The sequence below is a fragment of the Ciconia boyciana genome, chromosome 9 (assembly GCF_034638445.1).
Source record: "Ciconia boyciana chromosome 9, ASM3463844v1, whole genome shotgun sequence".
In the NCBI taxonomy this organism is placed as follows: Eukaryota; Metazoa; Chordata; class Aves; order Ciconiiformes; family Ciconiidae; genus Ciconia; species Ciconia boyciana.
This window is the reverse complement of record NC_132942.1, coordinates 22,239,841-22,526,520: the sequence shown is the minus strand read 5'-3', so window position 1 is coordinate 22,526,520 and position 286,680 is coordinate 22,239,841. Positions and strand designations below refer to the sequence as shown.

The window sequence follows — 286,680 nt, the reverse complement described above, 5'->3', positions numbered from 1 at the left end:
AAACACGTTTAAAAACTGATTGCACACTCCAGCCTTTCAGGAGATGCCTGTGATTGCAGGGATGTTGTGTGAAGCAGGTGGGATAACTCTGGTGCCTGCTCCCGGTCGGTGTTTCCATCCCTCTGGTGCTGCTGAGAGGCAGGGTGCTGTGGACATGCAGCTGTGGCTCGGATTCAGAGCAGAACCAGGTCTTTAGGGAAAACTTGAGTGCAGCTATGCTGCTGGCAGGAGAGAAGTGCTGCTGGGTCCCGCTGGGTGAGCTGCTGTGCCCGGCTGGAGCAGCACAAGTGCCAGGAGAACTCTGGTTGCTGGCTGCCTCCTGCCTCGCAGCCCGGTCGCTCAGCAGCGTCCTCTCCCCTCTGCCAGCCTTCTTGACCCTGGGATTGAGCTGGGGCTCAACCTTTTGTTCCTCATCAGTGCCTCACAGGTTGACCTGGGTTTTTTTGTTTGTTTGCTTGCTTTTTATCTGCTATGCTCTGTTAAAAACAAAAAAACAAAACCAAACAAAAAAAACCCCCAAAACAAACCCTTACTGTAGCTCTTTGGATTTCTGGCATTAAATTAGGTAGTGTTTTATTGACTAAAATAAAGGAAATCTCTAGGATTTCTACCCAGAAATGAGGTGTCCAGAAAGGACTGTCCTTGTCCACTGCTGTCAGCCTTCAGTCTAGTAAAATGTCTGGTAGTGGTGTAGGTTTAACAGTCATGTAACCCGAATGCATGTTAAATATACAAGTTTTGCCCTTGTTCCTGATCTATCTGGGAGATAATTCTCAGGAGGTAATAAATGGTATGTTCTGCTGTGCTTTACCACTTTAAAATAATTTATTGCCAGGAATGTTTTTCTTAGTGCCTGCACAGAGCAAGAACTTTCAGTAGCAAGGGCATGCTGACCCTTGGGCAGCTTCAAAGCAGCGGATACTTGTACAGCAGCGGATACTTGTAGGTAGGTTAAAAAACCAGTCCCCTGGTAGTGTAACCAGATGTAACCAAAGGGATTAGTTTGTTCTTTTGTAACTAAGCAACATAGAGATAGGAGCAGGGTAGACAATACTTTAATGTTGTGTTTGTACATCTATGGCTATGGATATGCTACTATGCCCAAAGACAATTGGATGAGGAGTAGTACAGACATGCTGCTATGTTGCCAGTACGGCCCCCGCCCATCTTGACAATGAGTCAAGGGGTAGCTAGAATAATTGGTTTGTGGTAGAATAGGAATAAGGGTGCCAAATCATTGTTAGGGACCACGCACCGTGAAGAAGGGAAGCAAGTTACATAAGCAAGATGATATTGCGCATGCCCATAAGAAGGGGTCAACTAAAGGACACACCTGTACAACCACCAAGTACCACCAGAGACCCCCATGGAAGCCCCTCGGAGTTCAAGGATGCATGCGTAATGACGATGCAAATATGATAATTAGTTCTGGGAAACAGAATGAATATGCATAATGATTTTGGGAAATTTGATGCATATGTATGTAATCGGACAATATAAGCTTTGGTTGATGTAACCTGTGGTATGCACACTAGGTGGAACGATCCCCCGTGCAGCTGCCGCTGTAATAAAGAATGCCTGCTTCTTAATACTACATTGGTGTTAAGGAGTTTGATTCCCAATTTCGGTGACACCAGCAGAGCAATTGTCATTGCAAGTAGGTCTCCAGAAGCGCATGTGCGCGCGCACGTGCACACACACACACACACAAGGAAAACACACCTGAGAATTAAAATCCGTTTGGGAAGTTGCATTTCTTTGTTTTGCTCAAAATCAGTGTTCATACTCAGGGTAAAGCAGTCTCTTGCAGTCGGCAGGATGGCTGACCTTTATTTAAGGCAGAATGTCTAAAGGCACAAAAAGCGATTCTACTGGATAATGATCTGCTGCTAAATAAATACCAACGTTTGTTGCTTGATGGGTGTCATGCAGTAAAGTAATGATGGCTGATGGTGCTGTTAGCAGATTGCTTAACGCTGGGTGGGAGAGAGGAGATTCAGGCAGTCAGAAGCCTCCTGAGCTAGTGACAATGGTGGGGTTTCTTTGTGATTTTTATTTTATTTTTTTTTCCTCCTGAACAATCTAGATGTCTGACAACCTTTTATTTTTATTTTCTGGTTAGAGCTACTTACAGTGCCAGAAAAATTAAAGCCCCTCCAAAACCCTGTGCTGGAAACCAAGGGACTGGGATCACGGTAGGTTTGGGTGCATGTTCTCTCCTGTCCCTCTTCTGTTCTCTTGTCTTTATGCTTGCTCCACCTAATGGTATATGTTCCATTGCAAAGCTTTACAGAATATTTTCCAAATGATGTTGTTCTGTAGTTTGGTTTTTTTTTTTCTTTTCATCCCCAGAGACAGCAAGGTAAATTTCAGGAGATCCTCTCTTTTTCTTCTGAAGATGGCATAGAGGTATATTATAAGAAATATTTCATAATCCATCTGGACTGCTGAAAGCCTCAATGGATGGTGAGGAGCTATAAGAAGTAAGAGGCTCAGAAGATGGAGGAGTGGTCTGTGTTGTACAAGCCACAATGGGAAGATGAAGGCTGGTATGGGAAACTGCAGACCTGCTGTTTGTCTTTCAGTCATATCTTCCACATATATCTACTAGGCATTGAATGTGGGTTAGGATTAGGATGGGCATTAAGATTATGAAGAATAAGAAACTCAGCATGGGAAGGAGTGAGGCATGTTGCGCAATCCAGAGTGGAAAGTTGAAGAGTGGCACAGGCAGATCTTGTGTTGGTCTTTCAGCAAAATTATTTGACTACAGATTTTAGCATGCGATCAGGAGGAGGTGAGGGTTAGGGTAATGAAAAGCAGGGAACTCAAAAGAGGAAGGAGTATGCACATTGAACAGTCTGGGATGGAAAGCAGAAGCCTGGCCCAGGAGTCTGCAGGTGTGTGTTTGTCTTGCATTGGGAACATACACACACCAAGCTTAGCATGTGAGTCAACCATGGACCAAAGTCTATGATAATGTGGCTTTGAAAAGAGGCTGAACTTTAAATTTCTGCCTTTCTCACTATAGCAGAAAAAAAATTTGCATATTATTTTAATAAATAACAAAAATGAACAATTTAAGTTGCTGTTTTAATGATGTTAACAACCTTGAATGCAGCAACTGTTCATTTCCATTTCATTAAAACATAGTGTAATTAGGGAATCCATTGTCATCTGGAGTGGAGGGAATGTAATTTTCACTGAAAAGTGAGTACTTGTAGAGCTTTTGTTTTTAGTAAAAATGGTGAGTTACCAAAATACTTGAAAATGTTTTGAAATACTTTGAAAACATTTCTCTAGAGCTGCATTTTGTTAGGTGAACCTAAGCAGGTAAAGAATAAATTGAATGTTGTTCCTTCATAAACTAAAATGTTCTCAGAAAATGTTATAGTCTCTATTAAGAAGACGGGTTTAGAAGAATTGTATAATGAAAGATTTAAAAAATTATTTTTAATCGTAACCTTTTTCTCTGTAGATTGAAGATCTTTTACAATATAAATACAAGGAGAAAAGCTTTAAAAAAATACAACTTAAGAGTTTGCAAAAATACTGGAAGCTCGTAGCAGGTACACTGAAATAAGAGGCTCTGATTTCTTCTAGTTGTGTGGAGAGCATTGGGGTTTTTCAGAGAGACTGGCATGGGGGTGGTTGGTGTGGTATGTTTTTTGTTGTTGTTCAGTGTTTTTAGTGGTTTTTTAGTTTTTGTTAGTGTACAGTGTCCAATTTGATACCGAAAATCCAGAGGAGAAAAAGTGTAGTCAGCCTATTACTATTGTTAGTAAGAATTTCAGCAAACAAGTGGTGATAGACTTGAATGAGTGAACTCCCCATGAGCTTGGGCTGAACAGAATCTAAGTAAAAACTGTGCAAGAGCATTGAGATTTGGCTGAATAGTAATTTTTCCTTCTCCAAAAAAATCACTTCAGCTACTAGATGTCATGTTCCCTTACTGGGTCCCCTTGTTGCATCTTTTGTCACGTGCAGAGGCTTTGCAAGCAGGATCTATGCAATTTAACCAAAAAACTGATTTACGCTTTCGGTAAACACAAAAGATGGCAAAGAGTAGCAGGACACTATGAGAGGCCTTAGCATGCTCCCTGAAGGAGATACTTCAGGGTCTTTGCTGGCCAAGAAGGTTTCAGCCAGGAGGTGAAGGGTGGAGGTCTGCTGCTTTGTGCACTGAGCTGATCCGAAGTCTCCTGTCCTCCAACTCATTGGTTTTTTCCATTAGAATTTTACATCTTTACATGTTGATTTTCTACTCTTTAATTCCTGAGTTCCTAACTGTCCCACTTACAACAGTCCAACATCTTTCTGCATTTTACCCTTCTCATCTTGCAAGGTTCAACCCTGTTCTTTCTCACAACTTAGCAATTTCCCTGCAAGTCTGAGCCAAGGATGTGCAGCTGTCCTGTGTCAGAGCTCAGCCTTGGATCAGACAGCTGGACCCTCTGGGTAGGGGAGTTGAGAAGGGCAAGCCAGCCAATGTTCAAATACTTCTCTGTAGTAGCTGAGAGTTGATTCTGTTATACTGAAGAGGCTTTGCTGTTCTTCTTATTGAACCTACACAGTGGAACTGAACTAGCCAGGTCTATGTTAGTTGGATGAGATTTTTGAGAAATAAGCTAAGTGGATGCTTGAATTTCATATTGTTACAGGTTATTTATAAATGGAAAACGTAACTGGTTTATAGTTATTTAGTCTGCAAAAGCTCAGTTTGGTTCAAATGATATTACTGTGTAGTAAGAAATTCTTTGCCCATGTTACTGGCTGCCTTTCAGCATTCAGGGGAAGTAGCCTTTCCTTTCACATACTGCTGTCTTATTTTTACCTATTTTTCAGGTATGCCATCCATAACTTAGACATCAGTTTTTCAGTTAAAAAGGAATGTAAAGTGTTTATAACTATAACCATCCTCCCCTTGCCTCTAGCCTGGCATGCCATGTTGGGCGCCAAAAAAGGACTGTCATGGTTTAACCCCAGCAGGCAGCTAAGCACCGCACAGCCACTCACTCACTCCCCCCCTCAGCAGGATTGGGGGGGGGGGGGAGAATTGGAAGGGTAAATGAGAAAATTTGTGGGTTGAGATAAAGACAGAGTAATAATTTAAAAAAAAAAGTAAGTGGGAAAAAAACCAAACAACTAAGAGAGAGGAAAATAAAAACCAAGGAAAAAAAGTGATGCAAAGGAAAACAATTGCTCACCACCAACCAACCGATGCCCAGCCAGTCCTCGAGCAGCGGCAGCTCCTGCCAACCTCCACACCCCCCCCCCCCAGTTTTATTGCTGAGCATGATGTCATATGGTATGGAATATCGCTTTGGTCAGTTGGGGTCAGCTGTCCCAGCTGTGTCCCCTCCCAGCTTCTTGTGTACCCCCAGCCTACTCACTGGCAGGGCAGTCTGAGGAGCAGAAGAGGCCTTGGCTCTGTGTAAGCACTGCTCAGCAGTAACTAAAACATCCCTGTGTTATCAACACTGTTTTCAGCACGAATCCAAACCAGCCACATACAAGCTACTGTGAAGAAATTTAACTCTATCCCAGCCCAAACCAGTACGTGTGTGTGTATATATGTATATGTATACATATGAATGTGACGGAAAAGTTGTTGTACTGTTTCTTTTGCAATATGGGCATAGTGTATAGAGCCTTCCCTTGTACTGAAATGTTGAAGAGTACTTTAATGCAGTTTGGATATAAAACACATTAGTTAAAAGTAAACAAATGTATTCATCAGGAATTTGGAGTTTTCTATGTAGCCAATGCTTCATTCTCTTAGCTTGATGAGCTGTTTAAGCTTCTTTTGAGAGTCTGGTTCCTAATAACTACATGATAGAGGCTGCAGTAGAGTACCTTTGTGGCATTCTTGATATTTATTTATTGATGTACTTACGTTCCTCACTTTCAAAGATAGAGCATCAGCCTGAATGGGTCTGATGTTGTCTAGCAAATCTTGTAGTCCTGTGCCATTTCTATCTATTGCTTTTCTGAACACAAATAAGTAAGTAACGAGGCAAAACATCATAATGACATTATTTTTGTAGAAAAGTTATTGTCGAGCTTAATGTGGGTCTGAAACTTCAGCCAGAACTGTGAATCACTTGATACTCATTTCTGCTCTCTTTAGCAAGGTGACACCATGCCAGGTGTTAGAACCTTATCAAGTGTCTCAGCAGTGGACAATGTTAGGTCTATCTTTGGTAATGCTGCTAAAAGGTATGTTGACCATCAAGTTTCATTTTGACATGAAGTTTTCTAGTAAATCTCCCTCCCCCTTGTCTTCTAAAGAACAGAGCCTGTGCTAACTTTTCATGTATTTCCTTCAAGGTGAATTACAGAGAAGAGGGAGTGTTGCAATAATAAAGAGCTCTCTCATCTTACATGTTTTGCTTCACACAGTTCTGAATAAATTGCCCATTTCAACTTAGGGTTTTTTATCATATGTTTTCAGGTGAAACTTTTATTTTACCTAATTTCAGATGTTTTTTAATCTAGTTTATTATATAGACTTAACTATTGAATGCAAATAAAAATGATACTCAGAATATATTGAGGTTGAATTGGAAATAAGTAGCCCATAAGCCTTTTCTGGGTTAACTTTAGAACTTGGCATAATACATTGCTAGAGAGCTGTATTCACAAACTACCAAACTGTATTTCCCTAACTAATGCATCATGAAAATTATAGAAACCATTGTGAAAATTTTTAATGTTAGGATCTGTATGTATTGGGAAGAAAAAATGTTTACATTGGTATGACTTACCAATGTAAGCCATACCAATTTATAGCCCACCTATAAATACTCTTAACAGCCCACCTATAAATACTAGAGTGGTAAAAGCGGACATGGCAGTTCAAGTAAAACAGTGTTGTTCCCTAGCTGCTAACAATTTTGAAGTGTCCTTTTATATCATTGTCAGCCATTTAAATGGTGAAATACATATCAGAATTCTCACTAGATGATCGTAATATTGTTCATACTGTGATATATTCAGGTATTAAAAAGATACTCTAGAGTTGGCATTTTGTTATTTGTGTGGTTAAATAATTTTTATGGCTCAGCAAAAGCTGTTTGAAGTCTTAAATTCTAATGTTTTCCTTAACTGTGGCATACGTAGATTATAGAACAGTATATCTCTACTTGTGAGTACTGTTTGAAACTCATATCAACAAAAGAATTTTTTTTTTTGGTGTGTGTGCTTCTGTCAAACTGTCCATAGGGAACTGATGGAACTGGGCTGTGAAGATGCAAGTTTGGCCTTTAAACTGAAAAGCTACATCACGGATGCAAGCTACTTTGTGATGGATTTTTTTTATTCTTCATAAACTGTAACTTTTAAAAGAACAAACAAAAAAAGGCAGCATATTGTAGAGCTGTATGTTGCTTACATGGTAATTAGAAGTACAAGACTTTCTGAAGAACTACAAAAACCTTCTGAATGTGAACATTCTTGAAAACACTGAAGAATAAATATTACAGCTAAATGTAGATCTTAAGGTGATTTTTCTATTTGTAGTGTGGCTTATGTTTTGCACTCTAAATACTGGAGAGCAGCTAAGACAGGGCCTCTTGAAATTTCTCACTTGAAATTGGGTAGGTGACTGCTGCCATTACTTCTGACAGTAAATGATGTTACATTTGATAACCGATAACTGCAATTGTTTGCTTGCTTCAGAAACAGTCTTCAACTGGTGAAGTACTTACTGTCAATAAGAACTACCTCCACTAAGATTTATGTGGCATTCCCCATTTATTAAAATAGCTCAGGACTACTCACAGAGGTTTAAATTAACTTAGTTATAAAATAAAATAGTTTAATCATTGCTTCAGTAACAAGAATGCAGATGTCCCATCCACCAAAGTGTGCAGCTTAATGAACCATCTAGCCCAGGCTAGGCTATCAAATCACCCTTGTTCTTAATGTTGGGTTTTTCTGTGTGTGGCATAATGCACGCCTTATTCTATACAAAACAGAGTGCCATAGGACGCACCTGTCACTCTCAGTTTTTTCTAATCGATGTTTTCATTCTCCCTTTAAACATGAACTTTTGTCATCAAAGATTAACACCTGTGTATCTAAGTCTCACACAATTTTATAAAGCACCTGTCCATGGGCATTGTCCATGGCTCCTAGGAAATGACAGGATGGGCTTGAAGCCAAGAGGAGGCTGCCAGAACAACCCTAAACTAAGATCACTGTTGTTTCTCCAGGCACCCTGATTTGACCCCTGGAGAAAGCACTGAAGCCCAAGGTAGAGAGAGCATTTTGATGACAAAGCTGGAAAAAGCGCAGAAGACCCCATTATCTGGAGGCATGGTGGGCCTGAGAAATCAAGAACCTGAAGAAAACATGCCCAGGAGACAAGATAAGATAACAACACCCAACTCTCCAATAACTCCCTGTGAGCACTGCAGCAGGAAGAGAGTGTGGTCCGACACTGAGGAGCAGGAGAAGCTGAACGGAAGTCAAACAGCCCGTCAGTCTCCCAAGCGGAGATGCGTTTGCAGTGGGGAAGGGCAGAAGCAGAGTTGCCATCAGCTGGCGCATGACAGTGGAAGCCTGTACCACTCTTCCCACAGGGAGAAAACAGCCCTGGTGCTGGCCGAAGCTCAGGAGAAGATCCTTCTTGCAAAAGACAGAGAAGCCAGAGCAGAGGAAGAACCTTTCCAGTGGAGCCAGGAAGGCGGGAAAAATGCAGCTCCTCCACTGGTTACTATTGCTCCCATGTGACAGGAGATGGTGGAGAGAGACAGTTCTGGAACTAGGCTAAGGACTTTGGGAAATCAAGACCAAATAACAGCCACAGGTCTCCAAAGGATTCTCACAGAAGCCAATGGCTTCACCATCACCTCTCTGGAGCGGAAGGCGGGCTTGGCTGGAGCAGCCACAGAGCATCTGGTCTGTGGTTCAGTGGATCAGCAGGTCAGCAGCAGCCTGGGAAATACTCCCTTGGCAGACTTGTGCCAGTTCACTCCGAGTTTGTGGGCTCTTGCCAGGCAAATGAAAAACAAAGAGAACATCCCTGTGCAGAGTGGGGGTGACACCACAACCGAAAAGAAACTGTTAAAGACAGAAGCAAGACGTTTCTGGTGATCAGAAGATGAAAAAGAATACATGAAGGTGAAGAAGGACGAAAAGTAAGCAAGGCTTGCAGCATCATCAGGAGAAATGTTTCCTAACTCCTTGCTGGCTGTTTCAGATGCAGGGCTTATGGACAGAAGCATTTGCTGTTCCGACTCAGCTTAACACTGTTGCCTGCAATTGGCCATCAAAAGCCACCAAGAATCATTATCAACACAAGGCTAACCTTCAAACCTTGAAATCTGTGATTGAAACAATAAAATTGCTATCAAAACCCAACCCCATCCAAAGTGGTGCTTCTGATTTCGGTATAGGATTTTCCCAGGTGAGAAACAACTGTTGGGGGTTTCTTAAATTTTTTAACTCGAACCTTCCTGTATGAAAGCACACTCATAATCCAGAAGGGTAGGAGCTCTCTGCACCTGCTGAGGATATTAAATGGGCATGTACAAATCTGAGGGGAAAAAAATGCCCTGGACCAGAACGTCTCCTGAGCTGCTCAGTTACAGGCTCAGGTCACCTATGTGTTATTCATGTTATCTCCTCCCCAGTGTGAACCTCTGGTGCAAGAGAGACGAGGAGAACAGGGAATGGCAAACATTGCCACTGAGGGCCATCAACAGGGTCATTGTGTGAAGCAAAGGAGTTTCCACTCTTTCTTCATCCTTGTTTCAGTGAAGAAGTTGTCTTTCCTGGCAAACTTGGGCAGTAGTGTTGGAATAAAAAAGACAGCAATGACTCTTGAAGATCATTTTGCAGTGTTTTACAGGGGCTGCAGTTCACACGCCTTCTGGCCTGTTTCTGACCCTGTTGCAAGGCGTTTCCTATTTGAAATCAGTTTTTGAGGCAAAAGCCAGGCAGAAGGGTGCAAGAATATCTCCTCGCAGGCAGTGTAAACCAGCCAGCTCCCAAGTCTGCTGTAAGGCAAAGTGAGCAAAGGTGCTTCTCCTTTGTGACATGGAGAGAAGGTGTCACAAGGGCCAGGTCCCATGGGCTGGGGGCTTGTACAGGCTCTCAGCATGACTAGTTTTTTCTAATTCTCATTTAGTTAACACATCATAAGGGGGACAAGTATAGAGCTACCAGTAAAGGGCTTCCATCTGGTACAAATCTAGTGTCCCCCACTACCCAAAGTGGCAGAACGTCTTCATCAGATTTCCTCCAGGAGGAACAGACAGCTGTTGTCTGCACTTCCCACCCAAATACTGTAACCAGCTTTGCTGGTAAATGCAAGTAGTATGTTACATCTTTTTTCCTTCTTTTTTTCTGCAGCATGATATATAGTAGGGAAAATGGTAAAGATTGTTTCCCCAAGTGCATTGCCTATGGGCTTCCTCAAACTGCAACAGGGCACGTACCCAATGGATGGCTTTCAAAAGCGATGCCTTAAATGTGAGGTTCTTCTGTTGCTATCAGTAGCAATAGATCAACAGTTGGTCCTCTTCAGACAAGGCCTTGTACATTTTTGACTTCTGAAAAGGACTTGATAATTGCTGTGGACTAAAATGCTGTAGAAGTGAAGGAAATGTCCCAAGTGTGCAGCTTTGCAGAAGCAGAAAGTAGCACTGATCCAGTTTGGATGGAAAATGCTGGAGTGTTTGTGCATGTAGTTTTGGGGGTGTTCATCATCCCTAGGAGCTACTTAGTGCTCAGAGTGGCTTCTTTGCAAGGAAGTGAGAAGCGTTGTGTGGTTCTTGTCCTTCTGGAGCACTTCTCGATGCTCTTTTGTCAACCAGAGCTGTCTCCTCTGTTACAGATGGGACAATGGCTGTCACACAGAGCAACTCCTGTGAGTACAGACTTCTCTGAAAGACAAGACGGCTTGCAGAAAGATGCGACATAAGTGGGATTACCTTGCGTGCTAGTTACTTGCTACTTTATGTCTTTATCTCTTTGCTCTTAACAGTTCTTACCAGGTGATTACACGTAGAAGATTGCAGTGCCTAATTAGTAATCAGATGCAAGACTATGGATGGAAAGGAAGTTGGCCAGAGTTAGTGAAATGAGAGGACTAGTTTCTTGCACATGAGCAAGAAAGCAGCTCTTTTCCAAAGCTGTGTCTGGAGGGGTGGATGGGAATGGCAGTGCTAAGGCTGTCTCTACTGTATGTTTGGCTTATAGATGAGAGCTGGTTCTTCTGAGTGCTCCTGTGCAGAAGACTAGCTTGTAAAGAGCATTTCTTCAGCCACAAAGTGGTCCAGCTTCCTCTGAAGAAAATGTGCACGGCCTGGCAGCAGTCTTCTTGGTCTCTCTTTAGGTTGTGCAATATCTGGAATATTTGGACCTTGGTGCATACATGTCTCAAGTGGCTGGAGAACCCCTACTCTATTCTTTCTATGCTGTTCTGGTACAAGAAGGTTTCAGCTGTCAGGCAGGACACTATTACTGCTTTGTAAAGGTAAAAGTCAACTTTGTTTCCAGCAGTGTAAAAATCAATGCTGGTGAAGAGAAACTGGGATGCAAATGCTCCTGGTAAGCACTGTTCTCAGGGAAAGTGTCTCAGGAGGTGTTTGCTTTGATTTGTGTTGGTGTATTGTGTCCTTCAGTGGCATCCTGTTTATGTTTTTGTTCCCAATCCCTGCAGTTCATCTGAAGATAGCATTGCCTTTCTTTGCAGGCCAGCGATGGACGTTGGTACAAAATGAATGATGCCTCTGTAGTTCTTTGTGACATTGAGATGGTTCTCTGCCAGCATGCATATTTACTCTTCTATGTCAGGTAATAACAAGTATGAAAGAGTGTTTAGAATACACTCCCTCTTGTCTTACTGGTCTCGTTGTTGTTGCTGTTGTTCTCCAGTGGGTTTTGCTTTCTGTCCTAGGGGAGAATGACTGTTTGTCCAATTGAGTTCTGACTGTTCTGCAGTTTGCCAGGTCCTTTCTTCTCCCTCCTTGCTTGGCACTATACTGTTGTGCTTGCATAAATTGCTAGCTGTCCTCTCTCTGAGACTGGCTAGCTGTGAAAAGAGGAGAAATGGAGGTCCGAGAGGGTATAAAGATGAGTTCCTGCTCTGAAAGGGACAGATGCGGCTGGAAGACCATGATCTAATTTCCAGCGTCTAGTGCTGGTTCAGTCTTCTGCATGTTATATGAAGTGCTGCCGGAACATGACGGGATGGGACTGAAGCCACGAGGAGGATGCAAGAACAACCCTAAACTAAGATCACTGTTGTTACTCCAGGCGACCTGATTTGACCCCCAGAGCAGGCGCTGAATGCCAAGATGCAAAGAGCATTTCCATGGCGGAGCTGGATCAAGTGCTGAACAGTCTATTTCCTGAACATCTATTTCCTATTTCTATTTCTATTCATGGGACTGTGAAATCAAGAAGGTGAAGAAAATGTGCAGAGGATCCAAAGGAAGAGAAAACCACGTGACTCTGCAGGAACTCCCCATCAGCACTGCAGCAGGAAGAGAGTGCACTCTGACACTGAGGGGTGGGAGAAGCTGAGGAGAAGCCAACCAGACTGTCCGCCTCCCAAGCAGAGGTGCAGCACGGAAACGCAGAAGGGCAGTCACCACCAGCTGGTGTATGGCAGCGGACAATGTGCACTCCCACCAGTGCCAGTTCACCCAGAGTTTGCGGGCTCTTGCCAGGCAAATGAAAAACGAACACACAAAAAGAGAAAACATTCCTGTGCAGAGGCGGGGGGTGAAGGTGCACCTGAAAGAAGAAGACAGAAACAAGCTTTCTGGTGATGCAAAATTGAAAAAGAAATGCAAGAAAGTGAAGAAGAAAAAGAAATCCAAAGAGAAGTCTGGAGAGGAGGACTAAAAAGTAAGCAACGTTTGCAGCATCACCAGGAAACATTTCCTAACTCTTTGCCAGGTGTTTCAGGTGTGTGGCTTATGGACAGAAGTGTTCAGTACTTGTGACTGAGCTTGCAATCACAACCTGCAATGTACCGTCAAAGGCTGCAGACAAGCATTATCAAAAGAATGCTAACCGTCAGACTTGAAATTTACGATGGAAATAATAACATTGCCAAACCCTATCTTAAGTGGTGCTTCTGGTTTCTGTAGAGACTTGGACCATGCAAGAAAGAACAGAGGGGTTTGAGGAGTCTTGACATTTTTTAACTTGAGACTTCCCTTATGAAAGCGCACTTGTGATCCAGAAGGCTGGAAGCTTTCCATGCCCGCTGAGCACATTAAATGAGCATGTAGAGGTCTTGGGGGGAAAACAATGCCTGAGAACAGAGCATCACCAGTGATGTTCAACTAGAGGCTCAGGTCGCCTGCGTGTTATTCATGTTGTCTTCTCCCCAGTGCGACCTCTGATGCAAGAGAGACAAGGAAATCAAGGCATTACAAACATTGCCACCGACGGTCCCCATCAACAGGGTCACCTTGTTAAGCAAATGGGTTTCCACTCTTCCTCATTTCAGTGAAGAAGCTGGTTTCCTGGCAAACTTGGGCAGTAGAGTTTGAGTGAAAAAGACAGCACTTAACCCTGAAGATGCTTCTGCAGTGTCCCACAAGAGCTGCAGTTCACATGCCTTCTGGCTCGTTTCTGAGCCTGTCGCAAGGTGTCCTAGATCTGAAATCAGTTTCTGAGGCAAAACCGAGGCAGAAGCGTGTGTTTCTCCTCACAGACAGTATAAAACACCCAGGTCCCAAGCCTACCATGAGACTCGCTGCAAAATGAGCGAAGGTGCTTCTCTGTCAGCATCCTCTTTCATCTCCAAATGCCAGCGCTTGGGACTACTGTGCCCTCTAGAAATTGAATACAGCAAGACAGGTGTTGGGAATGGGGACGTGAGCAGGAACACGGTCCAGGTGAGCAGCGAAGCACGGCGATCTTTCTTGGCAGCACTCATGCTCCAGTGACCTGGCGTGGTGAGCTCTGTGGCCAAGAGGACAAGGCTGGCAGCACTGTCCTTCTGTACCTTGCACAGTTGTAAATCAAGCAGTTAGCTTAGCCATTTCCCTTGGGAGAACACCCTGAACGAATACTTGCAAGCCTCCGTTTGTAGTTTCAATGTTTACTTTTACCAAACAGGACCGAGAAAGCACGAATGCCAAAAAGCGGTCAGATCCCACCTCCTAGGAGACTATCTGAGCAAAGTGCCTGGGTTATATGACACTGGTTGAAACTATTCTGTTTTGTAAATAATAAGAGATGCATTAGGCCACATAGAAGAAGGCACACGAAGAGCATGAGTGATGCTATAGCCCAGCCCAGGCCAGAGAGCTGGTTAAGCCACACACCTTGGTGGAGCAGTCAGCCTCACCTCTGTGCCTGGTAAGAGCATGGAACAGATCCTCCTGCCAAGGCATATCTGGATGACAGGGAGGTGACTGGAGACAGCCACCATGGCTTGCCAAAGGGCAGATCGTGCCTGACTAATCTGGCAGCCTTCTACGATGGCATGACTGACTCCCTTGGTGGATAAGGGAGGAGCAATTGTTGTCATCTACCTTGACTTCTGTGAGGCCTTCAACACAGTCCCACACAACATCCTTGTCTTTAAATTAGAGAGGCGTGGATTTGGTGGATGGACTACTTGATGGATAAGGCATTGGCTGCATGGCTGCATCCAAAGTGTTGCAGTCAACGACTCTATGTCCAGCTGGAACAGGTTGCCTAGAGAAGCTGTGCATGCCCCATCCCTGGAAGTGTTCACAGTCAGGTTGGACGGGGCTTTGGGCAACCTGGTCTGTGATGAAAGATGTCCCTGCCCACAGCAGGGGGAGCTTGGACTAGATGACCTTTAAAGGCCCCTTCCGACCCAAACCATTCTATGATCCTATGAGAGGTCTGCGTTCTAGGTACCGAAGCAATGACTAACATGTTTTATTTGATAACTAATGAAATACAGACTTCTTTTTGTAGCCCTCTTCTAAAAGCAGCGGAAGTCCTGAGCATCTTTAACAAAAGGGGGGAAGAAAATGCCCGGGAACAGAGCATTTCCACTGCTGCTCACTTAGAGGCTCAGGTCGCCAGAGGCTACTAGAAGAAAGTGGTGAGGTCAAGGTTTTCTGTGTTTCATGTCTGAAGTGACGTGTGCGTGCGTGCATGTGTGCATGCTGGTGCCCTGGCAGCAAAGAGTAAAGTCAGCTTTTCCTCCTCATGGTTGCCCAGTGAACTCAGCCGGAGGAAAACCAAGCTGTGGTAGACAGAAACGTAGCGCATATGGGAGGCAGGTGAAATTGGGAAGCTGCTGACAAAGTGCACGTGGGTGGTTTTGGGAGCTTGTCCCGAGCTCTGAACGGGGGGGGTGGGCTGCTGCAGGGTCTCTTTGGCAGCAGTGTTTCCCATTGGCCCATTATCTCCTGACACAGGTAGAAGGTCCTGGGCATGAGCCCAGCAGAAAAAGGAGGTGTTTTGCCCCACAGCCATGCAGCTCCATTGGGAGGCAGAGCTGTGCCTGCGGAGAGCGGAGAAGGAGCCCGGGGCCGCAGCAGGGCTGTGCCAGCCCCAGCTGTCCCCAGCAGTGACCCCAGCCATGTGCCTGTGTCTGTGGGAAAGCCTCTCAAGTGTTACTGGAGACAGTTTTTTTCTGACACTAAGCACTTTAACCACTCAGGACTGCTTCTGAAACAAGCAAGCTATTTCAGTTGTGTTACCAAAATGTAGTTTCACTTAGTGTCAGAGGTAATAGCAGCAGTCACCTCACCAATTTCAAGAGAGAAATATCCTTTCAACATTTAAGTCTTCTTTTTCAGAAACTCAGCTGTCTCCTCAGCAAGCCCTTCTTTTGGGCTATCTTCTTTTGTCCAGACACTTTCAGTATCCTCTATAACAATCCGTTCAAGCTTAGATGAAGGAGTTGGCTCCTAAAAACAGAGGAGGCCAAACTCTTTTTAATTATCAACGCACTTCTCCCACCCTTTCACATTTATATCTACTTCCTTTACATATAATCTATTTGTAATATACAGTTTCTGGCTTGCAGAACAAACACTTCTGCTTATCATAGCCAGTCTCAAAAGTATGAATTTTTTCTGATACAATTCTGTACAGTCCGCAATCCTGCAAAATGTTTTAATAGTGACAAGATAAGCACCAGCAATTCTACAGCATATTTCTGATACAGATAGATTGGGTATTAAAATTAATTATTTGTCCCAATGTGATGAGCAATAGCAAAGCTTTGTGAATAGCCAGAAATGACACCAGTAACAAGCAGCCAGGATCACAACTAATGGCAGTAGCTACAAAGTTACTACCACATTTTGCTATATTATATTACTGTAAAGGAAATGAAATTTAGCCTTGTAGTCAACAAAAAACAACCTCTCTGTACAACATACATGTCCATTCATATTTACAAAGGTCTTACTTTTACTAAACAGTTTGAGATTCACACACACACTATCTAGATGTTTACAATTAAATCTGTTTCTTGGTTTCTGACAGCATCACACATATTGGTGCATAACTGTTACATACTCTATCATGCAGCTGCTATCAATTTATTCCCACATACCTTGTGAGAATAAATTTCAATGTCTTTACACCTTTGCTGCATTGGAAATTTAGGCATATCAATCTTAAATTTTGTAACAAGAGAATATAATTATGTAGCTGGCCCAGTAAAACTGCAGGTACAAAAATACAAACTTTGTGTTATGAGCATGTTCTGAAGCTTCTCTTCACCCAAGCAGATGCATCACTGACTTCTCTGAACCCTCTCCTTGCTCATTTTTGCACCATGTGCCATAGACAAGTTGCTGCTATAGACAAAAATGAAGCAAATATAATTTCTTTCCAATGCCCCAGTCTGTGAGTGCACAATACAGCAGCTGGCATTTTAATTACACTGATCCCCTGTGACTTGTCACAGGCATGAGAGACTTGTTTCCACTGCTCTGAACTTACTGCTTCATCTTTAGCCTCATAACTTTCCAGATAGTCCAACGATCACCTAGTCCAACTGCCTGACCTCTTCAGGGCTGATAAAAAGTTAATAATATGCTTTAAGGGCATTGTCCAAATGCCTCTTAAACACTGACAGGCTTGGGGCATTGACCACCTCTCTAGGAAGCCTGTTCCAGTGTTTGACCACTCTCTTGGTAAAGAAATGCTTCCTTATGTCCAGTCTAAACCTCCCCTGGTGCAGCTTTGAACCATTCCCATGCATCCTATTACTGGATCCCAGGGAGAAGGGATCAGCACCTCCCTCTCCACTTCCCCTCCTCAGGAAGCTGCAGAGAGCAATGAGGTCGCCCCTCAGCCTCCTTGTCTCCAAACTAGACAACCCCAAAGTCCTCAGCCGCTCCTCATAGGACATGGCTTCCAGCCCTTTCACCAGCTTTGTTGCCCTCCTCTGGACGCATTCAAGGACCTTCACATCCTTCTTAAATTGTGGGGGCCAGAACTGCACACAGTATACCATGTGAGGCCGCACCAACACTGAATACAGTGGGATAATCACCTCTTTTGACCAGCTGTTTATACTGTTTTTGATGCACCTCAGGATGCAGTTTGCCCTCTTGGCTGCCAGGGCACACTGCTGGCTCCTATTGAGCCTGCTGCCACCCAGCACCCCCAGATCCCTTTCTGCAGGGCTGCTCTCCAGCCACTCCTCTCCCAATTTATACTTGTGTCTGGCATGACACAAATGGGGGATCATGTAGCACCTCATGAAGACCTGAAACAATTGAAAAACACCCCCCCCTGATATTTTTTCATATTTGTAACTGTGCCCTAATTTATTCAGTCGAGTGGTTTGCAATATGCCTTTTTAATGTCGAAGCTTCAGACTACTGTTCCGTCACTACTACACCCCTGTTTCTAATTGTCGTGGTGTAACCCCAGCCGGCAACTAAGCACCACACAGCCGCTCACTCACCCTCCCCCCTGGTGGGACGGGGGAAAGAATCTGAAGATCAAAAGTAAGAAAACTCTTACTTTACAAAAGTAAGAAAATTCTGGGTTGAGATAAGAACAGTCTAATAATTGAAATTAATAACAATAATAATAATAATAACAATAATAATAATAATTTGTAATTAAAATGAAAACAACGAGAGAGAGAGAGGAACAAAACCCGGGGGGGGGGGAAACAAGTGATACAACCACTCACCGCCCACCAACTGACACCCAACCAGTCCCCGAGCAGTGGTCACTGCTCCCTGGCTAGCTCCCCCCAGTTTATATACTGAGCATGATGTCATATGGTATGGAATATCCCTTTGGTCAGTTTGGGTCAGCTGTTCAGGCTGTGCCCCCTCCCAGCTTCTTGTGCACCTCCTCGCTGGCAGAGTACAGGAAGCTGAAAAGTCCTTGAGTTAGTATAAACACTGCTTATCAACAACTAAACCATCAGTGTGTTATCACATTATTCTCATGCTAAATCCAAAACACAGCACTATACCAGCTACTAGGAAGAAAATTAACTCTATCCCAACCAAAACCAGGACCGTATCCACCCCTTATTCTATACCATCTACATCATGCCTAGGTCCCACACTTTCCAATACATTTTGATTAATCACCACTGCTTTTCCTGTGTTTTGATATATACACACAGATATAATTTTCTTGGTCTATGGGCCATCCCTCTAAAATGTCTGTTGAGTTCATTTAGTCCATGACTTTGGGCTCCATCTGTCATAACAATCTTTCAGGGCATGAGAGATGGTGTGTGGTGTTGGATTGTTGCATGCTCAAGTCCATTCTGATTCCATCACTGCTGCACTTTGCTCGGTTTCATCAAAGTTCATTCTTCATTAATCTGGGTGATTCTTACTGTAATACCATTGATATGGCATATAACAACTATAGTAGTATTGATATACAGTATTACGTAGCAATTAATATCATACAGTTTGTATCATTGGCTATTCTCACCCAAAATCAAATCCACCTGAGTACACATCGGACTTCCCTATCCTTCCGCATTACCCACCAAGTGCACCCAGGTCCTTGAGCAAAAGCAATCCCACGGATGCGTTTGCCTTTGCCCAAGGCAGGAGTAGCCCAGACTGTCTTCTCCTGCATATTTTTTATGTGCACCACAGGGACTTTATCCCCCTCTATAGTATGTAGAAGTTTTGATTGTGCAGGGCCAGCTTGATTGACAGATCCCCTAGAGCTGACTAACCAGGTGGCCTTTGCTAAATGTGTATCCCAATGTTTGAACATCCCACCACGCATTGCTCTCAGTGTAGTCTTTAACAGTCCATTGTATTGTTCGATTTTCCCGGAGGCTGGTGCATGATAGGGGATGTGATATACCCACTCAATGCCATGCTCTTTGGCCCAGGTGTCTATGAGGTTGTTTCGGAAATGACTGGGAAATGACATTGTCTGACTCAATTCTTTCTGGGGTTCTATGTCGCCATAGAACTAGCTTTTCAAGGCTTTTCAAGGATAGTGTTCCGGGTGGTGGCATGGGGCACAGGATATGTTTCCAGGCATCTGGTGGTTGCTTCCACCATTGTAAGCACATAGCACTTGCCTTGGCGGGTTTGTGGGAGTGTGACATAATCAATCTACCAGGATTCCCCATATTTATATTTCAGCCATCGTCCTCCATACCATAGTGGCTTTAACTGCTTGGCTTGTTTGATTACAGCACATGTTTCACATTGATGGATAACCCGTGCAATAGTGTCCATGGTCAAGTCCACCCCTCGATCACAAGCCCATCTATATGTTGCATCTCTTCCTTGATGGCCTGAGGTGTCATGGGCCCACCGAGCTATAAATAATTCACCTTTATGTTGCCAGTCCAGATCCAACTCAGCCACTTAAATCTTAGCAGCCTGATCCACCTGCTGGTTGTTTTGATGTTCTTCAGTGGCCCAACCCTCGGGTACGTGAGCATCTATGTGACATAGTTTTACAACGGTTCTCTACCCAGGCAGCAATATCTTGCCACAACGTGGCAGCCCAGGTGGGTTTACCTCTGCACTGCCAGTTGTTCTGCTTCCGTTGCTGCAACCACCCCCACAGGGCATTTGTCACCATCCATGAGTCAGTATAGAGATAGAGCACTGGCCATTTTTCTCATTCAGCAATATCTAAAGCCAGCTGGATGGCCTTCACCTCTGCAAACTGATTCTCTTCACCTTCTCCTTCATCAGTTTCTGCAACTTATCGTATAGGACTCCATACAGCAGCCTTTCACCTCTGATGCTTTCCCACAATACGACAGGACCCATCAGTGGAACAGGGCATATTGCTTCTCATTTTCTGGCAGTTTATTGTACAGTGGGGCCTCTTCAGCATGCATCACCTCCTCCTCTGGTGATATTCCGAAATCTTTGCCTTCTGGCCAGTCCATGATCACTTCCAAGATTCCTGGGTGACTGGAGTTTCCTATTCGAGCCTGTTGCGTGAATCAGTGCGACCCACTTACTCCATGTAGCATTAGTTGCATGATGGGTAGAGGGGACCCTCCCTTTGAACATCCAGCCCAGCACTGGCAGCCGGGGTGCCAGGAGTAGCTGTGCTTCAGTACCAATAATTTCAGAAGCAGCTCAAACCCCTTCATATGCTGCCAATATCTCATTTTCAGTTGGAGTATAGCAGGCCTCAGATCCTCTGTATCCCCGACTTCAAAACCCTAGGGGTCAGCCTCAAGTCTCCCCTGGTGCTTTCTGCCAGAGGCTCCAGGTAGGGCCATTTTCCCTGTCTGTGGTGTACAGCCCATTTTTCACATCTTGTCCTGCCCAGATTGGCCCAAGTGTTACTGCATGAACTATCTCCCATTTAATGTGTTCAAAGGCTTGCCACTGCTCAGGGCCCCATTTGAAATCATTCTTCTTCCGGGTCAGTTGATAGAGAGGGCTTACAATTAGACTGTAATTTGGAATATGCATTCTCCAAAAACACACAATGCCTAAGAAAGCTTGTGTTTCCTTTTTGCTAGTTGGTGGAGACATGGCTGTTATTTTGTTGATCACATCCATTGGGATCTGACGACATCCATCTTGCCATTTTATTCCTAAAAACTGGATGTCCTGTGCAGGTCCCTTGACCTTACTTTGTTTTATGGCAAAACTGGCTTTCAGAAGGATTTGGACTATTTTCTTCCCTTTCTCAAAAACTTCTTCTGCTGTGTTGCCCCATACAATGATGTCATCGATGTATTGCAGGCATTCCAGAGCCTCACCCTGTTCCAGTTCAGTCTGGATTGGTCCATGGCAAATGGTAGGGCTGTGTTTCCACCCCTAGGGCAGTCAATTCCAGGTGTACTGGGCGCCCCTCCAAGTGAAAGCAAACTGTGGCCTGCACTCTGCTGCCAAAGGGATTGAGAAAAACACATTAGCGATATCAGTTGTGGCATAGCACTTGGCTGCCTTTGACTCCAATTCGTATTGAAGTTCTAGCATGTCCGGCATGGCAGCACTCAGCAGCAGCATGACTTCATTCAGGCCACAATAATCTATCGTTAGTCTCCACTCTCCATCAGACTTTCACACTGGCCATATGGGACTGTTAAAGGGTGAGCAAGTCTTGCTGATCACTCCTTGACTCTCCAGTCAATGAATCAGCTTATGGATGGGAATCAGGGAGTCTCGGTTGGTGCAATAGTGCCGCCGGTGTCCTGTTCTGGTAGCAGTTGGCACCTGTTGTTTGACCCTCAGCAACGCCACAACAGAAGGGTCCTTCGAGAGACCAGGCAAGCTAGACAGCTGTTTAATTTTCTCTGTCTCCAAGGCAGCTATACCAAAAGCCTACCAGTACCCTTTTGGGTCCTTGAAATACCCTCTCCTGAGGTCATCTATGCCAAGGATGCACTGAGCCTTTGGGCCAGTCACAATGGGGTGCTTTTGCCACTCATTCCCAGTTAGACTCACTTCAGCCTCCAAGACAGTTAGCTGTTAGGATCCCTCTGTCACTCCAGAAATACAGATGGGTTCTGCCCCTTTATAGCTTGATGGCATTAGGGTACACTGTGCACCCATGTCTACTAGAGCCTTACACTCCTGTGGGTCTGCTGTGCCAGGCCATCAAATCCACACAGTCCAGTAAACCCTGTTGTCCCTTTCCTCCACCTGGCTGGAGGCAGGGCCCCTCTAGTCCTGGTCATGGTATTCGTTACTCACTTCTTGTAAATGTGAATCAAAAGTCCCTTTATTAAGATCAGAAGTAAAATCAGCCCTGTCTGGGGCTGTCTGGGGAACTCTGTCTGGGGAACCGCTCACTGGAAACTGGAGCAGCAATTTTCCTGGAAGAACCCCCTTTTGTGATTTTTTTACTTGCAATGCATGTACCTGTGCCTCTAGGGTCAAGGTAGGTTTTCCATCCCACTTCCTCATGTCCTCTCTGTGGTCATGCAGGTAAAACCACAAGGTAGCCCATGGTGTGTACCCTTTATATCCTCTCTCTTGAGCAGAGGAATGCTTACTCCTAATAGCTGAGATACTGGTTCCTACAGGTGGGGAGCAGGACATATCATCTTTGAATTGCTGGAACTTCCGGGAAGTTTCTTGGCTAGCATATCCGGCAGTTTCTCCACAGCCAGCATGCAGGCCCATAGGGAGGAAGAGAGACTTTCTTCGTATTGTTGGAGTTGGCCAGCCAATTAATCCACCGTTGGTTCCTCTCCATGTTTCCAGGTCATTACTGGTCATTACATGAGTTTGCATGCGACAGTGGTGCGTTCCATATAAACTTCCGCCACGTGGGTCACGTGTACCTGACTTCATCTGGATCTTTGGATAACTGCTCGTTGTTCAGGTCATCATAAGTCACCTCCAGCATGGCTAATTCCCTCAGATACTGGATACTTCTCTCCATGGTGGTCCATTTGCCTGGGTGACATATAACATCTTCCTTGAAGGGATACCTTTCCTTCACGCCTGACAGGAGTCGCCTCCAGAGGCTGAGGGCTTGTGCCCCTTTTCCAATCACTTTGTCAATGCCCCCTTCCCTAGAAAGGGATCCCAGCTGCTTTGCTTCCCTACCCTCTAATTCCAAGCTACTGGCCCTGTTATCCCAGCATTGGAGCAGCCAGGTGACAATGTGCTCACCTGGATGATGACTGAAATCTTTTTGCATATCTTGCAGCTCACTCGGCGATAGGGATCGGGTGGTTACCATTTCATTTATGGGTTCTGCTTCTTTCTCCTCCTGTTCTTGTGATGGCCCTGGTTCATCTTCATCCCTTACTGAATGAGCTGATTTTCTTGTGTGTTTTTTCTTGTCTATAGGGGCGACTGATACTGGCATGGGTTGGTTCTCTGGTTCAGCTGCAGTACCTGTTGGGGGGGTTGGAGTATCCATAGTGCCTGTTGTGGGGGTTGGAGTAGCCACAGTGCCTGTCTCCAGAGTTGGAGTAACTGCAGTGCCTGTTGCTGGGCTTGGAGTACCTGCAGTGCCTGTCGTGGGGGTTGGAGTAGCCGCAGTGTCTGTTGCCAGGGTTGGAGTAGCCACAGTGGCTATCATTTTGTTGTCAGATCCAGAGATCTTCTCTTCCCCTTGAGGGTTCTGAATAGTGTTGAATAGGGCTTGGTAGGCATGGGCCAGGCCCCAGCACATTGCAGTGACTTGTGTCTCTCTGGAGTTTCCAGGGTGACATCATACTTTTTCCAAATACTTTACTAGTTTTTCAGGATTCTGCACTTGTTCAGGGGTAAAGTTCCAAAACACTGGAGGTGCCCACTGTCCTAGGCACTTGCCCATACTATCCCACACACCCTGCCACTCATAACTATCCAGCCGTGGGGCAGATCTCTGGATTATATTCTTAAATTGCTTATTGTCTCCATGAGGTGGTACCCGAAGTACAGTAATGGCTTCAGTACAAAACTCAGACACCAGATTAAGCTCAAGGCCAGTGTTTTAATAACAAGTCTCCCATGCAAAACATCACTAATCCCTGCAGAGCACAGCAAACTGCAAAAAGCAACATCAATCTTTAGCATGTACAGCAAAAAAAAGAGCATGGTGCAGACCAGATTAAGCTAATATCGAGAACAGATAAATCAATATTGTGACCGGCAACTGTTAACAGATTTAAATTCCTTAATACGCTCTGGTTAATCTGTTATTATCTCAAACCCTTCATGCCCCACGTTGGGTGCCAAAAAAGACTGTCATGGTTTAACTGCAGCTGGCAACTAAGCACCACACAGCTGCTCACTTACCCTCCCCCCTGGTGGGATGGGGGAGAGAATCTGAAAAGCAAAAGTAAGAAAACTCATGGGTTGAGATAAGAACAGTCTAATAATTGAAATAAAATATAACAATAATAATAAATTGTAATGAAAAGGAAAACAACAAGAAAGAGAGAGAGAAACAAAACCCAAGGGGAGGGAACCAACAAAAAACAAGTGATGCAACTGCTCACCACTCACCAACTGATGCCCAACCAGTCCCCAAGCAGTGGTTGCTGCCCCCCGGCCAGCTCCCCCCAGTTTATAGGGCATGAGCATGACATCATATGGTATGGAATATCCCTTTGGTCAGTTTGGGTCAGCTGTCCTGGCTATGCTCCCTCACAGCTTCTTGTGCACCTCCTCGTTGACAGAGTATGGGAAACTGAAAAGTCCTTGACTAGTATAAGCACTGCTTAGCAACAACTAAAACATTAGTGTGTTGTCATACTATTCTCATGCTAAATCCAAAGCACAGCACAATACCAGCTACTAGGAAGAAAATTAATTCTACCCCAGCCAAAACCAGGACAATTGGTTAAATCCAAACAAACAGGAGAGCCCTTCTGCAGATAGCCACAGCAATCAAAAAGGCAATCATTTGTTAATCCATCTGGAAACCCATTCCAGCAGAAAACAGAATCCTCACTGGACTGTTGGCAAAACTCCCCACATCTCCGGGCCAGGGGGGATGTCGGCAACATATCCACACCTTTGACATTTGGGATCCTCAACAAAGATGGTTTCCATTCTGTCACATCCTCTGAGCTAAAACTATCATCAGGACCTGGCTCATCCCAGGACTCGGTACCAGTCAGGCACACGACCTGCAGTCCAGAAGTACCCCTGAAAAGATCTTGATGGCCTGCATTAATACACAGGCATGCATTTGAGATGTAAACACTGCCAAGTAATCTCTTATTTGCATCAGATACAGAGGTGCAAATTTAGCCTTGCTTCTACTGAAACTTTCCTTACAGACAGCTCATTTTCTGTGTTGATAAACTGTAGTAAAGACCTGTTTTAGCATAATGGCTCAAACCCTGCCTACAGTAAAGCAGCCATTTAGACAAGCCGCAGTTGTATTTCCTCACTGCTGTCTTGCCTCCCAGAAATCAATCAATATCAAAAACTCCGTATGAAGACTGCATAAAAAAGCGAACTGCAACTGCCTTTACTCGTTACTACTTTTGTCAGGCATCATGCAGTCAGTCTGGCTTCAGTCGAGTACATTAGGACAAGTTTGGTTCACATTTACAAGGAATCACAGCAGGTCCCATCCACGCCTCCAGACCCCAACACCACACCTTTGCAGCATCCCTAGGAGCAATAAGTGCAGAACAAGAGACCTTCCTTCAAAACAAGGCCCACAGCCTGCAGTTTCAACAAGATGCATAGAGCACCAGCTGAGAATAACCTCTGCTTGAAGCACACCTAGCTCTGCTGTCTACATAAGGAGATCAGCTCCTAAATGATCCCTAGCCTTAAAGACACAGATCTTCCCTAGGGCAATGCTAGGTAAATATGAGAGCACAGGGACACCTGATCATTCAGTTTAAGCTGATGGGGAGAAGGACAGAGGACTAGAAACAGAAAAATAAGATGAGGGAGAAGACTAAGGAGCAGAAAGAGGACAAATGGTGCAGGGAAAAGGCTAGGGAGATGGAAAAATCAAGAAAAATAGGGACAAGGAGCCCTGCAGAGAGATGGAGGAAGAAAAGTAGGGCCAGGGACCACGACAAAGGAGGAGAGGAGGAGAGGAAGAAGGAAGGAGGGATAGAGAAAGACAGCAACAGGGAGTGGGACATACAGATGGAGAGAGGAATGCATTTACGGGTGTGCAGTAGGGCTACTGAATGTAGTGCTTGAAAGCAGTTTGAATGAGGCTTTTTAACAGTGGAAGAAGCTGAAATACTTAATTATCATTTTTGTGTAGTGTCCTAGCTCCCTCATATTTAGTGTTCTATATGCAACTGTGCCTGTTTAAGATTTTAGGAAAAAACTATGCGTGTTAGAGGGAGATTCTGTCATGGAGAGTCAGTGAGAGCATGTGTTCCAAATCTTCTTAGGAAATGGGTTTGGTGAGTGTAGGAGTTAAAACAGAATAGTAGGTTTCAGGAAATGCCACCTGTTGCTCTCAGAAACAGGAAGGACTGCCTAACTCCCTATTGCTGCATTCTAGCTCATAGGATTTAGTAAGAGTGAGAGTTCACTGAAGGATCCCCATTGACTGCACTGGACTTTAGATGGAGTCCATGGGACTGTAAGTGGAAGCTTCCTGTAGCCACATATCTCAGAACTTTTGCAGAGTTTGGAACCTGCCATGCCACAAAATGAGCATAGAACAACGGTGGAAATACCCACAGCAAAATTGCACTTTGGCACATCACAAAGGTCGAAGTCTTTTTTAGGAGGTAATGAAAATTTACATTCCATTTGTGAAATGTTTAGAGGATCAAACTGCATCTATTTTAATAATGTCTTACTGTACTGGCTTAGTACCACAACATTTATGTGAGGCCCTGGAGCAGAGGAAAGATTTCTCTCTTCAGAAACAGAGGAAGCGTAAGCTGACTGCAGAACCATAATTGACAAAGCCCTAGTGTTTTCCAAAGGTCATCCTCCACCTAAATCCTTGCTGCATTTCTTAGAAAGCTGTTGCAAAAATCTTGAGATCGTGTTAAAAAGTTCAAGGCTCCAAGTGGTGGATTTACTTGCCTCATCTTTAAACTGTCCTGCATGAGAACAACTTCAAGCTTTTCTCCAAAACTACAAATGCTGGACATGTATGCAAAATAAAATGTAATCCCACTATGCCCCAGCTCTTGACATCAAGGAATATTTCCCAAATACTTCAAGAGTCATTACAGAACTGGGAGGTAGCAATGCTAACCCAATTCTTTTTCCCACCTCTATACCAATAAAAAGCCCAGATGCAGTGGAAATCCTGGAATTGTGTAGTCTAGACAAAGGAAGGGCTGTATAAGGACTCATGCTTTTGTGGGCTATGCTCCTGATTTGTCTGGCATGGGCTAGTGATGTTGTTACGGGCAGCTCGAATGTGGTTTTGACTAACATGGTCTTTCTCTGTGATAAAAGATTAAAATATAAAGATACAACTGAAATAATTTTGAAATAATTTCTTAGTAAATTGTGAAATAGATGTAAACTATTTTTTGTCAGGGTTCACTTAAGCATAAGCAGAATTCAGCTCTTCTACGTAATCTCTTTGAATGAACTCTGAAATTGCTGAACTAGAATACAGTTTCTTTGTGCTGTGTTTTTTTTAGGTTGCTAAATCCCCATTTTCAAGAGGATTAGAACTTGCCTATGTTCTATAGAATCACAGAATCATAGGATGGTTTGGGTTGGAAGGGACCTTTAAAGGTCATCTAGCCCAACCCCCCTGCAATGAGCTTGCACTCATAGGGACATCTTCAACTAGATCAGGTTGCTCAGAGCCCCAGCCAACCTGACCTTGAATGTTTCCAGGGATGGGGCATCTACCACCTCTCTGGGCAACCTGTTCCAATGTTTCACCACCCTCATCGTAAAAAATTTCTTCATTATATCTAGTCTGAATCTACCCTCTTTTAGTTTAAAACCATTACCCCTTGTCCTATCGCTACAGGCCCTATTAAAAAGTCTGTCCCCATCTTTCTTATAAGCCCCCTTTAAGTATTGAAAGGTTGCAATAAGGTCTCCCCAGAGTCTTCTCTTCTCCAGGCTAAACAACCCCCACTGTCTCACAGCCTTTCCTCATAGGAGAGGTGTTCCAGCCCTCTGAACACTTTTGTGGCCCTCCTCTGGACCCACTCCAACAGGTCTATGTCTTTCCTGTGCTGAGGACTCCAGAGCTGGATGCAGTACTCCAGGTGGGGTCTCACCAGAGCAGAGTAGAGGGGCAGAGAATCACATCCCTCAGCCTGCTGGCCATGCTTCTTTTTATGCGGCCCAGGATATGATTGGCTTTCTGGGCTGCGAACGCACATTGCCAGCTCATGTCCAGTTTTTCATCCACCCCAAGTCCTTTTCCACAGGGCTGTTCTCAATCCCTTCATCCCCCAGCCAGTATCCATGTTTGGGATTGCCCTGACCCAGGTGCAGGACCTGGCACTTGGCCTTGTTGAACCTCATGAGGTTCACATGGGCCCACTTCTCAAGCTTTTCCAGGTCTCTCTGAATGGCATGCCATCCCTCAGGCATGTCAACCACACCACTCAACTTGCTGTCATCTGCAAATGTGCTGAGGGTGCACTCTATCCCACTGTCTATGCCATCAATGAAGATATTAAACAGTACTGGTTCCAGTACGGACCCCTGCAGGACACCACTCATCACTGATCTCCATCCGGACATTGAGCCATTGACCAATACTCTCTGGATGCGACCATCCAGCCAATTTCTTATACACTGAACAGTCCACCCATCAAATCCACATCTCTCCAATTTAAAGAGAAGGATGTTGTGGGGGACCATGTCAAAGGCCTTACAGAATTCCAGATAGATGACATCCATAGCTCTTCCCTTGTCCACTGATGTAGTCACTCCAGCATAGAAGGCCACTAGGTTGGTCAGGCAAGACTTGCCCTAGGTGAAGCCATGCTGGCTGTCTCGAATCACCTCCTTGTTCTCCATGTGTTCTAGCATAGCTTCTAGGAGGATCTGTTCCATGATCTTCCCAGGCACAGAGGTGAGGCTGACAGGTCGGTAGCTCCCAGGGTCCTCCTTTCTGCCCTTTTTAAAAATGGGTGCAATTTTTCCCTTTTTCCAGTCACCAAGGACTTCACCTGACTGCCATGACTTTTCAAATATCGTGGAGAGTAGTTTGGCAGCTACATCAGCCAATTCCCTCAGGACTCTGGGATGCATCTCATCATGTCCCATAGACTTATGTACATTCAGGTTCCTCGGGTGGTCATTAACCTGATCTTCTGTTACAGGGGGAGGGACTTTGCTCCCCCAGTCCCCGTCTTGTGGTGCATCCACTCGAGAGGTGTGGGAAGAGAGATTGCCAGTGAAGATGGAGGCAAAAAAGTTATTGAGTACCTCAGTCTTCACCTCGTCTGTTGTTACCAGTTTGCCAGTCGTGTTCATCGGGGTGGTACGCTTTCTTTGACCTTCCTTTTCTAGCTGACATACCTATAGAAGCCCTTCTTATTATTCTTTGCGTCCCTTGCGAAGCGAAGCTCCAGCTGCACTTTGGCCTTCCTGACCCCATCCCTGCACAACTGGGCAACATCCCTATACTCTTCCCAGGATACCTGTCCCTGCTTCCACTGCCTGTGCATTTTCTTCTTGCTCTTTAGTTTGGCCAGCAGGTCTTCACTCATCCATGCCAGTCTCTTGCCTTCTTTTCCTGATTTCTTACACCTGAGGATCGAGACCTTTTGCGCTCTATGGAAAGCATCCTTAAAGATCTGCCAGCTCTGTTCTGCTTCCTTGTCCCTGAGAGCAGTTTCCCAGGGGGTCCTACTGACTAAGTCCTTGAAGAGCTGGAATTTTGATTTCCTAAAATTCAGGGTCCTGACTTTACTCTTCGCCTGACCCATATCCCTCAGGAGTGCGAACTCCACCAGTGCATGATCACTGGGCTCCAATCTTGACGTGTCTGATTTGCTCACTTGCGTTGGTGACCAACAGGTCCAGTAACACATACCCGCTGGTAGGGCTGTCCTAAGAAGTTATCCTCAATGCACTCCAGGAGTCTCTTGAATTGCCTACAGCTCGCCGTGCTACTTTTCCAGCAGATGTCAGGGTGGTTGAAGTCCCCCAGCATGAAAAGAGCCTGTGAGCGTGATGCCTCCTGTAGCTGGAGTATGAAGGCTTCATCAATAGGCTCCCCTTGATCGGGTGGCCTGTAGTAAACACTGACCACAGGATTCTAGGTTGGTAACTGTGGTTTTCAGGTAGGCTATGCTTCTTCGAGTTTTGATTGCATGGCTGCTGAATGTGCTTGATGATTTTTTTTTCAATATTAAATATCTTGTTGCATTTATTACAAACAAAACTCTCCTTAAACAATGTTCTTTCCTCAACAATGCTCTCCTCCTGGGTAGGAAGCATGAATTGAATACTATGTGTGCACACACCATCCAGTGGACGCTTTACTACAGCACAGGGTTTGTGCTTTTTTATAAAGGACAGTTTTGTGTTTCTATCCACATTCCTGTTATCTCTGATAAGTTTCCAACCATTACTGTGTCTTGTTTTCTCAGTCTTACTCTGTCCAGTTACCAGGATGCTACCACGCCAGTAATATTCAGGCCCTTCAGAGCTGTGGTGGGTGGCCTGGCAGATACACATGGCTCCATAAAGAAACAAATCCTTTTTTGTGTGAGCGTAAAAACTGGCAGTATACAGCACCCAGCCTAAGTGCTGTCTCAGACAGACTGCAATAACTGACAGAAAAAGCTTTATCTTCCTTTCACAGGAACCTTTAAACTTCCCTTTTGAATAAAAGCTTATCTGCTAATCGGTTTGACCCCTGATTCATGTGTTCAGTAAAGGAGTTAATCACTTTATCTTTAACCATCAGACTGGGCAATGGTAACTCTCACTGGGAGTGTGAACAAGGTTCTGTTTTTTATTCCTGGGCCACACACTGTTACATTTATTGCAAAACCCCTACAGTACCATTAAGAAAGAGAGTTTTAATCCTCATAAATCAAACACGGTTTTTATTTGATATTTAAGGCCAATTCAAGGAAGACAGTATTCTATCCAAATTCTGTCCAATTTGCCTTGCACTAGCAAGAAGCACAGTTGTGCACTTCACCGAAAACTAGTCCTTTTGGAGCAGCATAGCTCCAAGTCCCTTTCTTTTTCTCCATTCTGTTAATTTAACACCTGAGGAAATGCTGATGGTGACTTGCTGACTCCCTTCTCTCAAGTAAGATCTGCAGGAAGCTGCTCCCTTCCTTACTGAGGCAGGGGTAAATGAATCACAGAATCACAGAATTGTATAGGTTGGAAAAGACCTTTAAGATCATAAAGTTCAACCATAAACCTAAGACTACCAAGACCACCACTACACCATGTCCCTAAGCACCTCATCCAAACGTCTTTTAAATACCTCCAGGGATGGCGACTCAACCACTTCCCTGGGCAGCCTGTTCCAATGCTTGATAACCCTTTCAGTGAAGTAAAATTTCCTAATATCCAGTCTAAACCTCCCCTGGCGCAACTTGAAGCAGTTTCCTCTCGTCCTATCACTAGTTACCTGGGAGAAGAGTCTGACACTCACCTCGCTACAACCTTCTTTCAGGTAGCTGTAGAGAGCAATAAGGTCTCCCCTCAGCCTCCTTTTCTCCAGATTAAACAACCCCAGTTCCCTCAGACACTCCTCATAAGACTTGTTCTCTAGACCCTTCACCAGCTTCATTGCTCTTCTTTGGACACGCTCCAGCACCTAAATGTCTTTCTTGTAGTGAGGGGCCCAAAACTGAACACAGTATTTGAGGTGTGGCCTCACTAGTGCCAAGTACAGGGGGACAATCATTTCCCTAGTCCTGCTGGCCACACTATTTTTGATACAAGCCAGGATGCCATTGGCCTTCTTGGCCACCTGGGCACTCTGCCGGCTCATATTCAGCTGGCTGTCAAACAACACCCCCAGGTCCTTTTCTGCCAGGCAGCTTTCCAGCCACTCTTCCCCAAGCCCGTAGTGTTGCATGGGGTTGTTGTGGCCCAAGGGCAGGACCGTGCACTTAGCCTTGTTGAACCTCATACAAGTGGCCTCAGCCCATTGATCCAGCCTGTCCAGATCCCTCTGTAGAGCCTTCCTCCCCTCAAGCAGATCAACACTCCTGCCCAACTTGGTGTCATCTGCAAACTTACTGAGGGCGCACTCGATCCCTTCATTCAGATCATTGATAAAAATATTAAACAGAACTGGCCCCAACACAGAGCCCTGGGGAACACCAATTGTGACCAGCCGCCAACTGGAGTAAACTACATTCACCACCACTCTTTGTGCCCAGCCATCCAGCTAGTTCTTTACCCAGCGAAGAGTACACCCGTCCAAGCCATGAGCAGCCAACTTCTCCAGGAGAATGCTGTGGGAAACAGTGTCAAAGGCTTCACTGAAGTCTAGGTAGACAACATCTACAGCCTTTTCTTCATCCATTAGGTGGGTCACCTTGTCATAGAAGGAGATCAGGTTGGTCAAGCAGGACCTGCCCTTCCTAAACCCATGCTGGCTGGGCTTGATCCCTTGGTTATCCTCTATGTGCCATGTGATGGCACTCAGGATGATCTGCTCCATCAGCTTCGCCGGTACCGAGGTCAGGCTGACAGGCCTGTAGTTCCCCAGGTCCTCCTTCCGGCCCTTCTTGAAGATAGGTGTCACATTTGCTAATCTCCAGTCAACTGGGACCTCCCCAGTTAGCCAGGACTGCTGGTAAATGATGGAAAGGGGCTTGGTGAGCACATCTGCCAGTTCCTTCAGTACTCTTGGGTGGATCTCATGAGGCCCCATAGACCTGTGAATGTCTAAGTGGTGTAGCAGGTCACTAACCATTTCCCCCTGGATTATGGGGGCTCCATTCTGGTCCCCGTCCCTATCTTCCCACTCAGGGGGCTGGGTACCCAGAGAACAATTGGCCCTACTATTAAAGACTGAGGCGAAGAAGGCATTAAGTACCTCAGCCTTTTCCTCATCCTTTGTCACTATGTTTCCTCCCACGTCTAACAGAGGCTGGAGATTCTCCTTAGCTCTCCTTTTGCTGCTAATGTATTTGAAGAAGTATTTTTTTATTATCTTTTACAGCAGTAGCCAGATCGAGCTCTAGCTTGGCTTTGGCCCTTCTAATTTTCTCCCTGCACAGCCTCGCTACACCTTTGTAGTCCTCCTGAGTTGCCTGCCCCTTCTTCCAGAGGTCGTAGACTCTCCTCTTTTTCCTGAGTTCTAGCCAAAGCTCTCTATTCAGCCAGGCCGGTCTTCTTCCCTGCCGGCTCGTCTTTCGGCACCTGGGGACAGCCTGCTCTTGTGCCTTTAGGACTTCCTCCTTGAAGAATGTCCAACCTTCCTGGACTCCTTTGCTCTTTAGGGCTGCCTCCCAGGGGACTCTGTCGACCAGTCTCCTAAACAGGCCGAAGTCTGCCCTTCGGAAATATAAGGTGGCAGTTCTGCTGACCCCAATCCTCACTTCTCCAAGAATCAAAAACTCTATCATTTCATGATCACTCTGCCCAAGACGGCCTCCAACCATCACATCGCTCACAAGTCCTTCTCTGTTTGTGAACAAGAGGTCCAGCGGGGCACCTTCCCTAGTTGGCTCACTCACCAGCTGTGTCAGGAAGTTATCTGCCACACACTCCAGGAACCTCCTAGACTGTTTCCTCTCTGCTGTATTGTATTTCCAGCAGACATTTGGTAGGTTGAAGTCCCCCACAAGAACAAGGGCTAGCGATCATGAGGCTTCTCCCAGATGCTTATAGAATAGTTTGTCTGCCTCATCATCCTGGTTGGGTGGTCTGTAACAGACTCCCACCACAATATCTGCCTTGTTGGCCTTCCCCCTGATTCTTAGGCATAGACACTCAACCCTATCATCACCATCATTAAGCTCTAAACTATTCAAACACTCCCTAACACACAGGGCTACCCCACCGCCTCTCCTGCCTTGCCTATCCCTCCTGAAGAGTTTATAGCCATCCATCACCGCACTCCAGTTGTGCGAGTCATCCCACCATGTTTCTGTGATGGCAACTATATCATAGTTTTCCTGGTGTACAATGGCTTCCAGCTCCTCCTGTTTATTGCCCATGCTGAGTGCATTGGTGTAGAGGCACTTCAGCTGGGCTATCGTCCATGTCTCCTTCATAGAGGAACACCCCTTGTGTGCTTTGCAGTGTTTCACTGCTGTTTCCCTCTTGGCTCCTATTACCTCAGTATCCCCTAGCTCAACTCTGTACAACTTCAACTGTGCACCAGTGTACCCAGCACATCTCAGAGACACAGGCTGAGTGCCCTCGCTAGCACCCGCTCCCTCTAACCTTGTCATGTCGTCCCTCAGCTTCTCTTGGGCAAGCCTGATATTATCCCCCTCCCCCTTCGAGCCTAGTTTAAAGCTCTGTCAATGAGCCCTGCAAGCTCCTGAGCAAAGATTCTCTTTCCCCTTTGAGAAAGATGAATCCCATCAGACGCCAGCAAACCTGCTGCTGTGTAGGCCATCCCGTTATCAAAAAAAACAAAACTGTGGCGATGACACCAGCCATGGAGCCATGTGTTAATAGACATGTTAATGAAGAAATGCCAAGCAGGATTATGAACCCTGTCTATACAGAAGAACAGTAAGGAAGAGATGAAGAGAGGTATAGGAAAGGTCTGAAGGAAAAAACCCCTGCCTTCCTTGTTCCACCACAGTGTTCTCACCTCTCTCCACCCAGCATTCAGTGTCTCTGATGTTTTGTGAACCTATTGTAAATGTGGTGTTTGTTTTGCTTTGCTCTCACAAGGTTTCCAGCATCCACTGCTCCACAATAGATACAGCATCTCCCTCAGAAGAGTTCTCCTGACCTGCTGTGAAATTTCACTCTATTCTGGTGAATGGAACAGGACACTTCTTCGAGTATTTTATGTTCCATTTGTAATCAGAGAAGTCAAATCAATACTCAGCTAGGCAAACGTGCTATGGAGGCAATCTTTCCTAATGACAGTTATGAAAATAATGACAGCTTGTGGTGCTATGACCTTTCCAATCACACTATATTAATAATGCTGAATCTTCCATTTCATGATTTCCAGGTTGTCATAGAACCCCCCACTGTGAGGATGTTTTACTATATACTGACAGCATCTTACCTACCTCAGTAACTGTGATAAAATTTCTTCTTGAAATGTTTTTGAAGTAAGCTATTCCTATTTTACCAATAGGAAAACTAAGAAGAGAGAAAGGTTAAATTACCTGCTCAAGGCAAAAATGTAACTGAGTTGCAGAATTCTAATGCCTTTTCTGTTGGTTCTGTACTCAGAATTACAAGTATGCTCTTCTTTTTTAATTACATTAATTTATTGATTAGGACAGTGGGAATATTTGCCAAGGACAGTGGGAATATTTTCCAGACATATGCTTTTCTATAAGTATGTTCATCTGAAGAAAAGTGCTTAAAAATCTTTGTCAATATTATGTTTTTAATAGTATTTACATCTTTAATAATATATCCAAAACCAAAACACTAACATTCACAGTACTGATATATTTGATTTGTGTTTCTTTAAGATCCATGATGTATTAAAATATCCAAATGCTGTACAGCTTTCCTAACAATCCAAACAAAGCTAGAGTCTGTCTGGCATCCCAGAACTGAACATTTAAATTGAACATTTAAAATTAGGTGATTTTTTTTTACCTTAATCTGGATGTTTCTTGGATCCTTTCTCTAGCATAGGTAATGTCCCCTGTCATCTCAGGTCGCTGTGTGAAGCTCTATTTTGTTCATGTAGACAAATAGTTCACAACCTGAAAATAAGGAATAACATAAAATTTCAGAAGGGCATTTTTATTCTTCTTTTCAGATCAAAATGGGAGTAATGTTCTGTAAATAAGGTCTTTTGCCATACATTGAACAACAAAGATTAAAACTAATAAAAAGATACTTGTTCCATAGGCATTCTGTGTACTGGATAAAATGGGGCCCTGTGGTAAAAAGTACGTGTGCAATAATGTAATTCAAGATTGTATCCTTCATAGCAAAAAAGGGCCAAATTTAGATGACACAAGCAACCTTTATTTCTGGTATTTTCTAAGTTTCAAATGTTTGACTTTGTAAACATAAGGTTCTTTTCTTTCTCACATGCAGTTCTTAATGGGTAAATTCCTGGATTTACAAAACAGCAAAGTGTCTCTTTGCCCTCTCCCTTCTCAAATCCCATCATCTGAGTATTGATGTCATCGACAAGCACCATTAGAAAGTTTATCACTTCAGCTAGTCCTTTATGGTAGTCATAGAATAGCATTCCCCATTTCTTTACCTGGTCAAATGGTATTTAGCTACAGAGGAAAATGGTTGGAAAGCTGCCGTTCCTTCCTCATCCTCAGCTGCTTTACATATTTTCCCTTCCTGTGGCCTGCACTATGAAGGAAACGAAGTTCCAAAGGAGCTGTTAAACATCGCTGACAATAACTACCTTCTGGGGTGGGAGGGGAGGGGCTGTTTTGGGTGGGGCTTTTTTAACATGTTTTTCTTCTCGCCTTAAGAAAGTTACCAAATATTGGTATAGAAGGGCATGTTGGTAGTGGTTGAGAAGGCAAAGGAACCAGGCCTGGTAACCAAAAAGGTCCAGGAGGTCTGGGAAGTAAAAGGCCTGAAAACAGGCGAGGGTCAAGGTCGTTTCTTTTTCACATAGAATGCGCTGCTGCTTTTTCAAAAGGTGTTTCATTAAAGTGAAATGAACCGCTTGGAAGCACTCCCTAAACTCTTGGTTGTACCAGGTGAGAGACTGGCACATGGAATGTGTTTTTCATGTCCTGCCTTAGCTTAAGCACTGATTTACCGAGTTCTTGCAGTGCTGAGTGGTGTGTTACCATCTCAGGATGGCTTGGTTTAGAGCTGGCCTCCTCAGACCTGCAAGTCATGGCAAAAGCTTCTTGCGTTTGAGCTGCCAGGTTTCGTTCTAGTATTTCTACGCATTCAGCATTGTTCCGATGAGCTTGATGGACCCTGTGGAGCTGGTGAAAAAGCCACAGGATGTCACTGAAAATCTGTACCGAAAATCACGGGAGGAGGATCAGAAGACCAAAGCACTCCTGTGTGCAGAGGTACCGCAGCCTTCTCCCCCATGTATGCACTCTGGTTTCACTCCCTGTGTTCAGGGAGCTTAGAACGGTGTTTGGCTTTAACCTTGGACTATTTCTGTCCAAAGCACTTCAGGGTTCTCTGCAAACAATTTGCATCAATCAAACTGTGTAGATGTGACGCATGGGATTTTATGTTACAGTTTGCTCCCTTCTTCCTGCAGGTCTGCATGGTGGTGCTGTAGTTAGATCTGCTTGCTTGCCAGGACTGTTCCCTACGGGCACCTCAGGATGCAAGGTCTTGTTCTTTCTGAGCTTGTAGACTACAAGTCAGTTCTTTGCAGTTGGCCCTTGCCTTTCTCCCTTAGCCTGCTGGCTACTCAGATGCTACTTTATTTGATGTTGCATGTCCACTGTATCCCTTAATGCTGGTGAATGAAGTGTTGGGCACTGTTTTTTTCTTAAGTGTCCTAAGTTACCACCTTTGTGCTCCTTTAAATATCGATTGCTTACCACCTGCGGGCAGATGGGTTCCTTCCTGGAGCCTGAACACTGACGTATTGGTGTCAGAAGCTTCGAAATCCCCAAATTTGTCATTTGCTTGCCAGACAAGTGGCTTGTGTTCATCTGTGTAAAGGCTCAGATGGTTTTCCTGTGCAGAGCACATTTTGCCCTCTAAGCACTGTGGGATACTCTGCTCATGCAGATATTTGAATAGCTGTGCTTGTGTATCTCAACATAATGTAGAGAAACCAAAACTGTGAAATCATTGCATGTGTATGGGGGGGAAATACTGAGCCTGAGGTTATAGCTGAGGTAAGCTTTGCTGGACCAGTGTGTCAGATAGGAGGTGCAAGCACTGCTCTCCAGCCTTTCTCCCTGGAGCATGCACACAGAGCAAGAAGCTGGCTCCTTCCAGCTGACAGCGTGGGCAGGCACAAGGGTGACAGACACCTCCTGATCCCTTTAGCTGGGACAACCTCCCCACCCCCAGCTGAGACTTGCCATGGTGTTCAAACCCTGGCAACAAGGCTTTTAACAGACCGATCAGTCAATAACTGGATAGAAGCAAAAGTCCTTGTACCTTTGAGCTGAACTATACAATTGGTAACAGGCACAAGAGCTTTCCGAGTTTACTGGGAAAAAAGCTTCTTCTGTACATGCCAGTTCTTACAGTGCAGGCTGGGTTTTAGACTGCAGTTGTGCTCCCTTGCGTGAGCCAAACGAAGCTTGCGTGAGCAGCCCTGCTCTTTGCCATCCTCTTGCCCAGTGCTTTCCTCTGCAGCATTAATGCTTTCTAGTGGTGTTTTGCCTTACATTACCACTTAGTCAAGTGGTTTCAGCCTCTGTTGGAGTCTGTTGAGAGGTTACCATCTCTGCGAAGTAAAACCATCATTTTGGCACTGGCTGTGAAAAGAGATTTGGATAACCCATAAAATCAAGCACTCCTGAATTTCCATGTGCAACGTCCACCTCTCTCCCTTTAGTTCCCACAGCCATAGCCCTCCCTCTCCCCAGGTCCACAGGCAACTTGGCTCCCTGTCCCCCAGTTCCCACAGTCAAATCCTTCCCTCCCCCTAGAGCCTTGGGCGATATCCCTCCCTCTCTCCCAAGTCCTGGGTCATGTCCCTCCCTGTCCCTAGTTCCCAGAACCATACCCCATCCTCTGCCCCTAGTTCCCACAGCCATTGGTTGACGAGTCCAGACAGATCAGAGGTGGGGTGTGATGATAGGTTAACTAGTCCAGGTGGAGCAGAGGTGGGGTGTGATGACTGGTTTAAGAAACCCAGACAGAACAGCAGTGAGAAGTGATGATTGGTTAACTAGTCCAGATGGAGGAGAGGTGTGGTATTATGGTTGCTTAACTAGTCCAGATGGAGCAGAGGTGGGGTGTGATGAACCTCAGTACCCCTTCTGGGACTCAGCGATAAAACACGGCAATCAAGTCAGGGAGGGTGAACCTTCCCAAGCCCCTTGGCTGGTCTGAGTCACTCACCTGAAGAAGCCATGTCCTGCTTCCTGCCAGCCTGATAACCATGATTATCTAGGTTTTTGCACACCCTGATATTAGTCTTAGTCCAGTATTAGTGAATGACTGGATTTACTGTAATTTCAACCCAGATAACTGTGCTGCTGATTTGCATTTGTTATGTAGTTCTGGGATCAGTTCTTCATCTGTGAAGCTTTTGCTCTGGTGTCTGTTACTGTATCCCAAACCTATAACATGGACAGGCCACCTCAGGCTCCTACAGGAGGTGACCATTTGTAGGCACTGAAGTCTTGTTTGAACAGTTTACTGAGGTCTTCGAAATCTCAGGAGTATCTCCATAGGCAGGAACACTCACGTCCGAGCTCACAGCCTAGTGTTCATCTTGTACCTGTGGAGTTAGGTCTGAAACTCTCTGTGCATGTTGCTGTGGGACTGTCTGGTAGTCGGCCCCATGCCGGGCTCACAGATGCTCGGCACAGGGTTTGAGAAATGCCCCGAGACAGGACGTTGTGCCTCCCCGCATGAGTGAAGGGAAGGACTGGAGCAGGTCAGAGGGGTGTGCAGAAGCCGACCCTGTTTCCCTTCTCTTACAGGTGAGGTGGCCAGGGAGCACGGAGGAGAGTGTGAAGTGGCATGTTTTGGATACCACCAGGCCCATGGATGAAGAACTGGCAGAGCAGACATCCAGGCAGTAAGTAAAATGGCTTCCCAGATGCTTGCATGTCTCAGCCTACATCTCCCTGGCCTCCATCCTGAGCGGGGCAAAGGAAGCACTGAGCTGTCTCTGCTCTTTGCTGAGAACCCAGTGGTGGCATGTAGCTGAGCTGCACCAGCTGCAGCTGTTGGTTGTCTGGCTGAGTGCAGCTAGAGCTGGACCGTGCTGCCGTCTCCTCTGGCTCCTGAGGAGAGGCTTTGCGGGGCTGTCCTTTGCCCTTGGAGTAAGTCACTGAAGCATGGTAGAGAAAGCTGACCCAGAATCAGGCTCTGTCCTTCCCAGGGACCTTTGGTGCCTTCCCCTGGAAGGCCTGGCACATTTCTGAAGTGCTGTGTGCAGGAAACGGGACCTCTGGCTTTGTAGGCAAAAGTCAAAGCATGAGAGAAGGGCCCATTTGTTGAGCAAGACTTTACAGGGCTGCTCTGCCTGATCCTCTCGCACACAGGTTTTGTGGTACCTGCCACGGTGTCCTCTGGGCAGTGGCTCTGAGCAAGGCTGGAGCCCATCTCCCCAGTGGGCAGGATAGCAAGGGAGAGGTCAGGCAAGTGGTGCCTCAGGGGATCTCCTCTCAGGGCTGAAAGCCAGAAGCAGAGACCAGGACAACTAGTGCTTGCTCCCAAGGGGCTCTGTCATGGGACAGGAAGGCTCTGAGCGATGCTTCCTGCTGCTGTGCGTGCTGAAGGCATGCAGGGGGTGAGGGCCTGACTTGTTGGCGTGCTCCTGGTCTGTGACCTCCTTGGGGCCTGCAGAAACATAGGGGCTGGCGCTGTGGGGCAGGGGAAGCTGAGAAAAGGGAATGAAGTAGCCCTGAAACTCCTCCCTGGCCTGCAAGGTCACCCTTCCCTGACTGCAGAGCAGAGGTGAGCAAACTGGTGTGGAAGAACCTAGGCGTGGCCCATTTCAGCATCCTGGGGGTATTTATTTCCAACAGGCCCCGAGGTGCCTGGCTGCCCCACTCAGGAGCGGGGCCTGGCATGGCGATGCATCTGTTGCCCAAACCCAGGACCCTCCACAGCCACGAGGCATCCTCAAGGGCCACCAGGTGGGGCTGGAGCTGGCTGCAGCCGTCACAGTCCCAGCGCCAGGACAGGCACTGGACCCGCTGGAGGGGCCTGTGGGAGCTATGCTCCGCATGCCCAGCAGAGGAGCTCTGGAGCCGGGGACCTCCGGGACCCCACCACCACTGACACCCCTACCACCACAGCCCTGACCCCGCATAGGGGTGGAAGCAGCCCTGGGGACGGTGGGCGGAGGCCTCCTCCCTCTCGTCGTTGTCCTCCTCCCAGTGGAGGATGGAGGTGATAGGCTGCCGGCAGAGTGGGCAGGTGGCGTTGGCAATGGTGGCAGCCCAGTGCCAGATGCATTCAACACAGAAGACATGCCAGCACAGAGCCATGCAGGTGGGGCCTTCAAAGGGGCCCTGGCAGATGGGGTAGGTCCCCTCCCCAGAGGCCACTTGCGGCAGTGCCCAGGGCAGCCGGCTCATGGCTGGATGCCCCCAGTGCCACTGCCAGGACTCGATACTTCATTGGCCACTGCCGGGACTTGGTGCCTCCAGTGCTGACGGCAGGACTTGACACCTCAGGTGCCACTAGCAGGACTTGATGCTGGCATTTATAGTTGCCCACCATAAGTGACGTCATGGGGTGACAGGGCTCTCAGGAGCACACCCAGGAGCTCCCCCAGCCTCAGAGACAGACCCTGTGCTTGCAAAGGCCATCTGGCAGCATGTTTCACGCCTGCGCATTCGCTCAGGCCCCTTTCAGGCAGTCCCTGTTGTTGTTGGTTGTTGTGCCAGAATCACACACTCACAGAGCAGTTGGGATTGGCAGGGGCCTCTGGAGGTCATCTGGTCCAAGCCCTTCCTCAAGCAGGGCCACCCTGAGCTGGATGGACACTGGATACCACTGAAAAGAGCCCAGCTCCGTTGTCATTGCACCCTCCCTTCAGATATTTATAGATATGGATAAGATCCCCCAAGCCTTCTCTTCTTCAAGCTGAACAGTCCCAGCTCTCTCAGCCCCTCCTCATCAGAGAGATGCTCCAGTCCCTTCACCATCTTGGTGTCCCTTCACTAGACTCTCTCCAGTCTGTGTCTCTCTCTCTTGTCCTGGGAAGCCCAGAACTGGACACAGCACTCTGGGTATGGCCTCACCAGTGCTGAGCAGAGGGAAAGGATCCCCTCCCTCCACCTGCTGGTGTTGTAGTAGTCACTTTAGCATTAGTATCAAGGCTTGCTGAAGTCTTAGACCCCCAAGAACTTTCACCTAGATCCACCGACCGTGCACTGAACTTTTACTTGACTACGTGAAGGAAGGCCCCCAAAACTGTTGCAAACCAGAAAGATAAGGAGGTTTCAACCTTAGCAGAAGCTGCAATCTTAGAGATAAGAGAAGAATCGGCCCACCTAGAGACAATGAAAGGGTCCAATGAAGAACGAGAAGACCCCAGACCGATACTACTATTGGTCCGAACTGTCTGCTGAGGGGAGGGGAATTTAGATTGTAAGGGTATAATTGCCCAGGGATTTCTTTGTTCTGGGTCCTTCTCCAGAGGCACCCAGCTCGAGCTGTTTTCACCGCTGTACCAATAAATTTGTCTGGCGTACGTTATATCAGAGACTCTGCTTTGGGAAACCTAGGGTTGAGCCAAAGGGGAAAGGAAGCACCTGTGAGTGAGTGTGTGTGTGAGCGAGGAGTCAAAAAGGGGCACCCATCAGCTCAGTGGAGCTGCCCGCTGCGAAGGGACTCTGGTCCTAGCAGTTAAAGTCTTGGGTGGTGTGCGACTCCCTGAATGGTGTGTGAATGCTTGGGCAGCAGCTTCTCCTTTAACACTGGTAACGCTGGTCCTTGTGCAGCCCAGGACACCATTGGCCTTCTTTGCGGCAAGGGCACGCTGCTGGCTCAGATTCAACGTGGTGTCCACCAGGACCCCCAGGGCCTTCTCTGTAGAGCTACTTTCCAGCCGGGCAGCCCCAGCATGTCCTAGTGCCTGGGGCTTTTCCTCCCCAGGGGCAGGACTCTGCACATCCCTTGGTTGAACTTCAGGAGGTTCCCGTCAGCCCATTTCTCCAGCCTGTTGACATCCCTCTGAGTGGCAGTGTGATCCTCTGGTGCCTCAGACACTCCTCCCAGTTCTGTATTACCTGTGTGCTGAGAGTGCATGCAGTCACCTCACAGTAGAAGGTGATCACGTTGGGGATGCATGACTTGCACTTCGCAAATCCATACTGACTCCTCCTGATCACTGTCTTGTCCTTGATCACCCCTGGAAATGGCTTCCCAGGTTAGTTGCTCCATCCCCTTCCCCAGGATCGAGGTGAGGCTGTCTGGCCAGCAGTTCCCCAGTTCCTCCTCCTTGTTCTTCTTGGGGGGTGGAGGGGGGGGGGAGGGAGAGAGGGGGGGCGCATTTGCTTTCTTCCAGTCACCAGGAACCTCTCCCATTGCTGGGACCTTCCAAAGGTCATGGAGAGTGTTCCTGCATAGACATGAGGAAGCTCCTCGTGGGTGCATCCTGCCAGGCCCCTGGACTCGTGCAGGGCCAGTGTCAGCATGCCCTACCCCACTGCTCCTCCACCGAGGGTCCTCCCCTGGTCCCTCTGCTCCACAGCGCCTGGGGCTCCCGAAGGCCAGCGTGACCAGGGCGATTAAGGCAGTGACAGGACACAGGCCCCACACGGGGGTGGTCACAGGCACAAGAGCTCCATGCAGCATGTGGGCGACGGGTCCGGCCGCTCCCGCCCAGACACTGCCGTTCCCCCGGCGGCAGCAGAGCGCTTTGGGCATTGCACCCGGAAGTGGCGGCAGGTTCAGACCTCTTGGCCGTGGCGGTGGCTCCGGGTTGAGCAGGTCCAGGATGGCAGCCCCGCCACTGTGCGGCTGAGCGGGGCGGCTTGGGCTGTGGCGGCCGCTGAGGCACCGTGTGCTGCAGGCTGGCGTGTGGCGGCCTGGAGGGGCGGCTGGGGCGCTCTGCAGGCGGGCCGGGCATCCCGGGCAAGAGCGGCCCCTTCAGCGTACGGCTCCGGAAGCTGGCAGGGTCCGGGCCCGAGGTGCCCCACTCCACTCCCTCCGGGACACCGGGCGTGGGCGCCGGGGGCTGTTCCCCACTTCCCATACCCGTCCTGCGGGAGAGCAGCGGCGTTGGGCTCCAGCCAGGAGCCTGCCCAGGGTGAAAAATAACCGCCAGCAAAGCAACTGCGTGGGCTTAACATAGAGGATGGGGGTGCTCAGGCAGGTGTTGATGCCCAGCGTGGTGCAACGGGGCATGTGGAGGGGCCTTGCACGCCCTCGGCCCTCCTTGTCTAGCAGCAAAGGGTTAGGGGGGCACAGTAATCTGTGGGCAGAGAGCGTGAAGGAGCAGCTGTCGTTTTCAAGTTGAAATGCATTCATGTTTCAGTGATGCATTCAATACTAGATGCACATAAACATAGAGGAATTTCTGTACTATGCAAAATGAAATGACATTGAAGGGGTGAATGTCACAGTGTTGTGGCAATAAAACATTGCTGAAAGAATCATGCATGTCATGGCTTTGCTTAAATGGCAGCTCTCACTTTTAGGTGCTTTTGGGTGTTGGGAATTTTTTCGTCCCTAGTTCAGACACAGAATGGGCACAGTATCACACAGCTGGGGCCACAAGAGGTAAGGAAGAAGTTGTCACTCTGGGTGATGTAAGCAAGAGATGCTGGTGATTGTGCTGTTCAGCGATCCGCTTACCTGTGTCATCACCGTATACTTTTGAATTCAACAGTCACAGGTAATGTTGTAATGTTAAAGCAGTTAAGTCAAGTAGGAAAACTCCTCACAGGGGGAAAAGATGGATTTATTTCACAACAAAACCCACTTCACTCGCAGTCTCATACTCGGAAGCGCAAAGATGCACATGTCCGAGTGGTCTGTCCACAATGTCTGCAAGGAGCTTTAACTGTATGACACGGCCAAGCAGCCAGCACAGCTCTGTTCCAAATGCTGATCTACAACAGCACAGAGATTCTGTTTTGAATGCTGCTTCCCAAGTATGTCCTAGGAAAACAGACTGGACTAAGGTTTATGCATGCAAACGATTCAAGGATGAAAGTCCAGCAGGCTACTTGAGTAGATTAAGAGAAATGTTTGTAAGTAATGCAGGAATAGAAAACGCTATGGAGCAAGCAAGACCTGCACTTGTTTCAAATTTTGTTCAAGTCTTGGGTTCTAAAGTTTCTGAAAATATCCAAAATACTGTCATTGGCTGGGAGGGGAAAAAGTAGAGGAGATGTTATCATAGAATCATAGAATATCTCAAGTTGGAAGGGACCCGTAACGATCATCAAGTCCAACTCCCTGCTCCTCGCTGGACTACGTAACACTAAACCATATGACTAAGAGCATTGTCCAGACACTCCTTGAGCTCTGACAGGCTTGGTGCTGTGACCACTTCCCTGGGGAGCCTCTTCCAGTGACCGACCACCCTCTCAGTGAAGAACCTTTTCCTAATGTCCAATCTGAACCACCCCTGACACAGCTTCATTCCATTTTCTTGTGTCCTGTCGCTGGTCACCAGAGAGAGTAGATCAGCACCTCCCTTTCCACAGCCCCCCCTTGAGCAAGTTGTAGGCTGCAATGAGGTCACACCTCAGCCAAGCTGAACAAGCCAAGTGACCTCAGCTGCTCCTCATCAGTCTTTCTCTCAAGAGCCTTCACCATCTTGGTCACCCTCCGCTGAACACACTTTAATAGTTTGATGTCCTTATATTGAGGCATCCAAAACTGCACGCAGTACTCAAGGTGGGGCTGCACCAGTGTAGAGTGGGACAAGCACCTCCCTTGACCAGCTAGCTATGCTGTGCTTGATGCACCCCAGAACACAGTTGGCCCTTTTGGCTGCCAGGGCACACTGTTGACTCATATTCAACTTGCCATCAATCCAAACCCCCAGATCTCTTTCTGCGGGGCTGCTCACCAGCCTCTCATCCCCCAATTTGTATGTATAACCAGGATTATCCCATCCCAGGTGCAGAACCCGGCGCTTGCTCTTGTTAAGTTTCATAGGGTTAGTGATTGGCCACCTCTCTAGTCTATCCAGATCTCTTTGTAAAGCCTCTTTACCCTTGAGGGAGTCCACAGCTCCTCTTAGTTCAGTATCCTCAGCAAACTTACTTAATGGACATTTGATTCCTGCCTCGTGATCATTTATAAAAACATAAAAGAGCACTGGCCTTAAAATCAAGCCCTGGGGAACCCCACTGGTGACTGGCCGCCAGCCTGATGTAACCCCACTTACTGCAACTCTTTGACCCCAACCCATCAGCCAATTCCTTACCCAACATATGATGGACTAGACAGCTGTGTGCTAGATACTTTATCCAGAAGGATACTGTGAGAGACAGTATCAAAAGCCTTTCTAAAATCCAAAACCACCACATCTACTGGCTTCCCTTGGTCAACTAGATGGGTGACCTTGTCATAAAAGGAAATTAAGTTCGTTAAATGGAACGTTCCCCTCATGAACCCATGCTGGCTATGACCAATGACTGCAGTGTCTCTCAAGTCTGTTTCAATAAGTCCCAGAATAACCTTCTCCATAATTTTACTAGGCACTGAAGTGAGACTGACAGGCCTGTAATTACCAGGGTCTTCCTTCTTACCCTTCTTGAAAATTGGGACAACTTTTGCCAGCTTCCCGTTGACTAGGACCTCTCCAGACTCCCGAGACCATTGAAAAATAATGGAGAGAGGTCCCACGATGACATCAGCCAGCTCTTTCAGTACCCTGGGATGAATCCCATTGGGCCCCATAGATTTATGCGCATCCAGCTGGAGCAGCAAGTCTCAAAAATTCAGAGTCAGCTGGTAGTTTGTCACCCCTCCAGTCACGGTCTTCCAACACAGAGCTCCAGGGGTCCTAGGGCCCATCGCAGGTGCTCAAGACAGAGGCCAAGAAGGCATTAAACATCTCCGCTTTGTCTACATCCCTATTTGTGAGGTGACTGACCTCATCAAGTAACAGATCAATGTTATCTCTGATCCTCCTTTTCCTGTTAACATATATCAGCTGCTCAACATTTTTATAACAAATCTAAGAAGGCAAAGGAATGCAGCAAAGCTAAATTAATGGCTTTAATTAATTAGAATTTGGATTTTCAAATAATTAGAATTTGAATTTTCTAATTCAGCAATTAGAAAATGCCTACACCCCCTTTGGGAAGGGTGGGAGGACAGTATCTAACCCCCAAGGGTGGTTAAGTTGTTCAAAACCTACTCAGCCTGTGCTTGCCGACAGCCAATGCCATCTTTGCAAACAGCCAGTCACTGGAAATCAGAATGCCCTCAATGATTTTGCAGCACTGGCCCCTGTTTTTCTTCTAGTACTCACAGAGCTGATGCCTTTGGGCCATGATCACATCACCCATCAGCACAGGGTGGCTTTTCTTTTAAGCCCTACTGCTCCTATTAACTTGTTGGGCAAAGATCTCTTGTGCAAACTCGGATGGATGTACCATTGACTGTTTCCTGGATGTCCCAGCAAGGCAGCAGGCCAAATTAATCTCTCTGCTCCACCTCCTGGCATCTGATCTGAATTGATGCCCATCTCACCAGACCTCTCTTTTTTCCAGGACGTCTTAGATCAAGTACCTTCCCAGCTTTGGTCTTCTCACGCTTATGAAGTAGGTCATGTGCTAAGTGCTGAACCTGTCCAAATTATTTTAAATCAGGAAAAGCCTCTCCCGTGTGTTCCTCGGTATTCTATCTCAAAGGAAGCTGAGGAAGGTATTCCACTGGTTATTGATTCCCTTTTGCAGCAAGGCATAATTGCTCATATTCACAGCCATTGTAACACTCCCATTTTACCTGTTAAAAAAACAGGGAAGAACACCTACCATTTTGTCCAGGATTTCTGTGTGGTTAATGCTGTTGTTTTACCAACCCTTCCTGTAGTACCTAATCCTGCTTCTATTCTCTCTTGTATTCCAGCAACTGCAACTTATTTTATGGTTATGGATCTTTGCTCTGCTTTTTTTTCTCACCCTGAATCTTAAACCGTCTTCTCCAGACCTGACTTCATCACTACACTGGTGCGCAGCTCTTGCCTGGGCTGGCAGGGCCAGCGAGCAGCAAGGGCAGCAGGCGGGGAGACAGGGAGGGCAGGGGAAACCCCTCTGCCCAGCGCCCATCTGGCCTCCTCTGGGCATCGCATCCCGTTTGGAGCCCAAACAGGAGAGGTGTCAACAGACCAGAGGGGCTCAGGGGAGGGCACTGGGATGGCTGGGCTGGAGCACTCGCCCTGCGAGGCGGGGGCTGACTCCTTTGTGGGAGGTAACTGTCATTGTCTTTGGGTTTCTTTTTCTCCCTCTTCTTGGTTTTTTGGCTTGTTTGCTTTTTCTCAAAGGCTGTGCCCACCTTACCAACCAAAGCAACCTCCATGGCTTCTGTGAACTGTGCTGGTTTTTTTCTGCTCTCAGGTCAGAACAAGCCCCCCCCAGCACATAATTTCTGGCTGCAGGCATTGGTTTTGAAAACCAAGCCAAAGAGAAGCAAACAGTAGAGCTCTTCCCCCAACCTCACTCCACCCCTCTTTTGGAAAGATGAGAGGACATAGTGGATTTGTAGCGTTGCAATCTCGACAAGCTGTCATGAATTTGGAAACCTTTGCTGTGTCCCTGAAGAGCAATGCTCTCTCTGTGTGCTGCAAAGGGCATCCGTGCCAGCACCTCACACAGCCCTCCCCAAAGTGCTTGTAACACACCCAGGTCACCCCGAGCATCCCCTAAAGAAGTGTCTGGTGCAAGGTATTCCCACACTTTGGTAGTGGGATTGAAGCAGAGGGGATTGTGCCTCTGCTCCTCCCGGGACCCAAGTCTCACCCAATCTCCTGTCCCCATGCCAGTGGGGACACCCACACCCAGACCCTCAAGCCCCATGGCCCAGGACCATGGCACCACCGTTGTTGGTAGCAGGTGATGGGCTGTGCACTGAGTTTGCCAGGTCTGTCAGCCGGGGCTGCTTGGGCTTGCTCTGCCAGGATGTATCTTGGTGTGGCTTTCACCGGGTTCAGCTGCCACAGCAGCTCTGGGTTGTGCAACCCTGGTTTTTACACCAACACAGCAGCAGGTCATGGTTCTGGCTGGGAGGAGCTGTTGGGGCACTGTGGGAGAGCAGAGGCGTGGGGCAGAGGGTGTGGCGAGGAGGAGCCCAGTCCCAGGGTGACGAGTGATGGGGACCGAGACCCCCAGGCCAAAACATCTCCTGAGGCATCAGCGACAGAGATGCAGGCCTGGAGCTGGGGACCCCATTTTCAGGAGGAGAAAGAAATAGCTGCTGGCATCCATAAAGGAACCATCATCATCAACATCCCCCTCCGGCACAGGGCTGCATCGCTGTGCCCCCTCTCCCACAGACAGACTCCAGTCAACCCGAGGGCAGCAGGTGGCACCAGCATAGGGTCTAGAGAAAACAGGGAGTTTCCATGTATGTTAAGCCACCTCAATAAGGTCTCTTCTTTCTATTTATTGCACTCAAGCCTCCTCCGCTTGTAATTGTTGTTACAATTCACGTACATCTTAAGATGAGGTCCTGTTTGAAGAGAGCCACACCACTGGTCCACCTTCTGCCATGTAGCCTCCTCAGGAGAAATACCTGGAAAACAAACATTACATACACAGTCAAGGAGTATTTTAAAATATATTCTCAATGAGAACACCACTATGCTGCAGCAAGCTTTACATCACCACTAAACCAGCAAAGCTTCACCATTAAACCAGGAAACCAGCACCTGTGGATGCCCTCTGTCTCATCCTACTCGGTGGGTTGTGAGATGGGTGAATCTTTTTGATTCCCCAGGGATTTGTGTACCGACAAAGGCTGATCTCTGCTCGGCAGAGCCGCAGGCCGGTAGAGTCACGACAATAACTCAGAGGAACAGTCACACTAGCAACTTTATTAACTAGCAAACTACAAACTTAATGAACTAGCAAGCTCAGCAAACGAACAGAGGCAATTTGGCAATGGAGCTATTTTCCGGGCAACCTGTCACAATTCATCCAAAACTCATATGCCCAGATATATGTATAGTGGAAGAGCAGAGGAAAAGAGAAGTGAGAAAAGGAAAAGAGAAGAGAGGAAGATAAAGAAAAGGAAAGGTATCACCACCCTTGGATCCCGCAATGACGGTGGCAGACGTGGCAATCCTCCGGTGATGGGCGCGCACCATTCCCTGGGGAAGGTGTCTCTTTATACTCTAATCCCTGCCTCAGGTCACATCCCTGGAGGACTTATGTTGTTCTGGTCCTCAAAGGGTTGCAGACGCTGGGGGGAGGGAGGGGGGTGGTTTGCGAGGAGTTTCATTCCAAGTTTCAGGTGGTTGTAGGCCCATTCCTTAGATAAAACTCTGTGTGACCTCTGGCTATAGATGGCAACTGTGCATCCTCCAACGCGCTTTTCTCATCCCGTGCTAGCCGACTTGCTGCACCGTATCTCGATACAATGTTTGAGACAGTACCTCTTTCAGTGTCTCACAAGACAATACCTCTTTTAGTCTCTCCTCCGAAAAGCTCTCCCCATCCCATGACTTGCCATCGCCATGCAAATCGCACCTCATCTCTCCACAATGTTTGAAACATTAACTCTTTCAGTCTCTCACACCCTCACACGTGCAGTGGCATTTGAAGGCACTGCTCATGATCTCATCTGGCTTGCCTTTATGAAATGCAGCAATGGTCACTCCTTCTATGGCCTAAAACACACGATTACAGGGAAGAAGGTTCATGAGACAAACCAACCGAGCACACTAATTACACTGAGACAGCACCTATTAAAGCCTGTTTTGACTGACTGAAATATGAATGTGTCGTGGTTTAACCCCAGCCGGCAACTAAGCACCACCAGCCACTCACTCACTCCCCCTCAGCAGGATGGGGGAGAGAATTGGAAGGGTAAAAGTGAGAAAACTTGTGGATTGAGATAAAGACAGTTTAATAGGTAAATCAAAAGCCACGCACACAAGCAAAGCAAACAAGGAATTCATTCACTCCTTCCCCTTGGCAGGCAGGTGTTCAGCCATCTCCAAGAAAGCAGGGCTCCATCACGTGTAACGGTTACCTGGGAAAACAAACACCATAACTGCAAACACTCCTCCCTTCCCGCTTCTTCCCCCAGCTTTTATATTGCTGAGCATGATGTCATATGGTATGGAATATCCCTTTGGTCAGTTGGGGTCAGCTGTCCCGGCTGTGTCCCCTCCCAACTTCTTGTGCACCCCCAGCCTACTTGCTGGTGCAGTGGTTTGAGAAGCAAAAAAGGCCTTGACTCTGTGTAAGCACTGCTTAGCAATAACAAAACCATCCCTGTATTATCAACACTGTTTCCAGCACAAATCCAAAACATAGCTCCATACTAGCTACTATGAATAAAATTAACTCTATCCCAGCCACAACCAGCACAGAATGTCTGTTAAGGAAGGCAAATAAACCACTGAGCCTCTTAGCATAAAATACTCCAGTGTGCAATAGCATCTCCTTCTTTGTTGACTCAAGGCTAACATTATATCTTTTCCAACTTTCTTCCACCAACACCTGCAAGCATCCTTCTGCTCTGTATCAGTTTCACTATTTGGAAAAAGGGGAAGCAGCCAACACCTCCACTAGAAAGCACACTGTGGTCTACTGGTGGGAAATCATACAAGCTAAGTGGTACACCACAAAGTAAAACATGAACATTTCCAACTATATTTGCATCCGAGTATTGTTAGCTTTCTGAAAGGTAAGGTCAGCAAGTTGAACGCAACATGGGCAGCTAAAAGATGCCTCTTACAGGCTAGGCAGGAGAGGGACTATCCCCATTTGGGAAGCAGTATCATTAAGACCATGCAGACTCTGAATACCAAGCAAACACACAGACGTTAAACTTGTCCCTATAGATGTCCCTTCTCTTCCAAAAACAAGAACCCTTTCTTCATGGGGGGGGGGGGGGGAGCGGGCAGGGAGAGGGAGCCTACAGCAGACACTTATCCTATCGGACTCAGGGAGCTTTAAAGGCCTTCAGTCCAGTGTGGGAAGAGCAGATATCTCAAGCCTTGTGAAATGGCTTCAGTTAGTAGCTAAATCTGAAAAAAAGGCAAGAAAATGTTCCTTTGCATTGAAGACACCATAGTCCATCAGCCCTTTTCTTCCATTGTCTCCCCTTGACTTAAGAGGAGCTGGTGATAACTTTCAGTACACAACAGGTCAAAGTAGTGCTACCTTTTAAAGCAGGGAAAAGCCACTTTCAGATGAAAAAAAGAGCATTGCCACAACTTAAGTCTCTCTTCTCTCCATCTGCATGGTCTCTTCTCTTGGTTTCATTTAAAGAAGCATCACTGCAGAAGGATGCACACATCAGACTGCCATAGAAAAATCTCTCCCTATAGCTGTACTGGCTGCTATCAAAACCATTTCTCCTTCACCACTGGAAAGCCATCCCAGTTCCCACTGCTGCCCTCAGTGGTTAACGCAGAAGAGTCCTCTGGCCCAGGTCTCTCACCAACAAGCAGACAACCCAGCTGCCTCCTACTTTTTTATGCTCCTGGTCAAATGCAAGCCATCCCATCCCACTGGGCTTCACAGGTTTCCTCATCTTGATACTTGACACTTCCAAGGGCAAAAAGTGAAGCCTCCTCATTAAGGGTTAGGTACATTAGAAACCCACGAGCAAAGAAAATGCACTTTCCCTGCAATTTGCTTGTCGCCCCAGAATTGCTCACAAGCAATTGTGTTCCCCAACACAGAGACTATAAATGGGATTTTTTTCACCCCCTGGCCATTACTAGAGCCTGGAAGATACACACGCAGAGCCAAAAGAAACCTGGATTAAAAGAGACTCTGTACCTGATCCAGTCATTTCCTTCTGACTCCACCGTGGGCCACAAACATCGGCACATTTGACACGCGCATGGAGAGATGGGAAAGTGCTTGCAGCAAAACCAGAAGGCAAATTTCAATTGCAATGAGATGTAAGCTTATGGGCTGTAAGCTTATGGGTGGTAAACAATGTCCTGAGGCTGCCTGCCTGGTTAGGAAGGTTGAACTCTAAAAACAAAGGCTTTTCAAATAGCATGTACAAGTTTGTGAGAACTGAAGCAGGGAATTGGCTATGTTTTAAATCTGAGACTCCACACGTGACCAAATTAGTGACTTTGCAATGACAGCTGCTGCTCCCAGCTCAGAAGCACAGCTTGACATTTTGCACCACAAAATAAGCTTTCCATAAATTCCAGTGCCTTCTCAAAAAAACCTTCAGATCTCACACAACCGCACATCACAGACAACTCATTATAAATACTGCTGAGTTACTATTCATTTAAGTAACAAACGGGGAAAAAAACCCTCATTGGGACAAAAGTAAAGGTGGACACAAAAGAAAACAGTTTGTCAGTGAACTGGTTTAATCAGCCCACTCTGCAATGGCCAGCAGAGGACACCTTCAAAAGTCGTGTGTATTCAGCTTTGTAGAAAAGATCAATGAAAGACACTAACTGGATATAAACAGTTAAATGGTGCTCAGCCAGAGATTTTTAGGAGTCAAGGGTAAGCCCAACTTTCAGGTAAATAATAGGCCCCTAAGGGTGCACAATGAAGCCTCCTCATCCTCCATTCCTGCCATCAGCCACCCACTACCAAGTTGCCCTATAGAAATGGAGTTATGTCCACACCAAAGAATGGCCCTGGTACACTTGTGGCTCTGAGGAACAATTTTAAGATATATTTTCACTCTAGCAAAAGCTTTACAAAGCCACTTTTAAGCCAGGAAAGAAAAGAAAAAAAAAACACGAAACAACAAACCTCCTCATTTTGGCTATCCATACAGGTCTTGTCTCCCTATTTTCTTCTGTGATCCATTTTCTTCTATATTTTGTCATCTTCTGTGTAATCTTCCTGTTGAGTTTGATGTCATAGAAATGGCTCCATCACCTCCAACCAAGCTTATCACAGCCTGAAAAACTTTCATGTCAGGTCCACCTACTCGCTCTGTTTCTCAGCAAGGCAGTGAGCTCCTTCTTTGGTCTGACTTCCTTCTTCCCTCCCCCAAAAGGGACCATCCTTCTCTGGACTGTATGTGCAGTTTTTGCAATATGTCCATTTAATGGTGAATTCTCTTGGTCCGGATGAACTACAGGAGGTTTCTCAGGGACTGAGCCACTCCATCAGCCCTATGGGTTTGATCAAATCACATCTGTGTGTCAAAAAATGAGCAACTTCAAAATTATGAGACAAGAGAAGTGAAAAAAAAGATAATCAAAGTCTGTAAATGCAGCAACGTATTAAACTATTGCCAGTCTGTCTCATCAACTGATGGAAAAAAATGCAATGGTCACCATCAGCATGATGATATTCACAAGCTTACCACAATTAGGATCTTAAGTGTATCACTGAGGCAAGTTGAAAGACTACAAAAAGAGTGCCCAAACCTTCTGTTCCTGAATGCCAAACCCATTCAATAAGGTATTCAGAAATACCTGAAGTAAGCTGTCCTGCTTCACCTTTGAAAACCATTTACAAAGCCCAATGGACAAGTGTTGTGGTTTCACCCTGGTGGGCAGTTCAGCACCACCAGCCACCCGACCACTCCCCCCCAGTGGGGTGGGGAAGAGAATCAGAAGGGTAAAAGAGCGATAACTCGTGGGTTGAGATCAAGACAGTGTAATAGGCAAAGCAAAAGCTGCACACACAAGCAAAGCAAAACAAGGAATTCATTCACTCCTTCCCATCAGCAGGCAGGTGTTCAGCCATTGCCAGGAAAGCAGGGCTCCATCATGCGTAATGGTTACTTGGGAAAACAAACACCATAACTGCAAACACCCCACTTCCTTCTTCTTCCCCCAGCTTTTATTGCTGAGCATGATGTTATATGGTATGGAATATCCCTTTGGTCAGTTGGGGTCAGCTGTCCCAGCTGTGTCATAGAATCATAGAATCACTGCGGTTGGAAAAGACCTTTAAGACTATCAAGTCCAACTGTTAACCTAATACTACCAAGTCCACCACTAAACCATGTCCCTAAGCACCACATCTACACGTCTTTTAAATACCTCCAGGGATGGTGACTCAACCATTTCACTGGGCAGCCTGTTCCAATGCTTGATAACCCTTTCGGTGAAGAAATTTTTCTGCTCTGGATAATAGTCCAATCTAAACCTCCCCTGGTGCAACTTGAAGCAGTTTCCTCTCGTCCTATCACTTGCTACTTGGGAAAAGAGTCCAACACTCACCTCGCTACAACCTTCTTTCAGGTAGCTGTAGAGAGCAATAAGGTCTCCCATCAGCCTCCTTTTCTCCAGACTAAACAACCCCAGTTCCCTCAGCCGCTCCTCATAAGACTTGTGCTCTAGACCCTTCACCAGCTTCGTTGCTCTTCTCTGGATGCACACCAGCACCTCAATGTCTTTCTTGTAGTGAGTCTTGCAGTGTCCCTTCCCAACTTCTTGTGCAGCCCCAGCCTGCTTGCTGGTGGGGTGGTGTGAGGAGCAGAAAAGGCCATGACGCTGTGCAAGCACTGCTCAGCCGTAACTACAACATCCCTGTGTTATCAGCACTGCTTTGGTCACAAATCTAAACCACAGCACCATACCAGCTGCTATGAAGAAAATTAACTCCATCCCAGCTAGACCCCATACAACAAGCTGTATCAATTCTCCTGGTGGCAAACATTAACGAGTTGTACAGTCAATTACAGCATGTGCTTCTCCTAACAACTGGTCCATCATTTATTTTGGCTGCACTGAGAACAGATCTGCTCTGCTCCAGCAACTCTTCCCCCCACCACAAGAAGGACACAACTTTCATTCAGTCAGATGCTACTGGGACCACATCACTTTGTTCTTGCACCCTGGATGGTACCAGGAAGGGGAAGAGCAGAAAAACATTTTCCCTCTTGTCTTCAGTGGCATCTGGTAACTGAAAATGCTTTTGTTTCCTTCTACCAGGAACATGAGGGCCACCCATAGACAACCTTGCTCATCAGGCCTTAGGCAGCTGCCAGCAGGGCTGACTCAACCCAACTGCTGTAAAAGCTGTATTTCATTTACTAAGGGAAGAAGACAATTGACAGGGACTTTCACTTAGCATCTACTCCAAAAGCGACCATGGCAATGTAATTTCTGAGGTCTAATAAAACTGCATTGTCAAAACTCAAGGGTTGTTACGCCCCTAAAAACAAGCAAGATGTTACCTGTTGAATTTATTCCCACCAAGATCATCAGGCTTCTGCTGAGAACCTCATCCCTCAGAGATGCCAAGACCCTGTGCTCCCAAATGTCTAAGAAAGCCCAGACAAAGGTGTCTCAGGTTGGCTACACATGTCACGGAGAGCAGAAAGGGCCCAGCCCTTCACTGAGGAGCAATGACCACAGCCCAAGCAGAAAACAAGAAAGCACCCGTTCCTTGCAGAGAGCAGCAGGCTAGATAAGTCTCACTGGGTGTGAGTGAGACTGTTAATGAAACTGTTTTCACTGTTAGTGAAAACACGCTGCAAAAATTATGTCAATGACAAACTATCCACAAGAAAAATGTCAAGTGCTTGATTTTTCTTTTTCCTTCTGATTATTAGCCTGTTTGCATGGGCCGTTTTTGCTATTGCTTGCTCCCACCCAAGGGTCTAGCAGGGAGCACACTTACTCCTGCTTTACTACAGCAGGAGACTGGCTTTACTTCGCTTACACAGGAACCCCCTGCTAGCCAGCCTCGGAGGGTTTGTCACACTGCCTGCACCCTTGGGAGAAACAGTCAATCTGCCCTGTAATCAGTGCTGTGAAGGGACACTAATAACCTCAGGTTCTGAATCAAAAGGGACTGCAGTTAAAGGAAAACCAACTCTTGCCTCTCGAAGAGGAGCATGCACTGCAGGCACCCTAGGACAGACACACAAGCTGGAGAGGGCTCCTATCAGCCTTAGCTAGGGCCTGCTATGTGCATTTAAGGAATAAGTGCTATACACACAAGTGGTTTTTTTCCTCCCCATCTGAACAGCAATAAACAACTGAGAGCAAGGGAAGACCACACTTGTTCCTACCTCTCATTTAGAGAAGTGCTGAGAGATGCCCCTTATACTGTGAAGAGATCTAGCTGATAATTGCCCTAGGAAGCTAAAATTCAAGTCAAGGGGAAATCTTATGCCCCTTCTCCAGGATTTCATTATTCAGGCCAGAAAAAAAGACTTTTGGTCTCTAGCCCAGCACTAAAAATGACACTTGCCACCCTATTTCTTCTTCAAGCACAAATCAAACCAAACCAAATCCAGATCTCTGTATCTTCAGAGCCAACACCAGAAACTTAGGAGAGTTGTAGAATTACTAGATGTCTCATACCGTTCCCTGAGGAGTATAAGGGCTTTCTTTATACTACCTCCTATGAACCAAGGAAAAGCTTCCCCAAGCTCTCCCAGACATCTGGCATTCAGTGTTTGTCAGCCCCAGAGCCACACAGCATTGTCTGCTGCCTGAAGACAGACAAAACAATGTTAGTGTTTGTTAGGTCATCAATGCCTGCTTGAAGAGGTAAACCAACACTCCAGAGAAAAAACAGAAATAAAGGGATCTGTGAAGAATCTGGGCTTTGCAGAGCTGTGATGAGGCAAAACTCCAGTAGAGCGAGTCCTGCTTCAGATTCCCACTTGCAAGACCCAGAGGCATTATCGAATGATGCCCAGAAGAAGCAGGGGCAGAGCGATCCCCTGGCTCAGCTCCAGACACAGCATCATTGCTGGGGTTGATGCAGGGCTGCAGCCAGCATGGTGAGTCCTGTCGCCAAGCCAGGCTAATTTGGCTTGGTGGCCTGTGAGAAGCAGGGGCCTGCCAGAAGCCGGTTGCAAGGCTGGCACTGGGATGCGCTGTGTAATGCGGGCACAGAGTTGCGGGCACACCCCTCCATCACTGCCATGTCCCTGTACATGTGGGTCTTCATGCAGCTGGAAACAGCTCCTAGCCAAATCTCAGCCCTGTGATTGAATATACAAAGAAGCACCCAAAGAGCTGAAAAAAAATTCAGCAGGACATTAAAATCATTAGTGATGAAAGATAAAGCTTCTTAGGGTCTTATTTACCTCCAAGCTGATGGAAAGGCTATCCTGCTCATTTGGCCTCATTTGCCATATTCCCAAGGAAGTACATAAGCTGCGCAATGCCCCACTTCACAGACTCACTGGGATTCCTCAGAGACAGCAGCCCTCCTTTCCACTGCACTGACATCCAAAAATATACTTTTCCAATGCTAAGGACTTGCCTCTTCTTTGTTTGGGATTGGGAATGGGTTTCTTATTAGACAGAGGATCATACCCTTGCCCTCACGCTCTTCAGCCCACCCCAAGCCCAGACATTGAAGTAACACACCACAGACCTCTAAAACGGAGACCCCAATTGTAGGCTTATCCACAGGCATTAAGAAGATCAGGGCACATCACATGGCAAACGACTGAGGCAGCAGACCAACAATTGAAGGGGTTTTACCTTAGAGGGAGCCGAGTCTGGTGAACTGTAGGAACCAGGGCATAGCCCACCCCTGGTTCTGCAGAGACACCTGGGAAAACCTTGCCCAGGGTCTTCTTGCCTGTCCTGTGCACTGGCCGGTCCACGTGGGAGATGGCCAACCACCCACGCATGTGTGCATGTACACTTACAGACTCTGAGCATGGGTCTCTGGTGGCCAGCACCCAGACCCTCAGGTCCCTTGGACCCTACATGGCTTTGCCATACTGGGCATCAAGACCTCCTGTTCTACTGGTCCAGTCTGAGGTTCACCAGCTGGTCAAAACCAGGCTCAGAATGGGGAGCACAATTGCACAGAAGAAATGTGATTTAATAAGAGTATAGGACAGACTGCAGTGATGAAACAACATGCTCAGGCAGGCGAGCAAGCATACTTACCACTGCTTACATGCCACCGAACCCTTTTCTCCCTTTTCTTTCTGTTTTCCCATGCTTGTTCCTCCCCTGACCTCTACCTTTCCCTTTCCTACGTCTATTCCCCTAAACCTCCCATATGAAGTTTCATACAATCCCTAGGTTCTGCTCTGCACCATCCCCAAATTCTCCTCCCTCTGCAACCCACCGTTAAGTCTTATATCACTATAGGCTGTCATTGCCCTCAAGCTTCATGACATTGCCAGGAGAGAGAGCTGCCTTCAGTAAGTCACCTTGGTGGGCTTTGCTGAGCAGGAAGAGGAGTGGGAACAGTTTGTGTCAGGGTTGCTGCCTCCTGTCTGATCAGCCAGCTCGGTTTTTCAAGTGAAATGCATATTGAACTATGGACAAGGAGACACATGCAGCAGAGGATACCACAGTGTTATAAGTGACCATAAGCTTGTTCCTGGTAGGGGCAAGCTCACTCCTGAGCACTGGAAAAAGAGGAAGCATCACTTGATCTGGGCAAAGCAGGGGTCAAGGTAAGGCCTGCGACCCCCTCTGAGTCCCATCGTCTCAGACACATCGGAACACAGGGAGCCACAAACTTCCTTTGCTCCTGCTGTGTTGGGATAGGTTGGGTTGGGTAAGGGTTAGGGTTAGGCAAAACAAGTCCCAAGGACACAGTGCTTGAATGGGGTCTCAGAAATCCCACTAGCTCTGGACAGATACTGAAGAAATAGCTTGTAGCCAAAAAAGCACATGCCAACAGAAGATACAGAAATTATTGTGGACGACTACAAAGTTGGATTATGCAGCTGGTGCCTTTCTTAGGCCAGCAGATGTGAGCAAGGTTAAAATGCAGGGAGGAGGGAAGAGTGTCTCACAAAATTAGGGGCATGTTAGCCCACAGAGCACATGAATGAGGCTGAGCAAACAGGCAATGCCTCTCTGAAAGCTAGGGAACAGGCATGGAAAATTCATTTTGCACTTCCAAAACCTGCAAGCTCTGTGGACAACTGTGTGTGGAAAGAAGCAGGGCAGCTGAGGTGGCATGGGAGGCTCTCAAGGACACAGGCTATATCCAGGACTACTAGCTTCTGGCTCTGAAGAAGGAAAGGTTAAGAGGCCATGATGGACTGTCTGGACATGCCACAGATAACAAACCATCTTGGAATATGTTGTCAGGCACCTGTAGCTTGGAAGGATTTTGTCCCTAGCAGCACATGGGGGGCTCCATGCGGGAATTGAGGTGTACAACAAATGTCTCCAGAGCTTCTGTTCCCAGGTACTGAGCATCAACCAGGATTAGCATGGAAAAGGAAGTCTCAAACTGGATATGCAAAGCTCTCGGGCTCTGGTGAGAAGGGGAAGATGACCAGCATGCACATTTAGGTGTCTTCAGTAATGACTGAAGGAGGCTGGACGGCAGGCAGAGGGAAATGGGAGGACCCGAGCACACATGGAAGAGAATGAACATGCAATAAGTGTGGATGGAGAGGAATAAGGGTGATCTGTGGGGAAAGGGAGGGCAATGGAGGAAACCTAAGGGTGTGTGGAGGGGAACGGAACAAACCTAAGGCCACAAGGGGCTGATCTGGACCCACTACTGCACTCAGAAGCCTCCTTTCCTGCCCCTAAATGGCCCTTCCCCGCTCCAGTGTCACATTTTCTTCACCAAAACACCCAAAGGACCTCACTGCCCCTCCGGACTCTGGTAACCCCGCCGGGCACCCAAACACCCACTTCCTTTCCCGAACACCGCCAAGATGTCCCCTCCCACGTCCTAAGGCTCCGGCTCACACCCACCCCCCACCTCGGTCCTTCCTACGCCCAGGCACCCCCTCCCACTCCCTGGCACCCCCTCATGTCCCCGCCCACCGCCCCCTCCTCTGCGCCCGCCGCCCGCCCGTCTGCTCGGCCGCCCGCCCCGCCCTGGCCCCGCCCCTCCCGCCGCAGCCGTCGCTGGGTCCGGGCCTGGGGAGGCGGCGGGCCGGAGGGGCCGCGCCGGGGCGGGCACCGGGGCCATGCTGGGCAAGGACTACATGCTGGCCATCGTCCTCGTCAACTGCGACGGTCAGCCGCGCCGACGGGCAGGGCCGCGCGCCAGGGGCCGGGGCCTGGGCTGGGGGCCGCGGTGCGGGGCCGGGGCCGAGGCTGGGCCGGTGCGGGCTGGGGTCGGGGCTGGGCCGGTGGGGGCTGGGGTCGGGGGCCGGGCCGGGGCCGGGGCCGGCGCCCGCGGGCTGGAGCGGCAGCCGCGCCCCGGCGCTGTCCGCTGTGCTGAGCGGGGCACGCGGCGGCCTGTGCTGGGGGCGCCCGCCAGCCTCGCGCCGCCTCCCCGCTGCTCCCAAGGTCACGGGGGGCACCCCCAACCCCCTGTCCCCACCCTCCTGCGGGTCGGGGGTCCCGCGGGGCGCGGGGGGCGGAGTGGTGGACCACTGCCCAGCGCCCGCACCCCCGGCAGCGGAGCCCCGGGGGATGAGCACCCACGGGGGGTGCACCAAGCCCTGCGGATTTTGGGCTGCATTCCCGAGGAGCCCAAGCTCCCAAGTTCGCTGCTGTGCTGCACCACGGGCTTATTTCCATGACCTCTCCAGGGCTTGGGGTGCAGGGAGGAGGGGGTTTAATCTACCCCTCCTAGCTGCAACCCTCCAAGGGCGTTCTCCTCCTCCCAGACCCCAGGGGGTCTGTCCCCAACCCCTTTCCCCACCCAAGCTGGGAAGAAGCTGGTCTCGGGCATACTGGGGTGTTGGCAGAGGGCTGGGGACCACATGCTGGCAGGGGGAACTCTGGGCTGGCAGCCCCGGGCTCTGCCTGGCCACCCTGCAGGGTGCCTTCCCTGGCAGGCTCAGGCTGCCTGTACTCTCTGTGCCCCTGCCAGGGTCACTCCGTCCCTCCAGGCGCCAGTGAGGCAGCTGCCTGCACCGATCACTTGCCTGGGGTCTGCCACTACCATAGCCTCTCTGGCATTGCGCCAAGCCTTCCCTCGCCATGCTTCTCTCCAGGGCCATGTGCCCAGCCGTGCACGCAGAGGCCACCGCAGGACCCTTTCGCTGCTGGGTGAAGCTACTCACTTCTCAGGGCACCCTGCAGCTGAGGGACCTTCCCCCCCCCAACCTTGCCTCACACTCTCCCTCTGCGCAGACGACCTCTGGAGTGACCAGAGCCTGGAGACAGACCCTGACCTCCCCCCAGGCTGGAGGAAAATCCATGACTCTCTGGGCACCTACTACTGGCATGTGTCGACTGGCACGACACAGTGGCAGCACCCTGCACACACCACTGGCACAGGAGGGCGCCTGGAGGCTGATGGAGAGGAGAAACTCCAGGGAATGGTAGGGGATGTGGGCAGGGGGGTGAGGGCTGGTGTTGGATACCACCGCCTGGCAGGACCCTGCTGAGGGGCCCTCTGGGCATCGCTGGTCCAGCCTTCCATTGGAGCAGGCCTGTCTCTGTCACCCCGAAGTCCTGCTCAGCCCATTCCTGGCCAGGGTTAAGCCCCTTGAAAGGCCCCAGCAGGGCCCATGTTGGCCTCATTCTGGCTACATGGGATGCCCCCAAGCTGAGGTGCTGCTGTCCTGGAAGGGAGGGCTCCTACCTGGTGCGTCCTGACACCCTCTCTTGCTGCCCTCACCCCTTTCCTCTTCTCTCCCAGGACTGCCAGGGCCCCACGGCAAAGCACTTGGCAAAGGACAGGCCCATTCCCAGCCCCATGGCTTCGCTGTCCCGGAGGTAGGGCTGCCCATGCGCTCTGCTGGCTTGTGGGGCACCATTGACCCTTGACCACCCATGGGCGGGGCTCCAGTGCCCCTGACCAGAGCAACCCCACACGTTGGAGCCAGCAGAACCATGCCGGTCACCTCCATGGGATGCTTCCCAGCTGATGGCATGGGGGTCTGCCGGTGCCAGGGCATCCTGGTGCTTCCCTGGGTGTCCCAGGTCCATGCTGCTGAGTGGGAGCCATCCCTTCATCGCCCTGTCCCTCTGCAGGAACTCGCTACCCTGGTACGGAGATGACTTCCAGCACAGCACAGAGCCTGGCTCCAAGGTACTGCATCGGGGGACTTCACAGTGGCATCACGGGCTGGGGCTGGCAGAGGAGTGGGCAGGCAGAAGCTGGCAGGGACAGGGATGGGAGCAAGAGCAGGGGTGACCATGCTGGCACAGCGAGGGGTGAGGGGCAAGGGGCACAGGACAGGGGTGGCTGTGCTGGCCAGGCACTGAAGCCCCATGTTTCTCTGCTCAGTGCTTTGCTGTGCAGTCACTGGGCTGGGTGGAGATCCCTGAAGAGGACCTGGCACCTGGCAAGAGCAGCATTGCCGTCAACAACTGCATCCAGCAGCTCTCCAACAGTAAGGGCCAGGGCTCTGCAGAGAACCAGGGCAAGGTGAGAGCCTGGGACGGTGCTGCCAGGCAGGGTCCCACCCCAGGACCACTGCTGCTGAGGCTGGCTCTCCCCACTGATGGGGACCGTGCTGGGGGAGGGGCAGGGACCAGTGCCAGTGGCAGAGGCAACTCTCCACATAGGGCATCCATGCAGTGGTCTCAAGTGTGGGGCACATGGATCTGACAGGGCTGTCCTTTGGGGACAGTGCCAGGGGTGCCTGGGTGGGCTGTCCCCACACACGGGAATGGTACCTGGGGAGGGCTGGGGGCGGGGGGACAGGCCTGTCCCCATGCTTGGGGCTGAGTAGGCTGGGCAGAGAGGGGTATCCCTGCACGTGGTCTGGGTGCTGGGGACGCCCAGGCCATCTGCCAGGCTGAGGGAGCCGCTGACCCTCTGCAGGGCCAGGACCTGGTGATGATCCTGAAGAAGGACACCATGAGCCTGGTGGACCCCCTCGACCACAGCCTCATCCACCACCAGCCCATCCTCAACATCCGCGTCTGGGGCGTTGGCTGCAACAACGGCAGGTGCCAGGGGCCGGGGCAGAGCCGGGGGCTGGGGGGCGGCTCTGCCCACTGTGGGAGGAAGGCACCCTAGCAGTAACCTGTCCCCTCTCCTCCCTTCCTGACTGCCGCCGTGGCTGCAGGGACAGGTAAGGGGGTGTGGGGCTGTGGGGCAGAGTGGGGATGTGGGCGCTGCCTCTGCTGGGGTCTCAGTGGCTTGCTTGTGGCCTTGCAGAGACTTTGCCTTTGTGGCCAGTGACAAGGACACCTGTGTCCTCAAGTGTCACGTCTTCCACTGCAACGTGCCTGCCAAGGGCATTGCCAAGGCCCTGCACGAGATGTGCTCCAAGGTGCGATGCAGGGGCCCCAGCGGGTGTGGGCATGGCCCAGGGGTCTCAGGGGTGAGGGGAGGCACTGGGACCCCCGTCTTTTGCAGATCATGGCTGAGCGAGACGTAGCAAGCAGCGGGCGGCCACACACCACCACGCTGGAGCCTGTCTCTAGCAAGGACCTGCCGCTGCAAGGTACCATCCCCCCGGTGCTGCGTGCTGCCGGTGGCTCCCCCTGCCCACAGTCCGCCCTCATGCAGTGGGATGCCAAGTGGCGAGAGCCCTTTGGCCTGCCTGGCTGTGTCCCTGGGGTCCCTGGGGACAGGGGGGGACATGGGGGCATCCCCTCCACCTCTCCTGCCCAGCAGTGGATATCGTGGAAGCAGCGAGGCAGTCAATGCAGACCTACGAGGCGTTGTACATTGGCAGCCTGCCTGTGCCCAGGGCCATGGGTAAGTGCCGCTGGCCGCAGTGCAGCTGGGGGATGCCTGAGAAACCCCCACCATGGAGCGGCCGAGCAGCTGTGCCCCAGCATTGGGCAGTCCCTGCCTGTGGGGCCTGCTGGCAGTACCCTGCCTGCACCATGCCCACAGCTGGGGCAGATGGGGTGTCCCGCTCCCCAGGGATGGATGTGCTGAACGAGGCCATCGAGAAGCTGATGAGGGGCCCCGGGCAGGAGCACTGGACACCCTCCCTCATCCACGTGTCTGACACAGCCATGAGGGTGCACCCCACGCAGGTGGGGAGGGGGACAGGGGGCTCCAGCCAAAGTCGGGCACCCTGCTGCCACTGGGGTGGGACAGGCAACCCCCATGGAGGGCCTGGCCTCCTGGCAGAGGTGACCTGGTGAGGGTGGCAGGGTGGCCTGGGGTGTGGCCAGGGCTGGATGGGCCACGGGGTCTCTGCAGGAGGATGAGGAGGCAGCACACATTTGGGAGTGTCAGGTGCGGTACGTGACCTTCCTGGGAGTGGGCCGGGATGCCCACACCTTCGCACTCATCGTGGACACGGGGCAACACTTCCAGTGCACGGCCTTCTGGTGTGAGCCCGACGCTGGCACCATCTCAGAGGCGGTGCAGGCAGCCTGCATGGTGAGCAGGAGTAGGGTGTACCCCAATTCCCCCAGCTTCCCAGCCCTCCGAGGACACCTGGAGGAGGAGGCAAGCTTTGGGGATGGGGGAGGGCAAAACTGTGGGCCTGGGTGGGACGCCCAACCCTGGGGAGGGCAGCAGGGGCAGGAGGGAATTGACCCCATGGTGTCATGTCCAACCCACAGCTATGCTGTGTTGGGTTGTGTCCAACCCCACAGTGATGTCATGTTGTGTCCCACCCCATGACCACACCACATTGCGTGTGACACCACAGGCACGCCGTGTTGTGTCCCACCCCATGGTATGCCATGTTGCGTCCAGCCCCACAGTGATATCACCTTGTCTCTGACCCCACAGTGACACATCATGCCCCACCCCACAGCCACACCATGCTGCATGTGACCCGCACAGTGATGCCACGCTGTTCCCTCACCCCATGGCCACACTTTGTCCCTCGTGTCCCCACAGGTGCAGTACCAAAAGTGCCTGTTGGCCGCTGCACCGGGGGCTAAGGCGAAGGGTGTAACAGCCGGGGGCCGGGCCGGGCCGGCGGCCTCGGGGGATGCCGCCAGCGGGGCGGCAAAGGCGAGCGGGGGCAGCGGAGGGGTGGTGGCGGCCGGTGCCTGCAAGCGGGGCCTCTTCTCCTTCCTGGAGGCCTTCCGCCTCAGGCGAGCCCTCCTCCACAGCCCATAGGGGGCCGGGGCGGGGGCCGGGGGCGGGGGCCGGGGGCGGGGCCGGGGCCTCCGATCCGGGCCGCCGCCCCGCCCCCAGTCTCTCCCGCGTTGCGGGTACGCCGGAAGTCCCGCCCCTTCCAGCCCCGCCCCGCCCCATCGGCAGGAAGGGGCGGGGCCGGGCGTGACGTGGCGGGATGGCGGAGCTCTACGTGAAGCCGGGTGAGGGAGCGCGGGTCGTGGTGGGGGTGAACTTCCGGTCCAGCGGGGAGGGGGTGCCAGGGATCGGTGTGGGGAGGGTCGGGGAAGCCTTGGGGGGGGGGCAGGGCCGGTGTAGGGGCTCGGGGGCCGTGTTTGGGTGTGGGGAGCCCCGGGAGGACTTGTGCTGGTGTGAGGGGGTCCCTTGTCTGGGGAGGGGCCGCCCGGGGGGTGCCAGGTCCCAGTGTGGGGAGCCCTGGGGAAGCCGTGTCCGGGGGGGGCGCGGGGGGGAGGAGCCCTACGGGTCTGTGTCCGGTGTGGGGGCCCTGTCCCAGTGGGGGGAGCCTCAGGGGGGGGTCTCTGTCCGGGTGAGGAGGGCCAGCGGGGCCGTGTCTGGTGTGGGGAGCCCCAGGAGCGCTGTGTCTGGGGAGGGGGAGCCCCATCCTGGCGCAGAGGCCCTGGACCCTGTGTCTGGGGGGGTCCCCTTGGTCCCTTACAGGGCCTCACCGTGCCTTTTGCTGACGCAGGGAACCAGGAGCGTGGCTGGAACGACCCCCCCCAGTTCTCCTATGGGCTGCAGGCACAGGCTGGGGGTCCCAGGCAAACCCTGCTCACCCGCCGGGCCCCCCCTCCACCCGCGGGGGCCCCCCCAGGTCAGCACCCACAAAGCCCCCAGCCCACCTTGATTCACCCCACCCAGGTGGGGGCTGCTCCCGGGGGAGCCGGGGCCCAGTGCAGCCCCCTGGCTGGTGGCGCCGCAGGGGCCTCTCCTCTCCTCTGCAGGTCCGGGTCCCTGTTCCCACATGGATCCAGTGGGAATTGCAGCCTAGCCTGGGCGTTGGGTCTGGCTCCCCCTGCTCCATCACGGTGGCTGTAGAGGAGTAGAGCCGGTGGCACCTGCCCTTGCTGCTAGCCCTGGGGGGTGCAGAGGCCAGGCAATGCTGGCACAGCAGTGCCAGCCCTGTGCAGGCAGAGGGGCAGCATGGGCAGGGGGACCCTGGGGCCCGAGACCCCTTCCTGCTGGCCCAACATTTGCTGGCATCTGTGCGGCTGGCGCTGGGCTGATGGGGCTCTGCACTGGTGCCTTTTCCCTGCAGGTGCTCCTCCAGACCCAGCCAGTGCCCATGCTGCCTCCACAGCACTGCACCACTCCCCAGCACTGCTGGGGCCACCTCCCCTCGGGCCTGTCAGCCATGCCCCACGGGTAGAGAACAGGAGGCTGAGCACTGCAGCAGGCCTGGAGGAGTGCAGTGTGCCTGCCAACGTGGTCCTCGCCCCACTGAGGGAGGCCCTCAATGCCTGCTGCCCCACAGTGCAGGTGAGGCCCTGGCCCCTTCCTCCACCTCAGCCCCACACACTGCAGGGGCGCAGGAGGGGCAGCAGCCAGGGGAGCCAGGCAGGGGATGCCTGTGGGCCCGCTGCCCCGGGGGCTTCCCAGAGCTCATGGCGGGCAGGTCCCGTCTCCAGCTCATCTCTGCTTCCAGAAACAAGTGCGCGACGACATTGGGCGGCGGCTGACAGTGCTGGGAGATGCATGGGCTCAGGGGAAGCTGTCGACCCCAGTGAGGAAGAGGATGAGCCTCCTGGTGCAAGGTGAGGGGCAAGGGGGGCTGCATCTGGGCCAGCACCAGGCCATCAGGCAGGCTGACCGCAAGCCACTGATGGGTTCCCCTTTCCTGGCAGAGCTCCAGCAACAGCACTGGGACACGGCTGATGAGATCCACCGCTCGCTTATGGTGGACCATGTGAATGAGGTGAGCCAGTGGCTGGTGGGTGTCAAGCGCCTGATCGCTGAGATGAGGAGCCTGCCTGCTGCAGAGCCAGCTGCAGTGATGGATGGCAGCACCGAGGCTGGGCCCGGCCAGGAGGATCCCTGATGCCAGGGACAGGGCTGTGGACTGAGCAGGGCAGCCTGTCCCCAAGGTCCCTGGCAGGAGAAGGGCCCTCACTGCCTGAGGGGGTCTAGGCACCTCCTCTACCTCCCAATCCTCACCCAGGAAAAGGGGATTTTAATCATTGTGACATTTTAGTGGCGATTCACTACATGATGTTTAATAAACAGCACTAACCTGCTGCCAGCCACAGCCTGCCCTGGGGTTCTGGCACTGGATGGGTCTTTGTTCTCTCCCAGGAGCCACAGGAGACGGGACTGCTGGGTGAGGCCACGGCAGCTTCAGGCTTGGCCAAGGGGCTCTCACCCTGGCAGGGTGTTCCCAGCCCACAAGACGTGAAAGGAAGCAATCACGCTGGCAGCACCACCAGCATCGCAGGTCAAGTGGGTAGTGATGCGCTTCCCTGCTGCACCAGCTGGCAAAGCCTAGCCCCCTCTGGCCTTGCCTTTGGCAGTGGGGGAGACCCACAGCAGCAGGCACATGGCCCAGCTCTTCTGCAGGAGGAGACAGCCCCCAAGGAGTTCTAGGCTGGCTGGGGAGGCCGACCTGCTGCCAGGCCAGAGGAGCCTGGCATAGCCAGGGTTTGCGCTGCAGCTACAGCCCGTGCTCCCATCTGGGCTCCTGCCCATCTGGGCTTCTGCCCATCCTGGCACAGCTCAGACCCAAGTTTGGGACCCAAGAGATCAGAGTGGCCTTACGGACAGGGAGATCCAGGGAGAAACATCATGGTGCTAGTGATGCCTACCAGGTCAGGTAAGCCCAGAGTGTTAATGTTTACCCTGGACAGCAAGCAAACTGCACTGTCCTCCCTCCTGTGCTCACAGGAAGGCCTCACCAGCTGCCCCCACCACAGCTGGGGCAGGCTGCATGTGGCACCCCAAGTCTGGGAGCAGACCCTGAGGCCCTGTGTTCACCAACCCCAGCCTGCAGGGTCTCGGTGCAGGAGGGAGAGATCCTCTGCACCCTCAAAGGGCTCCTGGTGCTACTCAGCTCCTCTTAGCTCCCCTCCCCAGGGCTTTGAGGACCCAGCTGAGCCCCAACATAGAAATGCACCAAGTCAGCACAGGGGTTTCATGGTGTTTATTGATCAAGCATGAGGCTCCTAGGCAATTGCACCAGCCAGTTGTGCTAGAGCCTGAGGTGTCACATGTCCATCTCCAGCATCAGAGAGGGCTGCAGCCAGCTGGTCACAGTGCCAGCACCTCCACAAGGCCCAGGAACAGGCCCAGCCATGGCCTGGAGGTGGGGAGCCGGAAACTCAGATGTCCATCTCAAACTGGTCTTGATCTGCAAGGGTACGGAGGGATACAGGGATAGGGTTAGGATGGGGCTGCCTTGGAAGAAATGTGCAGGCAAAGGGGGCAGGAGCTGGAACTGGGGTTGAGCTGGGATCTCCCCTTGCCCTTGTGGCCAGGCAGGAGCCCCATGCCCCAGGCAGCACGTAGGCAGGGGCTGTGTGCCTGGGCTGCTCACCTGGCATGGCTTCTTCGCTCTCATTCTGCCCCTTGAGCTCCTCCAGCTTGACGAGGCTGGACTGGGCCAGGGATGTGACACCGGGGATCTGGGGCAGGCAGCAGGGAGGGGTCCTGGCCACGGGTGAATTCTTGCACTCCAGCAGGAACTTGCGGTCGTAGATGATGTGGGTACCTGCCAAAAGCAGGGGTCTGTCAGGCACTGCCCACCCCTGTCTCTGAGCACCATGGCCTGAGCCCAGAGCAGGGGGTGGGACCCAGCACTTGGCCACCGCTGGAGGACACAGCTGGCTCTGGAGCCACTGTGGGGCTTCCCACATGGCAGACTGACACCCATCCTGCCCAGCACCTCTTCCCCACATTGTTTCTTCCTCCCCTTGAGGCTCCTGGAGTTCTGCCAGGGGACAGCACAGGGGGTCCAGCCTCAACGTGGGCGCCCTGTAGCAGTTGACACCACAGCCACCCCTGCGCTGCCTGGAAGGCAGGGCCAGCCCTGGGACACTTGGCACATAGCCCAAGCCGGATGGCCAGGCAGCAGGCAGGTCCCCAGCTCACCCTGCCCAGAGGTGGCTGGCTCCCTGCAACTATCAAACAGCAAGGGCTGAGTGCCCCCCTGTTGGCACCATGGGGAGCTGTACCCAGGGACCCATTCCCATCAGCTCAGCCAGCAAGCCACCCTGCTATGCCCTGCACAAGGACTGTGCTGGGTTCAATGGGACACCTCCTCCATTGTGCCAGCCTGCTGGGTGTACAGCCCCAGGGCAGCGCCCACCCGGGACACACACTGCCTGCCCCTGTGCCCCAAGCACCTGCCAGCGATCCCCAAGGTCACACCAGCCTGCATGCCATGTCTGCTGCCCTGCACAGGTCCGGGCCTGCCTTCCCCTGCCCAGCTGTCCCTGCAGCCGAGCACCAGCTCCCTGCTAAGCTCTGGCAGTGAGTGCAGCCCAGGGCAACAGCGAGCCCAGAGCTCCTGCACAGGCCAGGCCCTTCCCGGCACCACAAACACATTACGCAACCCACACCTGCTGCAGCCCTGCCAGCAGCAGGCCTGGCTCCCCAGCCCCAGATAAGCTTACTGGAGGCACACAATGGAGCCAGCACCCACAGGGTGGGCGTCTGCAGCTCAACTGAAACATGCCCAGCTCAGGGATGGGGCACACAGTACAGCAAAGGACCTGCTCGACAGCTGAACCCGGGGCTTTGGTGGGGGGTTGGAAGGGGGCAAGAGGGCAGTCCTAGGGTAGCCCTGGAGGAAGCTGTGCCACCCAGTACCTTCCCCCATGGCTGGTGAACTCAGGTGGGAGCAGACTTCTTGCACTAGCCCCCTGCGCCTCTCCCAGCTCCAGCCAGGCATGCCTGGGCATAACCTACCCCTGAGGGACCAGTGCTGCATCCACCACCCCCAGCAGCACTGCTGGCAGCCTGCTCCCCAGCAGTGCAAGCACCAGGCACTGCCTCTGCCTGCTCCCCCCAGTAACACGGGGCAATGATGGCCCTAACTTCTAGCACTATCTTCCTAAAAAGCTTTGGGGTTCCCTTTTCCACTCCAGCTCTGGGCTTCCAGGGAAGCCACCACCCCATGGGCCTGCCTGGATCTGGTCCCCAGAGCAGGTGCCTGTGTTCCCAAGGACCAAACTGCAAGACAGAGAGCCCAGAAAGGGACCCCGCTCAGGAAGGAGCTGCCTAAATTAGGCAGGGATGGGGCAGCTGAGGCCACCGTTCAGTTCAAGGGACAACCCCATTCCTGTGCTGGGTCTTACCCCCCAGCGTGGTGGAGTAGACAGTGCCACGTGGTGTGGAGCTGTAGCCTCTGGAATGGGGAGATGATGGTGGCTCCCTGGGATAGGGCAGGAGGCTGCAGCTGTGCCTGTTGCAGCCACGGAGCCCACATCGGTGGGGGAGAGGCCTAAGGCCCCTCCCCCACCCCACCTCTCCCCTGCAACTCACTCCAAGAGCAAACACCTATTGTACTACAATACCATTTGTTTTCAATATAATTACTGTTAACACAAGTGTTTCTCCTTTGGCATTTGCACTATCAGGGGGGCAGCAGCAGTTTTTTTGCACTTCTTCCTCAAATACTAGGAAAAATATCTGAATGTATCATCCAGCAGCATTTCTGAGGTTTATTTGCCTGCGGTACTCGAATATTGCTTGTGCACTTTGGGTTTTCAGTACTATTTCCTCATGCTTTTACTGGGGAAACTCTGCATGTAAGGATTTGTCTGGAGAAGGTGGAGAATACTCCATCTGGTCTGAGAGACCACCAAAAGTGGTCCATTAGATTGGACACTACGTGTACTGTAGTTACCTGCTTGAGGAATGGACCAAATATTCAGTGTAGTTACTGCATCACCACTGGGCAAAAGCAGAAATAAGCATACTCCAAGTGCAGAAAGTGGACAACTTCTGCACCTGCTTAGAGAATGAACGTTCATCTTAAGCAGTATGCAAAAATCCCCTTCTTCCTCACGGAAAGGTCTTGAGGAGCTCTTACCAGATTTAAAGGGTTACGAGATGCTTAGAATTGAATATATTACATTTTTCTTTAGTGGGAAGTGGTCTCTGCTTTCCTAAGATCTGCTTCTAGGCAGCTGGTCACAGCAAGCCAGGTGAAGAAACCCTGCATTTACCTACAAGCTACCTATTTACCTTCTGCAAATTAAGATGCCATCAGTTGCCATGTTGTCAACTCAGCCCTTATTTCCAGCCCCTGAACAAAACCTGATCTTCTCAGGCAACCCACCTAGAAAAATAGTGCTAGAAGCAGCAGAACTATCCAGAAGGAAAAAAAAATAATGCACAACAGTGTTCACACAAAAAAATAAATGGCCAACAACTGGCAGGGGGAAGGACTCAGCAGACCTCGTATCACAGATGACTGCAGATCAAAACCCTCCCCCAAACCCTGACTGCATCCACATGCTAATTACATGACCCTGAAAGATGCGTCACAGGGCATGGCAGCAGCTACCAATGACAACAACATCCAGCCTCTTCCAAAATTCTCACACAAAACCTATAAATACTGTTCACCTTTTATTGAATATTCAGGTAAATATTTCACATTAATACAGGCTACATAAAGTAGAGCCACTATACGACATCAAATTTACTCAGCTTTTCCTTTTAAGTATGTAAACAATTGTACATGTATTTACCACCCTAAAAGGCTGAAATAATGTAATCAGCTAGTTCTCTGCTGCATACAAGGAGCATTCAGTAGTGTTTAGCCAGAAGCACTAGTTTCGTCTGATTTTTAAGTTCGAAATGGCTAAACTAACTGGAGAACAGAATCAGTTTGTATAGGTAAATCAATTTGTTCTTATACAATCGGGCAATCAAGTTTCCTTTGTTACAGCCCACAGAAAATTGCTTAGTTAGGCACATTAAAAAATCCCCAGGGTTCTTCCAAGATAATAAAGATTCCCAAACAAGGCTAAGAAAGGATAGACCCCCTTAAATCAGTTGACGTACTTGAGATGCATGTTTCCAATGTGAGGTGCCCAGGTGCCAGGCCAAATCTACAGCAAGAAATAAAAAGACAAGTCTATTATGAAAACAAATAAAGGTTCCTTTAACAGAGCATTTAACCACTGGAGAGCAAGCTTAAGGCTTCCCCTTAACATACAACCAGACTGTCCAAAGGCTGGGAGCCCTCTTCAGCTCTGGCCAAGGTTTGACTGACAACCTGCAAGATGACAAGAATGGATATAAACCCTCTCGCTTGTAACAAAGTTGATTACCTGGCTGAGCAGTCTTGAAATGCTGCTTATTTTACGTGAAAGGTTTGGTACCGATAGTGCCATGCATTTTTCATAATAACACACACACACTGTAGGGGAAAAGTCAATGCAAATGATCTCAATTCTAGTGTCAGAGAACTGAAAAAGAGTCACCTATCCAAAAATGAAGAAAAACAAAACAAAGCACAACACTGTAAAAAGCCCCAGGTAAGCAAAGGTGGAAAAAGGTAGCCACACTACCTGCTGAGCATCAGTACATTCTGTTGAATTCTGGACAACTTTGATCATGGGATTCCAGGCAGGATCTGGAGTATGGAGCCCATTAAAGAGGGGGCCTCCCGGGCCATCCGCTAGCTGAGGGTGCGAGGGTATTAGAGTGCCACCATACATGGAAATCGGTAGGCCCTGAGGGAACAAGAGAAAGCACCATTGGTGAAGGCGACAGTGGTTGTGAAGGATGACCGTAGTACCATGTTTGCCAAGATGCCAGAGGCAGTTCACATCCGAATGTAACGTTCACCTACTGGCAAATATCTCTGCACTGTGAGGAAACAGGGCATCACTGCACACCTAGGCAGAGTATGGAATATGGTGACTCTTCAGAGCTTGAGATTCAAGTCAGTTTACCCACTTTTCTGAAATTACACCTTGCCAGTATGCAGCAGCCTCTGCACAGCACTGTCAGATGACCTCATAAAGCCAGACACAGCAGCTGTACAAAGTGATCTCAGTGCTCCCGCCTCTCACCTCTGCAGCACGTGATAACCTTGGTGTACGAGGGCTGCATCCAGGGGCTGCACTTCAGCAAAGCCCATACACAGCCTGAGTCTACAAAATCCTGAGTTGAAGATTTTCTATAAATTACTAATGGCCATCTAAAATATTCTCCCAGTTCAGAAAGAGCAAGTTACAGAGCAGCTTCTTGCAATTCTGAAATTTCTTTCCCGTGTTTGAATGATTGCTGCTCTGCAATTTAGAAGATCCCAAGAGCACGTGCTACAGCTACTTCTGAAACATGCTGTGAGCAGGTCTGCTGTTGAGCACATCGTCCTGGACATTCCTCCAGTGGTAGCTGAGCTGACTACAGCTTGGCTACATCTGTCTGCCTCAAGCTACTTTCCAGCGTTAACATACAAGGCAGACTTACAAGCGGTCCTCTCATCCTGCTGCTTCCTTAAGAAAGGCATGTAATATTCATGGGCATGATTTGTACTGAAAGCATTAAGCAAACCTTTAGTCAGCCTCAAGAGCTCAGCAAGCCTTATGAAATGTTTCTGAGCAACTGAGCCTCTAAGAAAGGAAGCACTGGAGAGTGATGGAGGCATTCAGCTACTTCACAAGAGAACATCTGCAATCTACAAATTCTGGTTTTGTTTAAATGCGCCACCAGGCTTGGGCACCTTTTCTAGTCAGTACTGGGATGAAAGGAGGTTCAGGACTAGGTGCAGGCAAGCAATGGTAGAAGAGGCACACACACAGTGTAATAGGCAGAACAGGAGATACAACAAAGTTCTTGATCACTTTATACACTAAATCCAACCCTCTGTAACTTACTTTGGAAAAATCCACAAAACTATTTGGCATAGGTTGGTGGAAAATATTCGAAGGAGCCACTATTCCAGAATCATCTCTCTCCATTGGCTGATGCTGAGAAAACGTGCCTGGGTCTGACAGCTGCTGATGCATCGGATGATTTCCCATGACAGGCTGAGACCAACCTGACAAGCCTTCTGGAAGCGAGGAGATTGAAAATGGCTGATTACAATTAATTGAGGATACTCTGAAGTAGAATTCAGCAGCTGCACACACCTACATACATTCAAAGGCTCCCCAGCCTCAAAAACAGACAACTGCAGAGGTATCTTAGGGCTCTGCTCTGAGCAAAGGCAGACCTTCCACAGCTTATGCAAAGCAGGAAGATATCTGCAGTTTTTAGGCTAAGGACCCATTACAGACAATGCAAATACACAACTCTATATGTAGCATCAAGGCCTCTCACAGGGAAGCTGCAGCAGGCAACACTATATAAGGCTGGCGACACACACACACACTTTCCTTCCCTCCAGCTCCCACATCCTCTCATGTACCATAGGAACACAGAAAAAAGTTACACTTATGACAGGGGCAAAAATAGGGAAAGAAGAGAGACCGGTGAGGCCAGGGAAGTTTGGCCAGGCACATGCCATCTGCATGTACATTCATCTTGATCCTCCAGACAAGTGTGGAGATAACGGGGACTACTAGTAACTGCAAGTTTCCCAGGTGTCCACAGGAGAACAGCTAAGATCCAATAAACCTCCAAGCATTGTGAGCACATACAAGCTTTTCTTGAAAAAAACTACAGCAATACTGAGACACCAAGTTAACCAAAGTATGGAGGACTTCACTGAAAAATATAACAAATACAAGACTATTAAACATTTGTCTTTAAAGTTACCAATGGAAACATTTTACACCTCAAATGCTGCAGCTCCTTTCCACAAGAACCTCAAACTATCAAGAAACTGAATGTAAAACTTCAGCTGTTTCAAAGTAATTATTTTGATACTGGGGCTGCCGGGAACAGAAGTCATCCCATACTATTCAAGAGTCATGAGGAGATCAATGCAAAAATCAGCATCCACAAGTATGTGTTTCTGGAAAGCAACCTAGAAACTTGGACAGAGGCAGTTGTCCTTTTAGGCCAATGGTCAGACTTGGAGATGGACCCCCTTAACAGACAAAAGTTGTTTACTTTTTAAATTCTGTATCATTAATATAAAATTTCTGAACTGTTCTCAGGGTTTACAAGTGTATGCTGACAGATAATGTCGGTTGGGTGAGAACCACCTATATTAGGAAAGAAAACCACAGCGCTTTCATTGATACACACTCTTCCCACCACTGACACCCATTTTCCCTTCAGGACTTATTACATGAAAGTTGACTAGAGACTGTGGAACTTTATTCCCCTTCTCCAACTTTCTTTTCACATGTAGTACTTCTGAAAGGCCCTAGCAGTTTCTTTAGGCTACCTCAGGCTGCACAACAGACTTACCAGATACACTGTTAACTCCAAAGGACCAGATACCGCTATGACCAACAGGAGCTGTGAAGTTGGTTCCTAAGGGCGTAGGAGTGACAGATCCTCCCTGTCGAATTCTAGCAAGCCTTTCTGTCCCGATGGGAGGGGGTACCTTTCGATCTTGACTGGCACTACCCGTTTTTGGCTGGCCCAAGCTAGGAGGTGCAGAAGCAGCTGAAAGGGGCGAAGATGATCCTGAGGAAACTGACGGAATAGGAGATTCACCTGCTGAAAAGAATATGTCTCTTGCTTAATTACACACAAAGCACAAAAGTTAGCGAGCATAAATGCTACCTGCTCTTATCCCCCCAATATTACCTCAAAGCAAATGATAAAAAGGTTTTAAAGGCCTTTTTGGCAAGCATTCTTCAAGTCTTTCACAGAAACTCTGTTTAGAATTTATTTTAACTCTAAAATCAACCTTATAACACAAATGCTTTCAGCCATCAGAATAATGTGATATTCTCATGACATAGCAGTACATCTAAATTAATTACAAAAAAGAATAAGAAACATGGAAGAGTTTCAGGAAGAGGTGAAAACATCATCCAAAATACCATAAATATCTGAACAGCCTGGTTTTGGTATCCACCACTTCCAGCAGAAGAGAAATTAGACAGCTTCCCAAAGCCACATGTGTAATGTAAGAGCATAAGTCCCACCAACTTCAGAAGCGTCACTGACTCTTCTTGGGAAATCCAACTTCCTTTGAGCACTCATTTAAACGTTTTGGTTCTTAAGCTCAGAGTGGCAATGAAGTTGCATGCAGTGACATGAAAAGCCTCTTCACTTAAGATTCTGAATCAAAGACCCGTATTTTCTGTAAAGCTACTTCCATGTTCTTCCCATTAGGAGGAAAACCCACTGTTACCTCGGATGATGCTTAAAGGTTTTGGAACATTGTAAGTAACATGAAATAATTCCAGAATCCCAATTTAAAAAAAAAAGGCAAGTATAACTTCAAGCCATGGCAAATATGACATTTTCACCTAATATTACACTCATACTATTTAGAGGGGAATCCTTAGCTTGGTATAATCACCTCCACTCCCCCACAGCTTCATGCCCTCTCCTTTCAGAGCCTACAGTGACTGATTTTTTTGCCCAAATATGCCTTTAGTAATTTTACCAGAACTGGTGGCATTTTACATGGGAAAAACCACAAAATAGTACAGCTTAGGATCTGCATGCCATCCTCACAGCTGCTACAAGGAATTGGAAAGCATTTTGTGCATCACTGGGTAATTCCCCCTCAAGTTACAAATCTACTAAAGACAATAGCTATGAATTCATAGTTAACTAAGACAGACCCATGAAGTTCCTACATGAATTTGTTGCGCTTGTCCAAGGATGTGGTGAAAAATGCTGTCTGTTAAAGCTGGGAGTCCCAACAGGCGCTGGCCCTTGAAGGTAAACCCGTGCTCCTTGTATGTTTGCTGAAAAGCCTGTCAAAGGACCTGAAGAAGAAGTTGTAGAGCTGTTGGATGGATCTAGAGAGGGTAAGCCTGAAATAAACATAAATTTGATTAAATATCTCTCTTTGGGAACCTACTTCAAAGCACCAGAGAGAGCTAGTGCTCCAAATATAATTAAAGCATCTCATCACCTTCAGGGGTATCTGCACATAGTAAGTTCATTTTACAGGTGCACGATTCTCCCTTAGAAACCGACAGAAGGCATTTCTGTATGCTCTCTGTTTTGGCCTGAAGTTTTAACAAGAACAGCCATCCCTTCAGTCAGTGAAAGGAAATATCTTAGCAGGGAGGGCAAAGGAGGAAAGCTGGGAGTGGCAAGGATCTTTGCTTACAAAAAAGCCACAGAAGTCAAACAGGGATACAGGGCTCTGTGAAAGTCCCACGGGAATCCAGCACGAGAGAAGTAGCTTGCTGCAGTACAGTTTTTGCCATCCTATAGGTACATTCACATATATATCGGTCAGAGCATGCTGTGTCCAGAGAAACAGGGCTGACAATGCACAGCACAACAGATGAGGGGGCTGCTTTCTACAGGGATGCGTGAGAGAAAGGGAGAGATGGAGAGAAAGTTCAGAGTCCCACAAAATTATTAGCAAGGGGGAATTACAGTTTTTTAATAAGCCAAAGCTTTTAAGTACTTTTCCAAAATGTAAAAGCTCTTATCACACGTTATTACCTGAAAGCAGAAATGGGCATAGCCATATATTCACCTGAGTTTTGGGTTTAGTTTCAAGGGCCTATTAAACAAGACTAGTTTCAAAACCATTTAAACATTTGAAAGTGACCACAACCAGGACCAGCCTATATTGCTGCAGAGCAAGGTTGAAGGTTGTACCTACTTACACCACAGCAGTCTCCAAACAGCAGTGGTGACAGGCAATACCTTAGGTCATAGACTAGAGGTGCACCTTTCATCGCCCTGATACGTTCCTGAAAGCCAGGTCTTTTTCCCCCAATATTATCAACCAAGTCAACCTGATTTACTGCTTCCAGAAGTGCCAGATCCAACTTGCTCACATTGACAGAAATGACTCACTGGATTTGAAGAAGCTATTTTTCCCACTAGCCCTACCCCAAAGGTTAAAAAAGAGAAGTCTCCATTACAGACAAGGAGAAATAAATCACCACCAACAACATAACATGGGGTGCTCAGACGAGGGAACCTGAGTGTGGGAGGACAACCTTTCAGGGTTTGTCACAGCACAAAGTGCAAGACTCCATGGCTATGAGGAGGATGCTAATGTCTGTGCAGGCTGCCTGTAAACGCAGTTTGATTGATCTGTGTTTGTCTAGAGCTGCAGACTAGAAGCTATGGAGCCTAGCCATAAGCAGATTATAGCACCTCCAGGTCTTCCTGTGCACCTGCCATGGAGCTACCAATGGGACACTCTTGCTAACCCTCCATCCACAAAAGTCAACTTGGAGGCAGTCAAAAGGCCCCTATGGTGACCGATTCCACCACACATCAAAAACAAGATTCCAGCTGGCTGACAAACCACTGAAGATCCCGAGTCTCTGCCCCATACAGAAGGGGTAACAGAGCTGCTGCTGCCCATGGGGGCTGCTGGTTTCCTAAACAGAGAACAAGGCAGAGATTATGACAAAAATAGCTCTTCTGCAGAGATGCCCAGCTGTGTCTTTTCAAGGCTTGGTAGGATGGGTACACAGCTTTCAAAGTGCAACGAGTGTACAGCCAAGACCACTTCAGCACTGCTGTGTATTTTCCACAGGTTGAAGGAAGCATGACAGCGAGAGATGCACAAATTGAACAGAGTAGTCAGTTTTCAACCTGTAAAGAACACTTTTTATCATTATCTTGCCTTTCATAAAAGTGAAAAAACCTTTGCTCAATATTAAAAATGGTTTCTATGAACAATGTCTTACAGAATCCTGATTTCAGTAATGAGTTTCCTATTTATGTACTTACCAACAAAATCAGTTTTTTTAATACTAAAATATTTTGCAATATCATACTCTGCAGTTACTTGGGCCATGAATTCAAACTCTTCATCACACTCTGAAAGCGTAACTAAGCTCTTGAGACTGGTGTATCAATCTCACACAAACTCTGCTCAAAATTCATTTTATCAAAGCCCCCAGGCACTTCTGCAGAAACTGGTTACTGCAAGGGCTACCTCCACCTTCACAGAAACAGCCGCAACACTTGGTCACTCCATGTAGAACAGGGAGCCCAGCAATTTCATGCAACTTCATACTCATGTGCTGCTTCCTAAGCTGGCATACGTCAAGTTTGTGATACCTTTTAATGGCATGTGAGCAAGGTCTCAAACCCCTTCCTAAAATGCAAAGGAAAGAAATAATAAATAGACTTCTTCTGGTCTTCTCCACAGCTTCCCCAAATGGTTTGGCTAAGTCCGCCCTCAATCTGCAAGCTGCTAGGACAAGAGATCTAAGACATAAGTGAGACAAAAGGCCATTTCCAGAACAGATCCACGGCCGGTGAGGAGATCTGCACGTGTATCTGTGCCTCAAAGGAATCGGTGAATCAGAGGAAACTCAAGCTGCAACTGAGCTTACCCATGAATAGGAAAAGCAGAGTACCCAAACTCCACCCTGAGGTGACAACTTGTTAAGAAAAAGCTGGTTTACTGCACAATCAAATTATATTAAATCTCTACCAAATCAGCTTAAAGGTGATTACCAAGAAATGTTGATTTGTGGAAAATTCTGCCACAGCCCAACTGTGCAAGACAGGCACAAAAGACAAACCTCTGCTCCATCAGGTGTAGAGTCACAGCCGAGATTAGGGGATTGGTGTCCACCTACTTTGATGGCCATTACTACTCCCTCTCATCACACAAAAGTGTACTGAATTACCAGGCAAGGCCCAGACTTCTTGTGCATCGCACTGCTGTTGGCCAAAGTGTAAGCCAGCAGTAACTGGCCCTTTTCCCCCCCTTCTCAAAATCTCATGAAACCCTGCCACCGAACCCTATGGAAACAGCCAAGGTAGTCCCCAGTTCAACCCACCTTGGAGGCTGAGCGGAAAGGTCTCTTCCCGTGGGACCAGCCAGTGAGATCAGTGGACAGACCACAGGACCACACTAACACTCCAAGGGAAGGCATCAGAGAGGTCCTCAGCCTACCGTTCCTGCTCCTTACTAACACACCTTCAAAACACCCCCTTTTTCCCAGGCTCCCCTAATCCCATCCCCCTCCTCCTGTGTGACAGACAATTTAGATTCTGAAACAAAGGTGATCAAAAGCAGTATTAAACGACATTAAAGGAATCAACTCAGGACCTGACTAACCAGCCACCTCCTGCCAGGCAGAATTTTCACTGGCACATCTACCTATTTGCAATATCCTAATCAAATTCCAGCTCAGAAAAAATGTGTTCTGTCCAAATATTTTTGTACACCAGTTGAGAACTTCACATGTATCTCCCCAGAGTCAACTGTGCGAGCTCTCCCTGAGTATCTACCTAGCCTTCCTCACTCAGGGAAGAAACAGATTCAGACTACCTTTTAAATACTTACAGTCATTTAAGGATATATAAAGGACCAAGAAATTTTTCCCAGTGACAAACAGATAACCTTAGCATAAGGGAACAGCAAAATTTTTTGCTGCTATGGGAAGTCCCAGTCAGCTGTCTTTGTATACGCAGGATGTGATCATCAGGGGGAAAAAAAAAAAAAAAATCAGCAGATCCCATTTGCCTTAAGCTTCCTTCCCCAGGGGCTATTCCAGCAAAAGCCAACTGCCAGTTTAGAGCACTGCAGAGAAAAAGCTGAGCCAACGTAAAGTGTTTCTGGAGTCTGCTGAGGAAGGTCTGGCAATTCTTTTATTAGCAGCCTATCTGACAAACAAGGTCCAGTTACTTTACCTTCCACAGCCTTTGTTACATCTGGTTCTGCTTACTGTGCTGGGACTGGACGTGGCACAAGAACTCTAGGTATTCACTCGCTTTGTGGAGCTATACAGCCCAAATTAAACTATTAAGAAAACTACAGTCATAGCAAACATCACAGTTTTGTGGTTAAAGCTAGTCAGAAAGAAGCGTTCTGGTTTTCAGAAGTCCTGCACGTCTGTAAATCAACTGAGAGGAATGGGAATGCTGAAAATCATCTTTCCTCACCACGTCTTCCAAATGCCCCCTTCTCCTTTAGTCTGAAAGTCAAACTACTTGACTTGTCCCAGTCCAGCATTCAAGTCCTGAAGTGTTAGCCCAAATATCTAACATACATTGTGGGGGTAAAGACAACTTCAAAGCAAGGCTCTCTAGCTACCCAGCTTCAAGGAACCATAAAGCCATTATGGCAAGAATGAAGGGGAGAACAGGGTGGCACAGACTAGATCTCTTGATGGTCCTTTCCAGCCAAATGGGTGCAGCCAGTTGCCTGCAACATAGTTTGAACACTAAGATGATAATAATCCTTTAAGCAGAGCACAGCAAGGGCAGGGAGCTTACTGTGAGTGTTCCTAATCCATTTCAAATAAATGCAGATAAGCTTGAACTGCTATACTTAACAGCAGAAGAACAGTAACTTCCTACTAAAACACACCATGCAGTAGCACACCAATTTCACAAAGCACAACATAAGCCTATTAAAATCCCAGAGCCATATCAAGAGACAAAAAGTACAAAGAGTTTACCCTGAGTCATGCTGGAGTCTCAGATAAAATATTGAACAACTGCATGCAGTCACTCTTGCAGCTAGAACCTGTCAAGAGTCCTGGCCCCGCTGTTTCAGGTTTAGTATCACCCAACCATATGTTCCATTCCAACCCAAAACCTAAAATCAATGCTACTGTGAACTCTACAAACAGGTGGAAGCATTCCTGTGTCTTACAGGAGGACAAGCAATGCAATGTCTGCAATGTTCCCAACACCTAACATCCTAGAAGAGCTGAAGAAAAGAGGAGAAAAGTCATCATCATTTTAAAGAGCACTTGGAAAAAATAGGCCATCCTCATTACATTAGTATTCTCTAACTGTCATTTGTAAACTACTTCTCAATCAGTTTGAGATGATCAAGGTGTAATGGTTGGAGAAAGAATTCTGCCCAGTGCATGATCTTAATGACTTACCTACAGGACTAGTCGAAACCCGTTGGGAAGGTGGCCTGAAACCAGGAGCCTTAGAGTTGTCAGGATGCATGTTTTCCATGTGTCCTAGCACAGAGTTATTCAGAAAGGTAGACTGAACAGTGAAAGATGGGTCAGCTGCTGCTCGGGTAGAGAGTGGACAGTCTCCCCATCCTTGGTTAGCTGGCACCTGGTTGCTATCAAAAAGACTACTAAAATGATTGAAGAGCGTTGCTGGCCCAAAGGTAGGAGGCAATGATTTGTTTGGGTTAATGTGCATCTGAGAACCGTTCATAACGTTCATGGCTGATGAAAGCTGCACTGCAGCAGGTGGACCTTGAGAAGGTGTCAAAGGAACTTGATTCGTAACAAAAATAGACTGAGGATCTTGATGGAGGTTTGCATTTGGTACCACTGAATAGAAAGAACCTCTGGACTGCATCCTGTGAGTAACTCGAGGTGCTGGTACAGCTACTTGAGGTAAGTTACTGTTGTCCTGATTATCTGCAACAACTGACCTGGGTGATGCTAAGCTTAAAGGAGCAGTTTCTGAGCTGGATGAAAAAGGCATTGACATGGAAGGATTTATCTCTGACATGCTGGTTGGCAGTATTTCATCTTGGACACTATTTAGTGGTGCAGGGCTGCTCGATGGGTGAGTTTCAGTGACTCCAGAATTGCTGCTAGCTGACATACTGCAACTACTTGCAACTGAAGATGGTGCGCACGCATTTGCAGCGGGCTGGTCTGGTGTCAACACCTTCTCTTTGGGTGCTGAGACAGCCGAGAAAGAGTCCGCTTTAAGTGCAGAATGTTGGGTTTGTGGAGTATTAGATGGCAGAAATGCTGTGGGCACTTGCCCATTGTTTGGGGGGGCAGAGGAAGCTGAAGGCAGAGTGCTACAGGTGCTCGTCACAGTTGAGATTGCTGTTGCTGCAACGCTCGTCTTGGGAACGCAGGCAAACAGCTGCTTTCTGACCGAAGAGGGAGTCCGATTACTGGTTACACACAGCGGTTGGGTGGAAGCAGCTACAGAAGAGACAGTAATGGGACAAGTAGAAGTAGCTAATCCAGGAGACTCCGTCTGTAACATATTTCCATTCTGACTACCTACACGACTTGAACTATTATGCTTTGGAGAGCTGTTTGTGCTGCCAGGGTTAACTGGTCTCACTGGGAATGGTCCCCAAGTGTTCGGTGAAGGTGAAAATGTTCCTCCAAATTGGGCCATAGGTAAGCGAGGGTGCCGGATCTGTTGCATAGTTTGGGCAGCCAGCAAGGCAAAATGAGGGTGAGAATAAGCTAGAGGAAGAGACACCGGAAAAGATGAGCGCACATTCGCTGGGACATTCTTGTTTAATTTGTTAGTAGGCTGGAAAGTAGATAGTGTTGATGACTGCGATGTGACTAGGGGAGGTGCTCCAAGAGGAAAGGAGTTCTTGTTTGAAGCAGTTGCAGTGCTGACTCCAGATGAAAAATTTGCATGGATTGATTTGGTACTTGAAGCAGGCGTTCTTATGTGAGTTTTTGGAATCAAGTCTTCCAGTTCCTTGGCAGGATCTTGAATAAGGGCATTGATGAGTTGCACTGCGTATCGTGTTGACTCTGTACCACCCCTAGATTAAATACAAACTTATTTATCTTTTGCAAAAGGAAACCCCACTTTGTGCAACATTCCCTAGCCTCCATTTTATACTGATCTGCAAGTCTATTGCATGTTTACTCCAATAAGATATGCAAAAGTCAAGAAATAACTTAAGGATTATCTTTGAAGAAGTAGACCTTCAGCATATCTCAGCAGCAGTAATATATGTTCTATTCTAGGACCAAGAAGCTAAACATGTCCCGTCTTAAAAACCAAACCACCTTAATAAATGACATTGTGGACTAACTCAAGACTTTCATTTCTAGATACTGTACCTTATAGTGATCATTCTCTCTCCATTCTTATCTTTTTGCTTATCAACATCAATATGGGCACCAGTGACATCTTGAATTGCTGTGATGTTGCACCCACCTCTTCCCATTATTCTAGATACGACAGAAGCTGGGACAGATAATTTCTTTGACCTATATCACAAAGATCACAAATCTGTGAAATGTATTCAAACTTTAAAGGCATACAAAAATCCCTTGCTGTCTGACAGATGGCTGAAGCAGTATTCTTAAGTTTCAGGGCAGCAAGTGGTTTTCTGATGATATTTTCTTCACCCTTTGGAGCCTCTCTAAAACTCCCCCCCACTCAAATTACTCATCATCCTCAGTACCTGATGAGGATTCTCCAGAAACATTTATTCCACCACTGTTGTAACACAGATGTATGTGCCTCACACTGCTTCAGAAACACTTTTGGATTTTATCTTATCTTGTATACCTTCAAAGTGAGACAAATCCTTAGCTTATCAATCTAAATTTACATAGATAGCACTGCTTCAAATAAAAAAGACCATGGCTTAGCTACTTTAATAATTTATAGCAAGGGTTTATAGCAAGGAGAAGGTTGTTTTCCCATTTTTTCCCAGTGATCAGCTCTGTAATACCACTTGCATTCACAACCCTTTTAGTATCCACCTTTCTCACACCTCGAGATCTGGAAGTTTATTGGTGACGCTACACAACGGCGGATGGCAGACTGTTAAACTGTGCACTTCTGTGATTTAAGGAGCTGCTGGAAGCCACTGTGAAGGCAGCACAGATTTTCAGAAGCAGGCTCACTGTCAGGCCAGAACACTGTAACCCATGTGTTCAGCAAAATAAGTCAATTTAGGATTTTTCTAATTCACATGGCATTGGTGGGTCAGTGCAGGCATACAGTACCGGGGAAGTCTTTGAACACGAGCTATGCTTGCATCCAGACCCCAGCCAAGGTGTCTCTGGGCCACCACTGTCCCCAGACTTTAAAGGCTAGACCTCTCAAGCGCATACACCGCTTTCAAGCTTGCCAGTGATTTGCAATAGTTCAACATTAGAGGGGATTCAAAGGGGTTTCAGAAACCACTGTGATCACAGTGCAGGTGCCTCTGAACACTTGTACAGATGACCACCACCCCCTGAAAAGGCTGCCAGCTTCACCTAGTTATTCCCGTCTTGGAAACTTTTAAGTAACTTGATCCTCAGGAAATTGTTTCTCACTTAATAGGACTTAAAGAAAACCCATTTTATTTTAAACACATCTAAATACATGGAAATGTTCTAAAGCATCACCTCATCTTGCCAAGATGTTTTTTTCTTTCCCCCTCTCCTGCCAGAAAAGCATGCTACAACCCTCCCCATCCCCAGAAACCAGGTCCTCAGAGCATGCACCCAGCTCTCCTCCCAAGGCTGTTTCATGCTTTGTGCTTTCTTCCCCCCTCCACCCCCAAGGCTCCTCTCTCAAGCTAGACATCCCAGTCACTCCCTCCCCAAACCAGAGCTTCCATCATCACCTAACTTTCACAATACACCTACATTACTCACAGGGCTCCAAACGATACCTTGGTCTGCTTCCACATCAGCCCACTAGGAACCCTATGCCACCAACCCATGGAGACATTCTTCCTCCAGGAGAGCTCACCCCAGTGCCCAGGCCCCCACCCACCCATTACCCACTGCTGTTTCCCTCCCTGCCCGCCAAGCTTGATGGTTTTTTACCTTGAAAAGTGCCCAAAACAGTACCTTTTTGCTCCCGAACAGCAGCGCCCTCCTCTCTGCAGCTGAAATTGCTCAATTGGTGTTGGCTGCAGAGTGTTGCTAGGGGGAGGGTCTTTCAAAACTCTCCCTACTTGCCTGTCAAGGGCAGAAGGGATGTTTTCATTGGTTACTTCTTTGACAAACATCCCTTCTAGCCAGGGGGTTACTCAAGGGGAGAGGGGAGGAGAAGAATTCTTGTTGAGACCAGGAGAGACTTTAGGAGAGGGAGGCATGCAGCTCCCGGGCATTTTGCATACGCATCTAAAGCCACTAAGAAGCTCTTTGGCAGGATGCATGCTTCGATTAGTCAGGGCATAGCAAACACCAGTGCAGAACACTTTATGGACACGTTCTTTATGACACAAGGCCTGATTCCTCAGGGATGAGGAAAGGTCGGGTTTTGGATGCCACCTCTAGAACCCTACCACCTCCAGCAGAAGAGCAGAGAATACCCAACCAAGCAGTTGAGTTGAGCCTACGAGACTCAAGAGACCCAGGAGGAGAGATGGAGTAGCTCCAGGGTCAATGGCGGGGTCTGTGTGCAGCCCTGAAAAAGTAAGCTGCCTGTTTAATAGTTTCATGCCTGCATGACTCACCAAGTGGTGGGCAGTTTGCAACCATACATTTAGCAAGGCCATGTCACAGCAGAGAACCCCATTTGCGAACACAACAAAAGGCAGAGACTGAACCAACTCTCTAAGGGTTCAAACGCTTAAATTTTCAGATTAAATTGCCTTTCTAACCTTTATATTAGAACAGTCTGTGGCTTCCACTAATCTGAATACATGAAATCCTCTGTACAATTGCGTTCTTTGCACATAGCCTAAAATTCTCTAAAATAAGCATATTTGGTCACTACCATTGCAGAACACAAAAGCAGGAGGGCATCATAAGTGCACCCAAAGCATCTGATATTTGTTTGTTCATGCTGTATTCCTTTTTGATAAAAAGAACAAAAAAAGGAAAGCCAGATTATCATTTCTAGTTTCAAGTAGTAGACATCATAAAGGTTACAGAAAAGATACTGGGGTGTTAATGGCCATATAATAAAAAACAGTACATTTTTAAAGGGAAAGTTCGCTTTACAGAAAATCTTTAAATCTAATTGCACCTCTAGCACTCACTTTAAGGTGACAAAATTTTCCATGGAATCAGCGATCAAGGTCACTGCCCAAAGCACAAAGAATTTTAGCCTTGAAGAGATCATCCACCTCTCCTCTCCTCATATCCATCCTGCCTTTAGTTCATGTGCAAGCAATCATCTGCTGCAGGGGCTTTTCACTGCCATCTGCTCCCTCCCCTTTTTATCTTATCCCCACATCCTTTACTCCACTGAAGTCACAAGTAAAGAAAACCCTTGTGCCAAATAAAATGTTCATGTCATACTGACATTAAGTTAGTGAGGAGTTGCTACAAATTAGGACTGCAATTTGTTTTCACAACACTGCAAGAGTAAGGGGGTTAGATTTTTTATAAATTAATTATACAATTAAATAATTAAGCAAGCTTGCTGGACATTTTATATTGAGAATAATTTACAAGTTAAAAAGCTCACAGACAGTTTTTAAACACGGAATTAAAGCCTTTACCTTCTAACCACTTCTTTCCAGCCTTCTTCTCTTTTCTGGCCTCTTTTTGGACTAGTCAGATTCAGCTTTACATTTGGAGAGGTCAGAGGCAGGGAAACAGGCTTATAAGTAGTTGACAAAGAATTTGAATGACCTTCACCATCAAGTCTGGGAACAGAAATGTGCTGATTACAAATTACAGAATAAAATGACAGCATTACAGTATACATTTCTGCAGCTTAAAACTACTAGCATGAAATGTTTTCATTCTTATTTTCTACCTGGAACAACTGTTGGGTGACTTCATAGGTAGTTTTTTTACCTTTTAGTCCACAGCCTATACCCCTCCTCCAAAAAGTGGAGTGCTAAACTGAATGAAGTAATACTAGAAGCACTAACGACATCAGATTAAAATAGTTTATAATAGGCGACATACAGCCACTTGGCACATCCTGATTATGTGCCTATGCTGTGTTCTCCTTTTTGAATAGCTTTTTAAGGAAAGGTATTTTGGTAATAATGTCTCTTTCTTAGTAAGTACTTGAAAATGTCTGTTTTTCAACTCTCATTGTTACAGATTCCCTGGAAAGTGCTTCTACCCCTCCCCCCCCATTTTACAAATGGCTAACTGAGGCACAGCTATTTGAGCACAGTTATGTATTTAAGTCCCAGTGACATCAGTTTGGAAGCAGGTGCCCAAATATCATTACCTGTACTAATACAGCTGTAGCAATAGTCTAGTAATACAAACAACGCAAAGTTTGGGTGAGAGAGAGAGCGCGAGCACGCAAGCGCAGACAATCTCTTGTTAGGCTAACTGATCTATGTGGAGGTGAAAAGCAGCAGCACTGGGAGCTCAAGTTCATCTGCAGCACTGAAACATAGGCAGCAATCTTCATGAGTCATTGAAAAACTATGTGATTTGACCCAGCAAATCTATGGCATAGCTGGAAAATTTACAGAGGACCTTGTGCTTCAGCTATCCTGCTAAGCACCACTCTTCCTCTTTACTATATGCAAGTTTTTATTCATCTATTCTATTCCCATTCTTTACAGCATTTTACATTCATTGTGTCTTCTTGCAGGCAAACTGTTTGTTTATACTACATTTTATACAAGCTTCAGAGATCTAGCCACATTTAAGTAACCCAAGCATACTGATTATATGAAAAGCAATGTTTAGACAACACGCCTTTTAAAATGGCAGCATTTTCTCTCTTTACCTTAGTAAGTTATAGCTCTCTGATAATACACCTGCCCAAGGCATTTGAAAGTTCTATGGAGAACTTTACTTGCCCTCAGATAACTGTAAGATTGAGGCAAAGACAACAAGAAAATGCATATGAAAGAAAAGAACAAAGTCCATTGTGGAATATCGATTCCAGAGTAGACTTTAAAAGCTTTTTTCTGCTTTGTCTGAAAATGTCTAGGTATGTTTTCAGAAAAGCATCGTTACAAAGTCTGAGTTTAAGTTCAATTACAGTAGCCTTGTCATCTGCATATCTATGACTAAAGAGAAGAGGAATTCAGGAAGAGGAATTTAGAAGTGATTTTCAAAGTCTGCCTAGTGCCAAAGAGCACCTGCAGAAGTTAATAAAATATACTAGCCTCATTTTGATACTTATATACTGTCTTGTTTCTTAGGTGTACTTTATCTAACAGAAGCACCGTTTCTAACAAGGAGTTAGAAGTATGCATTTAGTTAGTCCTGCTGTACTGAACTGCACAGGATTCCAAGGCTTTTGTAGGAGACCTTGATGAAAGGTCCAAGGCAGAAACAATTTATGTTCACAAAACAGAACACAGACAAAAATCCAATTTCTAACATTCCTAAGGGTAATCCAGAACACATACACCCCAACCACAACGGCTGACAAATCCACTCATTCTACACCGAACTTTAATCTTGGGAAAAAAAACAGGAAACAAAAAAAGAAAATTCCAACTCTCTTCCCACTCCCAGACAAGTGCCTCAATCAGTCTGGCAACAGCCCTCTTGCTTGCTGCCCTTTTTGGCCCCATAATGTTTGCACTCTTATTGAAGCTGGGTTCTCAGTCAGCCAAGTGTCCTGTAGATCAACCCCTGTATCCTCTCCCTTCCCTTAATGCAGGAAAAGAAAAACGAAAAGTATGGAGGATCAGACTCATACTACTTATATGTAAAAATAAGCAAAGACTACAGATTCAGATGGCATCTAAGCTTTTTGATTCAGACCAATGACCTATACAGAAACCGGTGTTATAAGTTATTAGCTCATTCCCTGGCAACTGATGATATTCCAAACCATTCACATGGCACCTGTACATTCACCAAGTTCTTTTGACTCTTACCTCTGGCTCGACAAGGTTAAATCAAACTGGCCATCAACCTGGCAAGTGAAATGCTCAGAGTCATCAACTTCTTCCCTCCTTAAAACAAGAGAGATTGCAATTCAAATGAGTTAATGATGAAACCATAAAACAATCAGAAGGTAATGAAACCACTTCTGTAAATAGATTATAAGTAAAGCTGGCACTTCCTTTTAAAATTCCGAGCATATTCAATTTAAAATCTCTTCTAATAAAGTTGACAATCCAACATGGATACTTAAATAGTGCAGAGAGAAAACTGGCTGTTTTGCTAAAGTAGTATTAAAAACTAGCCAGCAATGCCAAAAAATCCTATCTTTACAATTTTAAAGAGGTTGCATTCAACAAACTCGACAGTATTATTTAGTAGCTACACAAATAAAGCAAACTCAGTCTCTCAAGACTTTGGGAATGTACCAACTGGCATAAAGCTCAAGCTACAGAAAATTTACAGTGGCGTAGGTAAAACCCTGTGAATCAATAGGGAAGCAATACAGCAGTCTCACCTCGTTGGTGTTTTTGAAGCAGAGGTGCTCGTTTTTTCTTCCTGAGAGGTGATAAGCAATGAGGCATAGCGCCGCTCAGAGGAATTTGTATCCATTGTGAAGTTCAACTCTTGGCTTTTACCTCCACTGCTACTTTCGCTGTTGCAATCTGTGCTATCCAAGTTATCTGAATCACTATTCCCACTTGCACCACCACCTCTTGGCTCCCCATTTATTTTATTTTTATCTGCTTTTTGCTGTGCTAGAGATATATGCTGATCTGGCAAAATTATCTGCATATTCTGAGGAGTCTCTTTTGTTTTATTTTTCTTATTTTTTCTATTTGTGCTGGGGGTAGTCACCACATTAGCTCTCTTCTTCCCAAAGGCATTTGTAAAAGTAGTTGAAGTCGCAGAAATGCCAATTGTAGTTGTAGTAGTTGCACTAGGAGGCTCTATAGGAACTTCTTGCTCCACTGAAAGAAAAACAGTTGATGTACAATCAAACCCCACAAAATATAGCAATCAGTGCCCTGACTGAAGACACTACAGCTGAAATTATGCTCCTTGCTGAGCTGTCAGACTATTTGTACCGCATTCAGCTGTAAATCCACCAAGAATGAAAGCCTTTTGGGAACAAAGGAGGGGGGGGAAAATGAAGAAGGAGGGGGGGAGGGGGGGACAGGACGGGGACGGACACAGACGACTACAAACAAAGGAGTTCTGCCAGGAACTCTGACTGCAGAGGAAAGAACCAGGGCAGAAGCTATGCAACAATGTCACAACACCAGAGAAGCTAGCTTTCAAACAGATGCCCTTACCTAGATGGTTAAAAAAAAGGCACCCCCACAACGACATTGTTCACAGAAACACGTGTTCTTTACCTTCATCATCATTTTCTTCTTCATCCTCATCTTCTTGCAGCTCCAGAGTTTCTTTAGGCTTGTTTTCTTCATCTTCTTCTTGTTTTCTTTTTTGTTCCTCTTTCTTCTTCTTTCTCTTTTCCTTTCTTTTCTCCCTTTTAGCTGCAAGAGCTTGTTTTCTGCTCTCCTCTCTTGACTATGTAGGAGAAAAGGATCCATATTTAAACATTTTCACACAGACTAAATTATACTTATAATTCAGATCTTCCCTAGAAATCTGGGAGGAGGGAGAAACGAGAGAGCACGATGAACTACGAACGTCACATACTGAATCATTCCGCAGAATGGGCAGACCTTATGGAACAACAGCACTAGTTGGTCCCAAAACTTCTAAGGAATGACAACAAAATAACAACCAAAACAGAGGTATTATAAAAATATAATTTTACTGGAAAACCAGCAATCTCTCTCATCAACTCAGTCCTTTCTCAAAAAACATTTAATAGCCTCATTACTATTTTTGCAGCAATGTTCACATCTTTGACTCAAAAAGATCTCCCAGAGTATTTTACACAAAAAAGTATCATTTTAACAACTTTTTTAAAATATATGAAATCAGTCAAGTCTACTATGCTATACTGTAGCTTTGCACAACAACTGATAGGTGTTTAACAAGTCAGCAACCTAGAAAATTTAATAAAATAATATTGAATTCATTTGTCAAAAATTGTAAGAGCCTCCATTAAGAGAGCCAACTAAAGAGTGCTTGAGAAGTGTCTGCATTACTCTGGGACACTTTGCAGTATTCTCAGTGAGGGAGAACTTGATTTTCCCCCACTGTCTGCTAAACTCCATATAGCTCATCGGGTAGCTTGTAGGCTCTCCTTTGTAAGACTGAGTAGAAGTCTATAAAATGCTTATGGACTACGCCTTACACAGCATGTAACATACCATATATCACACCACCGAGACTGAAGACTTCCCTTAATCAAAAATCTTCTGTGCTGAAGTAATGCAAGAGAGCTGCTACCCAAGGTAACTATTGCCAAGTCCAACCTTTCCTAAGAAGGACAATGGAGTGGCTGAAGTAGAAGTCAGCTCTAATTTGCCACCCTCAGTATACGCTTCACTTTTTGTATATTAGAGGAAAGAAAGCACATACAGTCACAGCATAAAGAACCACTGCCCCAAGAAGCACCAACAGGAAATACAGCCTATAGATTAACACATAGTTTAAACCATTATGCTACACAACAGCAATTCTCTACTCACTTTTTCCAGGTCTAGCTCCTTCAGCAATATAGTTGCATTCTTATTAGCTTCTGCAGCCTGCTGGTCTTTAGCTTTCACAATCGTCTCCACACACTGGTGACACTTTTTCAACAGGTCCTAGAATGCAAACTTGTCTTACTACCTCCATAATAAATTAAAATTGAGGAGTGAGGCTTCCTCTACAAACATGAGGTTAGCTTCCCTGTATTCATAAACATACAAACTATGTCAACAGAATAGGACTCTAAACACTGATTTTTTTAAAAAAGTTCTGTATTAAAAAGGAGACATGCACAAACCTCCAAATCAAATGTACGTGAGCAAACATGTACATTCAGTTTCTGAATACTTAAGAATTCCTCATGTATATTCTCAGTGAAAGTTAAACTCACCTTGTCAGTTATCGTTGCTATGTATCGCATGCATTCAATGTCTGAAGGAAACTGGTTAACTTCTTTCACCAGGAACTGAACTACTTTCACATGCCCCTAGAACAGCAAAGAAAATTCTAATCTCTTCTATACAATTGTCAATGTTCGTCATCAAAATACAAGTTTGATATCTCTTAGTCCAATGCAAAAGACTAAAAATAAGCAAGAACATTTCTGGTAAGCTGCTGTTTGGGAAGAAAGGTAGTTACTGTTTGCTCAGTGTTGACAGCACATCTGCTGTTCTACCTCATGGTGGCAAAGACAAGCTCTCCCACAAGTAATTTTTTTATTTTAAAATACAAGGACCAAACCAGGCCCAAGAACAGAGGCAGCTGTTCATGTTTTTAGTAACAGCTAAGACCACCCTCTTTAGACCCCACCTGTCGCCCCAACCCACTCTCCTGCCACTCATGCCACGGAGCTAACTTCGACTGTTCAGTTACAAGGTAAGCCTGATCACGGGACTGAGCCACCTGAATATTATCCTGGCAAACACATTCCTCTGCTGCTGGATCCACTCATTGATGGGGTACACTGTGCAACCACACATAAAGGATACAACTGTTGTCTCTGAAGTTATTTGAAAGCAATGGAGGGACAGCAGTGGCATGCTCAGTGTTGCTGTTTGTCAAAAAAGCTGTACACTTATTTGATATTTTGTTAAAGGCAAAGCAGCTACAGTTAATAAATTCCTCTGCTATAGCTAAGCTCCTTGCATCCAACAACATAACTGATAAAACCATCACAAAGCAATGTTCTTCCTGCCAAGAAGAAAAGGCAGTGACAAAAGAGCTAGCTACACAACGTGTCCCACTCAACAACAAATTAGGGACAGAACAGGAGAAGCACAAAGGAATCAGGACAGCTTATTAGACTGATGTTTTATTCATCTCAAAAGCAGGACTGAAACAAGTAGTATAATCTGCAGAAATTCAGAGGGGACTATAGTAATTTCAAGACAGTGAAATCTCAAACAGTGAAAGTTTTTGGACAATGTATAACTGGAAATAATGAAGTTAACATGGTTTATGGAATAAAGTTTTTTTCACCTCTCAAAAATTAGATCTGTGTGAAGTACACAGATTATGATTACTTTAAAGCAGGCATTTTATCAAAATAGTAATTTTGCTGTGTTATACTTGATTCTTCCAAAACCAAGCATTCAGATTTAAGACCAAATGAAGAAACTGTTTTGAAAACATTTATCATTGAAACATAAAATTAAGTTGATCTCCCACCTTGCGAAACGCTGACATAAGAGGTGTAATTTTCCGATTATCTGCAGCATCCACATCTGCTCCTGCTTGCACAAGCAACTGAACCACATCATAGTGACCACCGTTAGCTGCCAGCCACAGAGGTGTGTTTCCTTTCTTGTTACGAACATCAATATGTGCTCCTCTAAAAAAGTCCAAGTGTAATCAAGTGAAACAAGGTATGAGTAAAGGTGGAAGTCAGGAAGTAAGATCATGAAAGAACAGAGTACAACTGGATAAATAACTTTACTGAAATCCAGTGGCTAGATAGAGAAGTCCTGTCCCTGAAATCTGCTGTTTAAGTTGCAGCATAGTGACACAGGGATTATTTAAACCTCCCTTACAGAAATGAACACTCACCTCATGTAGTCTACTGCACCAAAGCTATGCAACTAGCAGCCATGGACCCTTTAAATTATCATTAATGTGGTGACTGCCCACAGGACAATTGAGATTTTGGCAGCCCCTTGAGATTTTGGCAGTGCATGGAGTTATTATGCTTGCCCCCCAAGTGACAGCAGGGAAATGCTCATGTAAGAATTGCTGGATTAATACACAGCCAACAGTGCTGCCAAGCCAGACACTGTTTGCTTACCTCTGGTCCCAGCTGCCTGCTTAGCTTAACTAACACTGGAATAGCAGGATGCTCCAGGATAACACTGGAGAGTAGGGAACAGATACAACATCCTACTTCCAAAGCTTCCCATTCCCTTTGCTCTCAGATGCACAAGGCAATGTAAGCAAGGGCACCCTTGGCAGAGGAATACAGCTACAGAACAAATGTGTCGCTAATGAGAAGAAATAATTTACCGATTAATCAGGAGCTCACAGAACTTGTAGTGACCCTTATCTGCTGCAATTGTTAAAGCTGTATCTCTTGAGGAAGGCACAGGTGGAGCATTAACATCTGCTCCTTTATCAAGGAGAACCCTTCCAACCTCTGCATATCCTCCTGAAGCCGCTTCCATCAGAGGTGTGAGACCAGTCTGTGCCAAACAGAATGAGTCACACAGTGTGAAATTTGTACAATATACTTTGGATAAGACAAATTATTTCTACACAGGGAAAGCAGATTTTTTAATTTAGTTGCTTATATTTAGTTTAGGAGCCTAACTTCAAGCAGTCTCTTTCTAAAAAAAAAAAACAACAACAACAAAAAAAAACCACCAACCAAAAAAGCAACCAACCAACCAAAAAAATCACCAACCAAAACAAAACACCAAAAACCAAATACCCTCAGGCTTTGATTTATACAAACCCAGGCAAACTGTTGACTAAGTACCACCAGATACCTGTCTCAACAGCAAAAACAAAGTTTACAACAGGATCTCTAAAACAGAGGTTAGAACAGATCCAAATGAAGGCACAAGTGTTTCTACAAAAATGCTCAGAAACTGGCTTTAGCTTTTCTCTAGCCTCCCTTAGCACTGAGACTGATCTGGGCCCAACTTAGTTGCCAGGCTAGACTGTTAAATAAACTTATACCAGCTGCTAACACGCCCAACTGACCATTTGAGAGCTGGTTTTTATCCATATCCCCTTTTCTCCAGCCACAGTCATTCCAGAAGCAGGCGGGGTAGACAGACACAGCAATTATTTCAGCAGCCTTAGGAGTTACCAAAAATTCCTTTGTGCTGGGGAAATCAGTCTGGCTGTCTACACAAGCTTTAAGCTTGCTTTTATGGCAGGAGACACAAAGCTGTCCCAGAGTACCAAAGGATGGGACCTGTGGAGCATTTCAGAGGCACAGAAAGTCACAGTACTGAAGCCACGGGTTCTACAGCAACATAAAAGCTTTACAAAGTTTGATTGCACTACTTCTGTTGTAGACAAGAAATCTGTTCTCTATGAGAATCACTATAAGCAACACTATTCTTTCTTCCTGCCTAGACTTCACTCATATGTAAAACTATGTTTATCTGTCTGTTCTGTTAACGAGTATCATGTGAAGCTTAAACTTGAAAAGTTTCAGTACTACAGAACAAGAGTCAATCTAAGTTTCATGATGAACTCAGAAGGACCAGTCAGCTTTTCCCTAACGCAAAAAAATTCATCATAATTGATGCCTTTTTTAAAAAAAAAAAACAAACTTATTTCAGAACATTTAATAAGTCCTCTGAGCACAGAGAAGCTGAAAGTAACAGGAAAATTTGAAGAAACTTGATGACTCAGAGAAATCACCTGTTAGAAATAAGTCACAAGGAAAGGCGATTCACACACTTACCTTTGCCCTGTGCTCAACATTGGCCTTCCTGTCCAAAAGCAGACTAACCACCTCTGCTCGGCCTTGGAAACAGGCCAGGGTGAGGGCTGTATTCCGGTTGGTCTCAATTTGGGCGTTAATATCAGAACCCATATCAAGCAACAGTTTCACAGCAGGTACATGGCCATTCATAGCAGCCAGCATCAGAGGAGAAATACCTAGCTTACTCCCGGTCCTAAAGGGAAAGAAACAAACTGCAGTTCCCAGAACCGGAGGAATGCTCTGGGAAACGTAAGTGTATATAAGAGGAACAAAATGTTTTGTTGTAAGCCAGAAAGGAACATCTATATAAATATAGAAACTGACCTAAAATACTAGCATTTTTGAATTGATTAGGAGAAGCCATCAGAGTACCTACATGCAATAGACAATTGCAATTTATAAACAAGGAAAATACATTTCAGCTTTTAGATGTTCAGATGGCTAAAGCACACATAAGCCTTAAACTACATATACTAAACATTAAGGCTGCATCTGATTCATTCAGAAAAAACATGCTTCTAGCACAGCTTCAGTTTTAACTTTCTCTAGTGATAGAATATACGTAAGTTTTCTTAAAATGAATGAAGAGGAGACTTAAGAAACATAGCTGTGTAAATTTCTTCCTCTTACTGAAAAAGAGATCTTCAAACACACACAGAGCTGCCCTGAGTGCTTTGGCTGGTTCCTTTACCTGGTTCTATTGGAAATAGTTTGACTTCTAGATCCCAGAATGGTGGAAAAGGGAAAGGGAAGGAATAGGTTTGCAAACTATAATAATCCCTTAAAATTTAGGTATAAGGGAGCCAAAGTTTGTGATAGTTAAAGGCAATTTAAAAGTGCTAAGATAACATGAACATAAAGGATGACACCGGTGTAGAAACGCTGCAAGGTGGTCTGAAAGTACTAAAGATTCCAACCTATGCCTCAGTATGTAGCCAACAATGGAGTGTCTCTGCTATACTGCAGTTCATCATGTACATAGTACATTACCTTGAATTAATTTCTGCCCCAGCATTGAGAAGAATCTTGATGATATTAACATAGCCACCAGATGCAGCAAGGCTTAATGGCGTATAATCAGACACATTCCTATGTTCTTTATTTGCTCCCCGAGCCAACAGCAAGTCAACAACCTGAAAAGACAGCATGCATATAAAAGACATATTGTGGCCTTTGCTATTATCCAGGAAATGAAAGGATGTTATCATATGTTCAAACCTTCCAGTATGCTGCCAGTTTCCATTGTCAATAGATAAGATTCTACAGAACCTCCATCCTCTTTTGCTTTACTTTTACGTATGTGCTGTACAGACTTAGCAACTGATTAATACATCAGCTAATCTGTGTGGGTTGTAGCAGTGCAGCATTTGTCTTCCAGAAAGATTATTTTACCTAATCAAAAACGCAAGGCTTTAAAGTGAAGCTCTTCCTGTGAATCTTAAGTTTGCAAAGAAGGGATCTATCCCACTCCCATAATGTCTCACACTGTTTGAGCATCTCTTTCAGAAACTCCCACAACTTTAATTCAAATGACATTTGAGCCAAGTTTGACCATCTGTATTATATGGTCTTTCCAACAAAACACATGGTAAAAGTCAGACTGACTGACGTTAATGGAACAAACATGAGGAAGGACTTCTCTATCAGAAACTGCTTAAGAGAAATAAAAGGGGGAAAAATTAAAACATTTCTGGTGATGTGCTGCACTTTAGTGGGCCTCATTTTACTACTAACATAGGCTAGGTGATTTTCAAATAAGCCAGAAAAAAGGCTGCTTCACAAGTTGCTAAGCCAGAAACATAAGAGGTAGATTCTGGCACAAGGAAAAAAAAATAAAGAGGAAGAACAAAAGACTTCAGTAGTTCAATAAGTAATGCTATCACAGGCCACACTGATATCTCCTTTTATTTGTGAGCAGCACTTTTACTGTTAAAGATCTGCAATTCAAAAGTCAAAGGGGAAACTTTTCAATTTTGGCCAACTGTTTCAATCCTTATAAGTTCCAAAACTTCCCACTCCCGTATCTGGCACAGAGCCCTTTGCCATCTCCATGCCATCTTCTAAGCTAGTATGCCCATGACTAAAGTAGGAAGGACTTAAAACAAATCTTATTTGGGGGGGGGAGGGGGAAGCTGAGAGAAAATGGAAACATCCTTAAAAGACTAATATAAGGGCATTGCATTTGCACTTACCAGCCCTGCACATTACCACTAAAACCATGTACTGCCAACACAAAATTCCAGTTTCTGTCCTTGTGTGCCTGCACCAGCTGTTTTAGTTTTGAGAGTGGGGAGGATTCATAAGGAAGGCATTCAGTGAATGAAGTTATTCATTAAACATCTCTACCTCCCTCACAAAAGTTCTTATCTTGCAAGGATACATCGACAGAAGAATGACCACAAGTTATAACAACCATTAGCTAACAAAACTGGAATAACCAAGGGAGAAAATAATAAATTCCCCTTCCTCTTGGAAGAAGAAAAAGACTTAAATTAGCTACACTTATACAGGTTAAAAACCTTCCAGAAAAAGGATGATTTCTTATACCATCAACAAAAAAACACTGTTCAAAAAACTATCTACAAAAAACAATTCAAACCCATTGAGGACAAATATGTCTGTACCTCTTGGCGTCCACCGGAGCATGCCAACGAAAGCGGAGTATCCTTTGTGCGCTCAGACTGTGCTTCTATATCCCCACCTTTGTCTAGAAGAATTTCCACTACACCAACATGTCCAGCAGTTGCAGCCAGAATCAAAGGCGTAAAACCTAGTAACAAGAGATCATGTTGAAAGCAACCTTGAGCATCTTAGAAGTATTATTAAGGAGCAGAAATACACAAAATGGTTAATTCACAATGACTTCTACTGATCTTCCTCATACTGGGGGTTTCCTGGTATAGGCCACAATCTCAGATCCTTTCCTAGCCCTACTCTGACCCTGACACATCTAGGCTCTGATTCCAACCAAATATAATTAAACATTCTTCAAAAGAAATCTAAACAGTACTTGCACTGATCAGTTTGGATGAAGTTCCGACCAGCTCATCTCTTTAGAGAAGTCACAGCTTTCCACTTAATTCCGATTTAATAAAGTTTCAATAAGTTAACACATCTGCACTGCATATGTTGCTTATTTCCAGTGGTCAATGTCAGTTTCAAGGAGAGGCATGGTGATTTTGTTCTCTCAACTCTAAAAGATTTGAGCTTTTGCTGAACTCTGTTATTGGGAACAGTATGATACACAACCTGACAGCTACTCCCCATTAGTCAGCCAAGATTTGATATTTACCCCCATTAGCCACTCTATCTAGTATGCTAAGGTCTTTTGTAGAGCGTGAATCACAAGGACAAAAGTGCTTCACATTTCACAAATCTGCTTAAGATACCACTCAGGTGCACTTCCTTTCAAAAATACAGGCAGAAAGGCATGCAATGTCACTGGCATTATATGGCCAATATTTCTACATGAAGTGCAAGAATGCAATTCTACATTTTTGCAAGCTTTGGTAATTTTCTGAAGCAAAGAATCCCAAGTCCCAATTTGAAATTCGCTGTTTCAAGTTGTAGTTCATGGTCAAACTGTTTTAGCTTACCCTTCTTGTCTCTGTGTTCAATATTGGCACCACGTGCTATCAGTACGGATACAAGTTCTTCATGACCTCCTGCACATGCAAGGGTCAGAGCAGTGTCATGATTACTTTCAGTCTTCACGGTTGGGAAGAAAAAGAAGCAGATATTCAGAAATTAAAAAATACTTTAAGAGAACTTTAACATTGTTAAGACAGTACTAGATTATTTTTTTTTCCTTTCAGAACTTATCAGAAAGCAAATCCACTCAAAACCAATTGCAGTTACTCACGTGTGCATCGATGTCAACTGAAGGATACATAGGAAGCACCGACTGCGAGGGCACATTGCTCGATGCCTGTGAACAAGGCTCAGGCGTAGGGGATTCGGTAGTGTGCGAGGAGCTGCTGGAGCCACTGGGCACTCTGCTATTCACAGCTGAAAAGTAACACCATGTTATTAATTCATTCTTAGGAATCCCACATTTTATATGAAAAATATTTAGTCCTGTAAAACTGCAGTGGTCTAATATAAAAACAGTAATGGGGGGAAACAAATTAAGTGTTCCTAAAAACAAACGAGTTGGTGTCTTGTGCAAAGAAGCTTTCCAGTAGTTAAACAGTGTAAGTATCATCTCCAAATTGTGTTAAGTTAGAAAATAATTTTATGAATTAGTCTGTATGCATTACGAGTATGAATTATGAAGATTATTAGTTATCCTTTTCAAATTGTAACCTTCACTGTTAGAGTTCAATCATATGCTCAGTCTAAGCAGGCAAATGATTTATCACTAACACGCAAACGTAATGTTCAGAAACACTCTCATTCTGGAATTCAAAAGTTTTTCACGTAAAGGTTAGTGCACACAGTCTCCGGAGAAGGTTTTCAAAGCAAGATGACTGACAGCAACTTACACCATTAATCGTGTCTGAGTTAAAACAACCCAGGAAGGGTGGAAGAGAAGCAGACAGGAGGGGGCAGTCAACAAAAATAAGAAAGCTGAAAACTGCCTGTGCTCCCTAAAATTTATTCTGATTGATCCACAGCCTGTAAAAGATTTCATCTTGAAGATCTAGTGCATCTCAGGGACCCAAGGAATGCAACTGTATCTTCTTTTTATAAAAAAAAAAAATGACAACTGAAAAAATTGATAATTGAGAATCAGATTTTATTCAACTAGTTTTAAATGAAGTTTTATCAGAACAAGCAGATAAATATCCCTCCACATATATATCGCGGCACCAAGACCTCTGCCTGCCTTTGTAACCAAATGAGTCCAAGGGGAGCCCAAACAAATCTAAGGCTCAGCTAGGACTACTTGGCAGGAAGATCCAAACCACCTATGCACTAGCTACAAGTGCACTTTAACTACAGTAAGTCATGCTAATATAACAGTTGGATTTGACAAGTATTGTCACTGCTGGATTACCAAACTTCTATATTGTACAGCCTCATTAGATGGAATACCTGGTTAGATTTAATTATTCCAAAACACACAGTATTTTGTAGTATTCCTGGAACAAGCAACTGATGGAAAACACTAACAACTCCAGGTAAGAAATAAGCAGCAGCATTTTGCTTTTGTCCAATGTGTTTCAAGCAATAAGGGAAGATGAAGGATGAACTCAAACCTGCGTATGACTTAAGAGAAATTTTTGCAAACCTTTCCCAGCTCAGCCTTCCTGATTCTATTGACAAATTACACACCAGCAATTACTCATAGGAAAATGGTGCAGACTGAAAAGTCTTAGAAAAATCCTCAACATGACCACTAATACCACTAATTCAGCCTCTAGAACTGTGTACAGGACTGCATATGAGCAACAAAGGAAACAGACTGGAGCAAGTTTAGATGGGTCACTTGAATTGGGCTCTGGAAACTTGGAGGGGTTTGTCACTGAAATTTTGGGAGATGACAGTTTTCAACTGTATTTTTTAAGTAAAGCAGTCTCCTTGGCTCATAGGCAAAAACCAGCATTAACATTTGCCTCCACATTTAAGCAACAAAGTACTGTATCTGACTTCAGATGTTGACTTTTGCTTCACATTACAACCTTCACGAGCAAACCAGGTTTGTATTAAAAGTTTCAAATATAAAAGCTTCCACACTTCATCTGCTTACTATGGACTACCACTTACAGCAGCAGATGAGCATTAATTAATGCAATACAATTGTTTTCTTGCTCAATGCACTGAAGTGCAAGATACTAATTGGATTTCTAAAGATTATTCCTTCCAAAATACAAGACACCAAATCATCCTGTTAAGTACTTATATTAAATCAAACTGGTCCTTCCTCATGAAAGACACTGGCTCAGTGCTTTCAGATCTGGCAACTATAGATATAAAACATGTGCATGTGCTGTGCATACAAAGCAGGGGTGCACAGAGAGACTCCACTTGAGCCAGTTTAAGGGTCCTTAATGTAACATACTCAGTGTTGCTGTAACAGGTTCCACAAATTTTCTACATTTCACAACCGTGACTGAAAATGTCCAAGTATTTCTTGCATACTTTAGATTTTCATCTAAAGTATGCATTTCATTTTGAAACACGAGTGTGCGCTAAGCACTTCACGTGCACAGTAACAACGTCAAACATGAGAGAACACCACCAAAGGCAGCAGAAATGCAGATAAGCCCTGTACTGATACTTCAAACTCATTTAAAATAAAATATAACAACAAATAGTCTACAACACCCACCAACTAATCATCCCCTTTATAACTACTGAGTTTACAAAACTGCAGGATTTTTCAAAGTGTAATTTTCTATTTTCTTAGTGTGGCTGGCAAGCTGGCCCAATGGAGCATCAACGTAATTCATGCTCTGTGGAGCAAAACACGTCTGAGACCTACCTCCAGTTTCATGTGGCTGATTTAGCTCAGCCAAAGTTACACAACAATATATAGATTTTTAACTCAAAGATGACCTTGCAACAATGGTTCCAACATCCCTTTGCATACATGTGTATGACATTGGAGTTAACTTGTATTTCCCCAAGTCTGTTTCTGGATTACCAACCTCAATCACTGGAGGCAGGACAACTACTGCTCCTGCAAACGCCATCCAGGGAGACACGGTCATCCTACGGAGGGGACACAATGGGAGAGCCACTTCTCTGTTTCTGCCTCCTGCTACCAGGAGGAGCCTGGCCATGCTCTCACAGATAGCTTCATTGGTCTGACACTGGCCCCAGGAAGTCGAGGATGGTTTGCCAATCACTAGTCTTTAGCAGGTCATACTCACAGCATACCTCATACTTCATTAGCCAGAAGCTAATGCGCAGTCTCCTCAAGGAGCAATACCATTATACCCACTCCAGACTTTCATCTCAATAATTGGCAATGCAGCAACTGCAGCACTGCAGCTCGCAGTGGAGAGCAGCACTGGCACTGCCCGAGAGTCCAAGGGGAAAAGCTAGCTAGAGGGCATAAAACCAACTGTGGGGGATTATCACCTTCAGCATCTCTACGCCACACCATAGGATTTTAATGGGCTAGAAAAACGTGCGGCTTTCGCCCTCTGAGGAGACAAGGGGAAAACCTTCCAACATGCAGATCGCTTCCTACTGAACAGGTGTTTTGTTTTTTCACCAGGAAGGGTACCAATAAACACACTGATAGCCAAGCATTGATTAAAAAAAAAACCAACAATAAAAATCAATTTTCATAACATGTACCTCAGATCTTTATAAAATACCTATTTTGTGACATCGGTTTTGGGTGTTTCCATAGACTTCAATATTCAAAAGACTTGTATTAAAAAAAACATATATATTCTACACATGAAAAAATTCAGGTTCCCCATATTTTAAGGGCTTGCAGCTTTCCAAAGGGACTTTCATTGAATCAGTGTGAAGTCGAAGACAGGTCTCCAAAGACATGGATGACTATTTTCCAAAGTTATGAAAAAATATCACAGGAAACATGAGTAAAAAAAAGGAAGCAAGAACTTGGTATTTTATCTAAGTACAACTCTGGAGGCATTGGCAGAACCTCGAGCAAGCGGCACTGGATGAGAGTGCAGCTGTAGTCTGAAACTGCATCCACCCAACTGTTGTCATGCTGTGAACATGGATGTTCATGAATACTGGACTTGGATTTCAGTTCCCCTTTCCTCAAATGAACTGGGATTTTCAGGACAAAGAAAATAATCCTTTTTCATGACCGAGCAGCCTTTCAGCCTGTCCATGCAGCTTCTCAGTAATGTGTTACTGCAGAGAGGCTTTTGCACATTGGTAACTCCGTCTTGTTTTATAAGTCACCATTTTTCACTCCAGATTATCCTAGTAACCAGTTTTACGCCAAACAGCAATCGTAAATACAGTAACTTAGATGTCACCTTCCAAATCAATACTTTAAAATACCACAATTCTGTAACTGACCACAACCAGAACTAAATAACAGTTAATAAAGTTTTTCAAAACATGCCTGGAATTTCAGTATACAAATGGGAGCTCACAGGAGGAGAGTCAGACAGAAGCATACAGAGATGCCACCTCCTGACTAAAAATACCAGCTGAGTAGATCAAACAGGAATAAAAATATTCCAATTAAAGACAAAACCTAGCAACAAAGAAAAGAAAGTTCCTCATCTTGAATACCCTAAAACAGCAAAAAAGCCTCAATTCAGATACTGCCAACTAAGACATCTACTACGGTAAATGCATAATGTGAAATGAAACTCCAACTATGTAAGACAAGATGCTTCAAGAAAGCAAGTGTGTATTGAGTAATGACAATTAGATCCAAAACGTCCTCTTCTATTGGAAGATGTGATCCAAAAAAATTTATTGCTTTTCCACTCTAAACTGCACAACGTCTATATCTCTTTTGTAAACCAATTAAAATTTTGACTGTAATAAGTCACACTTTCAAAGATAGGATTAGCTGCAAGATTTTTGCTTGAGCACATCTAAATAAACTCCATTACAACCAAAACATTCTGGAGTGGAAAGAGCTGCTTCATTTTTAGGTTTTACCTGACTTTCCAAAGGTTACCTGGTTACTTCTGCATAGCTTTATGAAAGAGGGGACTCAAGTACACATCTACCAGTGACTGACTGCCAGTGAGGCTTCCAGCACTTTGCACCTTGACATCAACCATCTCAACACCTAGCAGCTGACAAATTATGCCAGCAGACTGGCAAGATAAATACTCGAGGTATTTATCGGCAAAATAAAGATTTGAGGCTTTGCAGAAATACAAGTTCTCCCTTACAACTAGTCCCAACTGAGGCTTTGAAAAATTTGCCTCTTACATCGCCACTGGTAAGAGCAACAGGAAAAGGTATTTCAGTGCAGAGGGCAAAAAGCCGATTTCACACTTCTGTTCTTCTGAAGTCGATCCAATACAACCTGGAATACTCAGCAGGAATAAAAATGTTCATACCTCTTCTAAACAAAGAGTCACTCACCACCACTACTGCAGCTCCACCAGTGGTACCGTGATCAAGGGAGACACTTCATCAGCACACCCGAGTGCGAGACTAAGAGACTAACACCTGAGTGCGAGACTAACTTCTCTAAGAGACAGACTTCCCACGCACAAGGCACAAGCCACAAGCCCCTTAACAATTTTATCTGGCATCTGCAGCACACATGTAAAAATCAGTTCTCATAACCATTTCTATTGCTCAAAATTTCTTTCCAAAATTAAGGACTAATGGACAAGTTTGTGAGAAAAGGTCAAAGTGCGTTTTAAATATGGATCAAAGTGTTTGCAGTATGAGTAGGTAGATTTACAGTTTGTTTTTAAATGTACATAAATTTGAGATAGTAGGATTATAATTTACACAGGGGTCACTTTTCCACAGTCTGGATTTAAAAAGTGAGCAAAATATCTAATTCTCTTCCAACAATTTTTTTGGGGGAGGGAAGTAAAACAAACATGAATTTCAGAATAAAATATATTTCAGTAAAGCAACATCAATACATTTTTGCAGGAGCCTCTGGAACTGGACAGATAAAGTTTCCTTGAGTCGCACTTCTGTAAATATAGTTTCTAATAGCTGTAGAAGAGCATGCTATTTGTATTGCTTTTTGAAATGAATAAATTTCATTTCTTAGCAAAAAATGTCTTTAATTACTTTGCAAAAACAGTAAACAGTTTCAGAAAATGAACCAGTGTCTATTCAAGGGGTTTTTGAAATTATTTTTAATATAAAGTTTTTCTGGTTGTTTGCAATCTTTTCAAACAGCACAGTTCTCGCACTCAGCTCACTGCAGCAGTTTTTCATTTCAGGTGCACTGAATATTTTGGATGTAATACGCAACTGCTAACCATGAAAGGGTATATACTACATGGTCTTGTGCTAGATATGTTAAACTGTCAGCAACAGGAACTACTCCAAAGATTAAGCCCTTGCTGATCGTGTTTTGCATTAACCATTCAAATTTTCCTCGTCACACACTCCAGTACTAAATCTTGAGTAATAAAAATCAAGAATAATCCAATTGTATTTTTGTTTTAATGTTGACTGAATACTCTGAAGAGCACCATAGAGTGGGAGAGGGAGGCATGCCACGCCAGAAAAGGGGGAACTAAGACCGATTCTCAATACAAGAGGATTTATTCGAATTACACTGTATAGCTGAAGAGAGCTGGTAAAACACATCACACTATTCCACCAACTATGGTTTCCATGGGAGGCTGCAAGTAGTCTCGACTTGCATGAGCTTGATGCAACTACCATTCTAAAAGTTCACAGGAATGGCTGGAAAAAGGTCTTACCACAGATTTCTACAACCTTAAGATGAACTTAGAGGACAAGGCAGTGACTATGAAGCCGGCGCGCAGGGGTGGGGGGAGTGAGACAGGAAAATAAGGGCTGAGGGGACAGACACAACGTACAAAGACACATTGAAAAACACCGAATTAAAAAAAAAAAACTACAGACCAAACAGCACTGGCTATATCCTACGTACCTCCATCAGCAAACATCAGTCCTAGTCAGATCCATGAAATGAAGTCAACCAAAACAATACCTCTTTTTCCACAAGGGGACTCACACAACCCAATGTGGGGGAACTTCCATTCCTCTTCACATCCTTCACAAGTGGAAGGATGTTTGGATTTTTGCTTTTCATCCAGATAACAGGACACATTTTTGCCATATGTTATATCTAACAAGCAGATATTCCTGTACAACAACCAGGGTTTAGAGGATGGGTTTATTCTGAAAACATAATCCATTACAGAACTGAGTGGTTGTGCACAGATTCCAGGTTGTGTTTAAACTGTTGCAACACCTTGAGCAGCAAGGGGAGGGACGCATTTGTCCATACAAGTGACAGTAATTTGGCTTTTTCTAGAGATGGCTACTACACTGAAGAAAGTCACTGATGTATAAGCCTGTATAGAAAATTCTACAGAAGATACAAAACTGTCACGCTTTCAGGTTTCCTAATGGGCACTACTAATCAATCATGACAAGGCTTTTTAAAGAAGCACAGAAAAAGATGAGGCCAAAGGGGCTAAAACAGGTCTCCAGTACAGGAAGTTTTGCACTTTGGAAAAAAGATATTTAAAAGTCTCATGTTAGAATTGGAAGTCACTGTTAGGATTAATAGCACTAATCAGGAACTTTATTCTTAAGCAAGTATTCCCAAACTGGAAATTCCCAAGATGTTTTTGGAGGGAAGGAGAGAGAGGAAAACTGAGCACATAAATTAATGCAAAAATAGGTATATTTCTTAACCCACCTGCTATTAGGTCATCAAGAGTGTCGGTAAGCGTCTGTGCTGGAGTGGCAACCATTAATCCGTCTGGTTCGTGAACTAAGAGCCCCTGCCCAGCAATTTGCTGCTGCTGTCCTACATTCTGCTGATTCCCTAATGCTTTCTGAAGTTCAAGAGACTCTGTCCCATTATAACCTAAATTACCAGAAAAATTACATTGCGGTGCTGGCAAAGGCTGGATAGGGACAAACTCTATTTGTTCAGCAGGTGGTGGAGACTGTTGTTGCTCGTCATCTTTAGACAAAATTGTGTCAACCTGAGGTAACCCTGAAAAGTTATCCTCTGGCAGACCCTTATTGGCTTCCACCTCTGGGAAGACCTCTGTAAGTGGGCACTGCTGCTGCAGGGGAAGTGGTGTGTCTGTCTGACCTTTGGTCTCCAAATATTCTTTGGTAAACTGCTGTTGGGTTTTCATCTGCAACTGCCTTTCCACCTTCTGCAGCTCCTTCAATATTTTCTTCTTCTTCTGTACTTGTTCTTCTCTGTTCTTTTTAAGTTCTTCAATCTTATCTTTATTTAAAGGTTCGCCTTGAATTAATTCCAATGATTTAAGTTGTGCTTTTTCAATAGCACTAATTCTCTGTCCAAGTTCATTCAGCTTGCCTTCAGTCTCTTCTACTATGCATTCCAAAGGCTGGTATGGGTGAAAAGGTGGCAGTAGGTCCTTATCTGCTACCTGCAGGGAACTTGACTTCTGCTTGGATGCACCTAAGCACATGAAAAATGTTTGAAAAAATGCCATGCTGAAGATACCCCAAACCTCCCCTCTCACCCACCAAGAAAAAAAAAAAAATCTTTACAACTAACACTGCACATCTGTTTACCACAGAAAGGTAAACCCTACACTCCATGTTAAGACAAGAAAGGACAAAGCATATAGCTGGAATTTGCAATATTGATCCTAATATCCCTTTGAACACAGCTATTTTAATCTTAAGGAATAAGAACCTTTATGGTTTGACATACATGACAATGCATCTGGGAAGTGAAATCAGCAAGAAGAGCAAGGCAATTTAAATAATTTACTGAGTTCCCAAAGTTGTTCTGGTATACAGAGCAATTAAACTAAGACTATTTTCCAGAGGCTAACTTCCAACAGCAAGGTTAAAAGAAAAGGTAGTCTATATTTGAGAGAAGACTAACTCTATGGTAAGATCAGTATTTTGAACTAGTATTTCTCCAAACACTATATCATTCCACCTTTACATTACAAACAGAATCCTGCCAGTACAAGCTTAACGTATACAAATACATTTTGAAGCCTTAGCACCTTTTTAAAAGTTCTAAGACAAAATTAAGAGCTTGCTCGCCTCCCTCTCTCCAGTAACAAATTAACAATTCTGCTCACTATTAAGACTTAAAAAATAATCTTCAACACGAATCTAGCAAGGAACACCAAGCCAGGGCAGCGCTTCTCTGAGTGCTCACTGCCTTCCAGCAACCCAAGGCTGCTTTCCCAAAAGCCATGTCTGTGAAACCTTTGGTCAGATCTTGCTAATAGGAATCTATTAAGTGCTGAAATTTTAATTATGACTTCAGTGTAAGAAACTTTAATTAAGAATGTGGAAGGGTTTAGCCTGATCAAATAATTTTCTGCACTAACACTCATTTGCTATACCCAAACAGTAATATATGTAGCTTTAAAAAAAAAAAAAAAACAAAACCAAAACCAAACTTGGATATTTACAAAGCAGACTCATACAATTAATCATTAAAAGGGGAATTAAAATTATGTACAGTTTGAGCCATGGCTTAATAAAGTTACCTAAACATCACAGAGTTAAGAGAAAATCTAGATGCAAGAACTAAGTCCCAGATCAGTCACTATCTCTGGAAGGATTAAGTTTCCTAAAACACTGATTTATTTCTCTCTGGGCCTTCCTTCACCAAAATACTAATTCACAAGTGACTTCATTTTGCATTGCTGTCACATACACTCCACTCGGAAATGAATCTTTTTTTGAGGAACTAATTGAAAAAGCAAACAAATGTGAGAATTTTATCTTATAAAGAGAAAAAACAAATATGAAAATAGAATTGAACCAACTCTGTGTTGAATACCTTCACCAGAGACTCTCTGGAGTGAAAGCAAACTATACCTAAGTTTAAGGGAAACAACAAAAATCTTAATAACCCCAGGAAATACCCCAGCATCCCACAAAGACTGTAGACACCCTTCAGCAAGCTCTTTCTCCAGCTCAGTACTTTACATAGCTGCCTTGTACAGGTCAGTAGATCCAGCTGAATACCTATTCCAACCACTAGTATTTTGTCTCTGAACCATAAGTGAGTCCCAAGACAATTTCTTGGAAGACAATACAGAATTTGACTGAAGTTTAGCAATAACTTGCTTTGTGCTGGCTGGTGGATATTTAGCTCTAGCCTGCTATAAGCTGCTGGCTATCTGGCTTTGTAGTATACTTAGGGTTTACATAGTTATCCTTTCATTTTAAAAAGTGTGACTTTCATTATAAGTTTTGCAGACCACTCCTGAAAAATGGATTTGTACTCACCAAAAGTTTCTGAAATGCTTGTCTCTATCTTTGTTAGAAACTAATAAAAGTCAATTGGTGTCTTTTGAAACTAAGCCTCTCCACTGCTGAATTAGCAGAAACATTATAGTGAGCTAACTGCAAATTAACCTTGCCTTTGAGACACGACTAAGATGGGAACCCTTTGCACTGCTTTGTTTAATGTTGTTCCTAAGGTTACCGTATCTATCATTTCCATCCTAACACAAAGCGTTCCCATGACCTGGCAGCTCTGGACAGCTTCCATCATTCTGTAGGAAAGAAAAACTGCCATTCAAAGAGCCCCCAAACAATAAAGTACCAATATTGTCCCTCTCAATTAAGTCCCACCTGGGGAGAAAACATGCATGTCATAGGAAAACTTTTCTACAAGCACAAGAGAAAGTAAAGAGAAGTACAGCCTCGTATCAAGACCTGGACTGGTTAGAGGAGCCAAGGCTGGTCTCACAGCAGGCAGTACTCCCCAGACAGCAGCTCAGACCTGGACTGACCAGGGAAAGTTGGGGCAGTTTCTGAACACAGGCACTAGGAAACCAGCAAGTGAAGAGCTGGGCTCTCAAGTTCCAGGAGAGGTGCGGAGATTTACTTTAATCAGCTTCTAATTAGTTAGCAGGGCCACTTTTCAGGTTCCAGATCACCCTTTCCGTGCCAGAAATAGTTGCAACCTGTAATCTTGGTGATACTGGAAGAGGACAAGGGGTAGGAAGAAAGATCTGCTAAACCTGATGTGCACACCTGAACAGTTCAAAACAGAGGTGGAGAAGACACTGTTGGTAGCTTTGAATATGTAACCATTGTAATATAATATTATAATACTGGAAGTATTTAAAAGTAGCAATTTCCTGTTTTATCCAAATCTCTTCTATATTACAATATCCTGAAAAACACTGTGCCCATTTCAGTAAATAATTATGAACAAGACACTACTTTATACTTTCACTTTTGAAATACCTAAGTGCAGTAAGACTTAAAAATCCAATCATAGGCCAGATCATAATTACTTCAACTTTTTTTTTTTTATTTTGTACATTTATCTTTTTGGTGGAGCAATCTTCTACACAACCAACCTCCTACAAAATTAAACCTTGCAATATTAAGTAGTCAATCTAGCCTCTAAAGCAACTGTTTTGGCCACTTTTAGAAGATTCGTTTAGTATGAAATGAAGACTGAAGATCAATGAAATCCAGATGTTGCTACACAAATACCACCCGCCATCAGGTAATGATGATTACAGGACAAAGAATTGTTCAGTTGACAGAAACCCAGAGTGGTTATGGGCACGCCAGGAAAGCCACAGAGTAAGGAAACAAGTTTCCCAATTTATTATGTGAACAGTAGCACCAATTGCTCTTTTATTTATATTTCTGTATTCCCACAGGTTCTGGTCCCTAACCTGACCAACTCAGCCTTCACCACCATTCCTGCAAAGCATGCACATGGCTTCAGCCAGTTTTTTGACCAACACACACAACTTGGGGTAAGGCCTACTCTGCACAAACATAGCTTCCCATCCATTTCTCTGACTTCTTATTCTCTCCAGGAAATGAGAGGTAAATGTTTCCTATGGAAATCTCCTGTACTTCTCCTGTACACTGTAGATAATCTCCTAAGTACCTGAGTTGCAATAATCCATTCACCCAGATGAGCCTCCCCCAAGCACCATTCCTGATCTCTTGAGCACCCAATAATATGCAGGGGGGACACCATTACCAGTTTTTAATGCCTTCTGGCTGCAAGGAACATTTAATGGTCCTAGATGCTGTGAGCAAGAGTTTGGAAAAATAACCTTCATATTTATAGTCCTCAGGTGGCTCTCCTATGCAATTAAACTCTTCTAATTTAAATTTGCTTAAAACACATTCACTCGTTGTAGGGTTGCTGCCTACAAACAAGTCTGATACAGTATTTCTTCCTGAGTGCTTATGGTTCTTGAGGAACTTGCTCTTCTAGCCCTGACTTCTAATCCATAGGATGTTGTCTTCTCCCAAGAAGTAATTTATATGCCCTTTCACAATGAATAGAGCAGCACAGGTGAAATGCTACCGGTCTAAAAAAAAGCCTACCTAAAACTAGCTTATTGACCCCAATGACTTTGTTATTAGACGTAATGTCTACATTTGCTAACACCCAAATGACAGCCTCATACTTTACAGTAGTAGCATAGGCAGGTACTTGCACTGTCCTCTGCAAGTCTGAAGACTGAGAAGTGCCTGAGAAACATGAAGTAGATAACTAATTTTCTTACATAAATTAAGCCTAGTTCAGAACTTACCCTAAAAGCACTAACTGACAAATTAGCAAGGACAGACATTTGTTGTGTTTTAGAGCAAGCAACAAAAGTTTAAGAAAAATCACTATTTTTAAGGTCTTTTCAGAAAATTAAAAAGACCAAAGGTTTGTTTTTACAATCCATTATACTCTTCAGGAAGCTTCTGTCAACACAACTTGCATTTCAGCTTAGTGGTTTTCATCTTGGCCACCACCTGAAACAATCATACTATACTTTATTTTTTATTAGATGAAATTCTAGGACTTGTTGACAGCTCCTTAATTTCTGGAGTTGTTAAATGGGAAAAAAAGTGGATGCAAATCCAAACAGTTAAATTCCAACAGATTTTTCCAGCATTAAAAAAAATGACAGCAAGAAAAAAGTCAACTGTGTGATACACATTTGTACATTCAAATGTATCTTCTCTGCTGGAACCAATACCTAGTATATAAATATGTATTAATCACCATGTCATCCCTGATAGGTAATATTACCTAGAACTTTAAAAAACAAAACAAAAAACCAACAACAACAAAAAAACACAAACAAAAACAAACAAAAAACCCCCCACCAACACAAAACAACCAACCAAAAAGAACAGATTCAGTCTGTTCCTCACTTCACAAAAGGCAGGTGTCAGGAAGCATAAATCCGTACTAAGATCTTTGTGCTTTGCTAACAGAATTGCTTGTCCACTGTTCTTGCACTTTAGGGTTTTTAAAAAATCTGATTTCACTCAGAAGACGAGAGTTAGACTTGCAGTCTGCAATTAAAATTCACCAGCCTCATCAACAGAAATAAGATGAGCTCAATATTGAATTTTCATGAAAATTCTGTGTTTAACTGTAATTCATATCACTAAGAAATTCAGCTCTAAGAACCTGGTGAAACAATCAGTCAATCCATATGCACACAAATGCAAAGTACAATATTATATAATCTGGCTAATTGAGCAACAAAAAAAAGTCCTACTTTTCCCAAGTAAATTCATCTGCTACATTGTTTTTAATACATACTTAATTCTTCTTTATAAAGAACAAGACGATTTGTGGAGGGCTGAATGATCAGACAAGTTTGTATTTTCACTATGTTCCTCCTGCAAACCATGCAGTATTTTTGCCAATCTTTATCACTCCTGCAGCTGTTTCTATAGAAAACTTGCAGGGAATAGGTGCAATGATACCCAACAGGCAATAGTTACATGGCTGAAACCAAGCCAAACTTAACTCAAGTTTCTGACATTCAAAAATTTGAGTTATTTTCCAATCTTAGTCTTCTTACCAAGTTTCCTCTGGTGGCTTGACAGTATCTAACTGGAAAATTGCTAAGATGTAATCAAATTAGTTGGTGGCAAGCAGGTGACTGAAGCTTCAAAGGAGCAGAATTTCACAAATCACTGAAAAGATTTTTATATGCTTGCGCTCTTGGGGACCTACATGTGTCTTGTTTTTAGATCATCTGCCTGCACTGCTAAAGATTCACATAAAAGAATAACAAGTCTTTAACTCTACTAAGAAAGTATTAGTGAAGTTAGAAAGCCACGAGGCATGGACTGTTACATTTCACTTGGTAACTCCTCCTGGATAACTGGGTCAGCTGCTGACCCAGGCAGAAAATATGGAGGAAATGGCAAGAGCTAATCACAAGATGATGAAAGCACATGAAACAACAAGCTGGACTGTGCAGCAGAGAAGTCTGAAAGGAGTTAGAATGGAAAAGCAAGAATATTAGCTTGGTTTTTTAATGCTTTCACCTCAATTAGAACAATATAATCTTTCTAGTTCTACTGTTAACCTGGCCCCTATTTCAATTAAATCACACAACGTACGAGATCTCTGCCAGTATGTAACTCAGTACTAGGCATAAGAGTCAGATATTGGAGTAAAAAATACTTATTGAATTTGTAGCTATTGAAGCTACGTAGAGTTTGTTTTTCTTTCATTTCTCCAAGCCATTAGACTGTTAGATTTAGCACGGGGATACAGGGGATACCGTATATTGAAGGTCTAACTTAAAAACCTTACAGATTCCAAAAATCCTACTCAACTTACAGGGAACTCTGGTCTCCTTCCCAGAGATCAAAGGCACACGTGGGCAGCTTTCACGTGAATAACGTAAGTCTATTAGGTCTTGTGGAATTCTAAAAAAACTTGCACCCCAAATGAGAAACACTGCAAGTTACTGCCCACTTAAAAACAGCAGTGGAAAAGTCTAATGACAGCATGTTGATAGGTTTTAAGCACTCAAAGTCAATTAGTTAATCTGTAAGCACAATTTAACATTAGCTATGAAGTAAAAAAATCTGGAGAAAAACTTACAAAATAACTGATACCTCAGCCTCCAAAAATAGACTACTTTAAATTTTGACATGTTTAAAACCACTTTACATAGTTCAAATATTTTGACTAAGAAAACAATCCTGCTGCTTTCCACAGGCTTCCTGAGCATCCCCTTGTTGCAATAGCATGTTGTTTTTCAATGACGTTCTAAAAACATGTTGTGGGTTCAAGCCACTGCGCCCATCAGGCATGCTCTGTGAGAGACTAAGGCAGAATCACAAACACAGCTGGGAGCTTCAGATCCCACTCTTATTAAACACTAGCTTGCATTTACAAACTAGACAAGATTATGAACAGCAATACTATTACACCAGGATTTCCTGAACAAATCCAACAGCATTCTTTTTGATCATTTCATGTGCTGGGTACCGAGATCCCCTCACCCCAGGGAACCAGATTGCAGGGGCACTTGGAGCTGCATCATAGCTACTGCACTTTACACCCCTCACAGTGTAAAGCAGGAGACCCCCTCTGGTCCTGCAGAAATAGCACATTTGTTTTTTCTAGCCAAAGACTCTCTGTGTTGAGCTGCTGCATCAGAATTGCTGCTGGTTGGTGAGCAATCCTAACCGTGTTCAAGCGAGGGCAGCAGCAAGTACAAAACGCCAAGGAAGGGATCTCCTGCCTCTCCCCACGAAAGCACAGAGCTGAACTTCACTGGGATTTCACTTGTCCATGGACACAACAGACACATGCTAAACATACCGCACTGAAAACAATCCTTTCTAAGCACGTAAGAGTTGAGGCCTGTTCAGTCCTGTGAATTAATTCTGCATCTTTCGCCTGATTTTTCTTCAGCTCTTCAGGAGGTTACCATCTTTGCGTATCACCTTTACCTGAGTCTCTCTAGATCCACTGTCAGCTCCGAAATGTTTCTCTTTTCAGTTGCTAAACATTGATATTAAATCCTTTGCCAAAACAATTATTCAACTGGCAACTATTCCATACGCCTTCTTACTTTACTGAAGAATAATAATGTAATTCAAAATTAGACCATGAATTCATCTTGAAAAACCTCACACCATATTTGAATCATAACAATAACATACAAGCATGTTCTAGTTTTACACTCAACTTGCCAAGAACTCTTCAGGAAACAAGTTGTTACTATTGCATTTCTTGCAAAACTAATCCAGGCCCTTAAAAACCAGACTGTGCTGAGGTTAAGAAGGCTAGGTGCTCCTCTCCTTCCTCCAGGTAGTTAAAGAGTTTATACAAAAACGGGGGGGGGGGGGGGGGGGGCTACTTCTAACTGTGAAGGCAAGGCAAGCAATTTGTCTTCCCCAGGATAAACAATTTTGTTACATAAGAACTTAGGACTGCTTCCCCCCCACCCATGGAAATAATGAAGACACCTTTATTTGCACCTTCTTTTGTCCCTCATCTCCCAAGAAGTCTAATGATGAAAGTATGGTATATTAAAGCCACATGTGTATCACAAGTTAAGAACAGAAGTTCAGCAAAGAACACTAGCTCTATCGCAGCTGAAGTAGCAGAGTGGTATCACAACAATGATCACACAGTGTTTATCACAAAAATACCATTTTTCCCCTAAAAATCAGAGATACACAAGAGCTTTGCACACAAAGTTTTCAGGAATGCTTCATCAGCCCAGTGACACATTTCTGATTGCTACACATCACAGATTAGTTTCGCTGACATGCATGAAGCATGTCCTGAAACACTGAGAACAACTAAATCTCTGTGCCAGTTCCAACAACACGGTACTGCTAAAAACATGCCTAAAATATGTGCTGACATTTGCAATAAGATTTTTTTTTTAAATGAGAGCTATTTCTTAAACTACAATCAACTATTTACTTTTCATAATTTGATTAAATAACATGATATTTATAAGCTTATAATTTTAGTCTTCTGATCCAGTATCAACCAATCTCTCTGATTCCCATGCATGACAAAATGTACTTCCAGAACACTAACACACTTCAAAATACTAATAGTTATTCAATTGTAAGGGCACACATGCTGGTATATAGCTTTTTGCTGTTTCATTTGAACCAGAAGTTGCATATTCTTTTCATTTGTTTGGTACTTGTTTTTATGAAATCCAAAATATCAAGTGTTGCACATCCTAGGAAAATGATACAATAACTGCATTTGAGAAGTCACACACATGGCATATATGCATGGAGAGAGTCACAGCTGCACACTTAAAACACCATTAGGTACACATTTTTTTTCTCTCTTCATTTGTGCCCCTGGGTTTTTTTTGTTGTAGGAAGCACTGAGCACTTCCAGAATAAAGGAATTAAGTAAAGCTAGCTAATAGAGCTTTGGATACTATAATATTTAATATCCCCGTCCAAAACTGTACGTCATTAGGAGATGCAGTTTGTAACCTGACAATCTGCTTCTCTTTCTGAGCTGACTTGGCAGACATGAAGAATTTGTTACAGAATCCATAGCTGGAAACAAACTGCTAAATTTGCCATTTAATGACTGCAAATAGTTTTAATCAGTCAGTTCAACTATGTTCAAAGCAAAAACCCTGATCTTATGATTACTTACAAGAGTACTATTACTAATACAAGAAAAATTCTCCTATAAGTAGATCTGTGTTGGCATTTTACAGTGCCAACATGTTTGCATTGCTACTGTAGGAACAGAAAAAAAGTTGATATAGTAAGTTCATGGATACTAGTTGCAACTATTCTAGATGACCAATGTACAATATTAAAAAGTTAACACCACACCTAGAGTTTATCAATGTTTTTTATCAGTCTGCACTATGGCAGTTACCATAATAGTTTTCTTCCAAAAAAATTAGAATAAGCGTAATTCTAATAAATTAGAATAAGCATAATAAAATTAGAATAACCAGGTGTTACTATACTGTAGAATACAAGAAAATAAGCAAAAACTATGCACTACATAAAATACTTTTAAGTTATACTTCATTAGAGGTGTTCAAGAACTGATGGAGTGGACTATACTATGCATAAGCCCTAATAAAATTGTCCCCAGCCTACCAGTTTCCAAATTGCATATATTCTCCGAATGGCTACATACTAACCTTTCACCACTCCCAAGAGAGGTGGCGAGTTCTCTTGAGGGGTTCTGTCAGGTTCCTGGGGAGGTACAACCATAGCAAGTGTATGCACCGGTACACGTGGAACCTTAAAGCAAAGCCACAGACACACATTCAGATTAAAAAAACCACTTTTGAATGGACCAGATCTTGAAGTGTTAATACAAAGATACATTTCTACAGCAGACCTCCATTCCACTCTTCCCAAACCGTGTATGCTATGCTACCTCTTGGTATGATCTGTCCCATGCTATTTTATTGTGGATAACATGTCAAATTTAACTGTATTACTCTTCACAAAATTCTAGGCTGGAAAACTGCTAACGTCTTTAGGCTTTTAATCAACTAACTCCACTGGAAAGCTACCTCTCCAGCCTGCAGAATTTTAAATTTACACAATATATTTTCTTTCATATAACAAGCAAAATCAGCAACAACATCTGAGGGGTGCTGTCACAAGGGTTTAGAACTGTTGAAACAAAATACTAAGCAAACGCAACCAAGAAAATAATATTCTTTTGAGATACTAGGTTTGGGACTATCCCGTCTAAGGAGCAGAAAAGGGAACAAAGTTCATGCACTCTTCAGGACACTGCAGATAATACCAATCAACTTTCTCACTGTACCATTTTCAAGTGTGTAGACTTTGTTTAATTCTTTCCACTGTATATGTTAACTTCTGAAGTTAATTTAGATGTGAACTACTAAGGAAGTGCTTCTTTGCAACATTCATGATGATATTTAAAAAAATTCCTTATGCTTTACCTGAGACTGATCCTGAGATGGAGGTGTGAGCTGAGACAAGTCTGCTGCAGGAACTGACAAAACATTGTTTGGGTAATCCAGCAAGTAAGAAACAACATTTGTATGTCCTCCTTTGGCAGCTTCAATGAGCATTGTTGAGCCATCCTAAAATGAGATTTTGGAAATAAAAAAGCCAGAAGATTAATTTTGCTACCTGGTGTAGCACATAAGATACAAATTAGACCATTTCAAAATTGCACATTTACTAATCCATTAAATCAACTACGTGGTTCTTTCAGTACCTATGATAAACGCATAGTTTTAAGTGAATACCTTGAGCCGATGAGTAGGATCTGCACCGTGAGCCAGAAGGAGCTCAACAACTGCCAGGTGGCCTCCTGCACATGCCAGTGACACCACCGTGTGGTCATTATTAGCTGTAGCCCTGTTAACATTGGCACCTATAAAGAGAAGATCTCAGAATTAAACACAAGGAAATTCTTTTTAAAAGTAAGTATCAACGAGTACAGTATTTTCTGGAATAGAGATAAAGTTTTCTCTTCTAATCTTCCTAATTCATACACACTTCTGGGGTAAAAGCAAGGCATTTTGAATAACTGGTGGCTTCTACACATCATCCTCCTCATCTTGTAAAGACAAGGCAGTAGTAACAGTGGGCCTTGTAAGTGGTAAGAGAGAGGGAACACTTATGGTGTACAAAGCACAACTTTTAAATTTTCCTTCTAAGCACTTATCAGTATCACTACATGGTGCAATTTTTACTGTTTCAGACAGTACTTGAGGATGTGTTTTTTCTGAAGGAGGGAGTGCTTTTTTTAAGAAACTGAAAATATTTGCTGTACTTCAAACCTATCTATTATTCTATACAACAGAGTAGGAAAAGTAACTAGCAAAATATTTTGTGATTTATTGTATCATGAACTAAATGAAATTCAAAAAACCCTTAACGGTTTGATAAATGCTCATATACACATAACCAGATTAATTTTTAAGAAGGATCACAAACATACAGAATTGTAAAGTGGTATTTTAAGTTTTTAAATTAGTTAGTTAAACTAGTATTTTACCTTTGCTAATAAGGAATTGCACAGTGCATAAGTGACCAGCTCGCGCAGCCTTCATTAGTGGGGTTCTCCCACCTTCAGATTCATGCTCCTATTGTAAAGAAGAAATAACAGATGTATAAATGGGCAAAAGTTATACCATTGTTTCAGCTTTTGAACCATCTTGTGATGGGACCAGAATTACCTGTCTCAGTAGAAGACCTATAAGCTGACTGTAATCAATATAAACTGACTGGAATCAATTTTCATGTTACCGTAAATACTGAATCACACTGTCAAAAAAGCATTAAGACCACATCCATACTGTTATCACACAAAGAAGTTTCCCTACATACCCCATTTTATTTTAGTGTTCAAATGCATAACATACTTGAGAACAGCAACATCTTCTTTCCTCCTCAAAAAGGGATGACTATTTAACACAAATATCATCCAGCATCAGGAAGTATACAAATAACTATGAACTGATGTGCAACAGTTCTGAGAGCTGTCACATGCTGCATGCCAGACCTTTAAAATTGCAATAATGTCTGAACTGCAGACAACATTTTTAAAATGAGCTGAAGAGGATCAGCAATAAAAATGAGACAAATCATTGCAAGTCACAAAAAATCTCTGAATAAGAGGATTGGATAATAAAGAGAAAGAAGACAAAAGGATGATACAAACCAACAAAAAAGGAATGAGCGACAAGAACAATTTTCTAATTTAAAAAGTTTCTGAACACTGTAAAGATGTGGTTGAATACAACTGTATTAGAGAAGTTACAGAACTAGAAAATTTCCCTACTATGTAGACATGATCAATACCACAAAGAATGCTGACTAATCAACCCTCCCACAGTAACAAAGGGAGAGAACATCATCTTCCTGGGAGTGTTTGTATTTGCACTCTGAATATTCAGTCTGATCAATAATATACTAGGACCATGGGTTTTTTTAATTAAATATCTGGGAAGCCAAATTCTAAATTCACTATTTACTTCTGGAATTGCATGTATATCTGACAGTGAAAGTTAACATTTAGTACTGACAGTGGATGATACCACTATATACAAATATAAAAGGACAAGAATAGATTTGACAGGAAAAAACAACTCCTTCCCATAGTTTCAGTATTCCTGAAAACTTGCATATGTCCTTTGACATATGGCTTGCTTTGGTTGCAAGCTGCACCTTAAGTTAGCTTTCTGTTCATACACTTGAGAAAAATCTCTTGACTGGATCTTCTATTGGACACTGACCCCGTGCAGAAAATACAAATCAACCTTTTGCCATAATGGGGGTTACACTACCCCTCTGCTATGTACTTTGGAAAGAGTGGAAACACTCTGCTCCTGTGCCTTCATAAGAACTTTGTATTATTGTACACTGCTTTAACAAACATTTTAAACTCCACATTAGTGCTCTGATTTCTTTGCTTACTTAGTAGTATAATGCATAAGTGCACACAGGCAGATAAGAAGCCTTACAGACTTACTGAAGTCACCTCTTTTTTTTTTTTTTAAGTCGATTCCACTCCCAGGGCAAATGATTGCTTAGCTGTCAATAAATATATGCATGCTTTTGGATTGTCTGCATGTCAAATATTTGCAGGACACGTAAAGCTAATTATGTTAGTATGTGGCCCTATGGTGTGCAAGAATTAGTAGCATGCCCTTGAGCTCTGATGCTTACTCCGGTATTTGGCATAGTTTTTCCTTCCTCAGCCGCTGCCAACAGATCATAAAAAGCCAGATGCTGCTGTTTGCCTTACGCACAGTAAACCCCTGGTACTGCCAGAAAATCACTCACAAAGCAGCTATGGATGCAAAGAACTATCGAACACCACTTCAGTCACTGAGCAGGACCAGAACATTACTGCCCAAACAATTTAATACACGTTTCTAAATCCCCATTGATGCAACAGCAAAGATGGCAAGAAGCAAAATTTATTTTAGGTCATCTTAGCCATATTCAAGATAGTGAAAGGCCATCCTATATTGCATTCGAATGTAGCATTTCAGATAACTAGCAATAAGATATCATTATCTGCAACATTGTCTATTCCTAACAGACTTCACTGTTGAAGTCTTAAACATGGATGTCAGGAGGCTTCCTCATTTAAATGCAATGCAGTTATTCTGCCCAGTTTAACCAACTGCCACTTCATCAAGCAGGCAGAACTTGATCCTCAACTATTACACACTTCAAATACTTGCAGTACCATACACATCATCAGTCCAGACAAACTAAACCATTTGTGTGCCCACCTGCTGTAGATCTTCAAAAGTTATTGTATTTTGATGGTATTTTTCACATCGGAACATAAAAATGCATTTTACTTTAAGATGAAATTAATTCTATGTTTTCAGCACTCTATTTAGCTCTAATAAAGGCTAGCAGATAGCACCAACTCATGCTTTAAGGGAATACATCTAGAACAAACCAAAATAAGAAGCTGAGCCAGTGCAGTGCCTCTGTCTACTCACATCCTTTCTTTTACCTGGAATGGCCATAAATTTCAAAGATTTTTTTTTTTTAGCTGCAGTAGGTGATCAAGATCAGGACAGAGAACATGAAAGCTGTCCAAAAGCATCCCCCATCAGCTTTCCAATGCATTTCTTCCTTGCATTAATATGAAGTACATGCAAATGCTTATAAGAACAAAAACTAGCAAGGAATACTCATCTCCAAAGACAATTTCCCCAGCTATCTGCACAGTAGGACTTAGCACAGTATTCTGTCTCTTCACTGCTCCAATCCTGAGAAATATTGCAGTTAGTGTGATCAGAAAGAGGTATGCCACATATGCCACACATATGCCAGCTTTGACTAGAAAAGCCATTCTCTAAACACTTGAGTGATGTGCTCTCCTGCTAATTCTGCTTGAATAGAAAGAACGCCTGAGAAGAATTTTCTGTAGGTTTGGGTATCAGATAGAAAGGAAGGGAAAAGCAAGAGTATTACCCAAATCAGGTAAGAGTTTACATTATCTGCACCTTTTGCACTGGGACTCAAAAAAGAGATGAGAATCCAGTCAGTAATAATTATTTCCTTTCTAGATAAATCAATACTTCAGAGAGCAGAGCAAAAGCAGTGCCATCAGAAGCATCTTATGACAGTCATCGATTTTTTTTTTATTCTTGATTTTGAGTTCTTCATTTCAGGTAATTCCAACATCAGTTACATAAGGGCTTCCCCCCTCCCCCCTTTGGTTCACAAGTATTCATGGTTGGCAAGTATTATTCACTAGGATATTTTTTTCAAGTTTGTTTCCAATGTCATATGTTATTTAAAAGTTCTAGAACAAAATCTGCATTTTCAAAGTAAAGGTCCAACTGCTCTCTTTGATTCTTTAACAAGCCTCTCTCATCCATGACAACAGTGAATATTTAACGGAAATCTAAATGTTGTTCTAAGCAAAATGATTTAGACAAAGTTTTTGATGCAAGACAATAGCCAAATAATACAGTTCTTAACACTATGCCACTTTGCTAATTTTCGAGACTGAACTCCTATCACGAGATACAGTATTCTAGCAGTCACCAACCTAATTGTCCCAGATAACTTTCCTGAGATATGTAGTAAACCAGTATTTCAGAAGCACCTAAAAACTCAACTAGGCCTCTAGTTTAAAGTAAGTATCTGAAAAGGGAAGACCTTACAGGAAGCTAAATATGTAGTAACAGCTTTAACTACTTGTGCTAATAGACTCAATGAGATAACCTCCTGCATTTGTGAAGGTTGAGATACTGTTTTTTAAAAATAGGGTTTCAGAAAACCCAACAGAAGGGAAAATGCAGGACAAAGATGACATGTCTGTCTACACAGTGAGTCTTTGTATTTCTGAAGAAATTTAGATGCCTTAAAGCCATGCTTCTCCTTAGCATATATCCTGAGGCTGCAGCTTACAAGCATCAAAGTCCAACCTCACCTGATGCTTGCCCGGCTCTATGCCCTCCAAAATAGTCTTCTTTAAGTCCTCCTGCTTGTCCTGCGGAAGGAAAAAGAAGAACTCACGGCTCTTGTTCTACAAATAAAGTTTGTTCTTGGTCATGAAGACCTGGAATGCGAACTTCAATGGATCAGATCCACCAGCTGAAAACTTTGTTTTGCTGGAATTAGGCAAGCAAGCACAAAGGTAAGACCAAGCAATGCAGCTCTCACCAGTTAAGACCCCTACCACAAGCCATTCAGATTCATGAAGAGAGCACAAAGGTCATACGCAGCATCTTGTTAAATACAAGGTGGCTTTTTGTTCACTAGTGGCAAAAGAGAGGATTTCATTGTACTTTGCACCATCTAGAGACTGCAACACAACATCCAAAAGGTGTTAACTATAAAAATTAGCTTCACATGTCCTATAACCTTTTGCTTTATTTGTAGAAGACTGAGGGCCAAGTCTAAAAAGACCTGAAATCCTTGACCTTCCCCTAATGGTTCAAGAAATAGTATGGAAAAACATAACTTCTCAGATTCCTCACTGTAATGACAACATAGCTATCTCCAGCATGATTTCATTCAAATTCGTAAAGTATTGGCTACTTTTGTAGATGTTTAAATGCTGCCTTATGCACACTGCATGAAACATGCAGTGTCATATACATAAAGGAAAGCGAGTTTCTAATTAAGGAGCCACATTAGTGTGAGGGATGTTATCAGCTGAAGGCAAAGCAATGACCTCTGCAATGACAAAAACATCTGTCTAAAAATATTTTGTCATTGGGGAAGAATCGAGAGATAGTTTGGCATGCCTGTTTTGGTTTGTTGGGTTTTTTGGTTGGGTTTTTTTTGTTTGTTTGTTTGTTTTTGCAACTGGAATTATGTGGATGCCAGGTAGCCAGTTTTAGTCTTTTAAGGAAAGCCACGTGTGGAATTTCAACAAATATAGAGAGCTTTAGGGAGAGCTTGACAGTGTAAAATGAGAAGAATGCAAGGATGAAGCTGCCCTCAGGGGTTCTCTTCCATCTCTCAATTTCAGCATAAAAGCACCCATATATCTTGTAGTAGAAAGGTAAACTCCATCACTAGATCAACTCTCCCATGCAGCAGAGCCTCACGTACAGCTGCAAGGCAGCCCAGATTAGAAAATCTCAATTTAAAACTCTTTTCTGTACTTCCCAGCTGAGGAAAGCTGAGATCTTCTCGCTGTCCAAAAAAGAACAATCTCTTTCTTGTTTTCACCTACACTGAAATAGGCAAAGATGCAACCACCTTGTCAAGAGCAGTCTCGCTTTCAAAAAGAAGACTGGAATCTCCAGCATGCAGCATTTCATCCAGGTCTGATTCTACATTAAAAAGGAACAGGCATCCCAAACAGGCACTTTTAGTTTATATAAAGATATACAGCTTAAAAGCAGGATATTACCTCTCATTAAATATCACCAATACTCTCTGTGAGCTTTACAGTCCTTAACCTAGTTCCTGTGGGAACATACATGCACCACGCATGTCTTTATACAAGCTTTGAGATGAACGTAACTGTTAGTAAAGACACAAAGAAGAAAAAAGAAAGAGAACTCATAGGAAAAAGAAACCTTTGTGTAATCTCACCTTTGAGATTAGACAAATCCTTGCCATACAGGTAAATAACTGTATTACTGAAGTGCTGCTTTTTTTCTTCCTGAAGCTATTAAACCATACCACCACTTTGAAATACGATTTGATAAAAGCATTTTTTCTGAGTTCTAATCTCCAAAATTTTACTCCTATTAATCACAAAATCTAAAGTAGGTGTTTTGTCCCCAATAAAGAAGTTTGTAAACAAGTAAAATTTACATTTGGTCCAGTGGCAGGAGCTCAGACTAAGACCCTGAAAGTCTCTAGTCCTGCAGGCGATAAAGGAACTAGAATGCAACTAAGGCACAGATGGGATCACAGGCTGAAGTCTTCAGATGTGCCTCATATTAAGTCATTCATATACCTGGCAAAAGCAAGCTGATTTCAAAATGTATACATAACAAGGAAAGGTGTAGGCCTGCCAAGCTAGTTTTGCTACAGATTTTGTAAGGACATGGAAAAGACAGATCCCTTAAAGAAGGGCATCAGAAAAGCAGAGTAATTGCTAACAAGCCAGACTTCATAAACAATTAGTCACAAGGAGATACAAATTCATCAAAATACCATACACAACTGAGCAGCTCTCCAACAGACAGAAACAGATGAGCATGTATTCTGACACTGTTTGTTTCTAGCATAACTTCCCACTGCAGAGTTTTAAAGGAAAAATTAACCACAAACCAAAGAAAGTTCACCTCAGCCCTCTTTTCCTTTTACGTTCTCCTGGTTCTTATAAAGCCACATTCCTTAATAAATCTAACAGAGCTCTCAAGGTCTTCACTGATTCTTGAACTGAATTGCGTATTTGATATCTAGGCCAGAGGATCAGTCCCTGAAAAGCAATTGTTCCCATTTTCTACTTGCAAGAATAACAGCCTTTTTGTGCTGAGGCGTGGTGGTAATAATCGTTCCCAGTTCAGACAAAATTCTACGGGGACTAGAATCACTTATCATATAATGATCATAGAACGGTTTGGGTTGGATGGGACCTTCAAAGACAATCTAGTCCACCCCCTTGCCATGGGCAGGGACATCTTCCACTAGATCAGGTTGCCCAAAGCCCCATCCAACCTGACCTTGAACTTTTCCAAAGATGGGGCATCCACAACTCCTCTGGGCAACCTGTCCCAGTGTCTCACCACCCTCATCATAAAACATGTTCAAACTTTAGCTCAAGGTTCTATTTTGAGATTGAGAAAACCCCAACTGGACATGAGCAACACACAAGAATCAGTTCAGTAGAGTGAGTTGGGTAACTTCAGCAAAGTTGGAAGACTTCAGTTTTTAATGAGCACAATACAGGAATCCCCCCGACAGAAACATCTCCTGCCGATTTGGCTAACCCAGCACAAAACAGGCTCCACTTCACACCTGCAGTCTCAAAGTCTGCACCTCAAATCCCACTCAGTCCTGACCTCCTGGCAACTGAGGAGAGACCTGAGAAGCCAGGAAAGATCTGAGGTCTTAAAGTACATTATACACTTTCCAAATCATGGAATAAAGGCTCTGAATTAGGAAGAAATGGGAGAACTGATTGCAACAGATCTTGACAGCCAGTGTTTATTGTTCCTTTAACTCAAGAGCATTTGGGGAAGAAATATCAACTTTCTTTCCTCAATCTAGAATCAGGGAGAAGAAAAATCCTCAAAAGCTATGCTCCTTGCCTTCCTGGTCTGGAAGAAAACAGAATATGCAGGTGACTGACAAAACAAAAAAGTAACAACAGCAAAATCCAGCAGTGGCTACATCTCTACAGGTAAATAAAACAGGGCCAGGAGACAAGCTTAGGCATGGGATAACTGGTCATTCACACTGCTTATTCCTTTGCAGCCTCCCTGGCACAGTGCTGGCCCTGTCAAGAATCACAGGGGAAGAAGGTCACCAGGGACTGTTTCCAACAGGCGGCATGGAAAACGTGACATCAAGTTAAGTCTCCACTTACCCCTGCACCCTCAAGAACCCCTTCAAGACCTCATCCCACAACCCAGGGGTATCCAGTGTATGCTCCCAGTATAGCATTATGAAAACACCACTCTGGTGGGCTGCAGTGTAGCCACTGACATTCTTACAGACACAGGGGCACAGCACCAGGCTCAGTGACCTGCCAGGCCCAGTGCTGCACAGCATGGATGGGTTCAGTGGGTGCCATTTGTCCCTGCAATCAGAGAACAGCCCTCAGCCCTGTTTTATTTTACTGTTTAAGACATAACCAGTATTTTCCTCAAAAAGGACTGCTCCACAACAGGGTAAGATGTTGTATGTCCAGCTCCTCAGTGACTGATATAAATCTCAGGTATAAAGAAGGTTTCTGGAAAACAATGAAACATCAGTGAAAGCAATCTCAGGAAAGACTGAAGATGCAGGATGAAAAAGGAAAGAAAGAAAAGCAACTGGAGATGTATTTTCATTTGCTGAGTCTGAAGACCATAAGGAGAGCAAAATTAGCTAGACAAATGAAGGCAGACCGACCAGAGGTCTAAGTCCAGATCTGCATTTGACTCCCTACTCCACCACAGACTTCCTGGGATAACTTGGTGAAATCATCTAACCTAATTTAAATTACTAATGAAAATTGAAATCTACAAAAATAATCTCCCATGGTGCTGCCAAAGAAGCTTTTTCATACTCCAGCAGTTAAGGCAACACACTTCAGAAACCTTCCTCAGAACAATTACAAAGATAACCAATTTATTCAAAAGAGCTTACAATTTCTAATAAAGCAAAGCAACACAGAGGTTTGAACCAAAACTGCTCCAAACCCGAGGCACCTGCCGTAAACATCACTGTAGTTTTGCAGGCATTTCCCCATTTACTTACAGTCAAAATTCAAAACTGGTAGATTTATACAGCAGGTCTCTTTCATGTGCAATTTTCCTTTGCTTCCTTACTATATGTTTTCCTGACAGCTCCCCATTTTGATCGGCAGTACAAGCAAACACAGTAAAATAAAACTTTACTTTAGAAAGGCATGAGCTTTTTCTCAGCAGTACTTATTAGAACTAGATGCTAAAGGCCACCAGCACTGCTCACCTTAGTGATGAGAGGAAAAAAAAATAAAAATGACACAACTCTAATAATCTGAAGTGATATTTAAGCTGCAACCCTTGCATGTTTTTAAAAGCTTATGCATAGCAATTTATATTTTTTTGTTTCAGGCTTTGCTCCTCACTATGAGATACTTCATGGATTATACCTTTTTATAACCAAGTACTTAAATATTTTTTTAAATACCCAATAAAACCCCCAAAACCTATCCTGCCTCTACTAAACTGGCTGATGCTCAGTACCCAACACTGATTTGAGCAAAGTGCAACAGGTGTGCCAAAAAACCCACAAACACACACATACCCCCACGAACATGACCTTCCTCCCTGATAGGAACATATGAAGCAGAACTTTACTGCAGAAGAATTAATAAAGCCTGAAAAAAGTATATTCACAAAGAAGAGTGGAAGTATTATTAATTCACAATTACAGCATTAATTTATTTATATTTGTAAATATAAACTTAAAGAAATAAAATACTTCAGTTAAGACTCATTAGGATGTTGAATTATCAGGTTCAATGATAAACTTTTCTGGCATTCTTATTATTTAAAAGGAACAAAAAACCCTAAAATATCCAACCAAAACCCCAACCCCTTCCCCAAACAAAAAAAAAAAAACAACACACAAGCAAAGAGTGTGGAAAAAGAAAGGAAAGCAATGGGAGAAAAAACAAAAACACAACCAAAATAACAATCTTCCCTGCTTATGCCTTATTAGACATAAGGCTCCTAAACTCCTTTAGGAGACTAATGTATGAATTGCTTTTTACTGCTTAAAAGCCAAAACCAAACATCCCTGTAGGTGATGAAGAGGCAGTTTTAGGTCTCCCAGTACATAATAAAGTCAAGACAATTATGTAAACAACTTAGTTATGATTAAATGCATTACAGAAAATAAACACTGTGAAAGCAATATGCTAAAACCAAGAGTTACAAGAAAGAAAAGAGTTCTGGAACAAAGAAAAAAGATCATATTATGCTGGTCACTTAAAGGCGTTGCTTAGTTTCGGGTTTTTTGCGTTGTACTTTTAAAAAGCTGAGATACAGTGTTCAGAAACTAACACTAAAATAGAGAAGTAGTAGCTCCTAATATTAAAACATTTTAAATTCAGAGCAGTGGAGCAGGTAAACTCTAATCCACAAGAGTTTGGGAATAATAAAATAGCATAATGAATAAAGGCAACGCAGAAATATATCCTGCTAAACAATTAAAACTTATGGATTAAACTGAAATAATCAACTGCCACAAGTATAAGCTATAGCTAAAACTTTTCACTTAATGGATGAAAGATTACCCCATAAGAATTTTTGTTTTTTAGATCAAACAGAATATGCAGGCTTTTTTAAAAAAGTTTATTTCATGCCTCTTTTCACACCCATATATGAATCTCAATTGCTAAAATTATCTTCCTGCTCTATAAGCATATAAGCTTTGGCATGCAGTTTGAAACCAAAGTACTTTCCCCACAAGATGCAGCAAAAGCCTTACCAAATCAGCACCAGCTTGAAGCAACACATCTGCAACATCAGTATGTCCATTTTCACAGGCATAGGTCAAAGCGGTATCTCCTGTCGCTGTGGTGGCATGAACATTAGCTCCTAGAAACAGAACATGCAGGTTTTTTTATTGGACATCTCCTTATCAAGTATTTAATATCAGACAAACACGAAAATCAAGGCAATTTATCCGTGACAACAGCTATAACCTACTGACCAACAGCTTCCACAGCCCAAGGGCATTGCTCTCATGGTAAAAATTGCTCTCACAGTAAAAATACTCTGAGGAGAAGGGATAAGCAAAGGCTTGGAAAAGGCATGACTGGCAACCTAAGCACTTAAACCTATATGCTCATTTATTCCTGCATTCCCTCTACAGCAATGAAGATTTCAGTTGTTACAACAAATAAAAGTGAATCCAGACAGTTATCTGGACTATGCATTTGACAGGGAGCTGCATGCCAAGGAAAAACAGACAAAATGCATGTTATTGAATTAGTACTAATACTACAAGACTATACACTTCTACAAATTTCATTTCTTCCCTGCTTTTTAAAATAATTTGCTTTAAAACCATTTTGTTGAAATAATTTGACTAGCTTCATATATGCCAGCTACAGGAAAACTATGCATGATTCTTGCTATATAATGCATTATTCTTAAAAAAAAAGCCAATGTGATTAGCCATTTTCTTATTTCCAAGGTGTGAGATATATTTAGAGACTCCCTGATGCCAAAACAAGGCTCCTCAATTAACTTTCTACATTATCAGAAGTGAAGTGCAAGCAGCATTCCAAGTGAGCTGTTGACGAGTGTCACATGCTGGTACCACTGCACAAAGAGACACAGTTGTTACTGTCCCTCGATGAGCAGGGAGCATTACTTTCTAGAATTACAAATCCAGACAATTTTATGCTTATTCTTAGAAGAGAGCATACAAATAAATCACCTCCCATAACAAGGAAGACTTCCAAAATGCAGCTCCTTTTTATTTATTATTTTAAGTCTTATTACTACAATTTAGTCTCTACCAACTTTAAACTGACAGATGAACATTGAAGGGTCATTTCCCCCCAACTCCAGCAAGATTTAATTTTTACAACTGTATAATGTAGTAGTAAAACTCATTCATCACAGAAATTCAGCACATTCCAGAATCTGTCTTGCACGTTATTTCCCAGGGCACAATTCCTGAAGTACTGGTTATTCAGGGAGACTGACTGCAGATAATCAGGCTCCATCAAAGCATGAGTAGCATATAAAAACAAGCATTATCTGTTGTCCTAAATGCAGTTAGCTGGAAACAATGTTCCTAATGAACACTGATGTTTTTCAGATATGCAACAGAATCCAGTGCTCCATGAGGTACTTTCCTCTGTTAACAGTATCAAACAATATTAAGGTGTAATGTATGCTTTTTTCTTCTTGCTAAGGTATCTCAGAATATAGTTTCTTGTTACAACACTGCCACCATCAAGCTCATGTATCTTCTAAGTCATATAGAACATCAAGTCTATAATATCTGTGGGCTACATCATTTCCACTGTACACATACCTGCTGCCAGCAAGTATTTCACCAATTCAAGATGACCCTCTTGAGCAGCTTCCATCAAAGGTGTTGAGCAACCAAGTTCTATATCAGCTCCTGCCTTAATAAGGAAGTCAGCTACTTCAGAAAACCCTCCACAACATGCCAGAGTAAGAGCGGTTTCCTGCGTTTCTTCTGTCTGTGCATTTATATTTGCCCCTAGGAAACAAAATAGCTGTTACTTTAACTGATCAGAAACAGGGTATGAAGGTGAATGCTCATCACATCCACAGTTTGTGTGTTTTAGCTTTGCTCTGTAATTACAGCAATGATCAGTGACAGCCACACACTACATCAGAGGAATTTGCACAGAATACCTAATGGCAAGTGGTCAACGCTACATTCTTCATAATGAACACTCAAGAAACAACATTGATCTCACCTTGTGCCAGCAGCAAGGCTACCATCTCTTCATGGCCTTCCCGGGAAGCTTCCATTAGAGGAGTATAACCTTCATCATTAACTTCCTCCAGGTTAGCTCCCCTTTCAATCAGAAGAGCTGCTAGCTCCACATGTCCACCACAGGCAGCCAGAGTGAGTGGAGATTCAAATGAATCTGCAGGCATATTCACTTGAGCACCACTGTCTAAAAGCAAGCGTGCCACTTCTACGTGTCCATCCTACAAAACAAAGGCGAACACAAGAATCAGAAACAGTTGAAGTCACTTGATAGTGTAGTTGCAACCACTATCATACTAGGTCTGAAAATGATCCTACAAAGACACGGTCTTTTTACTTACGATGGATCAATTTATGACATAGTTATGGTAATACTTGGATTAAACTGACATTTAGGTTTCCACCTACATCTAAGTTAAGTTTAAATGCATGAGGAAAAACAGAGCTAGATGTATGTTGATGTTGGGGGTTTTTTTGTTTGGCTTTTTTTTTCTTCTCTTTCTTGGGGGAGTAGGGAAAGAATTATGGGATAAGACTTTCTTCAATATCCAGCAAAATACCTGGGACACAAAAGTAATAGAGATAGCAAACAAGTACTATAAGTAATAAACCCACTCCATGACTAAACCCCCCAAAAAAAGCATCGGGGAAAAAGATTTTCTTTTTCTTTGTAGTTGATTCATGACTTCTGCAGACCAAAAAGCTCCAACTGGCAGTTTCCAGATCCTGGGAAAGATACCTGCAGAGAAACTGAAGTGGGTTACAAGGAGGAGGGAAAACTCAGATAAGTCTTAGAGGAGACTGAAAAGTGCCTTGGGATGAAGCAATCTTTGCCACAGAGGGAAGAGAATTAGGATTGCCAGAGCAGTCTGTTTGAGCCCTTACCAATCAAAGCATATAAATGCAGCTGTCAGCTTCTCAAAAAACTATTACTAAACTCCTCAAAAGTTACTTGAAATAGACCCAGTACCAAAAATCCATGTTTCACCTAAGGTGTGGTTTGTAGAGAGCCACAATACCTCTGAAAAGGGGAAAACGTAAAGAAGTTTTGGCATTAGGAAAGAAGAAACACTCACACGGTTTCTCCCTCCCACATAACTTAAGAAACTGGGACCCAAATTTGTGGAACAACTTGGAGAAGAGATCTTGGAAAACTGAAACTGATTACAAACTACACCTAATGATGGGGGAAGGTTCAAGTCATGCAAAGTGTGCTCAGGGAGATATAGAAGGTCTGAGGGTCTAATCAGAGGATGTTCCATACTAGACCTTTCTTCAGCATACACAATTAATAGCATAAGCTAAGGATGGAAAGGGAACTCCAAGTAAAAGACTTGAATCGAAGCATGCTCTTTGTGTCTCTCAGTGGAGAGAAAACCACGTGCTGCCTTGCATACTGCAGGTGCATAGGTAATAGGTGTATCACCTTGGTCACTCCATCTGCCATCCAAAGAAATATGGGGTTCTTCCAGAAGGAGTAAACTGTCAGCCAGCTTTGATGATTTAGAGCCCTGTGTCCTGACACAGTGTTCTCCTGGGATTTGACAGTTAAGCTGGATTAATTCTTTAACTAGCCCCAATGCATGCTGACAGATTTTGCTAGAGAACTAAAGAATACTTCTTCCTGAGGAAGACATTAAAAGGGCCTATTTCTGTGGCAAATAGCAGATGTTTTTATGTTGGGTCCTTGGAAGGAAATCTAAATAAAGTTGGGCAACACTAAAGAGAAAAAAAAAAAAAGACATTAGAAGACCTCTCTGCCCAAGGTTCAAGCCAGAGCTGTCCAGGCTAGGGCACTGATACCAAGGGGTGATTTATAAAGTTATAAAGCTAAGAATTCCACTAATTCCCAAAATTAAATAACTTATGTATTAAGAACAGCAACCTCAAGTGAACTGTCAGTTCCCCATTCTGATCTCAACAGCATTGTCAGACAGTAACTCAAACAGCTAACACAGAACTATAGAAAAGGGGGCAAGAGGGTTATCTAACACACAACTCTTGTCAAAACTTGTCTTTAAGTTGACCACGTAGCAGGTAGTAAGTAACCTGAGATTGACAGCAATCAAGTCTGTAAATTAAAGACAGGCTGCTGTTCTCGGAGAAGCTGGCTAAAAGTCAACAACCACCTACCTCATCTAACTAAAGGCATTATCTTAGGTGTGGCACTCTGTCTTGACCAAAACATACTAAAACTCAGAGGCACTTACAATATAATTGGTGATCAGAGACCAGACATCTCAAGCTTCCTGTATTTGTAGCATTCATTAGCTGGAAAACCATGAAAACTGGGAAAAGTCACAATAATTTGGTGGAATGGTTCCCTTCTGCAAGGGTGCAAGCCAAAAGATAACAAGAACAAACTCCATCATTCGACTTGGAGTTGGGACTTCAAAGGATCAATTTCCTCTCTGCTGCTTTTAAAGGTCAATACACACTCTGTACTGCAAACTAGTCTGAAACATTCAAGAGCTAAAAACGTGCAGGCAACCCACACAGCTTTATCTTCCCCAAGCAAGACGCTTCATAGCCTCCAAGTCAACCCAGTGCTCAGAGTGTACCACCATGAAAGCAACAAAAAATAATAAAAAAAAAAGACAAAACACACACACACACCCCCACCCCCCCCCCCAAAAAAAAACCAGTAACAAAACCTAAACAGAACAGTGGGCTGATTAAAACATTTAGTTTGCAGTCATTTTGCAATCTCCTTTAGGTGACAGCATCCACCCACTGCAACTGCGTCCTTCTGAATTCCTTATTGGCACTAAGCTCTCATACAGGGAAGACTATTCACGGATACTATTACCATCTCACTATCAGAAGACTTCAACACAGCTTGAGACATTATAATCCGACCTTGGTCACTTGCATCACCACCTCACAACTGCACTAAAAGAACACTTGATCCTCCAGCTCTCAGACAACTGGAGGAACATTGCAGCCTATCTTCTAAGGATTATAGGCTACTGGGAGCAAATTCAATTTTCCTCCATTCGCTGTGCTTCCAATAAAAACACACTCTGTTCTTTCTTCAAAGAAGTTCCTCAGCTTGAAGAATAGATAAAAGGTCACCTATATCTGGACACAAGTGGTTGCAGATATGCTTTTGACACAATAGCACAATCTTTATTATTTCCCTCTTGGAAAGCGAAGTTTGTCCTCAATGGCTGCTTTGAAATTATATGAGTTGCCCAAGAACTAAGAACTACACTACTTTTGACCTACCATTTTCAAAAGAAAAACCTCACAGCACCATTTAAAGAAACCTAGAAGAGAGCAAACCATCTCTACATGCAAAACTCTTCCTGCAGTAGTGTGAAAGGACAAGTGTAATGCATTAGTCATCCAACTCAGTGCACTTCTGGAAGGCTCATACCATGATCATCTGAAACACTTTATTTGTAAAGACAAAGGTGGAAAACTAACTCTAACGCTGCAAAAGAAACAGTGACTTGGGCTCAACCTACTACTTTACTGCACTGCAGATTAGTTACCCCTACACTCCACATAGGGAGCATTTAAAACAACACATCACACCCCCAAAAATTAGAATAATTTTTCCCTATGACAAATTAGACTGAGAAGCTGGCTACCTGTGCTAACTATAGTAAAGGCTTTCTTACGATAAAAAACTAACACGCATTCACTTGCAGACCCAAAACAGCTTGTTAACAAAGGCTCACTTTATTTTATCATCTCTTTTATTCCTCTCTCATTGAAAAGGGAGCAGTACAAATAAAGGCTATTTACCATGCAGGCCTCCATAAGTGCCGTGTGCATCTCATCTGTTTTATGCTCTTGATCAGCTCCAGCTTCAAGCAAAAAACGAACCATATCTAAATGGCCTTCAAATGAAACAGATCAAAACAAATAAGCATTTAATATTGTAAACTTTTAGTAGTATAGACAATACACTTAATAAAATAATTTAGATTTTCATAGTTTGCTATTACAATTTTTACAAGTTATAATTCGCAAACCTGCTCTTTTTAAAGTACTCTAAAAAATATCAATGCAAAATGGACAGCCAGACTTTAGACAGTCTTTCCCAAAGATACTGCCCAACTATGAGATGAAGACAGACCTCTAATTCATGTTTACACAACAGGAATCTTTCCTTGTGACTTCAAGCTATAAAAGACTGTGCTTATTCCTTATTTGACTGTATAGTGACATATCATTTAGGTGCTCCAAGGCAGCATACAGTGGGGGGATTATCTTTTAGACATAAGTCCATGTAGAACTTAAAGTTAAGCTTTTTAATCGTAGCATCCACAGACATATTTCTGAGAACTAAGATAACATAATATGACATAATGTGTGTATCTGACACTATTTTTAAAAGCTTCTACTGAACTTTACCAATACTTGTTTTCAACTCTATTATGGCTTCTGTCATTTTAGAATTTGTCCCTTACAAGTTACACATTTTATCCTCTCCTCCTCCAAGACTTAGTTTTACATAAACTGATAGGAAAACAAGGTAGCTCAACCATCTTGCCAAAATCTCTAGTCAATTAAGATCTTGTATTACATCACTCTATTAAGTCTTAGGTCACAAGAAACAAGAATGCCCCTCCAACATACCCAGGAGTACTATTACTGAAATTTCTCTGCAAATATCAAAGGAAATCAATGACAAATCCAGACGCAAATTTTTCAGATGGGTTATACATAGTATGTATCCTCCAATTCTAACCACAGAGGAAAAACCTCTATGCCAATAGAGGTTACTATGACAATAATCCTTATCCTTCTTTAAGGAGATAAACTTCTATTAACCTCCTCCTATTAGGAGAAAAACAATTGTTGGAAATTTTACAAAGGTTTTTGGATTAAAAAAACTTGGAAGCACATTGGCGTACCATTGCACTAAGTTACTTTATACATAAACTTTAAATAGCAAAACAAATTAAGTCAAAAGTCCATAACAGATAACAATTCATAGACATCCTCCAAAATTACAGTGAAGGAAAAGCATGCAGTAATAATACTATAATTTTCACCCCATCAGGTATTCCAGGAACATTTGTTCTAACTTCACATTTTCGTAAGAACTAACAGAGATGTTTTCAGAACTTGCAGATAGTTGGTATGGGGAATCTGAATGAAATGGAGAATGCGGTAGTGGGGGAAGAGGAGAGTGGTGGTGTGTCAAAGCACAAGTTTGGATGCAGCCAGTCACAAGTTTTCATCTGCAACATATCAAATACATGTCCACCACATTTGAACACAAGTAGACAGGCTTAATACCACTACACCATGGATGAACATTTCCTGACATCGAGTTTAAAACCAAAATCCAGTATTCCAAAACTCTTAAGAAAATATTCAAATTACGGCTGGAAGCTTTAGTTAGATAGATCCTAGCAAATGCATTTAAACAAAAACACAAAACAAGGCAAGAGACAATACCTTTATAGCACGCAAGTGTAAGTGCACTTTCTTTGAACTCGTTGGAGTGAGTGTTGATTCCTGCACCATATTCCAGCAATACTCTTGCAACCTCAACATGACCTGCACTGGCTGCTTCCATTAAGGGGGTATGCCCATTCTCATTGTGGTCTTCTATATTAGCACCGGCTTTCAATAGCACCTTCACTATGTCAACAAAGCCCCCAGCACAAGCATAAGTGAGAGCTGTGTTCCCTGCAGAGAAGAAGTAGTTTACATGTAAGCCCTTTCCATCACCCACTCCTAATGCAGGAAAGGAAATTAGTTTTAACAGCTCTGAACAAAACCAAGTACATCACTAGCAGCAGCCTTTTACTGCACAGCAATGTCACTCCAGCCAATAATTTCAGGCTGGGTATAAAATCCCAACACAACTATAATGTGAGAGAGTTTTAATGCTACACCAATATTACAAATCAGGATTTTTTTTTCTTTGATTATTATGTTTCCTACTTCAGCACACAAAGAGAGATCAAATACATACACAAAAAGATAATGAGTAATTTTCATGCTCACTGTAGAGCTTGGGTGAGGGGGGGGGTGCGGTTTTTTGCCTAAGACTGTATCCTCTAATCCCTTAAAAAAAACTTTTACTGGCTGGATGAAAATAAATTTATAATTTAAAACTCTGGTACTGTAAGTGACAGACAGTCATATATGGCTCATGTTTTAAATGCTACAGTCAATTTTAGGGTACATTTTGCTTAATATGGCTAAACATCAAGACAAAAATGTTTCATAGTTCAGACACCTGACTTTGTTCATATTTTTAAAAAGTTTAAATTTTATCTTACTATTAGCAGAATCCAACTGCAAGTTAATACTCTCAGTAAGATTAGTTAAGCTGTAGTCAAGCATCAGCAATGTACACAACATTCAATGCTCAAAGAATTGTACCTCCTCTTTGGTAAAAAGCAGTAGACCGAAATAACTGCTCTTGACCAGGTGTGTCCCATGGTCTTCTTACTGGGTAATTTTGGATTATACAGATGAGAAAAACTAAACTTCATCACTGTGGTCATCTAACACCACAGTGGTTTTCACAGGAAAAGTGCTTTCCATTACAGTTTATATTAAAAACAATCTTCAATAATGGTCAGGTAAGACTCTGAACACATCTGCTATGTATCTGGCCTATTCTTAATAGTTCCTGTCACGTTATCTTGTGAATGAAATTATCTGACATAAACACAGATCTCCAGAACAGCTGCACATCTTATGTAACAGTCTTACTAATTCTTTGTGTCCCTGCTTCCCAGTTACCTGTTGAAGACTGTGCGTTGACGTCTGCACAATGAACAAGGAGAAGTTTAACAATATCTACATAGCCTCCGCTGGCAGCTGCCATTAAGGGAGTTATGTCTCCTTTATTCCCCCGATCTTCAACGTTTGCATGCATTGCTAGTAGCACCTAGAGAAAAAAGTTCACTGCAATGAATAAATTGTAACACCAACATTTTGCTTTTAGTTCAGTGGGGCTTGTGAGAATGATTCCCCAGCCAGCTGTGACATCCCCTTGCAGTAATACCCGCAATGGTGAAGCACAATGGTGCTCCCCAGGACCATTTCTAATTACTACCTGCACTGTGCTCTGCTTCAGGAAATGCTGTTTTTCTACATTTGTTCGTATCTGCCAAAATCAACATTAAGTTACAGTGCAATACTGACATTTTCAAAAGTCACAGGTCAATTCACTAACCAAAATGACAGCAGAGAAACTGTAAACTTGCATTAATGACCACAGCACATATTGGGTCAAGCACCAGTAAACAGTTTTCTCCCTGTATTCTTGCCTGGCACCAAAACATTAAGTCGGCTACTTTCTGAGAACTATCACCTAAACATCTTCAAAGCAGCACAAATTCTGCCCCTTAAATACGCAAGTATAAAAGCAAAAAATTAACACAACTTAATGCACTGTTGATACAGATGTGACTAAAAAAAGGACTGAGTGACCTTCTAAAAACTCATGTCTCAGTAACCACTTGTAGTGTTTGATTTTGCTGCTATTTTACATCCTCCTGCAATGTCTGCTTGGCAGAACAGCTTGACTGCATCTAGACCAATGCCAGAAAAGTAGATACATCATAAAACACAAGATACATTCCTGAGACAAGTCCCTTAAACCTAAAGGCATATATGATGGCATTTTGCATTAAAAAGACAAACAATAACTGGAAGTCCACAATAAGCTGTATTAACTGATATTCTGTTTAGATTATAAAAAATTATTATGATCAGAATAGCTAAAATGTTTACCTATCAAAGAAGCCCCTTAGACAATGCTTCAAAGGTTTAGTTGTGATTATATTTGTTACTTACTTGTGCCAATTCATAATATCCTGCTGAACAGGCCAAGCAAAGGAGACTCTCCCCTTCTTCAGTATGTTCATTTACGCTTCTTCCTTCATCCAGCAGCTTCCGGACAGCATTTACATCCCCATCTGAGCATGCTTCTGCCAAACTGCGACTGGAAAAATCAGTTACCACAGAATAAGCTCAAAATAAATCTGCAATAGATGGGTAGCTTCCCTATGCAAGGAAGAAGTCTTTAAGTAAAGACTCATGACATCAGTACTAAGCCTTACTAGAAAATATACCTTACAGATTTAAGTATATATATACACATTATTTCCATAGGTGAAACAAAGATAAAGACTTTGCTTATATCTAAATTAGCTCTTGTCCTCATCAGTTGCTAACTCACATAAGCTCTCATATAGACTAGATGCAGAGAAAAGTGCTCAAAACTAGGTAATTTGTGGTGTTTGCAAGACACAGAAGTAAACCTCACTGATGCTATTCACACTTTGGTGGAATGCCAGATGCACAGAGGCTATGACCACAACAAACTACTGACTATAGGTACACCAAGGCAAATTTCTAGTAGAGTTAAAGCCAAAAAAAAGAACAGCCTAGTATCACAGAGACCACTAATACTGAATACTGCAACAAGAGAAACTTCTGATCATTCTCTCTCCTGTAGTGGGACTATTTCTTTCTCTGCCCTAGCCCAAAGCTTTTTTCTTTTAATTGAAAACACCTACTTCTTAATTTAAGCAGCCATTTCAAAGAAAAATCCTTACCTTACCTAATGACATCTTAAAGGAAGAAAGTAGAGGAGCCTTACAGACGTTTACTATGTTTCCTTTCATGCACTGTTAAAAGCATATTACAGAAGTTTTCAAATGGATGAAATAAGCCAATTGAACTGCATGGTTTTTAAACAGCAATAACAACACAAATCCTACACGGAACACTACTAACTCATCCTTAAAAAAAGCCATAAGAGGTAATTACAAGCTAAGAGTTAGAAAGAAAAAGACAAACCCCAAGTTCTTGGCACCTAAAAGCTCAGAATTCTACAATCTTTAACCATCATCAACATCTGAAGTAGGGAGAATAGCTATTTCCCCTGAGACCTAGGAAAGTATACTAAACAAATCTTGAAAAAGGTGAGCTGAGCTTCAATTTATTTCAAACCAAGTCACCTGTCCTTTAAATCTTTTTCTGTACAAAAAAAAAAGTCTAACAGCAAAGACAACTGTTAAAGCACTGCTAAACACAAGTGTAAACAAGAGCAAGTCATGTTCAGTACCAACTCAGTTACACATCTCCAACTGATGATATAATTTTATTTAGAAAATATATGCAAGGAATCATGGTCCTCAGCCACTGGGAACCAAACCACAATTAATGCCCTGGTGGGAGGGGGAAGGGAGGAAGAGCCTTCTGTTATAAACAGTAAGGACTGTATGTGAGGCATTCCTATCAGTATATTTTTATTTGCAAGATATGGAAGCTCATTTCTTAAAACAAAAACTAGTACATTCAGATTCATTAAAAATGTCAAACTTCTAGTTTTCTTCTGTAAAAGATAGTTCACTCAAGAAATGCACTCACAATGAAGAAAATATCCACTTGAGCACAAAGTTCCCTCAGGAAAGCACACAAGTTTCAATTTTCAATTCTTCAAAGACTGTAATGGTTAAACTATGTTAAGTCTCTATTTTAAAAGGAACTTATTTGCCATATACCCCAAAATGAAATAAACTGTGCTAGCAGCTCCTAGATAAAAGCTGAAGTCTAACCTGAAGAGAATATCCAGTATCTGATCACTTACAGTTGCACTTCAATCACTAAGTATTTTAAGCAAAATAACTGATACTTTGGTAAAGGTTATTATTTGGCTACATAGTCAAGCCCATATACTGAAGCAATGGGATCCCACTGAAAGGCTGCAGGACACTATCAAACCTGCCACCTTCTCCTGGGAGGTAGTAAGGGACAGCTGTGTGCTCACAGAACAAGCGGTGAGTCGAACAGCCCTGCTGCAACCCACAGGTAACTGGGCTTTTACAGCTCGGGTTCCTGTGTTCAGCTGGGAGGAGAGGGTGGGGATTCATGCACTTTTGCACACACATCGTCTAGCCTTTAGAAATGGGAGCCACCCAACACCATAACCTGTGAGACAAATCCTGAAACAGATCCATCATTCTCAGAAGATGACCTTAAGCCATCTCATATAATACAGAACTGCTGTGAAACCAAATATGCTCTGGGAAAAAGCTATTAAAAACAAGACTCTTAGTTGATTCTAGTTGACCCAGGCACCTCAAGAGGTCTTCCAGTTTGCTCCCTGCTCAGGCTCCCTTTGAGATATTTCCAAGACATTTTCAAGTTACAAGAATGACACCTGGATGCTCTTCCAAATGAAGCACAGGATGCTGTTGACCTTTGCTCTGAGGGCGCATTGCTGGCTCATGTTCCACTTGTTGTCCACCATGAAACTCAGGTCTTTTTCTCCAAAGTCGATTTCCAGCCATTCAGCCCTCCCCATCCGTACCAATGCACAGAGATATTCCTCCCCAGGTGCAAGACTCTGCATTTCCCTTTGTTGAATTTCACGAGATTCCTGCTGGCCCCTTTCTCCAGCTTGTCAAGGCACCTCTGAATGGCAGCACAACCATCTGGTCCATCAACCACTCCTTTCAGTTTTGTATCATCAGCAAATTTGCTGAAGATGCGCTCTGTACCATCACGTAGGTCATTGATGAAGACATTAAACAGTACTAGCCCCAGTATCATCCCCTGGAGTACACCACTAGCAACTTGCCTTCACCTGGACTTCATGCTGCTAACAACTCTGAGCCTAGTAGTTAAGACAGTTTTCAATCCACCTCACTGCCCACCTACCTGGTCTGTATTTCATCAGCTTGTCCCACAGGATGCTGGGGGATACAGTGTGAAAAGACTTGCTAAATTCATTATAAACAGCATCTAATGCTCTCCTCTCATCTACCAACGTAGCCATCTCATTGTAGAATGCTATCAGGTCAGGCTTGATCTCCCCTTCGTAAAAACCATGCTGACTATTTCCCATCATTTTGTACTTACTATGTTAGGAAACAGCTTCCAAGAGTATTTGCTCCACCACCTTTTCAGGGACTGAGGTGAGGCTGACCTGCCTATAAGTCCCTTGGATCCTCCTTCTTGCCCTTCTTGAGGACAAGGGTGACATCTGCTTTCTTCCAGTACTCAGGAACCTCCCTCATTCCCCATAACCTTTCAAATAAATTGAGACCGGCCTCAGTGACATCAGCCAGCTCCTTCAGTACTCATGGGTGCACCCTATCAGGTCCCATGAACTTGTCCACTGGACCATGTCCAACTTGTTTAAATGCTCCCTGACCTGACACCAATCAAGGACAAGCCCTCCTTGCTCCCGACCCTCCTGCTCATCTCAGGGGCTTGGGATTCCTGAAAGCAAATCTCATCAGTAAAGCCCAAGGCAAAGACAGCATTCACTACCTCTTCCTCTTCTGTGTCCCCATCACTAGGCCCCCTGCCACGTTCTGAGGCAGGCCCACATCTTCCCTCATCTTCTTTTTGCAGCTGATACACTAGTGTGAGTGTATCTTGTTCCTTTTCATGCCCTTTGCCAGATTCAACTCCAGGTGGGCTTTGGCTTTCCTAATCACACCCCTGTATGCTTGGACATTGTCTCTATATTCCCCATGGGCCATCTGGCCTGCTTCCACCTCTTGTATGCTTACTTTTTATGTTCAAGCATGCTTCGCCAGCATATTTTCATCTCCCCATGTTTTGATCCACAAGTAATTTCTCTAGCTTCAGTTAGGAAATGAAGCTATATTTGTTCTCTATTTGTATTTACATTTTGAGCAATGACTCAAGACTACTGCCCTTACTGTAAGCACTTTGTTTTGCAAATCCCAAGTCTGAATTTCAAGAGGACATCCATATGAAAAGAAACTTAAGACTTTCAATTTTTGATCCTAGATCTGAAGTTCAACAGTGTATGTAGTCACACCATCCCAACAGTTTAGGAACTATTTGCATCACTTGTCAGAGTAGAAAATATTTCAGGACCCCTAAAGATGCTTTGACATTTTAGCTTTTGAAACAACGCAGGACAAATCCTCAGTTCTATCATCATGGGAGTTAAATGCCATCCTCATTAATTATCAGTTACAAAAAGGTATCAGATAATATAGTTTCATTTTCCCCTAAGTTCCTGAGCAAGATCCCAGGGCAAATGGCTGCCTTATAAGTATTGGTATTCTCTTCCAACTTTTAATACAATGAACTAGATTCATTAGTTTCCAACAAAGTATGCTGAGGCAGTAATTAGAGAACTATCAGACTCTTCTACAGCCAAGAATTTAACTCGTTTTTGAAAAAGAAATAAACTGTCTAGTACACAGAAAGAGCAGCAGATTAGAAAGTAACATTTTTTTGTACTTTTCTCTTACGCTTTGAAGCCAATAACCTGACGGGACAGTAGTTACACCTTCAGAATCAGTAATTTTGCTTCTGCTAGTAATAGAGCAGATACATTACCAAGTACTAACCGTAAAATTAACTGAATTTGAAATTAAAAATACAAACTTACAACCTATAGTTGGGAAGCTGGGGGTAAGCAGCAATCAATACATACTTGTCCACTTGTCCTGCATTGTGATTGTTCTCTGCTCTCATCCGTGTCAATGCAGCAGCAGCTTCATCCAGTGCACAGCTGACAGAGGACGTCAGTCTTCGGAGAACCTCAGGATCTGCGAAGGCTTTACCATCGGCAGTGGACAATTTACCAATTCCTTCAGTGTACGTTCGTTCATCAGTCAGGTTAGTATGAAAGTCACACAAAAGAAATGTAAAGACACTATTTTAGATTTCAGCCACATGCACTATTAGTTAAAAAAATCACTTGCAAATATGCCAGAAAATCAGTGACTTTAAAAGTAACTGTTAACATTCACCTAAGACCTGAACCTTTAATTAACTATAATATGGCAGTAAGAAAACCATTTTTCAACTGGCAGCTTCATTACCTGTCCCAAATTCCCAACTCATACCTTTGAAGAATAAAAAAAAAAAAAAAAAAGAAACAAACCTCAGGGGAATAAAGGTAAGTCCAGGGGTCAAGCCCAAAAACAGAAGTTTGGGAAACGGGTATTATTCCACAGGCTTAGTTTAGTATTTTCTGAATGTGAAGAATTTTCTACTTTAAAATGTAAAGTTGTTATCACTTTCCCACCCAACTCCACCCAAAATGAAGTGGACTTAGCTCTAATATACCTTTTATTTTTTTAAGAGTAGGAAAAAATTTTAAAAAGTTATTAGCTTAAATTCCCAGTAATTTAACATTCTAAACTGCAAAGCTCTAGCTACAGGCACAAAAATTATGAAGCAATATTTCAAATATTTTAAGTATACTTAAAATCAATGCCCCGTCTACACTAACATTACACAGTAGAAATGCTTACTCAAGGAACCTTTGTAACAGCTTCTTTTTTAAAAACAGTTTATTTGCTGCAACACTAAAGCTGAAGGCCAATACAGAACAGCACCATAAGCAGGTATTTATCCCACTCATTTACATGGCTGATAATTTTATGGTACAGCTGTGTAGTTTTATACTGCACAGATTTTACTCCATATAGTTCATCACAGCCTTGAGCACAGCCTATTTTACATATGCAAACATTACTGCACAGTTGTCTCTGCAGTGTAGGCAGGGCTTAAATTTGCATATACAAATGTGCAAATAGTGTAAAGAAATGCACTGATGAATAGTATCCCCCTGCCCCAAATCAGTTTCACATGCTACAAAAAGCAAATGGTTACTGGTTTATAGATTAGCTACCTTCACTAGTGATGAATCAGTAACTTTTCAATTCCTTAGCTGTTAAACAAGGTCAAATTAGATATAAACCTCTGAGAATAACACATCTTATACCCCAGAAGACTTGCTATTTGTATGTGCCTATCTCTGCAAGATTGATTTACACCATGTCTCCCACAACCCAGCTTGTAACTATTACAGAATAAATACTGAAATCATACTTTGAAAGTTTTGAACATTGTCTTCAGACAATGTATTTCCCCAGTTTGAGAGCATCCAATTTGTTTCTCATTAATGTAAGAATCAATACTTACCAAATTTCTCCACCCTGAAAACAATTCAGGCTAGCATACACCACACACGCTCTGTTACATTACCCTACATCACTGCTGCAGTGCTGGTAAGTGTTGGCTTACAGTATTCAAACTCAGTGTTGCTGGAAATGATGAAGAGTCCCTACCATGTGATCAAGGCAGACACCTACAATGGGGTGCAGAAGTTTACCTGGCTGACTGAAACTGAGCATGGTCTATGAAGGTTGAGATGAGCTGCTTAAGATACTTGGTCAGATCCAAGCGCACTATCTCCCTGGCTCCAACATCCTACCTCTGGATCACTTCAGCACTGTCAAGAGGCTATGAAAAGCAATTTATAATAAATTACCCACTCCACAATAAAATAACAAATTACAACTAGATCTATCCACACCACATCCATCTGGTTTTTGAAGACCATCTAGTGCACTGCAGAGCAATCAGAGTAGAGAAACATAGGGCCACGGACTCTTGACTCCACATACTTGAAGAGGCTACCGGCCACGTGCCCCCTTCCACCTCCAAACTGTTGAGGACATAACCTTTCTAGCCATGGCTGTTAAATATAGTGAGGGTATAAATAACAAGCCTCAAACACCACAGCTCACACCTCACGTATTAAGGTAAACTGAATTTGTTGTTGGTTTAAAAGGGGATGCCGGCTCTGCAGTTGCCACAGGTGGGACAGTGATAGTCACTGCGAAACGGCACCAGGGCATCAATTCAGTACCAAACACACAGAGAAAGTGATGGTTTTTACATAGATCTGCTTCCCCAGGACAGCTCACAGAGAAACTACACAGACGTTTACACTAGCTATTTCTGGTGGCAGTGCTGGCTTACACTAGCCTGCAGTATACATAAAAGTACTGCCTAAGGAAAGAAAGGGAATTAAGTTTTCACAACTCAGCACTGAGGCCTCATCTAGGACCACTGCAACCAAAGCTGAACACAGTGGTAAGCAAAGTGGAAAAGTACCTGAGAGAAATCCACAGAATTTAGAAAAATGACCCATGAGCAAAGGCTAAAAGGAGTAGATTTAGCTTACAAGCAGCAGCACAACAGCAGTTTCCCTCCACTTAAAAGGGTCTCATGAAGGAGCCAGTAAACAGCGCTCTGCTGGCAAAAGAAGTGGGAAATAGAAAGTCCAGTTAAAAAAAAAAAAAAAAGACCTGGCTATCTGAAACTAAACTGAGTATCTCAATCACTTCAAATCACTAAGGTAGTAGATCAGACAGCTTACCCAGACAAGCAGAACCTACACTTGACTATTCTCTCCATTTTTAAAGTTTGCTTGTTGAAGCATTCATACGTAGGACTTCTGAAGGCAAGAGAAGTCACGCTACAGATCTAAGTCCCGTGTCCTGTAAAAACAAACGAACTTCAACCGCTGCAGAGCTCCTGCTCCACCGTATCTGTTTTCATGGACTACTGCTAGTGGTCTCCTGGAGGACTTACCAACCAGAGGTCACTGGCTCTTCCTTCCAACTGGTAAAAGTACATGTCACTACATTTTCCTACTTTGTTCCAAAAAAGGTACCATAACCATGCCAAAGAGTTTTGGGGGGTAAGCTGAAGATGCCTTTTATTAAGATCACCTGTACTGTGATCTTACTGCTCTTCCCCTCAAGTGTCCACAGCTAGCCCACTGCAGGGCACAGGGAGCTAAACACACTTTTGGTCTGCCTTTGTGGGTCAGTTCTTTACCTGAGCACCTTCTGCTGAAGCCATGTGCCAGTGTGTTCACAAACTGTGGGAGGGACAAGGCCAGCAGCATTATCCAACAACTGAAAAGAGAGCTCTTAACCACCCCTGGGAACAGGTTGCCCAGAGAAGTAGATGCCCCATCTCTGGAAGTGTTCAAGGTCAGGTTGGACAGGGTTTTAAGCAACCTGATCTGGTGAAAGATGTCCCTGCCCATGGCAGGGGGGTTGGACTGTATGTTAAAGGTCATTTACAACCCAAAAATCATTCTATGATTCTACAGTCTCCCCTGGCTGGAAATAGATGGCCTAGCTCCTCCCCATCCAACACATCAACACACAGACTGCAGATCTCTAATTTAGAGAGAAAAGCATGCCAAGTTAGAGAGAATGCTAAGTTAGAGAGAAAAGCCATGCTCTGAATTCCATGATCTGCAAGCACATTAGTCCTTCTACTGGGCCATCAACCACCAATTCTATGGTACACAGATTCAGGCTGCATCTGAAAAGGGTATTTCCACCAGTTTAAACAAAACAACAATTCAACAGTTTAACAGAGATTAAATGCCCAGTATGACTGACTACTATATAACTAGATTGAGTCTGAAGCAGATGACTTTTTTTTTCCTAAAGCTACTGTGGCACACAGCATGACTGAACTTAGTGGCAGATAATGCCAGATGTTCCACAAGTTAGTGCCATACTGCTGAACTGTTGAACTATTTAAATTATCCTGAAGTTGATGAGAGAGGTCTATTAGAAAAAGCAGCTCACCTTTCAAGGGAAAAGCTTGCTCATCAGATACACACCTATGCATCTATAACCAACACTCCGATTTGAAGCACGGGCTTCCTTGTTGACCTTCAGACTCATCAGGATATTCCTACCATGTAACTACCAAGTTAGAGTTTTAGGGCAACCTGAAATGAGCTGTGTGACCTTCCTCTGTTTAACCAGTCAAAGATACAGATATCACCGCAGAAAAACTGGAACACAACCAGGTTTGTGTCTTTGGAAAACCCAAAGGACCATTTTGGAAAACCCAAAGGAAAATCCAGCAGGACCTTATACCGCTGGTGTGATTTTTTGCCATGAGGAATCAGATTACATTCTCCGAAAACCATGTCTGTGTATTTTCACAATTTGAACACAGAAGTTGAAAGCCATGAATAAATCTTAGAGAACCAACATGAATAACCTAGGCCAAAGTTGTTTCAAGTTCACTGCAGTAAAGGAACAAGTCAGACACTCACACTCAAGCAACCATTCCCTTCCCTTCTATTTCAAGAAAAGGAACATTTTCACAGGAGCATCAGTTGCTTTACCCTCCCTAACTGGATGAAGTTCCTATCAAGGATAAAGAAAATACTTAAGTGTAGTTTCTAGCTAGTAGCTCATATTATTACCATTTAAAATACCTTAAAAAGAAATTACTCTGCTATGGAGCCCACAGTTAAGTCCCTCATACCACACACAACTGGTGTCAACATATGCTTTGAACATCAAAGGAGTTCCAAAGAGATCAACATATCTAAGCGTAAGAGGTTAACATCAAATAATCCTCACAAAAACCTGCAGATTCTATGGTAATTATGTTCCTTCCCAGTCAGTTCCAGCACACCATATCCAGCACACACGTTCTAACACACACTTGAGGCCATTGACCTGCTAACATGTTCAATTTATGATCTCACATTCATCACAAAGTTTAACTCAACTTCAGCTCACATGGAATCATCTGCTGGTCCCAGAGGCTTAAAGGGATCTTCTGTTTCCTTAAGGTCTTACATCACTTGTCCCCCAAAGGCAGGTTTTGATGGAAATGTGGACAGCTTTAAAAGCCCAAAAGAAGAATTAAATGAGAATCGTGGCCCAGAAACGTGTGTCTTTTTTTAATGGTATGTCAAGAACCTGTTTTAAGCAGCATGGCGTATATTTAGCACCTCAAACAAGGTGAAGAGAGTTCAGGGAAGGAGAGAAGGGACTTTGTTTTAGCTTCTTTATTGGAATCCCAGTCAGAGGAATCAAGAAGTTCTAGACTGCCAAAAGCAACTGCTACAGTCTTGTGCCAACAAGCAGTAACTCTACCAGAAAAGTATTAATTCTAGCACATCACACAGGTGCTACCACAAGACAAGAAGGCAACAAGCAGGACTGAGCATACCCTGCTCTGTAAGGTCTCAGGTGGCTTAACTCAAATTCTCAACACAGGTATGGCTCCCCTAAGAGCACATCAGGAGAATTCAGTTCAGGCATGTTAAGAGTAGAACCTAAGGGAAGATTTCCTAAAGAAAAGAGATTTCTCAGGACCTTTTAATCCACATGTTATAAGTTTATTTCTGGTAATACTTAGGAGCAGTGCAGCATCCGCAGAAAATTACCACCTACTATTTTCTGTAAATTCTAGCAGTGGCGGAAGCAAGCAGAGATGATATCAGTCATCTACCAAACAGCAGGCTGCTGCTCTCTGCAATGTCATAACTTCCTGCTTTGTATATGTTAACAGAAAGCGATTTTCTAATTGCCCATATAACTAACAAAAAAGTGTGCACTTCACTCCTCTCTGATGATGTCAAAATATCTTCCCAAACACTAGGTTCATATTACATAATTTTCAGAGCCAGTAAACTAAAGTATAGTGCTGTCAGCACACTCACCAAGACCCACATTGATCTGCCAGCAAACTCAGGAAAACACCGCATCAGCTCTAACCTGCTGCTCATGTTTAATGCCTAAGCAAGGTTTGCCAAGTACCTTAAGTTAGCAGCCAGGTGGTGAAGCAACTGGAATTGGCAAGCACAGCACAGACGCCAAGAGCACACTCACTGCCAGACCTGTGCCCACTCCACTCCAGGTCAGGCTTCAACAACTGCACAATGCTCCCAGCATGGTCATTGCTGGTTAGAAAGACATAGGCACAGAAACACTGAACGCAGTTTTGTCTCATCAGTTTTCTAATAAACCCCAGCTACCAAAAAAAAAACAAATCTGGGTCCCACTGATTATGGGCCCACACAGCAATGGAAAGACAGTCTTTAGTCTTGCAAAAGAGACTTGAGCAAGGACGCAACACAAATTATTTCAGCCCATCTAAAGTGAGAGTGCATTGTGCTGGCTCTATGTTTTCTTGTAAAAAACAGTCCAAAGCCAAGCAAATCAAAAGGAATGACCATCTTCAAGTTCCACTGTTTCTGCATTAAGGTATCTAATTTACAACATCAGAATGAGGGACATAATATTTTTACAAATTTTTTTAATATCTTTTAAATATTTAAATGTGTTTTATTGTATGCCGATTGCTCAGACTAAAGTCCTCAAGGAAGAAACCACACGTTGAGTAGTGTTCTTTGTATATAGTCATCAGAAAAATACTAATAATTCATTCTAGTGTAGTCATCTTTCTAAAATTCATATGCTTTTAAAAACTTTATCTTAAAGTGTTGTTAAAAAAAATGTAATTCACACTAAGCTAAAGAACATTAGAGTTACAAAGGAAGGTTACTTGCTGTGTAAGGAAAATAACTGTTTTAAGTCAGAGTATAGGCTGACCTATGCCATTGGGATTTTTGGGTGAACCATTTGGCCTTTAAAACAAATTTCTTCGCTAAAGCAGTTAAAATTTAAAACCCTCTTTATTAAATTAAGCATGCCATACTTAAATTTCCGTATGATTGTGGTGAGTCTTTGAAGAATTCACACAATATTTACAGACCCTAATCATATCTAATGCAGTACCCAGGACCACGTGTCAAGGGAGACCTTCAGGAGCTTGTAATCCAAGGATGCAAAAAGAAGAGTTGCACTGAAATCTGCAGAGATTTTACATCTGGAATAATCCATATCTCAAAAGAAAAAAGCCAACAAGAACAACAAAAAACACCACCAAAAAAACCCAACTAGTTACTTCAGATACTATAACTTTGCCTTACCTACCTACATTTCATTGCTAACATTATTTGTATAATGACATAAACCCTGTTCAGGAATAGCTGACTCTACTTTGCCTTTCAAAAAACCCATGTTTTGACATCAATTTCATACCACACAAGTCCTCTCCTGACACACCAGCCCTTAATAAAAACATTGGTAGCAAATATCCTTTTACCATAATTATTTTTACCTCATCTTTCACATAATTCAGAAGGAAGATAAACAAACTTTGAATAGAAAGGCAGTTTCAAAGTTTTTGAATTCTCAGTCTTGACATTTAAAATACCATATAGTGCCATGTTGCAACAAACTTGCTTATAATCTTACCCTATCATCCCAATCCAAGAACACTTTGATTCTGGTCTGGCACATCCTCGAAAAGATATCTAAGCCACTTGGCAATACCCTTTCTAGTTACTACATAACAGATTATCACACATTACTGTGCCATTATGTATGAGATTACCCATTAGTGCTTAAATAAGCATGCAATTTCATAGATAATATGAATATCTTTAAACACCAATAATTATTTTGAACAAGAAAATATCATGAACTAAATTGGTTGGGTTCCCCTTCCTGCTCAAGATCCTTCCCAAATCAGTCTTTCTGCACTGTATAATACTCAAACTCAAAGACAGGAAACCTTAATCCCTATTTAACAGAAAGAGTAATTCCCAAAAGACAAATGTGAATGCAAATCAAAGGAGACAAAATTGTGGTGACACATATTGGTCATGTTTTCAAAAGCGTAATCAATCTTCAGACTGAACTAGTTCCCTAGTCCATCTTCAGCAGCCTGTAGCAGGGAAAAAAAACCATAATTATATACCTGCTCTCTCTGACTGCCCATCTGCTTAGATTGTAACTCAGTTGATCATTACTAAACTTCTTGCTAAAATTCACAACACTCTCTCAAATACAACAGGGTTGGATTATTCAAGTTGACTAAATGGCATATATGCTGAGTCTACAAATCTAATTTTTGTGTTCCTTATAGGCCCTTTTTTACTAGGGTAAAATAAGGTACCCGAGTGATTTGTCTTACAACTAGCCATATCATAACTGAAATATTTTTCCTTTCCAACAAATTTAGATCTCCAAAGGCTCTACAACAGCACCTTCCAAAGTTTTTGAACCTCAACTAGTGTCACCCAGTAACATTTCTGGAAGGCTAATGTCATTCTTTATTACCATGCCAATTAAAATCAACCTCCCTAAAAGCAGTGCCATTCCCTCGGAAGCAGGGCTCTAGATCTATGCAGCCACCACAGTGCTTCAGACCACACCTATTGCCCTGGCTTGCTCCATGATTTCCGCAATGCAAGTAACTCCTCTTGTACAGCACGGTCAGCTTGCCTGAGCAGGCTGCAGCTTGATAGCTTCCTCAGCAGATGATTTATCACCTTATAAAGCCAATTAGAAAACACAGAGTAGGAGAATGTCCCTTCTAATCGTATTTCACTGTATTTACCAGTTTTCAACTCTATGACATTCCCAGATTGAAACAGTAACCCTGAAGTTCACTCAGTTTACTTGTTGCCACAAAGGTTCGGTTCCTTGGCTGTTTTCTGTTGGGTTTAGTGGTAAACCTATCAAAGTGTGAAAGTTCAGGGTACTACAAAGCCAATGTAATGTATCAAAAACAGAGCTTGTCTTCTGCCCTAAAATCCCTTTCTAAGGTAAAATCCAATGAATAAATATTTAAAACACACACACCCCACACCCCAAACTCATAATAGCATGCATCAGTAAGATGCCAGCTTCTAGTCAAGATATAAAAATCTTTCGGCAAGCGCCGAGTCTTCTGTTGGCTATACCCTCTCCACTTGCAAGTGCCAGATTTTGGGGGGGGGGGGAACTCAAGCTATAAGGGACTTCAGCAAGAGGTTATCTTTATTTCCTCACCACAAAACACACCACGCAGAAGGGATTCTTTCATACAGAACTAGATTTAAAGTTTCAAGTTTTCCCCAACACCTTCCTGAGATTAAAAAAGTTCAGCACTTTTGCTGGAAACAGATCATGCAATAAGGTAAATGAAGCATCCTTCTGACATGACGTGGTGGGTGAGCAGACCACTACTGTTACACTCAAAAAATTCTCAATCCAGAAACCATTTAGAACAGACTAAGCTGTTACTGTCTCATGGGACACCTCCAAACAAAACATACAGGCAAAAAATCATGCAGAGGTTATCACCTGATCACCTCCTGTGTGCAGCCAAAGCTAGCCATGAGCCTTCCTAATGCTTCAGTCCTTTACACCGATGTATGCACGGAGTAGTAACAGCATTTCTTAGTAAACTAACCCGTATCAAAAGGCTGCTCCACAGCAGTCAAACCCTGTAATTAGCACTGCCATACCTCTATCCAGGCAAAAGCTTCAAGCATCTTCACACAGTATAACCTTTGTTTCAGGGAATTCATGTCTATTACTCAGGTACGTCAGAGCTGGATCATGTACATTAACTAAATTTGGCACTTTTGGGATGCATTTGAGCAACTATGCCTGGCCAGTTGGCCCATCAGATATCTCAGAGAAAGGCTGTGGCCACATAGTGCAGAAGGTCTCTGCAGTAGATCTAGCTCTTTCTAGAAGAGCTGGTCTTCCTCAGCCTACACTGTACAGTTGTTCAATCCAGTAACTCCTATCATATGCCTGGAAATCCCATACAGCTACAGAAAAACTTCCAACTTTTCCAAGCAGAGTGCCTGTAGAGAAGAAAGAATAGTCTTCCCCATGGACAATACCAGCAAACAGAGGATGATAAGCTCAGAGCAGCTTAGGGACTTGGTACCAATCTGACAGCAGAAAGGCTCAGCGTAACTCCTTGAGTAAGCCTTTGCCATCTTCCAAATCACAATAAAAGAATTCTCCTGCAAATAGTTCTGCTAGCTTAATGTGACACCAGAAGCTGACACCGGTGGCAGGAAGAAAGCATTCATTACTGTGCAAAGGAAACGATGTTGTGCCTAACTTCAGGCCCAAAAGGATGAAACAATCAGACAATTAATGGCAGCGCTACTATTTAAAATCCTGGCACATCTGAAACATGCCCTCAAGATGGCAAAAGGCTGGTAAAAATAGAAAAATTTGGTTTGACTGGAAAAGGAGAGGAGGAAGGTGACAAATTCCAAATCCCTTGGTGAAAAAACTTGCCAAGAGAAAGAGAAGACAAGAACATCTCTTGATGGCAACCAGAGAAAATAAACATTTTTATTATGTAATGGTGATCTATTTAGACCACAACTAACTAAACCTCATAGAAGTTTTACCTTTCCCCCCCAAAAAATTGGTATTTTTTTTGCTTAGCTAAATCTCTCTGAAAAACATGTCTGGTCCTTTGAAATTTCTCATTTAAAAGACATTTTAGTGTAGGTATAACCTATAGTCTCTTTTTGAGAAAAGGAGTAACCAGAATGCTTCTCCATTTTTCAATTGGTCATTCCAACACTATTAGTCCCAGGGAGGGAGTCATAGAGATTCGATATGGTAGGCTTTATTATTTTAGCTTTGTTTTCTAAAACACTAAAAACAACTACATTGAGGCTTTCAGTCCTTTCAAAGTCAAGCACACAACTTTGTAATCTTCACCACTGAATATCAAAATTATAGTCTGATCTTAGCTCCAGCGCACTGAAAACTTACTGTACCCTTAACATCCCTGTTGTAGCTATGCTGAACACAAGAATTTATCCTTTTATATACATTTGATACAAACTTTCACTATAAAACTGTGGGGTTTTTCCCCTGTATCACAGAGTGCACGGCACAAACAGAATTCACTGGCTGTAACTTTTATTTTTATTCTCCTCAATTAGTATTTGGGCATGCTAAATAAAACTCATTTAGCATGAAATTAAGAGCTGCAGCTTGGGGGTTTGGTGAGGGGTTTTTTGAGTAATTAGCATTTTACAATATTTCATATGTCACCATCACAGATCCCCACAGACTTCCAGAGCAGCCATGTTTTCAATTTCTACAAACCAGATTCCTGACAGCAAACCATCACACTCAAATATCACATTTTCAATGCTATCTGAAAAATCCTGTTCAGATCATCTGCTAAGCATTTTCTGGCAAAAGCAGAAATACAATTTTATTCTCCTGGGTTGTATTTCATGGTTTTAATATCAAAATATCCCTTTCTTCACAAATCCCCACTCCTAAAAGTAATAGGAACTCACCCACTTGAGCAATATCCACAAGTGAAAGGGGATGTCTGAAAAAAATGGAAAGGCCATCACAACATACACATGCCACTGGAGAAAATTACCCTTAATTCCAGCTTCTAATTTTTCACTTGCTTGACACTGCAAAACCTTAATATTATATTTGCATTTATATATATTTCAATGTACTTGGCAGAACAGGAGCCAGAGATCTCGATGACATTTCTCTCCGCTTTCCAGTTTGGCAGCTGTAGCAGTGAGATTTTCTTTTTTTCAGAATCAAAACCTAGGAAATACTTCTCCAGCTACAATCAGTTCTTACTGTTATTTTGGTAACATTTTGATGACAAGGGTTCCTTTTTGCGATCATCTGCTTTTACATCAGTGTGCTCAGATATCTCAAAATCTGAAAACTAATTTATGTGTTGCAGCACAAACATGAATTCTTGTTCAACTAGTCAATACTCATTAACATTCACATTTCTTTTGAGAGTTTCCTTATTAGATTTAAATTTAGTCTCATGTTACTTCAATACCAGGTTACCTAGTCAGGTAATTCACAACATTAGCCAGCAACTTCCACTTTTACTAAAGCTTGGAAGACCCGTAAGCAAATTCAGCAATGAAAAAACAGCTCTACATATACTTACAGATGTTTCTAGCAATATCCCAATCTCCACAAATAGTCTGCAATTTCCTCTAATTCCTCTCCACCAACCCAATCCACCCATTTCCTTTGTTTTCAGAATGCAAGAAAGAATACGGATATTTGACAGATATGTAATATCACACATTTTAACTTAAAATACTAAAATAAAAGATTGGTTTAAACCTTGTGACAGAGTTTTGTTACCATATAAAAGAGTTCAAATAGGAAAGAATTATACCAGAAAAGTTATCTCCTCATACTCTACATCTTACTTAAATTCCTGACCATGACAGTTTGCTACAGCATAACTCTAAATTTTTCTATCAGTTTGATTTTTTCAAGCTTTCACTAGGCAACCATTTTCTCCCATTGTATGAAAATTGAGTTACCTTTTCTAAAGCTGAAATAACATGAGCTCTTCTGTACCGATCTAGTATTTGGCCACTGCCAGAATGATGACTCAGTACTCCTCCTCTCCCTGGGTTTCCCCAGGCACTCCCACCAACCCCACCGCACTCACAGTTGGGAAAAGAAGAGGGTGTTTTCTACCAGCACAGCAAGATTAATTTGACCAGCAAAGGGTCTTTCTAGCCAACACCAGAACTGGCAAGAGGAGAGAAAACTGTGCAGCCAGAAGATTCCTGCCTGATGGTGACAGCAAATAGCCATTAAACCACCTCAGCCACCTCACACACCTTCCCCCTTGGTGGCACTCATTCAGAATGTTCAGATTTTTATGTTTCCTAATCAAATATCTTTATAAAAAACCCAACCTTTCCATTTTTCAAGATTTTGTTTCTTTTAAATCTGTAGCAAAGAAACATTTACCTTACTATAAGGTGACAAGTTCCCAGGTACAATCCTCAAGACTGCTGATTCCTTACAGGAACCATGACCTTCAGACACCTTCATCACGTATGTGCATAAAATCATGCTGATCACTCAACCAAATGTACTTTGACCCTATACATATTACATGTAGTTAATATGTAAGTATCATTAATTACTCCTGCGTCATAGTTACAGATGTACTTCGTCATCAGCAAACAACTTTTTCACCCATCTCACTACAGATAAGCATCTGGGACGGATATCTGCCTCTTGGATTACCTCGTGCTTTAAAGAAGCAACTACAATTAGGACAAAAGCAATAATACAATTTTAAAAATTGCCAGTTCTGTCACAGTCATCATTTAAACAGCAATTCAATGGCTGAATTGCTTTAAACAAAGCAAACTAAAGCCCAGGGGAGAATATGAGAGGGCTTGTAGTTCAACACAAAGCCTGAAGAATTATACTCAAGTACAAGAAAGTGTTCATATTTCCTCCAGCAGAGAAGCAAAAATTTAACACAATTATGACCAGAACAGACATTAATGCTGAACTTGTCTAGATTGGTCTGGAGTGTTCACTCATGCTTCTCCCTTTCCTTTTTTTGGGTGTTTGGGTTTTTTTGTTTGTTTTGAAGTATCTTTGGAAGAATTAAGCCTTGGTCCAAAACCCAGTGAGTATATTCCCCACACCTATGAAATAACACAAACAATTATGGCAAAAAACTACTTAGTATGCACTGAAAGCTATTATACATATGAACCCCTGGGCTGAAGGGGGGGTTCATACTCTCTACCTACCACTAACAGCTAGGCTTCAACTGACATGTAACTGCTAGTTTATCTTGCCTTTGATCCCACAGCATCCCTGCTGGCCGGAGCATCTGCTCAGCTAGAATATTCAAGAGGCAACAAGGTGGACAGGTAAGACAAAGAAGGGGAGAAAGGAGCATCTTCCTCAGCCCCAAGATTTTGTACTGGAAAAAAATAAGTTTAGTTTCCTCAAGGAATCTGGCTTTTTTTTTAAAAAAAAAAGTGTAGGGCAAAAGAGATGCAACTAAACTAGATCTTTTCAATGTGTGGCCATAGAGATTCCTACAAAAGAGGTTCGTTCAAACTATCTGTGTTTTGGCTTGCAAGACATATCAAATGCAAGTACAGACATTTGAATTTGGCCTTGGAGGAGGAGAAAGCTTCTGTTTACTCACTATGAGTTAAGAGCAAAGGTAGAAGACCAGCCTAGCAAAAAAAAAAAAATACACACACCAAAAAAAACCCCTCAAAACGAAACAAAGCAAAAGCCTGATCAACATCCACAGGGACTGCTAGGTAAGAACTGCAATAGGAAAGAGTCAGACAAAACAATTATTCATCAAGAAATTGCTCTAACCCTGAGACAGTTGCAACCCAGTAACTACAACTGTTGTAAGACACATTTCAAGCCAGGGATGATCCCCACAGCACAACCTACTCTTTTTCCAGATCTTCTCAGTTTGTAAAGACCTAATGTCTACTAGACATCTGTATTGGAATATTTAGAAAAAAAAATCTGCATCCTATAGAAAACTCACAGTACCCTGCCTGTCTTCTGTCAGTATATGAGTGAGTTCTAGTTAGTGCAGTATTGTACAAGATCTGACAGTAACTCAGGTATTTTTATTAAACAAGTCACAGAGTAACAGCTAATTCTACCAGCTCCAGTAAATTGTTGGGGTGCATTCTGGTTTAGGTAGGGGGGTTTTTTGTGGTTTTTTTGTTTGTTTGTTTGGGGGGATTTTTTTTGGTTGTTTTTTTGTTTTTGTTTGGTTGTTTTTTTAATTAAAAAAAGGCACTTTTACCCATGGCAACTAAGGCCTCCTTTCTAACTTGTTTTTGATTGTAAGGAAATATATGGTCTTGCATTTGAGAGGAATATTCAAAACACAATGCTAACTTTAATCCAAATTATAAAGGACAAGGATGGGATTAAGTACTAGTTTATAAACATCTACATTACTCTGGACATGAATTTGTTTTTCTGCTTCTCTAGGATTAAATGGGAGGTACTGTATATTACAGTTAAATAGGAGCTTACCACTTCATTTCTGAATTTTCTTGAATGACCAACTCAGGGATTTTTTTTTTTTTAGGGTTTTCTTTCACCTTTAACATAGATAAAAGGCAGCAATACACACCCAGAAAGATTTGCCATGGCAGCAAAATCACAGCGAATTATTTGGGTGACTGATGCCTTTTCCATTGCCAGCCTTGTCTTCCCTCCCTCGCTACCTCCTCCTGCAACATCTTTTCCAGGGCCACAGCACCAGCAGGTATTCAAGTACATTCATGCACTTAAAATAAATGCTATTCTGGTTGCATCATGCTTGCCAGTATTATTGTGATTAGCTAAGGGAAAACTTCAGCCACAAGCTGAATTGTTTGCCTGGCTTTATTTAGCTTTTAGATGGACACATGCTCAAATGTCAGACTCAGCACATCTCCCCTAGAGATGGGCAGTCACCTGCTCACACCCTGTCAAATGAAGTGTGAGGGCACACATACATACCAGCACACTCAACTGGATCATAATGACAGTATATGGTGCTAAACAAACATGTAAGAATTGGTATTGTCTACTGACTGCCCCAGCAAGAATCAAAGGAGCTAGGCTCCAAATTCAGAGCTTTGGACATCAGCTCTGACATTCCTGGTATTTCAATGAAGAATCCAGCCTAGAGACTGAGAAAAAAGAATCAGATTGCTTCTGGTTGCTTATACAAAGTAGTATTAAAACCCCAAGTCACTCTTGGGGATTTTATTTTATTTAAGTTGAGACTGTAGTGCTTACAGTATTTACCCATACAACTATAAAGACAGCAACTTTGTAAATGATCCAGAAGCAGAAATCATGACCTCTGTAAGGAGAGCTTCAAAATAAATTATTTACTTTGTGCCATCAAATACGGAGAAATTTACAAGGTTTATTTCATTATTTTATAGAAAAATACCAAGGCTAACAGTAGGCAATTATTCTTTAATTCCTGGTTCTTCCTTTCATGCCTTCTCGGAGAGAAAAACCAGTATTTCCTCATTTCAAGTCTGACAATTGCTTGTCTCCAAGACTCTGAAACATACACGTCAAAGAACTAAGACTGCTACTGAAACATGGAAAGGAGGAACATGGAAATGGTACCATCCACTGTGGGAGGGTGAAGAGCAAAGAAAAACCCCACAACTCTTGATGTTTCTCAGGGATAAGAAAAAAAAATTATTAATGCTGAAGGCGGCGCACAAAATTCCTGTTCTTGACTTCTAGCATTCTAACTAAGCCCAATATTTTAAGTCTCATCTATTTTAGGACTTCTGACCTTTGAAAACAAGTTACTTCACAGGCCCTCTCACTTATATTTGGTGGTAGAAGGAGAAAAGAGTGGAATTACTTTCTGCTTTTTGAGTAACCTAAGGCTTATGGAGGAAAAGTATCATACCCCTATGGAGACTAACACCAGGATATGACCCCCATGCATAACAGAGATGCAGGAAGAAGAGGAGTCAAATAACCTTTGAATGCTATTTATAGACAAACATCCCACTTGTACTCTTTTCTCCGAATTTCTAGCATTCAGTGGAAAACTGAGTCCAAATGGGCTGTAACTGCTTTCCTGAATCAGAAAATGGCTCTGCCTCAGTACAGTACTCAGTGACTATCTGGGAAAAAAAAATTTGAAGAGACAGGTAATTTTCAAGCAAAGAACTAAGAGTTAACTTTGAGGGCCAGTAACATCATTGACTTAACCCAGAAGCCCATGGACTTTTAGCCCCCAGTTTATGCCAATTATGTATGGCAAAGCAAGCAAAAATATTCAAGTATTTTCAGAGGCTGACCAAGTGTGCCACTTCTTAAAAAAAAAATACCACCAGCCTAATGGTGTATAGCACAGACTAGTGTATAAGTTCATGTTTCAAACTGAACATTTGAGAAACACTTCAAAACCTCTCCCCACCTAAGAAGATCCACAGCCTTTCAGTGTACTATCATTACATACACGCTGCATAAAAAAACATCCTGAAAATAAGATCTCTGGGAATGTCACAGTAGATTAGAGTACAAAACAACCAAAAATCAGGATGCTACAGTCTTCAGAAAGAAGATAAGGAATTTATTTTGCCATGACCGAACTTGAAGAAAGAACACACCCATCTACTGTTAACTCATAAGAAAAAACCACCCCTTTACAAGAACAGTCCATACCATCACATCTTTTTATTCTTTGCAGCATCCTCCTAAGGTTAAAAAATGATAATGGAAGAGGACACAGGTGCATCAAGAGATGCACTTTCACATAGGTCCATGTCTCAGAAGCTCTGCTTCTTCAGATGGAGTTTTTGTCCATCAGAGGTCACAGAATCCAATGTGTGGCACCACAGAGCACAAGTTTTACTGAGCTTCTTTGGAGCACAATGCGGAGAGAAATTGTAACAACCATTAATCCAAAGGATCGCTTCTGGATGGAGTTGCTTCAAATAGCAAATATGGAAAAGTTTGGCCAATTAAGATTTTAGTAAAGCAAACTTCTTCCATTATTTCTCTCCAGGTCTTTGCTCTTCTCTGCATAAAGACTAAAATAAAGTTGTTCTACCTCTTATTCTGTCTCTATACTCTAGGAAGATCAGGCACTGGGTGTGCTCACTGTAAGAGAAGGCTAATAGCCAAAAGCACAGACACATTGCAAGTTTCTCCTCTTTTCATCATTAAATCTTCTTACATGCTCCTTTCCCTATAGAGACTTCCAAAACATGCTGCTTGCTTGGTTTTGGCAATACAAGGCAAAGCCAACTGGAACTCATGCCAGGTTGGCTAGAATATTCTTACTCACTGTGGCCTTCCTCTGTTACTCAGAAGCCATGTAATTATTTGAAAGCAAAGATAGAATTTTAGCCTTTATAACAATTCAGATTGAAGAAGGTTTTTTAAAGGACATATCCAAACAGGAGTGTCAGCAAATATATATACACACATACACAGAGGAATAATCAACTGTACACACACAGGAATAATCAACTGCATAAATACAGAATAATTTGTTCAGGTAGCAGTTCTTCAGAAAAGTATTGGTAGATTTAAAGTCAAATTCAACTTGTAAACCAACATTTCTCCTGCAAAAGGCAGACAACAAGCTAAGATGTATAAACAAAAGCACAGCTTGCAGGACAGGTGAAATAACACTCCTAACTCTCCATGCATCAATAGAGGACAAGTTGAGTAATACGACTAATTTGGGGCAACAAGCTATGAAGAACAGAGATCACTTACAGAGACTCCAGAGGAAAACAAGAGCAGATGAAAGTCTAAATAATGTAAGTTAAGGGTAGAAAAAGATTTTATGTTATTTAGGAGGGGGGGAAAAAAAAAGAAGAGAGAGAGAGAACTGAGGAAGATAACAGTCTGCAAGTTGGTTCTAAGAATGGTTGCATTGAAAAAGGGAACACTGAACTGGACATGATGCATAAAACAAGCAGCCAAAGCAACTCCACTAAAAAAACACCAATTGCTTTACTACAACAAGTTTCTTCCTTCCCTCATTAAGCTCTTCCAAAGCAGCTTAGTGCCCCCTTCACCCCCAAGTTACATATTTCAGCATGTAACACTGAGGACTGATACTCAGAAAAACCTTCTTATCCTAAGGACTGCAGTTGGCTTAGCATGCTGCGGAGCTTCCAGCACTGGAGATAGTTTGTCTAACCAGATCTTAAAGCCACCCATCAGGAATGGCACAAGCATAGCTGAATTCGCTTGGGGAGAGGAAGAGAAGGAGATAAAACTAGATCTAATGAGATTTCTTTCAGCTCTATTTTTCAAAAAGTTTTAAGAAGCTGTACAGAATTTGAGGAAAAGGTGATGGCTAAATGACAAGTTAGTAATTGCTGTTTTAGAGATAATACTTTGTCACACAGGGAAAAAAGTCGTTACAGAACTGCATTGTGCCTTTTGTTCCAACAGCAAGTATTATCTTAATGGATACAGCAAGCATAAATTTGTGCAAGGCAATAGTTTTTGGGTTTTGGGTTTTTTGGTTGGTTTGGTTTTTGGTTTTTTTTTTTTTTAAAGTTTCCTACATGTTGAATCCTCAAGTACTTAAATACTTCACATTCACAAAGAATATAAACTCCATTTTTGTGCAAGATGCTTAATGTACTATAGCTTGTTTTAAATCAAGAGATTTAAGTTCTTTCAAATTTCTTACCTTTCAAAGTAACGTCTTTAAAAAGGCAGAAAATAATTTGTAACAGGCAATGGAGGTGCTCATGCCCCATTGGAAAAAGCCACTTGCTTCAGTAAGTAGAATCAAAGATGAGTGGCAGTATATTTTACATTTTATGTTTCATTAATCTGGTGAAAACTAGCTTGACTTTCCAGAAATAAGCAGAATTTGATCATTTACACTATGCATATACTACATTATCATTTGTTTTCCTAGAAACTTGTTTATTGTAATTACTTCCTAAATATACAATAGTAATATTTTGCCAAAGGTGAGTTACCAATTAAAAAAAGGCAACAGATTCACCCGTTACACCATATACTGTAAAGTATTAATGACTCAGTACAATCTGTTGCTTCTGACACTTTAAAAAAGCCAAATATTTAATACCATTATAAAACTGAAAAGAACAATGTATTGTAGGTCCGCCAACGAGAGTTCAGTTAATTCCTCCCACGTGTCCCGAGACACTCATCACAGCACACGAAATAGCCTGTTTAAGCAACTCTTATATAAAACAGGTAGCAAGCAGCCCTGCTTCCAAAATAATCATGTTACATCTCACAGTATACTTCCAATCAGCCCCAGAAGGGGTGGCTACACATTCAGACTATCAACCTGATTTACCAGTCTGTCCAGTATGGAGCCAAGTGGCTGGCACTAGTTACTGCCATCAGACTTTGCCATTAAGTTACAGACCATCAAAAAAAATTTGAAATCTGCACAGACAGACTCAGATCCGGTCTTCTGCACACTTCTAAACTCTGGTTTTATCATCATGTGCTAAGGAAACTACATGACTGACAAATGCAGAAAACAATCAAAAATGCAAAACTTAAAAACCAAGTCTGTGTAAATGAGGTTTTTAATAAACTATTAATAGAGTCTTCTTGCAGGAGATACAAGCAAGAGACACAGGCTTTTCTACCTCCTCGCTCCTTCCTGACTCTCCTGACGTACTTAGAGAGAAGAGTTACATTTTGATGAAATCAAACTTGCAAGCGTAGTAGCTGCTTCATTTCACAAGGTTAACATCTACGCTCCCCTCTTACACAGGCATCACAAAGAAAGAATCATACCAGTAGCCATCTGTTTAGAGAGAAAGCATGCACATGAATGAAACAGAAGAACACAGGGAAAAAAATACTATACCACACAAGTAACATACATTCTGTGGTAAGACATTTGGGTCAACAGCAGTATTTACCAGATATTAGCTTTAAGCGACCTGTGGTTTGAGCTAGTGTTCTGTTTTTTTCTGTACCTGATTAATATCACAGACCCACATAACTAGCTTACCTGCAATATTGCTATGCAAGATCTTTATTTACCACTCTAGCACAAACCTCAAGACAACCAAAGCAAAAGCTTGCTTCAATGCACTGTCAACAAACAGGAGTCTTACTAGCTGTCCCACAACAGGCCCCTTGTACCCTGTTAAAGGGTACCAGCTCCCCAGTACAGACCGCAGTACCACACAGCCAGCTCTAAGCCAACTGCCAGCAGTAGCACAAAGCCCAGCGTAAGCCTCTGCACCCCACTGCAAAGCCTGAACCCGATTATTTTTGCTTTGATGGATGAAGGAAGCATACGGGGGGGGGGGGGGGGGGGGGGGAGATCTCCTCTTGGTACAGGCTAAATTCCATCTCAATTCAGGCATTACATAGGACTGTCAATAAAGCACTGCTGCTTTTCTCCTGCCCAAACCCTCCTACTTTCCTTCTTTGGCTGAGGCTACTCCAAGCACTAATATAAGAAGTCATCCTGAAAACAATACTGAATGGAAAAAAGGTTTTAACCAGGAATATCCCCATATTGAAACAGGAGAACAAAGGGGTCTTTAACTCACAGAAGAATCCAACTTGTATGAAAAATAAAATATGGCAGAAGTAAAATAGAAAGGAAAAGTAGAGTTAATAAAAAAATATACCTTGGACTTCGAAAAAATCATGTTAAAAGGAGAATTGCACAAGGTGTTTATGGTACAGTCATAAAGCACTGGCTGATTAACAATGACCTCTGATATACATATATAGACAGATCTATAAATATAGATATATATAAATATGCAGACAACTTAAGAGATTGAGGAGTACCCTGGCCAAATACTTCACAAATCAGAACTTGTAATTTTTTGTCTTGTCTCTTCCTACTCCCTATCCCCACTGAGGAAAAGTTAAAATCTCAGCAACATCTTCACCAAAGAATTCCAAAAGCATAGTGTTCAGATCTGGTGAGATAACTTAGCTGTCTGATACCTAAAAGCATCAATTCAAGTGTTACAACAATGAAACTGTTCTTCACAGCAAAATCCAACTGGAAGAGCCAAAAATATGAAGCTGGTACATTTAATGCACTTCGAAAGTATGGAAGTTAATTTGACTAAGAGCAGGATTAGACTAGACTTTTTCTAATCTAAAAGCCTACTAGATTAGAAAAGATATTTAAATAATGCAAAACCTCAGAGAAATATAATAATAAATCAACTACATACGCAAAATTCAGACAGCTTATCCAACTTACTCAAAGGCACAACACATCTGTACATGTCACATACCATATATTCCTTCCCACTCTGAATCTTTAGATGGTGAAGAAAATGAGCAAGTCACTGTAATGTGCCAATATTCCAAAAGGCAAGTTTTCCAGTTAACAAGACAGTGGTGATTTTAGTACTAGCACAGCTTTGATCTCTGAAGAAATGCCTAGAATGAAGCTTATTCAAACTTTCTTAATGAAAACTGTTTCGCTTATTTGATTCGTATACTGCATCCATGTAACACCAAGTATTTCAGATCAGATCAAATTAGGGTGAAAAGCCTCTCTTGGTTTAAAAAAAAAAATCAGTCAAAATAGTTGGACTAAGGTAAGACTTTTGCCATGTTGAAGGCAGCTAAACACACTTCAAATTTGTTATTGCTACATTTTTACAACAAATTTCCATCTTTGCTCAAATTCCAGCAATCCTCTCTCAGATTCCCCCTAGTAAAGACCCTATTTTTCTTTGTTATTCAAGAACACCCATACAGATCTAGAAATGTATGTTACATTCCACAAGCACAGAGGTGCAGCAAAATTGACAAACATGAATCATCCGTTTTCTGCAGCCCTCAACTTCTACAGTTTGAAGCGGAGCTTGGATAACCCTTCAGAGGTTAAGTTTCTAATGGATTAGATGCCCACCTCCATTTAAATCACAAGTAACTTACTGATCAGCCCTAAGAAAAGAAACACCAGGTCCACACATGAATCTTATTGATCATAAACAACATGATCAAAGAATTTATCTAGCCCAGTCTCTGAAACTTTCCAAGGGGTCTATCCGATGCAGGATGAAAGCAAGACGTGCATCTTTTGAACTGTTCTTTTAAGACCACAGCTCACTCCCTAGTAGTGCTGGATCACAGGTCTATCTTGTCACATTCAAGCCCTTTAATGTTGGGGAAAACAAATACAATTTACTTTATTTTAATCAAAAAAACCTTGCTGTTAGTGAATAATGAATGGGTTTGGTCACATCACAAAAAAAAGCAGCAGGTTTGGTTGACAGTTTGGCAAGCGGGTAAATATAGAGAGATACATACACACACTGGAAAGCATTCAATTTTACAATTGCTGAATCTCACTCTATCCTTTCAGTTTATCCTAAAGCAGGCAGATTTTATCTGGGCCTATTCATATTTTGACCTGTGTTCTGTATTTCCACTAAGTAGGTGATTACTTCCACTTTTTGCCTTCCCCAGTTCCAGAACACACAACCCATTCCCCCCCTCACTTCATCCTACCAGCTTTCCAAAGAGCAGTATCAGGCCCTCATACCTGAATCAACTACTGAAATTCATGAGGTATTAACAGACACTTGTTATTAAAACTAGATTTCTCTTTCACCACTTACACTGCATTTAATCATCTGAGAGTTTGGAGTCTCAAATACACCAAACCATCTGTGTGATGGTCTCAAGTCACCTTTCATCTTTTCTTTCAACAGAAAAGAAGAACGTATATAACTGCTCCCTGTTCGAACATAAGGATGGACTACACACACCTGTTTCATTAAGCAAACCCTTGGCTGAACATGGTTCCTCTCCAAAATACCTCTGCTTTTCCTCACAAGCCTCTTATAAACAATAGTAGGACTTCTGAAGAACTCACTGCTAACAAAATTCCTCCCTGTGTAGATACTCAGCAGGAGTACCAAGTGCTCCAATGCCAGACAAAGAGTTTCTTTACCACTTTCTTCTGCATCTATTTTTGATGCTTCATTGTCAAAGTGATTCAACATTCAGATTGAGAAGGAACATGCTCAAAAGATCTGCTGGTAAGGATACAGGCACCCAAGCTATTTTCTCAAGTTAAAAATCAGTTCGGTAACATTCACATCACTTCCTAGAAAACTCAGCAAAACCATGCTGAAGCACTATGAGCAGGGCATTTTAACTGCAGGGATTAACATTTTGACATTTTACAACTTTTTGTGGAATTCTGTTTTGGGTGCAGAGTACACCAAACAGGCATCCGGGATTTTTATTTGACCACACACTTCAACGAACACCTTTCTCTATCCTCTTTAAGAAACAACTCCAGGAAGAGGACTGAACTACATAAGCAAGTCGTTTTCCCTTCCTGATACCTATAACAAGGCAGGACCAGAAAATGAAACAGCTTTAACCTGTCAAACTTTCCCCAACTCTTTGGAGGTGAGTTTGCCCTTTTAAGAACATGCGTTGAGGGACCCACCAAGGAACCTGCCAGGAAGAGCAAGAGCTCTGAACGCTATAACCATTCATTCACAGCAGCAAAGAGGTCTCATCCTCCACCAGTCCACTACTGTCCCTAAAAAGGAAATTTAATAGGCAACCTTACTGAAGATCCACAAAAGTACCATGATTCTTCAGAGCTGGAATATTATTTTAAGACATCAATAGTACCCTAATTAACAGGGGAGGTGAACGTTTCTAGTGCAGAACATGAATCCACTGTCAGAATACTAAGAATCTGTTTAATTACAGTCTGAAAAATGGAAACATCTCCAAACAGTATGGTTCTCCTTCCATAGGTTATTTTACCTATAAATCCTTTCTTTGCTACTAGGAGTCAAACTGAAGGAAGGTATATGAAAGACATGGTTTGTTTAGGATAAATTCCCAAAGAACAGGATTCAACTGTTTTAATTTATCTTCAATTTCTGAAGATGAAAACAACTCATATTTATGACTTTCATAGAACAGTGAAGTCTCTCAGTCTTCAGAATGTAAAACTAGGGGTTTTGTGAAATAATACAATCACTGACAGTTGTTTAAAGATAGTTGTTCATTAACAAAATGCCTGTGCTTTGCTTAAACAGATTACCGAAGGAAGTATGGTTGTCCAAACTAAAGCTAATCAGCCAGGTTTTCAGAGGACCTAGTAAACATAAGGAATCTAACTGCTGTTTGTGTGCACATGTATATGTACGTATGTGTATACTTGCTGCTATGTTAAGGGGGGCGAGGCACAACCTTCTTGCTAGAAACTGTACATAAGGCTGTCGCCTTCAGCATCCAAAACCACAAAATATTTTAAGTCCTCCTGGAAACAGAATAAACAAGCTGAACTGCAAAAAAAATATCCAGCACTTATGATGGGTAAATATGATGTATAGAAACATTTTTAAGCAGTTCAACTAACCTCTAGCCTCTACATTTGCATATGCCGGCCTAACCGGCTCTCAAATCAAGACAGCTACTTAAAAACAAAAAACAAAACACCCACAAATCTTAAAGACTGCAATGGTTGAGAACCACTTCTGCCTAAGTAATTTGAAGAACATCCCATCTGGCTGCAGTTGCTAGAACTTACCTTCCAGAATTAATAAACAGCATGTCCATGTGAGATCTGAGCATTAAAGGATTAATGAAGAATGAGCAAAGCTAGCTTTGCAAGTCATACTCATTAAGATCCTAATGACAAAGCCATGAACCTGCATGTGAGAAACGCCAAGAAATCTGAGACACTAAATGCAATACCGATTTTCCTCTAGGTTGTGAGTTAGGACCAAGCCTCCCACAGAAGAGGGGATCATCACAAACAAAGGCCAAGCTATTCTGCAAACCACATCAGACCAGGCCATAGCTAAACTCCTTGTTCGAGCAGTAGTTCTGCCATCTACTTTTGCAAACTAACCTTAGTGCTGGGGACTAAAATGTGACTAAAATAACTGGAGAAATCACTTGCTTTTGTATTATTTTGCAGTTTGGCAAAGTCCCAACACTAGGCAGCTTTGTTTGTTGCCATGATGGAAACCTAGACACTTACTTCAGGTTAGAAAGGGTATTTTCAGGCAAACCAGCCAGAGAAATCCAGTGAAGACATTAGAACATCTCCCAGAAACACTAGCTTCTTTAATCAATCAACTTTCAAATTATGGCTTTTATTAATAAACTACCAGATTCTCAGTGCCTCCTTTAGGTTAGCCTAATGACATTTTTAGTGTTCAAATTCGCAGTGGGAAAGACAAGTACTGCTTAACTAGAGGACTTTCTCAAAAGTATTTTCAGTCTTTTGATCTCACACATTCATCAAGTGGCATTAATTTTGTGCGGTCTTTTGAGAGAGGGAGATGGAGCCCTCAAACAAAAGCACTCTTTTTGATGTGCTCTTCCTTCCAGATTCCTTCTGTTCTGCCCATTTTCTACATCCCTACTCCAAGCACTTGGGGAATCAAAGCATGGAAACCTCAGATTAAAAACAAATAATTTAATCTTGAGGACAAGTGGCCAACTACTGCTTAGACATCTAAAGAAAGCATTCTCACAGGCATTAAAAGAAGCAATGGTACCTCCTAGATTTGTTAAATACTGTGAAACCATTTTGAACACTGCAATCCTAGATGTAAGCACATACCTCAGAGACTGACTGCCCTCATAACACCAGCCATCAGACACCTCCACTGACAATTTATAAAGCTAGCAATAGGTTTTAGGACACACCAGTCATCAGGTACATGAGAGAAACTGCAACTGATTTTAAGAGTGCTTAAAAAGGACTAGATTGTTCAAATTCTCTTAGTGTCTGGAGTATCCCAGAAATAGTCTATCTTCCCTGCAAAGTTTGGTCCCCAAGAGTTGTATCAGGTTAGAATAATTTTAGGGGACCACCTTTAATTAGGCTGCTGAAACTTTCTGCTGACAAAAGCTATGCTATGTTGTAAGCTGTGTTTTTTTAAATTCAAAATGTAAAGAGAGCCCAAAGCCTGAGTCCCTTGCCCCCTTTACTTCCTCAAAATGAAGGTCTCCTTTAAGACTGTACATAGCTTTACATCTAAACACCTGCAAATAAATGCTATTTTATCTAGCTCTTAAGTGTGTTCAAAGCTAAAGTCTGAAAACTCCAATTTGAGCACACTACTACTAGTCTGAGTATGCACCCATAATGATCAAACAGGATTTGTTTCAAAGCAGGGTTTTTACATCTTTTTGCCCTTGGAATTTTAAAACTGACAAATAATTTTCAAATCCATTGCAAACACCTGAGTCACAAACCTTAGAAAGACTTAAATTAGTCAAGCTTTCACTGTAAAAGTAACAAATGTAGTGTCACTATGTTCATCTAGTCTGGTTCTGAAACATGAACATTAAATATTTATTTTCCAACAATCATATCTCAGAACTACAGAATGGAAAAATACTTTTGTGCAAGTCAAAACAGAGAAGTAAGTATTCCACCTGTCAATTTCTGGAGTAATGAATTAATAATTATATTTTGACCAAAGCAGCAGAAAAAAATGTCATTTTAGCAAGTCTACTTGCTTCCATTCTCTCCCCTTTAATCCTCCCTCTAGTAACACAGGTAATCTCATCTGGTCACTGAAATACCATTTAATTCAAATTAACTTTTCTAAGTTTATATGTACAGAAAGAGTGGCCCAAGCAATCCTCAACACCTGTAAGAATTATGAGATTGTTTTCCATGTTTTGCTCCCCATCATCATGGTAAATTTCCAGACTTGTGAATATTTTACCAGGGTCAAAATTTACAGGTTGCCAGATCTGTGTGCAAGTTAGGTTCAGAAAAAAACTATACAAAGAAAGTACCTGCTGCCTCCAGTAAGGCTTCTAGTCTTGCTTGTGTTTCTGGATCCACAGTTCTCAAGTCCGCACCTTCTGCAGCACTCGATAAGAATAACTCCGATGTGGTTTTAAGTACTGGGTTATCAAGATCTTCTTGGTCCAAAATAAATGATTCAACCTGTTTGCCAAGTTAGAAAAATAATTTTACCATTTTTGCAGTTTTGCACTAAATCTAAAATATTAGAAAAAATACAAAACAATTTAACTGTGTTATCATAACCATGTTTCAACTGTGCAGATTATAGGACACAACCATAAAAATCATCTGGTCAACTCACTGAAAATGTAGTTGAAATCATAAAAGAAAAAACTACATGAAAACCAGTTTACTGTAAAAATTACAATTAACAAGATCTTAAACTATAGCTCATTAAATATTGAAAAAATATGCATATTTGGACAGTTAACCACCAAAACAGACTGCCACAAGAGGCTGTAGCATCTCTGTCACCAAAGTCTGTCTGCCTTGTTATTAAAAAAAGCCATCAGTAATGACTTCAGCATAGCTGAACCTATCTGAGTGCCAGGGAGGGACTGAATAGTTTCCCAAGATGCCTTTCAGTTCTATTTTAAAAGTAATTTCAACTACTGTAGCACAAGGATTTTGTTTGTTTTGAGTAGAAACAGGATAGTTGACTAAAATTCAAAACCAGAACATGTTTCCAAGCTGGCACTTAGTATTACCCCAGTCATTAATGTTTTCTAGACAAGAACAGATACGTAGAACAATAAAGCACGCAGGTATTCCAACTGAGCAGCAATAATGCTGTCTACCAGTGGCCCACATGATCTCCAAATACAAGCTCATGGATTTACTCAGCATAACACTCTGTAGTTTTATGACAGTTTGCCAGAGTAAACGAGGATACCTGACTCAATCTAATCAGCAGAACATTTCAGAATCTGTCCCAAGTTCAGACTTAATTTTCTCTATTTTCAGTAATATTTTAAGATAAAAACACTATTTCATAATTAGATGTTATCTGTTCAACACTATCGGTGCTTTAAATATGCCATAGAAATGAGACATGCTCATTATACAACCATTGCCGCCCTTTCCCACTTCAGCCCCAGTCTCATCTTCCTTTCTCTGTTTTCCCCTAATACTTCCCCCTATCTTTGTCATGCCAGCAGTGAACTATCATCATATTTAGCCCTATCACACAACAGCCCACAACACCTTAAGAAAGGGACAGTTTATCCTTCAAAAAAATCAAATCAGGCCATCTGCAAACTCATTAAGTGCCTCATTGCATGAAAAATGTTAACATGAATCTGGAGAGCTACATAGGGCACTGCTGTTCAAGAGCAACTTGTGTTAATTTCTTCTCCTTTTTGATACGTAAATGTTCTGTAACATTATCCCCTGGTGTCCAAGCCAATCCGTGGGTGCCCAGTCAAATGCACTGTTAACGTATGAATACAATGGGCATCAGGGAGAAAGAGTGGCTTTTAGGAACACAGGAGTTCCACATCGTCAGTGGATATGCATGACACTGGCTAGCTTACAGGTATGGTATCTTGTGTGCCAAGGCACAAATATTAAAGCTAAGACAGCAGGCTATGATTTAGGGCTTGAAGAAGCAAGATTTCTAGATTAGTCCAGACAACGGTCCTAAAATAAGAGAACTGTCACTGTGAGAAAGAGTTGAACATTAAAGAAGCAGAAAATAGTGACCTAAACCAGTGATACACGTTTACTACAAAGAAGAGCTATTTACAACTCACAACAAAATGTATCCCTACAGTAAGACTCTCCTCTGCAGAATTCATATTCCAGGTTATGTTCATCTAGCCCACTTAAGGCTAGATGGACATCAGCTCTGATGCAAAACTGACTTCTGAAAAAATTCACCATTATATCTACAGGAGTACTTCAGCATTTTTCATTTTCTCCCCCAAGACTACACAAGGCACTTTGCCTCACCAATATATTAGAAATATTATTCCTGTTGCAACAATGTTTGTGTGACCTGCTGACCAGCAGAAAATCCCACTGTGTGCATAAGTGACTATTGGTTATATATAGTGGAGAACTACATAGAAGAAATTTTATTACATGCTAATGGACTTTTTTTTTCTTTTTCAATTACACCACTAAATTTAACAGCAGTCCTCCCTTTTGAAGATATACCAAAAGGGGTAAAAATGCTACCCACCACTGAAGCAACTGCACTTATGAACAACAAATACTGCAGAAACGTTCAAAGTGCCTTCTGGCAAGCCTTAACTTTCAGCCTCAGGAACAGCATGACAACACCCCAGCAAAAGTAAGCACATGGGCCTTGCATCAATCTTCCAGTAGCTATCCCACTGCAAGTTTTAAAACTTCATTTTTTGACACTTCGGTAAAGATATGGAGCATTTTTCCTCGACGGCTGCCACCCCAAGCTCACTTGTATATACTTACAGGACATTACTTGCAACAATACACCTCTTGAACCTAAATCAGTATTAATTCACCATTCACAGGTGCTCTATCAACTTGCAAGGAACTTCTCTCTCCCCCCCAGTAGGAAGTACATTTTGCTTACAGAAACCTCTAAAAAAGTCTGTCTTTTTAACATTGATTATCCAAACACTGCTTATTAAAGCAACTTAGATACACCTTTACTTAGGGTACAAACCCTAAGTATTTGTGCAGCCTGTTCTTTTCACCGCTCTTTTCAACTCCTACTGCCTTTCAGCTCTTCTTTAGGTTTGCAACTGCACTTCCAGAGACCTCACACATTTAAAGTCTCACACAAAAATCTTGCTTCATATACAGTATTTTCATCTTAGTTTTATATGACAGCAAGAAAAGGCAGCTCCCCTCATTATTTCTGCACATGTTGAGCATCAATTTTTAGGTTTTGTTTTGATTTTAGTAAGAGTACACTTAATACAGTACTAAAGTACAATTAAGTACACTTAATAATATACCCACAATACAAATATAACTTGAGTGTGAAAATAATGAAAATCCATATGTAAAATGTTAAAATAGCTGTACCATTGCCAGTCTCCCAGAACAAGTTTCAATGTATTTTCAGGTCAGAACATCTGACATTTCTGTAAATCGATGCACTTCCTCACACACTAAGACAAGGGTAGAGAGGATGAAGAGTTGGATACCTTATCACTAATAGAGTAAGAAATTATCTAGTCAACCAGATATCCCTTGTGAATTGAAGTGACCTGCAATGATCACATATTAATAATAATTTTAAAAAACCTATCCCAAATATATTAAAAAAATTTTACTTTTTAAACAAGAAATAAACTTCATCAAAAAAAAAAAAAAAACAAGCCAAACCAAAAACCACCAGATTTCATGTTAGCATTCCTGGAAGACTTAATACACTACTCATGTTGCAAAATTTAGGTACTCTGCTCTATGCTAATCAGATCTGTAGCAAAGTGATAGAGTAACCAGTCACTGTGCTATTTTTGGATTATTTTGTGAGCTGCTTTGGGCACTTAATAAGCATCTTACTTGGTAAGGCTCATTAGGAACACGTGGATTCAAGACACTATTCTAACTGCCAAAACAATTGCAACTAGGAAAAATTCCCAATCAAAAACAAAAAAAGCTGCTAGCTGCATGGGATCTAAGGACAGGGCACCGAACATCAGTGTACTTTACATTGCCGTGTTTCATGCTCATCCACAGGAATGATGGACCTTTCCTGAAGTTCTGCCAAGGACTGCAGCAACCTCACAGCTCTGCAGATCCAGTTACACCACTGGTTCCTCCCTCCATAGCAGCTACATTCACAGCTATTTAGACTCAACTACATCAGTATTTATATGTTAATACCATGATTGAGTTTACCTCAGGTCAGGGGTATGTAAAGACAACTTTGCAAGCACTAACATCACAACTAACACTAGCAACTCCTGCAAAATGTGCAATGACATACAGGGTTAGAAACACATTTCTAATATTAAGTCTAAATTGATCTTTCCTACATTGCATTACTGCAAAAAAAGTACTTTTCCCAGAATAGCCCGGGCCTGCTCACAAATAGTCCGTTACTGACACAGGCTACAGATGATGGAAAAGCTTCCTGTTGTAGCTGTACCACCACCATTCTCTCGTCCTCCTACTGCAGGCAAGGGCAGCAGAAGAGACGGCTCGTTCTACCTTCTCCTTCCATTTGTGACAAACCAGTACTTCTGGGAAGACTATCTTTACAAAAAGAGTTGATAGGAAAGAGAAAGCTGCTATTAAATCATTTCCTTGAACTTGCATTTTCCTGACACACCCCGAGCTGTGAACACTTTTCTGGGGTAACAATACTCCTTGCTCTGTGTTCATGGAGCATCTACAAATAATGAGGACCTGAGCCCTTGACTGGGATTCCTAAACTCCTACTTATTATGCAAATAAACGACTACCTGATTTTCTCTTTTGTGTTAGGTAATCCTTCCTAATTATTTCTATAACAATTCCATTTGGACTTATGTCTAAATACATCTGAATATGCAGAGGGACCTTGGCTTCCTTAAGGCTAATATAGGCCTGTAGGTCAGGCTGAAAGTTCATACCTATGAAATTGAAACAGATAATCTACATTTAAACTATTTTCATTCCATAATTAACAAGATGTGCAACGCTGTATTAGGATCACACTAGGAAGCTATTGTGGTTTTGTCTAATAAGCCCAACCTCTGAGAGTTTATGTTGTCATGTCCTTTATTACACTGAATGCCAATATCTAATTACCACTTGTAATCCTGCTCTAAAAGTTTTGGGGAATACTGAGAGGACAGATACCATAACACCAAGTTAAGATTGAAAATTAGCTTTTATTTCAAATTTGACATCAAACCCCTTTAAATTCCACATATACAGAATGTCAGCTTCAAAACTTTTAAAAATAATTATTCCAAGGAGAAAGTAAAGTGAAGGACTTTGTCACTGACACTCTTAGGAACTTCCTGTGACCAGTGCACCACTACACCCTTGGTGTAGACTCTTCACACCAGCTGAAGCAAAAGACCTGGTTTTGCTTTACCTTAAGATGTACTTTTCAACACTGCCCCCCCCCAACCCAGCCATGTCAGTCAAACATTTTTGGAGCTACTTAAGGTAAGCTCCTGGCATTACTATTTCAGTTTCAAGAGACAGAGTAAAGGAAGAGGAAAAACCACACACAAATGAGGGTATTTTCACAAAACCTTTCAGTGGGATCTCAGTACACTGCCCTTTCTTGGCACTTCAAAGCTAGCGAAAGAAAAGAAACATTTCAGAGAAGTACTTCAGAGTCAGTATATAGGAACAACATACAATCAATGTAAATAATAATCCAGGCATAATTAATGGCATAAGACTACACCCACTGTTAGGCTTGAACTGTAATTTCTGAAGACAGTTTCTTCAATAAAAAAAAAGTTTCAGCCCAAGAAGACAGAAGCCACTAAGATCTGTGAATCTCCAGGAGATCATCTTCCAGTGCTGGCCCCACGGAGCTTGTGATTATAAAGCATCCTAACAACCCAGGGGAGTTACAGGGTGTTTGAGGACATTGCCACCTCAACAGAGAAAGCATAAAGTATCTGAAACATCATTTCCAGTCACTGCTCATCTTGCGACAAGTCGGGCAGCTATCAGACACTTTCATGGGTTGATTTAACACATCAAAAAGGGAGAAAACTCGGGAGGGAGCAAATAATCTTTACCACTTTACTGAATTTCATGGACTTACAAAGGGGTCTGCTAAACTGGAACATCATTCTTCTGGTAATAGCAAGCCATTAGATCAGCTCAGCTCCCTGCGAGGCTACGAACTCAACTGACCGCCTGCCCCCCACATTTAAGCGCAGCAGTCTACAACAACAGTTTTGTAGGCAGTAAATTAGATCTGCACCCCCCTCTCCTCCACCCTCCCAATCTATTTAGCTCCATTTACAATAGGAAGTTAACTAACTTGAGGCAGGATTATCTAAAGGACAGCCTTTATTCCAATAGATATTAAGCAATTATCAGATAATGAAACAAGCAGCTATAGGATCTGGGCTGTAGTAAGTTCATTTCAAAACACAGGTTCATTTTGCAAACGCTGCTATAGATACAATGTAAATAAAGATGGACACAACTTTATGCTTTGTCACTGGAGACAAGGAAAGTGCCTCTTGCACACACATTGTGGTCCAGAAGTCTGACATTCATGTATAGAACTGTGCCGTATGTTCTTGATGTGTTAGCATACACTCAAATTGATCTCAGCATTAACTAAAATCTGATCTCAGCTGACTAAAACGATGGGTGAAACAACCAGCAATGAGAGAGGCCTAACATTTGTATGGCAGCTCCTCTCTGCTCAGTCCAGCCCCATCAAAGGATCTCAGGCCTGGCACCCGAAGTCACTAGTCAATTCTCAAAATTATGGCTAGTATTTGAAACATGCAGATAAAACAATAAATCAGAATTAATGTTTTATGGGACTACTCTTCCATGCCAGAGGTTGTTGATCCTGGGTTTTCCATTTTCTTGCACTAATACTAAACACATAAGCAGGCATTCAGGAGCAAGTGTCTGTCAAATGTAAATTTAACCACCTATCTAATTTCTCTCTTAAGTAATCAACTGACACTAGATATTCTTATGCCAATTTAAGTAGTTTTGAATACTACAAACTACACCTTATCACATGCCTCTGGACAGAGCTGTCTGATATATGGTTCTTCCACAAACAAGAAATCTCCAATTCATTTTTATTAAAACACTGTTCCACAATAAGCCCAGGACATAACTGCACCCACAGTTAACCCTCAAAAAAGCTAAGCCACAGAACACACAGATTGAGTCCTCTCGGCACAAGAGGGTGACAACATTAAAAAGTTTCTCTGTACAGCAGAAAAGAAAGCATTACTCATTTCAGTCACTACTGAAAAAAAAGTTAAAAACCAGCCTGCAGCCATCACATATACAATGTCTGATAAACAAAAATAATTATGACTAAGTTTTCCTGATGTACAAGAGAATCTTTTGCAGCAAGGAGCTGCCATTTACAGAACTGGAACTGACAACTGAAGTATATTCAAAATTCACATGAACCCAGTAAATCAAGTGCCTGTTCTTGACATGTACAGTCTTCGTACTGAAGAAAACCATTGAATGGAGACCAGTAAGCCTTACTAAAATAAGCATCACTTACACTAGGCACTCCTTATTTTCACGTATTCTATCTCAGTCCACTCTAAATCATGTTTTCAGTGCTCCATCTTCTCCACATGCTTTAAGATTCCCTCCTGCCCCGTTTTTTCTAATAATCCTGCAGAAATAGCCCCTCTTCTTTCCTCACCTCAAACCAAGAAAGAGCAGGTGTAACTCAATATTCTCATTTATTAGAACATAAAACAGGATTGTTGCATCAATTTAGCCAGGGCTTTCAGGGTGCAATCCTTGCTCAAGTGTTAAATCTCAGGTGTTAAAACAAAGTGAAGGAAACTTCAAAACAGAAGATGAACAAATGCATTTGTTTGCTGATGTAAAAGTTCACACCCATCCAAGATGGCAAGTATTGTAAGCCACCCTCTTGAGAATGACCTTTTAAGATCTCTTGTCAATCCAAAGGGACACAGTGCTCAAAAAAAAAAATCATACAAGTGGATCTGATGAACATAGCCCAGTCTAGTAATTCAATAATCTGTTCCCAGGCCAACCTATATGTTTCAGACAGAGAGGAGTCTCAACATTTAAAGTGACTAATTAAGTTATCTAGAGGCTTACACCAAATTGAAAATCATACTGGACTTTATGCTATTCTCAGAGCTGAGGCCAGTGGTAGCTATTTTTATACAGCAAACCTGTATAAACAGGTTTGTGCGTGCTCTACTACTCTAAAACCAGCAAAAACCATAATGTAACTACTGATCCATCAGTTAGCCATTTGAAAGAAACTATCATCTTGAACAACACAGCAGAGATCCCCATCTAAAATATGATCCACTGAAAACTCAAGATGTAGCAGTAAAAGGGCTTTAAAATGTAATTACTTTAGAAAAAGAATGAAAAGATGTACATTTATATAAACATTGAGTTTACCCTAACAAACCCTAAATGTTAAGCATGCATTTCATAGATTCCCTTTTCCCCTGGCTACCTTGTCACGCTGTGGATGAACACATGCTCCAAACAGGCAATGCTCTGAAGCCACCATGATCAAGGAACACAGCTCGGAAGTAGCTCCTAGCCCTGAAAGCTGATCTCCTCTTTTCCCTTGGTTTGAAATACAACTGATTTACTACCTACCCACCATGTGACACCATTAGTTTTAGTCATTATTTTGGAAAGCGAAGAGTTCAACAGGGTTAGGGATTTTCCTAGAAGAAAATCTTAGTTAATTAGTAATCTCTTATGTTTTACTGAAGGCAAATGAGAATAACTTATGGACCTAGCTGAAACTTAACACCCATGAAACACTAAAACAACCAGAGAGGTGCTTTTCAGTTGGCCCACTGTTCATCAGCCAGTAAAACATCCTTTTTTTTTTACTCAAAAAATAGGGAATAATTTTTCCTGCAGGACAGGTATAGTTAGGTAGCTTTCAAAACCTCCCCTGGTCAGAAGAGCCAGCCACACATGTTCCTTCTCACTTACCACCAGCATTCCAGCAAACACAACATAGTAACTCAACCATGAGTAACCCCCTCTCAGTCTAGCACACTTTTCCTTCAGATTCTGGGATGCTTTGGAAGAGCTAAAGATGAGGAGAAGTTTGAAAAAAAAAAAAGATCTGCATGACTCCCTCTTAAAAACAAAAGGCAAAAATGAGTAAGTGGTCTCATCCCATGAAAAGCAATTAAGAAGCAACAGGATCCAGCACAGGACCAATTCTTTTATTTATGTTTCATGGTAATAAGTGTTTTCTATATGCATTTGAACAGAAGATGCACAATATTGCAAAAATTGAGAAATTTTTCTAGTGATCGGTACCTAAGAAATTCTTAAGTAATGAGTTCAAGAGTAAAAGGAAGACATTATCCTCTGATAGGATGCATTTCCACAAATTTCACTTGCTCAGCATTCCTCCAAAAATATGCAAAATGAAACCTCTGCATGTTCACAACAAACAGGGAGAGCTAGTTGTCGGGGGGGGGGGGGCGGGGGGGAGCAGAAACTATCTATTAATGAGGTATACCAAAAGGTTAGAGCTCAGACAAGCATATCATCCTAACTAAATGAACCCTTAAATCCAAACATGAATTCACCTGTACCCATTTTTTTCCTCTTATTCAGAGGCAACATGGTTTTATAACATAGACTGCAGTAACAAGGTTGCTACAAAACCCAGTATTTATATCATTTGAAAGTTAAACTAATCTTCAGTTTATCATAGAAGACCAAGGTCATATGAGGTATCAATAAGAAAGTCTCTATTTAAGATAACCATCAAGGCCAGGCACTTTTCCAAAACTTCCTAAATTTACAAAAACACTTGAACAAATTACTGATTTCTGAAGTTTTCCTTACAGTATCCCGTTTCTCACACAGACATTCCCATTAGGGAGATAAGTTTTACATGAGGACTTTAGATGGTTTTGCATGGTGTACATGGGCTGCTATTAGGAAAGAAAGTATCCACAGAAAGAGAATTAAAGCACCCTACTGAAGCCTGAAGCTTCAGAACTTAACTTACACACAAAGTTCTGCAAATAGTCCTCAAACAAGATACAGAAGTTATTTTTCTTGCTTCATTAAGTTTTAAGTGGGAAACAAATCCAAGAAAGGTTCCTTTTTCCATGTAAGTCAGACTTGACTCAGATTTAAATCTGAGAGTCACTTTTACCCCCCAACAACAGCTTAGTACTTCTAAGGTATCTTCATATATGTTACAAGAACTCAAAATGACCTACTAAGATCAAAGCTGTGCAGCCTCCTCACCTGCAGGGTCTAAACCCTCATTTTGAACTCCTTCAACAAGCATGCCAATTCAGTAACATAGCTGCTCCCAGTTTTAAAGGCCAGGTCACATGTGTGCAACAGAAAAAGGAGTGCCTTTATATTCCCCTTCCCTCCACACCTACCCTTCTTTTAAGTGGATGTCGCAGGGATGGTTTGAACTCTAAGCACAGGACAATGTTGCAAGAGCATCATCCAGCTGTCCTTACAGCTGTATTTCAGAATCCTCTGAGATGAGGAAAGGACAGAGGAGAACATCCCAATACCAAGCCCACAGGGGAACAGCTGGGTAGCCCCAATTTAAATCAGAACACAAGAACTCATGATTCACCAGTTGTAGTCTTGCCCTGCGTCAATGTTCAAATGAACCCTTCCCCCCTCCAGACTGTAACTAGTTGACTGGTGAAACCTATGTGCAAATTTGTAACTAAATATAGATGTTCTGCTAAATTCGGTAAATCTCTCCTTACCAAGGAGTTGCACTGCGTATTTATATAATTATACAGTAGTATTTCACATCTTTACTTTCTACACCTATCATTAGAAAACAGTTGCTGACATTTATTTTAGGTCATGTACTCAACTGGGTCAAGCTGCACTGAAGGGAAACTGGAGTTTTGCAAGAAACTTCAGAAATCAGTTCATTTTAAAGTGCTATTGAATAGTAAGTACTAACCATAACTAGACACATTGTTTCTGGCTACCACAGGCCAGACTTTCAAAGTTACTGAGATGCTTACCAAGATTTTTCCAAGAATTAGATGCCTAATCAGGCTGGGCATGAATGAACACCCTACTAAACAGCTCTCTGCATTCTTAAGCATCATCTCAATACCTCTGGAAACCTGAACCCATTATCCCTCAATGTTTTCTAATCAGTGAATAATTCTTGAAGAAAGTTTTGCACTTTGTTCTACCTCTTGCTTCCTCAACTTTGAAAGCACTAGTCAAAATAAGAAATACATCAACTGCTAAACTGAAACTTAAACCTTTTCAGAGAAAAGGCTTTTCTGCCTAATATTATGTACCTTAATTTGCATCAACTTTTTAAATTTCTATTCCTTATGGTCAAGAAAATGCTGCTTTTTATATTATTTCAAAGATAATACAGGAAACTACAATGTATAAGCATTAAATTAATGTCAGAAGTTAGATATATTGTATACACCATTTAAGCAGCAGTGCCATGTTAAGAAGGCTCACTGACATAGCAATGACTTTAATAGATTACATTGCCAATTTAAAACAAACTACCTCAGTATTTACTCTGAATTCAAAACCCAGTTTAAAAGTTGAGAGACCTCGGACTTGCGGAAAAAAAATTTAAAAAAATTAAGCCCCAGACAAAATCTCCAAGTACTGAACTGATCTGGAATGCATGCCATTCAGCTATTAATTCTACTCATTGTAGGAGGTAGGTTATGTCTGATTTTTAATTATGCTTTATGTAAATATCCCCAGAGGCTTATGCAATAGGTAAAGGCTTAAGTAAGGCAAGCTGGTGGAGGCAGGCAGCCTGCTCTGGAGAGGGAAGCTGAGAGCTGAGTTGACTCCATAGCCAAGGGGTGGATGAACTCCAGGGCCACTGAAGGCCTCCAAACCCCTGAATTACAGAACACAAGAGACTTGCTACATTTATACGCTTACCACCAAAAGCCACTTACTGAACTGAGCTCCAAGATCCTCTGGTACTTTTGTCAGCACAGCTGCCTTCTCCTACTTGATCTACAACAGAGCAGCAAACCGCACAATCCTTCCTGCAAGCACTAACACTGCCATATTTATCACTTGCTTCAACTCTATTTCTACAGCCCAGTTTTCCGCCGTGACAGTTTTTGATAAGAACCTGCATGCTCTGTGGCCAGAAGCCCTCAACCACCAAGGACTTCACATACATGCACTATTAATCACCGCCATGCCAGCACACCTTCACCTTGACCTACAGGCTTCACAACTAGCATGGAGGAGGCTGTTTAATACTCATGCCTTTGGCACCACTTTAAATGCCAGCACAATTCACAAGGAGTGGTAGTAATATACTTAAAATTACACCAAAAATCTAACTCTAAACAAGTTGCATGCTGTGTCAAAACCCCGATCAAGCTCAGAAGGCAACCAAGTAACTATTTACACCGAGGTCAATATCACCTCATCTCTCAGACTGCAACCAGTGGCGAAAGTTTCTCCAAACACCCAGGAGAACCATGGCTTCCCCTGTCTTACACAGAAATAGCACAAAGCCTCCTGGCCTCGTCCTTCCATGCCCAAAGGCATGCTTCAGCTTGCAATTGTTTCTATTTGCATGTGATAATTTTAACTGGTAATTCTAGAAAATATTCTATACAGCTGCATTTAAATTTCACCTTGCAGACCTGATACAACTCATTTACATGGGATCCACTTCAGTCCCTGGTTTCCCAACCAGCCGCCTGGTGGCTACCATAAGAAGGCACTGAGCTAGGAGACCAGAAAGCTTTGAGTTTTCTCCCAGTTCTGCAAGGCAGGATAAACACAGCACACTCTCTTCATTGTCTTCACCTGTAAAATGGGGACAGTACTCCCACTGTAAAGTACTTGAAGATCTGATGTAAGAAATGCACTATTTCAAATCAAAAAAGTTAAGCTAAAATATATAGCTCTTTTCATTCTCTAGGTAAATACTTAATTACGCTCTTCATCCTGCACTTCCCTGATGATTTTCTTTTCTACCTAATTTGCCATTTTGACTAATCGAATTATTTTAGCATATTAAACTCAGACTAATACAAGGATACAAAACCTAAATATCACTGCAGACACACAGCAGAGCCTACAGAATATTTTACCATTATTTTTATGACTTCAAAAGTAGAGAAAAGAGTACAGAATCAAGGCAGCATGGCAAATGCTCACTTTATTTTAATTCTCCCTTCTAGTTCTCACTAATTCCACTCCACGCACTGGTAATAGCTGAAGGCATACACCCAAATCAGTGACAGCACAAGACCACAGTCCAAACAGTCACTGGGTTTTCAAAGCAGTGCTGTTCAAGAATTGCAATGTTCCATCCCAGGAGTTTGTTCAAAGAAAAAAAAAAGAAAAAAGAAAAAAACCACAACAAAAACCACCACTGACAACAGGTGCTTCTTTACTTTGCTTCTCATACATACAGAAGAAAAAATGTTGGAAAAAAAAATTCACTCTTGGTCCCCCCAGCCATACCACATAGTCTAGCAAGGCAGCACAGATGTGAGGCACATCCTTCCTACCCATGCTTCTTCCCCAGGTTGCTCTCCACAACCAGAAACACAAGACAGAAGAACTCCCCAGGCAATTTCAGCTTCGAGATTAGCCCAACTCCTCTATGTGTGTTCTGGAAATCTCCAAGTGTTTTAATTCCAACTTTTTTTTTCTTATATATTTTAAATAAGAAAGCTTTTCCCAGGTTTTTCAAATGAGTAATTTTACTTTAACAGCTGTTTGGGAACCTTTCTTTTTTTTACCTCAATGCCATTCTCCCAAACACATTATTTATAACAGGCTGTCTTTCTTAATACTTGCTATTAGTCCAATACAGTGCTTAGTAAACACCCTAGCTGTTCAATTTTCACATCCTTTAAATAATGGGGTGGGTTCAAAAGGGATAAGCTTTCAAAGCTGAACTCTGCTCATCTTGTGAAGAGCCACAAACACTCCAATACAGCCTATTTCCCATCATTTTCCAGGTTCTGTAACTACTGCTTTCTATCTTCAAAGATATATTAAAATGTGACACAAAAGACATCCTAGAGAGCGGAAACTCATAAATTACTTGTGTTCTACTCTATCTACAGTAGGCCTCCTAGCTCCCCAAAACAGGTATGTACTTGAACACATATTCCCATATCATCATATGTTCAGGATACCAACCACGCAAGGAACGTTCACACACAAGCACTCAATCATTAGATTTTTAGTTTAGTTAAATGTCCTGCTGTTAACACAATTTTTAACTTAGGTTAGGTGGTCACAAGCAAAGTGCAAATGTGGGTCTGCATCAGTTGAATCACTTTTTTATTCACATAAGACCTGTCAATTTGGGTTTCAGGAGGGCTGGACAAAAGAGGATCATCAATGGAAGGCAAAAAATTTAGACACGGGAGGATGAATGCAGGCTTCCCGTCTTCCATTTCTTCAAAAGAAATGTGGACACATACCAAAGCACCCACTCCTGCCCTCCCCCCCAAAAAAAAGTGGAATGTATCGCCTTGGCTACCATCTTCTTCCTCCTGCAGAAGCACACAGAAATACAAAACAGCAGAACCACAACAAGCTTGCAAGTGCTAGCCGCTTTCTCCTGCTTTCCACTAAGACTAAATAAGGGCTACGATGGCAGCTGTGATCTCAAGTCTTCTTTCTAAAACAGGCAACTAAGGAAATAAGATTCACCCTTCGGTGTAGGATGAGTGGGCAGTAGCAACAGATAAAAGCCTTCATTTATCTTCCCTCCCTAGGCTACATAAAGCAGTTATTAGATGCAAGTTTACAGGCCCAACAATGCTCCATTTGGGTTGGGATAAGGCTCCAGTCCCTCCCCCCATCCTCTTCCCTTCAAACTCTCTGCAGGTTTGGAAGATCAAAGGATGACACCTCCATTACCCTCTGCCATTTTGTTGGGTAAGAATTATTTCTATTGCATAAAACCGTGTATAGGTGCATAGATATATAGATATATAGAGATAGATATATAGATATATATATATATAAAAACCAGGAATTCAGCAGAGCACGGGAATCCCATATCCTTCCTCCCGAGTCCAGGGCAGCAATACTGGAGGCCGGAGGCTTTACTTTGTTCTCTGCTGGGTGGAGGATCTCACCTCCCCCTCCAAACCTGGTTCAAAGTGGAAACCACTCTAGAGGTCAGGAGGCAGCAGCACGGGAGACATCTTTCCCCCACCCTCCGCACGCAGAGAGGCAGCGGCGAGCAGAAGGCCCGGCCGCCCCAGGAGGGTGCAGGCGGAGCGCCCAGCCCCCTTTCCTAGGGCACGCCGGGAGGCGCGGCAGTGCCGAGACCCCCTCCCTCCCTCCTCCCCGACCTCAGCAGCAGGCCCTGGGCCGCCCTGTCCGTGCGGGGCCGCCGGGACCCCGCCCCCGCGGCTCCGGTGCGGCCATTCACGCCCATGGCGGTGGGGAGGCCGGGGCCGGCGCGGGGGGAAAGGGGGTGTGGCGCGGCCCGCGACCCCTGCGCCCAGTCGGGGCGGCGCCGAGCGCCCGGCTGGCGGCGGCGGGCCGGGCGCGGCGAGCGGGAGGCCGGGCGCCGGCCCCGGCCGCCGGCCGGGCCTGTCAGGAAGCGGCGGAAGGAAGGGGATGGAGGTCCGGGCCCGCCGGCGAGATCGCTCACCTCGGACACCTCGTCCTCGTCGCTGCCGGAGCCGCCGCCGCCCCCGCTCCGCAGCACGGCAGCCGCCAGCTTGAAGTCGAGGGCGGCCTCGCCGGCCGCGGGCGCGCCGGGGCCTCCCGGCCCGCCGGGCCCGGCCTCCCCGAAGAGGCGCACGGCCCGCAAACCCAGCGGGGAGGGCCCGGCCGCGGCAGGCGGCTCGGCGGCGGGCGGCGCGCGGGGAGCGACTGAGTCGATCTCCTCGTCGCCGACGGGGGCGGCCGTGCCGTCTGTGAGCATCGCGCTGATCCGGAGCCGCCGCCGCTCACAGAGCCCAACCGTCTCCGTCCCCTCACGGCACCACAGCAGCGCCACTAACTTCTCACACCCTACCCGGCCGCGGGCGCCGCGCCGCCCACTCGCCGCTCCGCCCGCGCCCATTGGGCGCGCTCGGCCGACGGTGGTAGGCTATTGGGCACAGTGCCCGCCATTCCAGATCGCGTCACTCGCTCCCAGCATGCTGCCCTGAGAGCGCACGCCGAGGCGGTTAGAGCCCGCGGCCCCGCCCCGTTCCCCCGGCGTCGCTTCCTGAAGTTCCCGGGAGCTGACTGGTCTTCTAGAACATCAGTCATATGCCTTGCCAGAGCTGAGGGTGCCGATGGGGCGAGCAGGCTGTCGGTCAAAACGAATCCGGAAGCTGCGGATTTCGATTGGTCAGAAGGCACATCGCTCACAACGCACGGCGTCTGGCGCTGCCCGATTGTCTCCTGCGGTGCCCGGGGCCCCCCTCCCCTTCGAACCCCTCTGAAGGTCTCCGTCAGCGCGAGACATCGTCACACGCCCGCCTGTCCCGAGCGGCGATTGGAGCCGAGCGCTACCTATCGAGGCGAACGGCCCGCCCCCTCCCTTCCCTCCCTCCCGTCCCTAGCGCGGGCCGCCATAGGCTGAGCGCGCCGTCACTCTGCTCCCCTTGCCGCTCCGCCCGCCGTGACGACACTGGCGCGGCCACGTGGCCTCTGTCAACGCTGCCTGCCGGGCCCGCGGGCACCCGAGGGAGGGGCCGGGCCGGCGGCGCGGGGGCACGGCGCTGTTTGTTACCACATGCAGCGGCGGGGCGTGGGCTGGTGTGACGGGCCAAGGGGCGACGGCTTTAACCTGCCAGAGGACAGAGTGGGGTCGGACACGGGAAGAAGTATTGTAGGGTGAGGGTGGGGGACCCTGGGACAGGCCGCCAGAGGGGTGTGGGTCCCCCATCCCTGCGAGTCTCCCAGGCCAGGCTGGACGGGGCTTTGGGCAACCAGAGCTAGTGGGAGATGTCCCTGCCAACGGTGGGGGTTGGCCTGGGTGCTCTGTGAAGGACCCTTCCGACCCAGACCACGCTGAAGTTCAATGATGCCCGCCTGCCGTCAGACCCGCATCTGCCGAGCTGGACAGGAGCAGACAGGCTGGCCCGAGCCCCAGCCTCCTCTGCCCCTCGCCTCGCCCTGCATGCTGGCTGCGATCCTAATTCACGGAGATGTTGACCTCTGGTCCTTGGCGATGCATCAGCTCAGACTGGAGGGAGAAGTAAGAGGGGGACGAGACTGGCAGCGCGCCCAGGCCTTGCTCCCACTGTGCCACCAGCTGCAGCCCCACCAAGTAGCTCAATCCCAGCCCAGCTTATCCTTAGCTTAGGCCAGGCTCAGCCCCCACACCAAAGCATCCCCAGGGATGGCTGTGAAAGAGCATAGCGCCCAGGACTTCACCTACCTCCTCGCTGTTGCTTTCCTCCTCCTTCTGCTTCTTGGGCTGTTTCCCCTCTGCCTCCTTCCTGGCTGTTTCAGGCAGGAGGCTGTCAAGCCAACTCAGGTCATGCAGGGAGAAGACGCACTCCAGCCCCTTCCGGATCCCCACCAGTGCCAGCAGCTGGGGCCAGGGCGAAGCGCGGATCAGCATCACACAGTGCTTGGAGCTGGGGGCCAGGGAACAGGCAGCATGGTCCCTGTCACACCCTCTCTGTCCCCCTGGTAAATGCCAGGGAGGTGGCATGTCACCTCTCCTGGCTTGGTCCCAGGGGATGATACTTGCACAACGCCTGCAAAGCAGTGACAGCCCCACCGGCCCCAACCCCGGAAGTGAAGGCTGGTGGCAAAGCCATGTGGTGGCCCTGCAGGGACCCTGACAGCCCTTGGGGGTCTGAGCACCCATGTACATCACCTGCCAGGGCATGCGCCCCCACCCAGGGCAGAGCCTGTGTCCCTTGCCCAAGGTGAGCACTGGCGCTCCAGTGATGCTCAGGGCACAGGTGGGCAGCACCAAGCCTGGCACCAAAGTAGTGCTGCCCGATTAAAAGGGATGTCATACCATCACTGGGAAAATAATAGCGGCCATGGTAGACTTGAGGACCCAGAGCAGGACCAGGCACAGCAGCTGGATGACAGTGAAGAGGTGCACCCGGAGCAGGGGCACGTGACGGAGGTAGGCGAGGTCTGGCTGGTGCTTGGCTGGCATCAGGAGCAGCCGCACACGGTCCATGAGCTGTAGCAAGAGGACAGCATGTGGATCACACACTTCCAGCTTTCAGGCAGCTCTCACCCACCTCCCTTTTGGGACCGGGGCTGGCAGGATGGGTTTTTGCCATTGTTTTTGCAGTTCAGCCCTCCTGCCATCTGCGCTGGCCACCAGTGTGATGCTCGGGCAGGTGACTTTGTCTGCAAGACCAGGGGTCCTGGTACCACCATCACCCCAGGCCACGGGAGCGCTTTCCAGGCAGACATCTAGAAGGGACTCAAGCAGGTCTTAGAGGGTTAATTGAGAGATAACAACCCCTTGATTCCCCTCCCTGCATGCAGGAAACTGCTGCTGCCTTTGCCAGAGCACAACCCTGGATTCCCCAAGCAGAGGGAGGGAGAGAAGAGGTTTCCCAGCCTGTCATGCAGAGCAGGGTAATTGCAAGGAAGATGTACTGTTTAGAGGAAAAAAAGGGGTAGATATTTCTGGAGTGGGGATTTTTTTCCCTTCCATGGGTTTCTCAGGAGAGGAACAGAGCTGGTGCATCAGTGGCAATGCCAGGACCAAAGGACCAGCAGGTCCCAGCTCTGCCTGCAGCTCCCAGATGGGGATGTCCCTGCAGCTTTGAGAGCAAGTCTGGTTTATCCACTTGTCCCTCCACTTCTCTCAGACCACCTGATTCATCAGTGCAGAAGTCGCTCATGCTCCTCAGCATCCCAGACACCTCCCTTTCACTTTCCTCTGCCCCAGAAAGGTCCCTCTGTCCCTCCTGGTCCTGGGCCTGGCAGGGGACAGACCCGTGCCAGTCTGCACATCACATAGAGCTAAAATCCAGGCTCTGCTGTGCAGTGAGAGCTGGTATCAAGCAAACCCCCTCATCCCCAAAACAGCCCCCACCAGCACCCCTGGCGCAGCCCCTGCTCACCTGGATGCTGTTCAGTGCCGCCACCCCCATGTGCAGAAAGACCCCGTACAGCACCGGCATTGGAATGTGCTGCAAAACAGTGGGGTGAGGGGTCAGCAGGGCACGATTCCCCGAGGGGGCTGTGCTTGCTGAGCCCCCTCTCCTGTATAAAAGCCTGCATACGTGGCCACAGCATTTGCTTCCTTCATTTCCAAAAGCCCAGTTTAATTTCATGGCTTTTTGCTTATCTTATGGCTTTGAGGGCTTTAAAGCCCAGACGTGCTCCCGGCTACACTGCTTGTGCGGGAACATCGCAGCCTTCAGAGAGGGGAAACATGCACTAAGTTCCTTGCCCTGTTTTGCAGCACATGGTGGGAGCAATCCACGCTGGAGATGGAGAACAGGACACCAAGCCACTTGGAGATATGGCTTACAGCTCAGGATCTATAAATGGAGGGGGGGGTCCTGCCTCCCCAGCACACCGCTTTCCTTTTACCTCCTCCTCTGCAATCGTAAACTGGCTCCTGCCCTCTGTGTTGCTCAGCATGGTTTGGCTTTCTCCCAAGCCCGGGCAGGCAAGGAGGGAGACAGGGGTCACTTGCTGCTGCTGCTCCCCATGGATTCCACCAGGGACACAGGGACTGCCCGGGGCTGGGTCACCTTCCCTGGCATCACACAAGGGCCGTTTGAGAGGAAGCATTGATCCACACGCCCAAGGCAGGAGGTAACTGCTAGTCCTGGGGCTGCTACAGGTGTGGCAGGGGGGATTATAAGGAAAGATGGGTCCTTGCATGAAGGACCAAGCCAGACTCATCCTGGGGCTGGGGAGGCAAGAAGAGTTGCCCTGGGGGAGGCTCCCAAAGCCCACAGACACCCCTCACTGCCCTGTATCTCGCCACCTGCTTGCAAAGGGACAGGGAGGACCAGGCAGGCTTGGTCTCTGGTTTCTCCACCACAAAATCACAGAAGGGTTTGGACTGGAAGGGACCGTAACAGACCACCCAGTCCAACCCCCCTGCCATGGGCAGCGATATCTTCCACTAGATCAGGTTGCTCAGAGCCCCGTCCAACCTGACCTTGAACCCTTCCAGTGATGGGGCATCCACAACTCCTCTGGGCAACCTGTCCCGGTGTCTCGCCGCCCTCATTGTAAAACTTTTCTTTCCCATGTCCAACCTAAATCTACCCTCATTCAGGTTAAAACCATTGCCCCTTGTCCTGTCACTACAGGCCCTGGTAAAAAGTCTCTCTCTGTCTTTCTTATAAGCCCCCTCTACATACTGAAATGCCTCAGTAAGGTCTCCCTAGAGCCTTCTCTTCTCCAGGCTGAACACCCTCAACTCTCTCAGCCTCTCCACAGCAGAACCGTCCCAGCCCTCGGACCATTTTGGTGGCCTCCTCTGGCCCCACTCTCACAGGTCCATGTCTGTCATGCGCTGGGAACCCCAGAGCTGGATGCAGTGCTCCAGGGGGGTCTCAGGAGAGCAGAGCAGAGGGGGACAATACCCTCCCTCGCCCTGCTGGCCACACTGCCGGTGATGCAGCCCAGGAGGCGCTTGGCTTTCTGGGCTGCGAGCACACAGTGCTGGCTCATGTCCCATCTGTCACCCACCAGTATCCCCCAGTCCTTCTCCGCAGGGCTGCTCTCAATCTGTTCATCCCCCAGTCTGTATTGATACTGGGGATTGCACCCACCCAGCTGCAGGACCTTGCAGCTGGCCTTGTTGAGCCTCATGAGGTTTACATGGGCCCATGTCCTCCAAGGTCCCTCTGAATGGCATCCCATCCCTCAGACTTGTCAACCGCACCACTCAGCTTGGTGTCATCTGCAAATGTGCTGAGGGTGCACTTGATCCCACTGTCTATGTTGTTGATGAAGATATTAAATATATTGATCCCAGTAGGGACCCTTGAGGGACACCACTCGTTGCTGGTTTCCACTTGGACATTGAGCCGCTGATTGTAACTCTTCGGATGCAGCCATCCAGCCAATTCCTGATCCATCTAACAGTCCATCCATCAATCCCATATCTTTCCAATTTGGAGGTAAGAATGTTGTGGGGGACCATATCAAAGGCTTTACAAGGTCATCCTCAGAGGTGAAGACAGAGGTGGAGGAAAAGGGACCTCCTGCCTGCCCCCATGTAATCCAGATGTGGCCAGGGTACACTGCGGGGGGCTCTGCCTAATGGCAGCAGGTGAGAGCCAATACCAGCCAGGCTTGGCCACCCATGTGGTGATGTGGAGGGTAGTGGTGGGGTGTGTTTGGGGACTGCAGGGGACCCCAGTGCCCACAGGGAGGCTGGCCAGCTGACACGGGGCAGTAGTGCGCTGGTGTGCTGGCCGTCCTGCGGTGCTCAAGCCAAACCCTTTGCCCAGCCCCTTCCCACACAGTGCACAGCTCCCTACCTGCCAGCCAGGCTTCCTGTGATGGGTCGATGGGATGAGGGATGGTGGGGTTAGGAACCCCCCAGCCTTGCAGGATACAGCCACTCCCCTGCCTTGGAAAAGAGGCCAAACCCAGCAGCCAGGCTTCCTACCTTGAGAATGGGTGCCATGAAGACAGAAACCGCCATCAGGACGAAGACAGCCAGGCCAGTCACCCTCTGCTCCCTGTGGGGAGCAGTGCAGGTATCATATGTCCCCCAGGGGTCCCTTGGGAGCCCGCAGCTCCCACCTGCCCTCCCAGCCCCCAGGGTTCCTGCTCTTTTCAGCTTTGATGGTCACGGGGACCAGTGGCACACCCGTAGAGACATAAGCAGCCCCAAAGCCAGGTCTGCTGGCCAGCGTGGGCACGTCCCTGTTCCCTGGTTTTGCAGCCACAGGCAGGGGGTCACCCAGAGCAGGGTCCGGGCTCGTTGCATACCTGATGCCCAGGAACTCGGGGTGCTCGCCAGGGGCCGAGGTTGCGCTCTCCTTCCTCAGGCTCTCCACGTGCGCCAGGGAGATGACGGTCGCTGAGACATACCAGGGGAGGCCGGTGGCAGAGGTGACAGCCATCAGGAGGGAGACACAGAGGAGGTCCAGGTGAAAGCCTGCTCCTTTCTGCAACGGGAGAGTCAGCGGGGCTCAGGCCAAGCCATCCCCCTGGCAGCATCAGAGGAGTGGCAGTGGGGTCTGCTCACCTTGCCAGGTGGTTCGGGGTGCTGTTCTCCCCTGGCTGCCCCCCTGGCCCACAGGGTCCAGCTGGGACCTGGGTCCTCCCTGTTGGCTGTGTCCTGCCCATTCCCTGTCCCCCACTCACCTGCAGCTTGTACTCCCTGCGGTTAAGGATGACGGCCGTGATCTGCTGGTCCATGAAAATGAGGATGGTGACAAGGACAGCGGGCACCGTGGACACCAGGCAGACCCACCATGGGTTGGCTCCGAAGGGGAAGACAATCCAGCCCCGCGCTGGGTTTGTGGGCTGCAGAGAACAGAAGGATCACGGCAGCTGGCACCTGCCTGTGGGGTCTGCAGTGCAGCCAGGTGATGGGACCAGTCCTGGGTGCCCAGGCTGGAGCGCTGTGGGCAGCCGGGATGCCCCACCTGGGGAGAGGAAGAGCATCCTCTCTCATCCTGAGGATGCTCCTGGGCAGCGTGACCCACTAGCCCCTGCATGAGGACACCCCAGTTGTGGCGGAGCAGGGGGTTGCTCCTGGGCACTGCAAGCCAGGAGCCAGGCACATGCCTCTGAGAGCAGGTGGAAGAGGTGGCACTGGGCATTGATGATGGCAAGCCCAAGGAGGTGGTGGCGAGCATGGGCTGCTCTCAGGTGCTGCCAGCCCCACTCCACACCCAGGGCAGGGAGCCCAAGCCTGGACTTGAGATTGTGACTCTCGCTCCAGCATGAGCTGTACGGTGATGTGATTAGTCCGGGACTGAGCCAGGTTATTTACAGAACGTGGGATCGGCTGCAGTTCAACCCCTTCTTGTTTGCTGGGGCGCAGCCTGCATCTCTATAGGGCTGGACCCAGCGGTGGGAAGGACAGCAGCAGCACAGCGGGATGGCCACTGTGGGAGGCACAGACCCGCTCCCTGACAGTGCCGTGCCCACCCCTTTGGCACCTTCAGCTCACTGGGGACAAGGAGCTTGGGGGTCTCCAGGCCCAGGGAGGTGTCGACGGCACAGGAGGCAAGGATGGTCAGGATGACAGCGAAGTCACTCACTAGCTTCCGCACCTGCAGATGGAGAGGGCTTGGCCTGGGCTGGCCAGGGCAGGGAGCTGCCCCAGGAGCACCCCTGGGTCACAGCATCTGGAGCCGTCCCCATGCCACCGGGATGGGTGGCTATGCCACCAGGGTGGCTGAAGGATGCTCACCCCCACAGGGAAGTAGCGGCTGCTCCTGAAGCGCTTGAGTGTAGTGCAGGAGAGGAAGGTGCCCCCAAAGAGCAAGAAGGAGACGAGGGTGACATCAGGCACATACTGGCAGCTGGTCCCCAGCAGGTGCCCACCTTGACTCAGGCACTGGGTCCTGCTCAGCCCAGCCAGGGTGGTGGGAGGCTGGGGAGACAGGGCAGGCAGCGAGGAGGGGTCACACACAGACATCTCGGGCCCACCCCAGCCCCTCGCCTGCCTGCCCAGGAGCAGGGGCTGTACCTGCCAGGGGGCCAGGGGCAAGGAGAGCGGCGTGTCGTTCCCTGTGGAGCTGTGACCTGCAAGGGGATGGGGGAGTCAGGGTGCCAGCACTGTGGGGACAGTCCATCAGGGATGACTGGGACCATGCTGCTATCGGGGTGGCTACCCAGGCTCTCCCAAAGGGCTCAGGGTGCTGGATGGGGCCCCATGGGACCCCTGAGGCCCTGGTACCAGCTGATGCTTAGGGAGCACTAAGGGGGGACACCCCTGCAAAGGGCTTGGCTGAAGCACCAGCCACTCAGGGGCACCATCGGCCCCAGGCTGTGCCCAACACTGATGCTTTTGGTACACGGTGTGGGTCCCATTTGCAGGATCAGTGTGGACATGTCTTCAGGCCCAGGAAACATTCTGATTTACAGACCGGGCTAGAAACAGGCAAACCCACCCAGGTACCCACATCCAGCCCCTGGCATCCCCCATCCTGGAGCCATGGGAGCCAGACCAAGGCTCTCCTTGCTCCTGGCACCACCCTGCCCAGTGCCTGGGCAGTGCTGGGAGATAGGGAGGGATGGACAGATGGCATGGAGGGTAGTGGAGAAAGGTGCTGATCTGGTCGGACAGGTGAGGATGGGATTGAGTAGCCTCCTCCTCCTCCAGCGCCTTCTCCCATCTAGCCAGGTGGCAGGGTCCCAGTGGGGTCCCAGGGCAGCTGTGCCCTTGCTCCCCACCAGCCCCGTGGCTGCTTGGGCTCACCAGGGCTGGACAAGTTGCAGACGCAGCTGTAGGAGGTGACGTTGTCCAGCCGGTACTGCCAGTTGATGGGGAAGGCGTCTGCCAGGCTCAGCATCTTCTTCAGGGAGTCGTAGATGAATAACAAGCTGATGAGGGCGCAGAAGCCTTCCTCAGTAAAGCGGGTGAAGTACTGCACCAGGTGGCTGGCATTGGTGGCCACCAAGACCACACCAAAAAAGGCCACCCAGAGCCCAATCCAGAGGCGAAACTCCAGGTAGTCCAGGCCATGGTCCCTGGTGGGAAGGGTGACCCAAAGCCTCAATGACACCTTCCTGGTGTGATGGTGGCCTGTGCCCCTGCCAGGGGACAGTGGCCCAAGGAACCATCCCTGGCAGGGTACTTACTGGCTGAAGGAGAAGAGGAGACGCTCAAAGACCAGCATGGGGCCAGTGCTGCTCAGGATGGTCAGAGGCTGGCCAGAAAAGAGGCAGAAGATGGAGCCAGCAAAGGCCGTGCCCAGGAAGCTCTCCAGCACCCCCTGAAATGCAGGGAAAGGGTGGCAGGCGCCAGGCATGTGGTGGGGACAGGGGTCCCGGGCCTGTCCCCTGCAGCGGCACAGCTGCAGGCAGCTGCCCGCACCTCCCTGCACTGCAGGGTGCAGCGTCGGCACTTGGGGACTGCAGAGGCCAGGGAAGGATGCAGGATTCGGGCAATGCTCAGGATGCCCCAGGGGCACCGCTGGCTCCCCAGGCACTGGTGGAAGGTGGGCACCCAGGAGACCCATGGGCTGGGCCAAATGGGATTGGTGCGGGGCACCCTGCAGCCACACTGACCTGCATGTTGGCAGTAGCGTCCCCCAGCATGCCCCCAAAGGTGATGGCATTGGTGACCGTTGCCAGGTAGATGTAGAGCACTGCCGAGAGGCACTGGGGGTGCAGGGCGTCAGAGAAGTCACTGCCATACCACGGTGCTTTCCTCTGGATGTCTCGCAGCAGCCCCCCAAAAAGCCTGGGGCAGCAGAGGGAGATCTCAGAGCAGGCCCCCCCAGCCGGCCATCACCCCCTGAGAGAGCTGCAAGGCTGGGGACAGTCCCTTCCCCAGGAGACATGAGCCCAGAGTGGTTTGGATGTGGTGACCCTTTGTGCGGGAAGAGCCAGTGCCCTGCCCCGAATTTGGCATCCCACTGCGTCTCCAACTACCCTCGTCCTTCCAGGCACCGACCTGCCTGTCCTCTCCAGCTCCTCACTGGAGTGTGGGTGCTCCAGGCCAGCTCTGTGCCCAGCTGCTGCCATGTCGCCATTGCCGTGGGACTGCCGATCCGGTAGGTGCACGGTGGTCCTGTGGCAGACCAGAGTCTGAGACAACAGGCTTCAGGTTGGAGCCCTCAGGACCCAGCTGCATCTGGGGGACGCTATGAGGTGACAGGGAGGATGGAGAGGGGACAGGGGTGCAAGCAGGGCTAGGGGGACATCGTGTATCCCCTGATACTGAGGAGGAGGAGAAAGATCAGGAGGAGGAGGAGAGGTGGGGGGTTGGACTAGATGATCTTCAAAGGTCCCTTCCAACCCAACCATGATCTCCTCCAGCAAGCCCTGGAGCCAGCCCTAGTTGAACTGGTTTTGGTGGAGGAGCTGGGCAGAGCTAGAGGTGTCCTGCTCGGAGGATGAGTTTCACATCCGAGTGCTGAAACCTGGCGTTCCCAGCAGCTCCTGCCTGAAGGGCACGCGAGGCAGTTTTGCCATCCCCTGCCAAGTGGGACAGAAGAACTAACAGCAGCGGGGACTACAGCTGTGGTCACTGGCAGGAGCTGCAGAGGGCCTTGGCTGGGAGGACCTCACTGGCAAAGGCTGGCTCCTGGGTGGCTTCGTCCCCATGGAGATGGAGATTTCAACGTCACAGGCAGAGGTCTCCACCTACAGAGGACTCCCCCTACAGAGGACTCATCACCTACAGAGGTCTCCTCCTGCAGAGGGGCTGGCAGAGGCTGCGGGTGCCCTCCCTCCAGCCTACCTCCTGTGCGGAGATGGCAGACTGATCGCTGGAGGAATTCGGGTACTGGGGTCCCATTTCCTGGGAGGAAGCACAGTCAGCTCATCCAGGAATGCCTCCATCCCTGCAATGAGGTCCCCTCGGTGCTCAGCCTGCCGGGCAACCCTTTGGAAGAGCTGCAGGAAGATGCCATGGTTTAGCCACCACGTCCCTGTGTTCAGCCACTTGGAGCCTTCCTCCCAGCCTGCAGCCATCACCGAGAAAGGCACCCATCCACATCAGTGCAACGGGTGCACCTACATCCTACGGACCCACCCCAAACCTTTGTTTTCTTACCCTGGGCAAGGGAGGCCACCAGCTTGCCCCATCCTCTGCCTCCCCTGCTGCAGCCTGCAGAGGAGAGGAGCCCTGGTGTCCTCAGCCTAGGCCTCATCCCAGGACCATCCCACCCATGGGTGCTGCACCAGGCTCACCTCATCTGTCAGCAGCGTGGCCATGGCCCTGCCAACCTCATGGTAGGCTTTCACTTTGGCTCGGGGACCCAGCAGAATGAAGAGGAACCTGAAGGTGAGACAGCACATCTCCTGAGCAGCCCTCTCCTTGCCTGGGGATGCTTCTCCCAGGAGAGACCATGGTGCTGCAGGGATGCTAGGGATGGTGGCTGGGCAGGCTTGGGGGGCTGCTGCTACCCTAAGGGGTGGCCACCCCAAGCGGGAGTTTGGGGGCAGAAGACAAGACACATGTCTGCATAGCAACCCCACAGGAGACCATGGGACACCAGGACCCCGGCTGGATGACAGGGTCTGCAGAAACCTGGTCTGGGGGGGGTGACAGGTCTTTGGGGCAGAGAAGGAGACACCCTTGGCTGGGGATGTCTGTGGGGTCAAGCTCTTGGCTGGGGATGTCTGTGGGATCGAGCTCTAGGATGGGGCTGTCTGTTGGGTCAAGGTCTTGACTGGGGCTGTCTGTGGGGTCCTGCTCATGGGAATGTTGCTCACAGGCAGGATGCAGGAGCGTTAGCATCAAGAAGGAGAGTTTGCCAGCTGCACAGGCAGCAGGTTTGATAGGACTACAGGGACATGGGAGGAGACTGGAAAGAGGGCTCAGAGTCTTTGAAGAAATATGGCTAAAATCCCACACCTCAGAGGGTGCTGCAAAATAATAAGGTCTCCAGAGGGACAGCCCATCCAAATATTTAACCAAGCCCTCTGCTCCTATCCAAAATTGGCAAAAATGGTTACAGTCCTGGTACCCCGAGGCTGTGGAGCGGTTCCAGTGACCGTACCCCGAGCAAACCTCTAGAGAAGAGGTAGGAAAACTCCTCTGACAGCATAAGTGGGGCTGAAGGTGGCTCAACAGAACCCGCTGCAGCCCTGACGTGGGGCATCAGTGCTGGAGGCCTCCCAAAGCCTGCTCCGAGGGGTCGGGAGGTGATGGTAGCCACCTGGGATTGCTTTCACCCAGGCATCTCTATCAAGGCAATGGGAAAACCTTAAGATTCTAGAGATGGACCTGGGTGGGAGACAGCCCTGAGACAGTGGCTGCACCCGTGGGACAGCCCGGGGCAGCCTGCAAAGGGATTGGTAGGGACAAGCTCTCCTTCCCTTCCTGTTTGGGGGAGGAAAATACAGGGCACGGGGTTGTCGTGAGCCCCTCGAGACCTGCGGGGGCTCCCTGGGGACCGGCCACCCATGTCCCACCAAGGAGAGAGCAGGAGATGGAGGACAGATGCTCTGGACAGAGTGACCAGGAGGTGGCAATGTCCCTCCTGATCCTGGCCTGCCTCCTCCACATACTCCCTAAGGAAGCCCCCAGCTCAGGGGAAACACTGACCATTTCCTCTTACGGCTTCAGATGATTAATTCCTCAACCATGGAGAAACAGCTCCTGCCCTCTCCTTTCCCCGTACACCAACAGTGCCGCAAGAGCCACTCCACTGCTCAGGAGAGAATCATGGGCAGTGGGAGGGCAAGAGGCTCCTGCAAACCTGCGTCCCTTCCCAGCCACAAGCCCCCATGCTCCCAGGCAGTAAGTGGAGAGCATCCAGACCCTCCTAAGGAGGAGAGTGAATGCAGAGCCCAGGTGGGGATAACCCAGGGGATGTCCCCACCAGGCTGCCCAACAGATGCTCCACTCTCCACCTGTCCCAGGATGCTCCTAAGGAGCTGGGAAAAGCAGAGGGGAAGCAGTGAACCAGGGTTCTGGGACTGCATGTAGCATTGGGTGCCGTACCCTTTGCTTTCACCAAGCAAAGCCTTGTCCTTTGTGGGAGGGGGCAGGGAGACAGGGACGAAGGGGGGTGTGGGGCCATCGGCTGTACTCCATTTACCTGCTGGGGAGAGCAACTTCGGCCAGTGAGCCGAGGGCCATCCCTCGCCTGAGGCGGATGAAGGCGGTGAAGGGCTTCTCCAGGAATTCAACTTCACCAACAGCAACATGGGCTGCTTCGGCCCCCGGCGGGACCTTCTTCTTAAATTGGTTTCTCAGCTGAAAGAAAAGGGATGCAGGGGCTGGGCACTCAGGATGAAGCAGCTGCTGTCGGCCCAGCTCCATCCTGCCTTACCTGCTCCTTAAGAGGCGTTTCAGAGAGCTGGGCTCTGGGCTCAGACCAGCTTTTGGTCTTCCCTGCAATGAAAGGGAACAAGCAGCAAAGTACATCTGCAAACAAATGGCCAGTATGGCTATTGCCCCAGGCTGGTGGCAGCAGAGGGATGCCTGGTGGGACAGCCATGTTGCCACCCAGGGCTGGGCACCGTGCCTACCTTGGCAGGGAGAGAGGCTGAGCTTGGCAAGGAGGCACAGCGGTGATTTGGTGGGCTGGTGCCGTGGCTGGCGGAGCAGGATGGCTGCCAGGCGCTCCCTCAGCTCGGGCTGCAGCTCTGCTTCCTCGGGCTGCCCAGAAAGTGCCTTATCTGCAACAGGGATGGAGACAGCCCTGAGTCCCCCCAGTTCACTGCCCAATGGGGGGCTGCCCAGGGAAAAGCCCATTTTGCTGGAGCAGCAGACAGCCACCCCAGGTACCCAGCTATCATGCATCAGTGCTTTTATATAGGGACCTCCTGGTGGCCTGGTCCCACTCTGGTGACCAGCCCATCCCAGGAGGTGACCTTTGCATTCCCCACGTACCAATTATTTCCTTGAAACTGGGGACATCCAGATCCAGGAGCATCGTCCCCTTCTGCAGGCACATCCTCAGCTGGAAGAGGCTGTGCAGGTGGAGGACTGGGACATGGGGTGCGCTCCAGCGCTCCCCGCCGTCCTCTACCTTTTCCTCGAACTTTATCCATCTGCCCAGAGAGATGTGCGGGGTCAGCAGCAGGGTAGTCCCGTGCTCCGTGCCAGGCAGCAGGACCTGGAGCTTGGGTCCATCTCTGAGCTTGGCATGGGGCTGGCACAGGCAGGGAGGGGCTTAGGGGACTCAGAGGAGGCTGCAGTGGGCTCACAGAGCAGGGGCAGGTGGGCAGCCTCAGCGGTCACCTCCCCATTCCTGCTGACCCACACCTCGCTCCCATCTCCTGATCAGGGCGATTTCACCAGTCGTGGGATCACAGAATGGTTTGGGTTGGGAAGGACCATCACAGACCACCCAGTCCAACCCCCTGCCATGGGCAGGGACATCTTCACTAGATCAGGTTGCTCAGAGCCCCGTCCAACCTGACCTTGAACCCTTCCAGTGATGGGGCATCCACAACTCCTCTGGGCAACCTGTCCCAGTGTCTCGCCGCCCTCATTGTAAAACATTTCTTTCCCATGTCCAACCTAAATCTACCCTCATTCAGGTTAAAACCATTGCCCCTTGTCCTGTCACTACAGGCCCTGGTAAAAAGTCTCTCTCTGTCTTTCTTATAAGCCCCCTCTACATACTGAAATGCCTCAGTAAGGTCTCCCTAGAGCCTTCTCTTCTCCAGGCTGAACACCCTCAACTCTCTCAGCCTCTCCACAGCAGAACCGTCCCAGCCCTCGGACCATTTTGGTGGCCTCCTCTGGCCCCACTCTCACAGGTCCATGTCTGTCATGCGCTGGGAACCCCAGAGCTGGATGCAGTGCTCCAGGGGGGTCTCAGGAGAGCAGAGCAGAGGGGGACAATACCCTCCCTCGCCCTGCTGGCCACACTGCCGGTGATGCAGCCCAGGAGGCGCTTGGCTTTCTGGGCTGCGAGCACACAGTGCTGGCTCATGTCCCATCTGTCACCCACCAGTATCCCCCAGTCCTTCTCCGCAGGGCTGCTCCCAACCATCCCCAGGCTGTGCTGGGACTGGGAGTTGCCCTGCCTTTAGCAGTGCCTGCTGGAGTCAAAACAGAAGTGTCTTGAGCTGTTTGCCATGCTCAGGCCGTGCCAAATATTTTAATGCCAAGCGCAGACAGAGCTTTGCTTTGTCCCCATGGGTGGGCGCGCTGCTGCTTAGTGGCTCGGCGTACTGCACGGGGGGAGCATGCCCCAGCAGAGCAGGCTCCTGCCGATGGGCAGCCGTGCTGGGAAGAAGAGGGCTGGGTGCTGGGGAGAGCTGTCACAGCCACAGCCTGGTGGCTTTTCCCCCTGCTAGACCCTCCAACCCCCGGGGAAGACCCATCACTGCCTCCAGACCCCCACGGCCTATGTTCCTGTGCCCCTTGTGAGCTGCAGAAGGGTGGTGTGGGGTGTGGGGACATCCCAGCCACGCTCCTGTCTCACACCAGCACCCAGCTGGCCCCCGCTCCTCTCTGTTGTGCCCCATCACCCCCAGCCAAGCATGCCCTGACCTACCCCCCGGCCACCTCCTGAGACGTGCTGGGCAGCTGGATCCGGGGAGCGTCAAAGCACCATCCCAGCCCCAGCGCAGCCACTGGAGCCTTAAAGAGGCAGCAAAGGCAGAAGCAAGGGTGCTATGCCCGTGCAGGGTCACTGCCTGTGCTCTGCCTGGCACCCTGCCCTCTCCCATGAAACGAGTCACCCCAAACCAGGCAGAAACAGTGCAGGCACCAGTGGGGGCAGAGGGCAGTGAGCAGCTCTGCTGTGGGGCTGAGGCTGAGGAACCACCAGCCATGGGAGATGCTGTGGGCTCCATCAGAGCTGGGCTTTCGAAGGCTGGGCTTCCCAAAGTGTTGCCAGGCAGTTTGGCCATTGCAGGCATGCCTACCTGGCTGTCTCTCTCCACTCCAGCCCTGCTGGGGTGCTGAGGAGCTGGTTGAGCTGGATGAAGAGCGGTGGGCAGGTGGCGTCCCCCCACTCCTCCCACTGCAGGGCGGCACCGGCTCCCTCTGCCACTGGGGCCATGCTGGAGAGGAAGATGCTGCAGGTGAAAGCCTGCTAGAGAGCTTCGGGGTTGCTCCCCTCTGGACCAGGCTGTGAGCAGGTGTCTGCCACCCGGAGAGCCATGCTGGCTGCCCCAGGCATGTGGGCTTACATAGCCACCAGCACCAGCAGCCACAGGTGTGGGCTCCCCTCCAGACCTGCCAGCACTTGCAGGATCACACTCATCCCACACCTTATAAAAGCTGCTAACCAGTTTAAACTGGCTACAAACCAATACACGGGAGCTGAGCCCAAAACAACAATCTCAAAACACCGGGGCCAGCCCTGCAGGTCCCAACGCGGCTGGCTCCTGCCACCCCTGGCCGCCCACCTGGGCCAGAGACCAGGAGACTCGCCTGCCTTCTTCTAGTGACCCACGTGGACAAAGCTGCACTCATGCTCTTGTGGGAGCAGTGTGTCACCAAGCCCTCCAGCGCCCCGCAAGGCTTTGGCGAGGGGATGGCAAGGCCAACCCTGGATAGCTGGTGGCAGCGTTGGTGCCTGCACCAGGATGCCTGTGCCCACTGCAGGAAGGGTGGCATGGCCCCATGGCAGCTCTTCCTGGGAAAGGGGATATGGGGATGTGAGCTGGGGAAGGATGTGTCACCTCTGAGGAAATCCAGAGTGGGGCAAGAGGGGGCTGCCAGTGGTGGGGCTCACAGCCAGGAGCACGTCAATGCTGTGGCCATCCCAGTGTGTGGAAGGCATCCGCGTGGGCTGCGGCAGGTGAGTGGATGTTGCAGCATGTGTGGGGAGGAAGGGTCCAGGCACAGCCACATCACCCTGCCAGGCATGGGGAAATGGCACGGCCAGCACGGTGCTGCTGGCGAAGAGCAGTGCCCCGTGCTTACTCTGCCTGTGGCATGCCTGCTATCACCAGGCTTGGCTCTGTGCAAACAAACAGCCAGGTTGTGTGCAGTGCAAACACGGCAGCAGGCAACACAAACACCTGGCCAGCACAGGCAGGTTGTGCTGGAACCCACTGGCCCCAGGCAGGATTCAGCCCCAGGAGCAGCCCAGCATGGGGCCAGGCATCACCACAGCCGAAGTCACATTTCGGGGAAGTGTGGGTGGGCGCGCCAGTCCCTGGGGTGCTGGTACCTGCCTCGTGGCAGATGGGACAGGAGGCTGAGGCTGAGGAGTTGCTGGTGCTGGATCCGGCCCCAGGGGAGGCGGGGGGGCACACCCCTCCCCATCAACCCCACTATCCCGAAGTACAACCAAACCTCCTCTGTGCCTGTCCCCTGCCCCATAGCTGACTCCCAAGCCCCACAGCCAGCTTCATTCCAGCACCAGCAGATGCCCAGTGGGGCTGGCCTCATCCTGCCCCTCTTTAGCAGAGGCAGGAGGGGTGAAAGCAGCAGCCTGCAGCATGGCGGGGGTGAAGCCGTGCCAGGGCACCCTGGGTGCCAAGGCATCCCCTGGCCGTGCAGCACCGGATTCGGCTTAGGCCACCCCTGGCTCCTTGGAGACAGACCCCAGCTCCTCCGGGAGAGGTGTGGGGTGGGGACAGGGTGGTGGCGGCGTGGGGGGAGACCAGGGTGGGATCGGGGCTGGGACTGGGGGCTGGGGTCAACGCCTGGATCCTGCTTTGCTAGGGTGGGATTCCCCCACGAATGCCGGAGGGAGGCACCCTGCCCCGAGCGGGGGTGCTGCGACCTGGGGGGGGCACATGGTGTGGAGGTTCACATGGCTTGGGGGTTTGCATGGTGTGGGGGGGTCACAGGGCATGGGGGGATTACACAGTGTAGGGGGAGCACAGGATCTGGGGCCTTACACAGTATGATGGGGATCACATGGAGTGATGCGGGTTCACACACTGTGATGAGGATTCACATGGTATGGTGGGGGTCCATGGCGTGGGGGGTCACATGGGGGAGGGTTGTGCAGCATGGTGGGGTCCACGGCTTTGGGGCGTCACAGGAAGGGGGTCACATTGCATTGCAAGTCACACAACTTGGGGAGGTCGCATGGTATGGGGAGGGGTCACAGTGTGGTGGGGGTCAGATGGGGGTCACATGGCATTGAGGTCACATGGCATGGAACCGAGGTCACACAGCATGGGGGGGTTCACATGGTGGGGTGCTCATGTGGTGTGTGGGGGGATCGCATAGCATGGCAGGGGGGTCACACGGCATGGGGGGGTCAGGCAGTGGGGCGGGGATCAGATGGTGGCAGGGGTCACACCTTGCGGGGGGGCCTATCTGGCCAGCCGTTCTCTGGCTCTGCCGTGCCTGGCCTCCCCCAGCTTCTGGCCTGCTACAGGTCCTCCCACTCCGGTCCCCCTCACCTGCGTAGAGGCCTGGGGACTTGGGGGTGGCCTTGGTGGGCCTGCCCTGCACCCCTGCCCTGCCCTGTGCCCCATTCTCCTGTCCCTAAAACGTCATTACAGTGCTCCCCAGGGCCACCCTCCTGGGGGACCGACACTGCCCACGGGGCCGGATCCTGGCACCCGCCTCTCCCTTGGCCATTGCGCCCCAGCCGTGCTCCCCATGCCCCCCCAGCTGTGCTCCCTGTGCCTGCCAGGCTGTTTGCTCTGCCATACCAGTGTGTGCCCAAGGCAGGTGCCACGGCACAGGGGGGTGCTCTTGGCCAGGGTGGGGACCACAGGGAGACCCCCAGCAGCAGGACTCATGGATGAGGAGAGCCAGGGAGGCCCTGGGGCACCCAAACCTTCCTAGGGGTCCGCCTCCCCCTCCTGTGGGGACTGCCCCAGCATGGCCCCCAGCATGGCATGGTGCATGGCTGGCAGCAGGGTTCAGGCAGGGAGGCTGTGGGTGGCTGCAGGAGGTGGGCAGGGGGTGGCTGCAGAGGCTGTGGGAGGCAGAGGGAGGCAGAGGCAAGGGAGGCTGTGGCAGGCAGAGGGGAACAGGCAGCAGAAGGCAGCAAGGCAGAGGCAGGGAGGCAGGCAGCAGGAGGCAGGCAGGAACGGCAGCCTGCAAACCCCCTCCTTGCCCACTGCCAGCCCTCTGTGCAGCAACCTCCCTGGCAGCTAATGTGAGCCAGTGCTTCCCTCTCCCAAGGTGCCATGTCAGCTGACAAACACTGCCCACACATGCCTGGCCACAGGGACTCAGTGGGGAACTGGCAGAGGGGAAAATCCCATCCCCACAGAGGGACCTACTGGGGAGCCATTGAGCAGGTCTGTCCAGGGACGCAGCCCCTCAGCTGGGCCACCACTGACCCGCCTCGTTCTGCTGCCAAAGTCTTTCAGGCTGTTGATGGCCGGAGGAGGCGGAAGGAAAAACATTCAGCAAACAATTGCAAAAGTCAAGTCTGAGCAAGAAGGAGGGCGTGAGCAGGGAGGTTGCCAAATCCAGCGGTATTCCTTGGAGGCGCTGACAACAATGGCAGGAATATTTGATCATGCCTTGCTGAACCCAAACCGGCAGTGAGGCTGGGGGCTCGGGACTTGAGGAACCAGCAAAGGGTCATGGATGACCCAAATGTGAGCTGGGACAAGACTCTGCGCTTGCCTGGCGCTGGCGTCAGCAGCGTTTTCTGGGCTGTCACCTGGGCTGAGGACGAGGCCAAACACACCAAGCAGTCACCAGCACAGTGAAGAGGACCGAGAAGCGCTGGCAGCCCCCAAACACAATGGCCATGGGCCGAGTCAGAGGAGACAAGGACAGTGGCCAACTAGGAGGGGATTGCGGAGAGCCCAACTGAACTGCTCAGGCTCTCCATCAGGGCACAAAGGTCACCTTGTGGACAAAAAAGGTCTCTGCCACCATCTCAGGCTGCCACCACCCGCCCTCTCCCAGCACCAGTACAGGGTGGCATGTGGCTGGAAGTCCGTCCCGGATCAGGGTGCCACCCCATCACCAAGGCCAGGAGGAGGTTTTAGCTCTGAACCATGAGGTTCTGCCTCTTGCCTGATGCTCTTCTAGCGGGGTGCACTTGCTCCTCCCAAAACCTCCTTCGGCACCAGCCAGCGGATGCCCTGCAGCAGCGTGCCACATGTCACTGTGCACACCGTGAACCCCCTCTTCTTCCCCTGCCTGAGACCAGTCAATAAAGTTTCCAATCTGCTTTCCCTAAGCCATCTCCTCCCCTCCACAGCTTTACCGCAGCCCTAAACGGATCATCAGCTCCCCTGGGCTCCCCACCACGCAGCCCAGGCCCACGGCGCTGGGTGCCCCAGGTTGGGGACCGGGGGTTGGTACCGGTGCTGCGGTGGCTGATGAGCCCCCCCATCCCCGGCAGCCCAGGAGCGAGGGGTTCCCCGCGCCCACGGTCCTCGGTTCCACCCTGCCCCGGCGGGCTCCGGCCGGCAGGACCCCCCCGGCGGCGCCCGGGAAAGCCCTTCCCGGGGGCGGGACGGCCGGGAAGCCCCGCCCCGCCCCGCCCCGCCCCGCCCCGCCGCCCGCCGCCTTCTACCCGCCGCGGGGCCGCACCGCTGGAGAGTGGTTGCCGGTGCGGAGCGGAGTAGGCTTCAGTAGTAGCTGGGACGCGTGTGCCCGCGGGTCATGGACGGGCGGGTGGTGCTGATCCACGCGCTGCTGGCGGCAGGTACGGACACGCGTGGGGGAGTGGTCCTGGGCAACCCGGGCCCCAGTCCCGGGTGGAGGGCCCCGGGCACGGGCAACGCGACCCTGGTCCCGGGCACGGGTGGGGGCAGACGGAAAAATCGGCCCCTATCTCGGTCATGCGTGGGGGGTCCTGGTCACGGGCACGCGGCTCTGGTCACGGGCACGCGTGGGGGGTCCCAGGCAGGGTCAGCCTGCCCCGCCTGACCGTTCCCCCTCCCCGCAGTGTGCTCGGCGGCGGCGGGCGGGCTGGGCCGGGACGATCTGCACAACGAGGTGCTGCACAAGGGCGGCGGCGGCGGGGCGCCGGTCTCGGCCACAGCCCCGGCCCCGCTGCTCGGCGGCAGCCAGGAGAAGGAGGGCGGTGGAGCGGCCTCGGGGGACGACCTCAGCGAGCTGCCGAGAGGTATGGGCGGGTGGAGCCGCCGCCGGGGCACTTGGGGCGGCTGGGGGTCCCGGGCAGGGATAGAGGGGGTCGGGGCGGTTGGTCCCGGGGCAGGGGGCCGGTGCGGTCCGGCGGGGCGGGATGGGGGCAGTTGGGCCCGGGGGGGTGCGGAGGGGCCGGGCTGGGCTCAGCTCAGTCCCGCGGGTGCCCCGGCAGCAGCTCCTGCTCTGCTTGGGAGTGAACTGTGAGGGAGCCCCCAGTCCCCAGGTACTGAGCGCCCATGGCAGCAGCCCTGAGTGGGGTCAGCCCATGCAACTAGCACGGAGCAACTGGGCTTTGGCAGCTCCTCACCTTGTGCCAGGGGCTGGCTGTGTCCCTGAAGTCTCTGGCACGGGGGTCCCAAGGGGTTCCCGGGCTCCCAACTCCTTGGCCAGGTGGAAGGCAGAGCCCTTCTGGGGGGCATGGCAGTCCCTGCCCACAGGTGTGCAGCCTCAGCCGGTGGGTCCATGCTGCCTTCCAGATGGTGGCCAAGGTAGCTGCCGGCAAGGGGATCGCTGTGACTCACCCGCTGCCTACACATGGCTGCTCCTCATACCTAGGCAGGGTTAGTCAGCCGGCAGTCCCTGCTACGGGGGCGTTGGGGACACTGTCACTCTGTTAGGCTCGCTGGGTATTCATGCTTGGCTCCTCTTGCCTGGCTTGGGACCAGAGAGTGTCCCGGGGACTCTTGTGGGGGTGGGATGGGGGCCCATCACAGACTGAGGAGGGTGACCTGTACAGGCGCCTTGCACATGTGACATGCTGAGATCAGTAACCTGGCATCAGGAGGAGTGCACTCTGATCCATACAGTTCATCCTCCCTTTTCTCCATGTTTTTCTTTGCTTTCTGGCTGTGCCATCAGACTGTGACAAAAAACCTGCAAAACTGGGCTGACCCCCTTGCATTCAAGGGAACACAGCCCCCAAGAAAAACTGTTACCCCTCCTGCTGGGAGGGGGATGCTCCAGCCTGCTCCTCTGTGCATCCTTCTGAGGAGGGGTTCTGTCCTAGAGCAAGAGATCTGGCAGGTGTGGGCTGACCCTCATCTGTGGGACAGGCTGAGGGGATGGGGAATATTTAGTTACTGAGGCTGCAGCCTCTCAGAGCACTTTCTTAATGCCTTGAGCTGAGCTATGGTCAGAAAAATCTGCCTTTTGTGTTGAAGGTACCTTCCTCTGTGCTGCAGCCCCCAGGGTGTCTCAGTAGGGGGAGAGTGGCAGCATCCCCCTGCCCACCTGGGCTGGACCAGTTTTCCTACCAGCAAGATCTTCCAAATCTTCTCTGGCTGTCCTAAGGGACAAAGCCCTGGGGAGGAGGGGTGGTAACAGTGGAGGTGGCTTGGCGGGGTCAGCAGCACTGTGTGTCCACTGTGGCTGGGAGATAACCCGCAGGGGAGGGGATGGCCTCTGCTGCCAGCCTGGGGCAGAGCCCCAGGCCTCACCTGGCTCTGGGGGTTTCTCCAAGCCACAGAGTTTCCTGGAGTATCAGTTTTCTCCAGGCGTAGTGTGAAGGATGTCAAAATTGCAAAATAACCTTGCTAGGTGTGCAACTGGTGTACTGCAGCACAAGAGGTGCTCGCTGGGGAGGAGGAGATGGGCTCAGTTATGTGAGGAAGTGGCTGAGAAGGAATTAGGCAGGTTACAACTTGCCAGGTTAGATTCGGCTGCCCTCTCCTCCCTGAGCAGCACAGGGCTTAGTTCATACTTCCCCATGCTCACCAGAGTTATTAAGTGCTGTGGTTTGGGGGGAGCTGAAAAGTCCCTCTCAGAGCAGTGAGCGCTCTCCAGCACCTCAGCACCTTGCAAGATCAAGCTGGGGGCTGATTTTTTGGGCATCTGTACATCTTAAAACTATTCTAGTAACATTGCTGGTTTCAGTCCATGTCCAGGTGAGGAGCTCAGTGCTCTGGTTCCGACCAACCCAGCAGAGAGCTGGCCTTGCATCAAAAGCCACCGGTCTCTGCGCTGCAACTAAAACATACCTCTAATTCATGGGAATGCTGCCCGTGCCATCTCTTGGGCTCTGCAAAACCAAAAATTAGGCCAGGCTTGTTCTCTTAATCCTGCTCTGGGTGTGCAAGGCATCCTTGTACCCCCAGGAAGGACCGTCCATCACAGCCATGAATAGAGTCTTACAAAAGACCATGCTCATCAGGGAAATAAAAGCCAGATAAAGGGGCAATTAGCAATTTTCTGTGTTCAGTGGAAACTGGTGCATAAAATAGCAACATTTGAGATGTATAAAGCTCTGTTCGCTTGGCCTGATTCCTTTCTTTCCTTGAGAATTGTTCTTATGACTTGGAAAGGCCATGATATTTGTGAGAAGCTGAAAAAAAAAAAAGGAACACCACCCCTCCACCCCACCCCCCCCCTCTGCTCAGAGGCAGATCGCTGCACAAAAGGCTGCAGGAGTGCCAGGGCTGAGCTGGCTGCAGCAGTCTGGGGTTTGCTGCTCTGCCTTCTCTTCAGCTGATGCATGGAGGTGATCTGACTGCTGTTTTCTCCTTCCCAAATTGTCTTCCAGTAGCTCTCCTGTCAAAGCCTCAAGGCCTGGTTACTCCCAAGAAAAAAGGGAATGGGAATAAAAGAAGAAAAGGCAAAGGCCTGGGGAAGAAGAGAGACCCGTGTCTGCGGAAGTACAAGGATTTCTGTATTCATGGCGAATGCAAATACATCCGAGAGCTGAGAGCTCCCTCCTGCATGTGAGTTGCTGGTGTGTGCCTGTGCTGGGGGAGCCTTAGTCATGGTTCCTTCAATTCTCCGGGCTGGGCAGAGGAAGAGCAGAGCAGATATTTTTAGTGCATGTTCCCTGTCCATGCAGGGACGGCTCTGGCTTGGCTTCTTCCTTGTGCTTCTTGAGCAATGTCCATCCCCCACCAAAATCCATCATGGACTTAGACCCAGCATTGCCTGCCAGCGTGGTGAGCTCCGGCTGAGCTGCTGCAGAGAGACCTGTGGCGGTGGGGTTCGGAGGACAGTGAGCAGGGGCTGGGGTCTCACAGCCAAGGTCTTCTGCAGATCTGGTTTGTGAGACCGCATCCTGACTCTGTAACCCTGCGTCCCCGTCCCTCGCTACTGCCAGCCTTGGCTGAGAACGTGGGGCTCTGCAGCTGTCGGGAAGTACTGATGCAAGCACGAGGAGCATCTCTGCCATGGCACCCACAAGGCAGATTGGAAGTAGCACCTTTGGGGACAGTCTGCCAAAGCCATGCCCAAGCTGTCCCTTGGCCCTGATGAAGGACAGGGCTGTGTACCCTCTCTCTCCCACCCCCCCCGGCATGCAGGTAGAGAGCAGGGATTAGACAAGGCAAGTGGAGGAGAAAGCTTTTGCCTGCTGCTGGGCACCTGGATCCAGCACTGCTACTGCAGGAAATACCCAGGGGTGCACACTTGATCCCTGCTGACGTGGGCAGGGGTTGAGCTGGCAGATATATAAGAGGCTTTGTTCTTTGCTATCAATCCTCTGAGCCACCCAGCCCTGGACCCAGAGCCTGTGGAAGATAATAGCTCTCTGGCTTATGGTGCCCACAAGATCTCATGCCCTGCAATCCGCAGGGATCAGGCTCTGCATAGCTCCTTGAACCGCTTAGTTTCTCTCTGCCTGGAAGCTCTCATGAAGTTGGGCCCTTGCACAGGGGGCTCGGGACTGCCAGCAAGAAGAGATCTCTGCTGGCTCAGCTTGGGCTGGTAACCCAGTGTGATGTGGGGTGCAGCACCCCCTGCCTGGGATTGGGACAGCCAGGCATCCCCTGCTCAGCCTCCCGCCCTTCCCAGATCCCTGGGACTGGGGGAGGACCTGGGACATGGGCAAGCAGGAGGGGCCTAGGGCCTGGCTGGGGCTCTCCAGCCTGGTGGCCTATCCCTGGGTGACATCTCACCAGAGTCATCATGGTTTTTAGGAACAGTGGCCAACTGCCCCAGTCTCCTCCAATAATGAGGCCTCATGTTGGCTGGTGTCACTCAGTTGTGGCTGCTCTTGGTGTCTGGCTGCTTGTGTTGCAGGATCTCCTGGACTGTTGCTTCCTTGGGCTGGTCCCTGGGGTGTGGGGGGGTGCTGTACCTTGTGTCCAGCCTTGCTGCTGTGGCTGGGAGGTGATGCTGGTGCATGGTGGTGTTGCAAGTCAGAGGGCTGGGCTGAGACCCTGTCTTGAAGATAAGCTTGAGGGTCAGTGGCACTGAATATATACAAATATATATATCTGGTCGCATCAGTGCGCTTTGACTCACAGGGAGGGTTGGCAGCCTTGCAGCTCTGCTGGGGAGCGTTATTTCTGTTACATGAGTAACCTCCTGAGCCTGCAGGGAGGTGGCACCTCTCTGGCTGGCAGGGTGTGCAGGGACATCCTGCTCTGAGGGAAGTGCTGAGCTCCGGTCCAGCTGCCTCTCTGCTCCCTTGTGTGGGACTTCCCACTTCCAGAGGTGGTTTGGGCAGCCTGGCTCTGCCTGGGGATGATTGGGAAGAGCACAGACCCTGGTGCCTTCTAGTGGAGGGAGCTCAACCTTTGCAGGAGTCTTCACTTGGTGCTTGGGGCAGGAGAAATTTAACTTACTGGTACCAGGGAGGTGATGGTGACACGAGACCTCCCAGCTCAGGGGAGGGGGACCAAGGGGAATGGGCAGGGTGCTGGCTAAGGCTGAGCAAAGAGGCAGCTCCTTTCCATGGGGCTGCGAGGGACCCAATGACCTTCTGTGCTTGGTCACCACCAACCTTTAAGACTTTTCTTGCCCAGATGCCAGCCAGGATATCATGGAGAGAGATGCCACGGCCTCTCACTGCCTGTGGAGCACCCCCCCAGTGCATACGACCACACCGCAGCACTGGCTGTCGTTGCTGTTGTCTTGTCCTCTCTGTGTCTCATCATCATTGCAGCCCTGCTGATGCTCAGGTGAGTGGGCCAGGGCTGACCTGTTGGATCTGTGTCCCCAGGAAGACCATGTGTAGGGGAGGGTGGCAGGGACTTCTCCATGCTCTGAGCATCTCTTTGCTTGGCCTCACAGGTGTCACAAGAGGGGCGTCTATGATGTAGAAAACGAAGAGAAAATCAAGCTGGGCATCACTGTGAATCACTGAGGATGCCGGGTGCTGGCAAGGTGAGCCCCTGGCTGGGCATGGGGGAGCGGTGGGGCTGGTGGGCATCTGCTTGCTCATGCTGGCTGGGACCGCTAATGTGGATCCCATGCCAGAGCCAGGCAGGAGCTGAAGGCAGTTTGAGCCTGGAGAAGCAGCTTGCTGGATTTGGCCCGAGGGCCTGGGCTGCCCCGGGTGGCTCCAGCCCTCTTTCCTCCCCTTTCTGCTCAAGCCCCTGTCCCCTGACACCCCCGGCCACCACCACCTCCTCCTTTCTAACCTTAAGTCCCTCCTTTGCCCTCTCGCTGCATGCTTTGGGGATCTTTGGCAGTGGGGAAGCTGCTTCTGTGTTGGTTTTTTTTTTCTTTTTTTTTCCCACTGGTTCTGCTCCCTCTCTGACCCTCTGAGTCACTTCCCCTCCTTAGACATTGCCTCTATATTTATATATATATATATAAAAAAACCCCTTCCTTTTCACTCCCACTCTGCCTATTACTTGCACCAATGTAATGCCTTGCAGCTGGGCACAGGGTGATCTTGCTGCCAGCCCCATGTGATGTTACTCTGGCTGGGTGGTGGGGTGTGCTCTGCCCCAGGGGTTGCCACGTGGCTGTGTCCGGGTGCTGGAAAGCTTGCAGACTTCCTCTGGTCTGGTCCAAACCCTGATGTTAGATGTGCCCATATGTATTACAGCTACTTCCCTTTTTAAAAAAAGGAAAATCTTTGTTCTTTGTGAGGATGAAGTAATGCCTTCAAAGAATCTCTGTGATGTTGGTAATAGTGTTGGGGGTGGGATTTTTAGCTGTTTGTAGGAGTTGAATTTTGGGGAAGGGGATGCAGCATAACGTTTTAATCCCTGTCCCCTCTGCCCTGGGGATTATTGAGGTGGATGTGCCCGGGGGAAAAAGTGCTGTGGTCCCTGGAAGGGAAGCATGGTGGACATGGGGTGGGTTGCTCCTCCACATCCTGGCTCCCATCCTCCCGGGTCCAGCCTCACAAGGCAGCGAGTGGCTACTGCTGCTGGGGCTTCAGTGGCCGCGAGGGCTCTCCTGCCAGGCTGGGTGGGATGGGCACCTCAGCCTCGCCATGCAGGAACTGCTCTGTGGATAGAGTGGCCCAGGGCCGTGTTGTGAGCTCTCCTGCTGCTGTCTTGCAGGGGTTGGCACTAACGCACTTCTACCTCCTGGAAGAGGTGATAGCTGTGGAGCCAGCGCCATCCCTGGGAGCCTGCAGTGTGGTGAGAGCTCACTGGAGCAGCAGGACAGCACCTGCTTTGGGGCTGGTCAGGCAGCAGCGTCACTACAGGGAGCTTCGTGGCCATCTCCGCGATGGAGGGGGCTTGGGAGAGGTGCTTGCCGGCCGGGTGGCTCCATGGAGGCAGGAGGGACTGGCCAGCCAGCGGCAGAGGGGCTCTCCAGCAGCTCTCCGTCCACTGCGGTGCATGCTGAGGAACGAACTGTGAAAGGCGAGGAGACCAGGCTCGGGGCTCTCTTAGGCGCAGGAGGGGTGGGAGCGTAACAAGCTATTTAACAAGAAATTTTTCATTTTAAATTATATATTTATTTTAGAGAAACTGTACATAGTATTTATATTTATCGTAGGTCTGGCCCTGTATCCTTCATGTAGGTCAAGATGACAGGGTCAGACCTCCCTTATTTTTTAAGTGCAATGTAATATTCTAATAAATAACACTTTGTTACAAACACTTGGGTTGTTAATTTAATGATGGAGGAGGAAAGGAGTCAGACCTCTGAAGACTGCATGTAGCAACATGCCCTTGCTAGTGAGGTATTGCAAACAGTGGCAGAGATCCTGAATGCATGGCAGGGGTTGCTGGATTGGCTTGTGCCATCCTTGGGGTGCAGCAGAGCAGTGTGGTGCAAGGGGCTGGTGGCAGGATCTGTCCTTCAGGAGCCTGTAGCCAGGCCAAGCCCCATCTGTGTTTCTTTGGAGATTTGTATCTTTGCCAGCTGATGCCCTGGGAGGGATATGATGTTTGGGTGTCTGCTCATCAAGCAAAGCTGCCTCTGATATGAGTGAAGCCACTCTGGCCACTGATCGATCAAAATGGGACTGATTCCTTGTTCTAAGCCAGCATTTGGCTAAAAAATCAAGAGGTGGACTCACACCTCCCTTGCAGGGAATCCCAGCAGTTCCTGGGGTGGCTGCAGGCTCTTGGGGCTGGGCTCATTCCAGCAAGCATCACTTCAGATGGTGGTTCAGGACTGATTCCTGACTTTGCAGTAAAAATAACCCCGAAACCACTTCTTTCCTCTTCCCTGATCTGCCCCAGGGGTAGCTGAGGTCAGGGTGAGATGCTGGCTCTAGTAGAGATCCTTGAAGCAGAGAGAAAGGACTTCCCCCCCTCCTACAGGAAACCTGCTTTCCTCCATCCCCTTTCCCTTCAGCAGATGTCAAACTTCAGTTTTCAAAGGGGAGTGCTAAGCTACTGCTTTCCACTCCTGCTCCTACAATGTGCACTAAAGCCGGCCAGTGAGTAGTCTGCAGAGCTTTTTGACCCCATTTAGCCAAAATTTAGCTCTGGTAAAGTATGAAATAAGCTTTATGCTCAATGGGGGAGGGGTTGCTTAGGAAGTGATTGTGTAGGATGATACATCTTGTGCAGCTGGTAAGTTTTGCGGTAGCAAAACCTGGGGTGTGGGAAGGGGGAATGCAGCAATACTTTGGTTTTCCAGTGCTTCCCAAGATAGGGAAGAGCTAAACTACATGGCTAAGGTAGATGGGAAGCAGGTGGGTGACAACAGGCACCCTTGTGTGTTATCACCTGGAGAGTAAAAGCCCCAGCAGCAGCAGTGGTCTGAGTCCCAGAGCCAGGGAAACAAGTTGCTGGCTCTGCTTTGTGCAAACCTGTGGGAGCGGTTTAATGCTGTGGAAGTGCCAGTTTAATCACAGACTCCAAACTTTGGCCTTTGTCAATGTCTATTAAGCAAATAATGCCTCCAGCTGCTGTGCAGGAGGCCCTTCTGCTCGGGGTCACCTGGCTGCATCCCTGCCTTGCTGTGCTGCTGCTCCCTGCTCCAGCCCTGCTGTCTTTCTGCCTTTCATGGTGGACAGCTCTGCATGCCCGGGGCTCCACACCACCCTGGTGGGCACTGGGAATAGGTCTCCGGAAGGCTTTTCTGCAGACAGCTGGAACTTCTGCCCAGAGCCCAGCTGCCCTCTGCTCTCCTCCTGCCTTGCAAGGATGTGTTCTGGTTCACTTTGCTCCTCTGCAGGCCAGCAGTGCAGGCAGGGCTGCCCACAGGTGGTAATTTAACAGGCCAAGAGATGGGAAACCTATTTTGGAGATATAGGGAGTGGGAAGCTGGCTGGATCTGCGGGCTGGCTCCCTCTGCCCCACTGGGCTGGGAAAAGCTGACAGTCCTATGGATGCTATCTTCCCAGCTATGGCAGGGATGAAGCCCCTGGGGCAGCTCCCTGGTCCAGCTGCGCTTGTAGCCATGAAACAGGAGGTGCCCCAGAGCCTCTGCCCTGCCCAGGATGCCTGCATATCGCGGGTGAAGGCCGGGCTGCTCGCCTCACTGTGCCTGCAGGAATGCGGTGCCAGGAAAGCAGTCTCCACCACTCCGCTGTCCCCCCTGGACAGGAGGGGGGTACCACAGCAGCTAGCCAAGCTGAGCACTGGCAGGGGTTCTGGTGAAGGCAGGCGGTGGCCTCCAGCAGCCCCAGCTCAGCAGGCTGGCCTTTCCCCTCACTCTGGGCACAGACCCAGGAGCACAAACACGTCACCAGCCGCAGCATTTCCTGACTGCCATGGCATCAAGCCCACTTGCTGCCTCTGACACTGACTTTATACTGTGATCTCTGGCATCTCCCTTCATATCCCTTTGACGCCTGTGCTTGGCTTGTCTATGGGTGACAAAACGTGTGCCTAGCCACTAAACACCATAATTTGGTGTGTCCCCCAGCCCCCTCCCTGGGCTCACGTGGTCCTGCTGTGGGCACAGACCACGCGCCTGGAGGAGAGTGCTGTGGATTCTTCTCAAGTCTCCTCTCTGGAGCAAGGGTCAAAGCTAGGAGACCTCCAAAATCCCAGATGTGGATTTAATAAAAACTTACAATATATTGCATTAGTCAATAACCAATTCTCCCCTGCCTCCTTCAGCAGTTTGGCAGCTGTGCTTCAGCGCCTGTGGCTATCACAGTGCGCCAGGGTTTGGATGGAGGGGGCAGCAGTGCACTGGAGCAGGGATGGGGCAGCCAAAGAGACACCCCAGAAGTGGCTGAACCACCTCTGCTGCCTCCCTTTGGAAGCAGGCAGCTGCAGCCCTGCGCACGGCTCTATTCAGCTGATTTTCCTTCTGACTGAGGCTGTTGGCTTTGCCCAACTCCTCACCCAGCTGCTAAGCCCCGAGCCTGGGACGGACTTTGACAAAGTGAGGCATCTCCCATGGGTTTGTTGCCACTGCAGAGAGGGTGACACAAATTCCCCCAGGGGCCTGCAGAGTTGGGGGCACAGTGGAATGCCTCACACTGGTGTGCAGCTGCCCTCACAGGCACGGGATGCAGGCATTGGGGACTGTTCCCAGCTTGTTCTGCACTGGGTGAGTAGCAATGCTGGGGGGCCGGTGGGTGGGCAGTGGCAGCAGCTGGCAAGAGCTGGGGAAGGCACTGAAAAGGGCCGCCACGCTCTGGGAGCAGGCAGCAACAAGAGCTGAGTCCCTGAAGGTCAGATCTTGCACTCTGCTTTTTAATAGGGGTGTTGCAGCAGGTTCCCCCCAGCTGCCTCTGGCTGCAGAGTGGCACGCTGGCCACTTCAGTTTTTGCTGCCTTTGCCCAAAACGCATCTGATGGCCTCATCATGATCTCACCCCCTATGTGAACCCATCTGGGCAACCTCCAAGGAAAGCTCCGGGGCTGGAGGGAGTGAAGGCCATTCATTCATGAGCAGAGGAAGGCTCCAGGGTGCTGGGGGCAGCAGGCAGCCAAAAGCTGTTGCTGCAGGAGACACAGCACTGCCACCTCCTCCATGGGGAGCCCAACTGTCCCTAGGCCTCTCACTGCCTCGCTCAGTACCTCTGCCCAGCAAGCACGGCACAATTTCAGCCTCCCCTCGGCGTTCCACTCCAAGATGTCCAGCACCCCCACCCCCAGCATCTCCACGGGTCTGGAGAATGAGGCCGCATTTGGCCGCTGGGTGTTATTAATGAAGCATTGCTGTCTCTGTTTTTAGCACCCATTACTGCTTTTTGGACTGTCCCTGGTGTTCCCCCTTTGGGGACTCTGGGACCCTCTCCTGGCGCCGGTGGGGGGCCCCTGTGCTGGCAGGTGGCAGGGAGGTGGCAGGGGTGGCAGCCGGGCTCCCAAGCCCTTGCACAGCTCCACCAGCTTGGCCAGGGGCAGCTGGGCTGCGGCAGCTATCGGGAGGAGCAGGGAGTAGAGCGGGGCAAACGCGTCCCCTCCGCGGCTAGGTACTGCCGGGCTTGGAGGGCTTCGGGGGCACCTCTGGGCTGCCCAGGTGACTAAGCTGCACCCAGGCCCACACGGCACAGCCAGGCCCGCTGGGCTCTCCCCTGGCTTCGTCCTCGGCGCGTCCCCCTCACAGGGGCTACGTTTCGCCCCCCAGCGCGGCCCCCGCCTCCCGCTGAGGTGGCCGGGCCAGGGACACCCACGCGGGACCGGCCCGACGGGGACGCCACGTCCCCCACATCCCAAACAGGTGTCCCCGCCTCCATGAGGGGACCCCACAGCCGAGCCAGCCACCCCCATCCTGGTAAGGAGACCCATGACACGTCCCCACCCCCGTGAAGACCTCCGCAGCCCACGGCGCGCCCGCCCCGCTGAGGTGACCTCGCGCCCCTCCCCTGTGCATGCGCAGCAGGAAGCGGTACCGGCAGTCCCCCACAGCGCAGGCGTGGTGCGGAGAGAAGATGGCAGCGCCCGTGGACTTGGAGCTGAAGAAGGTACGAGCACCTCCGTGACGGGCAGCGTGTCCTCCCCGTGTCTCAGGCGGTGTCTGCCTGGTCCTCTCCTCCCCTGCAGTCTGGGGCCGGTTCGGTCCCCGCCGCCCGGCCTCAGCAGCGCGGGGCCGGCGGGCCGCGGCCTGTTAAGGCCGCCCTTCATCGCCCCTCTCCCCCCTTAGGCCTTCACCGAGCTGCAGGCCAAGGTGATGGACACACAGCAGAAGGTGAAGCTGGCTGACATCCAGATCGAGCAGCTGAGCAAGACGAAGAAGCACGCCCACCTCACCGACACGGAGGTCATGATGCTGGTGGACGAAACCCGCATGTACGAGGGTGTGGGGAGGATGTGAGTACCTGCCTGGCCTGTGGCGGACAGCAGGGGCTTCCTCGCTGTGCTGAGAGTGGCTGGCTGGCTCCCTGCTTGGGCGTACCTGGCTTCTGTAGCAGAGTCGGGTAGTGATTGCGGCCCTGTGCACAGGGAGACGCCCCAGCCTTTGGGTGTAAGAGGCCTCTAGGCTGCTACCCTGGGGGGGGGAGGCTCTTCCCTTTACAAAGAACATGCCAGCTTTCTCTCAGCAAGTTTATTTGTTTCATTTTTCTCATTGTGTTTCATTTTTAATTCCAGCAATCTGCCTGGGAATGCAGCAAGACTTACTTGGTTTTATCTCTTGGGGTTAGCTACCAGGCGCCTTGAAGAAGGACTGTTATAAATGTTATTGACTTTGTGTGATTTTGCTTGCTGGTTCTGCTCCTGGCCGTGATGGTCTCATCTGGCACCTCTGGGAAGTTTGTAATCTAGACTAGCAGAGCAGCATTCTAATGACAAACAGCATTTGTGAGAAGGCTCTCACAAATCTGTCCAGCTTCAGTCATTTCCAGTGTAGTTTACATCAGACTCCTTGAAAAAACCCTGTGCACAGTTCACATGCTCAGGGCTTTGCTTGCACAAATGTTCTACAGAAATGTCCTTTGCAGTATCACGCCAGGGAATGGATCTAACGGGTGTTGCCCGGATTTTTTAAACCCGTGGAAGTGAGCATGAACGTCATATGGGTAGTCCCAGTGCACTCATAAAGATGTGCTTCCATGTGTTGGATGGCTGTCAAAAGAAACACCTTAAACCAGAAGTAACGTGTTTTGATTAACTTCCACAACCTGCTTCTGTTTGACTTCAGCAGCCTCTGATAGAAGACCATACAAAGTGGTTTCAAATCTGAAACACATGCTTACTTGATAAATATCATGCTAGATTTCTGTGTTTCTGATTTGAGAGTACTATTATTTTTCTCTTGTGTCTCTTGTGAGTTGGGTAACAGTGATGAATCTGCTCAGCTCGAGATGTGGTTTTGCAAAACACTGAATCTGCTCTGACTGCTGCCAAAAGGGGTGATTGTATTGACTTCTTCCCCACCCTGCATTTACCCCACCTTCTTTGTGTGGAAGTGGATGATCACAGGGCTGAGCAGTGAGCCAGGTCAGACTGCAAGTGCCCTGATCAATCAGACCACCTAATCTCCAGATCAACCTGTAGGGAGGTGGCAGGACTGGGAAGCCAGGAATGATGTATAGTTTGCCCTTTGCTGCGAGTTTTCAGATGAAGTTGTACCCAGGCTAATGGAGGTGTTCAGCGTGACGGAGTCCCCTACTTGGCTCCCAGTAAATAAACTTTTCCATGTAGGTGAATTAACTGTTGGGTTTGTGTGGGGATGCTAGTGACCAGTACCTTAAAAGGAGATAGATAGATTTTTGTCCCTTGCAAGAGGTGACTGATTTGACCCGGGCAGGCTGTAGGCGTAGCAAACACTCATGTTTGGAGTAATCAAGAGACGACTCATAAGGGTTTTTTCTGTTTGTTTTTGTCACAGAGCAGACGGACAAGGAGTAGAAAATAATTCTGGAATCAACAATTTTTTTAAAGCTTTTTTAAAATACAGAAGTACAGAATCCTTCTCCTATATGGAGAATGCCCTCAAGATACCTTAAAAATGTGAGTGTATTGGTCTTCATTGTAAAGTAATCCTGCTTGTGAATCAGATGTGGGGAGGAGATGGTGTTTCAGCACTGGCTGAAATGCACTGTCCTGCTTTCTGCTTCTGCCTCCCATTTAGGAGTAAGAGACACTTATCTTCTTTGTGTCCTAAACCATTTATGCTTTCTCTGTGCGTAGCAGCTGCGGGAGTGACAGTCTTCTGGAAGTTCTTCTTTTGCTTATCTTTCTGTGACCAGACAGGGTGACTTAAGCGTGGCAGGCAGCTCTTGCTCCTCAGGGGTGGCAGAGGTGCAACCAGAAAAATATTTGCATTATGATAGTAATCATAATTTTTTTTTTTTTTCCTGCCTTAGCTTGATATGGTATTTCTGTGAACTCTGCCTGTTCCGGCCGTGGGGCTGAAAGCTGCATTGCCAATTGGCAGTAATGCTCTGGTATGATCTGTGTCACTCCCTAGTGTAGAGAACATGTACCAAGGACATGAGGCTCTTCCTGGAGTCCACTCCAACCCCTAGTAGAGAATTTATTGCTGAAATCTGGGCTTTTAGCAAAGCAGGCCTTGAGCAGGAGTTAAAATCCAAGGGAAGTCTGGCATGTTATGTTCCACTGGAGACCAAAGGAGGTGGTCATTATGGTTCTTCTGAACATATAAGCCATGTTCTGTGAAGTGGAATTGCAGTTTTTTAAATTTGTTGTTCTTCATTGGCTTGCACAGATGTGGGAGTTCAGCCACCAAAGGGATATTGGTGTCTCAATTTCTTTTGCATAGTCTAGCATGCAAATGTTAGAGCTCTAGTGGGTTTCAGTTATCCAGAAAGGGTGGAGGTCTGCATCAGTGTTAACTCTGATTATCGGTGCTCTTCTGGCAGCTTGCTTGAATAGCCGAATTGTTTGAAATAAGTTTTGTGCTTCTGTTCCTGTACTCAAGGTTTTTGTTTGTTTGTTTTCTTTTTTTTCTTCTTTAACCCATTTAAGCTGCTACTTAGAATCTGGCTTCTGATAGTTTCTCTGTTTTTTTTCTCCAGCTTTGGTGGTTTGGGGTGTGTGCAGGGGGCTAGTACATACACTTCTGTAGGATAAGATGTTCCAGGTCTTCGTGGAGTTTGAAGGCTTGAGGAACTGTGGTGATATGCTGCATTCTGGGAGGAAGTCTGCCTAGTTCAGTACTCGCTTCTGCACTACTTGGAAAGCAGTTGTGTGGTTTTTGTTCTCTGAACCCCTATCTTGAGCCTCCTTCCTTTCTGAGGGGCTTTCCCTGCACTGCTGGTGAATGTGAAAGTCCATTTGTTGTTCCTCAACTTGGTCTTTTTTTTTTTTTTTTTTCCTTCAATATTGTAGTGTGTGTAACATGTGGAGGCCTTACTGGCCTCCACATGTGGGGCTCAATTTACTTTTGCTATAGCTGTTTTTGGTTTGACACAAGAAATGTCAGTGCCACATAGTATGAGATGATGAATTGCTGTGTACCGTACATATCCATGAGGCTGGGATATCATCTGAGTGGTGGCATCTTGCCAAATACATTTCAATTCTCTTACTTCATACTCTTTTGAAAGGCCTGTTACGTAGCCTGAGACAACTACCACTGTGTTGGACTTCTGCTTAAGCTATTTGTGAACTGATATCATCATATTGCTTTGAGAACTATGCTGGAAGTTTAAGCTTCAGAATTCTGTCTGAATATTTCAGACCTTTCCCTTTACATTCTTTTAACCCATAACCTGGACAAGATCCTTATTTACAGAAGAAAAATGTCCGGCACCTGTGCTAGGCACAGCGAGGAGAACGCTGCAGTTTTTCATGCCATGCCAAAATAGATAGTCAGTTTTGGTTTGATACTGCTTTATCATCAGTTTACTTCTACAACAAATGGAAGAACACTTACAAAAATAAAATATAAGGAAGTAAAAATCAAGCAAATACTGTAGCACAGCTTTATGTTCAAGGTTTTCTGCAAGTATAGTATATTATTACAGCTGTCCCTATAAAATGACTTTGTGCAAGTATAGTATTTTATGGGGACAGCTGTACTATGATTTTGACTTTTTTTTTAAAGAGCAGTTCAGGTTTTTGGTGGCTGAACCATACACAGGTGAAACTCGAGAGAGGATTAGATGTTCTTGATGGTTCCTGGGATTTAAATGCGTTCTTGCTTTTACTGTAGTTCTTGGTTTTGTTTGAAAATGAGACATCATAAATCACTGTAAGCTGTTTCCTGAACCCCTGAAGACAGCAATCACTACTGCACATTGCACGATACAGCTGCAGTAGCTGCATTTTTACTTTTTGTGTGTGTATGAGATTGGTGTTTGATTCCACAAGCACAGATCACTGCAGAATATGGTAGCTGTACTTTGCTTCCCGCTCACATTTCAAAAAACTCACAAAGAACTGAAGGACACGCAAGGCTTAATCTTTATGGTTCAAATACTAACTATAGGCTGGTCTGTGAAATCTGAGTGGCTTCTCTATCACCCATCTCCTTGGGTAATGCTTTGTGCAGAGTTCAGCACTGAAGCCCAGCTGCTGAGAAGCTGACAGGTGCTGCAAAACTTGAATGAATCCTAGAGACAAGCATGTTGCTATCAGCCTCTGGTCAATATGTAATTTATAAACTTGAAGCTCCTCTATCTAGCTATTGAAAAGGGGAAGATTTTATTGTCCACAATAAGTCTGGTGTGTCTAGTAAGTACAATCAGGCACTGAACTGCGAGGAAAACAAAATTTGTGTCCAGGTGCTTGCTACTTGACCACTGTTTATGCTGTATGTTGAACAAGACAGGGGTGTTGGGAGATCGTGTGTGAGGAATCAAAGGCCGCGTGGCTTATGGCCATAAGGTTTTCTATCACCCAGTTTGTTTTTATTTCAGGTTTTTCTTGATTTTTGAACTACTTACTTTTGTTGCAGCCTGAACAATGTTCTTCACAGTGTTATGCGTGAGTGGACCTATAAAAGTTTGCAAGATCTTTTTAGAGAGCTGTCACAGAAAGCAAAAATCAAAACGATGCATGCAGGGGTGATGCAGTAGTAGTCTGTAGAGGTGCCTTTTGACTTGAGCAGTGAAGTAAGGGGCAGCAGTCAGTTGTCATCCTCTTCCTGGCTGATCAGGAGTGTGAGAGGAGCACAGCTGGTCAGTGAGCTTCATCGTTAGCTGCTGACAATAGTGGGATACTGGGAGTCTGGACTCCTAGGTTCTGTTCCAGATCGGAAAGGGAGCTTGCTCTCTTGGGCACAGGCTCCTTTTCCAACTTGACATCTTCTGATTTCTCAAACACACTCCTCCCCGCCCTTTCTCCACTTAGTGCTTGATCTTATTCCTGCTGCCCTGGGCTGCTCATTTGTAATCTCCTGGATATCTTGGTCCAGTTATAGCTCTCCTGCCCTACTGCTCTACGTAATTCCTCCATGCAATACTGAAACTTCAGAGAAGAAAATACTTCTATGGCTTGCATGCAAGATGTATATCTGCCCAGTTCTAGGAAACAGCTGCATTTCTTTAAAAATAATCAGCTTTAGGCAGAGAACTGGTGTAGAATGGACACATCTGATAAGTCAGTGTTTGTCAAATGTATAAGCAGCAGAAAAAAGGGTCTTACAATAAAAATAATAGCTAATTAAAAAAAAAAAAAGGTGTTTACTTAGCCCTACTGGAAATAAACCTGTTGGTTATAGTCCCCCCACCTACTCCATGTGCATTGTGATAGAAGATTAGTGATCCAGCTTTTACTTGAGGCTTGTCTCCCTTGCCTGCAGACATTTAACTCTTTAGGAACATTTTTCTGTTGGGACTAGGAGTATGACATTCACACAAATCTGTTCCATTCATCTTTTCTTTATCCCTAACTTCTCCCCTGCCTGTTATCTAGACAACACAGAGGAAGGAGCTGACTAAACGTAAAGGAGATGAAATCTGAACTGAGAAGATAAGGGTCAGGACAGAGGCAAACTACTCATGCAGACAGCCATTGTTGCTAGAAGAGACAGTTTGATCTGCTGTGATCCGGAGGCAATGTGCTGTCATATAAATGCCAGAGCCTTCAAGAAGTCTTGCACTTGCAGGGCAGCAGTTTGGAGGTCAGACCGTTGTGGGGAGCAAGGGCCATAGTAACAAAACACCTTCATTTTGTCCCTACCTCCAGAAAGAGGAAATCTGGGGTCTCTTGCAAATGCAACCCATCTGTTCCTTCAGTGGTAGAGTTCTCTTTGTATACATGATAGACAAGTATTAAATGTTTTGGGGAGCTTGAACTGCTCCTGCTTTTGTGGCTTGCTGTGCCAAATGACTTTGCAAAAAAATTATGGGACGTGAAGTTCTTCAATTATGGGACGTGAAGTTCTTCAACTTCATTTCTGAAGTTCTTCAAGCACTTAAAATGTCACTCCAATATTCTGAAACAGCAAGGAACTTCCATTTATTTTAATATTTAGTAGTTTTAAAGTACTGTATTTTGAGTCTTTTTCCCCATTTCCTAAAGGAAATGTTGGAATAAAGGATTAGAGTCCCTGGGGAAATACTGAGTGCTAGAGCACTTCTTTCAGAATATAGGGCTCTTTTTCTGGTTTAGCATGGACACTTAAATTTGGTTTTCCTGCAGCAGAGGAGAATGGCCAAATCACTGGACCAAAGAAATACTGGGAGAGTCCCTGTTGTATCCCTGTCTTGTTTGGGAATGCCCTTCCAGGTATCAATGGATATCTAGACAGCAGGGCAGGGTGTAACAAGGTACCCAACACTCAGGGCCCACAGCTGTCAGGTGGAGATGCCAAGTCAGTCTCTGGTCTGATATGTGTATGTCAACATAATATACAAATTTTATGTGGAACAGCCTTGACACAAACAAGAAATCTAGGTCTGAGCATCCTCTGACCTAGCTGCCTGTTCAAAGCCTGAAAGAAGGATGGTTTAATTCATGACACCTACATTAAAACACTGAAGTAAAATATGAGGAAACCAATCCTGTGGGATGAGATCGCTATTTTACACAAGTTTAATACAGAGACACAAGAACCAAAGTGCTGAACTCAGGAATGCTACAACTGCTGTCTTGAATTTTTATTTTTCTTTTCTCCAAAACTATTTGCTGAATTAACAAAATGTTTCAACCAGCTTATTAAAAAAAAAAAATAATCAGGCTTTTTGAGAAGAAACCATTTTCCAAAGCAACATCCAGCCTTTTCAGTCCACAAGTGCTGATTCTAAAAAGTTTGTTCTTGCTGATTAGGAAACAACAGTGTGATTGTTTTAGTGCTAGCTAATTTAACTCTAGCATCCAGAAATATCTCTGTATTAGTGTTATGCTTGAATTCTTTTGACTCGGTTATCTTTACATCTACTTCTGTGATGTTTACTGCATTGCTTTCTTTGATGCTTTGTTGTAGCGGGATTTGCATGTGCAGAAGCCAAGGCTGTGCTATTTAACAACCACAAGCCAATAGCTGGGTCTTCCTCCTCACTTAGCATTTCAAAGGTTTCTTCCTGGGCAAGGCACAAAGCTTTTTTTTTTTTCTTTTTTTTTTTTTTTCCTCCTTGCAACTGTGGATGGATTTGCTTTTCAAAAGAGGTGTATCCTGATTTTGCTAGTTTTCCTGTATAGGTTCTTAGTGAAGTGCTGCTGCTGAGAAGGGTAAACGTAAGTTTGCCTGTCAGAGTATAGCAGTATCTCTGTGTCACTTCATTTACTACTGCAAAGTTCACCTTTCTGATCACAGAAGATTTACCAATAGAAAAAAAAAACTTTTTTAAAATAGAAATTTCTTTAGGATTGGTTGATCAGGGTGTTCACACCAACGTTTGCTTGTTTGTGTTTTCCTAGATGCGTGTTCATTTGCTGTTGTGGGGGGGGTTTGTTTTTGTTTTTTAAATGTTCTTACTTAGGATTTTGTGGGAACTCTTAAAAATACAAGAGACCTGAGAAATGGATCTTGACTTCCCATTATCAGAAAAATTGTTTCTGTTTTCTGCTGCTTGCAACTTCCAAATATGGTACAACCTAGACTGCAAAAAGTCTATTTGAAGTGCATCTGCTAGTAGGCATGCTGTAGCCATTTGAGTTTCTTTTGCTTAAACAAGCTGCAGGTCATCATCGCTACATACTAAAAAATTACATTAAGGCAAAATTAGAAGATAAAACCACTAAACCAGGGATATAGTCAGGAAAAACTACTCATGGAGATGAACTGCAGCCATGTTTGTAGTGTTTTGCCCACATGGTTTGAATCTCAGATGTTATTAATTCTTGTATGATAGAGAGGAGGCATTTGCTTGCGCTTTTTTTTTTTAAATTCCATTTATGTCGATTGAGCCTTCAAAAAGAATCGATATTCTTTAAAAGCAGACCACAGTACTATTTTATTATTTTTGGTTGTGCTATATTTAATACGCGCTTAGAGGTATATTCCTGCTTTCTTTTTTAAAAAACCAAGTGTGAACAATGGTATAAATCTACCATCTAGTTAAGTGTCTGGCAATGCAGAAACTGCTGCTTGCAAGCTGTGTTACTATCTTGGCTTGAGGTAACACAATATGCTGTAGCTATTGACAGATCAAAAAAAAAGTGAAAACTCAATGTAAACATGGCTTGAAGTGCAGAACAAACCCCATTGCCCCTCAGCAGTGGGGGCTGGCTGTGTTGGGCCAGTCCGTGGAGAGGTTTGGGGAAGAAAACAGTGTGGCACTTTTTGTTCTCTTCCTTTAGCTCCTTAAAGTAAATAGGTTTATGGCTTGCAAATGTTTATCTGAGTAAAAGTAACCAGTGTTGTGGCCTGCATAAGACTTGGTTTGGACTGCTTCCAGTGCCACTCCTCCTGGTCTCTGTGCGTGCTCCAGCACTGTCAGGCTGAGGTTGCACAGGTTCTGCTGCCCACCAGAGATGCTGCCAGCATACTTCAACACATACCTCCTTCCCAAACAGCTCCTGGTGCATATCCACTTCTCTGAGTGCAGTAGTAAAATGACATGTGAACTATAAACTGCTGCTCCTGGAATGTGTTAATATATAGTCCTCCCAATATAAGCTGCAGGATTTGTTTTGCTTTAAGGTATGTGCTGCTTTGGCGGGGTAGAGGAGGGAATAGTTAGGTTTCGCTATATTGAGAGTGACCCAGTGAGATGACTGACCACTGAAATAAAAGCAAGCATAGGAAAAGCTTCAACTCATCTCTTCCAACTCAATCTGTTTCTGAACAAGCTCTAGTTAAGGCATATGATCTGTGAATGGGAAATTCAAAATCAGACTGAAAAATGTGAAACCCTTAGACATGAAGGGTGGCAGCACAAACTATAATTAGTCATGATTTTCCTTTTTTTTTAATATTGCTTCCTTGTCTTGTTTGGAACTCGGTAATTAATCTAGGATGACTAAAACTGGAATTTGCTGGGGTATAAGCAGTGCCTGTTACAAACTGCATAGGGAATGATTTACAGAAGCATAAGCAGACCCTGGGAGGAGTGGAAGGGGTCTACTGATTACAATTGTGCACAGCCGGCTCCTGTTCAATCAAGCTAGATTGCTTGGGATCAGCTTGTTGGAAGCCTCTCTTCTGTTGGCTTTGAACAGTACTTAAAATGCAGTAATCCCTTACCGAGTATGCTCAAAGCTTGAACAGCAGTGCAAGTTCAGAATTAAAAAGCATCTTTAAATAGATAAGGGCATGACTGGGCTTAGCCCAACTTTTCTCATGGAGTAGTCTAATGAAAATGCCTGATTTCAAGGAGTAGCAGGATATTCCATGTAAATGATTGTGCTGTGTTATAGCACAGCGTATTAGGTTTTTTAGAAATACAATGAACATGTTCAAATAATGTTATGGCTTTGTACGAAGTTGTTAGTTTTCTTTTCAGTATCTTAACTAAGTTTTTGTAGAGAGTTTCCCAAATGCAATGGGAACTGTAAAGCTGAAATTATAATGACCTTTTCTGTGAGCTGGGAGGCAGGCTGAATGGACTTTTAGATCTGTCATTCATCATCATTCTGGCAAAATAGCACTAAAGCATTCCTACCTATAAAATTGTCTCTCTCTGAACTTAGGCAGAGGGATGCGTATCAATATTGGGCAGGGGAAAAGCTAAGGCTTCCCCTGGTACCCTGTGCAGGTTCTTCAGTGATCTGCATGGTCCCAAGTGGGAAGAGTTGCTATGCAGACTGGCAGGAGGCAGCCCCGTGGCCTACTGTATGGCTCCTTCCCTCCTTGTTTTAATACTTTAATACGAACAGCCTCTTGCACTGGCAAGCTGTGGAGGAGAAACAGGTGAACCACGTTCCCTAACCAGAATGAGAAGAGGAGAAAGTGCTCGCATCTGGGACAGATGCCTGCCACCGAAAGCTTCAGACATAAAGGTTGAAGTTGGTTGCAGTTGCAAGTAATTGAAAATAGGGGTTCTTAATGGAAAACCTTAACTATGAGTATCACTGGTACTCCACCTTTAATAAATTTAATGACTTGTATGTCATAACGAAGAGTGGCATGTGCTGAACAAACATCTCCATAATCTCATTCATTAAGGGATGAATCTTTCAGTATCTAATATTATGTCTTAAAGTCAAGTAAACAGTACATTTTGGTGCAAACAGAGTGAGTTATGGAATTACTTACACTGCACAAACATCATTTTTCTGGGTGTGTACGTGTGACACAAAGGAGCAGACAGATGATGAAGTTGACAGCATTGCTGGCCAGCCTGACTAGAGCCTGAAGACCATTTTGACCAGGGCATAAGGGAGTGCTGTATAAACACTGAACAAATGGGCACCATATCTAGAAATTTATAATTGGGATGGGGTAAGAGATGCCTTCAGAAGGAAACAAGCAATGACCATCAGAGAGAGTATATAAACCACTTTCTTTGCCTTAGGGAAACAAAAATCCTGATGTGGAGCTAGCAGAGGGAGGAAAATAGAAACAAGTGGGAATATTTAGAGTGAAGTTTCTCTTTCAGTTCCCTTGTGCTCTATTTTTGTTCCTTGTATTGCACTTGAGAACCAGCAGTTGCCGGGATACCAGAGCACATAGGTACAGCCAATTTGCAAACACTTCACTCTGTTATAGAGCTGCTCTTGTTGGCAGCCCAGGTTTGGCTGAACATTGCTGTCCTTGAGGACCCCACTCCTCTGTGGCTTTCTTTTCTAATTTTCTTTTGTTTTGTTTTGAGTTTTTACCTTTAGTTATGGACATTGGAAAAATTGCTAAGTATCTGGAGTAGGGCAAATTCTGCTCTGTTTTTAGTAGCCATTCCATTTGAAATAGGTCGCCAACTGAGATGTGGTGAACTTGTTTGTTCTGACCCAGATATTTCTGGTGTTATTTAACAACAGTGAAAAAGTCCTTGTATGAAGAGGTGATTGTTACTAAGCTTTGTAATTGCCACTGTGGTGCTGAACATTTTTCTGAATCATTGTTTCATGTTTGATAGTGTAGGTATTGTGTTTGACAGATCTATTAGCATGTGCTGTGACGCTTCACTGAGAGGTGGACACGAGTGAACTCACTTATCTGGAAGAGGATTTGGTTTGCTGCTTGTCTTCTGTGGACTATCAATACTTAAAAGCCATCTCAGTTCAATGTACAAAGTCTCAGAGCTTGGAGCTTCCTATGGTGGACTCCGGCAGAGCGGTCTTTGGAGGTAGCTCTTTGGCACTCTGTACCAAGGGGTTGGTGTTAGTCATGTCATCTGCCAAGCTCAGCATCACAGAGCAGAAGGTGGCTCCTCAGCTCTGTGATGTGGTGACTCTAATGTGGGGCCAGTTCTCAGCTGCTGGTGTACCTCCAGGCAGTGAATGAAGTTCATGTGTTTGAAAGGCTTGTTCACAAACTCACTCAGGGAAGAACTAGGTCCTCAGAACCTCCCATGGTTCTTTCATGAGCTTAAAAATTCATAAATAATCACATTTAACTAAAACCAGGCAGCAGAATGACACTGCCCTGTTCCTCCAGCTTGGTGAGAAAAAAAAAAAAATCATCAACTTGGTGTTTTACTTAGGGTAATCGGAAGAATGAAATCCAGATTAAATTTAAGCTCTGGTTTATTTCAAGTACCCTGCAGCACCTCTTACCTAATGAGCAGAACAATCTTCTGCTTTTTCCAAGTGCTGCGATAAACCACATTATTTCCTTAGGTAAAAACTTTGGCCAAGATGTCCATAATGTGTGTATCCCGAGGTAGAAGCTAAAACACTGATGAGGTTTGTTTTTTTTGAGTCCTTTTTATGTTGGAAAGTGAAGCCACAGATTTAAATAGTTAACTGTGGATGTGGATTTATAGGTTCAGCTTTCAAAAAAACTGGCCTTTGACAGCCTACACGGCAGTACCTGTGCACTTAGGCTGAGGGCTCGATGGTCTTGCAGCAGGGAATTAAAATGGGTGGCTTGAAGCCAGTGCTGGTGAAGACCTTCTGAAGGATGCTGCTGGCCAAGTCAGGGACATTTGATCTCCTTCTGAGCCAGTGTGTGAACGGACACAGGTTCCAGCCCACTATTTTATGGCAAATAAAATTGGGGTGGTTGTATTTGTGCCCAGCTGTCCACATAAGTCTCATCAGTGCTAACTTTGGCTATCCAATTTTAATTTGCTGTTGCATGTCTGCCAGAGCATTGCAGGAGGGTGGGAGGGAGGATATTTTCCCCGATGACTGCTGTTGACATTTGCAGAATAGAAGTGAAGTCAGCCACTTGTTTGTTCAAATGTTTTAGTGCCTGTAGTGGTTCTTGGCCAGCTGGGATCACTCAGTGCCTGTAGCCCAGCAGGGACCTTCCCAGCTGCAGCATAGGGAAAATTGATCAAGCTGTGTTGGTGTTTAACTTTGTTTCCTAGACCAGGGGTATCAGTGAAATCAAAATGATCGATCTTACTATACAATTTGGGGAAGCAAATGAGAAGGTATTCTGTTCTTCTTTTGCTGCCCCCACAAAAAAAGGAAATAATTAAGGAAATGTTCATATACACACACAGGCTCAGGGAAGCTGTGATGTGGGAAAGGACTGATGGCTTTGTTTACTGAGGGCATCTTGCAGCTTCGATTTTTCACTAATGGCAGCTACTGCAGAAGCAAGGTAAAAATTTTAGTCTTCACCACAAAATCTACAGGGTGTGTGAAGGCTAGTGTTTGTTTCTTCTGGTATTACAGGCTCAAGGTAAGAGCGTCAGAATGACGTGGTTGCTGGTGGTTCTGAAAAGTAGCTCCTCTCTGGCTCGTTCCAGGCTCTGCATCTAATAGCAACGTAAATAACTTCTCTTTCCTAGAAGGGTGGTCATGGACTGGATTTTCACAAGACTGAGGAAACCCAGCATTTTATTTCAGGTCCCAGCACACACCAGCCTGCTGAAAACATTACCACTGTGTGAAAGTGGATTGTGGGGGTACCTAATGGAAAGGAGGGGATTGAGGGGACAAAGAGAGTATGAGTGAGCTGTGTGGTAAAGAACAGGAGCAGATCTAGAACAAAGATGACACTAATAATAAGCATGAGCTGAGACTGGGAGGAAATGAGGATAGATTTGAGAAAATTGCAATGTAAAAGATACAGCGGAAGTTCCTGTAGAAAAGAGGAGGTGACGTGGAACAAGGGAGAGAAGTGGGAGAAGGAGGAGGAAGCGATTGCGAAGTGCAGTTAATAGCAGCATGAAAGAGAGTTTTAATTGGAAACCTGTTATAATTAACCTCAGTTCTGCTCCCATGCATTTCAGGAAAGCACGTGGCACGTAGTTTTCCTTTTGGCTGTTGCGTTGCTGATGCAGAGTATGCTGGGTTTCAAGCCAAGCGGCAGATCCGCATTTGTGTTTACCAGGCCTTGAGCAAACACTTTAGTAATGTCATTTGTCATGGGAGAGGGCACTACAAACTGATTTCAGATTTTTCTATAGCAGACAGGGAATGCACTCTGATTCTGCCCTGTCTAAAGCTGCTCATTTTAACTGTTCAAGCATGAGCTCTTGTCACCTGGCAGGAAGACATTGACCCTAGTTGGTGCTGGAGGGAGACCTTGACCTCATTGGTATGACCTGTGGGGGCTCCTTCTAAATCCACTGGGGGACTTTCTAAGTAGGGAAGGGGTGAATCTGCGGCTTGTGCATTCTTTATGTCTGGAAGGATGAAAAACAACCATGGAAGGTTCCTAAAATTGATTTGAACCTACTTGTCCTTTACCTCTTTGTGGGATGCCAGTGCCACGTGCTGGAGAGCTGCTTTGGATGCTGGTGCTCCTTCAGAGGCTCTTCCGAGGAAGTCAGGCAGCTTTTTGCATGCTGGTGAGCAGGATTGTTGTGACTGAGATGTTATGGATGCATCTTTCAAATCCCTTTGGCAATTAAAACACAGAACAAGTGGAAACCAGTGGCTGCAATTTCAGTTAAAAACGACCACTTCCCACCCCACAGAAAAACCCTCTGAATGTAGAAAGCATGGGAATTTGTAGGTCAGTGAGGGTGTGTGTTAAAGCCAAGCCCTGAGCAGTGCAAGCTCTGAAAGCTCAAGTAAAGGCAGGTGTACCATGGCTCTGTGTTTCTAGTGGAAGCACCTGGCTCTGTATCATGAAATCACAGAATGGTTTGGGTTGGAAGGGACCTTCAAAGATCATCCAGTCCAACCCTCTGCCGTGGGTAGGGACATCTTCCACTAGATCAGGTTGCTCAAAGCCCTGTCCAACCTGACCTTGAACACTTCCAGGGATGGGGCATCCACAACTCCTCTGGGCAACCTAGTGTCTCACCACCCTCATCGTAAAACATTTCTTCCTTATGTCCAGTCTAACCCTGCCCTCTTGCAGTTTGAAACTGTTGCCCCTTGTCCTGTCACTACAGACCTTGGTAAAAAGTTTCTCTCCGTCTTTCTTATAAGTCCCTTTTATATATTGAAAGGCTGCAGTAAGGTCTCCCTGGAGCCTTCTCTTCCTGAGGCTGAACAACCCGAACTCTCTCATCCTTTCTCTGTAGAAAGCTTTGGTTTTATTGTGCAGGTTTGTTTGGCTTGTGTGCACTAAAATGGTAATGAATGGCTTTTACCTGTTGAAAGAGGCTTCCTTGACTATATGCCATCAACTGATTTAGATCCCTTTGAAGGGAATGTGATGACAGAGTCCCCTTGCTAGCTGTCTGCAAGAACTGTTTCAAATCATTCAAGGACACTGAATGATAGAGGGAAATCTGTGGGCGTCCATCTTCTTTCTCCCAAATCATAGGTGAGATTCATGAGCAAGTCTCTGAGGCCAGCCTGGTGGTTTGTGTGAGCTATCACAGCAATTTCTTCTGCCTCTGTCCAGAACGTGGAGGTTGAGGATGAATACTTTACAGAGGTCACTGTAGTTTAACTCAGTGTGCAGCTAGGTGTATAAGAGACGTAAAAAATATCCAACAGTTCTCTGTCTCTTCTTTTTCACTTGTAGGTTTATTCTTCAGTCTAAAGGAGTGATTCATAATCAGCTCTTAGAAAAACAGAGAATAGCCGAAGAGAAAATTAAGGAATTGGAGGTAAGTTTTTGGCAGGTAATGATGATGAAAGTAGAACATTGAAGATCAACAAGATGCTGTTTGCTACATCCCTTGTTTTTATCTGGTACTTTTCATTCTGAAGGATTGTAACTAGGTGAAACATAGTGCCTGTTACAAATAACCTACAATAATTCATGTCACTTGGTTTCTTTGCTAGATCTACAACCCCAGTAGGGATTGAGTGTTTGCTCTGTGTCCTGATATGAAAACTGGGGGTGAGGTATTCAAATGAGATCAGTAGGAGCAAGGTTTAAAACTAGCAAAAGGATGTTTGTGTGGTTACATGCAGCAGATAGGGTATGTGAAACTTTGCCAGTGGTGTGGATATTAAAAATTTACACTGGCTCAGGACAATTGCACAAATTCCTGGAAGAGAAATCCATTGAGAATTACCAAATATGTAGAATGGCATCCTGCTTAGGAAGTCCCTGAGCTAAAAATGTCTGGAGGCTGGGAAACTAGGAGGAAGAAGGTACCGTATGCGCCTGCCCTGTCCTTACACTCTGCCCTAGGCATCTACTTGTGGCTGCTGTTGAAGACCAGATCTAGTGAGAGATGGGACTTCGTTTTGACGATGTGCTCAGAGCACTTCTGTGTTCTTATGTTTATCTGGTTGGAGTATTCAAGGCAGAGAGGAATATCTAGGAAATATAAAGTAGTGTCTGCACAAGTTCCAGTGTTCAAACAAGTTATCTAGTGAATCTTGACTATCTTCTAGTTGGCTACATGTACAGCTTACAGTTCTTCAGAGATGTTCAAAATGCACTTTTCCAAGGCCATTAGTGTATTTTAGTGCGTTATAGCCCTAAAATATAATTAATACAAAACCCTGTTCCTTGGGTTTTGTGGAATGACAGAAAAAGCAAAGACTGAGTTGTGTCAAGCTTCTTATCTCATCTGTTACTGTTTTGAAGACAGTGAGTGTGGAGACCAGCTAAGTAGGGACAAGCAGGAATAGGAAGTAAGTGCTCAAACCTGTGCAGTTCTGTCTCTGTTGTCTCCTACTTAAACTAAAGCAGAAGTAGAGTTTGTATTTTTTTTTAACTCCTTCTTAAAACTTAGCTTGCCTGGGGAGCTGTAGGGCAAGCACATCACTGTATGTTGTGTTGCCTGGAGTGTTTTCTGTGCCAGATAGTAAGGGGTTTTGTGTTTCTGGCCATGAGAACTTTTTCTGCACAGGGAAAACAAGTACTCCATGGATAGCCTATATATTTAAGGTGGTGTTAATGCAGAGAAGGCACTGCCATTTTTATGGTTATGTGATAAAAGTGATTGGAGCCATCCCAGATGCCAGTGGCTTCGTGCAAAGACAGCCCTGCAGCTGGGGTTGTAGAACTTTATAGCAGTACGTCTGGATTTGGAAGTGATTGGACTGTGGTTGACAGCCTCTGTTTACAACCTGCCCATCGGGTCCCTTACTGCCAGGTCCATCGGACTATGGTCAGCTTTTTGGCTGCTGTGCCCTTCAGCTGTGCATCTCAGTTTCTTCCTGTTCCTGGTGGGGAATGATCTTACCTCCTGAACTTTCCGATTGCTGAGTTCAGCAGAATGGACATAATTCCCCTCAAATTATAACCTTTGCCGTTCTTACACAAAGCGTCAGAGCTGGCTGCTTCACAAATGTGTTTTTCTGCTTTGTAGCTCCCTGTTGCTTGAGTCTCTCTGGTTATGGCCACTGAATTGAAGTTCCCAGCAATAGTGCCTGTCTCAAAAGGTGGTGGGAGTGGAAAGGTGGTTGCCACATGGGTTGGTTTTTCTTTTTAACCATGGATAGTAGGGCTCAGATTGCCAAAACTTTCAACAGTTTGTTTTAAGTGAACATTCAAGTCCATCTTTTAACTATTCTGCTTCCAGCTGGCTGGAAGTTTTGTGAAAAGGATTTTCTTTAGGCTTGGGATTTCCCATGGAAGAGGACAAGCTCTTAGACTGACAACTGCTGGAAACTGAGATTTCATGGGAAACACCTGAGTCCAAGTCAGAGGGCACTTATCACAGGAGTAGGGATTTTGCTGTTCTGAAAACAAGTTGTGACAGAAGCAGGAAAAAATGTGAAACTTTGTGACCTTGTGCTTCCACTGCATCACTGTAAAATAAATATCAAACAAAATAGGTTAAAACTTCCCTCCATGCGTTGTTACAACTGGAAGGATTTTAAAGTTAGGTTTATATTTTAACTTTTATATTTTATATTTTAACATTGTTAACTACCTTATTACTTACTCACATTTCTCACTTTGCATAGTTGAATCAAGCTGGTCAGAGTAATCCTCCAGTATTTGTATGGTGTGGCTGATCTGATTAGCTATGTAGCGTGAGCTTGAGACAATTATACCTTGCTATTACGATGCTATTGCCAAGGTCTTGTGAAATGTGTATTTTTGATACAAGCCTGAATTTGAGAAATGCTCTCACTGCTAGCTTGGTGCTGTTTGCAGAGGAGCACAGCACAGAGGGCGGGGTTCACTGCTGAGCTCTTCTGTATGTCCATCCATCTGTGTAACAAGGAGAGCTCCTGAGTGCTGACTGTTCATGAAAATGTGTGCTTTAACCTGCTTCAGAGATGTGAGCTGAGTTTACTGACATTCACAGCTGTCAGAGTGAACTTTGAAAACAGTGAGGGGTTTTGTGTCTGGTTTGAAAGCTTCTTTTCTCCCTCCTCTGATAGTCTCCACTGCAATGCATGATTGCAGTTATTCCCGGTCCCTCCACCGTTGAAGTGGTGCATTGCCTTTTTCAAAGCAGCATCGCAAAATTGATGTCATACTGCTAGTTTGGTCCTCCCTGCTGCTCATCGCATGGCAAAGCAGCCAGGAGAACCAGACCTGTCTTTGTACAGGGCTGTGAAAATAAGGCTTGGCTGGAATACGCATTGGATGTACTTAGTGAGAGGAACTGTGTTCTGAAGACACCAAAGGGGTTTGATGTGTACGAAGGGGCAAATGCATAGCCTGTCAGTTACTCTGCAGAAAAAGCAAGGTAACTTTACCGTTCTTGTTAAAGCTAAGGTATGAATGTGAATATATATATATACATATGTAGCATTCTTAACTTCACAACTTGTATATAATCCTTTGGAATCCAAATAGACTGCCCAGGCTTGCTGGCGAAATATACATGCCTGCTTAAAGGCTGTGCCAGTGAGGCTTACAAAACCCTGGTTGAATCTTGCAGAGATTGATAGCATAGGCTCACTCACATACTGGCATGGGAAGCGTCCCGCTTAGCAGTAGCGATTGGATTTTTCCAGTCCTGATACTATCAAATTCTTGTTGTGTTTCACAGTACGAAGGGTATGTGTTAAATCTATTTTGAAAGCATTCTAAAGGGATGAGCACAGACTCTTTTTAGCTCGGCCATGTTTGTGCAGTATTAGGAGGAAAACCAAGTAATGTTTTTCTTCCCTTGTTTTTAAGGAAACATGATATGTGAGGGGTGGAACAATGCTTTGTTTCAGGAAATGTTATCCGTTTCCATTGTAGGGCTAGATGGATTCTGTTTTTAAATGTGGCATTTAAAAAAGAACAAACTCTATGATGTTATAAAGACATGGAAAATTGATTCTTCGTTGGGGTGGAGAAAGTGATTATCGCTGTGTGTTTTCTCTGATAATATCTGATAGTCCCCTTCTCTCCTGCTATATTCAGCATGTTTAGTTGTCAGGCGTTGTCAGACTAAATTGCTAAAAATAACAAATAAGGGGGAGGCTCTGCTGGGCAACTCTGTCTCCTGTGTGCCACTGAATTTAGCTCCTTTGTGAAAAGGGCAAAAGCAACCTGCAGCTTTCTGGTTGAAGTGGATTTCGGTTTTAAACTCTGACCACAACATTGTTGTGTGCTTGTTTCCCAGGCAATTCTTTCGCATGTGTATGGGAGATTGAAAGTTTACTGCTGCGGAGATAAAGGGGTAGTTGTTTTCTTCTCTGTCTGCCTGGAGTAGAAAATACAATTGGGAAAGCTATACCTAAGTGTTCGATTTCTAATTCGGACATTCTTCATGGGATCCCTAAAATGCCACGTCCAATTGCCCTATCCCACACAGAAAACTTCATTGCTCTCGTTCATGGTGGAGAAACAAACACTCTGTTCTCAAACACTGCTGTGCTCCGTGTTTAAAGGCTTAGATGGTGTCGCAGGGCTCCTTCCTGGTAAAGTTAAAAAGTGACTGCATTGCAATGGCTTATGGTGACCAGGCATCAGAGATAACAACAGACTTCTTCCCTGGTGCTGCCTGGATGCAAACTTGCTTGTGCTGCAGCTTCCATTTCTCTAATCTTCTTTCTCTAGGAGCTTTAAAATGGCTTTGCTGCAGCCCTGAGGCGTAATGGTGGTGCCCCCCTTCTCGATGAGTCGACCAGGGCATCTCTGATGGTTGCCACAACAGTGTTTTTGTACCCTGTGGGAACAAAGATTTAAGCAGGCAAGCTGTGGCTGGGGAGAAGTGCCGGAGCCTGGGAGTTCATGTTCTCTGAGCAGGTATGGCTCGGATGGATCTGCTCAGCATGGCTGTGCGCCTCTGATGTGTTCCTGCGGCAGCTCTCTGGATGGCCCTTTGGTTTTTACGCTGAAACCGTCAGCGTGGAGGCCAATTCTGAGGGTGGCTTTAACAATGTGAAAACAAGTCTCTTGAGATTTGTGGTGAACTTTGCAGACCGTTAAGCGACCATCAGAAGGTAGCAATTGTTAGGCTGTTCCCAAGTTAGACCAATTTCTTCCTGGGATATACAGTGTAAAAGCTCTCATCCCATGGTTGGCTTGGGATAGGCCAGTGCCCAGGAATGTGTGGTGGGCTTTTTAAATAAACAGGGGAAAATAAGGAATGCTCCTGTTTGCTTTGGAGAGGGGAAGCCTCAAGAATAGCCCTCTGTGCTTTAGCCTGGAGCAGATTTTACTTTGGGTGAGCGTGCTGTTCTCTCATTCCATTGCTGGCATACACGCACGTACTGAGGACATGATTTTAAACACATGTTGTCAGAGAAGCTGCCCCTTGTTTCTAAGTGTGTGCATAGACGAGGTCAGTCCCTGGCTTGGTTTCAGCCCTGTTGGCTTTACGGCCTGATCTGCTGTAAGGAAGGCTGGCATGCTTCTGTTGCTGTTGTTTGTACAGGAGCCAAGCCAGAACTATCTGTGCCATCTGGGGGCTTGGCTGCAATCATGATTTGCAAACATGTACAAAACTCCTCTGGCGCAGATAGTTTGCAGGTTTGGGATGTTGCTGAGGAGTAGATTGATTTTTATTTTCTTAATTTGCTTGTCCTGGAAGGTGATGTGTTGTGGGGTTGGGTTTTTTTTCTGGTTGGGTGGCCTTTTTTTTTCTTCTTTCTTCTTTCTATTTGTTTCCCCTTCTCCCCCCCATCTTTACAGTATCTATGTTTGGGAATTCAGAGTGGTGATATCTCTTTCTCCTCTTGCCCCTGAATCACACCTTGGAGTTTCATTAACTCCCCCTGGCCATCTATGAGTCAGGAGTCCAGATGTTCTCTGCAGTCAAGAGAAAGACAATAAGTGCTTCCAGAGGGTCACTTGTTCCTAGAGGTGATCTTCTCCCTCTGCTTGCTGTAGAGGGAGACTGGACACCTGATGTGGGGACAGGTGGAGTATGGAAGTGAACTTAACATGTAGGATTAACATTTGGGCTTGAATGGACCTTCTAGGAGGAAGCTGTGGGAGCTCCACAGATTATGGAGATTGGTGTGAAGGTGAGCTGCAGAGCCTCATCAGGGCCCCTGTGAGCACCAGGCCAGGCGATAGCCTTCATCTTCCATGGCTTTGGGTGTCTGAGGCAGCTGCAGGTGTCTGGGCAGGTCCTTCTGGGCATGGATATTTGGACTTGGTGACGTTCCTGGGAAATGTTTCATCTTGACTCTGTTGGCTTCTGTCATCCAGGCCTGAGTCTGTTCCCTCACTGAGGGCTTGCTCCTGCTTTTCAGGCTGCAAAGCTGGAGGCTTAGCTTAGTTTTTGAGGACATGGGTGGTCCAGCTGCCTGCTTAAGCTTGCTGTCAGCTGGGGAGCATCCATAGGCACTCCCATAGGAGAGCAGAGCACAGCCTGCATGGGCAGAGGTGTCAGCACCGGTCTGTCCTCCACAGAGATGCTTGTTTAGAAGAAGGGAGTAGCCCAAGCTTGCTCCCCCCCACCCATAGGTCTGGGTCTGGCTCTCTTACAGGGCGGAGAATCTGCATTCTCATTCCTGATTTTTGAAATGAAAAATACTCTGAGCAATGAGAAAAAAAGGCTTTAAAATAATAAAACAGCGAGAAGGTTGAGAGCGTAATGTACATAGAGCTAACACTATCAGGACAAAACCATTCTTTATGGAGAAGCCCTCTGACATTGGACTGGGGCCATACAAATTTAAGGTAAATACTGGAGGAACTGGGGCATAACTAATGCTGCTCTAATTCTTTCTGTCCCCTAAACTGACTCTGCTGATGGTAACGTGAATAATAGGCCTTATTCCTTGCTTTCAAGGCTGTGATGAATCACCGACTTGACTTATTTCTTTATGTTTAAAGCCTCACAGTCTGTCATTTGTCAGAACTGAGGACAGCAAAAGGATTGTATTCTTACAGCCTAACTTAACGTGTATTTTATACTGTTTCTCTTTTATCTGAATCGCATCATCTCTTATCCCAGATAAATGAAAGTTGATTGTGTATGGCTAGCACCTTGCAGCTTTAAAAGAGAACAAATGCTCTTCGGTAATCACAAGAAAGGAGGTGTATTGTTTTAAATACTGGTTCTGATTTCTATGGTAGACTTGTTAGATAAAGATCAAATAAGAATATGTTCTGCTTTGAAAATTGCGTAAGAAGCTTGTCCTATGCTAAATAGTGCACAAGTCACTGGTTGCAAAACATGACATTGTAATCCTAGAGGCATAGAAAGAAGAAGTAATCACGTGTTAAGAGGGGGTTCCCAGCTCTCCGCAAGGGTCTTCCACTGGTTTAGACCTGGGATAGCTTATAAAAACTTGAACATCTCACTGCATTTTTGTGAGGAGTGGTGATTTAGTCATGTATTTATAACATCACATGTATGGGTATGCATTTGCAAGGCTGGATCTTTCATTTAGAGCAATCATTCACCACAGCGAGGTTTCAAACTCCCAGATTTTTCCAAGCAACTGCTTAATTAGTAATTCTTTGTTAGTCTTCCCTGCACTGCAGACTGCAAAGTAAGCACACAAACTAGCTGAGAGGGCAAAGGCTTCATGAAGGGAGAACTGGAATTTGATGACTCTTTGTTTTCACTGTTCCTACCTTTATTTTTAGGTGGATAATTGTAGATTTTTAAAAGCAGGAGAATAATTAACATGGGTGTTGATTGCTTCCTTTTAAATCTTTTAGAAGTCAGTTATAGAGGTGCTTTAAAAGTAAATGTATCAGAGAACTCGTTTTAGGATTTGAGGGGGTGTCTTTGCTGATTTAAAAAAAAAAAAAAAGGAAAAAGCTTTTCAAGCAAACTTTGCCAGTATGCTCACATTCCTTTGTAATTCAGGGGAAAGTGAAATACATTATGCATTAATAAAAAAAACGCTTCTCCTGCTGTGACTAAATGGTTTTGTCCATCCAGGAGCCTGCATTTAGTCATCTGGGTCTGAAAACGTTGCTTGTTTCCACTGATTAGCATTAAGCTGCTTTTATGATTACACTGAAATAATTTTAACACAAAGTTGGTAGCTAAGTCTGTCTTTGTCATTTTAAACCAGGATCTGATTCATTGTCAAAGCTCCCCTTTGTGCTTATAGCTGCAGAAGTATCCAAAGCAATGAGCCGAGCTGGATGTGGGTCCCTCTCCAAATTCCTCCTTGCATGAGTAATAGTTATTCACAAAACCAGGCCCGCTGTCCTTGCCTTAGTCACCAGGCCCATGCAGTTGCTCCTCGCTGTCCATTATGCTGAGCAGTTCTGGGATTATCTGTGCTAGCTAAACCTCCATCCTGCTCCCATCTCCTCCATCTCACCTGGGGAGAACAGGAAACGTTTATTTGGAAAGCGTGCTTCTGCGTGTAGGAGATCTGACCCAGCCCTGACTCAGCTTTACGAAGCCACACCTTGCTTGTCAGGTATGCGGGGAGGCCGTCACAACTTCCTGCTGGCCCCGCTGCCTGGCTTGTTCCTCTCATCTGTCTCTAAATGTGTTCCTAGCAGGGAAGTGGCTGCTTTCTGCCTGTGAGGCAGCCGAGTTCAAGGGTGTCTGAATTAGGGGGACACGCTGGTTAGTTGTGAGTTTACATCATCATTTTGTTGCTGATTTGTTGAGTCTTTGAAATTTATGGAGATAATTTTTCTTTTAAAATGGCCAAGTTTGGCCGGGACTGCAAGAGATGAAAGGTGTGGTATGATTTTGCAAATGTGGTATGATATTGCTGGGAGGTATTCTGATGAGCCATACTGGCTCTGCAGGACCATGGAAACCAAAGCACCGAATTAGGGAACTTACCACGTTTTGCAAGAGGCAGTTTGGTGAGGGACACTTCCGCCAAAGCAAAACATGGGGATTTTCAGAATCTGGGTGAGTTTCCCCTCCCCAGGTTCTCTGTGTTGGACCTGACTTTGCTGTCATAAGTCTGGTTAGGGGTGCAGTATCTGACCTGAAGCAATGTTTCTCTGAAAACTGCTCTAAATGGGTGATTTTGCCAAGAAGGGGTGTCCTAAAGGAATCCTCTGGGTTGATAGTGTATTTCTGCTGCCACCTACTGAAAGGTTCCCAGTCGGCTTGCTTTTGTAGTAGTTAACATCAGGCTAGGGTGCAGGAGTTCACTGGAATAATCCATCATTTCCCAGTCACATAGAGCAACTGTCTGCACCTGTACTGAAAATGCTGTCCCGTGGCTGAGAGAAAAGGTATGTGCAGTGTGCTCCCAGCGGGGCTGGGGCTTGGGGACAGAAAGGCTGCTCTGCAGGCAGGTTTTTCTGCCCATTACGTGCCCCTTCTTCTCTTGAAGGTGACCTCCCTTGGTACCAAGTGTGGAAAGCAGTGGATGCTTTTCTAAATTAGCTTTTTCAGAGTATGTTCCTCATGGTTTCAAGGTGCTATGATAACAATGGGGGAAGCCTTGCTGGTTGTGCTGTAGGTAGGATTGATAAGTGATTAAGGTGGATTTGCACCAGCAGTTCTTTAGGTAGGTGCTTCTAAAGATCCTCTGGAGTTGGCAAGTGCACTCATACGCTTGATATCTTCTCTTCTTCACTCTAATCCAGATGGTTTTGAAGTGACCAAGAGTCCCCGTTACCTTCTGGAAAGAATGGCTAAGGGAAAACCCAGGGATCTGAATCATCACTTCTCCTCTTACGTAAATGGCGTCATTATGCTTCTGTCAGCAGCTGTCATCAGAAACCAGCTGAGCTCCTGTCCTATTGCAGTTCACTCGCTCTTGAGCAAACTCTGGGCAACTTCCTGAGAGCAATAACTACTTGGAAAGTCTTGAAGTGTATATAAATATTTGGTGGTTGCTGTAGTGTGGTGATTCCCAATGTGTACATGTGCCACAGTGTTGCACTGGGTGAGGACCAGGGCTGGGTGGACCCATCAGGGCGTAGGACTGCCTGCAGACCCACCCCACCCCACTGCTGGTGCCCACTATTTCAGTTTCTCCCAAAGCAGAAGCAGCCAGGTGCTGTTCAGCAGGTCCACCTCCTTCCTGTTTATGGCTTCCAAGTAAAATCCTGTTAAACAGAGTGCACGTCCTAGGCATATAATCTTCCATGATCTCAGGCTGACCAAAATGTTTGCCTTGCCTGTGGTGCGTGCGATGACGGCTCAGTGTGCTGTTCTCTGGCAAGTGGGGTTTGGGCAATTCCAGCCACCCTAACAGCAGCGGTGGCTTCAAGAGCAAGGGCAGCTCAGGCTGCTGCTGCTGCCTGGCCTCCAGCATGCGGGCAGCACAGATTTCTTTCCTCTCGGGTAAGATCCTTCCCCAGGCAAGCATGTGCTCCCAGCTCTATCTCGGGATCTGCTGATCACTTTCCCAAAGAGTCCTCACACAGAGCCCTCAAGGAATGCCAAAAATGACCTGGGTTAGCTTTGGGAGATACAGAAACTCTCAGCTAGCAGGTTTATTGAGATGGTGTCACAAGATGAGTTGTATCAGGGCTCCTGTTTGAGGCACTGCATCATGCCTGAAGACTCTGCAGCATTCAACAAAAGCCTTCTAAGTGTGAGAGTGGGATGCCAGCATCTGGTGGCTGGTAGCCAAGCGTGCTGCAAGCCATGGGGAGGGAGGTGTTCTCTGGGAAGGAACCTGCCAGCTTGTTTCATCCTCACAAGTTGGATGTAAAACAAGTTTGTAGAAAAACAGTTTGGTTTTCGGTTTTTTTGTTGGTTTTTTTTTTTTTAAAGGCTGAAATGAGAAGACATGTTACAATATCAGATCTCTAAATTTCCATGGAAACGTTTTTGTTTGGGTTGAAGGATATTTGTGTTTGCAGGTCAGGGGTTGAAGCTCTTTTTCTCCTGCTGAGGTGAAGAGAGAGAAGTGGAATTTGAAGAGCAAAAGGAGTAGACGTTGAATGAGAAACAGCCACTTGAAAAAGAAAATTCACCTGTGAGAATGAGGTGTAATGTAGCATGAATAAACTGGGGCTGCTGTGTATTGGTTTCCTGCTGAGAGCAAAAGTGCTGTTTTGGCTTTTGGAGTTGAGCATGCATGCTGTGAAATGCTGTGCTGAACTACCAGCTCTAGACAAGGCTCTGCAGACATGCAAGTCTGGCCAGTGGCTGACCAGCTCTCTCTGAAGGCAGAGGTGACGGAATCACAGTGCTGGGGGAAATATGTTGCTTTGATCATCGAAAGCCCGTCCAAGAGGAGCTGATTAGTAGTTTTTTCTTGCTGTGGAATCTGTGGATGCTGGCTGTTTAATCTGCCAGGAATGTAAGGTCTGGGTGCGTCATCGTGCTTCTCCAGTGAAGCACTGGCCTCGCTAGCAGCATGATGCAATGGGAACAGAGGTGGGAGGCTCGAGCAGGAAGTGACTTCCCACCGTGTCAAAAGGCTATGGGCCACCTCTGTTAACCACAACTCCTTTTCTTCTTTGGGGTGTGAACTTTAATTGTATTTGCATTAAATCTAGTATTTCTGCAGCTGCTGCCAAAAGCAAATAGCACAGAGCTGGTCAGGGAGCAAGTGTTGCCCATGACGGAGTGAAGTGCAAGGGGGAGCCATGGTATGGGATAATGGCAGGGATGAGTATTTATGGTGTGGCTTTTGCCATAGCCACGAGCGCCAGGGCACAGGCTCACCGCTCCAGTGCGCATCAGTAAGAAGCAAGCGCAGTGAGGGATGGCTTGTGGGTGCTGCTGTATGTAGACTCTGGCTGGGGCCAGTCAAGCTGGTGCTTCCAAGAGCTTGTGCTTCATACACAGGTGAAACAGAGGCAACTGGGGCTGGCAGCAGCTGCCCAGAGCCATTGCCTGCAGCTGCCCAGTGCTGCCTGAGAGCGGAGCATGTTGGCAGTGGGCATTGCAGTCCACCATTCTTTCTGGGGTTACGGGGTCCTGTGCGAGGCAGCTGCCCTGCCCTCCTTGCAGGCAGGGCTGGGGTTGGTGGTGCCCTCCCTGCTGGGCCGTGTGGCTCCTTCTGCGGGGCTGTTGGCTGCACAGCTGCCCTTCCTCCTGGGAAGGGTTCCCAGGAGATTGATGTGTGTTGCCTGTTGGATGGGACTGCGTGAGCTGCCAGTCCTATTTTTGGCTGCATCTCTGATCACATGGGAGACTGCGCTTTTACTCTATATAGCTGTACTGAAACCCCACACAGGTTAGCCCCTTGCCCTACACACTTGGTTTAGGAAGGCTGCAGGAAGTCTTGGAAGTGGGGAAGGCTCCTGAGAGCTGGGAGGGGAGAGTAAGGGCCTGGCTTGGTGGCACCATCTGTGGTCAGGTGCAGGAGAGCCTCGGAGCTCCTGGTAGGTACTGGGAGGTCTAGCTGGTGGGGTGGACTGCTGCCCAAAAGAAGAGTTCTTGGCCATCTCTTCTCGCCCTCCATCTTGGTGCCAGGCAGCCAGTAGCATGATAAACCTGCTTCCAGAAAGCAGATTTAGGCGAGAACATTTCCTTTTTGGCTAGTTTTCAGACAGATCATCAGGGCTGTGGTTTGTCTTGCTCCCAAGTGCTGCAGCCCTTCCTGGCTAGGGAAGGTGACTGGTGTTCACAATGGGATTAGTTTGAAGGAATTACGAAACTACAGGCTGGGAGGCATTGACAGTGCTGGCTTTTTAGGGGCTTCTTCTGTAGTTTTGCACCCTATCAGGTGTTCTGCATGTGGCCCAGACCTCGCTAGCCTGTCGCAGTAACCATGTGTTGGTCTCGTGTCCCAGTGCAGGTGGCAGTGCCCTTCCTGTGTGGGGACAGAGCAGGTCAGGAGGGGGATTGAGGGGCCGTCACCACAAATAAGGGGTTGGATGAGAACTGGTGGATGGCCTTTGGAGGGTGCAGGAGCTTGTCCTGTGCTGGAGCAAGGCAGCTGGCTTGGTTTCAGAGTGCATGTGAAGCATGCTGCCCACCTGGAAATCTGTAGCTGCAAATCCTGCTACCTTCCCACATGCCTTCAGCCACCTTCAAGGTGGCCTCTGGCTCCCCTTCCTCACTTCTGCGGTGGAGAAGCTTCTCACGTGCTGACGGGACCTGCAACCTCAGGTCATTCCTCCCTGTGTGGGAGTTACTTTGGTGGGTCATGGAAACAAAGTGGCGTTTCTGAAACCTCCCAAAGCTGCGGGGTGGCAGAGGCTAGTGGGGGATGGTGTGCTCACTGCCCTGGCCGAGCAGGCATTCAGAAGCTGTGCCTCTTAAATAGGTTTCAGTAACACTCAAGAAGTGTATTTTTCAGTGTGGTAAATAAATCTCTAGCAAGTGGATGTGGCAGTCGTGAACCAGGAGGAGGAACCGGCCCCTCACTGCAGCCAGAGCCATTGGCTGACAAACCAGCCTCTTCCTGCTGTGCTGTCTGTATTTCCTCTCTGTGTAACTGCTGGGGAGACGCCAGCACCTCGTGGCACTGCCCAGCCTTGCTGCAGAGTGTGGCCCTGTTTGTAAGTCGTGAGTTCGGGCTTTTCTGGGAGCTGAGTGGCAATGTGTCACCTTCACCCCGCCGCCTTCCCAAAGCAAGTCTCCTTTCTCAGTCCTACCCTGACACTCCATGACTCAGGCAGTGGTATCTCTTACTGTTTTGAGTAACTACCTTGTCTGGCCAGAGGCCCACAGGAGCTGGTGGGTGGATGGGGGCAGTTTACGGCACCGCTGGTGTGGGGAGCAGGTAGAAGCTCTGAATCTGCAGCTCGATTGTGCAGCCTCTGAAGTAAGTGGCTTGCTGTGCAGGGCCAGTGTGCTGCCATGTCCTGTTGGGCTGCTGACTGGTGAGCACTGGAATTACTAGTGTAGAAGTAATATCAGAGGCTGCAGAGAGCAGTAGCCTTTGATTTCATGAGGGACCAAAACCAGCAGTACAGTTCTGGCATTGCCCTGGAAATTTGCTGCTAGCTGCACTTGCCTTGGCATAGGCAACAGAGAATTAACACTTGGAGGGGTGAACACACCTTCACAGGAAAATATATGCAGCTAATTGGGTGATGAGCTAAAACCTAGCAGCTACGGGCTGGCCCAGAATGTGGGGTCAGAGGACATAGGGTTAATTAGGGCTGCAAGTCAACATCAAGTGCAAATGAATGCATGTGAGTTCAGGGAAGCTTGGAGGTGGGGTTTGAGAGGCTGCAGTAGTTTTCCTCCCACAGGGAGCAGATACCACCAGCCTGGCAGATCTGGCTGGACCTGAACAGCCTCCAGGGTGACTTAAGAGCTGTGCTGTCAGACTGTCTCCTGGCTCTCAAAGAGCTGGTGTGACTAGACAGTGCATGTGTCAGCCTGCTTGCTCACAGTGCTGCTCCCTGGGAAGGTGCACCAGGGAGAGATGGAGTTTCCTGTCTAGACCCCAGTAATCGCGGTGAGGAGGGGTTTGCACGCAAGCTCCTGCTCTTTCTCCTGTAATTACCAAAGCAGAAACCAGGCCACAGCTCCTTGGGAAGGAACACCTCGCTTCTGCCATGAGTCTTGGAAAATGCAGCAACTGTCTGCTCCTCCCTCCCCCTTGATTTGGGCTGTTAGTTGGAGTGGGAGCCAGCTGCCATGCTGGCTCTGGCGCTGCCTGCTGCTGGCCTGCAGGAGAGCTCAGGAAGTTTGCAGCTCCCCAGCTGTGGGTGCAGGGTTTCCCTTGATGCTCAAGGGATGCTCCTTGTGCCTAGGGATGAGTCTTCCTGGACGCTACTTTTGGGAGGAAGGAGTAAAAGTGTCAGGACCAGCCTGGATCCTCTTGCCTCAGAAACTACATGACCGAGGAGAATGGTTGAGGGAAGGGAAATACAAATTCCCTGAATCCTTGCCTGTCTGGGACTGCAGGTGATGCTGAAGTAAAGAAATGGCATTAAACCATGTCCCTTTGCCATGAGCTGTGTAGCTCCCCCACCCCTGCTCCCCCAGGGAGGGCAGAGCATGCCACTGTGCAGGAGCGGGCAGCGTGGATCTGCGTAGGCCACAACAGCCATGAACGCTCCTGCACTGCATCAGGCCCCGTTAGTGCTCAGGGTCCCTCATCCTCGGGGAAGTGGGGCCCAAATGGTCGCCAGCATGGCTTTCTAACAGGGGATGTTTGAAATTCCACCATGTTAAGAGAACAGAGCCGTCGTCTGCAGCATGCCAGCTCCTGGCTGCACGTGGAGGCTTCCCTGTGCGGCAGCAGGGCTGCCTGGCCCTCCTGATATCACTACCAGGGCCAGCCTGCCTGGGGAGAGCTGCTCTCTGGAAATGTCTCTTGCTGCCTCTTGGGTATGAGGGGAAATGGAGAGGACAGAAAGCCAAAACTGTTTCATAGACTAATTTAATTGCATTAAAAAAAAAAAAAAAAGTAATAAATGAATGCATAGAAATCAGCTCCGCTGATGCCACTCTCCTCCAGTCAGTGGAGCGAGGTGGAGCTCAGACCCATGCAGGTTTTCTGGGACCTGTCTCCCCTCGCAACCTTCAGATTCAGTTCCCTAGATGTGAAATCCCTTGACGTCTGTCTGGGCAGCGTGAGAACGGTGTGGCGGTGGCAGAAGTCCTGCTCATGTGTCAGCGAGTTGTTGGCAGTGGGAACCTGCGCTGTGCCTCCTCTCCTAGTGGTTTCCTGAAAAGCAGCTCTTGTAAGCAAGAGGGATCCCACGTGCCTGGGGACCACGGAGGGACAGGGAGCCCTTTGCCATACCCATGGCCCTAGCTGTCACTAACAACCTTTACTATTTAAATAAAGGACCTTCAGTATTTAGAAATGGGGCTAGAAGAGATATCCTCATGGCATGGGCATTTCAGCTGAGTTTACAGAAGTGTCACTGCAGGTCTGCTGCGAGGGGATGGATGGGGAGTGATGGCAGCAGGACTGTCCCATGTGCTAATGAATTTTCCTTCAGCATTATGGGTCCCAGCTCCCTGTGGGCTTGCAGGAGGCAGGGGGAGGCTGTCAGGGGAGGATCAACTTTGCAGTTCTTGCCTGTTGCCAGCTGGCAGTGGTCATGTCCTCTGGCTCACACACAAGTCCCCCCAGCCTGCCCCCCGTAGCAGGAGGGTGCTGCTCGGTGGAGGCCAGCACATGCTTTTGCTGCAGCCTGCACCCATGGGTGCTGCTCTGCTCCAGACAGCTGGCAGCTGGGGCACCACCCCAGAGCAGCATGTGTTTTTACTCTTTCCTGCAGTCCCCTTGCATGGCTGAGCAGTGCTGAGGACCTCTGCTGTTCTCCTTTAGCTGTCCTTGGTTTCGATGGGCTTTGGAGGTCATTCATTCCATACGGGGCTGCTCTGCCTGGGAGAAGCAGGGCTGGGGCTGGGGAGGTGATTTGTGGAGCCTCTAGGCAGGATGCTCTAGGCTGGGGCCCAGACTCCTGTAATTTAATAATAATCCTGCCAATGCTTATTGGTTCCTAGCATGGCCCAGAGACCAAGCTCTATCGAGCTCCCCAGGCCTGCGAGAAGGTGCTCAGCGTGTGGCTGTAACCACCATGGGGTAGTGGGTCCACAGCGGTCCCCACCAGGCTTTGCTGAGAAGAGGACCTTGTGAGGACAGCAAGCCCTGTGCCAATGTGCACCAAGTACCACTCATGGAGCCCTGTATGTACCCCCAAGGGCTCTCCCCATGGTCCTCCATAAGCCCAGCTCTGGGGAGCCTCCCCAAGGGCCCCCCCCAGCCCTTAACAAAATGCATTTGGAGCAGTGCTCTCCCTGCTGCCGCCAAACGAGGTCTGCATCCAGTGGTGGGGGCTGCCTGCACTCACATAGCAATGCATTCTGCTGGCCTGATGTCCAGCAGAGAGTGTTGTGTCTGTTGTTTGGAAACCCAGAGAAAATAGTTGGAAGAACCAAGCACCAATTTTTCCAGTCACCTAGGAGCACCCAGACTAGCAGGAAAAAACGCTGCATGCTGAATTCCTGTCTTGGGATGCACAGCTTCAGGCTCCTTCCCTGCCAAGCCTAGCCTAATTAAAGATGATTAAGGAAACACACGTATTTGGTGGTGATGCCAGGGAATTTCTGATAGAAAGGAGGGTCTGGGTTTAGAAAACTGGCCTAGCTGGGAAAAAGAGCCTTTTTTACCCAAGTGCGAAAGGCTTTTGCTGTTGTCTCCATAAGGAGGCCTCAGCATGTTAATTCCTCTTTAGGCTCCAAATGTTACAGGATCTGATTGCCTTTTCCTTCCTTGCTATGGTTAATGTGTCCCACTTCTTGCAACTCTGCTGTTGCAACAGCCCCGGCAGCTCTGAGGAGAAGGTTTCAGAGGGAACAAAATTCAAAGTCTGTGTAAACATTGCCCAGGCTAAATATTAACGCTTCCAGGATGCCTCTGGAAATGAATAACCACTGTCCTCACTTTGGGAAACCCATAGAGTCGTGCGGCTCTGTCCTGGGCAGCTCTTGGCCCCAGCACCCCGGCATGTGCTGTCAGTGCCAAGGTGGACCTTAACTCTCCTCTGCCTTGCAGCAGAAGAAGTCGTACCTGGAGCGGAGCGTGAAGGAAGCAGAAGATAACATCCGGGAAATGCTGATGGCCCGAAGGGCGCAGTAGCTGTGCAGTTCCCCCTGGGCCTCCTGCGACACCCTCTGGGTGGTTTTGGGCAGCTCTGCCTGCATGCTGCTCACCACCACCTGGCTGCACGAGCTCCGTTCTGTGGCAGTTTCAATAAAACTCTGCTGCAAAGCCTGAGCTTGTTTCCTCTGCCTGCCGCCTTGGGAGTTTCGCAGTGACTGCTCTCCCTGTGGGGATTTGATGGAGAAAGGAGGCGGTGGTGGGATTTGGGGTGAGAGCCCTTTGGGGAATCCTGCTTCACTTTAAAGCAGCCATAGCCCTTGCCCTCCAGAAAGACCCGGACACACTGCTAGGCACTGGGAAAGGCTTGCTGCATTGTTCTGTTGGAGCAGGGCTGGCGAAACTGCAGCAGGGGGAAAGGGAGGCTGGCAGGGCAGGGCAGAGCTGGGCTGCCCATCACAGGCACCTCCAGGTCCACAATGTGTGGTCATTTATTCTGTCTCAGTGGTGACAGGCCCTGGTTCCCCTCTTGTACACACTGGCCTGGCAGAGCCTCAGTGTGGCAGTGAGCTTGTGGAGGGCCAGTGCCACCCTGTGCTTCATGCTCGCAGTGCACCATCCCAGCCTCCTCCTTCCCCTTCTCCTGGCTTTGGTGCTTTTCTGAAATGGAGCTTTCAGGGATGTCTCCTCTCCTGCCAGCAGCTGCTTGAGATATTGGGGCTGGGCAGGAGTTTCCAGGTCCCATTGCCAATCCCCCGTGCTCTTGCCCCATAGACACGTGGGTGCTGTCGCTCTCTGGGCTGGCCCTTTGCCACCTGCTTCCCCCCAGGTTTCCAGGCCACATCACCTGCTCACTGGCTAGTCAGGCTTCATCTTCGCTGGTGATCACACACGTGCACTGGCTGCAGTTGCTGCCCCATGGACATGGGAGCCTGTGGGCTGATCCCCTGATGCACTCACATGCACACTCAATAGGGAGCCCTCACCCAGGACAGAGTTTAAGAGAAATTTAATAAGATTGGACAGACTGTGCTGATCAGGCACTGGACAAGTGTACTGACCAGCTGGTCATTTACACCCAACAGGTCATTTCATCCCCATACCTCATTATTTGTCCACACTTGTTCCTCCCCAAAAAAATCACCTACACCTTTGCCTTATGGTCCTCCACTGAACATCCCATAGCAAGTCCTTTGTGATCCCAAAGAGCTTTTCCCTGCATCCAGTAATGTGTCCCACCCCACCCCCCAAACCCCCTGGCATTAACCCCTTATTCCGAAAGGCGATCTACAGAGCTGCTCTGGATCACTCATGGGAATGGGCGTAGCCTGGACATGGGGCTAAGGCTCTGTGGGGACAGCCCTTGGAAAGGCCCTGGACAAGGTGTCTGTGCCTCAAGTGTCCTTGGGTTGGGTTCCTGCCTGCCATTGTGCCTGCGTGCTCCTCCGGGCTTGTGGATGGGCCTGTGAGGGGCTGACAGCCCCTGTGATGGGCCTGGGAGTGGCCTGACTGGGTATTGCTTGGGGTCCCTGGCTGCTGAGTCTCTCTAAGCTCCTGTGTGGGTGTGCAGAGGTGCTTTATTCCATAACTGACCACAAGCTGCCACGTCTGCTGCTTCCCAGCCTTGGCTCTGGTGCTTGCTGGCACCTGCCAGCTGCCCTGTTGGGCAGCACCCAACAAAGGTGCAGGGGTGGGCAAACCAGGTGGGTCCTGGACCAGGTGTCCACCCATTTTGGTCCTGGGGCAGGGTGGATCAGCCTGTAGCTGGGCTCAGTGGCCAGGGACTCCCCTGCTGCAGGGGCTGCTGTGCACCAGGCCCAGCTGAGCTCCACTACCCCCCCCCATCCTCATCCCCCCCGGGGATCCAGGCTCACTGGGGAACTGGCAGAGCCCTCTCTTCTCCAGCTCCCCGAACCGCATTTTTTCCCCGCCATAGCCCCAGGCAGCTGGCAACCCGCAAGGTGCAGGGTAGCTGGAACCTGGGGCAGCCCTTCCCCATGGAGCGTGGGAGATGTGGCGACCCATCCATGTCTCCGAGGACAGACACTGTGGCACCGAGGGCAGGGTGCTGCAGGGGTGTGTGCTGCTGTAGCCACATGAGCCCAGGACTGCAGCCACTTTGGGTGCCAAAGCAGGAGGCAGAGAGCCCCCATGCTGGGGGCTGAGGGCAAATTGCCTCAGACCAGCTCCTGCTCCTACCTGAAGCAGAGCAAGAACCAGCCTGTGGCTGTGAGGTGACTGCACAGGGCTAGGGGCTTGCCTTGTGCCTGGCAAGGCCATTTGTGGGGAGCAGCCAAGGCCAGGCTGGGTGGGCTGACCACAGCACTGGGAGAAGCAGCTGGAGGGAGGGGGAGAGAGGGCAGCTGGGCAGGCAGAGGCATGGGCGCAGGGCAGCTGAACACTCCACTTTTAACACCTTGCCAAGGCAGGGTGAGCCAGGGACCACCCTTCTGAGCCCCAATGGCTGCCAAGCTGCCAGGGAAGTGACAGCGACCAGGAAGGTGACAGCAACCATTCCTGTGGCAGGGAGCCTCTGGGAGTCCGGCAGCAGACCTGAGCTTAGGGCTGCAGCCTGCACAGGGGCAGCCCCCAAGCAAGCAAGGGGCTTGAAGGCTCCTGGGGACAGGCTGCTGCCAGGGGCCCTCATCAACCCAAACCAAATTGTCTTGCCCCAGACCAAAGCCCCAAAACTGCATTTCTAAAACCCAAGCGGAGGTGTACAGAGTGCCCAAGCCGTGCCAGAGGTGGCAGGCACCCGGTCAGGGGGGAACTCCCAGACAAAAAAGCACAGAGGAACCCAGCGAGGTGCCTTGTGAGGCCTGAGCAAGCGTCACGGCATGGCAGCCATGGCCCTGCTGTGCAGTTCACAGCTAAGCCCTGTCCCTACATTGATTCCCTCAGGCCTGGATGCTAGACCTGGGCCCATGCAGGAGCAGGGGAGCAGAGCTGCTGCCTTGGCTGCAGCACAGGAAGAGCCTTAGGGTACAGACAAGCACAACCTCTCATTTAGCTCAGCTTAGGGCACCCCTCCCTCTCCTGGCACCTGCTCAGGTCTCAGGGAGGCTGGATGCAGCATACACAAACTGAAGGATGGCGAGCACAGTGCCCTTTGAAACCCTGCTGCAAAAGGGTACAAGATCACTACATGATCTTCACTCAATACAAAGCAAAGCCAATGTGTGTCAGCCCACCAAGATCAATTTTGCTCCCAAGGCAGGGAGAACAGAAGCAAACTGGGGCAGTGGGCAGCTGGGTGGGAACCATCCCCCATGGTGACTAGCACCAGGTTTCCCCACTTTTCTGCAGATAAAAGCTTTTTATCCCTCTTCTGGCCAGGCATGCCCTGAAACAGCTTCAGCTATAAATCCTCAGCACTAAATTAATCCATGGCCTTGTTTCTTCTTATCCATTAATTTACCCCCCACAAGCCTATACTCTGCAGCAGGGGGATCACTGCTCAAAACCCCTGAGCAGGATAAGTTCTCCCCCAAGAACTGCTGCTGCACACATGCAGCAACTCAGTATGGGCTTCCCCCAGCTCTCTGCTGTCCCAGGGGCTGCTGGAGAGGCCCCCAGTCTCAAAAGGTGACCCGCATGTCCAGCCCTGAGTAAGCAGAGGGATGAAAACCTGACTGAGCTGCCCTATGCAGGACCACAGCGTTGGTAGTGTCAGACACCCTCCCCACCCCACTGGTTTCACTGTGCTCTCACGGCTTACGCATCAGGTTGCTGCAGAAAATGCCCCAGATGCTGGTAACAGCAGGGCCAGACACCCCCAGCCCAGGCCCCAACAAGGGGTCGAGGCATTAACTTCTGCAGCAAAGCTGCTTGAAGCCAAGTTCATCATTGCTGCTGCAGAGTCAGCGCATGCAGGACGCTGAGAATAGACAGCGATGGGGGAAGCACACCCTCTATGGGACAGATTTATTGAAACAGTCAGGACCTAGCAAAGAAAATCAACTGTTGGCTTTAATTATTGCATATTTCTTCATTTCTAGGACTAGGAAAATTTCATCTGATAAATATACATTTCATCAGAATGCCTTTGGCTGAAATACACCCTTAGCACATTCTTCAAAGTTAGAACAAAAGTCTTAGAAATGTTAAAAAGGGATTTTTCCTTTACTAAAATAAAGGAGTGCACCCCCCACCCCAACAAGGCGCTAGGACTGACAGATGGGAACTCTTGGCTGTGCAAAGCAGAGCGTTGATTACAGTAACAGAAAGAAGTCAGGACAGGAGTGGGGAGCCTGCATAGCACTCAGTGAGAGGTACGGGAGGCGGCTGCAGCAGAGTCAGGTCAGCATGTCCCAGAGGCAGCAGCAGCAGAGTGCGGTCCAGCACGCTGTCAGGCAGGCGCTCTCGCCCGTGTCGTCCCTCCGCCGCTCCTCCACAACATACACTGCAGGGACAGAAGAGCTCAGTCAGTCAAAGAGCAGCACAGCAATGCCCGCAGGGGCCAACCACATCTCCCGTCCCCAGCACAGCTGCCCCCAGCACAGCCACGGTGCCCCTCTGCACCCCAGCACTCACTTTGGGCAGCCCACACTTGCTGGAGACAAGCTGGTGCACAGGTGAGCACTCGCAGGAGGGGAAGTGCCAAGCTCCTGAGCTGGGTGCAGCAGCCCCTCGGGCCACCATTTCATCACCACAGCAGCACCCCGTGAGGACCCACTGCTCCCTCCCATCGCTGCAGTACCCCTTGGATGGGAAGGGTCCCCAGGGGAAGCACTTATTTATGTAGCTGGGCCCAGGCTGCTGGGGCTGCACAATGTTAAGGATCTCAACACAAGCAGCCAGTGCAGGTAAGCCAGGACAAGACTTCTGTTACATAACATGCAGTTATTGAGCAAGAACAGGCTCAGCCTGCAAGGCATCTGCTCTGAGTGAGCTGCCCTCGCAGGAGCACTGGTATCTAAGCCACCCTGCTGCCTCCCCCTGCCCTCTGGCAACCCTCAGCCAGCAGAAGGTCCCTGGAGCAGAGTGCCCACAGGTGTCCTGGCTGACCCAGCTGAAGCCAATGCCCCTCCAGGCCCAGCACAGCTGCCCTTCCCAGGGGAGGTACCCAGCCCACACAGCAGTGCTGCAGGGTACCCTGCACTCCTATGGCACTTAGGGTGCTGGGGAGGGAGCACATGCAAGGAGGGTGGCAGGTCAGATGTGGCTAAGGGCCAAACTCCCACCCAGCGACTCACTTGCTGCCCCTCCTCAGCAGGGCAAGATGGGCAAAGAGGATGAAAAAGCTTGAGGGTCATATAAAGACAGGGAGATTGCTCACCTATTACCATCATGAGCAAAACAGGCTCAACTTGGGGAAAATTAAATTAATTTATCACCAGTTAAAATAGATTTGGGTAGTGAGGAACAAAGACAAACACTAAAGCACCACCTTCCCTCCTGCCTCCTCCCCCTAGCAGCACAGGGGGATAGGGAATAGGGGCTGTGGCCTGTAACACAGCAGCTCCTCTCCTCTCTTGCCACTCCTGCAGGGAGAGGCGAGCTGTGTGACAGTGCATGCAAACAGGGAAGCAACACCTGTGGGCTGGAGTTGTTTCCCTGCAGCCTTGGCCCAGCCCACACTCCCCCCAAAGCAATTGTGTTCTAGGAACATTAATCTTTGGAGGGATTGTTAGGTGATGGAGAAGGCAGCTCAAGGCTCTCAGCAAACAGTGCTGAGACCAGCAGAAGCAGCAGCAGCCCTGGACCAGACCAGGCACTGCTGGGGGCTGTCACAGAGCTCCCAGCTGGCCTGAGCTCCAACATGGCACAGCATTTGGGCACTGACATAGGGTCCCTGCCAGGAGAGGCTGCTCCAGCATGAGTCCTCTCCACAGGTCCTTCTGGAAACATCCACCTGCTCTGTGGTCCTCCACAGGTTGCAGCAAATACCTGGAGCACCTCCTCCAACCATCTACTGTTTCTCACTCTTTTGTTCCCTCCTCTCTCTCTGGCTTTTTCTGCCCTTTCTTAAATATGTTCTCACAGAGGCACCACCAGCTTTGCTGATGTGCTCAGTGTCCTGCGGTAAGTCTGTTGTCCACCTACAGCAGGACAAAGAGGTAAGGTGCTGGGGCAGGAGGTGATCTCAATGTGAGATTCAGCTACTGCGTATGAATGCCTGTGGGGAGGTGGGTACAGACAAGTCCTGGGAAGAGATGAGGTCAGTGCCAGAGCAGTGTCCCTCCTGCCCCTCAAGGCTGGAGAAAGCTCACTACATTTTGGGCATTGGGCAGAGGGTGCTCTTGCACCAGCCAGCACTTCTCAGTGGCAGGAAGAGCTTGCTCTTCCCAGGCAGCAGGCCCCACAGAAACAGCAGGGATCAGCTCTGGCTGACTGACCTACCTGATTATAAAGCCACCTGGTCACTGCGAGAAGAGCAAGCAGGAGGAGGCTGCAGCAGAGCTGGGATGCATTGCCTTCAGAGCCTCTCCCTCTTGCAGCCTCTGCAGCTGAGGTCAAGGAACACTGACAGTGCCTGTGTCCAGAGGGCTCCAGGATCAGCAGCAGGCTGACTTGGAAAACAAGCAGGTGAGTTCCTTGCTGTTGAGTCACTTCCATGCACAATCAAAACCACAGTTTTAGCACAGTGAAGATGACGAGAACCTGCCTGCTGCCAGGTTTGTCCAGGCCACAGGCAGGAGAGGCTGGAGAGGCACCCAGGGCAGAGTTTTCCAGGAGATGCCAGCTTCTGTAGCTACAAGTGCATTTGCAGTTTGTCTGCTTGTTGTCTGTTTAGACTGGCACCACTAAGTCACCTTGCTTTAATAGGTAGTTGTTCCCTGACACTGCTCTAGCCCTATCATGCATGTAACTGCCTCCTCCACTAGGAAGTCAGGGCAGGCATCAGTCCTTGCTCCAGCTCTGTGTCCATCTTGCATGCTAGGGGACTTCCAGCTCGGACTGCTCAGCACCCAAGGCACAGCCAACTCTTACAAGGCTAGGAGGCAGCAAGCCTCAGATACCTCACCTGCCAAGGGGCAGATGCCTGGATCACACACCCGAACACTCAGGGTATCACCTCATTTAAGAAACCATTTAAGCTCTGCCCCTCAAGGGCTGCCCAGATGCTCCCAGCAGGCTGTTGGGATTTACTGCACATTGCCAGCTCCCTGAAAGCACAGGAGGGAGCCCCAGGTTTGGATAGAGCTCTCCCAGTAGGGTCTCCTACCCAAGGCCAGTACACTGCCTGCTCTTCCTGCCAGCCCCTGAACCTCATCTGGGAGAACCTTTGGTTCCTCCTCACTGAGCTTGGGCTATCATGCACAGAACTGCAGCAGTTTGAAGGCAGGCATGTGACCTTCCTTTCTTAAAGCTTTCTTGGGTCTGTTTGTTATGGTGTGTGTGGGAAATGTGCCTTCACACAGGATTCTGACCCAGGCATGCAGCTAGTGCTTTAAGTTGAGTGGCTGAACATGCCGTGTTGCGAGGCAGAAGCTTGGGCAGGAGACAGCTCATGTCATCAGCCCGGTCCTCCCACAGGCTTGCTCTGTGCTCAGACCCCCCCCCCCCCTTCACTGCTTCAGTTCTCTCAAGAGGGATGAATGGAGGATAATGTGCTCTGGCTTACATGACACCAAAATCCTGCCACCAGAGAGAGCAATAGCCCAGATATCCCCCCCGCCAAATATCTGCCCTCAGGTACAGGCTGTACCCCAGCCTCAGGCAGCCTCCCTCTTGCCAACAGAAATAACAGAGAGGAGGCATCTGCTGTGCAGGCACAGCCCAACTCCAGAGGAGCCACTGCATGGTGCTGGCAAAGCACCACTGTCCATCCTTCCCTCCAGGGCTTTGCAGCTGCCTGTGAGCATTCAGTCACAGCATGTGGTGCCCTTGCACCAGGAATGCCACCGTGGAAGCACATCTCTTCTCCAGACAGCCCCAGAAGGAGGTGGCAGCATGCTGCAGTGCTGTGACAGGCTGTGCTGGAGCAGGAGAGGTGCCACATGCTCTCCTCCCCCAGGAGCTCCTGGCCTTGCCCGTCCCTGCAGAGCGAAAGCAGGCACCTCCAGGCAGAAGCAGACCAGGACCTGATGGAAACCTGGCTCCCATGCACAGACCAGGGCCCTGTGGGCTGTTGGGCAGTGCTGCAGCAGTAGGGGAAGCTGCATGACCTCCTCCCCATAGCCTGTGGCAAGGGCAGGACGGCATCCAGGGCCAGCAGCCCTGCCACACGGGCAAGGAGCGCAGAACAAGGTCAATGACTTGTAAGTCCAGCACCCTGGCCTCCTCCTGCGATCCAAGAGAGCCTATTTCATCCCTTTGAAAGGGTAGACCACAGACCCATCTCATCCAAAGGGGGAATCTATCCAAGGCAGACAGGACTTTGGTCAGGCCCTTCCCTCCTACCTGCCCACAGCCCCAAACTTGCACTCAAAACCGTGCATGGAAGACTTGCAAAGGCTTCATGTTCAAAAGCATGAAGACTTGCGAGCGTTTGACCTTATACAGCATTGTACCAGTAACTTTCTATTCACTGCCTGTTCTCCCTGGTGAGGTGACCCAAGTCCACTCATTCCCATACACCTCCATGCAGTGCAAGCTATCATCAAGTGGGCGGTCAGGTCCCCGAAGCAGTGGGCTATAGCAGTCACCAACTGCTCAGCAGCAGGAAAGAAGGGAGCTGCGCACTGCTGTCCAGGGGAGAAGCTGGCTTAGCAGAGCTGCCTGCACTGTTTTGCTTTCCTTCCCCGATCGGCACTGCTAGGAGCAGCTGGACACCCTGACATTGGATCCATTTACCCTCCTTGGCCAAGCAGCATTTTCCCCTGCAGCAGATAGAGCTGCCCTTCTGCCTGGCTTAACACAACAAGCTGAGACAAGAAGTGAGCCCTGGCATCACACGACACTTTTGTGCAAACCCAGTCATACAACTGAGCTGTTCAGGAAGGAGAGCAGCAGGGCAGAGCTGCGCAGAACAAGTTCAGCTTGCAAGGACTGAAGGAGGCACTGGTGTGTTTCAGGCCTGGAAACACCCTCAGGCTTTTTTTTCTTGGTGGATCCAGGAGCTCTGAACAAGCAGCTACCCCTTTAGTGCCTTTGTTTCCTCTGAGAAGGTCCTGTTACAATGAGCAAAGGCAAAACATATACAGGGCTCTTGGAGCATTTGGTATAAGACGATGACATGCAGTTTTTTGGCAGGGCAGAGTGAACACACAACAGACAGAGATGGCCAAGAGCTCCTCACCAGAGTGGGGTACCAGCCATGCTCTCCTGCCTACGTTAGGCGGGAGAGGATGCTTGCCAGCTCCTGCCATACCTCAGAGCAAACAGCCAAGGGTGCTTTTCCCATGGCTGCTCAGGAAGCTTCTGAACCAGCTCCCTGTGCTGAAGCTCTGAGGCAGCTCTGGTTTCTAACTGGTTGCCAGGTGCCATTCAAGCTGTCCTGCTTCAGAGCCATGGAGAGCTGGACTGCTGCTGCCAGAGCATTGCCATACCCAAAACTGAGGGCCACAGTGCCCTGAGACATCCAGATCTGCACAGCAGAAGGGGGTGGGAGGACGTTTAGGGAAGCACTGGTTCCTGGTGGTTTGGAGGCAGCAGGGTGACTGACCTCTGGAAAACACCAGCAAGAACAGATACCACAGAACTTGCTCCAGAGCAAAGTCCTTGCAGCTTCAGACTGAGTAAAACCCAGGAGAACCTGACACACTTGCCTACCCCAGAAAAAGCTCTGCAGCATGTGACACTCCCAAACTTGGTGGACAACATAAGGTTACACTGCTTTGGGGGTGCCTCACATACCCTCAGCTCCCTTGCTGGAGCAGCTGAGATGGATTGAACTCCCAGGCTGACAACACCTGGCCTGAGGCTGGCTACCCTCTCCTCTGAACACTAAGGTATGGCACTTCACACAGAGTGCAGGCAGACCTAGCTAGCCAGCTACTCTGGCCAGCCTCCAGCAGGCATCTGCTGACCAGAGGCGGCCATGTCACTGCAATGCAAACCACCGGCTGGAGGGCAGTTACTAGTTTTGGCCACCCCAGTCAAGCCCATCTTCACCCTGGTTGAAGGCAGCCATACCTGTAGCTGCAGCCAAGGCACCGTCCAGAGGAGAGCTCTAACACGACTGCCTTTTACTGCGAGCGTGAAAGCAACATTGCTTTCTGGTAGCTCAGCACTAAGCTATCAAGGAGCAATGCTTGCGCATGCAGAAGACACGAGCTGTCAAATGATACATTAACATTGACAAGTCCTCCATCACAGAACACAGACAAGTATTTTGCTGGTTACTGGCCAACTTGCAAAGAAGTCAGTGAAACTGAGTCTATATGTGTACTCTGCTGGAGGATGGGTCTGTATAACCTTCCCCACCCCAAAGCAGAGTTGAAATGGATGCTGCCCTGTGCAATTTATAGTAAGCTGTCCATGACTCTAGGCATACAAGAAGAGTTTGCCTGAAGTATTTATGATTAATCCATTAGAAATTTTAAACTACAGCCAAGTGTTGAGGACATACTGACAAAGCATGTTCAAAGCATGTATAAAGTGCTGTTATGAAACACTTGCTAAAATATTAAACAAAATGGTTTTTCCAAATTTGGGCCTGTGCAATGGGAGATTGGCACTTTCACTACAGGGCTGCTCAGCTGACTTGCACTGGATGCTGCCTCTCAGCACAAGTGGATCACAGCAGCAGCGGGCATCGCTCCTCCTCTGCCAGCCAGCACTTTCAGCTGCCTGTGTGGCACTGCTGGTGGCAGCTTGTGCTAGAAAGGTCTACACTGAACTGGCTGATAGACAGGCACAACTGCCCACTAACAATTCAGGGCAGGACTGGGACAGGAGAAGGGACAGTGAGGGACAACAGCCATGTCAAGACCTTTCTGGGACTCACCACGGATTTGAGGGGTGTGCCTTTCTGTTAGTGAAACAGCACTGGAAAGAGACCATGTCCTTTCACTCTCTTCTGCTAAAAGCTGAAGTCATTTAAACCAAGCAGCGTATTGTGGAACAAGTACCTTTCTGCACAAACCCTCTAAAAAAAGCTTTTTTTTCCCCCACATTGCAGGGTGTTACGGTATTTTACCAAACCCATTTACCTTCCAAGCTCAAGGAAAGCCCCAAAGAAGATAATCTGAAATACACATTTGAGAAGTTGCTGCCTTCCACCCACTGCAGAGTTCCTCTCCCAGAGAGAGCAAGGGTCTCAAGAGGGCAGCTCTCTGCCACCGCCAGCTCATGGGAGCTGGTGTCAACCGCTGCTGCAGTTTGAGAGGAAATACAGGTGCTACTGAAAGTTTTCAGACTTCAAGAGCACCTGGGCGATACTCTAAATAAAAACCACACCTCTCCCTTACAGTTTCAGTTGAATGATCACTTTCTTTGAAGCTTCATCAATGCTTCAGAAGTTGTAGCACTGTCACCAAATTGCCAGAAAAACTTTAAACACAGCCATACAGCATTAATGCTAAAAAGCTTTTCTCATCAACTAGTTGGGTGTGGGGCTTATACAGAAGAAGATAAGAGCAGAACAGGTGAAGGTTGGTCAGCTATTCACTTACAGCTACCAGAGCGCATACAGTAAAAAACAGTTCAAAGGAAGGCTAGATAAACTATTCCCAGCCAAGCCTCTCGTTAAGCTGGAGAGATCCTACACCAAGCCTCTCATTTTGGACACTGTGCAACTGAGTATCAGCGTCAAAGCACTAACACAAACACAGTGACAGTACCCAAGGAAATCAAGAGTGCATGGTAGCACCTTTATTCACTCTTCCCAGCCTACACATTAGCGCTACTTTAAATGCGGAGGTTCCCCTCTAAACAGCACAGTAAAAGCAAAACAAAACCCTAAGCACCTTACTCAAACCTCTTAAAATGATTTTGTTAGGAAGTCTTGCACAGCACACTACTGATGCAAGCCACCCAACGTCTTCCCAACTCACTTCAACCAGCATTTTTCCATTAACAGAGATCAGGTTTTCTACTGGAATACCTTTGCCAACAAAACCCCAACCAAAAATATGTCAATTAAGGGAACTGCCATTTTTGTATGCTTCTTGTCAGAAGCCTGAATGCTTCCAAGCTAAAGCCACCCAGTTTACTGTGGCGAGCCTTACTGGGGACTTCATTAGCTGCTTTGTGCCTCTCTTTTGTCCAAGGTCAGGCACTCCAAAGATCTCCTATGGCATGCCAGGGTCCTTGCCACTATGAGCAGAAGCCCATTAGCACTTTGGGACTGGTGGTCTGATAGATAAGAGAAACAAGGGTGATTTCTCTCAGAGGCACTGGACAGCACTCAGGCTCAAGTTTTGATGTTTCCACTGTTTGTTCTAAAACAGGATGGGAGAGGGTGTAAGCTGAGCAGACCCTCCTATCTTCTAATCAATCTTAAAGAGCATAGATCACAATGAATCATGCTTACCCTGAAAATGGTAGCACTCCCTGTAATCACACAGTACCAGCCTGCACAATACAGTGCAAATAACTCCCACTTTGTTTTTAAAACAAACACTACAATACCTTGTTATTTCATGTACAGTCTGCTTTATCTTAAGCATACACATTTTGTTTCTTCTCATACCTAATTGATATGTTAATGATTAGCTCCATGAAGGAAAGGCATGAGCAATACTTTTCACCTGGTTTGGTATGAACTAAAATCATGACCTTAAACTGCAGTGCTCCTTATTGCAGTGCTTTACTGGGTCTACAAGGACTGCAGTACAAGGATATCGGCTTTGATGATAGAACCAGCCCATCCTGTCCCAGGGCCCAGGCACAGACGCCACTGCTAAGGTACCGACCTACCTACATGGGGACCCCCCAAAAGCAGGCAGCAATGGTGCCCGAGAGCCCTCGAGCTCTGCAAGCCCTCCCAGAAGTCTTGCTGCACGTCACCATGGGCCCTGGTCCTTGTCTAGGTATTTCAGGTATGACATCCAGGCAGACAGACAGCAAGCAAAAGCCCACTTCAGGCAAGCCAAGGGGCAGGCTCAGCCAAAAAGTCAGCTGCCTAGGGAGAAGTGAGGTGCGTGCATGCCCAGGGTCATAGCCCACTGCTAGGTGTGTGCAGCCTAGCACCAGCCAGCTGCAGGGACTCTTTCCTCTTCCTAAGGCAAGAGGGCTAGGAGCACGAGAAAAGCAGTAAGTCTTGAAGTTTACTTCTTCTTTAGCTCCAGCTGTGTGCTAGCACACAGACCCACTCTGCATGCAAACAAGTTAGTTACACTCCTAGCTGCTGTAAGGTATTAGGCAAGGCCTGGCACACACAAGAGGAAGCACCAACAAGCAGTTTACCAACTACTGGTACTGCAGACCAAAAACTCTGCCTGTGGTATCTGAACAGCTGTTTGCCATAGTAACAACTGTTCAGAGCAGAAGTATTAATTAATACAAGAGTTGTCTTGTCTGGCAGGAAGCACGCAACAGAGCAGGGACCAATAAGCCTTTTCCCCTATGCGAATAAAGTGGTTTTTATCACAAGCCACTTCTGCACCAAGAGCTTTGTTTTCGTTTGTCCAGCCAGCAAGAAGTCTTGCTTAGAACTGCACAACACCATTTTAATAATGATTTCTTACAGGGTTAAGTGCTACCTGCAGCAGATTGCCAAGTCAAGTCAGTCTGTGCATCTGGTTCTACCTTCAAAACATTCTTACCCAAGCCCACTGAAAGTCTTTCTGTTCAGAACGGAGGACAGAGAAGGGAAAGTCAGCACAAGGGTGCTAGTGGCAGCCAAGGGATGCAGAGGTGACAGTGATTAGAAATCAAGTGTTTCTGAGCCATTCTTTGGGGTGCGCACTCTAGGTCTGCAGAGCCAGCACTGCAGGAGGAAGGAACACCCAGCCCTGACCTCCCAGACAGCCACATGTCCTGGAGTAAATCCCACTCAGGCAGCAAGAGCAGAAGAACAGATTGCACAACTGGGGAACAGGGACCCTAGGACTTCAACTAAAACTTTCATACTAGTTTCCAACAAGGCTCCTCCCTGCTCCAGGCTTCCTCCCTTGCACACAAGACCTCCAGGCCAGAGCCTGGGCACAGATGAGATCTAACTCCCATGGCAAGAAAGGCATTTAATCATTCTTTCTCCTCTCTGGGGATATTTGGTCATGCTTAACAGCTTCACGCCTGTCACATCTCATTCCCCAGCCCCCCAACTTCTTCCTGCCCAGAGGATTTCACTATGCGCACAGTCTCTACCGACACCATATTCAGATTTCAGGAAATACCTTAGCACACTCCTGAAACAGATACCAGAGCCAGATGGAAATACAATAGCCTACTTCCAAGCAAAAATTTTCCAAATTTGCAAAACACTCAGAGCAAGTTTCACAATCCCCAGCTCCAAACACAAACAGCTCTACTGCCAGAGGCACCTGAGGAAAAAATCAAGTATCAAGGAAGCAAACTGCCAGTGAGTACACGTAGTTTCACCTGCAAATCCCCTCTGCCACCAGACAGCTGCTGCTGACCCAGCCCAGATTTCAGCCTGAACTCAAGCAGAAGCAACTGATCTACAGCTACCCACACTGGTATCAGACCTGCCCTCTTCCATGGCTGCATGATTATATCCACCACATTAGAAAAATTCCTGATGTTCAGTTCCTGCAACTCTGAGAAGCTCTTACAGTCACCCTAGGGAGCTGTTTCAGCTTTCAGGGAGCTGAACAGGCAACGCATTTCAGGGAAATTACTGTGCAGGCGTGCCAAGTGAGCACTTTCCAGAGCCAACACTGCACTAGGCCACATTTCACACCAGGGTAAAGTTGTTCCCCTCTCACACACTGCATGCGCTAAAAGCATGGGTTATGTCTGATCATAAACCGTGCAGAAGATTTTCTTGCAGCTGAGCTCAGGGCTGGGAAAGGTGAGTTTCCTCACCTGAGCACACAGAGATGGGATTCAAAGATCTTTGAGATAATGGAAGTGATACTAATCTGCATTTATGGAGTATAGATGTGCCCAGGAAGGATTCAACATCTCTAAAAAGCAGGGCTACAGGCACTCCTTATAGGAGAAAAGCATACCTTATGTAGTATGTACTCAAGTCTCTGCAGGATGTCAGCAGGCATCGTCCAGCTCTCCAAAGCACTATAAACCCCATCACACAGGTTAGAAAGCGTACAGGAGACATGTCATATAAGAAACCAGCTTCTTCCCTGCTCAGAAGTACAGTAATTCAGGCCTTCAAACCCTTCACTTTTCTTCTAGACTGCAACGGGTGCAGAGACATCTCCCAAAACTACAGAATTTGATGACTTCCTCTAACATTTTTTTTAATCAATGAAATCTTAATTTACTTTTAAAGCAAGGAGGCATTTTCCACCAAGTCAACTGCAAGGCTAAGAACAGCACATTCCTCAGCTTGAGTCAGCATTTTCATTGAAAATCAGCATCAGCCCTAGATTTAAACAAGACCTGGCTTGGAGGGATTTACACAGCACAAACTCAGTCTTGCAGGAGTGTTCTAGGTGTCAGACAGGAGGGACAAAGTCCAGTTTTAAAGCAAAGGGAACATGCCACAGCGAGTAGTCACTCAGGACAGCAAGACTCTCCTAGCAAGAACCCCCAGGGCTCAAGTACCACAATCTGTGCAGTGCTTGCAGTGCCAGAAAAAGGCTTTACACAATTTGCTTCTCACCCAGGCTAGGTGCCCAGCTGACAAGGACTGTCCAGAACAGCAGCCTCATTTAATTCAGTCCACTACAGAGCCAGCCTTAGCCTCATTTAGCCAGTTAGTCTGAAGCATGTTTTCAGATACAGGACCTGAATTTGGAAATCCTTTTCTTTTCATCAGGCTTTTCTCCGTTTATCCCCTCCTTGGGGGTGAAAAGCAGCAAAGGAGAGGTCAGACATCAGCCCCAGGACAGCACTTTTTGCCAGCAAACAGCCCTCACTGTTTGTGCAGTCAGCTGACCCGAGCCAGGGACTAAGGGAGGTATGATACAGCAATCTCAGGGGAGAGGAAACACCAGGTTTTAATGCACACTACAGTATGAGAAGCAGATAAGATGACAACTGCCAGGTGAGATTTTTTTTGTTTTTGGCAGGACACAGCTGTCTGGAGTTGCAGGTCCTGAAGGTACAGTAACAGTTAAACTAAATGCTCTGGCAGACTGCTTGGAAAGGATCAATATGCAGAGAGAAAGCCTGCTGGAATTGCTACATGCTGCCTTCCAAATAAACTTCTGTCGAGCCTCAGCTTGACATGGTTTGAGGGGCAAGGGGGTAACCACTGAAAGGCACCAGAGAGCCTAACCAGAGCCATTAGTATGCCCTGCTTTCCACATTGAGACCTGAAAGGGGAAAAATCTACCCCTCCAGCAGAAGGCAGCAATTGTATCTATGTGAACTGTTTATTCTTGCAGCTGGCCAAACATTAGGAGTCAGACAGCATCACTGTGACTATTACTCTTATCACAGCCAGCTTTGCTACGAGTAATCAACTTCCAGAAACAAGATTTCCACCCTGTGTGTACAACAGGTCAATTGCAATACTGAGCTTTGTTTGCCTTCGGTTGGAAGGAAGGCTGCTGACAGAGCCTGGTTCCCTTTGGCACAGCACAGATTAGCTTCATCCATTACGTTGTTATGTATCAACGGGGTGGGGGGTGGGGGGAATCAAGTTGGGCAAATTGCTAACATCAGCTAGTGCTTTCAAAATTAGTATGTCACTTTGTACTTTGGGTCATTCCACTTCTTTTTAAAGCACGCCATTATCAACAGCATTACATTTCACCTCTCATTTACACAGACAGGAAAGTACCTGCTGACCAGTCAGCAGATACTGTGGTTTTCTTATGCCAGTTGATACAGAACTACTCCATAATGAAAATACTGGTGGGGAAATGATATATTTTCTGGAATTAGATATTTTCTTCCTCCTAAGCAAGCCCCTGCTGCTCAAGAAGGCCCGGCTTCTTACAGTGTGCTCCATGCAGGCACCACACTCCTACTGCTGTGCATTTCCCAGCTTTGTTCTGGTGCAGGCAAATTGCCTCTAGCTACCCAAAGCACTATGTGACACTGAATGGCAGATCTACAGTATTCCAGGAACTCACACCTGGACAGACTTCGTGTGGACAGACACAAAGACAGTCCTCAGTGTTTACAGCAGGAAAGATACAGACAGAAATCAGCACAAGTCAGTCCATAGAGCTAGGAAGCTGAATCAGATACCCTTAAGGATAACATCCCTCAGGCTCAGCATATAAATTCTCAGCTCTAAAGGTAACGGTCAGTTTGTTTACTTCTAATGAACAACAACCAAGTCAGTTATTAGCCCTTGCAAGATGCAAGTGTTGTTTCTTTGGAGGCTTTGCTGTTGGTAACCTGTGCAAGCCCAAAAGCCAGCTATCAAAAAACCAAAACAAAAAACCAAAACCACGGCCATGAGGTCTTCTGTGCCACCTCAGCAAGTCACCTAGCCTCTCTGGCTCACAGCTCCTCCACCTGGAGGAGAAACATACACTTCAAGGTCTGTCACACCCAACAGTGTGAAAGGGTTGGGTGACTCTGAGGGTGTGCAAGCTTGCACACACTGGACTCCATCCACTCTGGAAGAAGGGACAAAGGACCACCAGCTGCCATTATCAGCTGCAGTCTCCCTCTTCTACAGTGCTATAACACATGGGAGTCATGGCCAACACCACCAAGTCTTAATACATAAACCACAAGCTGATTTCTGCAACTCAGACCGTTGTCATGGCTAACTAATCCTACACAGTCAGTCTAGAATGGAATATACTTGTTCACCGCTGTTCTGGACTGCACCTTCCTCCAACAAGCTTTTGTATATGTCCCCCTATTCAATATCATATTGAAAAGATGACAACATCCTCCCTCTCTCACCTATTTCTAGCACAGTTGTTGCTTGTTTAACAGTAATAACTTCCTCTTTCCAGCCTAGGTGTTACTTACCCTTGCCAAGCATGACCCCAACAAGAGGGACCAAACTCTCCAGTCTGGGCTTACAGCTCCTACCACCTGAGGATGCGGAGGAACAGGTGCTGTGGCTGGGCAGAAGCATGGCTGCAGCATGCATGCCACGCATAGGTGGTGTAACTCACGCCAGTGCTGCTCAGCCTGAAGAGTCCTTCAACAGCAGCCTTTGAAAAAAGGCTCAGTGGTTCATGAGCTCCTCTGCAGCACAAAATCAGTACTAAGTTTAAGCTGATTCCCTGCTACATCTCAGATGCAGCTTTCTTTTTAATACAGAGAGCGAGCTATATGAGGTTTTTTTTCTTCTCCAAGGGCCAACTGGACAGGCCACAAATTGTTAGATTAAAAAAACACAGTCACCATGAAATGCTACTTTACCATCAGATTTTGAGAGCTCAACAGTAATTATTTTCATCTGTGTGATCCACTCAAGACCAAAATATGATGCATAATTACTTCTACACATTAGCATACCGGCTACGATCCACAACATAAGAGCCCACTTTGCAGTTTGCCTACACAGTAAAATAACTTAAAGTATAAAACTTAAAGTATAGCAAATTTCCTAGTTTTCAATGTGGACACATGTTTGTTCAGAAATACTAATGCATTACTTGGAGTAGCTTAATTCATTAGATTAACCAAAGTCATCTAGGAGAGCAAAATATCTGCTCTGAAAGGAAAGCATCCACACAGTAGCTCTTCCCAGATAACTGCTTGGAAACACCACAAGAACTGACAAGCCACATTAAATCATGCCAGACCAGCTAGGCAGACTGTAATGACTTAATTAAATTTAGACGTCAGTTTTTGTATTAGAGGTTCAGCCACACCAACTAACAGCATTAGTATAAAAGATTTTTAAATTAGCTTTTTTAGGGTCATCCATTCTATATTAGACACTCCTGGAGGTGATAATTAAACAAAGCCTTGTTGAAAGCTCTCTCAGAAGACTTCTGTTAAAGTGTCACACGACAAAGATCAGGTTCCAGTTTGACAGACTGCCCAGAAAGAAACAAGGGGGGGAAAAGGGTGTTTAACAGAAGGAGAATCAAGAAAAAGGAAAAGCTTTTGCAGACAAACACAAAGTTATAGTTCTGACTTCATTCTACACACATTAATAAATGTTTTTGTACACTACATCCACTTCAGCAAAAGCAATGTAAATTGGAGGCTCCCAGGGTGGGTTCAGAGACCACACATGGCTACAGGAAGGCAGTTCAAAGACAGGACTTACCAGAAGATCTTTGGTTTGTGGGTTAGGATGCTGCTTCTGCAGAACTGCAGTTGTGTTAGCTTAGGTTTAACAACAAAACCATGGCTCCTGCAGCATAAGCCTGGGCTCTCAGTGAAAGACACACTCAAACACTTAGCTACTTGTCCTCTCCAATTTCCCAGCCTACTCCTTTGTGCTGGTCCACAGGTTTGTGAGCAGAACAGAGGCCTGATCTGAGCAGAGGACTTTCAGTGTCATCAGTTCCCTGATCCAGTCTGATATGAGATCCTTTAAGCCTCCAAGGCAGCAGATCTGGCTCAAAGCCAGACTGTCCAGAGCAGCAGACCCACTCTCCCTCAGCTTCTGCTAGCATATCCCTTTTTGCAGCTATAGCAGCAAAGCGACACTTGCACTAACCAAAGATGTTCTCTACATGGGAGACTAGGAATTTTTTTTCCCCCCAGTGCCAAGAAATGCCTGTTCGCCACCCCAAAACTATGTGCATTTCCCAGGGAAAACCCTGATTACACTTCGAGTCCATGTGGTGGCAGTGGTGGGAAGCATCACCATGCTGCTGCCTCCTCCTTCTCAAAGGCAGTCCCTTGAGGTTTTCAATCTTTTACAGAGGAAGCTGAACTCATGACTTGTACTCATTCAGGTTCTTATTCACGCACACCGATTGTTCACTGCTTATATTTGGGTCCTCTGGCCAGACCCACACCAGAATATTCCTGACATCTTACATCAGCTGTAAATCCAGGGATGCTTTTATATATACTGGTCCAGTAGTCCACCATTTTAGCCAAGAATACTGGAAAAAAAAGTTCTTGAAAATGTCCTCTTCACAGTTCAGCCTGTCCACCCACCTATGTCATGTCTTCTTTGGATTCACCGCAGTGAAAAATTCTTGCTGGGAACTTCTCAAGTTCCAGCTTCCCAAAAAATGAGGGCTTTGAAAAGACCTTTCTCACAGCATGCTGCTGAGTCAGAGTAGCATTAAATGGTAGAGGGGCACAGCAGGCAGTTATCTCAAAATGCAGCAAATGCGTATAGACCTCTGTCCTGAGAAGGCCCCATCCCAAGTGCAAGCGCACGTTGTCCCAGGCCACGGCAACAACAGTATGTGGAGAATGACCTTAATGTTCAATGGCCAAAGACAGCTTCGCATAGTGGCAAAGACCTTGGGGGAATTGTCTGAGTCCTGACAGTTTTCCAAGTGATGTCAGTTTTGATACCCACTTTATCAGCTGGTCTTTACAGCAGTAGTACCCGAAGTGCTAGTGCCTTGCATAGCTGTAAAGCACTGACTTAGGTTTTGATTTGAGGTACATGTTAGTCATTTCTTTCCACCCCAGGTTAGTCTGTCCATGACCATGCCAGACACAGCCAGTTCATACAAACCCCAAGTCTCCTCTCCTTCCTGAGAGCAGCTCCCACCTAAAGCATAGTGCCTGGACAGCACCTCTACACAAGTGCTCCCCACACTCCCCTCCCGCAGAACAGCTGCTTTGGTAGCTCTGGCCACATGCTCTGCCACCCCAAGGTAGCCAGAACAGCTATAGGTACTTAAGACTCTTCTCAACAGCTCAGGTCTGTTTGTGATACTCACTGCAACAGAGGAAGAGAGGCGATGATGGTTTCTGGCTTCCTAGCCTGGATGAGTATCTTTATCACTGAAGAAGCCTGAAAGAAGGCACCGGAGTTCGCATGACAGCATGAGTCCCCATGCTGATGGTGAGGGGGTGAGTACACCCCCATACTGTGCAACCAGATATTTTACAACCAAAGCCTGCGAGACACTGACGAGAATAAACTTGGTCTCTAGGCGAGTGTCCTTACCAGCAAGGCAAAGAGTTACCAGAAAAACCCAAGCTAAATCCTCCTCTTTCCAATGGGGAAAAGGCAGGGACTACACCCAACCTTGCCAGAATCCCAAAGCTGTTGAGGTTGAAAGGGACTTCTGGAGATCACCTGGTCCAACTCCCCTGCTTGAGCAAGGTCAGCTAGAGCAGGCTGCTCAGGACCATTGTCCAGTCAGGTTTTGAGTATCTCCACAGATAGAGACTCCACAACCTCTCTGGGCAACCTGTGCCAGTGTTTGATCAGTCTCAGTAGAAAAGTGTCTTCTTGAGTTCAGAAGGAACCTCCTGTGTTTCAGTTTGTGCTCATTGCCTCCAGTTCTGTCACTGGACACTCCTGAGAGAAGTCCAGCTCCCTCTTCTTCATTCCCTACCATTAGGTATTTATACACATGGATAGGCCCCACTGAGGCTTCTCTTCTCCAGACTGAACAGTCCCACCTCTCTCAGCTTCTCCTCATATAAAGATGCTCTGGTCCCTTAATCATCTTCTTGGCCCTTCTCTGACAATTCAAGCCTGCAACAACCACTGCAGCGAGCCCCATGAGAGCTATGGGTGCCAGAGTAAACCAGCATACCATACTGAGGGGACATAGCACACAGATGGACCAGCTAGCTGCCAAGATAAGTTACACCATCCTCCTTCCCTTCCCCAGATATCTGTGTTTTTCCACAGAACAATAATAGCTTCAGAAAAAAAACAAAAGCCCAGGAATGATTCCAATGGTACTATCAGATCACTTGGACAGATATTGACTTGCTCAAGAAAACTGATGCACATTAATTCGGTAGGAACTGTACATTTGAATATTACAAGCTTTATCTGTGCAGCCTTCGTTTGAAACTTAGCAACCAAAAGACAGGCAGAATGAGAGTTGTGGCAAATCTAAAGCCAGCAAAAAGCATGTATAACCACCTCAGCATAAGGATTCCCTTGAGAGATCAGCATTAAGGATGTTCAGCAGGATCTTCCAACAGCCAGAGAACTGTTAGAGACACAACAGCAAAATAAAGCAGAAAAACAGGCTATGAACAGAATCACTACTTCAGACAAGTCTCCAACTCCCCCAGCCCTGTTAGGGCCAGATGCTGGTAACCATATTACTTCAAGGTCAACACATACTCATACATTTGCAAGTCAGAAAGGGTCACGATTACATCGCACCACGGCTGCTAGGCATACCTGTGTTTTTAGGCCCATCTGCATACACTGGTCCTGGAGGTGGAGGTGCATTTTGCCATCCATACTGGGGATAACCTTGATAACCTGGCTGGCCTGGCTGGTATGGCCCAGTAGGTCCAGGAGGATAGCCTGGGTACGGGCCAGGAGGACCACCCGGTTGCTGTGCATAGGGTGGGTAAGGGGCAGTCGGGCCCGGGCCAGGGTAAGGTGGAGGATTTTCGTAGTTCATGTAGGGTGCAGAATCTGTCCTGCAGAAGAAGGAAAACAAACAGAAGAACCGGTTTGCTTTTGTCTGCTTCATCCATGACCATGTAATTCCCATTTCAGACTGCTCTCCAGAGGGTCCTACATTAAGTGTGAGAAACAGACCTCAAAATACGTGGTCAAGCAGCAAGTTCATTTTTAACCCTATCACAAGGGCAGAGACTGAGCTGAAGTGATTTCTTTTAAGTGACAGGAGTTAAGCTCAGCAGCAGAGTGACTTGCTGCTTTCCAGTCACACGTCAGCTATTCACCCTAAGACATTTAACAGTCTTGCAACTGCGAAGCAAAATCCTCTGCTTCTACTCATGATTAAATTGCTTTTAACAGAGATTCAGAAGTGATTACTTCATGTTTGTCAACATTAAAGAAAAACATGCAGAAATGTAGCCTGTTCCAGACATGTTTGATAGCCTTGACAGGAGAAAGAGTGAACACAAATGTCCATTACGCTTCTGCTAATTGTTACAAGCATCTAGATCAGCACTCTGGACCAAGACTGTATATGAATAATTTCCTGATGACACTGTAATCCAGCACATTGCTTATTCCTCTAGTAATATGCAACTGAATCATTAAGCAACTGCAAGCAATCAGGACCTTGGGCTCAGACTTATTCAAAAAGCAACATTAAAGACACTCAGAGCTGATGTTCATAAAACCTATCTAACGTATTACTCAAGGTACAGCCATCAAAAGACAAGACTGTCACAATAACGCAACTTTAATTAACCTCTAAGCAGCATGACTAAGTAAACCATTGCTTACATTAGGTTTTTGAAGCTTCTCCCTGTTTGAAAAACAGAAGTGTCCTTATTACCATGTGTTCAGGAACCATCCTGACTGAAGTAGCTGTACTCTGCTATTTCGTTTTACCATTACAGGGTGCAGAAGGGTCACCATTTCCCCTTTGCTGCACACCTCCTCCCACACGCTACAGGCTTCAGGGAGAAATACCAGGAGCATAATTTGCCTCTGCTGAGGCTTGCTGCTGCCAGCATGGAGCAGGAGAGGCTGACAAGCAGGATCCTCTTTGGATGGTGTTGGAAAGGGCAAGCAGCTGGGCTAGACTGACCTGGATGCTCAGTACTGTGCACCCACTTTTGGGGATGTGCAGATTTTGAGTCCACAGGAGACCATTAGCACATCTAGACAGAGCTCTGGTGTGATGCAGATTAAAGAATTTCACCTTTGTAACTCTATAGTGAGCCCAGAGCAGTCATCTGCTGGGCACAAGTCAAGCCTCTGGGGCTATGTTTAGCTGCTGCAGTCCCTGGCAGTGCTGAAGTGAGCTTTGTTTGTTTACAGCTTGCTATTTCATCACCTCAGAGAGCACCGACTGTCCCTCCCCAAGGAAGGATCCCTAGGCTCTCTGCTTATTTACACGATACTCCTGCCTGAACATTGCTAGCACAATGCTCGCTGCTGTACAGGCACCACGGGGCTCTCCCATGCACGCAGCCCTGTCCCACTCTCGCAGTAACGGCCAGTCTGACCACACACGATGCCCAGGAGAGCACTGCCGACTCAAAATGACTCCAGAGGTGCACTCCAAGGGGAACAGGGCTGATGCCCCTCCCACGACAACAACGAGAAAGTCCTTCAGTCTTGGCAGGCTGGGTCTTCCCAGGCCTTCCCAGCCTGCAGTTGCCATTCACCTGAATTTATTCTAACACTCCTCTTGCTGCGCAAGCGAGGCACAGTCCCAGTTAACTGCTAAGGCAGTGCTGTTACCTTTCAAATGATATGTCTTAATGTCTTTGACAAGAGTTTTAACTGTTTAACCAATGCTAGGGATTAGAGGACTTTTATTTATTTCTTTACATTGCCAGGCCAGCCAGACTGCTTAACTGCTCATTTTAAAATGGGCAAGCACAACATACGTTTAACTTGAGGCTCTTTAACCACCATACTGCACTGCAATGCCTCTACCAAGTCTGCAGCAAGGAAATTCTCCCTTCAGAGAGCCAGTGAAAGGCAGGCAGCAAGCCCTATAACTCACTTCAATGCAACAAACTAGAGAATCAGGACATAATGAGTCACTAATGCTCATCTAACCCAGAAAGTCATCCCAAAACAGCAGCCAAAAGCAAGTTCCCAGGGAAGAACATGGCCAGAGTGAGGGCATGTGTATACCTCCATACCATTGTACATGGCAGGGTAACCATTTGGTGCCCAAGCCAGACAGGGTCCAGGCAACCAGCAGACCCCCGCAAACTCCCGAGTTTGCTCAGACTCCTTGAGCCACCATACAGCTGCAGTGCCCACTCCTGGTGCAAGGGGATCCAAAGCTCTGCTGCATGCCTTGTGGAAAACTGCCTCCTACCCCACTGGGGTGACTGCAGGAGGAAGAGATCAGCAGTCAGCCTCCTGAATTTAGGGATTTCACCAAACCAGGGAGGAGGCATGTGGGAGCCCCCCCCCCGTTCCAGGCTGAAGAGCCCCAGCCCACTGTCTGCTCCACAGGCAGGAGCCAGCCCCTCCAGCCACCTCCCCCTTCTCTGAGCCCCTCCAGGTCAGTTCTAGGCTGTAAGTTGGCATCCTAGGGGGTGGGTGGGTGGGGGAGTGTGTGTGTGTGTGTGTGTGGACACACACGGCATTCAAAGGCAGCAAACCTCAGATCATGTTTTTAGTTTGTAAACCTTTTCTTAAGAACCTCCAGGGCTCATCTTGCTTTGGTGATCATTGCCAAGCTCCAACAAAGAGTCACATTCATTACTTCGGTTTTCCAAAGCCCTCCTACCTAAGAGGATGGTCGGCTCAGCCCATCCTTTCCAATTAAGTTCAACAAAGTCCAGTCTTCCCTTCTGTCCCTTCATATGCATCAATTAATTTATCTACATTCAATATCGTTGCCATTTTAGTGCTGTAGCAAGGCTTAAAAGATGTTGCGATTCTTCAGTTGGCTGTGAACTCAAATTCAGGCAGTGGATAACTTAAACGCAGCCATCACACTGCTCCCTTGCCACGGGGACTTGTGCTGGGACCCCTGGGGGGCATCCTCCACCTTCAGGGCTGGCCATTCACTCCCTTCCCTGTTCCCTTCTGTACCCAAGCATGAAGCCTGCCCACTATCCCATGGCTGCCTGGCTTCTGTACAAGCATTCAGTATGGGACCATACCAAAAGCCCTTCAGAGAGCTGGTACAACTGCTGGTGGAACCACACGGGTAGAAAAGCACCTCTGCAGAAAGGATTGAGATGGGTAAAAGCTGTACAAGGCTGTACTTGGTAAAGCTTAGAAACCACTGAAAGAGTGTGGTAAGATGAGAGCCTGGCTAAAACCAACAGCCACGGTGGATGAGTAAAGAAAACTGCACATCAGCAGCTCTGTAGAAAAGTCTGAGGAACTGGACAGAAGGAGTTAAAAATCCAAGTCTGACAATGGCTTGAGCAAACAGGGTAATGGTGGCATAGGGAACGAGAAAGAAATACCAGTACTCTTTGACTGTTTAACACCTCCATGTTAGCCATGTCAAAAGAGTTTTTGAAGAGGAGGCAGGTTTGGTGTGGAGCTAGTAACTGAGCTGCTGCCTGTTAATGTGGGAGGGGGACCGAGGAGAAAACTGGAGAGAGTTTTCCAGACAGATGCCTGGGCAGAGACCTCAGAAGAGCAACAGAACAGCGGAAAAGATGAAGAATGAGATTAAGAAGGGCATATTCCACCAGGGCAAAAGTCAGTTTTCCCCTCAAAGTTGAGGGTAAAGTAACACAACTGAGATTAGGCAAGAAGTAACAGCATCCAGCAAGAACAGTTTCAGCAGCAACTATATTGGAGATTTATCTGTGATGAATGAGAAGAGAAAACTCCTGAAGAATTTACCAAGACATTCAGCAAACCCAGAAGGTGGTTGTGGAAACCAGGACCGCCAGAGGTCCTAGGTTCTACTTCTGTCCACTCCCTCCCAGCTCTACCTCAGCTGTGAAGGTCAGCCTTCTCGCAATGGTCTTTGTCTCCAGTTACATTCTTGGGAAGAATTTTTCCTTGTTCCCCACTTCTGCCATGCATATACCCTTCCCTACTTGCCCTTTTTGAACTGTGTGACAATATTTAGATTTTCCTCATTCTCATGAACTCATATATTATTTTACATGCTTACTAGCCCTATTTACTCACCTGGGTATGTGTTTGCAAGGCAGAGCCTTGAATCATTAAGCAGATACTTTTCAGAGACATACTTGAGCTCCTAGTCAAATGTATTATCAAGCTCTGCTGTGGGTTCTCACCCCAACTAGCAATTTCATGTGAGCTGCAACCAAGACCAACTCCTATAAGCTTGCATCAGGGCTCATATCTGTAGGTTTCCTAATGAGCACCGCTCAGAGACAGTCTCAAAAGAAAGAAACCAACGCATCAGTAAAGCCCTTTGCTTTTCACAGCACTGCTGGAGGTCCATCAGGAAGAGCCAGCACAGCACTGCACAGTCTCACCCAATGTGAAACTTCATTTAGCACTAAACCCAGCAAACAAAGTTTTCCTTGATTGTCACCAAGCATTTGCCCTATCTCTTGCTGGTTAACAATAGAGAAATTACTAGTCCACCTGAAGAGAATGACAAAACATGTTCCTATTCCTTCTTCTCCCCCCCGCCCCCACACTTTTGCTAAGAGATAAGTTCATTAATATATCATTTAAGTTTCCTTAAGCTATCTTCAAACGCCTTTGTTCCACACTGCTGAGCAAACATCACATCCCCTACACTAACAGAAGGGTTTTATTTTTAGACAAGCAGCTTACCATACCCCAAAAGGCTGCACCATCTCCCATAAGGTCTGCCAAAAAGAAATCACTGAAGTAGGAGTATGCACACAATATATCATACAGAGAATACATATGTCCATGTATATATATAGACACACACAGAGATAACAATATGTAAAAACCACCATCCTATGCCAGAACATAAGTCTCTCTACATCTGTAACCTGTCTTTGACTAAGGCTTAGCAAAAGGTGCAAGTACAGAACTATGATGCTTTGTATACACATAAATATTTTAACCTGTCCGTTTTGGCAACCAATACACCTTAGAGAAGCAAATTTCATCATTAAGCTTTGAAAATACCTACTTCTTTCTGATTGCCTTAAACTTACTGCCTCATACAAGGTCAGCATACCAACGCAGCTGTTACAGAACTAGTTGGTCACTGCTCCTGACTCTCCTCTTCCAGCACACTCATGAATTTATATCTTTTTTTCTCTAGGCATCTCTCCTGAGCTGAGGACTCTCTGCTTCTACAAAGCCTGTCCTATCCTTTGGTCATTCTTGCCACCCACTGCTGTGCCTTTAGTTTTACCATTTGTCTGATAGGGAGCGAGCAGGCTGCATGAAGCTCTGCTGTGCAGTGCTGCAGCAGTCTTCTGCTTTCCATCCCTTTCCTAGCCCACTCCCAGGACAGCTCTTGCCATATGTCAAGCCAAACAGAGCTCAAGCTGTATCGTACTAATTGTATCTGCAAGACCCTTCCAAGTGGGAATAGCTCATGTAGAGCCTATCACTGCACATGTATACCTAGGACCATCATCCCTCTCGCACACATTGCTCACCGAAGTACCAACGCACAGTCTCTTCCACCATTTCACTGACTAGATATCAGACTGTTCCACAAGTCTCTGAAAACAGCCTTAGTTTCAACCTGGGAAAGCCTCATCATCCACAAGCTGCCACCTATTTACCCCTTTTTACAGATCAGCTCATGGTGGATTATGAATCGAGGAAGATCTACCTTTATCCCATCTATGTTCAGGAATCACTGGGAAGGATTTTTTTTTCCCCCTAAACTAGGAAAAAAAGAAATCAGTAGCCTCATTTAGATACCTGACCATCATCTCACTTTGCAAGAGGAGCCCTGCAGCACAGCATGAGGGCCTGAACAGTTAGGACTTCTGGTCAGAAGGTAACATGATGCAGGAAAAAAAGCAAGAATGAAGAGAACAAGGGTAAGCGTGATTAAAGGAAAGCTCTTCTGTTAGCACAAGGGGTTCCCAAACAAAGAGCCTTCACACCCTGCCAAGAAGACCCAGTTTCACCCTCTTCCCTCCTCCAAAAGACCACTTACAAGGCTGGTGCTCCCAAGCATCTCTTCTGAGGTCAGCATAATTCTGGACTTCAAAGTGACTGGAGACCAGTAGGGATCTGCTTTTACCTGTTGGCACTGACAACACCTTGTTATCTTGGCAAAACTGAAAAGAGCATGCAGAGAAGAACCAGCTGCATTTTTACACAGTAGGTGTTCACAGCTGCTAATTCACCTGCAAAGAAATACCAGTCTCTACAGACAGCTGCCTGCAAGTCAGATCTTTCAAATGCAATCTCCTATGCAAGTGAATCAATTAAATAAAAAGCTGTGTATGTGGGAGAAGATGACAATCTAATCTGGGTCCTGAAATGGGGTTAAACGCCTTCTGTTGCATAGGGAACAGTGCAAGAAATAGCCCTCTGAAAACAAATGCGGGATTAATAAGTTAAAAAAAAACAAATCAGATCAGCAGTCTGGAACACCTAGACAACCTCCCCCTCAAAAAAAAAAAGCAATTGCATCACACCTGGTATGCTGCTCTAGTCAGGAGGAATCACATTTTGGGCATGTCAGATACTGATTCAGCTGGCCTTTGCATGGATGAAGATGGAGGGCACGGTGAGAGGCACAGATCCTGAGAAGGGCAACCGGGGTACCCTGATGTAACCCACCCCTTCCAATGCCTGCAGCACTAAGAAGTAGTTTTCCAATACAGAGATCTAATGGAAAGTACATTTAAAATCAACAATGCAGCTCCTGGCAACCAGCCTAGAATTTAAATTACATTTCATACGAACAGTATCCAAATGGAAAAAAGCACAAGTGGCTTTTAAATGGCACTGGTTCTGTGTTTCCCTCTTACCAGCTTCTTCGCAAGCTCCATTTAGTGATTGCACAAAAAGTACATTAAGGATAAATTGTAAGAGATTCCCTTCTTGCTCGGTTTGCTTCCAGGAAGAGCCTCCTCCCAGGTTTGCCCACCCACTTCACCACGCAGCACCATCAGCCTAGCACCATAGCTGAAGAATAGCACAAGAACAGCACCCAGCTTTTCTGACAAAAACTGCTCAAAACTGTTTTACTTCCCAAAATGCAGGTCTAGGCAGAAGTGAAAAGCCTAGCTTTGTGCTATCAAAAAAAAAGCTAGAAAACGCTTTTTTCTTCAAATCTGTTTCCTTAAGAGGTCTCCCGGGGCTATGGGATATTCCACAGTCATTAGGAAGATGTGCATTTCCTCACCTTTTTTTGAGTGGCTGCCAGGCACTTCCTGCACAAAAAACCTCAGCTGCTGTTCTGAGGGGCTGAAGCTGATCAGGCAGCTCCACAGAGTGAGCAGCAGTGGTTTGGATGAACAGGCATTTAACCCTCCAGAGTCCCTGAGCTAGGTATTCCCTCCTCCCAAGTACCCTCCAAGCCTTCCAGAGGCCTCAAGTCTGCCCATCTGTGCAAATGGAGAGTGCACCTGATGTGTGAGGCTGACACTTGCGTCCCTACAAACAGCCCCATCATCCGTCCTGCCTTCTTTGCAAAATGATATGCATGTTTCCAGGTGATTTTGGTTTCAAAAATCAGGGTTTTGATCATCTCTAAAGGGCCTGTAGTCATGTTGACAGTATTTGCCTCAGATGCAACGTCCTTTGTAGAGCTTTGCGGTCACAGGATCTGTCCTTGCTGCTCTGTCTCCACAGGACTCTAACAATGCAGCCTCATGCCCACAGGTTTGAATGCCAGAATTTTCCTTCTGCAGACAAGCTTCAATGTCTCATCAATCGTTACGAACATACAAAACCTCTTCAGAAATAGTACTCATAACTTACTGCCTAGTTTTCCTGCTTGCAATGTGTTGTCCATCTACATGTTCTGCATGGCAGAAGCATGAAGCTGAAATAGCTGCCTGTGTAGTTCCTATAATAAAAGCGTTAGTAAAAAAAAAAAAAATCAAGTCCAATGCTCTGCTACTATTATTACATGAACTGCACCCTTACGGGGAAAAATTTTCAAATCTTTCAGACATCTTATGAAAGGTTTTAAGAACATATGATTTAACACCAGACGCTAATAATTATGATGCCAGGAAGTACCACAGCACAGCCCCTCTAGTGTTATAAGCCAAGGCACTTGCTGCTGACACAACAGCTGAGACTCTGTGCAGTTACAGAAGCACCTGTGGCAAAAAGGTACAAAAAAGCAAAGCCCTTTACACAGAAATCACTGCAGATATGGGCACTAACACCCTGGTTTCAGGTTTTGAATGCTTTTGCATGCACTGCTCTTGTCCAAGTCTTTGTATAATGTGCTACATTAGATACTTCCAGAAATACTTAAATATATTTTGTTCTTAAAGGGCTGTATTAAGACAGTTTTAAGGTGCAACAAATACCAAAACCTAAAACCAATGAAAACATCTGACTGTCAAGTTAAACTAAACCCTCCCTGCAAATAATAGCTAAAGAAAGAAGCTTTGTTGGTCCAACTGAGAATGTCAAACAAACAGTATGACTGGCAAGAAAATTAATAAGCATAGTTAATACATTCATATGTGTTATTTAGATGGTGTTCTGGCAGCATCCCAGCAATGAAACAGCAGTAGTCTTTCACAATAACCTCCCCACCTCTGACACACTGACGGATTTAGTGGAAGATACTACCCAGACTGCATGATGATTTTCTACCATCTCAAGCAGGACACACACTGAAGGGCAGCATACAGCTTCTAAAACACAGTAAAGTCAGTGTCTGCAGACAGAAATACATGCATTCTCTACAGCTAAGATCTCATTACTCAGATATTTTCGTGACAGGCTGGAAAATGGAATGAGACAGAGATTTTTTTCCCCTCACTTTTTCTGCTTTTCCACATCCTACATGTAGTTGTAACACAATGCTTTACTTTGCCTGTAGGGCATATGCAAGAATCTTTTAATGGCTGCTTGTCACAGGACACAAGTAAGTACCTCTGATACCAGTTGTCACAAAACCAAGAAAACCTTGGCCTTACTGTCAGTGGTTGAAGAGAAGCTATTACAGTTCAGGGTACTACCCTCAATAGCTCCCAAGACCGACTAAAACCACAACGATGCATTATAATGCTAATGTAGAAATATATATTTCCAATACGCAAGTGAAAGAAACAGCAGCTTTTGTTTAGTAGTGGTGGTGCCTGGTGTAAGGAATACAATAGACCAGACGTTTCCAAGTAGGTGCATTCCCCCAAGCGCCCTGCAACCCTGACGGGCACGGGCAGTCACTGAAGCACAGCACAGCTCCCTCTCCAAGAAAGCAGTGCGGTGGCAGCAAGAATGCCCACACGCGCTTCAACATAACCGGGTCCCAGCTGGGAAACGCCCCCCCCCGGAATACGACTGCAGAGGGCAGCACAGCACGCACCTGCCCCACAGCATGGGTGCGAGGCCAAGCACTTCATCCCAAAGTCTGGAGGAAGCCAACCCCTACCATCCCGGGGCGAGTGGCCTTGGAGGCTCCCAGGCTGCCTTGCGGGAAGCCAAGTTGCAGCCGGCAGGATGCCAGACCTGGCAACAGCAACCGTCTGCTTGAATGACTCAGGCTTCTTGCTATCTTCACTTATTCCCAAAAATGACAGAGTGCTATTTTCTACTCATTGAGCCATACGGTTTTTCAGAAACAGGAAGTTGAGAAAGACACAATGCACAACCAAGAGAACAGAAAACACCAATATCGAAGGCAGGCATTCAAACCCTGCTCATTCACGTCTTCAGCTCCAGCTAAAAGTTTTCACAGCCCCCGGCTAAGCCTACAGCCACACCACAGAGAGATTACAAACAGGTAACAGGAGAAATGCAGACCTGTTTGTTGAAAATCCAGAGTTACACAAGCTTGCTCTGCCCTCCTAGAAAAAAATAAGTAAGGTATTAATCTGATCATGCACAGAACTACCCTGAAAATAGGCAGCTCCCCCATTTACCGTAAACACAGCCCTCCAGGTAATTCTCCATCATCCCACCACAACGCTACGAGCAGGAACATCACTGCTTATGCTTACAGGAACACCTCTGGGTTTTTGAGCAGCAAGCCACTGCCAATTTTAAATGTAACATGGACCTGCGGGTACACATGGCAGCAAAACACCAGAGCCTTCTCCTCTAACTGACACCGGCATACCACCTCGCAGGGTCTGCTCAGCCCATGTCAGAGTCCCCCACCCATGTCGGAGCCACTCGTTTACAGGACATTCTCTTCTCTTCAGCCTCTGCAGTGAGAACACCCACCAGCCCCTGCAGATTATTGGTTACTGCTCTCAAACCATTAAGAGAATGACAAATCAGTATTTTAACAAAGATAGCCTTTATAGCACATGAATAAGAGGCAGACTGTAACAGACTTAGTGCTGAAGAAGTTTCAGTACTTGGTAAAAACACTGTTCTGTGCAGTGCAGAAGATTATTATTCAACATGCACGCTAATTCCTGACCATCCCCAAAAAGCACTGAAATACAATCACTAAAATGTATCACATCTCAGCATTTTCTGCCTCCTCCTCAGTCTATCCAATATAGTAATAGTATTCTTATCATTTAATGTTTCTAGGAAGAGTCAGTCTTTTTATTAAAGCAACTGATGCAGCTGAAAGAAAAATACCCGTTTTTCAGCACAGCAGCACTTCCCACACCTTGTATCTCATCACTATATTTACCATAGCACAAAGGAGGAGGCAGCTGCTCTGCAGAGTCATTTTAACTCACCCACACTTACTACCTTATCGAGACTTACCCTATTTAGACAATCATGTTGAACCTTCTGCTCACAAAGGTCTTGTAGCAAAGGTGAAAGCACCAAAAGCAAAAAGCACTTTTTTTTTCCTTTCAGATAGAGCTAAACATGAATCTGGGATGACTGGAACAGATCCTGGCACTGCCCCAGACAGAGAGGGTCTCCCCACTGCTATTGGAAGGGACAGAGAAAAGGAGGAGAGTACTCTCCTTTCCTTATTCTCCTATATCACCATGACATTTAATTATCCAAATGAGGTGTCCAACAGCTATAGGAACAGGAAATATAAATCCAGGACAACCAGAATGGCTTTTAAACACACGATGCAGCATTATTATTTTTACTCACTAGCTCTACACTAAATAAGCCCATGAGTATTAAACATGCCCATCTGCTTTGAGCACAGATGCCTGCCTTCCTCTTTTCCCCCCACGTTGCATACACAATCGCAGCCGAGCAGCACTGTTCTCCCCGACACACAGGGCAGGACTGTAAAACCCCACAGCACCGCAAAGCTACCTCGCTCCCTGCAACGAAAGCTTGAAAGAGTTTAAAGCAGCTTTTTGAAAACAAACACATCGTTACAGCTGGCAGACAGGGAACGACACCCCCAGGTCAGCAGCACTGCAGCCCACACCTGCCTGCGGGGGGGCTTCATTGGTGATCCATCCTCCTGCTCCAGAACAGCGTCCACCTGACCCGACACCTCAGGGACCCCTGCCACCAGAGCAACCACCCCACAGCTGGCCTCCCAGAGGTGGTACGGGGTCCCTCTCTTCACCCCGAGATGTCTTCTTCGTCATCCTCCTCAGAGCAGCAACCCTGACCAGCACGTTCCCCACAACAAGGGCTCCACGTCCACGTCCCACTCTCGCCCCACAACCCACCTCTCCGCTCCCCAGCATCCAGGGTCTCTCCCACCCGCAGGGGATCCTCCTTGACCACCAGCCCTCACTGCACAGCTGGGGCAGCTCAGCCCTGCAGCAGGCTCACAGCTTCCCCCGACACACGCTGGAGTACACGCTGCTCCCAGCCCCTCACCCCCTCCACACACACCCGTGGGGGCTGCCGGCCCCACACCCAGCCCCTCACGCACATCGTGGGGGCTCCCAGCCCCACACCCAGCTCTGCCAGCCCCCTACAAGGGCTCCTCACCCTCCCAGTACCTCAGGCGCTGCCCGTCTCGCGCCGCAGCCGACACTGCTGCGCACTCTGCGGTGACGTCAGGCAGCGAGGGCGGAACCCCCCCCCGGCTGGGCGGGGCCGCGCGCGGAGGGAGGGGGGATGAGGAGGGGGCGGGCACGTCACAAAGCCCGGACCCCGCGCCCGCCTCGGGGGGGGCGTGGCCAGGCGGGGAGCGTGGCCGCGCGCAGCGCTAGAGGGCGTTGTGCGGTCCGTGAGGGAGCGGTGGCCGGCGGGGTGCACCCTGGGGCGGCTTCGCAGCCGCCCTCACCCCCCGTGCCCGGTGGCCCCGGCCTCTGCCAGGAGAGCAGCCGCGGGAGAGTGCGCGTCTGAGGGGCGTGAAGTGAAAAAGGGCCGGTCTGGGCCACGGGGCTCCTGTCCCCTGCCCGTCCCTGCAGCCGCGAGGGCAGGGAGCAGGTGCATGCCTGCGGGAAGTGGGCACTTACCGAAAATTAAACCAAGCGATGTCTTAAAAGAGGAATTAAAAAAAAAAGTAAAGTGCAGCTGAGTAAGAGCAGAAGAAGGGAAGAGGAAGCCAAGCTGCTGCACAGAGATGGGGTCAAGGTAGAAACTAGGGGGGCTTATCCCCCTGAAATTAAAGGAGGGCTCTGCCTTAGCCCCTGCTGAGGCTCTCGGCAGGTGCAGGCAGGGCAGGCAGCAGCAAAGGGCTGGTCAGGGTCAGCGCTGGCAGCAGTGGCGCTCGGAGAACCTCATACCCATCAGGGAGCCCCTCGGGCATGGTGGGGTCTGGGCTGCGACCCACAGCCCCCCAGGACATGCAGGCCAGTGATGTGGGTCTTCACACAGTGCCTTGTCACCTGCTGATAATGGGAAATGTGCGTAGGAAAAGGTCCAAGCACAGAGACTAGGAAAGCAATTACTCAGGTTTGCCCAGATAAAATAGGTCAGGGACACAGGTCAAAGTATTAAATTACCATTCCTGCCCTTGGCACATGACCATGACTCATGGTGGTGACCAGTGGCGAGGGGACGGCTGTTGCGACCCACAGAGTGACGCTGTGCCTGGCAGGCATGAGGTGGGGCTGGGGCTGGGGGCTGCAGTGGCGTTGGGGGACGATGGTAGTCCACAGGAAGCAGAGGGGCACGATCCTGGTCCTGCACTGCCATGCATGCCAAAATCAGCTTCCTTTTCCCCTTCATCAATTCGCAGATCTAATCAGGCCAGTTTAATACTGGGTCCCTAATGAGGCTCAGCCAGGAAGAAATTATTTAAATTAGTTATATGACATGCTGTATTCTTGGGCAAGAGAAAAACAAGATGCACAGTTACCACTGCTCTGTGTGAA

The 286,680-nt window shown here is 46.4% G+C and overlaps 7 protein-coding genes across 26 annotated transcripts; 4 read left to right on the top strand and 3 right to left on the bottom strand.

Annotated features, from left to right (window-relative positions):
• The first annotated feature begins 60,389 nt into the window (after positions 1 to 60,389).
• On the top strand, positions 60,390 to 65,258 carry APBB3 (amyloid beta precursor protein binding family B member 3). Its single transcript, XM_072872708.1, is given in 13 exon segments — positions 60,390 to 60,507; positions 61,576 to 61,766; positions 62,087 to 62,163; positions 62,422 to 62,479; positions 62,678 to 62,818; positions 63,218 to 63,345; positions 63,465 to 63,470; positions 63,557 to 63,671; positions 63,758 to 63,845; positions 64,019 to 64,102; positions 64,274 to 64,496; positions 64,498 to 64,741; positions 65,099 to 65,258. Coding segments are annotated over 13 exon segments (1,407 nt in total). The 5' UTR covers positions 60,390 to 60,458; the 3' UTR covers positions 65,102 to 65,258.
• A 245-nt stretch (positions 65,259 to 65,503) lies between these two features.
• Positions 65,504 to 67,699, top strand: SRA1 (steroid receptor RNA activator 1). 2 transcript variants are annotated; one of them, XM_072873363.1, is made up of 5 exons: positions 65,504 to 65,634; positions 66,138 to 66,263; positions 66,708 to 66,928; positions 67,095 to 67,203; positions 67,294 to 67,699. In XM_072873363.1, the coding sequence occupies exons 1-5, from the start codon at positions 65,610 to 65,612 to the stop codon at positions 67,485 to 67,487; spliced, it is 675 nt and encodes a 224-aa protein (XP_072729464.1). In that variant the 5' UTR covers positions 65,504 to 65,609; the 3' UTR covers positions 67,488 to 67,699. The 2 variants fall into 2 exon arrangements, with proteins under 2 accessions (XP_072729464.1, XP_072729465.1); XM_072873364.1 differs by lacking the exon at positions 66,138 to 66,263 and having other exon boundaries at positions 65,567 to 65,634.
• Positions 67,700 to 68,567: 868 nt separating this feature from the next.
• Positions 68,568 to 187,147, bottom strand: ANKHD1 (ankyrin repeat and KH domain containing 1). 14 transcript variants are annotated; one of them, XM_072873349.1, is made up of 39 exons: positions 186,651 to 187,146; positions 171,364 to 171,517; positions 144,264 to 144,420; positions 139,628 to 139,775; positions 138,569 to 138,716; positions 137,267 to 137,500; positions 135,602 to 135,696; positions 131,832 to 132,069; positions 131,417 to 131,608; positions 129,854 to 129,963; positions 123,693 to 123,752; positions 119,781 to 119,868; positions 119,026 to 119,153; positions 118,714 to 118,857; positions 117,934 to 118,036; positions 107,724 to 108,467; positions 100,311 to 100,456; positions 100,045 to 100,156; positions 99,073 to 99,218; positions 97,439 to 97,581; positions 96,428 to 96,641; positions 95,014 to 95,189; positions 94,186 to 94,348; positions 92,909 to 93,004; positions 92,517 to 92,633; positions 91,266 to 91,440; positions 90,404 to 90,857; positions 89,880 to 89,957; positions 87,570 to 87,716; positions 85,966 to 86,076; positions 84,232 to 84,381; positions 82,315 to 83,927; positions 77,098 to 77,244; positions 75,761 to 76,015; positions 74,278 to 74,453; positions 72,964 to 73,128; positions 72,455 to 72,501; positions 68,976 to 69,149; positions 68,568 to 68,789 (listed from the first exon to the last, which is right to left on the bottom strand). In XM_072873349.1, exons 1-38 carry the CDS (start codon positions 187,065 to 187,067, stop codon positions 68,996 to 68,998), a joined length of 8,145 nt encoding a protein of 2,714 aa, XP_072729450.1. In that variant the 5' UTR covers positions 187,068 to 187,146; the 3' UTR covers positions 68,568 to 68,789; positions 68,976 to 68,995. The 14 variants fall into 14 exon arrangements, with proteins under 14 accessions (XP_072729450.1, XP_072729447.1, XP_072729448.1 ...); XM_072873346.1 differs by having other exon boundaries at positions 77,098 to 77,292; positions 186,651 to 187,125; XM_072873347.1 differs by having other exon boundaries at positions 77,113 to 77,292; positions 186,651 to 187,114.
• Positions 187,148 to 188,129: 982 nt separating this feature from the next.
• On the bottom strand, positions 188,130 to 202,686 carry SLC4A9 (solute carrier family 4 member 9). The gene is given in 21 exon segments (XM_072873362.1): positions 188,130 to 188,180; positions 188,376 to 188,531; positions 188,970 to 189,143; positions 190,042 to 190,110; positions 192,561 to 192,633; positions 192,887 to 193,065; positions 193,265 to 193,426; positions 194,068 to 194,181; positions 194,322 to 194,504; positions 194,601 to 194,656; positions 195,333 to 195,604; positions 195,716 to 195,849; positions 196,145 to 196,319; positions 196,533 to 196,649; positions 197,322 to 197,476; positions 197,774 to 197,861; positions 199,630 to 199,787; positions 199,864 to 199,925; positions 200,063 to 200,212; positions 200,427 to 200,587; positions 202,418 to 202,686. Coding segments are annotated over 21 exon segments (2,958 nt in total).
• Positions 202,687 to 206,938: 4,252 nt separating this feature from the next.
• HBEGF (heparin binding EGF like growth factor) lies at positions 206,939 to 214,269 on the top strand. Of its 2 annotated transcripts, none has more exons than XM_072873553.1 (6): positions 206,939 to 207,084; positions 207,328 to 207,507; positions 210,052 to 210,226; positions 212,255 to 212,410; positions 212,523 to 212,615; positions 213,749 to 214,269. In XM_072873553.1, the coding sequence occupies exons 1-5, from the start codon at positions 207,042 to 207,044 to the stop codon at positions 212,593 to 212,595; spliced, it is 627 nt and encodes a 208-aa protein (XP_072729654.1). In that variant the 5' UTR covers positions 206,939 to 207,041; the 3' UTR covers positions 212,596 to 212,615; positions 213,749 to 214,269. The 2 variants fall into 2 exon arrangements, with proteins under 2 accessions (XP_072729654.1, XP_072729653.1); XM_072873552.1 differs by having other exon boundaries at positions 210,049 to 210,226.
• Positions 214,270 to 218,382: 4,113 nt separating this feature from the next.
• PFDN1 (prefoldin subunit 1) lies at positions 218,383 to 251,202 on the top strand. 2 transcript variants are annotated; one of them, XM_072872893.1, is made up of 4 exons: positions 218,383 to 218,516; positions 218,696 to 218,841; positions 233,882 to 233,966; positions 250,981 to 251,202. In XM_072872893.1, exons 1-4 carry the CDS (start codon positions 218,424 to 218,426, stop codon positions 251,062 to 251,064), a joined length of 408 nt encoding a protein of 135 aa, XP_072728994.1. In that variant the 5' UTR covers positions 218,383 to 218,423; the 3' UTR covers positions 251,065 to 251,202. The 2 variants fall into 2 exon arrangements, with proteins under 2 accessions (XP_072728994.1, XP_072728993.1); XM_072872892.1 differs by having other exon boundaries at positions 218,696 to 218,862.
• Positions 251,203 to 254,935: 3,733 nt separating this feature from the next.
• On the bottom strand, positions 254,936 to 285,455 carry CYSTM1 (cysteine rich transmembrane module containing 1). 4 transcript variants are annotated; one of them, XM_072872265.1, is made up of 3 exons: positions 285,358 to 285,455; positions 273,164 to 273,411; positions 254,936 to 255,427 (listed from the first exon to the last, which is right to left on the bottom strand). In XM_072872265.1, the coding sequence occupies exons 2-3, from the start codon at positions 273,390 to 273,392 to the stop codon at positions 255,321 to 255,323; spliced, it is 336 nt and encodes a 111-aa protein (XP_072728366.1). In that variant the 5' UTR covers positions 273,393 to 273,411; positions 285,358 to 285,455; the 3' UTR covers positions 254,936 to 255,320. The 4 variants fall into 4 exon arrangements, with proteins under 4 accessions (XP_072728366.1, XP_072728365.1, XP_072728367.1 ...); XM_072872264.1 differs by lacking the exon at positions 285,358 to 285,455 and adding an exon at positions 284,833 to 284,864; XM_072872266.1 differs by lacking the exon at positions 285,358 to 285,455 and adding an exon at positions 284,192 to 284,314.
• Positions 285,456 to 286,680: the final 1,225 nt, after the last annotated feature.

Coding starts and splice junctions, on each gene's coding strand:
- HBEGF (XM_072873552.1), top strand. CDS start 207,042: ATGGACGGGCGGGTGGTGCTGATCCACGCGCTGCTGGCGGCAG. Junction 207,508..210,048: donor CCTCAGCGAGCTGCCGAGAG/GTATGGGCGGGT, acceptor ATTGTCTTCCAG/TAGCTCTCCTGTCAAAGCCT. Junction 212,411..212,522: donor GCAGCCCTGCTGATGCTCAG/GTGAGTGGGCCA, acceptor TTGGCCTCACAG/GTGTCACAAGAGGGGCGTCT.
- ANKHD1 (XM_072873346.1), bottom strand. CDS start 187,067: ATGGGCGCGGGCGGAGCGGCGAGTGGGCGGCGCGGCGCCCGCGGCCGG. Junction 144,421..171,363: donor AGCCTTACTGGAGGCAGCAG/GTACTTTCTTTG, acceptor CGTACACTGAAG/GAATTGGTAAATTGTCCACT. Junction 73,129..74,277: donor GTTTTGTGGATTTTTCCAAA/GTAAGTTACAGA, acceptor TTGTTCCCTCAG/GGCCTACCGATTTCCATGTA.
- CYSTM1 (XM_072872263.1), bottom strand. CDS start 283,448: ATGTTCCTGCTCGTAGCGTTGTGGTGGGATGATGGAGAATTACCTGGA. Junction 273,412..283,386: donor CCTGGAGGGCTGTGTTTACG/GTAAATGGGGGA, acceptor CTTCTTCTGCAG/GACAGATTCTGCACCCTACA. Junction 255,428..273,163: donor AGATGGGCCTAAAAACACAG/GTATGCCTAGCA, acceptor CTGTCCCTGCAG/TGTATGTTGTGGAGGAGCGG.
- PFDN1 (XM_072872892.1), top strand. CDS start 218,424: ATGCGCAGCAGGAAGCGGTACCGGCAGTCCCCCACAGCGCAGGCGTGG. Junction 218,863..233,881: donor TACGAGGGTGTGGGGAGGAT/GTGAGTACCTGC, acceptor TTTCACTTGTAG/GTTTATTCTTCAGTCTAAAG. Junction 233,967..250,980: donor AGAAAATTAAGGAATTGGAG/GTAAGTTTTTGG, acceptor TCTGCCTTGCAG/CAGAAGAAGTCGTACCTGGA.
- SRA1 (XM_072873363.1), top strand. CDS start 65,610: ATGGCGGAGCTCTACGTGAAGCCGG. Junction 66,264..66,707: donor ACCCGCGGGGGCCCCCCCAG/GTCAGCACCCAC, acceptor TTTTCCCTGCAG/GTGCTCCTCCAGACCCAGCC. Junction 66,929..67,094: donor CCTGCTGCCCCACAGTGCAG/GTGAGGCCCTGG, acceptor CTCTGCTTCCAG/AAACAAGTGCGCGACGACAT.